This window comes from Hyalella azteca, unplaced genomic scaffold, assembly GCF_000764305.2.
Source record: "Hyalella azteca isolate HAZT.00-mixed unplaced genomic scaffold, Hazt_2.0.2 contig11898, whole genome shotgun sequence".
Taxonomy (NCBI): domain Eukaryota; kingdom Metazoa; phylum Arthropoda; class Malacostraca; order Amphipoda; family Hyalellidae; genus Hyalella; species Hyalella azteca.
The window spans coordinates 52,128-278,448 of NW_025941874.1; the positions used below are offsets into that span (position 1 = coordinate 52,128).

At 37.2% G+C, this 226,321-nt stretch overlaps 6 protein-coding genes and 1 non-coding gene across 9 annotated transcripts; 2 read left to right on the forward strand and 5 right to left on the reverse strand.

Moving 5' to 3' along the window:
- Positions 1–1,179: 1,179 nt before the first annotated feature.
- Positions 1,180–7,363, reverse strand: LOC108683086. 3 transcript variants are annotated; one of them, XM_018172367.2, is made up of 4 exons: positions 7,280–7,363; positions 3,587–3,717; positions 2,979–3,102; positions 1,180–2,255 (listed from the first exon to the last, which is right to left on the reverse strand). In XM_018172367.2, exons 1-4 carry the CDS (start codon positions 7,289–7,291, stop codon positions 2,202–2,204), a joined length of 321 nt encoding a protein of 106 aa, XP_018027856.1. In that variant the 5' UTR covers positions 7,292–7,363; the 3' UTR covers positions 1,180–2,201. The 3 variants fall into 3 exon arrangements, with proteins under 3 accessions (XP_018027856.1, XP_018027858.1, XP_018027857.1); XM_018172369.2 differs by lacking the exon at positions 7,280–7,363 and adding an exon at positions 5,247–5,322; XM_018172368.2 differs by lacking the exon at positions 7,280–7,363 and adding an exon at positions 5,227–5,297.
- Positions 7,364–16,629: 9,266 nt separating this feature from the next.
- Positions 16,630–19,783, reverse strand: LOC108683087 (cuticle protein CP575). The gene is made up of 3 exons (XM_018172370.2): positions 19,703–19,783; positions 18,403–18,530; positions 16,630–17,260 (listed from the first exon to the last, which is right to left on the reverse strand). The coding sequence occupies exons 1-3, from the start codon at positions 19,712–19,714 to the stop codon at positions 17,098–17,100; spliced, it is 303 nt and encodes a 100-aa protein (XP_018027859.1). The 5' UTR covers positions 19,715–19,783; the 3' UTR covers positions 16,630–17,097.
- Positions 19,784–35,664: 15,881 nt separating this feature from the next.
- On the forward strand, positions 35,665–45,490 carry LOC108683085 (polyadenylate-binding protein 4-like). The gene is made up of 3 exons (XM_018172366.2): positions 35,665–35,834; positions 42,649–42,770; positions 43,195–45,490. Exons 2-3 carry the CDS (start codon positions 42,672–42,674, stop codon positions 45,112–45,114), a joined length of 2,019 nt encoding a protein of 672 aa, XP_018027855.1. The 5' UTR covers positions 35,665–35,834; positions 42,649–42,671; the 3' UTR covers positions 45,115–45,490.
- Positions 45,491–49,056: 3,566 nt separating this feature from the next.
- On the reverse strand, positions 49,057–73,212 carry LOC108683083 (inositol polyphosphate 1-phosphatase). Its single transcript, XM_018172363.2, has 8 exons — positions 73,199–73,212; positions 54,107–54,367; positions 53,534–53,656; positions 53,039–53,174; positions 51,781–51,940; positions 51,291–51,366; positions 50,430–50,588; positions 49,057–49,371 (listed from the first exon to the last, which is right to left on the reverse strand). The coding sequence occupies exons 2-8, from the start codon at positions 54,314–54,316 to the stop codon at positions 49,105–49,107; spliced, it is 1,131 nt and encodes a 376-aa protein (XP_018027852.1). The 5' UTR covers positions 54,317–54,367; positions 73,199–73,212; the 3' UTR covers positions 49,057–49,104.
- Positions 73,213–75,285: 2,073 nt separating this feature from the next.
- LOC108683077 (splicing factor 3A subunit 2-like) lies at positions 75,286–77,353 on the forward strand. The gene is made up of 2 exons (XM_018172357.1): positions 75,286–75,390; positions 76,943–77,353. The coding sequence occupies exons 1-2, from the start codon at positions 75,286–75,288 to the stop codon at positions 77,351–77,353; spliced, it is 516 nt and encodes a 171-aa protein (XP_018027846.1).
- A 918-nt stretch (positions 77,354–78,271) lies between these two features.
- On the reverse strand, positions 78,272–212,160 carry LOC108683078 (gamma-aminobutyric acid receptor subunit beta). Its single transcript, XM_018172358.2, has 16 exons — positions 211,505–212,160; positions 209,026–209,055; positions 130,460–130,545; positions 125,438–125,505; positions 118,699–118,803; positions 108,846–109,072; positions 107,952–108,034; positions 104,836–104,973; positions 96,562–96,690; positions 91,801–91,956; positions 89,888–90,042; positions 86,048–86,074; positions 85,165–85,212; positions 82,700–82,735; positions 78,919–78,948; positions 78,272–78,292 (listed from the first exon to the last, which is right to left on the reverse strand). The coding sequence occupies exons 1-16, from the start codon at positions 211,618–211,620 to the stop codon at positions 78,272–78,274; spliced, it is 1,455 nt and encodes a 484-aa protein (XP_018027847.1). The 5' UTR covers positions 211,621–212,160.
- Trnav-uac lies at positions 143,600–143,672 on the reverse strand. The gene has a single exon. It is a non-coding gene; the product is annotated as a tRNA-Val (tRNA).
- Positions 212,161–226,321: the final 14,161 nt, after the last annotated feature.

The window sequence follows — 226,321 nt, forward strand, 5'->3', positions numbered from 1 at the left end:
CTTTTGGTGATATATCATATATTCAAAATGTCCATGCCATATATTAACATAAGTTTGCGCTGTGAGGTAATCTTCTAATCTAATTAAGCTGAATTTCGGTTCAGGCAAGTACGGTGAGCGCGTACTGCAATTAGTTAAACAAAAACCTACTGTAGAGATAGGTTCTTACTCAAGCTGCGTTGAAGTTTCCTTGTATCATTGCCTGGTAAACTTTTTAACGCCATAGTGCGTCGCAGCGCTGATCATCTTATGCTGAATTTGTCTATCCTGCATTCATGAACAGTTTTTTGTAAGCGTTGAGTAACTATTGAACATTATAATAATGTTATTTCAACATGCTATTTTCTAACTTTTTAATTTTGCGTCAACACAACCTCTTGCTACACACTATAATAAATTATTCGCCAAATTCAACAGAAGGCTTCTATTTTTCTATTTCCACTCATTATTTCGCCTCAGTGAATTCTAATTCGGATATTAAATAAAAATGTGCATTTCATCGTTTCGATGCATTATCATCGTCTCAGTCGCATGTTTATTGTTATGGATTTTTAATTCACTACAGGATATTTGTAATAAAAATTATGCATAATAATATTGCATTTATGATGGCTTTCAGATGGACTCTGTACTATATCTTATTCTCTGTTGCTCATCAGAATAGCATTACGTTGATACGTTTTATGTCATTTTCGCTTTGAACAAACATTAATTACAGTGATGGTATTGCCAAGTGTTCAAACTTTTGGGCATATACATATCACTTCGGATTATCATTAAAGAAAATAAAAATTACATTAGAAATTATGCATAATTTATTTAGCAATAAATTTACATGAAACTCGAAAAAAATACAAAATTAATTTAAAAAAAAAAAACACCCAATCCAGAACCAAATTATTGCCGCCAAAAATGTTCTAAAGTTATTGAGGGTCGAAAGCTATCACACATCAAAAGTTTTCTGCCGTCGAAAATTGGTTACATGAATATTACCCATTAATAATAAATTAGAAGAAGAGAAAGAAATAATACAAAAGAGTCTCGCGTCAAACAGGAGATCTCCAGAATGATCTTGAGTCTCATGCTCGAACTGCACAGTGTATCAGATATCAACCAAATTATGAGCAGTGGTAATAAATAAAACCAAATGCAATTTTTGTTGATATCGAGTAATGATACGCGGGGCAGTTCTACCATAAGCCAGCTCAAGCAGATGTTTCCGTTTAATATTCATGTATAACTTAAGAAGAGAGGAACGTACGCACACAAAGAAGCATGCAGACACCCAAACTGAGAAGAATACAATCCTTTCATGGAGAAGCCCACAAAATTCACAGTCACGCATGCGCGAGGCGTATCCTACGCACTGAGAATCGCTCTAAATATGATCAAAAGCGAACGTTTCTATCGCCACGGAGAGTCATTTCCGAGCAAGGGAGTCTCTTTAGATCTAAAAAAGAAACATATTTCAGTTCTAAGTTAACGACCTTCGTTTCTCAGAGCGATAATTGAACCCCGCGCACTAAAAAACATAGTCAATAGCCTACACGCATGAATTCTAGTTTCAGTGATAGGAACCTATCGTTAACTTCTATCTAAATCGATGGTCTCGTTTGTATAGCTCGTTTTTGTTCCGATCACTGACATATATACATCAAGATTTGGAAAATAGAAAGCCTCTTTGAATAACGCCACGAACCCTAAAGCGCTGGAGAACAAGAGGCTTCTATTTTCATAATGTAGGTAATTATACATGTTTCCTATGCAGGAATAAAACGGTGACATCTACCAGTCCTGACTTATGTTGCACCTGCGAGACTGACGAAACATCTATCACAGTTACACCTTACGATGCACTACTTCAATCGACGTGCATTCTTGAGCTTTTCAAGTCGTACGTCGCTTAAATAATACGTGTCTCTTTCTGCTGCTCTGTCTCTACAAACTGTCTACAGCACAAAGCATTCAAAGTTGAAACAGCTCAGTTTTTCTGAAGACTTTAAAAAATGAAAATAACTGGCTATAAGAGAAAAAATTTCGAGTTGTAATTCGATTTCAATTGCATTTTTCGCTAGGAGGAAGCACGGAAGGAAAGGAGGGTGATCGGAGGGAAAGTTGCCGTGCTTCAAGAAAAAAATCGAGCTGAAGTTGAATTAAGATAGAAGAATGAGTGCAGCAATGGCAGCGATGGAGGCGGTCGCCTACTTGCGGTCGTCGAAGAGGTCGTCATCATCTTCGACTGACTTAAACGATCCCTGAAACAAATGATTTGGTTTAACGTTTACATTCATTCTAATGAATGCGATTTCATAATACATTCATTCTGGTGCGTTGGTAGAGAATGCATGCGTGAACAGGATCGACTGTTCAAACTGTACTGATGAAAATCAACCAGCAGTTACAATTGTAAACTGAAGCAAATTTTTCAAACATGCTCAAAAAGGAAAAGACCATAATAGGCACTGAGTTAGGTTACTTAGGTATCTTCCATAATTATTTTATATCTGTTATCGTAAAAATGTGTGACTTTTATTGCAGTCATAAGGTGATTTTTTATTTATTTTGTTTCTGTTTCGCAAAATACAATGATCTGAGAATTGATTAGCTCGGCTGCAAAATCGTACTTAACCGAAGCAATGCGGTCAAGGCTCTGCCAGGTTGCTGTATAATATGAATGTATGCATTGGAAGTTACGAAACAATAAGGGCTTAAAACCTTTTAATAGCAGAATAGTTATAGTTGAATGATGATCTTACATATGCCATCGTGAATGGCCAACATGTTACGTTCTAATTTAAAACAATATTTATGGTGAAACCATTATCAAAGTTATTACGCCCGTGAATAATAATAAGCACCTATGATCAATAAAAATTATTTTCTAATTTTTTTCAATTCTGAAATTTTCCAATCTATTAAAATTTCGATTCTCAAGAAGATATTTCAATTAAATTTATTTAGTGTGTAGAAAGACTAGCCTGGTTGCCGTCGGCCCTAACGCCGCCCGAGGTGGCGGGCACTGCGTTGGACTCCAGCACTCGGAAGCCATCATCGTCAGCGACGTACGTCACGAAGAACTCGTTGCCTTCGTTGTCCCTCCATCTACAACAAGCTCAACGTTTACGATGCTAATAACTCAAGTGCGATATTATTTTTCGTCCATGAAATGATACGATTCAAAAATGAATCGTATCATTGAATGAATAAAAAACCAACATAAGGTTTTGAATTTCGAAATCCATTGAATACAATTTTTAATATTTTTTGTGAGCTCTAGCCTCGTGGGTATATAATTTTAGCAGAACACTCGCACAAGATCATCAGCCTTATAAATTATAGATTTGTTTTCCAATTCTTCTTGTTGTTGGAGTTCAAGAATTTTTTAAGGCTACCGTAAATATATTTTATAGCACAGCATGATGGAGGTCGGTTTTGAGAACAATGGTCAGTTGCCTATAGGCTATCGTAAACATTCAATCTCATATACTTGCAAGAATACATTTTCCTGTTAGGAAAATATTTAAACTGATCAATAACACTTTTGAAACTATTTCAATAATCTCATCTTCAATTGGAATGGCCGTACCTGTAGGTTCCAGTGATTTCATCACCGTCATCATCGACCTCTTGGACGTGACTGAAATTTTCCTGGACGTTGCTGACAGTCATGGGGGAGGCCGCGGCCAGGACCACCATGCCGAACAGGGCAAGTGCAACCTGCAAACAAATAAAATTTATAAGACGAACGTTATTAGTTATGTTTATAAGATGTTCGATTGTGAACATAAACTAGCTTGGCGCAATTTCTGTGCGAAAATAAAGGATGCAATTCAAAATTACTTCATACAAATTCAATGGAATATTTTTTAACAGTTAAATAAATCGGACACCATTTTATCGTTATTGATATATAAAATAATAGCTCAAAAACTCATTTCAAATGAAGCGTATATTGAATACACGTGGTACATAAATATATTTGGTTTCTTTATCACTCTTTAATTATTTCAGTGTACTTCCGTGCAGGCGATACCGTTGGTATAATCTGCAATTTGAAACGTCATGAATGATTAAGAGACATTTAATCTACCGGCTGTTGAAGCTGTTCGCTTCATATCCCATCGTAGTCTTAGCAGTAAAATTACGTAGTAATATTTCTGTATTTGATGAGTAACTCTAACGTTACCAACAAGGACCACGTGTGCATCATTATTCGACTGCCAGCTACCCACAACTTTTCCAAAGTTTCAGCCATCTTGTTCTGTAACTCGTAAATTTATTTTCTCATCTCACCGCTGCCGCGTGCGACTCGATGAGGAAACCTCCCGCTTTTCCTGACCTACTGGCATCGCGACCTTATAGCAGAGACCTCTTATCGAATATCCTACACACATGTTGATCCTACTCTTCATTTTACACACAAATGACCTATACACATGTTAAATTTAATCGACGTTTTACACAGTTAATCTTTTTTCGGAAAGCAAGCAGAGGATATGGAGCTGAACTTTGTACGTATGTGTCAGCATCTTTCTGTATAGTTCTTAACTATACTTTAACCAAGACTCACTTGCCCAAGACTAATGTTGTATCAATATGTGTTATGAACTTATGATTAAAAATAATAAATTAATTTATTATGAAGTTATACTTTTTTAATTTCAGTATCGAAGAAACTGATTTTTCAGATTCAAATCATACAAGTGATCTGAAATAATTTAAAGTTATTTTTGTGGGGTAACCGTGCCAATATTTTAATTTAAATCAAATAAAGTTTGTAGGAATGATTGCGAGCCGAAATTTTGCTTCTAAGTACAAGGATAAGAATTTATCATCAGAGAAGTGGCGGGTGAGAACATTCACAGGCATTTTTGACACCTTCTCCTCGTACGTGCAGCAAAATACTTTCACCGTCCTGGGGACGAGCCGAAGTGCAAGATCGTTTTATGACCCTTCATGGTTGGGACTTAATGCATTTTCGCCAAGTTTTTGGTCGATAAGAAACATTTCAAGGTGATTTAATCACAAAAAAATCGTAATTTATATTAATCATAGGTACCTAATGATTCAACTTTTTTTGTTAATAAACCCTAGTGAGTTCGTTATCAGAATTTCTAAGCAACGATCAACAATTAACTCGCCAAACAGTAGCACAAGTTGACTGTAAAACTATTAATCTTGGTATATAAGATCGTTGAAAAATATAACATAAATCTAGCATTCTACCTGTCAGCCAGCGTACACACCTCCGCCCCCACCGCTGCCGCCACAGACACTAACTCCTACAGGTATGAGATCTTCCACTCTCTCCTCCAGCCGTTCACCGCGGCGCGAGTAGCTCAAGGTGAAGGCCGCCCCCTAAATATGGCTGGCGCTCGCCGCTCTCTACGCGAGAGTCGGTCATGGTGCACGCCTCGACTGTACTGTGCTGCGATATATTTGACATTTCGCTCCTATTTTGAGGAGATAGCTTGCTTTTTGGCGCCAACTAATCAAGAAATTGAAGCTTCTCATATCTATGCTTGATTGTTTTTTTAACTGATGACCAGGCGGAGATAAGTTTCATTTGCATTTTAAAGTTCAAGTAAATAAAACAGACTGAATTGTTAACATGAATTATTGATGCATTGAACGTGCAGATGTAATGTCCTATAGACCTACGCACTAAACTAAATATCACGAGATAATTGAAATTATTAAGACAATAGCAACAACAGTATCACAATTCCTTTACTTGTGACTATATTATATATATGCGGCTGAAATATAGGACCGACTTCAATTTTCTCTACAGATTTATGGCCGTTAGAGGAATGCAAGAGTGCTCGGTTCCTATTAGGTTGAGGATCATCATGAATAATATGGCTTCAGTGGAGGTATATATAGTTATTTATACAGTATATGTATAATAAAATCGGGAAGATGTTTTAATAAGCAGGAGAACTGCGGAATTCATCATTATTTGCAAACTAAATTGCATTGAGAAGGCAATCCAAATCATTAAAATCCACTTATTACTAAAGAAAATTTGAACGAATATTTAGAAGTATTGGCTAAAGTAATTAGCTTCAAAAATATTTCCAGGCTCTTTCTTTCACATCAAATCAATGTGAACAAAAAATTCATCGGAAGATTAGATTATCAATGGATCGCTCAAAAATATTTTCGAATTGTCCTGCAATGAGCACGTGTCCTAAATCTAATTTCTCAAATATTCAGCTTTAACTTCTTATTCTCTTGATGAACTTTCAAGCCCAATTAAGTCCGGCTGAAAGAATTAATTAGATAGTTGGTTGTTCGTACGTGCAGATGAGCTGTGGCTGAAATTCACTATTCCATAGTGCATTTTTTGTGCTCATCGGTAGTACTCGTGCATATCATGCGGGTTACGGTCAAGTATCAATCTCTGGAAAGCGTATCATAACAATCATACATATTACAATAGACAATACTGTTCATCAGCAGAAATTATAGATTACGGTTTTCAGGAAGCATGCAAAATTTTTTAGAAGATAGATTTTAAATTTTCTTCAGCGTAAAAAATGTAATATTATTCATTCAGGCTCTTTATTGCAATTCTGTCCTTCAGATAGCTGTTCCTCTGTTATTGGTGAAGTTATGAAAATTAAGTTCGATAATTTTTTCACGAATATATTGGACAGAACGTGATGACATTGGATGAACATTATGCTTGGAGTCTGCTTGTCGAAAACTTTATCCAAGTCTAGATCGGAAATAGGTAAAATTTAAATACAATTCAAATAAGCTCATAACTTATAAACTGTTTTAATTACTTTAAAAGCCCAAAAAGCCACTGATAGCGCAAATGAAGTGTGCTGAGTAAAAGGTATAATCCATTGTGAGGAGGTGAGTAGGAAATATTTTTGCTTTTCTTCTTGCATTGCCAGCTTGAAAGTGCCCCACAGATGGTGGCGCCCGCGGTGAGATCACTTTAAGTTAATCAAAGATGAATAAATTGAACTATATCTACTATGAGATCCATTATCAATGTTTTTATAGTTATTTGTGCTCCCTCTTCGGCCAAAAGATGTTAAACGTGGTCAGGACATTGTGAATCCTGGTTACTGCAAGCTAAGTTAGTAAAACCATCGTATAATGAAATCAGTACTTCTGCTTGTCTTTAATGGGGTAACAAATGCCAATACAAATTTAAACGAAGATTTTCTGTACTTATAATTAGACTGGTTGAAAATTTATTCAAATTTACAATTCGTTCCCATAAACTAAAAAATATACCCAGAGGCAAGCATGCACTCACCAAGAGCTTCATGTTTTAAGGTATAAATGCCGGGGTCTGGACAAGAAGTTTCACGTATTGAGTGCTACTCACGAATGACACTGAGGCGCTGCGAGGGCACGTTTTATATCGCAGCTGCCATGCCCGTGCACCACCCAGGCCTGTAGTATCTGTGAGGTCAGTGGGCAGCTCTTGAGGCAGTTACTAAGTCCCCACACTTACTTACACGGCGCTTGACTCTTCCTGTTTTAACTAAAAAAACTTCCCGCATTATATCAATTAACTAATGAACCCTTCTATACTAACAAATTGTTGATTCGAAGAATATTGTAAGATGGTTGCTAATTAGAACCTAATTGTGCAAAATTTTTAAAAAATATAACTCAGTACCCACTGCAGTTAGTGACACAGAGCGCATTTTCTCGTCGACGAAAACATGAAGTCACGGACGGACAGACAGACGGACAGACGGACATGGCGAGCTCAATAGTGCATTTTTTCCATAAATGATAAAATGTGCTAAAAAGGAAAATAAGTTTTTTTTTTTAACTGCAGCTTGAGACCATGTTGATTGAAGTAACATTTAGACTCGTTAACCACATTCATAGCCGTAACAGGGAAATCAATCGACTAATGCTTTAATGTTGTTAACGGGTTTTCAACTGATAATAACGCTCGTTTACCCAACTTAAAATGTATATTTCATGTGTGAATATATCAATCCATAAAAACAAGTCTCGCTTAGCAATAGTGAGGCGTTATTTTTTACGTTATATAGAACGCTTGTCAAATAATTATAATATATATTCAGTGCAGTGAACAAGACTGAAAATTTTCAATGTCAAGTTAAATTTGTCAATGAAATAAAAGATAAATACGAAGGAAGGCTGCCACCAAAGAGAACATTTTCTGCTGCTGTTTTCGAAACTCAACTTTTTCATAGACCGATTAATCTCATTTTAAACCGGTTGACTGAGAGATTGTAATTCAAGCCGGTAGGACTTAGAGTTTCTATTTAAGCCGGTTGTCTGAGAGACGTTATTTTAAACAGGTGAGAGAGTGTTTTCATCACGTAAATATATAAGGTAAAGATAGAAAACAGGAAAATCGATCTTTCGCGATTTCCCTTCGTTGCGGGGAGTCTATTCTTTTGCGGTCTGTAATTGAAGTCGTCCTTTCGCGCGATATGGAAAAACGTTTTTCGCGCGCTATCAGTTCAAATTAAACTGATTAAAACTTTTGCCCGTTGCATGCCTAGGGACTTCTTCACAAGATGCACCTCTCAATGTGGTTACAGAAATAAATATTAAAGCCGTTCATTATTGACTGGCCCAAACCCATCGAATCAAGTAAAAATACAACGAATTTCGTGAGAAATTTACATAAAATTTTCCTTTGTATTCATGAATGAGACTAATTGGAATGACGGTTCATTCTTCCTGTTCATTGCAAAATCATTTGGTAAATCTAGAACAGAATTAAGGCTGAGTATGAGACTAATTCTCAACATCGGTGTAACTTATGGAACAGCCAAATATAATAAAATATCTTACTCATTCGCTTGCTTCAGAGCCTAATGGGGGATATAAAGATTTCTAAGGAGTTCTGTCTTTACAAAGATCAACTTGACGCCCTCATTCCCTCCTTTTCGTCACTTATCCAGCCGCCCTTCCTAACCGTCACTTCCGTGATGCGTAAACTTTAAAACGTTCTTCCCACGTAGCGATAAACGCCGCTTTTCCCTAGCAGAATAAAGCGCCCATTGCGTTCCTCATGCCGTGCGACGGTATGGAAAAGAAGAATTTATATGAAGCCCACACAGATTTGTTCCGCCTACTATCCCTTTTCAATTAACTCTAAGTACAGTCGACAGAGTGCAGTACATGCTACATTTCGACAGTACAGTCGACGGATTTAAGGAGTATGTAGTTTCAATTGAATGCTGAAAATACCACATACTATTCTACATCTCGAAAGTTTTCCATATTTAAATGTTTAGAATATTATACTGTTGGGCAGAAAATTAAGAAAATTCCAATCTGAGAAAAAATGTGTATTCTAGAAGAGATCCAAGCCGTCGTTCGCAGAACGCCATTATTACAAAGTTTTAAATGATTCTCAAGAAAAACATTTTGATGAACAAAAAATTATGGATATAACAAACAATTATCAATTTGAATTGATCACGTGCTGACTGTAAATGCTGATCATCGCGCTTGAATAAATCTCTCAATAAATTTTTTTAGAACTGACGCCATATCCGATGACCGACTAAATGGCACTTGAAAATTCTGATCGAGCACGGAATTAAATGTCGCTAAAAGCTACTAACCCCATACTTTATTCAATATTCCTTAAAAATTCTGATCCAATACGTGATTAAATACCTCTTAAACTCCTAATCCGATGCGTTGAAAATTTAATCCATATCAAATGAAGCTCATTAGTTGCATGCCCACTTTAATGTAGACAAGTATTTATGAGTGTATGACGTGTATAAAGTTTCCCTTCTTAAGCTTCAAGCCAAGCATGGTGCGAAGTCAAATTTTTCTATGCAGCACTAAAGGTCAAAGGATTTTTAGATAGACTGTTTTTTTGCTCCAGTAACCATATATAATTAATGAAAATTATATTGTAATAGGATTTCTTTGTTTAACTCTCTGACATTATAATGCTAAATTACGTAACACTGCATCATGAACGTTAATTTTGGAATTGTAAGATCTTTCAAAATCGTAACATCTCTCAAAACTACTTCATACTTTTAATATTTATTTCTATATAGAAGCGTTGTTTTGTGAATTGTACGCTTCTATGATCACTATACCGTGATGTGTACAGAAGCAGTCTACATTTTATCAACATGGGAAATCTGTGTAGATTTTACACTACAACAAACTGATCAATATGCGAAATGCTGATTAATTATTATGTCAAGGGAATTTTGTTAAATATCTAGTTTGCTTGAACACAGTTCCAGAAACATTGATCTACATGAATCCTGTAGACCATTTGCTGTCATCGCATATGTTTTAGTGTCTGTGTTTGGTGTATTTATAATTATTACATATTATTTAGTTTAATAATCAGAAAAAACTGAAATTTAGGAATTTTTAAACTCGTTCACTTACATTCGTGTAATCGGTAGACGCTAATTTCAACAGCACCGTGTCATCACTGCAACGTTTGGGGCGATGGGATTTAGTGGACAAGGTTGTGCACCGTATATTGTATATATTGCGTAAATAACACTCATAATAGAGATTTTAATAATCGTGATAATACAACTTATATAGTACTGCAAGTCTTTGTTATAAATCGCTCAGTATTCCTGTTATCGATCATACGCGAAAAAAATGTTTACACAATCAGAAATATATGCGGCTAAACTAAGACCGCAAAGTTAGTCCAGCATAAATTTGCTTTTGAAAGTTCAAATATTTGCTGCAGACTGCATCGACTCGCTTTCAATTTTTTTTCTGATGAATAAAATTATTGATGAATATTGTAAGCGACTGGCCCTCGCCACGCCCAACGTACATCCTGAGGCAGCGAGCACCGAGCGTCAGGTGCACGCGCTAGTGAAAGCGAGTTGCACCTTAAGCCACTTATAATTAATTTACTAGTTAACTAAACTCATTTCTGCTACTCATTAACTCAAACTCGTTACTTATACTCATTACTCAAACACATTACTACTACTAATTAGCTCAATCTAATTTCTGCTACTCATTAACCAACAGGCCATATGGGCTTATTTCTTCAATGCCCACACTTCTATTCTATTCTATTAACTCAAACTCATTCCTACTTTCAAACTCAAACTCATTACTGCTATACTCATTGAATCAAACTCATTAGTTCTCATGATTTAAAAAAAATTATATTGTAACTTGTGATGCCTTCATGCCGCGTAGTTGATGTCACATCTACCCACAAATAATTTCTTTCAAATTAAAATAATTTTAGGAAAGTTTCATTCAAGAAAAAAACAATGGCATTAATGGATATTCGTAAAGTATTAAATTAAAGCATGAGTAAAAAACAATGAGTATTTATTTATACTCGCCAGGATTCATTAAATGATATAAATATTCGTCCTCCATGGCCCGTTTTAAAAAAGATTTGTAATTTCCTCCTATGCATCCATGTATGAAGGATAATTCTTTCATGAATATCAGCAAAAAATTAACCTATTTCACGATAAAGTGCATATCACAATAGAATGCAAACAATTATTATCATATGCATTATTGCTTACGTGAGAAGATATCAATGACATGAGATTTTACGCTAGTAATTTATCATGTGAAAAATGTGGATCCCAACATGCACTGGTGTACGTTAAAATATCAACTGTCAGTCGTTGTCGAACTGCTAATTCAACGAGATGAAGTAATCGCCTACTCAGTTTATGTACTCACAAGAGCTCATGAGGAGCTTCTGCCATATTATTGTAGTGATTCATGAGGATACTGACGCATTTCATAGTTTTTTTCATGCAAGACAAAAGTTTTTGTTCTAATTGCATGTAACTTGGAAGGCTCCAACCTTGCATATAATGAACACTCAGAATCAGCTTGAGCAATGTCAGCCTTTTTCGCAACTTACTGTTCATTAAAAAATATGTACTTGACATTACTTTACATTCGAGGTCACTAATCCGCGTTACTAGGCGACCACAGATCCGCCCTTAAATGTGACTCAAACTCTAATGCGGTAGACAGGCAGTGGTAGCCCACGGGTCTAGGAGAATATTGAGGGCATTTTTTCCTTATTTATGAATAGAAATAAGGCCTGAATGGTTGGCCATATGGGAGTAATTGCAACATTTCGACACATCGATGATATACACTCTTGCAACATGACTTAAAAAAACTTTTCAGATGCAGAACAGCTTCCGCATTTACACTGCAGAGACTCGTGCTCTAAAGTGCACTCCTCTTGAGCTTCGGCAGCAACGATGAAATGCTGCTTTATTTGTTGATAGCATTTGAATTACGTCTAATGTTTACTGGACTATTCTAAAAATTAGTTATCATTCTGAATAACTGGCCCACGAACAGTATTCCGAATAACTGGCCCCCTCGCAGTATTCTAGTATTAATAACTGAAATGAAGCTCTATCAGGCAAAAATTACCTACTAATAAATTCATTATACATGCGTTAAAAAATAATCTGCAAAAATCGCCCAGCCGCTTCAGGGTTACATTATCCATGCGCAGCCATGAACGTGGTGGTCGCCATGTGTCACGATCTCTCGCCCCCGTCAGTGTCGCTGCCCTCGTGACTCTTAAAACACGCGAATTTTAAGATACGGGAAACGCGGGTGTAACTAAATAAGAGTATTGAGGTCACAGTTCAGTGGTTCGTTTCTGTTATTTTAAAGCAATAAACAGTGAACAAATCCCATGCCAACTGCGCACTGTTACAATCTCCGTGGATGATAGACATCGAATAGTCAATATAAGCCAATCGCTGTAAAACCTCAAATAATCGATCTTCGTAGAAATTGATGTTAAGTTTTTATAAGAGATAATTTCGTGCACTATTTATTTGTTTAAATTTATCCCTAACTCATATATGACAATTCCATCGGTCAAACGAACCAATTTAAAAAAAAACGAATTTTCGAAAATCCGAGTGCATACATAGCGAACAAATACTTCAGTGAATTCTGTATTGCTTCGAATAGATTTCTATGAATGTTTCCACACTTACTATACCACAGAATTTCTTTGAAAAAAAGGTGAAGCATGTGCAGTTGTGCATTGATCCATGACTTCGACGCACTTTTGCCCTTCCTGCTTGGATGGAATATCATAGCCACGCAGCACTAAACGCTTGTGTTGCCAAAACAAACGAGCTCAGAAGCCACAGTGTTCAACTTTGTCGTTCTGGAACGCATCGCATTTAAATCTTAATGTCAGGCCACGAGTTCACTCCTGTGCATATCTGGGATGTCAATCTGTGGTGACGCTGCTACTTGTATTTATGTATAGAAGTGACGAGTCAATACTCAGAGAGACGTACTCCACACTGGAACGTACACCACACTGAAATGATGCACTCCACCCTGGAATTAGAGACGTACTCCACACGTACTAGGAGTGACTTACTTCACTCAATAACTTGAGATAACATTGAGGACGCGTTAAAGTGTATGAGATGCTTATATATATATATATATTAACGGCATGATGGCTAAATACCTAATAGTACGGTAGGTTGTCAGATGTAGGAAATCTTTTGTAGAAAATCCAGTGACGGAAAATTCATTAAAAACTTAGATTTTTATTCATGCCCAACTACTGAAGAAATACAACCTGCACTACTTCACCAGCTCACGCTTAGTTTCAGACATATTGTTTCCGTAGCAAGTCGACTGCAATACCAGATTGATGCCAAGATTATCGGATTCGAATATTTCCACTCTGAAGATCATTATCACAAATTTCTTTGATACCCTATCCTTCATTTACAATACGCAACAATTATCTCGTATATTACGCATATTAATAATTATTTGTAGTAAATACTGACTGATAGTTTGCCCAAAGGGAAATTTTTTAGAGCAAATTGTGCATTTTGGCATGAGTCTTTGATCATCAGGTGGGCAGGCTGCAAGCTGGACTTAGCGTCCTTTGGCTCATAACAAAAAACTGATCGCTCCACTTTCACCAGCAACACACAATCATTATCCGCTCCATATTTTCTTTAAACGCTGTGTACCCTAGAGAACCATTGAGTGCGCAAACTTCTAACCAACACTGAATGCCACAAAGAACCATTGTGTACCCAAACTCATAACCAACACTGAATGCCACACAGAATCATCGTGTACCCAAACTCCCAACTAACACTGAACACCACAGAGAACCATTGTGTACCCAAACTCCCAACCAACACCGAATGCCACAGAGAACCATTGTGCACTCAAACTTCCAACTAACACTGAACGCCACAGAGAACCATTGTACACCCAAACTACCAACCAACACTGAATGCCCCAGAGAACCATTGTGCACCCAAACTCCCAACCAACACTGAATGCCACAGAGAACCATTGTGCACCCAAACTTCCAACCAACACTGAATGTCACAGAGAACCATTGTGCACCCAAACTACCAACCAGCACTGAATGTTACAGAGAACCATTGTGCACCCAAACTCCCAACCAACACCGAGTGCCAAAGAGAACCATTATACACTCAGTAACAACATCTTCACTGTTTCGTACAATATCTTATATGTGATTTGCTTTGAAGAAAGAAAATAAATTTGCAAGTATATTCTGACCTCGGAAATGCATCATAAGACAATCCTTAGTGAGTCTAATAATAAATTTGGTTTTGTGCTAATAAAATTAAAATTATATTGTTTCGTGAAAAGTTACAAAAAACATGAATATTTAGGTATTACTAGAGCAATCTCGATTTTGCTTGACACCTTCAAAATTTTCATTTTTGAATACTATGAACAGGCCCATGCACCATGCAGCACAATGCCCGAAGTTTAATTAAAACTTAATATGTGTGTTTCGGAGTTCAATGTGGATTTAAATTGCCTCTCAAATATAAGGTTTAGTAAAGTCTCCCAGTTATAAAAGTTTAGATATCAATTTAATTGTAGGTTGAAATTAGCTGTGAAATTGAGCAGCTTTTCTTTATTAGATTACAAACGAAGTTCGACAAGATTCGCCAGAATTTTGTCGGAATGTTTAATAGATGTCTTTCTGACTCCAATTCTAGTGTCGGTTTACGTTCTCTCTTCAGAAATAAAATGGAATTTGAAGCAGCAACTTCGTTTTTGCCTGACCCGAATATTAGTATGAAAGCATCAATTCACTTCATAGAACCATATGAGCATTTTTATCAATGTTTGCAAACATTTCATTCGCATTAAGAAGTTTCTTTAGTTGTCAACTATGTTCTAGTTTAGTGCTAGCTTTCAGCGTCGAGTCGCTGGAACGGTCTAACGCACCAAATACGCACCAAATATTTGCAAGCAAAATTACATTATTAATATTACAATTGTTATTATTATTATCATTATTGTTATTATTATTATTATTATTATTATTATTATTATTATTAGTATTATTATTATTATTATTGATATTGTTAATATCAACATCAGCAATCAAGACGTCTGGAAAATGTCGTTGTACTAACAAAGAACATGATGATATTCATGGGCACTGATTTCTCAATTAGGAAATAGCCTGTAATATTATTTTTATTAATCGCAGTATTCGTGGCACTGAAAGTTTTTTTTTCACGAACCATTACTTACTTCCGAAAATGATTAGCTTTAAGTTTAATTTCGGAACTCCCACGTATAATAATTTACCTTTATTTGAAGCCAAAAAAGTACGTTATTGAAGACAGGATCCAAAGACTTTTACGTATTGAACATTACAATGGATTACCGCTAATTTATCTGAATAGACTTCCAGAAACCGCTATTAATAAACATGTTTAAATTAATATTCTAGGTAATATTGATTCAACAGTCCATGAAAAAACCTACAATATTTCGTTAAGCTCTTTTACCCGAAACTGGGAATCCTTCTTCGCCCATATTCGTGCATGACATGATTTGATGAGAAATTCGTATAATCTAATGCTATATTATCTAATTAAATTAATAATTTGTCCACTCAAACATTATAACGCTATGTATCGAAAATAATTTTTTATACTGTTAAATTAAATATTTCATCGAACAAACAATGAAGGTTCATACGATCAATAGTGTATGAATAGTTCCTACGAGTTCTCATGCGAATGACTCATTTGTTATTGACATTAATTAGCTTGCATGGTTTGGGACAGTGAAGAGTAGATAATCACTTCAAACTAATTCAAGTTATTATTGTGAAATAGTTCATGTTGATAGCATTATTATTTTATTCCTCTCACGATCGTCCCCATTTATTTTACCAATTTGTAAACTTCCATCATTTAATGAACAAATAATTAGATAATTCACTAAATGAAAACTGTCTGATCATAGTGACTCATTTATACGCATTATATAATTAATATATAATATTAATATTATTATTTATTTTTTTATTTAATTTATATTTGCCGGCATTTTGCTTTCAGGAAATTCAAGGATCTTGTGCACTAGAAAAAAAATTAAACTTACAGCCGCTGCCTTGACTTCAGATAAAAACTTAGTTTTTGTCTGCTTGATTTTAATTTGTGGAACTGAATTGTGAATAAAGTATAAAATTTAAGCAACTCTAATGTTGGCGAATAAAAGTAACTCTAAGGGTAAAGAATTCAAGTGAATCGGCCGTGTAAAAACTCTCAAGTGAATATTGAAATCGTTTAGGAACGGTGGAATAAAACCAGTCACTTCTGAGGTTATAAATATATTCATCTGAAGATTTGATATCATGAGGAACGGATGATAAATGCGGGCATGAGACTATCTATCACTCGGCAGTCACAGAACAAATCTACGTTATTTACACTACACTATTTAAAAGATTATGCTGATGTTAGGATCATTATAACTGAAGGTGGCTATAATAGGTACATGCACACTTTCTTTCAAGGTTTTTCACATCCTTTTATCCATTCTGGTTCATCTCAAGTTGTTACTAGCGCACCTGTGAGAATTAAAACCAATGCTCCTGACCGTATTACAGGCGATCATTTATATTAACTCACGCTCTTGATTATCAGAGAAAACTGAACGATCGTCTTCCAGCTCTAACGGCTAAAATTCAATCTTCTTAAACTGTAATCTCGTCGTTATTTTTAAATTTCGATGAAACCAAATTATCGATTATTATTGAATTATCGAAAAGATTCATTCGGTTTAATCGTCTCGTTCGTTGGAGTCACCATCGAGGTCGCCCTGAGCGCCATCAGCTCGCACGCCGTCGCTGTTCACGGGCACAGCGTTCGAGTTGACGATGCGGAAACCTTTGTCATCAGCCACGTACTGCACCACGAAGTCCTGACCTTCTGGGCTCGTCCATCTGGAAAAAATATGGATTCATGAGAGTTCGGCCACTTTTACATAATATGGCTCTGACCATTTGGTCAGAAAATGGCTTTAGGAGGGATCGTCCATCTGAACACAAGGTTTTATGAGTTATACAAGGTATACTCAAAATGTTCATAAGTGTGACAGTCCTTCTGAACATAAGGTGGCTTTATAAAGATTATCCATCAGAACACATGATTTCATGCGAGCTTGTCCATCTGTACATAAGATGGCTATATGTGAGACTGTCCCTCTGGTCAGAACATGGCTTTATGGAGACTTTTTCATCTGATAACATGACTTTAAAAGAGCTGTAGTCCACCTGATCATGACGTGGCTCTATGACAGAAGTCCATCATATCATAACAGGGTTTATACGACTGCTCTTAATCACAAAATATGGTCACCAGGTAGACTTGTCTGATCAAAACATCTATCTGATAAAATCCATCTTTGCGGTAGAACTTTTCGCATCGAGACTTCGATTTTTACGTAAAATAACGGCTTGAATGCGGTGCTACTATTCATATATACAGTTCTCCTGAAAGTGAAGACACAAGAACAATGTTTCCAGATTCAATTTTTGTCTTCAGCGTACTCACGTCGTAATACATGGGCAATAGCAGGTAGCTATAGCATGTGAAAATGTGTATAATTTTTGGTATGAGACGTTCTCCGCAAAAATGGATAAAACTGAACAGTAAACGGGCCCCCAAAAAATTTAACTAGGCTGAACAGTGAACAGGCCTCCTCCAAAAATGGACTAGACTGAACAGTGAACAGGCCCCAAAAATGTACTAAACTGAACAGTGAACAGGCCCCAAAAATGTACTAAACTGAACAGTGAACAGGCCCCCAAAAATGTGCTAAACTGAACAGTGAACAGGCCCCCAAAAATGTACTTAACTGAACAGTGAACAGGGCCCCAAAAAATAAACTAGACAGAACAGTGAACAGGTCCCCAAAAATGAACTAAACTGAACAGTGAACAGGGGTCCCAAAATTGAACTGGACCGAACAGTGAACAGGCCTCCCAAAAATGGACCAGACTAAAAAGTGCACAAGCCCCCTAAAATGGACTAGATTGAACAGTGAACAGTTCCCCCAAAAATAGACTAGACTGAACAAACTTACTTGTACTCGCCAGTGACCGAGTGGCCAGCGTCACCATCTTGGTTGTGTTCGAAGTCGTCGAGGTCCAGATCGATGACGTCACCGGCGCGCACCACCACCACCAAGCCAACCACAAACAGGGCAAACAACTGGGGCAAAAGATGGTGAAACGCTCAATTTGACTGTATATATACTCATTATTGCGGATTGAAACTAAAAATCTTGTATCAAATTTATGTGCTTTAATACATAATTATAATGAATAATTCAATTTAGAGTTATATTTAATATGCAATTGGAAAAGCGTAAACATAAAGTGCAATTGAAACGATAGCGTAATCTTCTCAGTCTCAAACCATATCGAACCCGGTGGAAGTCTAGTAGCTACTTCAAACTATCGTCAGTCATGAAAAGATCCGGTCAAATGACAAGATTTAGATCTTCTGTGAACAAGTCACGAAAAGTTCAAGAATCGGCGACAGGCCACATCAGGCCTACTCTTTAGCGCCGACATCATTATATTATGTTATGTTATGTTAATTAAACAACATCAAAAAACCTCAGCGGAATAAGCCCAGCTACTTTCCTACGCGAAATCCTACCTACAAATGCCGATCCGAACCCAAAGCCTGTTTTAGTAATATTGTCATACTTTTTTCTTATAACGCACTCAACTCACATTTCCAAACTATAGAAGGTAGATTCGAGTAAAATATGTTTTTCCATCTCATGAGTACGGTATGTGAAGCCATAGGCATAAATGTTCAATATATGTTCAAAACGTTGGTAGTGTGGATTTGTATTACCAACACTTGTCAATTAATTTCTTAGCTAGTTTTGTTGCTATTATTTAATAAATGATCTCTAAATCGTTTTTACCGGTAATCTTGCCCCTATTCCTTAAATTTTGGTTTACATTGAGATTTTTTTTGCCTAACTGAGTATTTACGACCTATTTGGTATTAGTTATATTTTTGATACTGAAACTACTGATGTTTTGCCATTGTACATTCAGACTTGACCGAGAGGAGAGTTGATAATTGTTGCGTGGCAGGAATTTAATCATCTGGTAATACGACACAATTTTTGAAATTTAAGGTTTTGCCTCATCAAATAAGCCAAGATAATAATTCGATCATGCTTTTGCCGCTACAAGAAAAGTTTCTACAAAATTTTGACTCTCACAAAAATTCGTATAGATGCAAATAGTACAGTGTCTGAAAACAAATTTTTTGCTGATGTCATATAATACAATTCAATTTCATTTCTCTACAGAGATTATCAATAGCCAACCAGACTCTAAAATGCAAGATTTTCTCACCAGGGTCTTCATGACGGCGGTTTTGAGAGAGTGCGCGGTTACAGCAAAGGTTTGCGAGGGAATGGCACAAGGTCGGGCGCCGTAACGCCTTATATACCCGCTGGAGCAGGTGCAGAAAGCCGCGTGACCCGACCTATGTGGTTACCTCCGTACCCTCCCGCGATGACCTCTTATGGAACCTGTGCCCTGTTGCCAGGCCCTTGATGTGTGGTGGCTGCTAAACAATGTTGTTCTGTTGTTCGTGGTGGTTACATCGTTAGCAACAATGATTAGGAGCATGAGCCAATATTCTTTCCAAATGTCAATGTCGTTGGAAACGATTCAATAATTCATTAATTCAAGACCTCAGGGATTTCTAGTTCAAGTACAAAGTATTTATGTTTAAAAATTCTCCAGGACCTAGAACATTGAAATTTCATTTTCACCGTCACGCCCGTGTCACACATATTTTATGGGATAGAAATCAGGTAACATTTGGATTTATTCTTTATAGTTATTTAAATCCGAATTGAACTTTTCAAGTTGTGTGCGTTCAGAACCAAAATGGCAAGCAGATAATATCTGACTTTCCAATTCTTTCGTCACCCCAAGCATCCATGTTATTTATTTCCCCCTGACATTTAAGGCCCTGGCTGCCCCCGCCTTGCTTGCTGCAACATGTCATAGATTATCTCGTCTATTTTTTACTAGGCATTTAACAGCAAAGAGAGGCCTATAAAATTCATTTTATTTTTATAGAAAACGTCTCGGAGTCCACCTCCATCGTCAGTTCAAAAATTCTAGAATGCAGATACAATCAGTAGTTAGTACCGTCGAAATTGAAGAAATAAAACATTTTTGTATAGTAAGTTTTCCGAAATGCAGAATATGAGATCTGATTATTCCATTATGAAAATTAAATGACACAAGTTTCCACCAGTGCAGTTTAGTCATTATGGAAAATAGTTATCTATTAATAAGGTATAATCGTTCAATTACGCATACGGAATACTTTTTAGCTACGTCGCTCAAAAATAGAATGTCCTAATTTTGATTCCTGTTATAACTTGGGTAAGCAATGAGTCCTTATGAAAAACGATATAAATAATTCATTGATTGCGTCTGTACAATGATTCAAGTTTCTCATTATCTCTGTTTCATTTTTCGCAGAAAAATTTAGCAATCCCGTCGAAGTAAGTCGTTTATGTGGGTGTAATAATAGTAAGCGGTGTATATGATAGGTGTCTATAAAAAGGAATTTAATGTTGGACACACGCAGTGAAAGGGCGAGAATAACCATTCAAGCTCAATTCATTTTAGTATTTAACTAATTTTCCAGCTCATCTCGCCATTTGTTTCAAGAGAAAAACAACTTTGGGGTTTGCCCTAATAGAATCTTCCTGAAAAAGCAAGCAAGTTCAGCGCGAACTTAACGCAATTATCCAATGAACCTTGGCTCGCACAGTCTGGTGAAACCTTTGCAAGCTTTGCCCAATTCTTCCTTGCCGTCGCCGACCTGAACGTCTATGCATAAAAAACATGCATTCATAAAACATAAAAAAAACATTCGCTGCATAGAAAGGAAGAACGGGCTTTTCCCATCACCGCCTGCGTCCGTGACAGGTTCTTGTGCAAGGAACATTCTTGCCATTTTGACAAGAGGCGAGCCTTTGTTTTCGCATAGCTTGGTATCTTGAGTTCAGCCAGACCTGAATTGCGTGCAAGATTATATCTTTTATGCGGGGTATATAGGCTGCGGATGCCATCAATGACATTAGGTAAATTTTCTGACTGACGGTAAAATACTGGTACTGGGAAATGCCATAACGTGAATGCTAATACTTTTTATTCAGATTTTATTACAGTATTGAAGTTTATGAGATCCTACCTGCTGCATGCTGGTCGTTTCACATTTGATCAAAATTCTGATTTTCATCATAAAATGAATCTTTGCTCGTATTCCCAACTTGAATATTTCATGTCAGATTAGCCGCTTGCTTGGTTTAGAAGTTCAGTTACTTCTCTAGTTCTGTACACCATAAAATGAATAGTAACATATGTATTTCATATCTATTTGAAAATTTTTTCATATAATAATTATAAAATTTTGCTTGTATCTTATTTAATATATTCATATTTCGTTTCATATTTATATTAATAAAATATATTGTATTATGTTTAGTATTTTATTGTTATGCCTAAATTCCATCATATTATACCAAATTTATATCATTTTTTATCATTCTATTTAAATTATGTTACACACAATTTACTTGTGCTTTTCATCATTTGCTTGTACTATCTACCATTATATAATCTCTACAATAATTAAAAGGCTTAAAAATTTATGCACGTTTAATTAACGAGATTGGTCTGCAGAATCATGATAAGCAGTAGCCTCGTATAAATAAATATGAAACTGTACATATAACGTATTGTCTGCTTTAACGAAGCCAAGCGGGCATAAACAATCCTGCATTGTTCTAAACGTTCGATGATCAAAACTCTTCCTCGCCCCCTGACCCAATAAGAGTTTCGAAAATACGAAACGCGTTCATTTCAAGTTCTGCAGGTGCAGTTGCATTAACTATCGGTGCACACGAATCTAGAAAAAATCATTGCACTTCTAAACTGTTAAAAAACTTGCGTGCGGTCCGTTGACCTCGTAGCAGGCTGACCTTCCACTTCAGTCTTGTCCCATATAAGTAAAGGCGTTTCGCATGGTAGAATAAATACGTTTTATGATTTTTTTAAATGAGCAGAGACCTGATTTGCTAAAAAGAGATGAAATCTGTTCAAACATTACCTAGAAATAAAGAAATATGAGTACAAAATTTTAGCTTTCATAGATAATTCAATCAGCGAACTTGCTATGGTTTAACAAGTGAAGTGACCATTCATTTATTAGCCGCCTAATCGACTCTTCTTACATGGTCTGATATGTCAGCGAGTCAGGCAGGCAGAGCCCAATAGGGTCCAATTTTGGAGTGCTTTTGAGCGATTTGATCAGCTCAGTTGTATCTAATTATGAATATTAGCGAACATATAGTAGCAGTAGCAGTGCAATTAAATTAATTGTTTCATGGTTAAAAGCCAATTTATTCGCAATTTAATTGACATTTAATATGAACATTCATAATTAAAATAAAATTCTACTCTTCGATGCGACGTACTCAAGATTATCCTGTTATTTTTTTCACAATGTGTTCAGTGCCTGAACACCAATAGTAGGCTGCCCTTTCTTTGCAGCTGCTTCAAATTAACTTGAAGCGCAGCTGACCTTTCTCGACATTTTAATGCCTATGTGTTACTTTTAATAGATAATCCTTCATGCAAAACTCGAGTCACAAAAAATAAAAACACCTTTCAAATATTTTCCATAAGATCGAAATTTTGTTAAAGAATTTGTAAATCTAATCCATTGGCATCCAAGATTCTTGTTTTTTTTAGGCGGTTACCTGTGATTGGTGTCGGTCAGTTTACCTATTGTTCTCACACTCATAAGAGGCGATTCAACTCGGTGTGAGGGCCGTGTTTTTCATAGTGCATTGGCAGCACCGCTTTATCGGTGTTATTGTCAACGGTAATGTTTTTATATGTAGAGCTGTCAGAGTTATTTAGATGCTGCCGAGTTGCTGGGTGTTGGCGTTGCATGACCATGGGAGGCAAAATCATGCTCAGCCACACGGCGCGATAAAGAAACTTGCTTAGCCACATGACGCGATGTATAAATTTGCTTAGCCACATGACGCGACGCAGAAACTTGATCAGCCACAAGACGCGATGGAGAGACTTGCTCAGCCACAAGGCGTGATGGAGAGACTTACTCAGCCACAAGACGCAACGCAGAAATTTGCTCAGCCACAAGACGCGATGTAGAAACTTGCTCAGCCACAAGGCGCAATGCAGAAACTTGCTCAGCCACAAGACGCGATACAGGGACTTGCTCAGCCACAAGACGCAACGCAGAAATTTGCTCAGCCACAAGGCGCAATGCAGAAACTTGCTCAGCCACAAGGCGTGATGGAGAAACATGCTCAGCCACAAGGCGCGATGCAGAAACTTGCTCAGCCACAAGGCGCGATGCAGAAACTTGCTTAGCCATAAGATGCGATGCAGAAACTTGCTCAGCCGCAAGGCGCGATGAAGAAACTTGCTCAGCCTTGTGAAACTTGTGATTTTGCAATCGAGAAACGACAAGCAATTGTTGGATTCTAATTCCATAGTGAATTTTATTAAAGGATGTTTTAGGTTTAGATAATCAAAAAAGAGGCCCGCGTCAAGTTGATGGTTTAGGAATGGGCCTTCCCCTTGGTCCCACACTCGCTAACATTTTCATGTGCTTTCATGAAGTTTCTTGGTTGGCCGATTGTCCCATTGATTTCAAACTGATTTTTTATAATAGGTATATTGATGATACATTTCTGATCTTCAAGCATTCCTCTCACGCGGGCCTCTTCTATGATTATCTAAACCTCAAACATCCTTCAATAAAATTCACTATGGAATTAGAATCCAACAATTGCTTGTCGTTTCTCGATTGCAAAATCACAAAGTCGGGCGGTCGTTTTCAGACTTCCGTATATCGAAAACCGACATTTACCGGCTTGGGTATGAGCTTCTTTAGCTTCTGCTCGTTTCGTTTCAAATTGAATAGTCTTCAAACTTTTATATACCGTGGTTATAGGGTGTGTTCTACTTTACATGATATGCTTTGAAATTCGATTTCATTCGTAATATATTTCAGCTTAATGGTTTTCCATCGTGCCTTGTGTATAGTAAAATCAAACGCTTCTTATCTAACAAATTTTCTGAAACTGTTACTGAATGCGATAGTAAGAAAATTATTTATTGCACATTGCCCTATTTTGGTAGTGCGTCTGAAACTATGTACAAAGAACTAAAGATGTTGTGTTTGAAATATTTCCCGAATATAAATTTGCATGTTTTACTGGTAAATAATTTCAAAATTGGTTCTTCCTTCAGGTATAAGGACGTTATTCCTGCTCGGATGCGATCAAACCTGGTCTATGAGTTCTGTTGTGCACGCTATGCATCTACGTACGTTGGAATGACGTCGCGTAACTTCTACATCCGGGTTTCTGAACACCGTGGCAGGAGCTATCGTTCTAACTTGCCTCTCGCCAAGCCTCCTCATTCTTCCGTGCGCCTCCATGCTGAACAGTGCGACGTGGCTGTATCTGAGAGTGATTTCAGGATACTCGGTTCCACTTCTGGCTGCTCGGATTTGAGAATTTTGGAGTCTCTGCATATCTTCAAACGAAAGCCGTGTCTCAATAATGCGATTAGTTCATATAATCTGGAAATAGTAAATCGCTAGGATTTTATATTCTTGTCGTAGCCCTAGGACTAAGTTGTTCTAAACTAGTCCTGTTTATTTCGATATAATGTTAGGTCTTGTTTAGGTTTTATGTCTGTCTTTGAATTTTGACTTTTAAAGTGATTTTATTCATTTTTAGTTTAGTCGAACTGATGATGGAGCTGGACTCCGAAACGTTTTCAATATCGATATGGTGAATTTTCTTGGCGTTTTCTTTGCTTTTAAATTCCTTATCATATCAATTACCTTACACATTTACGCATGTTTGCACAGAAATTTCCGCTCATACACTTCATTTATACTTCCAAAAAAATATTATTTAGGTTAATATTTATTTGGTGATAATGTAGATATACGGGGAATAACATATACATTCGAGAACTCGAAATTGTGAAATGAGGTTTCCACGTAGTTGTGCTGTCAGCTACGAACTAATCATCAAATTCGAACATGTTTAAAAATTATGATTTAGGATCCACAATTATCATGTTGCGCGAAACTTGTAACATTCTGATCATTCAATAAAATATACAAAACGTTTCTGTTAATCTAGCTGAATTTGGTCCCTAAGATACTAGATTCCTTCCTCTAGTTAATAAACAATTCTTCAGCGATCGCGGACAAATTATACAGCATATTTAAAAGGAGTTTAAGTGCACTGGGAAAGTGTTTAAGTTGGTATTCAGGTAAGGACGCTGGAAATATTGCTGATATATTGTCCTGAGACTTGAGAGCGCCTTTGATGTCCCGGCACTCGTCGCGCGTGAAGCAATTTGGTGCACGACCATAAATCGGCCACCATGAAGGAGGCGTTAAACGAAACAGGTAGGTTCTCATTCTTCAAAAGATTAGTGTTCATAAACAAGCTTTGAAGTTGTAGAGATAATTTGTCCAGTCCGTCGTAGAACTATATTGGAGTAAAACGCAGCAAGCCCACAATTACTGGTTGATGGTTTGCTGGGTTATCCGCTGCCTTACTTTGACGTCTAGACTGTTGATTTTAATTGGTAATTATGATATTGCTCTTTATATGGAATTGCCTCCGTTTTAAACGAAAGCTGCTAGGGATGCACGGCGGTTTCGGGTGTGCATAGTTTAGAGTTTACTTCTCAGAAAAAAAAAACATTTACTTCCTGATTACGCGACAATTTGAAATCATGAAAACGAAAAATTGCCCATTTATTTTATGTGTAAGACGTGGTAAGGCTAGCGGCGCGCTGCGTCCCTGCGATGTCTGACTCGTGCCAAACACCTGCTTGTGCCTAACAGCCTATTTTGTCGGGTTCGGCTTGATTATATTCTATTGACCATGATTGCGTTTTTCAGTCCTTCCTCGTATTATCAAACATATTATAGCAGAATTTTTTCTTCACGCTAGATCCCAGATCTGCACGAATGGTTCCTACGCAGGATGGGCATGTGAAGATCAATCAGATCATAGCATTGAGTTGCAAACTCAGGCTTCAGCCACCAGCGACACCTCGATGATACGGAAATCGGTGACAGGTCTGCGTGGGGACCTCATTGAAGTATACAAATATACTCATAGCTTATACAAGGTCCCAGAAGGATTACTAGAATTTGAAACAAGAACCAACACCAGGGGCCACGGCTATAAACTAAAAAAACAGCGTTGGAAAGTCAGCTATAGAAAGATCGGGTTCCAAAGGCCGGATCCCTTGTGAATCAAGTCACGAAAAGTTCAAGAATCAGCAACAGGCCATGGGCCTATTTCTTCAACGCCGACACTTCTATTCTATTCTATTCTAGGTCAAACAAGGCCTGAACGCTAAATCCACTATCTTTATCCAAATATCATATAAGTGTTCTATAAATTCTGCGCAGTGATGCATTATCTACTTTGTTTCTAAATAATTTTATTCTGTATGGAACAAACCGCATTAGAAGAAAGGATGGCGTTAAATTAAAGGTGGAAATAGTTCTAAGGCCCTAGATTTTAATGTAATTAGCGAATTAACGAAATATCAATATAGGAAAAATGACCGTACTGGAAGTTTTTATTAATCCCTAAATAAATAAATAAGCAGTATAAAATGGAATTTAGCTATTTATTCAATAATTTCAACTTGACAATTGGGGAAATGCAAATAAACGTTAAACTAGTAGAATATAGTAGAACCAAATTTCCAAAACTACTGCTCCATATATGTTCATTTACTAATAAAGTCGTACTAATTTTTTAATGCTCAAATCATATTTATTGCTGGAATTATGAAATAGCTGCATGAGGAGTTTATTTCAGCGTAAATCATTTGTTGGAATGTTTACTCCGATCCGATAATCTGCTGGGTATGTCGGCATTCTCTCAGATTCAGTCTACAGATATGAGTAACTTCTTGCTGTGAGACCTGCTGCAGCCCCATGGAAACCTGCATTTTGGTGCCAGAGGCAGCACTCTAACTAGCAAAGTACCAAGTTCGGTGCTCTGCGCTCTGCTCTTTCTCTTTGACAGGGAACAGGCTGGGAGGTGCTTCGTACACCCCAAGTCTTAAAAACCAATTAAAAAAAAAAAATCCGGGAGTGTCCGGTATCCTCGCCAGTATAATAATAAATAATAACTGTTTCAGCGTTTAGTATTCCGTACTCCGTAGGCCTGTTGCCGATTCTTAAGATTGCAGAACATTCTAGACCGCATTTTGTGGTCTTGAACTCACAACTCTCTGCTACAGATCTGCTGTGCATAACCACCTGGCCTCCTCCTTGGCCCTTGCGATTCTGACCAGAAACTGGCTAACAGAGCTGGAGCCCGGCCTGCGATCGAACCTGCACCTCTGCAGGCTGAGGCTCTGCTCCTGCTTGTTACTCTGAACCTGCCACCATAGCTGGCACTGCCAGCAGGGTTCTATTCATTTCAATTTTAGGTTTTTGAATCAGTGCCCTACAATTTGTGGATCATGTAATTCCAAATAGGCCTAGGTAGCCTATTTTTATTTTCAACTCTATTATATCCTAACGCTTGAAGTGCAACTGTGGCCCAACCCACCACCACCGGTCGGTTGTTGCTGAATGCCAACTTACATCTCATCTGGCATTTAGAGATCTAGGTAGGACAGTCACTTTACTCACAACCTTAGTGTTTTTTTAACTTCAGAGCATCTTTTTTAAAGTAAGTTACTGACTGAACATATATGATTATGATATAATTTCAAAAGAGATAGCTAGGCTACGTAGGACGGTAGGGCCGGGTAGGCTAAGCTGTCTGGCTGAGTGCTGACTGACTCTGATGTGATGACAATAATTCTTTAGCCACAAAGTCGACAATACTGAAATCACACACCGAAAAGATACAACAAGCCGTAATTAAATTGCATATTATTTCTGAAAAAAACTAATTTTGTTTTGTCTCACCATAATTATTTATTTTTTTTTTAGTTTCCAACGAACGGCACCCCGAAACACATACATAGACGCAATAACACAGTGCTACAGATGCCACGAAGAGCCGATGGTATTGCTAACTTTTAGGGGATTGGGTTAGCTATATTCGGCCAACTATTCGAGACCTTATCTGTCTGATAGGGACACCGCCTACAATTTTTTTCTGATATCTATGCTTCAAAATGGCCCAAATATTGCTAAATTATTTTTTGTGATAGGCAATATCTCTTTTGATTGTGAAATAAACAGTTCTGTCATGAATTAAATGAGCAGAGATCTGCAGCTTTGAATTTGTTTTGTTTATCCGCCAATTTTGCGTGCTCATATTTCTCAACGTTAAGACAATAATGCAACGCTCCAATTCGCAGTAAGACTTAATTATCTTTCAAACGATCTTGTAAATTCGCACTTCATTATAACCTTCCGGTCACGCGTAGGCCGTCTGTAATTTTTTATTTCGATCTCGCTGCATTTTCGCTTCATACAAACATTTTTTTATTTTTGCTAATTTTTCCGTTATTTGTTGTCTAAAACCTAATTACTGGGGGTTCAACATTGGATTAAATTAGTTGAGCTTCACCTAAACATGAAACGGCTTGGGTTAGATTATTCAATGGTTTTCATTCATAACCATCGTCCATCAAACGTCCTAGTGGTTAAAGTTTGGAGTATCAAAATTATAGCAGTGAGCTGTGGGTTCGATCACAGCTTCAGGTGACTGTTCTGATCAAAATTGACAATGTGGCCTCGGGGATAAGCACAGTGGATGTTGGAGCAGTGAGTTGCGTGTTCGCGACACTCAACTTGATATGAAAATTTTTGCGACGTTCAGATTCGGCAACAGGCCTATTATTATTATTAATATGATAACTATTATTTTAACTATTCAATATTATTGTTATTTATCATTATCAGCATAATTACGGTTATAAGTACTTTCATTCCGTTTTAACCTCAATTTAGAATCATGCGGCAGTCTGTATGTAGGACTATTATATTCAGATTTTGAATAAATATAAGAATTCCTGATAACAAAACAAAACATAACATAACATAACATAACATAACATAACATAGTGATCTCGGCGCTGAAGCGTAGGCCTGATGTGGCCTGTCGCCGATTCTTTTCCTTTTCGTGCCTTGTTCACAGAAGAGCTAAAATCGTGTCACTTGACCGGATCTTTTCATGACTGACGATAGTTTGAAGTAGCTACCCGACTTCCACTGGGTTCGATAAGCAGCTAGGCATATCAAATCTGAACATATATTTTTCAATAGCTTTATGTAGTCTGTTCTTGAACGCGTTCATACCTGGAGTGCCAACGATGTCATCGGGGAGGCTGTTCCACATGTCGGTGATTCGAAGCGAGAAAAAATTTTGTCGCGTGAAGTTGCAGCGCAGTTTTTTTAGCTTATAGCCGTGGCCCCCTGGCGTTGGTTCTTGTTTCAAATTCTAGTAATCTTTCGGGGACCTTGTATAGACCATGAGTAAACTTGTATTCTTCAGTGAGGTCCCCACGCAGACGTCGATAAGCATTTGTCATGATTATTATTTTTGCATATTAGAACAAATGCAGCAGTAACACTCAATGTTGGTTGAGACAATACAAAATGTACTTAAACATAGCCTTAAACTCGGCAGGGTGGCTGAGAGGTTAAAGTTCAGTGTACCAAGATTGCAGGACAAGTGAGTTGTGTGTTCGATCTTAACAAGCTGCGAAAACGCCGCGTAATGAACGCTGACACCATCAATATAATTATATAAGAAGACTTAAAAAATATTAAGTATGAAATTTGAATTAACACTCACAATTTGATACATGAACACTGAAATTAAAATTATGAGCACTTACTCAGTCATAATATTGAATGCGTAGCTGACACTTGTGACTTATATGTCTGTTCCTTGCATGCACCTGCAATTTGTCACCTTAACAGTAGTTCGATTAACTGCAATAAGTTCTTACCTGATAGTAAAGGTTCACGCATATGGTCCTATAAAGTGCCCGAGTGAAATAAGCACACAGGGTTAGACTTAGAGGTATTATTGGCAAACATTTTATTAGAAAAGATCAAATCACCGGGATTTGCAATACAGTAACGACTCGATGGTTTGTGCCTGAGCTGCTCCACCGAGACAGTGGCTCAACGCTGTGTCGGATGAGCGGAACAAATTTCCCCTACAGAGTGACGGCTTATTAAGCCTTGTCCAAGGAAGCGCGTAATATAGGTGATTACAGTGGGAAGCAGAGAGACACATTGTCGGACTCGATAAAATCTCACCTGATACTTTCCTCAAGAAGTTTGATCGTCCTCGATCAGTGAGATGAAGGTAGACCTGTTATCAAATGCTATTGCATTTTCAAAACCAAAACAATAAGTCTCAATTCGATGGTTAAAATTAGAATAAGGTTCAAAATGTAGAACAATAAAACAGTGAAAATTCGCTAATTGGGAGTAAATAATAACATGAATTTATATAATGAAGTGATGTTGATTAAAAATAAGATAACATTCATCCAATAAATTTAATTAGTCAATAAGACGAGTTAATCTAATTGATGTCTAATACCGACATTGTTATATTATAAAAAACTTTTAAGAGGCTGATTGCCAGAACTCAGAAGGCAGCAAAGGATGTCGACAACCTTTTCTGTCCGTTGACCTCCTGATTCCGGGGTTAGGTTTCAGAAAGCACAGTTCTGTTCCAAACTCTATCGTCCGGATTCCGGTTCGAGCTGCGGTCGACGATGGGGGGCGTTCATACGGTAAACACCTTACGACTGTGCTCTGTGATTACTGAATTACCTTTGAGATAAAACTTACATTTTCTTCCGTAATTAACTTAAATACCTCAACATCCATTAACTTCATATCGAATTTGCTTTTCTATATACTACCACTACGTCTACGGGTATATAAGTCAAGTGTCTGATTTCATTTTCACGAACCCGGCTGGCTTTCTCGCCCCTCCCCCCTCCTCTTCTCTTCATGAGAAGAGGCAGTAGGCCAGTAGGTAGGAGCAGGCCTGCGAGCCAGCTACAATAAACTATTTTTTTATATTCTATTATTGGTTTGTTATCATTCAATTTGATTATTATACATTTGTTTGTTGTACTTGTATTGTATTTTACATTAACTGATCCATTTTTCAATGCTATGATATTATGTAAAATTTAGTTTCTCTGTCATAAACCCCCTGTCATTTTGACTATATTTCTGTGTAAGCATTTCTAAAATCCCTGTGTAAAGCATATTTATTATTTATTTATTTAAGCATTATTCTCTTGAAATTGTACTAAAATACTAGCACCATGTCAGAATTAAGCTCTGATGTGCCAGAAGATGAAGAGGACATAGTGCCAGCAACACCAACTCAAGACACACCAGCTACCAATGTGCAAGTGACAGTGACAGGGCAACCTGGAATTATGCTACCAAAAGATTTGGAAAGCCTCGCACAACTACCTAATGTGCTTGATGCTGATGATGACCTTTTTGCTGGAACTGGCACAAACAAGGCATCACAAGGAAGCTCCAGAAACCGGAAGCGGCAAAAAAGTACTGAATCTGAAGAAGAACTATATGACTTAACAAATTCAACCAGTGTCATCCCAAAACTTACCAGACCATCAGAAAATCTCAAGAAGCTCAAGAAAATTGGATTTGTTCTCAGGGCTAATTATTCAGCGTCTCACTTTAAATTTACGATTACGCTGTATTCTCCACAAAAACAGCCTCTCATAATTAACCAAATATCAAGTATATTTTATTCTATTTTATTACAAATGAGGGAAAATTGGGACATCTTAAATCCGTTTTCTTTGATAACCATACTCATATTAATGGTTAGCTTTGATATTGGGAAACATCAAATAGCACTAATGTTTCCCCCATCGTTCAATTAAATTCCGTGAGAAGTGTCTCTAAATTGCCAAGCCCGACAACAGCGCTGCATAAGTTTGGTGGACTCTATATTCCACCGCATTCCTTCTTTATCATTTGTTTCGACAAATTACTTCCATAAATATCTACATAAGAAATCGGAATATCCCAATAGCCCTATTATATAACAGTATTGAATAAAATGGTAGCATATGCTTTAGATTTTTCATACGGGTTTAATTTTTAACACGAGGAGCTTCTGGCCAACCAGCGAGTAATTAATTCATTGAGAAGTGTATCGGAATTTCAAGCCAGCAAACAGCGCTGCATAAGTTGAGTGGAGTGTATACTGCACCGCATACCCTCTTTATCATAACTTCCATAAATATCTACATTATAAGTCGTAATATTCCTATTTAAATAAATTGGAATATCCCGATAACCCTATTATTTAATAGTAATAATTAAATAAAATGATAGCAAACGTTTCAGATCTTCTCATACGGGTTTAGATAAAACGAGTTGATAAATCAGAGCTCCTGGCCGACCGTCTAGGGTGACAGGGTCTACCAGGCAGTTCAGTGTGTGCTAGCATCAACAGCAGGCTTAGTGTGCACGGTGCCGTGCATTTATTGTTTCAATTCCCAGTTTAAGCCAATGTGACGTGTTTTTTGTATACCTTACCTAACCTTATTTATACCAACAAAATTTATTTTGGGTTGGTATTTATTGTGATTGTACAATCGGGTGCGCAGCCGCAGACCAGCAAATTAACGATCAAATCAGCCCTGGAGCCAACGTCAACCGTCAAAATGCTATACATATTGTCATCCTGGCACCTAAGCAGCTGTAGTCAATTGACCTATCTCACCACACGAACTTTAAGCAAACACTGCTTCAGCACACAAGCTGCTACCCCTCATAGTTAACGGTCAATACGTTGTTCTCCAATGCTTTATCACGCAAATCATCACTTATTACACATGCTGTTACCCTAAGTGTCCGCTGACCACACTGCATTGCCGCAAATGTGAACTGTACCAAACGGTAATGCGTCATCATCTTACTTGCTCCGCAAGTTGTTAACCCCGCGTCACTGTTTCCCTACCTTACTATCCCCCAGCATCTTCTTCCCCCCACACTTACCCCGACTCTCCACCATTATCGCATGGCTAACTGGAGGCTTTTCTCGCAGACCTTTGATGCTTATCCGACTTAGGTTAGGTCAGGTTAGATTACAAGTCGTATAGATCCTCTTTTCATAGCGTAATGCAGTCAAGTGAGCAGAAACTAAGAAAAGCCGTCCAGCAGTCGATGAAAGAAAGGCGGGGAGACGGGGTAAGCGTGGAGGTAGAGTTATGCCGGGGGAAATCAGCTGCGACGAACGGTCGGGCTGGAGTGCTGGCTATGTATCAACAGCGGTATGGCGAAGCCTCGAAGGGAGTTGCTTACCGATAGTCGTGAGGAGGTTTGACGGCATGGGAGAGAGCTGTTAGGCGGTTTTCAATACGGCGTAGAGCGATTGTATTGGTGGCTTACTTCTCATTAGCTTGCTGGTTAATTTCCATGAAGGGGATTTGTACCTTTGGCTTTTAACATATAATCTGTTAGTCTACTCTGCCCTTTAGCAGGCTTACGCACGGAAAGGAGGATGAAAGATATGCTGGTCTTGGGCAATGCTGGCCTCTGGCATGCATCCCGTCCTGAACCCGGCAGTGAACAGTTCTAGGCGGAGCGTCCTTTCAGGAAGGCGTTACACATGTCTATAATACATTTACATACTAAATATAAAATACTATTAAGTAATATTATCATGTAAATAGTAGGTAGGGTGAACGCGGTATATTCCAATATCGTGGGTAATTCCATCACCTCTCTAGCTTTTCCTTGATATTAAGCTTTGTTTTAGTTCCATGCATTTGTTGATGGTTAAAATGGTGACGTCATACATTTGCGCGTCAAACTATTGCCAGAACACTAGGTCTTGGCCATCTAGTGGGAAAATATTGAGATCCAAAGAGAGACAATGCATGCCACCTGGTGAGATCATCGAAAAATGTGTCAAATTTGACAGTTGACCATGCTCTACCAAATAGTGAATACACTGAATAGGCCTAACTGTTTTTATAGGAAGAACATTATGGTTTGAGACTTTTAAATACGTCTGTGAATATATTAGGAATCCTTCAAGTATACTTGTATAAATAAATTCATGGTGCCATTCTAGATGCATTCTTAATTACCATCTACCTATGGAATTTTGTAGCGCACCCACGTCCACCTTAGAGCGCACTCAGCGTTGCACTGCAGTTGAGACTTGAGGGCTCAGCTACCGGCTTGCACAGCTTGAACAGCTGAGATTTCTAATTACATTTCTATTGTGACGAGCCAATTCACAACAAAATCAATGTAAATTATACACCTGTTTAACAACAGCCTATAAATTTTAATAATACATTTATAGAATAAAGCCTAAATATAAACTATTCCATGTAGAAAACGATTGAAAAATTCATTTTAACAACGGAAATACATTATTTTGAAGTTACGCTCTTTCCATTGCTAACGAGTAATGGAGACAGGAGCATCATCTTTACCATCCTTGAATAACAGAGAAAACACGTAGTCACTCACTTCACTTGACATTTTGTAGCCATAGCTTCACACTTCACTTTAAGGCAAGGTTCAAGATCTAAATTGAAAAATTAGCAACTGAAGTGTCGAATCGGTGTTAAATGAACAAATACAATTTAATATATCTAAAAGTTACTCTGTTTAACATTAATCATTTATCTTTTGATTTCAATTCAAATAGTATTTAACGATTACTAAAAAACTGTGGTTAAATGCAATCCTGCTGTTTAGTTAGTAAAACCTTTTTTATGTCATGGCTTTCCTATACTCTGAAATTAATTGGCAAAATGAAATTGCGTATCATAATAAATGGATGTAAGGTTAAATTTCCAAGTTGATATGAAAACTACACATAAATATCATACTGGGCATGACTTTATTCAATACTTTGGTGTTTATTTAATGAAATGATAGATTTTTCTTGGACAATGGTGAGCGTTCCAAATGATTTCACTGAGAATTTTATGAAAAAGACACGAAGCATGTGGCAACAGCAGCGGATCAATATCAACTACATCCTAACTTCCATAATATACCATGATATACTAATTAAATCCAAATCAATAGTTTGTTCACTTTAATTATTCAATATTATTACGAAATATTTTTTTCTGCCTAAATTTCTTTCGAATGGATGAATAAATGTTATTTGAAACAGAACTAGTTTTTGATATGCATGCGTAACAAAGAGCAGCGGCTCCGTGGTATATAAACTCACTGCCTCCTCCTACTGCACCCACTTTATTTAAGAGCAGGGTCTTGTGTGGTAGTGACATTCTCTTCGTGTCACGTTCCACTATTTCTTATAAAACTTAAAAAGTGATTAAAAAAATCGACATAAAATTTAAAAAACTACAAAAAAATTAGTTGTATCTTCTATATTTGTTTTTTGAGGTGAGTTTTTGTACGTTTAGATTGTTTTGTGCATAGTAGCTACTGCGCCATTGACGATCGAGGTGGAGACGTTCAGCCACGCAGGTTCGTATCGCTTGTGAAAGCTGTTCCAACGGAATTCGTAGTCATGATACGACCTCAATGTTAAAAGTATGATCTGATTTTGCTATTCTTCTTACTTATTTACTGAGGTTATACGAACATCGTTGTTGATAATTAGTTAATAATGTAATTTTGAAATTGAAGGTGAGAATACGGATTTTTTAGAAAGTTGAAGTAAAATCTAAGCCTTGAACTCTAATCTTGTTCCGATGGCTGACGTCGACGAGGTTGTTGCACACTCGAAGCGTCGAATGTACTGTCAGACAGTTACTGTCTTGGTGTTATAGTACCTACCTAAATGAACTGGTAGTCTGGTACTTTACCCGAGTGGCCGAGTTTACTAGTATAACATGTGCAGTGTGCTATAACCAAATCCTTGCTAATGTTAGAAATGTGTTTAGGCTAATTTCTTTAATTTTTGAATTGTAAAATGTACCTAAATGAAGAGAAAATCTTGTCACAGGTGAAAAATATGATAGATTATCAAATGGCAAAAATATCTAAGTGGCTCAGAGCCATCTTTTTTTTTTTTTGGTTAAGTAAGTCTTCACAATTTGTATTTAAGATGATCTAGGCACTCTGCACAAATAGGGCCTAGGAACCTTAACTTAGGACTTAGCTTACGCCGCTAGTCTGGAAAAGTCCTATTTTTGTCTGGAATATCGCGGCTCTAATATCATATAATTTCAGTAGGTATGAAATCTCGCGGCTCGAATGTCATAAATTTTTGTTTGATTAAAAAAGCTAGGCTAGCTACCTAGCCTACCTACATCAAATAGGGCCTAACTGGAAGCCTACATACCTTCCTAAACTTAACATTTTCCTAGGCTAAATGTTAAATTTGACCTTTGAAATGAATTTGATTGTATAGGAATAACCATTTAATGATTTGATCCAATTCCATGAAATGGCTCCACTCATCCAGAATTATTTGATAGAATTAGGTAACATAGAAAAAAATTGAAATTGTGAAAGATTTCTTCAGACTTCTTTGGTAAACCAGATCTTTCAGATTTCATTGGTAAACCGTAAATGCACCATATTCCAACATCTTGGGTAATTCTGATACTTCTCAAATTTTCCTTATTAAGCTTTGTCTTAGTTCCAAGCATTTGTAGGCTAGATGGTTGAAATAGTGATGTCATACTATTATGTGCCAGATTTTGCAAAACACTAGGTTTGGCAGGAAAATGACAAGATCCTCAGAGCGAAAGTCCACGTCACCCAGTGAGAACATCAAAAAAACGTGTCAAAGTTGATAGTTGACCTTGCTCTAGGCCTACCAAATAGTGATGAACTGTTTGTGTAGAAAGAATATTATGGTTTGAGACTTTGAAATAAGTCAGTGAATATATTAGGAATCCTTTGTATAGGGTAAACGTGGTATATTCCGACACATTAAGGACGCATCGGCCATCGAGAAATGAAAGACTATAAAAAATAACCGTATGCTTTACTCGATTTCTGTTTGCTTTACCCGACTCTCAAAACACCATACTACGTGCCAGCAACAATGAAACGTCACAAAATGTTGCCATATTTATTTAAAAGCCTTTAGAATGCAAACCTACCAAATCCCTATATTCCGTCTCCGACACTGTGTGTGACTATATTTGACACGTGGTGAGACGTATTCCGACCGCGCTTCAAATTGTACTAATATGTACGTAATTCCGACATCCACGTGTTCGAATTCCGATTGCTGTGCAAGCTGTATTGGAATATGATACGGCTTTGAATTAGAACACAATTTAATATTGAGCACTACTTAATTAGGCTTTTAATTAAGTTATTAGGCTTTTAATTAAGAAAATTTTAATTTTTGCACACAGCTTGGAATGAGCTGTGTGTGTCCAATTCAAGTTGTGTTGGAAATAGTTTTTATGTGTCTAAATGCGTCTATCAAATTAATCATCTATTAATTTATTTACCACTTGCAATCAGCAAATACAAGTATACTTATAGGATTCCTAATATATTCACAGACATATTTAAAAAGTCTCGAACCATAATATTCTTTCTACACAAAGTTTATCACTATTTGGTAGAGCAAGGCCAACTGTTGACTGACACATTTTTCGATGATCTCATTGGGTGACCTGCACCATCTCTCTTTGGATCTCAACATTTTCCCGCTAGAATCTAGATGGCCCAGACCTAGTGTTTTGGCAGTAGTTTGACATGCAAATGTATGACGTCACTATTTCAACCATCAACGAATGCATGGAACTAAAACAAAGCTTAATATAAAAGAAAAACTAGAGAGGTGTCGGAATTACCCGCGATGTCGGAATATACCGCGTTTACCCTACTTGTATTTGCTGATTTTAAGTGGTAAATAAATTGATAGATGATTAAGTTGAGAGACGGTTTGAGACACATAAAAACTAATTCCGATACAGCTCGTTCCCAGCTGTTGTATTCTGATACAGCTCACACTGATACAGCTCACACAGGGCGTCAGAATTACAAATTGCTTTTTTGAAGCGTTGTTGGAATTAGTCTCACAATATGCCAAATTTAGTCACACACAGCATCGGAATTCAGTAATTTTGTTGATTTGAATTCTAAAGGCTTTAGAATAAATATGGCAACAGTTTGTGATGTTTCATCATTGCTGGCGCCGGGTGCGTGGTGTGGTGTTTTGAGAGTGACGTAAAGCAATCAGAACTTGGAATTGCGCATTTGGTAATCTTTTTATAGCCATTCATTTCTTGCTACATCCTTGAAGTGTCAGAATATGGTGCATTTACCCTAGTTACTGCCATCACTGCTGTGGCACATTTAAAAATTATGGCCTGATGGTGCACTTGTTAACAATTAGATAGGTAATTCATCTAGTAGACCAATTTAGAATATTCAAAATTTCCCTGAAATAGTGGGTAAAAACTAGACTTTTTAGTGGATTTATAATAATCATGGGTGAAAATAGGCCAGTTTCTTATTTCCCTATGACCTTGGGAAAGTGATAGTTTCAAAGCAGGGACTTTTTTGGACTCTTCCTTTCATATAATTTTGAGTCCTTTGAGTAGACCTGTTAAGTGTCATGGATAACAGTAACAGCATTTATCTACATAAGAAATTGGTTTAAATCTTGAATAGATGAGGAATTTAAAAATATGCATTTTAAAATTGCTTTTTAAAGACAACACTTCCAAAGAATCCAGTATCTCCAATCTTAGAGATGTACAATGAATTTCTCATCTAATTACACTTCCAAAGAGTCCAGTATCTCCAATCTTAGAGATGTACAATGAATTTTTCATCTAATTTCCAAAAATTAAAAAAATTAACTTTTCAATTATTGCAACCGCAATATAAGTTTTTTAATTAATAATATTTTTTTAAAAATTACTTTTTAAAGACAACACTTCCAAAGAATCCAGTATCTCCAATCTTAGAGATGTACAATGAATTTCTCATCTAATTTCCAAAAATTAAAAGAATTAACTTTTCAATTATTTTAATATATATATAATTTTTTTAATATATAATTTTTTTTTCAAAATTATTTATTCTGTTAATTAATTCATGCATTGCCTCTGACTTCACACAAGTGTGCAAAATTTCAGATCAATTAAACAGGTAAAAATGTGCCAAATATCAGTTATAAGATTTGGAGCTGACAAAATTATTTTTTCAATTTTTTTAATTTGAAATTTTTTTTTGTAATTTTTAAAATTTATTTTGACATTTGATTCATGCATTGTCTCTAACTTTACACGAGTGTGCAAAATTTCAGATCGATAGGATAAGTAGAAATGTATTAAATTTTGATTACAAGATTTGTAGCAGACAGACAGACAAACAGACACAGACAAACAGACAAGAAGTGAAGTTGAAGAGAAGTGTTGTAAAATGAACTAATGCTCCCATTTCTGTGCTTTGTCGCCATAGGAAAGAGAAATAGAAATGGGTGTTATTGATCACATCCATTGGCTTTTGTTTAGAATTCATTGGTGGTTTTGGCCCATTTTTGCTGTTGATCTAATAGGAATCTATTGGCTGCAAAAATGGCAAGAAAGCGCTGGTTGTAGCTTGAAAGGTGGTATATTCTAAGCTGGAATTAGAACTGGTGAAATGAACAACCATATGTGTAGGCATTTCTATCTCATTCACGGTCATTGTCTCTTTATCAGATTGTTGACCATAGGGCACAAGTTTTGTTTTGAATTATACATCCATTTTTAAATAATATAAAACATGGGCAGTTGAAAATTGATATGAATGGTGTTGCAGATAATTTAGGACGATTATCTAGAAAATACTCACTTGGCTTACTATGGAAAATTCTTGTCATTTGGCTCATTCTAATAAATCAGGTAGGAGCCACCTGTGAACAAGACAAAAATGCTAGTGTTTGTAGTAAATTTTACCCATTTTTATGGGCCTTGCCTAATTTCTTTCATATAAAACAGAAATGATGCTTTTGCACAAGCTTCTGGAAATTTTGCTCCCAAAATTGGTTGTTTTACAAAATATTTCTGGAAAATTCTTTTTGATATTCAGATTGGTATTAGGTTCTGAGAAATGAAATTCAGTATGTGATAAGTTCTTAACTCATCACAAATTTAATTCGTCTTCTGCCCATGAAAATTTTCACTCGTATATACTAATTTTATTTATTTTCATAAATGATTTTTGAAAATTGAACTGAGATCAGTTTGTGTGAAAAATCAACCATCCCTTTATATTGCGTCTTTAAGGTTAGACAAGCAAGTCTTTTCACAAGTTAAAGACTAGGATTATAGTTGCTGCACGCTTTGATTTTTTGATACCCTTTTACAACACTTCTCTTTAACTTCACTTCTTGTCCGTTTGTCTGTCTGCTACAAATCTTGTAATCAAAATTTAATACACTTCTACTTATCCTATCGATCTGAAATTTTGCACACTTGTGTAAAGTTGGAGACTGCATGAATAAAATGTCAAAATAAATAATTAAAAAAAATTTTTTTAAATATTAAAAAATTGAAAAAATAACTTTGTCAGCTACAAATCTTATAACTGATATATGACACAATTTTACCTGTCAAATTGATCTGAAATTTGGCACACTTGTGTGAAATCAGAGGCAATGCATGAATCAATTGACAGAAAAAATAATTTAGAAAAAAATTTATATATTAAAAAAATTAAATTTTTTTAATTTTCGAAAATTAGATGAGAAATTCATTGTACATCTGTAAGATTGGAGATACTGGATTCTTTGGAAGTGTTGTCTTTAAAAAGTAATTTTTAAACGTATATTATTCCAGTCATTTTCATTTGAATTTCTTGTATAATTTCGACTTCTTGGCAATGTTGATTTTTCACTGTATAGACATTTTTCTTTGATCTGAGTATAAGCGGTTTTGACTCCTATGTTTGGGTATTATTCAATTTGTTTGGGTAAGCTGCTAACTCTTTGTATCTGTAACAAATCAATCGGATATTGACAAGGAACTTATCCCAGTGGGTCTTGTATTAGGAAACCTATGTTCCACATTAAAATATCGGAAAAGTCTGATCCATATCTGGCCTTACCAAGTCACCTTTTATGAATATATATAGTACTTGTAATAGGGTGAGAAGGATCATTTTTATTTTAACACATTGACTACATATTGGTATATATGCGTACCACGAAATTATTTCTCCAGGAGGTAGTGGTACATAATTCAGGTTACCTAAAATCGGCCAAATCCGAGAACAGAAAAGCCCAAAAAGGCTGATAATTCAATGTATACTAGTTTATTTGTAGGTGCCGCTATAAAAATTCCATTTACTTTCTTTTTGCAGTATTTATAATTTAATTAGGAAGCACCCCTATCATGAATTTTAGCCGGCCAACGCAATTAAGAAAAAATAAATCACGGAATTTGTCTGAAAAAAATGACCGTCTGGCAACCCTGCTTAAAAAAAATACAAAAAATGAAATAATAGTACAAGATGAAGCAATCGTAGTCAACGTGTTAATGTGCCTACTAAAGCATCATTCGAGCCCATGATATTGGAGCAAAGTCAACAATACACAGCCCAGCTGCATCCTTGACGTCCAATTCATCACATATTGACCCGTTTTTTTCAAATCCTCGGCTTTTTTGCAGTGCTTTGGATCGTGCATCAGAGCACATTTTTGTCGATCTGTTTGTTGGTGAGGCAAATGTTAATAATGTGGGGTCCCACTGATACAGAACATGCTCATAAAGTTGCGGGTTTGTATGGTTGTTTTGAATGTATGGTTTCAGGCTTGTATGGTTGATCCATATATGGTGTTTTGTAAACTTAACATGTTCTCTTTTTATAACTTCAATTTTACTCGAAAAATTATGTCTAATCTAAATGCATAGAGTATGTGAAAGACCAAGAGAAAATAAGTGGGTTTTTGTTAAAACCAATGTAATTTTCTGATGTTCCATTTTGAGAAAGCTACCTATAGCATGGAAATCAAATAAACTTGGCAGTTGTAAATTTTGTTGAACATTTACACCATAGCTGCAACACAAAAGAATTCAACCTGTTAATAAAATTTTGAAGTTCAGTATCTGCGTTTGGAATGATTTTTACAATTTTTTTCACAAGTTAATGTAATCGAAATACAAGCTCTAGAAGTAAAAGACAACACTGTAGGTCTCCTTTGACTGCAGGTGTGGGTTCTAACCATTAACCTATCTTACTGTAAAGTTACACTCCCTGATTTTAGAAGCTTAACCCAGAATTTTTGTTTCAGTGTGGAAGCAGTGAAGCAGCAACATGAACGCCACCCAGACAGGAAACAATAGCTACCCACTAGCCTCTCTCTATGTTGGGGACCTCCATGAGGACTGCACGGAGGCCATGCTGTTCGAGAAGGTGATTCATATATTGAGATCAATTCATTTGTTGAAACAAATGGTTTGATGGAATTGATGAGAATAAAATTCAGGAAACGAAGATTATTTAAACATATCCGCACTAGAAAGTAGTTTGTTCTTGGTTTCATTTTTTTAATGTAAGCTGGTCGATTCAGATTTTGCCTAATTCTTATTTAAATGCTGTGATGCTATTTTGACCTCAGAAATAATGTTTTTACTTGAAGCCTTGTGTTATAATTTCTCCAAGTTATTGCTTCTAATGGACAGTTTATTGAGTTCTGATAATTTCCTGAAACGCTGGTTCATGGTATTGTCTGACCAGTTAAGTTGATTCTCCTACATCATTTTGGCTACATAAATATGCATCAATATGTGATAGTTTCGAGAATGATTTGAGCGATCACTGCATTCGATTTGTGCAGTTCTCGACTGCAGGCCCTGTTCTCTCCATCCGCGTTTGCCGCGATATGATCACCCGTCGGTCACTTGGGTACGCTTACGTCAATTTCCAGCAGCCCTTCGATGCTGAGAGAGCGCTTGACACCATGAACTTTGACGTTATGAAGGGCAAGCCAATCCGCATCATGTGGTCGCAGCGTGATCCGTCCCTCCGTAAGTCTGGCGTGGGCAACGTCTTCATTAAGAACCTGGACAAGTCTATTGACAACAAGGCCATGTACGACACCTTCTCTGCTTTTGGCAACATTCTCAGTTGCAAAGTGGCCAATGATGAGAGTGGGAATTCCAAAGGATATGGTTTTGTCCATTTCGAGACGGAGGAGGCTGCCAGGAGCGCCATTTCCAAAGTCAACGGGATGTTGCTGAACAGCAAGAAAGTGTACGTGGGAAAGTTCATTCCGCGTGCTGAACGGGAAAAGGAACTTGGTGAGAAAGCCAAAATGTTCACCAATGTGTACGTCAAGAACTTTGGTGATGAATTTGATGATGACAAACTTTATGAAACTTTTGCTCGCTTTGGCAAGATCACCAGCCACAAGGTCATCGTGGGAGATGACAACAAGTCCAAGGGCTTTGGTTTCGTGGCTTTCGAAGACCCTGAAGTTGCTGAGGTTGCTGTTCGTGAGATGAACAACTTTGAAATCAACAACAAAGTCTTGTACGTCGGTCGCGCTCAGAAGAAAGGCGAACGACAAGCCGAGCTCAAGAAGAAGTTCGACCAGATGAAGATGGATAGAATCAATCGCACGCACGGCGTTAACTTGTACATCAAGAATCTTGATGATTGCATCGATGACGATCGCCTGCGCAAGGAATTTGCTCCCTACGGTACCATCACTAGCGCTAAGGTCATGATGGAAGACGGTCGCTCCAAGGGCTTCGGATTTGTCTGCTTTAGCCTCCCTGATGAGGCTACTCGCGCCGTAACGGAAATGAACGGCCGCATTTTGGTGGCCAAACCTCTGTACGTTGCCCTTGCTCAGCGCCGTGAAGATCGCAAGGCTCAGCTCGCTTCTCAGTACATGCAACGCGTTGCTGGAATGCGCCTGCAGCACGTGAATCAAGTTTATCCCGCTGCTCCCTCCAACTATTTCATGCAAACTGCTCTCCAGCCCGCTGGCTATCGCTTCAACAACCTCATGCCTAATATTCGCCCTGCTGCTCCTCGCTGGCAGCAACCAGCTACTCAGGTGCGTCCTGGACAAGCGCAATTCTCGGTACCCACTGCAGCGGGCTATCGCGCAGCTACTGCTGGACCTCGGCCTGCTCAGCACGCTACTCGCGGAGTCTCGCCTGGTGTGCCCCGTAGCGCCATCCCTCAGCAGCAAGTGGCCATGGGACTCGTGCAGGCTGCTGGAGCTCCTCGCGTGGTGGCTCCTAATGCTGGTGCTGTCCCTCAGATGACAGCTAACTTGCAGCGTCCTGGTGTCCATCCCGCAGCCGCTGCAGCTGCTGCTGCCGCTTCTGTGGTCAACGCGAACACCTACAAGTACACCCCTAACATGCGTAACCCACCCACTGTCAACCAGCAGGGCATGAACATGTCCAATGCTGGTAATGCTGCCACAGGTGGCCAGCCTGCCGTGCATGTGCAAGGGCAAGAACCTCTCACGCTTAACATGCTTGCCACTGCTGTACCTCAGGAACAAAAGCAGATGCTCGGTGAGCGTCTGTATCCTCTTGTGCAAGATTTCCATCCTGGCCTCTGTGGAAAGATCACTGGCATGCTTCTCGAGATGGACAATAGTGACCTGCTGCACATGCTTGAAGATCGCGCTTCTCTCAAGAACAAGATGGACGAGGCTCTGGCTGTGCTTCAGGCCCATCAAGCCAAACAGCAAGTCGCTGCGAGCATCAAGAAAGAAGAGCAACCTCAGATGTAAGGGCGTAACTAAGTTCTGTTTTATCTGGGCTGCTTTTAGTGCATTTTCTTTGATATGGATTTTAAAGTATTTTTTAGCTGTTCAAGGAATTTCTTTTAATGCACTCCAATCTATAAAAATGAAAATCCTAAAAAAATCGTAAAACCTCTTGAAAAAATCCAAATATGTTAGGAAGTCGACGTAACTTAGTGCTCTAATGAATAGAAATGTAGTAGTGTACGATGTTTAACTTGCATTGCATTGCTGTTATTCATGTACTTTCATTAAAAACTGGAAAATCATTTCATAAAAACGGAAAACAAGTAAGATATGCCGGACTAACTAAATTCAAAATATTACTACCTTCCTTTTTGGTTTCATACATCGGTAATTAAAAGCTGCGTTTTATTTATCTGTAACCTTCAATTATGCCACTGATATTCAATCCATGACTTGATCGTTGTTGGAACATAATTTTCTAGTCAGGTCTGGAAAAATGTTCAGAGACGATTTGTATGTTCACGCTCTGGAGTCTCGATAGTTCGGGATTTCATCATCCGAGCACTAGTTTCATTGCTTGAATATCGCTGGGAAGCTACATTGAGCCTCCGGCTGAATCAATAGTTCATACCACTCGCTGAAATTTTTTTATTGGATTTCTTAATTGCCCATAAATTGATGTCAATTAAGTTCTTTTTCCCATATTATTGGCCTATTGGTACTTTTTGAGAAACTCCCGTTGAAGTCATTCCAGCGCCAGCTACCAGAGTTGTGCAATTGACTTGTCACTGACTTCGGGTACACAACAGTATGGAGGGAGAGTCGCTTCTCAACTAACAGCGATTCACTTTATCAGGGCGGCTAATGATTCACTAGTCGCTCGTGACAGATTTTTGAAGAGTCAGTGAGGCATAGATCGGATTTGTGTTGAATATAGTGAAATTTGATTTTGTATTTGTACTGGAAGTAACAAATAGCTGCTTCATAACTCGTGCGATGAAGCACAGCCTCTTTGAATCTTCCAGAAACTGGTACACTAAATGCTCATTCGTATGAACTGCGAACTATTAGCAAATAAATGGTTAGGCCATGATAGCTCGGTGAAGAATGCGGCAGGTGTAGCCATTGTAAGCTTATGTGTACGCTGGACAACAATCATGAAACACCAATTTCGTGCGCCTGTTCATTTATCGTGACATTTGTTGATGGTCGAATTATAAAATAAGCCAGCACTGAAATGCTGCGCACATCACTGCACAGTGATGAGCATCTTGTCCTTTACTGAAAAGAGGAATGATAGAACCGACTGATAACTAACTAGGATATGCTGCGATAGGAATCTTCCATTTTGCCTCTCCAGAAGACATTATTGCGCGAAAAGTTACTGAAATAGTTCCTGCTAAGGTCAACATTCCTGTTCCGACAAAATTATTCCTCGCTCGCCAGTCTTCAGGTCCGTCCGCTGGCATGATTCTAGAACTTAAACCTACGTCCTTTGCCCGTATCATCTTAAGTTACAATTGAATTTTCTTAATGGATTAAAGAAAAGTACGAACCAATTAACTGAAGCAAGTATTGACATGCTCTGCAAAAAGGCCACAAGCACTGTCATATTGCGCAAGCGTAAGCATTTCATTTACTTGGAAAAACATACTGTTCAACATAACCCTAAAGATCCTCACTTCATCAATTCTTCCATTCACCTATGGTGTTAATTGCAAGTTGTAAACCTAATTACCGCTAGTGATAATTACCAAGGTTTCTCAATTCAAAATTTTTCCTTTCCAAGTTTCGGTGACAACACTAACTTCCAAACTTTAGGTTCGGGCGCGCGACCAGCGGCAAACAACAGCTTCATCGTAGGTGCGTCTGATCAGTCTTCAGTTAAAAGGCTATATTAACTTAAAAGCTTCAATATGGTTAGAAAATTTCAACTACTTGTCAACACAAACTTTTAAATATTTGTCCATTGCACACTTCGCTATCACCACTCTCGTACATTATACTGCTCATTGAAGTATATTACAAGCAAATCGTAGCAACGATTGTGATATAAATGTAGCATTTCTTTTTCAAGTCGGTAATAAAGTGGCCATTTCTTTCGGATGCAACTGTCCCGCGCACGACCAAAAATCTGAATAAGGGAAAGTTCAACTGAGAAATTTGAGTGTAGATAATAATTTAATAATGACCAATATGCTATTGTTCTTAAGATTACAATGAATTATATAATTATAAGTATTCTTCATGGTAAGATGGCGCAACAGTACAGTATTTTAACCATGCTCATGGTAATTAAGCTTCAGAAGCTGGAGAAATAAAACTTATCTAAGGATGAAACAAGTCTGAACTATAAACGCCTGAGACTAGGTATTAGAGAGCAAAGCACTATGGTAAAATGACGCATAAAAATCGAAACCTCGTACAAATGGTATTGTGTTAGGGTACGCACACAGTGAAAGCAGGTTGCCAGCGTGCTGGTTACCTGCTCAGGCTGGCGCATGAAACCGTAGAATACAGAAGCCTATTCGTACAGGTTTTCACTGTGAACACTTACATTATTATCCTATGTTCATTCTTGTGGCAGGTTGGAGCAGGTTGCCCGCGCAGGAAAACCTGCTTTCACTGTGTGCGTACCCTTACGTTCGAAATTAGGACTTAGCTGAAAGCTCCTGCTGGTAGCCAAGCATTCAGAAAATACGGGTATCTTGACATCATAGCATTTGAATAAATAAGTTGGCATCGAGTTGGTATATACAAGAAAAGTTAAGGTGCATACATTGAGAATCAAAAACGTAAAAATTGCCTAAATCTGATATCAGGTTTGGGACTAAGAATAGTTATAAAGTATAGGGTACCGTTATCATCACTCGAGTCGCTTCAATAAAATATAAATTAAACTTATACAGAAGAAATGTTGACAAAAATGTGGCAACATTTCGGAAGCTTTAAAATGCTGTTCTTCAATTCTAGTATTACAAATTAATTGTCAATTTAACATTAATTGCTATTATTGGAATGCGGCGATATAAGTGTCACGACAATGACGACTTCTTGCCAAAGATAGTAGTTGAAGAAACGCTGTAGTTTGCAGGTCGCAATAGCTACTGTACATACCGCACATTAGAAGACACTGCGCACCCGACTTAGAAACTTACACCAGTTGGTCATGGGAGATTCATCATTGGGAACGTAATACTGCAGGATTATTTTCTTGTCAATAAGTAGCAATAGGTCCTTAAATAGAGTAGCATGAAATTCATAATACCTGGAATTCGTAGCACAGAGAGAACATTGGTACGGTAAGCGTAGGAAAATTAATGAACAAAAATCACATTAAATGAAATCACAGGCGGTTACAGTTATAAGTCTACATAAATAAATAACCCTCGCATTGAGTTGTACAATAATGGAAAAGATGATTAATATGGCTATGATGGTCAACAGATTCTTGTTGAACATGAACGGAAATTAAAACTTAACGTCTTAGAAGCTCGGTAGCTGTGGAGCAGCTCCGAGTACCCGTCAGGACATCGCATTACAGTTCTGTGATTAGCAGGTACTTCGAGTTCGTGTTTTGATCTGTGAGTTAGTATTGTAAAAAACATGGACAACATTTAAAACCAACCAAAAGTAAAATATCGGTAGTATTTAGAACGTCATGAAAACATTGGTGTTGTCGTGTTTAAAACCAACCACAAGTAAAATATGGTACTAGTATTTAAAACGTCAGGTAAACATTGGTGTTGTGTAAAACCAGTTATGCATAAAATATACGTCTTTAAATGGAATGACAATTTATTTTTGAGCCATTCCGTATTGAATTTAAAAACGGCACAAGAAAAACCGCACGTAACTAAAATGCCAGTGTTGTCAATATGATTACACTGGTGAATATACTGCAGATTAAAATCCTATAAAATTAATTAAAAGTTGTACATTTTTTTGGAAAGCTGATTGCAAGATCTCACTTCCTGATGCTCATTTTGCTGCGGTCTACGGGACTGAGGCTCACTTCGCTGCGGTTGAAGGGAAAATAATTTTAGCGAGAGCGATCAAGGTGTCCAAGTTTCGGTAGGCGACCACGCCGCCCGAGTTGCAGTAGAGGCTGATGTCCGAGCCGCCGCTGCGCGCCTCCACGTACTTCAGTTGATGCTGAGACGCGTCAGGGGGAAGGTCACGCGCGAACTGCTCCAAGGATGTGAATGGTATAATGCCGCCACCCAGGGACAACAACACTGCGTGTGGAGCGCACGTGTCCCACATATATGTGCTCGCCTGAAAGGTTGAGTTAGTAAGTATTGCACGAGCCAAACTAGGTTCTGATTTCACGAAATACTTGCTGATCGACTCCCTTTGTTGCGGAATTTAAGAATTTTACAAAAATTTTCATTTCCTAAAAGAGAAATCTGCTCTCTTGCGTATGCATAAACATTTAAAGCTCTCGATTTCCTCATTAGGGATGCAATTCTGCGTCTGCAGAACATATCCTCATCAGCTCTACAACACTTATTTCAGCTCCCACTGGCTCCTAACGTATATGATCCAACAAAATTCTCCTTGTGACATGTCACTAAATGTTAAATTCGACTAAAAAAAGAGATAAAACACATATTTGTCATTAATCGCGCACGAACTAGAGGAAAGTCACAACAATCCCTCCTCAATGAAACTTGATTAATTCATATATACAAAAATACAATGCGGAAGCCTCTAGCACTATGCAGAAGCCTCTAGCAAACATTTTAGCAAACTTAGGACTGGACTTTGACGGGCTTCAATTTATCAACCACCATTACTATGCAGTGGCCCTTAGCATTACCTCGTAGCAACCATGCGCCCGCACTTTTATGTTAATTAATTATCACCGCATGAACCACCATTAATATACCTAGGCCTCTAGTCTTACCTTGAGCAAACAGGCTTGCACTTGCAAGTAGATTAATCATTTAAGCTAAACCACCATTAATATACTGAGGCCTCTGGTATTACCTTAGAGTAAACATAGGCTTGCACTTGCACGTAGATTAATCATTTAAGCTAAACCATCATTAATATACTGAGGCCTCTGGTATTACCTAGGAGCAAACATTGGCTTGCACTTGCACGTAGATTAATCATTTAAGCTAAATCACCATTAATATACTGAGGCCTCAAGTCTTACCTTGGAGCAAACAGGCTTGCACTTGCAAGTAGATTAATCATTAACGCCTAAACCAACATTAATATACTGAGGCCTCTGGTATTACCTTGGAGCAAACATAGGCTTGCACTTGCACGTAGATTAATCATTAACGCCTAAACCACCATTAATATACTGAGGCCTCTGGTATTACCTTGGAGCAAACATAGGCTTGCACTTGCGAGTTGATGACCACAAGGGCCTTATACCCAGCGCCCGCGGCAGGCAGCGTCTCTATGCCGGCGGCGGCGAGGCGCTCAATGACACCGTCGCTCTCGCTGCTCGAGACGCTCACGCACCGAAGCCGCGATGCCTGCAATAAATATTTTTTAAATCAAGCACAGTGCACATATAAGTAATCTCCAAGTGCGCAAGGAATCTTTTCATCTTATATGTAAAAACAGTTAAAGAAAATTCGCACGCATATTGACAACACAAATGTCAATATGGTTCACTGAATAATAACGTTACGCTGATGGAAATAGGGCTATGGATCCGCTGATTAAAATAATTCATGAATACAGTTACAGTGCGTATCGGCTTTCCCCTATACTACACAGAGTAGCGCACAATGGTGGCAAAATTCCTCCTCGAAAATTGCTCTTAGCAGTCTTTTCATTGACGTCCAACAGTGTAATATAAATTTTAAAATTTGACAATTTTGGACTCCATGCAAACCTTTCAAGAAAACCTATGCTACAAAACATCTTTAGCAAATATTACCTTCACATTGTTGAAAGATAGAACTGCCAGTAATTTTCAAAGTCAGTTTCAAGACTAAAGCCATTGTTTAGGGTTGCGTTTATGCGACGGGTGCGTGCAAAATCATACCATACCAGCCAATTACTGACGGAGTTTCAATTAAAACCGATCAATTACAGACGGGAAATCGACCGCCGCGTGTACTTTGGCTACTACGGGTACTCTGTACAATTAGTATTTTGACCGGCAAGTGCACTTGAGCGAGATCCTATAGAACTGCGCCCGACCACCAAGCCTGTCTCACGACACTGACGAGGGAGGTGGCGTTGCTGAGGCTGTTGTCACCGCCACACACGCCCCACACCACTGATGTCGCCGCACTCTCAGTCCTGCACACAAACAACTCCTTAATTGTACCATTTACTATAAGTTAACTAATTAAGAGATGTAAAATCACGAAAATCTGTGTCGATGAAAGTTTGCTTCTAACGCGGAGGTAATAAACGACCTATATTCCTGGAACGACCTATAGAGCATCATAACTAACCACTAACTTCACTGCACTGAAAGCTCATAATATCAATTTGTCTATTTAAACTCACCACATCTAACAAACGATTAAATTCTTTGGTAGGAAATCTTCTAAGCACAAAAATTGCAAAATTCCCCTGAAAAATGTTACTCTTCTACTTTACAGAAGGATTCACATCAATTGCAGATTTTTTTACTTTAATTCCCCACATCAAATTAACGTTTTGAATCTGAGAGAAAAGCTTGTAAAACGTGAAAAAGATTAGGTTTACCCATTTGCTGGTGCAGCGGCGAACGGTTGGTTGACCACACCAGCTATCGGTCTGCCATCAGTCGTGTTGAAGACACCGAGCAGGACGGTCACACATTGCAGTCCGCGTCGTGTGACTCCATTTGTTAACTCATTGCCTTTGATGTATTCTGCCGTCGAATCTGGTTGAAAATGAACAGGCGCAGACTTGTATTAATACTCTTGTAAAATGAATGGCTGCAAAAATGAGACCTAGATACATCTTTAGCTAAATACCCAAAGCTTGAATAAAAATTATACATTCTTTTTAGTGTCTTGAAGTTCAGCTAATCATGGATCAATCATAACACGGAGCCATACGTTGACGTGACAGTTCCCAACACATGGGCAGATGACGGACAGACGAGATGATCGAGATCCATACTGCAACTATCCATTTTTATTCCATCTCAGAGATAGGTATTTATCCTAATTTTTATTCACAAGCTAGACATTTTGCTCCAACTGCTCGCAATCCTTATAATAGTTCAATCTATTTTTGAGTGAATATTATTCAGGCCAAAAGTTAATACCATCTCCATGCTATGATCTTTCCATTTATCACTAGCATGACTGTGTGGATATAGCATTGATTATCCATTGTTACATTAAACTCATTGTTGAATTCTACTTTTGTCCTTAGTAGTTTCATTCTTCACCAATACCTACTAAACATGCCAGATACTAAGAGAACTGTGCATTAAATATGTTAACTATACCTAGAAAGTCACTGAGAACAAGTGTAATGAAAACTGTATGAATTGTGAGAGAATTAAAATGAATAATCAGAGCTAAATAGGCACAAATTGATGCACAAAGTTGATATTTCAGTTTCTCTAGATAAGAGCAATGCTTGGTTTCAAATGTTGCAATCTCAGAATGTGAGTTCCTCATCATATTCAAGTTGTATAATACATACAAGAAAATATGATCTTAATTTTGGTGCATTTTCAAAATATTTTGAAGAACAAGGCAAGGCTTGGCTTGAAAAATACCTAAGTGAAGATGACTAGCTTGAATAAAGTCAATGAACTTTCTGCATAGATGAATGGATTAAAAATACATGTACAGGACTCCATGTCATACAAGCATGCATTGATTGTTTATGTTAGCATCTCCATGAGGACTCACAGAATGAAATCACAAAGAATTCTAAGTTTACCAATCAAAATTTAAATTATTTCCAAACAGTTTTAAATTTATTATGACCAAGCAACACACCAAGCAGTGTGCCCACCTACCAATAGGGTCGATCCATATGGCTAGCTCTTCTAGAGGCACAGTAGGTAAGGCGGAGCTCACCAAGACATCTCTTTTTAATTCTTTATGAACTTCCTGAGCCAATGCATCAGCTGCTTTTTCATTGCCATTCAACACCTGAAACCACCAACTACATGAACTAATTGCAATCAATAGCAGAAATGAAAAAAAAATCAAATTTTGAATACAAGTGGAAAAATCCTGGACATGCTGAAGGGAGGGATGATTTTTAATTTCCACTATGCCCATTTCAGCAAAGGAAAAAATAAAAACATGCTCATTAGTTTTTGAAAGTCAAATGCGAAAGTTTTCAATAAAATTTCAGGCATTTCTCTACATTTTTCAACTATGGATCATGTAGTTCATCAGTGTTTTCCTAAAAAAAAGACTATTACATACGAATAAAATTTTTGGAGAGTCAGCATGCCTCAAAAATTGTTGCAATTTGCTGGTTTGGTTATCATAGGGAAGCAAACCTGAGCAAGAAGGGCTGCAGTGCTGCTGGCATCTGCTTGAACAGCAACAGTGATGGTTTCACCCATAGTGTTTTTGAAACATGCTTGTTCTTCTCCATAAACTCTCCCTTTCAATGCAGGAAACTGAAAAAATTCATGAAATCACTTTCAAATTAATTTTAGGAGTTGTTGAATATTCATAATTATGCACTAGGTTATGCAAGTCTCATATATACTATTGAATTAATTTCTTCTCAGATCTTGTATGCAGTACTAAAAATGGCTTCAAATGTCACTCACTAGTAATCAAACAGATTCTCAAAGGCAACAAATGATAGCTATTCAATTGAGCAGTTAAAAAAAGTAATTTCAGTTTCCTCAAAAGTGTTATATCCATATAAAAAAAACCATATCAGCAGCATAGTTTAACTCAATCCAAATATAACAGTGATAGCAAATTATTCAATGAAGTCATTGATTTAGTCAATGACCATAAAATTTCATGATCACTGTACATAATAATCACATATTACCATAGACACAATACTGTATTGATATTATTTCATTTTGGTTCTCAAGGGAAATTTCACATACTTGTTTATTAATGACATCACAGAGAGTCTGCTGAATGAGGACATCAGCTAAGGTTTTGAAATCTTGATCAAATCTGATGTTTTTTGACTTTCCTGTTTTTTCTTCCACTAGAAGAGAGAAAAGCTCTTTATCTTCTCTAATTGTCTGAGCAATTGAGGCAGCTTTAGCTGAGAAGTCCACTAACACTTGCAGCAAACTTGATAGTGACATAATGAATAAGTAAAATCAGGAATGAATAAAGTTGAACTATTTTTTTCTGATCTAGTATGGGTATAAAAGGGGCAATAGTTTTTAGGTCTCCCATATAAAATTGAACGTTTCCTCAAATTATGAACAGATATACCTAGTATGTATGCACACTGGAGACCACATAATTTAGGTGAGATTTATCAGATGAATTTCAATTAGCAGGTCTCATCTAGGATAGATAAAAAATATTATAACTTAAAATCCTTGACACATCAGCAAAAATGTAGTCTGATGTAAAAAATGTAGCAAAAATGTAATCAACAATGAAGCCTTGTGACTAGCCATATAAGAGGTTATTAATGCATCAGAAATTAGCAATATTTAATAGCAATGCCCTGTTTTGAATTGAACAAGAAAATTTAGCATCTTGGGCCTGGAGCAATTTAGCCCCCTGGCAAAATTAAAATTAGGTTTATATTACTAAAAATATAGATTTTCATGACACACTACTGTGAGTTTCAACAGAATACAAAAAATATAACTCAGTACTCACTGCAGTGAGTGACAGAGAGCGCATTTTCTCTCCAACGAAAACATGAAGTCATGGACAGATGGACAGACAGACATGGCGAGCACAACAGTGCATTTTTTCAATAAATGAGGAAATGCCCTAAAAAAACTGATGTTGCAACTATTTTTCTGCTTTCATAGAAGTTGGTCCAGAAAGTGGACCAAAGAATTAACCATTATAGAGGCTCATGACAATCTTATATTCTTTTTCCAAAAAAAGCTTGCATACATGTTTGAAGACAGTTTCATATATAATGCTATAAATTGTGAAAAATAATGCTAATCATAAATTCTTTTGATAATTAAAAAATGATTTTAAATATAAATAGTTATTAGAATTCAATCAACCAAGCAGTTTGACAAGGAACCAAGCAGTTTGACAAGGAACCAAGCAATTTGACAGTCACCTTGTCAAAATTAACGGCACTGCAACTGAACAATAAATGAAGAAATTTGTATAGTTTTGTAGAAGAAGGAAGACTTGGTAATCCAAGATTTATTCAAACAAATGTTGAGTTACCTGAAATTAAAGTAACTGACATCAAACACTGATCATTGACACACAACAAAATAAAACAAACAGTAGAAACAATATTACAACAAAATCTAAGTTAGCTACATACATGGTGGAGAACTTACATTACATTACGGAAGGAGTCAAGACCATTCAGTTTTATCACATTAGAAAAAATCATACTCAACATCATTCAACCACTCATTCCACAAATAGCTCACCAACATGGTTTCAAGGGAAATCACTCCACAGTTACAGCCCTACACTCACTTACCCAACACATTACCCGCGGATTCAATCAGAAACAACCACCTTCACGAACCATCACAATAGCACTAGACATGTCCAAAGCATTCGACACAGTAAACCTACACAAGTTAATAGACAAACTGTCAAATATTCAAATTCCACCAACATTAACCAAATACATGTCCAATTACATAAAAGGAAGAAAAGGCTACACACTTTTCAATAACACCACTTCCAAACAGCAGAATTTCAAAACAGGCGTCCCACAAGGGGGCGTCCTTTCACCCACTCTATTCAACATATACACCTCAGACCTCCCTACTCCACCCACAGATGTACACATGATTACCTATGCAGACGACATCACCATCTTCTCATCACACCACAATTACAAAATTGCAGGGCAACGCATACAACCATTCCTACAACAGATACACGACTGGACTATCAGAAATAACCTCCAACTAAATGCATCCAAAAGCACAGCCACACTTTTCACACCTGACCCCGCTGAATACAGGAAAATACTAAACCTTACCATAGACAATACCACAATCCCCAGCTTCCAATAGACCAGCACCTCAGACTCCATGCATCCCAACTCAGACTAAAAGCACAAGCACCAACCCACCCACTTCACACTCACACTCAACCTTACAACCCACCCAGACTTATAAAACAAACAGTTTTCACAAACAGAAACTATACCACTAACATACTCATAGAACCAGACCAAGCCACAACAGAAACACTAAATAGATGCAAAAAACAAATACACACTACAATCACAACTAACTACATAGACAATCTACCAAACAATGCTGTACTCTCGGCACCAGCACCAGCCATAGACTTCAGAAACCCAATTACCCAGGCACACACGCCGACCACTAGCACAACTCCGTACAAACAAGTCCCCCCTACTACACCAATACCTACACAAGATAGATCCAGCCACACATCCGTCCCCTCTTTGTCCACTCTGTCTCAGACATGATCACAACACCTGCCACCCGTTTGGCTGCTCGGAACTGGTCACGCCCTTGTCGCCCCTGGTTTTGTGGGACTCTCCCATCGAGGCGGCGGGGCTGTTAGCGCGCTGGGGAGAGAGGTTGGGCTGGCCACAGGAATGGGTGTAGGCCCCGTCCCGCACTTGTCGCAGGACGGGGAGGGCGAATAACAACAACAACACCATTCAGTTTGACAGAAACATAGACACTGGCATGGTGTGTGAAGCCTGGGCAGCTAAAATCTGGTCTTCATCTTAATATGAGCTTAATTCCTACAGAATAAGTCTTATTACCACATTCACCCTTTACAAAATTTGTTGCTTATGAATAACGAGAAATGATTTTAATACCACTAATTCTGGTAATGTTTGAAATAGCAAATAATTTAAACAAAAATTATTCATATACTGCTTTGCTTGTTAATAACCGTAACAATCTGGGGGTCTTTGTATTCTAGTCATTTTCTGGGGACGGGAGATAAAGCAATTTCAGTTTCCCTTGCCTCTTCTTTGGTTGGCTGTTGAGACACGGTTTGAGGTTCTGCAGCGTCTTGTGGCAGCGTAACAACTCCTCGAAGTTAGCTATAGATATCCAACCACAACACAAAAAAATATAACTCAGTAGTACTCACAGCAGTGAGTGAGAGTGCATTTTCTTGTAGACAAAATACGAAAAGTCACAGACAAACAGACAGACAGACGGACGGACAGACAGACAGACAGGACAAGCACAATAGTGCATTTTTTCATAAATGAGAAAATGCGCTAAAAATGGAAAAATGCTGCATCAAAGAAAGCATATGCTAAACAACTCTTATCAAATTCATTTCTGGAAAGTGGAAACTTTCAATGCAACGCAACTGTGCAAGTAAACAAAGGAATTTTTAATATAAAAGATGGTATAACCTTGGAATACATTTTTCTGAACTTGTGACTTTCAAGTCAAGTACTTTGGTTTGATTGGGAACATTATAGATCATGAATTCTTCATAATATAAAATAAAAATCTACTGCAGTTCATTGCCATGCTCCTGCATCATAAATGGTATGACACTCACAGTTGCAGTGATGTCAGACAGCATTGATACTATGTTGTTTCTGTGACAAAAGCATAAAAAATACATTATCACACACTTTATTGCTTCTAAAAGGAGAAGAGAGGTCCTCATTGGTATTTCTGGGATAAAATTAGAGATTTGGGACAATACATGTGCACTGCTTGGTAAATGTTAGTGGCTCAACAAAAAAATGTGTTATGTGGCTCAAATGGCTTTCCACTGTCTCAAAATGATTCATAACTTAAAAAAAGAACCCATAACTCAGCATTATCATAACTCACAGTCAAAAATGGTTATATTTAAGGGGGGTCAAGCCCCCAGAAAAACTTCCACTGTTTCCACATTTACTAACTGATCTTTCTGAAACTTCACACATACCAGTATATGTAAAACCAAAAAACAAACACATTTTGTTCCTACGATGTTTTTGGAAAATTAATAAAAACCTGAAATTCATAGAAAACAGACAAAAAGGGGGTACTTTAAAAATCTATCTCCTCCTAGAGTTTTGAAGCTACAGCAATGAGACATGTACCATTCGATTCGTAAAGACCATACCATCAACCGGGGCTACTTGGAACAGGCGGGGTAACTCAAGACAGTCCTCCGACATGGCCTAAAACTGTTTTAGTAGCAAAACTAATTGGAATATTGCAAAACTAATTGGAATATTGCAAAACTAAATATAGTGGCATAAAAGTCAACATTTTTCCTATCTATGTAGTATAAAAGAAGTTCAAAAATACTACTGTCAACCGGGGCTACTCGGGATGATTTCAAACGTTTTTCATTCATAACTTCTTACCATGAAACATTTCGTAAACAAATTTAGGCTCATTTCAAAGCCCTTTGCAAGGGCTATCACATGGCTTTTCCAAAAAATTCCATATGCTATTTGTAAGGTGCCAGATGCAAAAAAAAAGTGTCCCTAGTAGCCCCATTGCATGGGGCTACTCGGGACACTTGGAATAAAACTTCACTTTAAAACATTTGCAGCATGCAGAGTGTACTCATCTATTACTAACAGTACTCTGAAGTCCTCCTCTTTCATTATAGATGATGTAGAGGTAGAATAAATGACATTTTCTGTGATTTTTACTTGTTTTTCCTTTATTGATATGATATTGCCATATACATTAATTACCGTATTATTGATACAATATTACCGTATTATTGATGCGATATTACTGTATCCATGACCATGCCATTGAGCATTTACAACAACTTTGTCCACTGCAAGCTTCATATCAGCAGCCCTATAGCTTTTTTTCTGTTTCTGTAAGCTTACAGGATGGCTTGTAATTTCACACCATTCTAATTGGGTTAAGTGAATTTACTATAAAAAAAATCATGAAAAACATACTTGAAACAGAAAGGGATGTTTTAGTGACAACCATAATATGTTTTGGAGAAATAAATCATAGTTTAGGTCAATTACTTTTCATTCTATGATGCCTGGTGCACAATTCTATATATGACATTCTATGCACAATTTTGTGATGACCAATGATGCACTAATTTTTCTACAAGTGAATTTTTTTTGGCTGAGCAAGGTAAATGTAATCAATATTCTTTGTTTTTAATCATTTTTTTCATAACTGGAGGCTGAGCCTTTGCTAACTGAGGCAGAGGTTCTACTGTAAATGCGTTTTTGGGGGTGTCCTGAATAGCCCTGCCGTGCGGAAATGGCCACCATTTTTTTTGGATTGAGGTATGTAAATTTTGCAAATAAAGTTTTCATGCTGACACTTGTCTGCCACTTTTTTCTAAGCAAAATTTTTTAATACGGCAAATATTTTTTTTACTACTACTACTACAGACCTTAGCAGAAGTAACTTTTCAAAATATTGTTTTTCATCATTTATTTCAGGAATTTTTCAAAGCTACATGATTCCTGATTCGATACAAAGGTACATGGCACATGATTATCATGTGCCACTCAGCCACTGCACTGCAGTGGCACATGATAATCATGTTTGCTAAGCTGCAAACAACTATTATTCAATGAATTTCAATCCAACAAAACTGTGTTACATTAGAGCCAAGAGATTTCATTATTTTCATACCTACTGAAATTTTATGATATCATTATCAGAACTCTGATCCTATTTCAGAAAAAGTAGCCAAGACTTTTCCAGCCCTGAATTTGCCAGGCCAATATAGGTACCGTAAAATAGTTACATATGGAAATGACAAATTTTAGGAAAGTGTCATAGTTTGCAAATGGGGGGCACCGCCCATAAATGGGGTAACTTAGACCACCTAATGTCAGCCCTGACGGGGTAACATAGACCAGCTTGGAAGTTAATATAAAATTACCATATATAATATATTTTATGTTTGACAGCCTATTTATGTTTTTCTTTATGTTTCAGACTCTACAGAGTCTTATATATGGTAATTTTAACTTAATTTCCAAGCCAGTCAATATTTACCCATCAGGGCTGCCATTAGGTAGTCTCATTTCCCTCATTATGGAACGGCACCCCCCATTTGCAAACTATGACACTTTCCTCAAGTTTGTCATTTGCATATGTAACTAGAAGAGTTCTGCTATAATGCAGCAAAACCTGGAGTTATTTGGAGTTATTTTACCAAAAAATATAATTGATTTTACCACCCGGTCTAAGTTACCCCAAGAGGCAAGAGCTGGGATAACAAAGACCATCACTTTTTTTGAAATTACATAGAGACCGAGAGGCAGGAGCAAGCAATTTATGGTTGGTAAAGCTAGAGTATAGACCTGTATTTTGCATGTTTCAATTCAAGTTTAATTTAGCTAGTAAAAAAATGCCATCATTTATAAAAAAAAGTGGCCTAAGTCCACTGTGCAGAGAGTGAACGAAGATTTAAAGACCTACGGCGACGCATTATCGGCAAAATTTTTGCCTTCAGAAGATCTTGCCGACACATTTAGATTGAAATTCTTGCATTTAATATATTTCTCAGTCTTCAGCCAACTATTTAGAAAAAAGTAAGGTTTCCGCACTTTCCGGTACGTTGGATGGATTACGATGCAGCGAAGCTTGTCCGGAAATCAGTTGCGATGAGTTCCCGCAAAAAATGTAAACAACATTTTTTTTGATTGCGTAGTTTCGGTCGCATTAGAGCGGTCAGACTGCTTTATTACTTGTTCAGTTGACACTTGCTGTACAAACTACAACCGGACTGTTTTTAGGGTAAAATTAGTTATTTGGGGTAACACGTGCATGCAACCTTGTAATAAGTTCGTGGCTTGTAAATAGTTCGTCATTACTCAGCGTAAATGGCTTTTCATTAAAAATTACCCGGCGACGCATCTTTAAAATGGCCGGTGACGCTTTGGGCTTAAAAATCCATATATTGCCGACGCTGCATCCACCCTCTGCATAGTGGGCCTAAGTTACCCCATTTTAAGGTATATTGAAAGTTTTCAAAAATCAGAGGTAGCCTAAACCCTAAATACAATAGTTTTACAGGCAATAAAAAAATTTCAGACATAAATAGGCATAGGCTTAGCCTCTTAGGCCATTTTTATTTTTTTTTCACTGGGTCTGGGACTGGAGAAATTGGAAAAAGGCCATTGCGCCCATTGCATTTGGAAGTTTGGAACAGGTAAAATTGGCCAGATTCACCATTCACAAGACGAGATCCTTTGTTCAATTCGTTATTCATAGGTGACTTCTGCCAATTGTCTATATAGGATAGACATAGATAGGAGGAACATTCATGCAGGCTGATGCAGCAGACTGAGCAGAGAATCAAGAGATTAGTCGCAGAAATGAAGGTTTCTTTTGGGGATGTACATGCTGAGACTTAGACTAGAGTAAAGAGCAAGATTTACGTACGACGGTACGACCCTAGCGCCTAGGAGGCTAGGCGATCCCAAATCGCCGATCGGCGTTCGTCAGCAGTCAGCAGACAGCAGTCAGGCGTCAGCAGTCAGCACTGATTGAGCCTTTGAAAATAATATCCTCAGAAAAGCCTAGCTCGTCCGCACTAGCTGAATTACCAAAATAAAAAACCCATAGTTTAACTAGTATGGTTCAGCAATGAAAAAAACATTCTTACTCTTGTAAAATTACTATTAAAGCATACCTTTCATTTCCGGCAGAAGCCTCACGACACGTATAAATGGAATCTAATTCTGCTTAGGGACAAAATTTCGAAACGAGTGCTGACAGCCGAAGATACTAAAGATTTATTTTAATAGTTTTATGATATCCCTTGCACCATGGTTGAATTAAATTATACTGTTGTCGCTACAACACTGACCCCTAAGAGACTTTTGAAGGCAAATTTCATACTAACTAACCGACGTAGTATGAAACCGAGATTTACATTTTTATTACGCATTGATGAACGTAGTCAGTAATTGGGGGTTTCGGTGAATAAAGAAAATCTTATCTGTCACCATCACTCAACGATTGAAGATATTGCAAGATTCTCACATGTTCTGAGTTTAGAACTTGCAACTCACTGCTACTAATTGGATAATGCTGAACTGTTGCTACATGGAGACCAAACCCATAGGCATAGGACTGAATTTTGGTTTCTGTCGAAACTCAAAGAATAGATAATACCTAATGAAACCCACGGTAATGAGCTAATGACTCGCCACATCGAACAGTTCAGCAGAATTCGAAAACGCTACTGAAATAGCGAACAGTAGTCAAGGTAAAGAAATAAGGAGTTTGCTGTAACAATATTCGATTATAGATGGAATGTGACCGTTGCAATAATCGCTAGTCTCCGAAATCTCACTGCCAGATTAACCATATCAGTATAGAAGCACAAGTTACGCGTGTGGCTCCAATGTTAGTTCTAAATCATTGAGCACAAGTATAACTAAACACGTATAACCTAATAAAATGTTTGAACAAAATTTATAAATGATAAACAAATCAACAGGAAATAACCACGAAGTGACAGCCATTTCTCTTGACAATTGCGAGAGGACTGAGGTGCATTTAAACTAGGCGTATGTTAGAAATAATGCACGAATTTTTTGCAATTCGCCTGTGTCGGGAACACCGGGACCGAACGCTAAAATTCTAAAATTACCATCGGATACTGGGATGTCGACCTGTTTGGCATGATTGCGTACAGCTAATTAAGAAGGATATGAATGTACGTTTCCAACTCAATAACTATTTCCTCCTCGCTTTAAGGCGTGTCCACGTGAGAAGGGAATAAGCCTTAAGAACCAAAGTTAAAAGTTGCAAGCTGGTAGTGGTAAGTTAAAAACGATGCTATATGTATAAGACATGCGTTTTAAGCTCAACAGAGCCAAAAATCCCAAACGGGATCCAACACCTAGCCTGAAGTACGCAAGCCTGAAAATAACTAACCAAACGAGCGAACAAAGGAATACGTTGTTATAAATTCTAAAAAAAAACACATACGCCCAAATTCACGCTTTAGAAGAAGGGAAGCAATACGTATCGTGAACGGCAGAGTGGTCGAAGTGGAGGTACGCACAGTCGCAGGGTCAAGACAATTCTGTCTTCTCCTGCAACGATGTAAGATTTTGGCTCTTGCCAAGTGGCAAGAGTTGGTAAATTTATAAATAATTTATTTTAACAAGATTTTGTTTACTTTTTCTTGTATCTGCAGCTCTCCTTGGAATAATAACCGATTTCGACAAAATTAAAAACGAAACATTTTATTCGGATATTCGTATGTAATTGAAAGTGTTGTGCGATTTATTCGTCCGCTTAAACATGAAAGGGAGCGCTGTCGTAGGCAAAAAATCTATCTCTAGAATTGGCCTGTGAGCCAACGCCTAGCCACAGCATGTGTATTGCTGTATAACCGCTGAGCATCGAAAATGTAAGCTGCAGACCATTCTGGAACACCGTAAATGTGGCTGTACAGGAATAAATTTTTAGCAGGTAGTATTTGCGGCTAATATTATCAGCTTCTAGCTTTACCGGCTTTTCGAGTGTTTCAATGTGAGTAGGAGACCCAGGAGAGGTTTGGCCGGAGTAGGTTTGGTCAGATACAGTATGACCATTGCTGGCTCTATATAGATGTGGCTTGGGAGCATTGAGCACTTGACTTCATAGGCTGCCATACCGTCTGGCCGACGTTTTATTACCGACGTAAAGGAATATGAACTGCTGAACATTTTTTTTAAATGTCTACTACCTATACTTGTACAATTATGATTTTCTGTTCGAGTTAATGATCGAGACAGAGAATTCGAAAATTATAATTCGACTTGAATCGATGACGACAAGCTATCGAACTCTAATACCAGCCGTGCACTCGCTGAGCCAACTATGTGCAGTTCATTCATTTATTCATAATAATACGGTGGATGCTCCATAATTGAAGAAAAAACACACCAACGGTTGCGAGCATTTGTGAACCGAACCTTTGCATTTGCAACGGTTAATGTGCAGTTCTGAGCATTTGTGAACCGATTGTACTCGAGGAGTGCCGCTTGTGGTCAGAGAGCAGATGCAAGTCTTACTAACGCCGGTCCGGGCTTACAATATCTACTCTAAATTGGACATTGCTGCTCTGTTTCGCTCCAATCGATCCTTAGCGCCGACCTTATGCCTGCGGCGGCCGGCCCTCTTCCCTTTGATAAATTTTAGCATTTTTTAGGTGACACGGATTTTCTGTGGAAGTGCATTTCTGAGTGTTTTTTTGCGTGTTAAATGTGTGTTTATTGGGATTTTTTTTGCACCAATCAAGATTTTAGAATAACTGTAATTATATTTTATTTTCAGTCATTCTATATTTTCTATATAGAATCATTCTATATTCTATATCATTCTATATTTATTCTATATTTTCAGTCAATTTGGTTCAGAATTAGTGTTCAGTGATATTTTATTAAATGAATTCAAACTTGTACGTGCCAGTCCTACAAATTTGTTGAACTGATCAGGACTTCATGGCAGTAAACATAGAAGTGAAGGCACGTCGTCCCTGTCTTAGAAATGTAAATGTAATAAATAATAATTTCAATAATTTCTGTATTGGTAGGTTGTAATAATGTTCAATTTCTTATCGATCCAACGTTAACGAAAAAAATTGTATTGTAATTCAACAACGTAAATTTTAGTCAATTCTCTTTTAAAAATTTGAATATATTAGAGTAAAACTTTATACAGCATTTTCATACAAAAATGTTTAATTTTTGACTTGAATAATATACATGTAAGATGTTAGGTAGAAATAAACATGGATAAGATTTTTGCTACCGAGTGCGCTAATGCAAGATTTAATTAAAATTTTTAAATATTTAGGCTGCATTTAGCTTCCTAACGAATCAATTCATGTTGAAAAGGACGTGTACATTTAAATAAATTTTAATTCAACCATTGAACTGAGTATCTGGTAGACACAATGAAGATAATGCAAACCAAGAAAGATTTGTCTGACAAAGCCTATCCATTTCGCATGCAGCACACAATTCTGCTCATTTTCAAATGAAACGACAAAAATGTTGAGAGCGCGACTTTGGCACTCGACTGTAGTGAGCCCATGATCAGAAATTTCGTTTTACTATCCGAAATAAATACTTTATATCCATGATAGTACTTTATTTCAGCTATCACTGATTAATTAAATCGAGGGGACTGCAGAGATCGAAATATTCACCCCATTTAATATAAAAATATAATAACAATATAGTGGTTTCAACGTTTAATAGACAGTAGGCCTGTCGCCGATTCTTAACATGGCAGAACATTCACAGCTTGTTGCGGTCTCGAACTCGCAACTCGCTGCTCCAATTCTGCTCTGCTTAACCGCCCGGCCCTCCTCGCCGATTTGACGACGATAAGAAAACACCTAGCAAAGAAATTTGTTGGGATAGTTGAAACATCACCATTTCTTTTATTACTAACTTTATTGTATGGTAAATGATACATGTAACACAATAAATTCACACAAAATGCTGAAGGTGATTGAGTAAGAATTCGTTTTAAAGAAGAGATCGATGATTATTTATACGAAGCTGATTGGAAGAAAACGGGAAAGAAATAGTGTTAGAGTGACAATGACAATGTATAGCATGAGTTCATGGTAAAACTAGAATTAATGTAAACACATTCGAGTGCTATTGAACGAAATAACTGTGAACATGATAAACAATCAGGAATGCTCGTCATGAAGGTTTAGTTGGAATTAGACCATGCAATGGAAGGGTAAAATACTCCATTGACGTGTTTACCTTGAGACAGTATTCGTTGGATGCTTTATTAATCCGTATCTCTTCTACAGCTAGCGAAATTTGGTACTGTTAATAATTAAGCATCTCTGATCACGTGTCGCCAAGGCTCGAGGCGACTGTGGAGCTTGTATAAAACACGGTAGGATGTGTGATATGAGTCCTAAGTTACTTGAGCGTTCCAAGAAGTGCTATAGCTGTGGCAGAACATTTAAGAGCTCCTAAAATAGAACTACTGTACTGGTAGCAATAATAACTTTACAAGTAACAGACCAATATGTAGACTAGGTCTAGAAGCCACTCTAGCAAATTAGTATGAACTATATTACATTTTCTTGCCTTCCATCCTATGCCCAGATACATTATAAGAAATCATCTATTATAGAGTTATTTACCTAAATTATCTACTTGAAACGACTATCATTTGTCAAGAAAGAGACGAGTGAGCTTTGAATTTACGAAAATACGCGAGTAACTAAATTTCATCACTGTCGTTTGGAGCACGAGTCACCATGCCTCATGATCAGTCACTAAAATTTCGTCCCGATACTTCGTACATGGAATCATTCCACTCATTAATAACTGAAAATAACAACTTTTTCAATATTAAACAATATGGTCCATCAATCTTACGCAGGTTATTTCAGTAAATAAAAACCCGGGAAGAAACCGTTGACCGAAATCAATTGGCGTTTTGGTTGATGATAAACATTTTGATCGCTTACACACCGATTTTTCGTTCTTGCTTGCAAGGTTCTAACCGACAGCTTATTTTAGTAGGAAATTTACTTCTTATTTACCACTAAATTTCGTTCTCCGCCAACGCATTTCCTCTCAATGATTCGTTGGTTCTTCTCCGAAGACCGATACGTATTAAAAATTCCCCTCCTCCCGACAGCATAGATAATTGAAGCAACAACATGAATATACATTATCATCAGAAAATTTAGCCTTTCTTCCGATGTAAACTTTGAGCATAAAATTAGAAAAAAATCACACTATCAACTAGTACCAGCTCTTGGGAAAGATCTAACATGTTCCGAAACTTAATTTTGAGGTCCTAATGACCAACGACACTTTTCCTCAAAGCACAAACTCGTCGTGAAAAGTTCAAGCTGAAGAGAAATTGCATCCAACAGATGAGGCAATCCCATAAAAATAGGCTCACGAATCTATAACCTTGCAGTTGTATTACTGTAAATCTGACTAACATAGAAGTTGTGGAATTGTTATTGAAGTTAAATTTAATTGCTCTATAGTGCTCTACCGAGCTCAACAATCAGCAGAAGGCCCAAATAAATTCAACAGAAGCAAATAACAAGACGAAAAAGTATCTCTATATTTCTTAGCACGGCTTCTATAGGATATAATACGTAGGTCTATAGTTGTGTTCTAGAATGCCTGCACCGAGCATAGTTATACGAGTCTCCTGCCTACTCTTTTCTATAAGAGCCAACTTGATAAAATAACGTCTTGCATAAATTCATATGTATAATACGATTCTATTAGTACTCTATGTTATATATATGCATATATATATACTTTCATTTATATCGTTTAACATGTGCTCTGAATCGACAAGTGATGTATAGGGAGAGGTGGTAATCTAGGGGTCACTGGGGGAAAATTGAGCCCAAAGAAATATTGTGGTCAAAAAATTCCTGTAATAGACTAAATAGAAAAAATCCAGTCAAGGCGAACATTGCGTGAAGATTTTGCGTGGATACAAAGATTATATTTAAAATTTATTTTGGTTCCTAAAGTTCATTCATGAAACAATGAACGAAAGAAGCAAGTTGTATTTATTTCATTATTGAACAACGGGACTTGGGGTTTGTGGTTACATTTTTTGTACAGGAGACGGGAGGCTTTCCTGATAAACTTTATCGACCGAAATAAAAATTTTGCGCAGAAATTACGCACCATGCTTGCCGAATATGGGACCGAAGTCATGAAGAATTAAGGGTAATAACTTTTATTTCCAGTGAACACGTTGCAGGCTCTGTAGGAATTCCATAATTTTTAAATTGCACCAATAATGAATTATATGTTATGGCTTTTGAAATTTTTATCGTGTAATTTATAGGTAAAAAATTGATATTAATTTTAGGTACAGGAAATTTTTAGTCAATAAAAATTTTCAAACAGAATGCAACCAACAAATAATCACTTTCTCGATGGGCAGGCTAATAAAAATTTACATCATGATCTGCCAAGGTTTGTTGGAACAATATATTCTTTCGGCAATAACTCAAAGCTCGGATTAAATGAAATTTGCAAAAGTCTTTTAATGGATGGCGGATGTGGTAACAATGTCAGGTTATCAAGAAATAAAATAGCACGAAAAATACTAATCTTTTTTATCATCGGAGGCGCCATTCGTGTGCATCGGAAGTGCAGGGATTGGTTGAATCTAATAACGTTATCTATCGTCTGTATATTCTTCGAAGAAGATTTGGCAAATCCTATACGTAGAAGATAACCTTGATAAGCGAGCTTTTGTTTCATTATCACGAGTGCATCTTTAAGAGGACAGTGCTCATCTACTAAAGAGTAGCTTAAACTTGAGCAATGAAGTACATCAACGGAACGGTAACAGCATTTATCATTCGGAGTCCCCCGCGTCTACACGGTTAAACGAATCAAAAAAATTCTTTCTGGTAGCTAACACGTACATGAATAGAGTTTTATTTCTCCGAGAAAACTTAATACTTAATCATGCAGAAAATAACTTCTACTAAGTAATTGTTGTATCTAAAAGCTATTTACAGTATATTGCCGATGACACTGACATAGTTAAGTAGTGTCGCTTGTGGGTGGCAGAATATTGCAGTATATAGAATTGAAGAAAGAAAATCAATTGCAGAAAAGAATAACATGTTCCATTACGATTTTTGTTCACAGTTCCAAAACTAACGTGCGCACAAATTAAATGAAATTCACAGCTTTTATTATAAGTGCGGGCTGAGTGCTAGACCATTCCGAGTTGTTCAGTATTACCGGCAATATGTGCATCAATATGGTAGGTAACCGCGTATAATCCGAACTTAGCCTCTAAGTTTGACAGTGTCACTGCCTGAGTAACACACTTGAGGCTTCACCAGAAATATGAGACTGAACTGATTGCTTCCAGACACCCCGGGAGGAGGACAACGATGCAGATTAGAACGGAATAATTCAGAGCAAGGTAGAGTTCAGATCGAAATTCTGCATGTTAAAAGAGAAGAAAAAGCGAAATACGTTGTCGTGAGAAACCACTAGCTGAATAATTGAATTTTAGTCAACTATTAAAGAAGAAATTCAACTCATAAAATTCCGAAAAGAGCAAGCGACAAAAATGCTTCACAAACTGATAACCGGATTTAGCAGAGCTAGAAAGGAATCGATCATCTGTCGAAACCAGCAATCATTTAGCGCATTAAATCGAGGATGAGTTAGGGGCTGGGGATCATTGAGCAGATTAAATCAAGCTTGTCTTGAAACTATGGATCATTGAGCAGAATAAACCAAGAATGAGTTGAATCTATGGATCATTGAGCGCAATTAATCAAGTACGAGTAGAGACTAGTAATGGACTAATGGATCAGAAGTTTTAGATGCACACCTTAAGGCAGACCGGAGTTGTTTATACACGTAGCCTGTCATGGTTGTAGCACTTCTCTACCGAGAGGTTAGGACATCAATGTCCTGCCATCATTGTGGCGATATCAGGTGTGATTTTCACAGAGCTTTAGTGAAGGCCTTAGATGGCTGCAATCTAGATTAAGGTTTTGAGCCAGCAACTTCATTTTCACGTAAAATCAGAAAATTGTTTAGAATAAAATGAAAATTGTTTAGATTAAAATAGTCACGAGGACACAAGAAAATGCATACAGAGAACCTCGAAGGCATATTGGAACGTAGTGTGAGTTCTCTATTGCCAATTAATTATACCATGGATAATAATTTTTTTTAAAGCATAGGTAAAGGGATTTCAAAACATTGAGTGGCTAGGAGCTATTAATGTATTCCAGGTATATGTATGCACAAATGAAGACTTCGACAATAAGAAATTAAAATAGGAACAGAAATTCCAGTACACTGAAACGTGGACATATAAATCCTTGCGATGAAATTTTTACATCGATGCGGGTCAAGGCAATTGAATAACTTGTCCACGTTGACAGCGATGCCGAGGATCCCATGCCGCATTAACAGAACGAGTTTTTTCAAGTTTTTAGTCCTTGAAGTTTGATGTTTGAGAAAAGCGATGAGGCGGCAGACGGGGAAGTGGAAACGAGAATATCCGTGAGGCTGAAGTGGTAATCGCAATCCTGGGTCACAGTTTTTTTCGGATCACGCGTTGTCAAGAACACAAAACCCATTCGATTCTAAAGGATGCACGCATAAAAGCAAAGATATGATCGCACTATGATCGGAAGATTGCTGCACTCTTAAATTTATACTTGCAGCAGCCACTTGAGTATGATAGCAATGAACCTTAAAACATTAGTAACACTTTAAGGAGGTCCAATGTCATGGCCTTGCAAACAGTACAACATAAGTTGCTAAGTCATGCATACTCCCTTTATATCAACACTGGAGTTTCATTAACAGTGTCACTTCACTGGTTTAAGTCCACGTTTTACTCAACATTAGTTGATGCTGTCCGGTATAACGATGCATATATTCTCAGTATTAGCTTGCCTTAAGATTAATCTCAACCTCATTGTCGTGACTTAACCTAATACAAAACAGTTTAGTTTAATATGCCTTCCAGAGTATCACAATGGAAGTGAGGGCGCAAGGGCTTGACTCTTCGAACAGCGCGGGCCCTATGTTCTCTATCAAAAAGTATTTCACGATTTAGCGACTACGTTCGCTCAACATGGACACAGGTAATGCTTATAAAGATATAAAAGATGTACAATTTCATTTTGTGAAGTTTTTTATGAAAGACATTATACATGTGTTGCTTGTATAAACGTCTCAATGACTGAACTATTAAGGGATGAGCATCAGATTTATTTGTACGAGTACACCTCTGACTCTACTTATTTTCAATACTGAGAGCGATTACATATGATGACATTTGTCGGAATAATAGATTCAAAACCTGTTATATTCAAACGTGATATTTTCATCAATTTAATTGTATAAAATTTTTGTTTGAAAAGTTTACGAAATGCACTTTCGTTTTAGGTCATTTGCGATAACAAATGGTCAATGTTCGTCAAGTTGCTTGTCGACGCAGGGACCATTATATCAACATCACCCTTGCGGGGAGTGATAGAGTTTTCAACACTATGGAAGGTGCAAGAGAAAGGGTGCAGTTATCATGTCTTGAGCAGCAACTTGGTCATTGTGGAGTCTGTAGATACTAAATTTACTTCTTGCGCAGGATATTTACCGGGAATTTATGCTACAATGCAAACTATAAGTAGATGAGCTCAGATGGGGTCCATTAGACATCCATGGATGGATTTAGAATGGTTAAATTTGTTTTAATATCTGATTCGATTTCGTAACCTTTGTAGTATCGTAATAAGACTTCAGAATTGGTTTATGTAAACTAGAAGAGATCGTGTTATGATAGTAAAAGTTGCGTTGTACATTTGGAATAATGCGTGAGAATTTTCCAAGATTTTCATCGCTCTTTGCAAGTTTCAGACTTTCACAATAGCTTATTTTAAATTATATTTTTTGCAATCCAAGCAATGCACTTTTAAGACAAAAAATGAAATTAATTGCTGGTATTCATTTTCTATCGCTTTGATATTTCAAAGTCTGTCTTCGGCACTTGAAAACTATGTTGGAAGTAAACAAATTAGTATGGAAAGCCTTCATGCAAGGCTATTGAGAATCGGATATCTTTTCACAGCTATATGAACAGGCAGGCATATACAGGCCGTTGCGCTACCATTTGAAAATAATGAATTCATTGCAATTTGTCAAATTTTTGTTGCAAAAATGGAAGGTATTCTCAGCTAAGATAGTTTTACGTAAGCGAATTTTTCGCATGTTAATTTTCAGATTTATTCATAAAGAGCTTTGCCGAGCAGATCAGTTATTAAAATAGTCTTAAAACTGAGTGTAGTATTTCATATAAATAACTTTCTGTTGGAATGACGAACATGTCACCGCATGTGAAGAAAACATAACCTCATTAATTTGATCTACAAGATTTATTGAATTGAAGGCCGCGTAACGATCGATGTTGCGGAACAACGAATGCCTTTCTCGACATTTAAACAGTAATGTACAGAGTAAAAAAAAACATTTTTAACTATCAGGAACGAAACACAACATGCACATCAATTATTAAACAATAAGTAGAAACTTTAGCGCTGTATAATACTATCAAAAACATCACTAAAGTAATGTATATCAAGTAGATTTCCTATATATGGAGCACAGTAGTTATCCTTAAGTGTGGAGGGTAAGGTTCTCGTTGGATTCGTCGGAGATGTGAAGGTAAATGATCCAGTACATGAGGTTGAAGCAGACGAAACACACTGGGAAAACGATGCGGGAATATTTGTCAACATCGGAGGGGGAGCAACCGTACAGCTTGTCCAGACCCTGCAAAGTTCAGCGTTATTTAATAAAAAAATTTAACTCTAATTCGTTGTGTATCAATTTTATTAAGACTATACTAGATGGTGTCTATGTAATACTAAACTATATTATAGATGTATTCCAGACTATAATAGAGGATGTTTTTTTGAAGCTCGAATGCGGAGTGAGCGCTATGATGAATTACTAATTGATTGTGAATTATTTCACCGATAACGAAATTCCTTGTTGAAATTCAAAACACAATTTATAATTTTAAACTAATATATTCGTCAGAAATTTCCGCGAAAAAATTAAAAATATGACTTAAATAAGCTGGTATTTGAAAGTGTAATTTAATTATTGGTAACACCGCGGCAAAAACACATGCATAAATTATTTGCCCAACCCAAATGATCAAAATTTGTGCACAGAATTTTCATGACATTTGAGGTAATTAAATGGGAAATAAAACGTAATTGAATGGGAAATAAATAATGAAATTAATAAATTACCAGCTGGACGCAATTTTTCATTTAGAGACACACTGTCGAATGAAAAAAAAATAAATAAAAGAAAAAAACAGAAATAAATAGAACAAATAAAAAATACTTTTAACAACCACGTTTTCTTAATGGACAAAAAAGAAAAACATTTACTCTTACATAACATTTAAGTTATGTAAAATGTTATGTAATGTTATGTAGGAGTAAATGTTTTCCTATTTTGTCCGTTAAGAAAACGTGTTTTTTAAAAGAATTTTTTATTTGTTTTATTTCACTATTTTTAGTTTTGTAAAAACCAGAAAAACGTGGTTTTTAAAAATATTTTTTATATTTATTTATTTTCTACTTTTTAGTTAGCAATTTTAGCAATCAAATCAATTTCCAAGGTTGGCAAGTGTGGATGTTCGAGAAAAAACTCAATTTCAAACTTTTAGTGTTTTTAGTCACAATTAGTGTTTTTTTACTTTTTGGAATTAAAATAAAAAAATTTTAATTCTTATTTCTGATGATCAAATCATGAATTGTTAGGCAGCATAAACTTGCATGCCCAATTTCAACTCACTAGGATATTTAGAAGTACTCTAAATTAAGGTTTGAATTTTTGATGACTGACACACACGAAACGAAGTCAAGAAAAACGTGGTAATAAAATAAATAAATATAAAAATCAAAGTTGTAGTGTGCAATCTCTGTGTCTTTAAAGAAGCGCCTGCTGCAGAGATCGTTTTCACAGGCGAAACCCAAGAATGAGGTTGCGGGTTAAGAGCTTTTAAGAAGAACAGGAATGGCGACCACTCTCTCCTTATCGATGGTCCGGTCGCTAATGACACGCGTGCGCACGGCAGCTCTAGCAAACATTTCAGTACTGGGCCAGGCTCTTCAGAGCTTTCGTACGAATTCTACCTCAACTAAAATATACCCCCAGCGTCGTAAAGTTCGCTTCAGAAACGAACCTAGAATCACGACTTGTTTTAACTCAACTCTAAAGTGCTTGGGACCAAAAAAATTATTTTCTTTGCAAACGATGACGATTACTGCGAAATTATTACTGAATTTGTGGATTATGTGTGAATTATAAAATCCGCAGTCTCCTAGTTTATTAAATTATTACTTTGCATTATAATATCTAAGTCGAATAATAATGATTTCTGATAGAATGCAACTGCTTAGTGGCTAAAAGAAATAAAAAATAATGAAAAACTTGATTTTCAATCATTAAGAAAAGAGATCTCTCGTCAAATGCATGCAATCTATTAACGGTAACGTGGTTGCTTAAATAACTTTGAAATTATCGATACATACGTAGTAAATAGAAATAGACTGTTGCCTCCATAAACATAATGAAAACTCTTGCAAATAAAGATCATTCGGGAATGTTCGCTTCATTAGCATTTGAACAACAGCTAAACGTATAATTGAAGAGATCGTTGAACTTTTCCATGTTAAGAAGTACACTAGGAAAGTTTTCACTTATATATTTAAGATTGATGTAAAGAATAAATCACGCGGTATAATAGCAATAATATTAAAAACTACAAATAAGAACAGTACAAAATACATACAAACATTATAATAGAACAACTTGTACTATACGAGGTAGTAACTTGTAAGATAATGAGAATAAAAATTATAATGAAATTATTAATAATAGTGAGTGCTGCCGTCATTGCCACGCTAGTCGCTACAGTAATAATGCCGTTGATCTTCAATAGAAACTAGGTATTCAAATGAGCAAAACTGCTTAGACTTAAAAATTGCTCAAGCATTATGCACCAATTTTTAAATTTTGAATTTATTCAAAAATACCTATCGTATTGTTAACTCGTACAAATCTAAATGATACATTTCGCTGCTAAATTACTGATGTCTATTAAAGAGACTGATTATTTAGGAGCTCAATGAAGCACAAACAAGGAGAATTTGCTGCACTTCGCCTTGTAATGTAATGTCTTAACATCAACATCCAGCAGCGTATCAATACGTATAGTGCGAAATGAAGCCATTTTCAAGCACCAAGTCAATTTCTTTCCCACTTAGTTTAGTTTCTATAAGTTAATAAATTCAACAATCTGTACGAAGGCAATGCGGCACGCAAAATCAATATGAATTTAAGAAATTCATAGTTCTATTCAAAGAATAGTTAAAAGTAATAGTCATAGAAATAGTTTCTATTTTAAGAATAAAGCTTTAGGATTGTAGCGGTAGCAACGACGAGCGATGGCGGTGTTCAGCCATGCCAGGCGATTGAGGCCACGGATGCACAACTCTGCATGAATGTCGCCGCCGGAATATCGTTGAAACTCAAGAATTCCTAAATTTGGAGGCATCCCGGCGGGCTGCAATTGCGGCAAAAACGAAGCAGCTTTGATGTCTGCGCTCTGAGATGATTATTTATGAAGGACGGCGGTGGAATGTTTGGAACAGAGAAGTGGATGCGGAAGGCGGCGGTGGAGGGTTCGGAACTAAGAAGTGGATGTGGAAGGCAGCGGTGGAGTTTTCGGCGAAAGGAAGTGGATGTGGAAGGTGGCAGTAGAGTGTTCGGAACAGCGAAGTGGATGTGGAAGGCGGCGGTGGAGTGTTCAGAACAGGGAGATGGATGTGGAAGGCGGCGGTGAAGGGTTCGGAGAAGGGTTTGGTCTAAGGAACTTGAACAGGAAGAAGACTTGAATGCGTGGAGTGAATGAGGGATCACGTATCAAATTCGGCAACGTTCAAATTCACGAACTGCGCATGGCCAGAGCTTGAAAGTAATTTAAGACGAGCAAATTAGTTTTGAATGAGCCCTGTATTGGCCTCAACATTGCTAAATAGCATTCGAAATATCGCAGTGTTTGAAAAGCATTGTCAGACTAAGTTAGATTGAAGGTTAGACCCAAATATCCTCATGCATTAAGACAGAAAACAAGAGATTTTTTCAAATATATTTATATTGCCTAACTTAACCAATTAAAATTCCTCAAAAATCGAGCGAAGCTCAAATCATTGGAAATAATGAAAAATCGCTTGGCAAAAAAGTGATATATGATCAGTACATACATTCTGTCATATTTGAAATTCACATTAATGGTAACCGATTTTTTTAGGAGAACCATAAGATAAAATATTTGAAAGAATGTTAGTTCGCTTATCTTAACTATGTACGAAATTGTTCATACAGAACAGCGTTGAGGTTAAAGCGCTAGTGGGATCCCAGTGGTATTTTCATCAGCGGTGCAATCTGGCAGCGAATGTCTGTGGTAATTTGCTGCAGGTTCAACTTAACGGAGAAAGTCTGTGTTTAAAGTTGCCGGCATCTTCGGAGCACAACCGAGGGACATGAGGTCGTTACATGAACGCCTTCGCAACGTTATATCAACCGACCTCACGTTATTAAAAAAATATATCCTTCGGCAAGAGTTAACTTGACTAAAATTCATTTAAGATAAATTTAGTTCATAATGAACGCAATATCTTCAGAAATATTGGAAAGGCTGCTTACTGATGTCAATGCGGGCAAGATTTTCATATCAACCTTGGGATAATGATTCGTAAATTGCTGATGGAATTTTTGGATTAGGTACTCTAATGAAATTTGTTCGTAATTAGATGGAAGCGTGACGTTTGGTAATGCTTCGGGCGTTTGGCAGTGCTATACTCTTAACATCTATGTACGTATAATATAAAAGAAAATTAATCACAAATCAATATGAAGTTTTGTAGCCTACTTTTGGGTACTAAAGTGTATTTTCAATCATTTTGATGAAAGGTTCCTTTGAGCAAATCTCTACAGAGCAAAGGCTTCCACTTCAACGACTGACGCCACTCAACGTATTCAACTTGAATAGCAAAAAAGTCGCCAGTCGTAAGTCATTCGAACACGAAAAGTAATAAAACGTGTTTCCGCCGCTGACTTTTCATAAAACCACAAATTACCTTGAATTCAAATCAACCCTTATTTCAATCATTGCCAATCACATAAATTGCGCATTTGGCACCAAAAACCTCCCTCCTATCACCAACAACCACCCTCCCATCACCAACAACCACCCTCCCATCACCAGCAACCACCCTCCCATCATCAAGAGCCACCCTCTCATCACAAACAACACCCTCCCATCACTAACAACCACCCTCCCATCACCAAAAACCATCCTCCTATCACCAACAACCACTCTCCCATCACCAACAACTACCCTCCCATCACCAACAACCACCCTCCCATCACCAACAACCACCCTCCATCACCAACAACCACCCTCCCATCACCAACAACCACCCTCCCATCACCAACAACCACCCTCCATCACCAACAACCACCCTCCCATCACCAACAACTACCCTCCCATCACCAACAACCACCCTCCCATCACCAACAACCACCTACCAGTCACAGAAAGACTTGTTCAGCCAAGGTTACTGTTAAAGCTGATGCCCTCTTGCATATCATCGGCCTAGCGCCGCCTGCCACGTGACGTCAGTAGCAGATCAGGCGTAGTTCCTTTTGCTTACATACAAATAAGATAATTCTTGTACGTAGATCATATGATATCATACCTTCACTCTGATATATCATTGAGGTATGAATCATTCCATGCTAACATATAACTGGCGTGAATACGTTGCTCTGAGTTGGTTGTTTGCAGACGAAAGCGAGGGCGAGAGTGAGCAAGAAGGGTGTGGCCACACTGCGTTTTAGAAGCCATTGTCCACTTTAGCGCATAGTGTTGCCACTCATCTAACTAAACGATGGTGGCAAACGGCGCTAGTGAAATGGCATAGTAAGTTTATTTCAAAGTCGGTTCATCATTATATTACTTTTTTGTTTATTTGTTAGATTTTTCAATGTGATTCTGAGCTTAGTGTTTCGAGGACACAGACGCAGTGCTATTAAAAAACATCCTTTCAAACCTTTTAGCCCGAAAAGACAATTTTCTCAAAATTTGTTTCTTACTATTAATGAAAAAAATATATATGGCTCTAACGAATATTTTGGCCGCATATTCGATTCATTAGATTTTTCGTGAACAAAAAGGTACAATAACAATGAGAATGCAGTATTCAATTGCAGCATTGAAGAATTTTGCAATTGCACTGTAAATGAAGTTGCTCTGTACAATGCCGTATAATAAATTGCAACTGTTACTTATGTTTATCCTCAAACTAACACCAACACAAAATGTTAACTATAACAGACGCGAGTTGTAGCACAAGCAGCAGCAACACTCAAAAACTCATTTGAGCCGCTGACGAGAGCGCCTGAAATTCCGAGGCGGACACTGCCGGCGCTTGTTTACGTCAAGGCGAGGCGGACGCGAGTAATATAGTCAGCAGGGCTCTAATGGCGCCGTTGCCATCGTGCCATAGTGCATCTAATCCAGTTACGATTCCCATCATTTGCTGCTCAATTCTAACTGGAATGAATTAACACCAGTATTGTGTCGGGGCTCCGGTGCCTGCGCAGATGCCATGGCTATTCTCCTCATGACATTGCATAGAACAGAAGTACGCTCTAAATACAGGGATGGATAAAACTTAGTTCAGTTTATCATTGAAATCGAAGCACGTTATTGAAAAAATTATATCCAGTTTTGCATTTTACACAATTACCACAAAAAAAAAATTACCAAGAAATGTGCACCAACGTTACCAGTGTCCAGAATAAATTTTTTCGGTATTTTGAAATGATCTGATAAAAAGTTTAGAATTTTGTGCCTTTATCTCCACTCTGCGTCTCGTTTCTCGAGAGGAAGGAGGAAACCTTGCCATCGATAACAAAGTTCCCTACGTGGGTCACCAGCGCGCACAAACAGCATCGTTAGGATGCATTAGGCGTCATCCAGCTAAAGATTGATCTCTGCTTCCTCCATACTAATTTTATAGATTAATGTGTGGGTAAAGATGGACCACGGCAGCGCAGACTTGTTGGTTAGACTTGCCACACAAATACTGTATTATGGTTGGACAAAAAAAAGAAAGCGTTACAAAGAGCGCTAAGTATTAAAAGGTAAATACTTACTACGAATGACTGATTACTGACCTGACGTGCTCCAGACGCCGCCCAGCCGATCTGAGGAAACAAAAAAAGTAACGAATTAATGTTTATGCAGTAGATTTTTCGCATATTTTTTATATTCAATAAATTTTTGGCGAACAAAGAAGATATTATATATAAAAGAACAAATGGGTTCCGATTCTGTGTTAACTTTTTTGGGGCCAGTATCTTTATAAAAATGAATTTTTAATTTGTAATAATGACGAAACACAAAATTTCACGTCCTGTGTGGTGTTATTCATGCAGAGAGGTTATTTGGAGGTGGAGTCATGCAAGTTCAATGATTCTCAGATGAATTGATTTTTGTTATAAACGAGCTGTCTTATATTGTTATATTAGTGCTTAATATTAGCTATTGTAATCAGGCTTCAGCTCAACTCACAGCCAACTTTCATCTGAAAGAATAGCAAAATATGGCAAACATTTAAATAATTTCTCCAATGAAATGTGATTATTAAAATCTATGCTGGATGCGTTTCCAAAGAAACTCATAGGGGATTAATGACGTGACTCAAGCTCTGCGAATTATTCCACACAAATGATCCATGCCCCAAGCATTGTAGATTGAAATTTTATACAAAAACTCGTCTTTTTGGAATATGATACAAAGTTACTCGTCGCAGCAAATTTGGCACCAAAATTAAAATTGTCACGTAGCTGCATGTGAAAAGTAAAAGTTTTTGACACGCGTTTCGTCGTAATGTTTTCACATTGATTTTAGAACTTCTCATTTCAAAAATAAAGTTTACTAAAAGAAATTAACTGTGCAAATAACTTCTGGTAGGAGCAATACAAATTTACCGCAAAGACGGTATATACGGCAATAACGATAATATCAGCAGTGATATACATTCGAGGCATACAATAATTTTCCAGCCGTAGATAAGGTTGATGTTCTAACAATGCAGGTAAAAAGTATATAAAAGGGTTATTCAATCAATCAAGAAAATAATTATGCTTCAGGTGGAAGCCAGACATTTGTCAAACGCCTTCGGTTTTTAGATGCGATTCGGATTATTTCGTGTTCATCTGAATGGGAGGGGGGAATTTAGATGCAAATGAATAATTATATAATTATATATGAAATAAATATAACTTTCAGTATTCATGACAGATTCTGACTAAATCTCTTTGTTTAGTAGAACAGGTAAACAAAATTAGCATTTACTGAGGATCTTAGAGCGATTTGTTCAACTTTTAGTGCACTCTGAACTGAGTTATGGGCTTTCTTGAGAACAACGCAAGCGATGCGGTTCCTAAAGTTTTTGCTTGAAGACTTCACTGACCGATCGGGCAGCAATCGTATTTTTACCGTGATTAGCGCAATTGTAAGCTCGTTCCCGAAACTCTATGCTATAACATCAAAACTTTGATCAAAAAAGTATAATATAAAAAATATGACAATTCAAAATGTGAAACCCTGAATATAAAAATTTAAATGGCTCGCCCGTGAACGTGAAGCCTTCATTTCAATCACAATTTCGATTAAAGCAAAACAATTAACTCGCAGTCCGATCGATAATCTTCACAAGCCTAAATTTTAGCTTCAAAATAAAATTTTGTTTCAAACGTACTTCAATTCTATGTAAGATTTCAAAACTGTGAAGCACAAAAGACTTTAGAGTAACTCATAGCGCTTTTTCGCTTCGCACTGTTCAGCGCAACTAAAACGCTGCGTCCAAGTTTTCAAATTTGATCTACCAGCCATGATGCTTCATACATAAGGATGTTGGAATCAATGTATATTTTTAAACGATAACCCAATCCCAACAAAGCTTACAGTTCCCATCCGCTTGAGATTGTTAAGCGACAGGTTTTTAATGTTAGATGGTCTGTTTCTATGACGATTTAAATCTCCATCTGTTCTGTGTAAATTTATCAAGTTACTCGTCGCAGCAAATTTGGCACCAAAATTAAAATTGTCACGTAGCTGCATGTGAAAAGTAAAAGTTTTTGACACGCGTTTCGTCGTAATGTTTTCACATTGATTTTAGAACTTCTCATTTCAAAAATAAAGTTTACTAAAAGAAATTAACTGTGCAAATAACTTCTGGTAGGAGCAATACAAATTTACCGCAAAGACGGTATATACGGCAATAACGATAATATCAGCAGTGATATACATTCGAGGCATACAATAATTTTCCAGCCGTAGATAAGGTTGATGTTCTAACAATGCAGATAAAAAGTATATAAAAGGGTTATTCAATCAATCAAGAAAATAATTATGCTTCAGGTGGAAGCCAGATATTTGTCAAACGCCTTCGGTTTTTAGATGCGATTCGGATTATTTCGTGTTTATCTGAATGGGAGGGGGGAATTTAGATGCAAATGAATAATTATATAATTATATATGAAATAAATATAACTTTCAGTATTCATGACAGATTCTGACTAAATCTCTTTGTTTAGTAGAACAGGTAAACAAAATTAGCATTTACTGAGGATCTTAGAGCGATTTGTTCAACTTTTAGTGCACTCTGAACTGAGTTATGGGCTTTCTTGAGAACAACGCAAGCGATGCGGTTCCTAAAGTTTTTGCTTGAAGACTTCACTGACCGATCGGGCAGCAATCGTATTTTTACCGTGATTAGCGCAATTGTAAGCTCGTTCCCGAAACTCTATGCTATAACATCAAAACTTTGATCAAAAAAGTATAATATAAAAAATATGACAATTCAAAATGTGAAACCCTGAATATAAAAATATAAATGGCTCGCCCGTGAACGTGAAGCCTTCATTTCAATCACAATTTCGATTAAAGCAAAACAATTAACTCGCAGTCCGATCGATAATCTTCACAAGCCTAAATTTTAGCTTCAAAATAAAATTTTGTTTCAAACGTACTTCAATTCTATGAAAGATTCAAAACTATGAAGCACAAAAGACTTTAGAGTAACTCATAGCGCTTTTTCGCTTCGCACTGTTCAGCGCAACTAAAACGCTGCGTCCAAGTTTTCAAATTTGATCTACCAGCCATGATGCTTCATACATAAGGATGTTGGAATCAATGTATATTTTTAAACGATAACCCAATCCCAACAAAGCTTACAGTTCCCATCCGCTTGAGATTGTTAAGCGACAGGTTTTTAATGTTAGATGGTCTGTTTCTATGACGATTTAAATCTCCATCTGTTCTGTGTAAATTTATCCATTCCATCGATTATAATTGAATTCTTGAAATATGTAAGTAATGATGGAGTTGATCTCCGAAACGTTTTCAATAAAAATATAATGAATTTACTTGGCATTTTTTTTAATTTACTTCTAAATTTTTGGTTATTTATGATCTGTGCAAACTAATGGTAGGGTAACTTGTATAATTTATGTTACATTAACGAGGTGTGATCGTGCGATGAGGGCTATTAAGAAAGCATCAAGAGTTCAAGCAGCATACACGATGTAGAATTAATCTACCTTGAAACAATCCTGCAGACATAAATTTTGTTGATAATTACCTTGTATTAATAGATAATCAATAATTGCAACCAATAAATATTGCATTGCATTTTGTATAACAAAAAAGTTTATGGTAAGATATGAAACCGATGAAATTGTTGGCTTGAAATCATTGTAATGTTTGTTACAATATGCAGCATTCGGAAGATGTGTATTACCTCGATATAAGTATTTGCATCTTGGATTTTAATAAAGTTCTTGCAATAAACTCGGACATAATAGCAAGACGTGAGGCAAGGCATGGAGAAGAATGGATAAAACAACTCAAGCAACACGAGAAAGGAAAAGGAAAAGTGTGACCACAAACCTGGTCGGAAGAAGTAGGTTCCGTAGGGAGGAGAAGCTGTGCGAAAGGTGTAGTGAGAAAAAAGTGAAGTTAGGGACACTATGGGCAGGTACTATAAGGGTATACGCCTTGGTGCAACATCATCTACTAGTTGTGAGGTAAAAAACACGACTGTACGTTGGTGCAACATCAAGGAGTTGATTAAAAACGAAAAAAATTAGCTAACGACAGTTATTATAAGAAAAGTTATTAAAAATTTAAGTTAGCGGCAGCTAATTAGACGCAAAGGATACTCAGTCTACAGATCATCAGGTTACTCGTACCATAGAAAAGTTAAAAGATCAATAATAAAAATTATAATTCAACACCCAAAGAACGAATGAAATGAAATAAATCAGGCTCATAACAATTTTACTATTGAAACATTGTCAGTGAAAATGCGTGAATTGTATGCTTTGGCTCATTTTAAAGCAGTCATGGAGACTCGCTGAGCGTCTGATTTGTTCGGTGTGTTTTTATTATCGAACGTTTGGCAAATATGCTAGATAGTTGGCAAGCCCTTCTATGCACGGTGAAATTTTGTAATTTTCCATCAATCCGTGGTATTGTTAAAATACATTCATAGGGCAGCAAATTCAATTATTTACGTCTCGCACGAGCCCGTGAGTCCACGTTTGGGACAGAATTTGAATAAATTTGGCATAGATCAGGATATTTTGAGCACTGTCGCATCAGGTAAACAAATTGCACATTACAAATGGGCTACAGCAATGCTGGTAGTAATTTGCGTAAGAAATAAGCGCGGTCTCGTGGCCTCTTCGTTCTTCCAGGAGGTCCCTTGGCGAAGTAAAGCCATAAATTTCCCCGCTGAAGCGATGCAATTAACGAGACGTGTCGGCATTTGTCGGATGATGGCAAACGCGCTGCTCTTCTAGAGTCTAGGGCAACAAATATCTTTTCGTGATTCCAGTCTAATTTTACCTTATATTCGAGTCTAACTTTAGCCTATATTCGAGTCTAACTTTAGCCTACATTCGAGTCTAATTTCAGCCTATATTCAAGTCTAATTTTAGCCTATATTCGAATCTAACTTAAGCCTATTCATTAAATCGGTACAGAGAGCTGACAGTTCTATAAAGTAACGTTATAGTGACGGTAACCGCAAATAGATGAGCTTTAGTCGAGATCAAATAAAATGCAGAAAATATTACAGAAATCACTTTAGGGAATTTTTGGTCTAGCAGGTCATTTTGACCTGCAGGCCTACATGTCACGGGATTTCACTCTCAGATGGGATATACGTTATTTAATATAGTACGTGCTGTACACATGAAATTGGCGATTAGATCAGTTATTAGATGAGATAGCTGCATGTTATCAATATTCTTTTATCTCAGAAATTATTCGATGCGATATTTACACGATTTTGAGCGAGGAATTTTTGCTCACTATATTAAGCAAAAGCTCCAGCTTGCCTTAATTCGAGAATAATAATATTGATAACGGGTAAATTATCCAAATTATAATTGAAAATATTCGGAGTTTCTTTATTATTTTAGCGTAAGCAGCCGATATGATCATGCAAAAAATGCCTACTTGGAAAACAAATGCAATCTTTGTTAATAAAAGCGGTTACGTGTAAATGGTGTCACTTACAATGAAGTCAACGGACTGAAAAGATGAGAGGGCGATGACAAAATGAAGAAAATAGGCAGCCAGTGTTAATCTACATAACGCAAAACGAAAATTTGAATGCAACGGAAAGGTAAAATTCGTGGGATATTGGAAAGGTTAATACGAAGGAGCTCGATGGTAGAAAAATAGGTACTTGCTGCACTCTTGTTAAGAACAATTATATACAGATTTCACATTATCATGTTTGTGTTATGCCTGCCGTTTTTATAACACGAGTCCTCTGATTATTCTTTGTATTTAATATTTAATATTATTTATTATTCAAATGACGTGTAAAAGAGAGAGAGAGAGAGAAAAAGAGATCGAGAGAGAGTGGACTATGAATCATGTATGGGAAAGATCATGAAAAAGCTCTATCGTTTTGAAGGCATTCAATGGCTGAATTCGGACTGCAATAATAGAGTAAAAAATTGCCTTCGAGAATATTGGTTTATTCACTGAAATCAAACTAAGACATTTAGAATCAATAATTTGAATTCACATCAACGCCCTCAGCGCAGATCTGCAAAGCTGCAGTAAGTGATGAAGATGAGAATATCATAAGAAAAAGCGAGCAACAAATAAAGGAAGCAACTTAAATAAAGCATTAATGGTCACGTCTAAACAAGACAAGAAGCGCCGCGATACAATCATGCGGGTATTAATATAGAAATTAATTAATTTTAGCTCTTAAATTATGAGTACGAGAATGCGGGATGTAAAATAATCAGGGGAAAAGCACGGAAGCTAAGATTCATCTAAAGCAAAGCATAAAGTAACTATCTTCTGACAAAGATAAATAAAGGAATTACCAAGGGTTCGCGACTCACGGATTGCTTCGAGGAATGATCGCGGTGATTCTGCTCGGTGAGCCGGGGAGGAGAAGGCAGCGTTATACAGGGATGGAGAGGGATGGAGAGAGGGATAAGAAATAATATTGGAATATAATAAAAAGAATCGAGTGATATAAATCCACAAACATGGATGATGAGATCGTGAGATCTAAAAGCAAAAAGTGATAAGAAGCGACTCTTTCATGTCACTGTCCCTAGAAAGATCAATCATCTCGTATATAGAAGCAAAAAGTGATAAGAGTGAAAGAGTGACTCTTTCATATCAGTGCTCTTTGAAAAATAAAATATCTCGAGGAGCAGTGATATGAAAGAGTGCAGTGCATGAATATAAATCATTACGTGTAACAGTGAAATGATGGTTGTGAAGGAGGACATATTCTGGTTATAGTAAAAAAAATATTTGTTTCTGGTGAAATGGATGGAACGCGCAGGTGTATTTTCAGTTGGAAATGAGACAGAGTAATTGAATGTGCCAGACATTGAATATACACATGATTGTTGAACGCACACAGGGCAAAATCGTGAGCACAATATTTTGAAAACAGTTACAAATACAATTTAAGTCCTTAAATTACACCGTTATGACTACAATTCCTTGTAATAGAATTTAAACCAATTTATTGCATAGCCAAAGCAAGCAGCAACTGCTGTCCTTTTCAATCTAGAAATATTCTAATAAACCGATTGCTTACAATACAGTACGTATAACCGAACACTGTTAAATATATACTGTACTGTGAGCTGTTCTCCAAAGTCCAGGATCTAACTAGCCTTCCTATGTTACTACTAGGAAAAATGTTTGCTAGGAGAAGTAATGGAAGCCTGCATTGTGTTTACTCACGGACTGTTTGGAACCTATTCGATGATTCTGAAAAATAAGAAAAAACATACATGTATTAGAAACAGGATTGAAAGTTTAATTTCAAACCTCATCAAACATTAGGTCATGATACTGTTGCCACAGTACACTTCACAACGGAAGGTAAAGTATAAAATATTACATTAATAAAGAGCACGTATTCTAAATTAATTTTATTGCCAGGCCAATGTGCAATCTGGTCCCAGCTTGATGACGTTATTATTGTCCTATAGTTACTTTTTTTATTGTCGATGACAATATAATAATTGCAAATTAATGGTGTGCATGGGCCTGCAATCTGGGTTTACCAGGCATAATTGATATTATTATTTTCTTTCTGATTTACATGATCGATTTGCTTCCAGTTTTCCTACAACTGCGCGAAGAATACTTGAAATTTTTTGCGCATGCGACAAAGATTGCGGCAGAGATGAGCAGTGACGGCTTTATGGTCGAAATGATGAGGAAAACAAATTCACAAAATGGAAGTAGAGTTCTCTTTCTGAAGCAGAATTATTTATGTTAAATTTATACCAAGTGCAGATAAGTGAGCATTTGAGATGAATAATAGAAAAATTGCGTATATATTTCCATTAGTTTGATTCGTATTGTAATGCTCTTGTTTTTTTGAGAATTTCTGTCGCATATTTCATTCACGATGTGTCTGAAGTCTTCTAGAGTTTGGGGATAAAACTGTTTAGACGTGACAGCGACTCCGACGCAGGTTCCTTCAGATAACACATGACTTTTTCAAGCTACGACCGAGCCGCTCATCATAATTTGATTTTCTCGGCAACTGATGCTTTATTTCTGCTCTCTTGGATTCCATTTCAGTTTACGGGAGAAGGAAGGTATGATTTGGTTGATATTAAAGGTGTAGCGGCTGCCGTAAACCAAATATTTACGTTGGGTAAAATATTCTAATTGGATTTTTTAAGTTTATGTTTCCGCAAAATTTGAATCGCAAATTATGCGTATTGGAGGCCATGGGAAGCCAAGATATGTATAGCTCACGTTTCTTTGTTGGAAAGCTGGTTAATTTGTTTGTAACTTGACTTTTCAACATGCTTCTTCTGAAATCCTAATATGCTCATCAATAAATCATTGTTAAATGAACTTGGGAAATCTAACCTAATAATTAGGAGAGATAAACATTAAAACGTGCGTTTGTCAGCCTCGTATACGCCCACCCAATTACGCCCCCAGATACGCACGTTTGATATCGTTTGGTACACCCACCCAGAAGATACACCCGTGCAACAAAAGATTGGCCCACCCAGAAGATAAACCCACGTGAAGATACGGCTACGCTTGATACACCCACCAGAAGATATACCCGCGCTAAAAGATACCTACATCCAGGCAAAAGATACACCCGCGCAAAAGATACGCCCAGGCAAAAAATATACCCAGGTAAAAGATACACCCGCGCAAAAGATAAACCCACGCAAATGATGCACCCACGCAAAAGATACACTCACGCAAAAAAATACCACCCTCAAAATATACTCCCAGGCAAAAGATACACCCAGGAAAGATCCATCCAGGCAAAGATACACCCACGCATAAGATACACCCTGGCAAAAGATACACCCAGGCAAAAGATAAACTCACGCAAAACAATACCCCACGCAAAAAATACACCCAGGCAAAAGATACTCCACATTGTCCGGACGCAAACCGAGCTTCACTTGCGGTGACTCGTCCTTCAATTCACCGCGGCAAAAAGGACGCGTTTCTTCGACCGGCGGCAAGACATCAAGTTTGATTTGTGGGGGCAGCCTCGCAGGCGTCATAAAATTTTGGTGGCGTCTTCCGCAGATTGTGTGTTTTTTGCCCAAGGCCGCAGCCACTTTTTTTTTGGATTTCGAAGATTTATTTATTTGTCGCAGTTGCACAAAGTTGATTTATGAACGTGAATAATATTGTCGGAAACTTCGAAGATCCATGTGACGATTTTTTCAAGTTTTTTCCGAGCTTATTATTTTTTTAAGAAAACGAAATATGACGTGATAAAAATACTGTAACGTTATTGAGTTGAAATTAAATATATAGAATGCAGTCAGCTTATGATGAACTTTTAACTCTCTGAAAGGACCACGCTATGTTAATGAAGACTTGTATTAACAAAATGAATATACATGTTATAATGAATTAAAATGAGTAAATAGTATAGTATCCGACTACGAGATCCTCTTTCTGTATCACGATGTTTCCTTCCCTTCCACATTAACAGAACAAGACCATGCGACATCTTCAAAATTGCATCATAAAATGCAATTCGCAATTCTGCAGACCCTCTGAATCCTGCGAGATAAAATGAATTCATGAATATTTTAAAGAGAGAATTTAACGTAGCAAATTGAGACACTAAACCTATAACAAATAATAACATTGAACCCAACAATTAGATAAGATTTCAATTAGATTGAATCACCAACAAACCTCACAGCGGAGGAAAGAAAAACTAAATTATCAATTTCTTTATGTTAACCATCATATAATTTTCGCTTCCCATTAAATTTTAATGAGATATAAAAGGTAAATCTGCATGAGCTGATATTTTGATATAATTATTTCCATTTATTTCAGGAATTCGAATAAAAGACATTGCATTAAGCAGGAGCGCGCTGCCTCGGTCCCGAGGGCTCCCCGAAGTGTTCACTCGGGGTGTTTCTCGCAGATAAGGCTCACCAAAAATAATAAAAATGCTAATCCAGCCATTAGAAGGCTTTTTTCCTCGGAGAAATTTGATGGTTTCTTTTCCAGGGTCCTATGGGTTCCGAGCTTTGTTCTTAATATAGAGTGAGCAAAAATTGCCGAACGAATCCGCCAATGACGGTAATGTAAGCTGATCACGAACCAACGAAAATAGGAATTTTTCTGAGATTGTATTTCTTAAAGATGTTAAGTCCAAGTTCTACGGCTGCCATAAGCTTGTATTTTTCTCCATTGTTGGTCTAGATAGCATGTGCTTTTATATTGTTTTGTAATAAATCTGTAAGGTTAGTGGATGTTGATCAGGTTATCAGCACAGAACCCAAGGTAAACGCTTCTTTACTCTCATCAGAAGCTGAATATCTAAACTTATTATGAGTTTAAACCGAAAAATAACTTCATAAATTTTTTTTTGCTAGTTGAAGCGTGCTGTACCGAGGAAATTGAAATCTTCCATTCTTGTTTAGATTAGTTACATTATCTGTGGGATTTTGATATCTAAATTTGAAAATTGATTGAATTAAAAATTCAATTCAACTCTAAAGTCTATTGTTGAAGTAATTCGTATTGTATTCAGAGTCAAGTATCACCAGTTACATTTGAGCGATAAATTTAATTTCTTTCGACCACTTTTTGAAGCTCAATAACCTCTGCACCAAATCCAAAGCTTGCGTACTCATAGTTACATAAGATATTTAATCCCGTACCAGCTGGAGTGTAGCACAACCAAAAATTGCACGTGGGTACAGCCTACTCACATTTCGTTTGTGTTCGTAGCAGTAATTAATAAATATGCCAGCTTGTGTAGGAGGGCAGCGCAGTGTGTTTGTTTGAAGAATTTAACAAAGTTTCAGCTTGTGTAGAAGGAGCAGCGTATGCAGTGTGTTGGCGTGAAAAACTTAACAATGTGTCCGGTTGTCTACAAAGAACAGTAACGCCATGTGTTCGCCTGAAAAATTCAACAATGTTTTAGCTTGAGTACAAAAGGCGGCAACGCAATATGTTTGAGTGAAGAATTTACCAGCTACGTTAAGATTTTAACAATGTGTTTGTTTTAACAACGCATCCGCTAGCGAACAAAATTAAGGTAGTAACTCAACTCACAGTTTGTTTAGGGGCGTGGTCGGCAGCGTCAGGGCCTCCTTCGTGGCTCAGCTCCAGGTGTTGGGCTTTACGCTGCTCGATCATCTTCTGCAGCTGCAGGATGCGGTTCTTGCGCATCTGGATACGCTTGCCGAGGTAGCCAACGGCCGCGTATTCTGGTAGTGAATGACATGCGAGTCTAGAAGCGCTTTGTAAAATCTAACATGTATAATATGCGTTTTTTCAGGTATTTGGTAACTGATAATTATTTGTGGTTGAGAAATTTTATAAAAATACACATAGATAATTTGCGTTTTTTTCAGGTATTTGGTAACTAAAAATTATTTGAGGTTGAGAATTTTTTATTAGAATGCTAGATTTACAGGAATAATAGGTTACAAATTTTGAATACCCCAAAGTGAAAGCACATAATTCGTTCGACACTTTGAAATTCTAAATCTCGTCAAAACGCTAATAAAACAGAGATAATTTGCTCTCATCAATCCCACACTGTACCAACACAGTGTACCGTTAAATCAACCGACCAATGTCAATATGGAACTTTCATAGGAGCAAAAGAAGCACCATTGAATCAACAGAAATCAATTGGGTTTGGGACAGTTTAAATCATTGCATTTGATTCAGCAAACAACTAATCGTAACGATGTGGGGATTTTAAAACTCATGTCACAAAAAATGGATCAATTTCGAAAATAATAGGAAAGATCCTAAACGCTGTACACCTCAGGACGTACATCAGCGACATTTTGCAGGTGAACATTTGGTCAAATGCGAGCATCGTCTATTTAATGTGTTTGTTTTGGATCTCATAAAGCTCATTGCAATTGGACGATGCAGTGCAACTCTACTCACGTTTACTTGCGACTGTTTCAGAATATGCATGAAGAAAACGAGAACAGTTCTGCTGTCGTAATCACCTCAGATATTGTCTAAATTAGCCTCGTTTACTTCTTGTTCTACCCAACATTCAGTTTGCAATATTCAGGGATGTATTTTAGTTTAATCCAATTGAAATTCGCAAGAGTTGTTTGTGGCAAATCTCAATCAGACGAAATTTTACATAAATGCTCAAAGTTAAGATTAATCACAAAAGTTCGACAAATTTCATCGACGCATTACTTCACGATTAACTTACAGATTATCGACTTCCATTCAAGTCCCGAATGGATATTTGCCTGTACTAGTTTGTTTTGTTTTGGGAAGAAACTTGGATAATGGTTCGTCGAATGGCGGAAAAGTGATATTGTGTGCTTGCTGTTTCAGTGGCCTAGGTGATGAAATAAATAATGAAACTCAACGCAAACTTCGATATTTTTATGAGCGGCTGCGTAGGGTATTAATTTAAGTATTAAAAGTAGTAAGTACACGGACTCAAAATTTGACATCTGACAGAAATTTTTGTATCAATTAGATCTTGTATACTGAATCAGGCTAATTATAAGTATTATAAAATGTTATAATATATTACTTCATTATCTTAAATGAGGTTTTGCAATAACTTAATGGATGAAGTGTACACAGAATGTTGAATGAAAACGTCAAATAAATTTACAGTGATGTAATTTGTAATGTTTTGAACTTTGTGTTGAATTCGTATTCCGAGCTCTCATACAATTCATGTTTTGTGCGATGGGCATGAGTTGTTAATGCCATATTGTCCATGTATTTTTTTACACAAACTGAATCTGTTCTACAATGTATCATATACTGCAAATAAATTGTTGTAATATACCAACCAATGAGAAATTTGTCTTTATGTTATTTGTATACCTAGAAGCAAAGAGAACGATGCTAAAATAGTTAATTTTACATTTCAGTTAAAAATAAATCTAAAATACCGCCAGAAATGCACTTTACGAGCTGCAAGAAACAGATTATAGTTGACAATAATATGAAAGGATTACAAATCTCACCAAGCAGCGAGGCGAAGACCATGACGAAGCAGGTGCCGAGGTACACGTCGATGGACTTGACGTAAGAAATCTTCGGTAGAGCCGCATTGGTGGATGACATGAGGGTGGTCATGGTAAGCACGGTGGTCACTCCCAGGGACACGCGCGCGGGAGTGGCTGAAACATTGATTACGACGATGAAAGTCGTGGGTTTATTGTGAACACACTCCTGTTTTCACATCACAGAAGTCGACTTAAGTTTATTGTACCAAGAAATTCAGGAGAAAATGACTTTCGTCGTTAAAAGTCATTAGTTTATTCAAGACTCACTTCTGTTGTCACATCAGCAATATTAACTGATGCTTATTGCGCAGCTAATTTTCAGAATAATTACTGGCTATTGTGGCATGAAATTCTAGGAAAGTTTTGAGAACTAGCTGTCGAAATTCATGATAATCGTGGCTACCTATGAATGAAAACGTTATTTAGAAACAAAATTCCTTTTAATTGTGTTAAAAATTGATCGTTGAACCATAAATACTGAGCCACATGAATAAATAAATAAAATTATACATGAAACTCCACAAGGTTCAAGCAGAGAAAGTAACTAGCAGTTCTAGAAGACAGATCGGTTTGGGACAGAGTGATTAAGAATTAAATCACTAAAAAGCAATGACATCTTAACTATAACATCAGAAAACATCTCGATCATTCAGATTTAAAAATGACAGCTAATATGAACACCCAAGCGGGTTCAACCAAACAACATTCATTAGCCGGCTGAAATATAAATATTATTTTAATAAAAAATTTAGGTATATTCTTTAAGACTCGATTTGGTTGTCAGGTGCGTAATATTGTGACACAAAATGAGTAAAAACATGTAAAATTTTGTTCGAAATTTCGCCCCTCCACTTGGGTCTCGTGGCGCCATTGAAGAAAATAGTTTTTTATTATTAGCGGTTTCATCAAGATTCGTGGGTAAAATAAGTCTAAAAATGACTTAGATATAAATTTAACGTAATAAAATAGCCATAGTGAAAAATTTGCCTTCTTCTGACAGATTTTTGTGAACAGAAAAGCATAATCAAGTCAGGTAATGTCATCTTTTTTTGTAGCTACCACAACATCACAGGCACCATGTGTCGCTCATTTGAACACGGTACAAAGAGATGCAGGGTTGAAAAGAATATGTGCGATTGATCACTTGCAAAGTTGCACTTGTACTTAGAATTAAACATGTGTTTTGCGGAACATATTCTGTTAATAAATTTGTGTTTTAAAAAAAATTTTGATACAGTTTTTGAAAATTATCTTGTAAATCGTGGAAACTTCTTTTCAAATTCAAAATTAGTTTGCTCGCTATCAATCTGCTACTATAAGTCAAAGAATTTCATTTTTTCGGTTTTTTGAATTGAACAATATTAAAAGGTCGGTCTTTGAAATAATATCATTATTGAAAATATACCAAGTTTTATTCGTTGACATTTGTTTACCAGAGTAAGTGATCGAGTGTAGTCGATGGATATTCGCAATTTACAAATTTTATAATAGACGACAATAATTACGAAAAAGTTTCGAATAGTTCCAAATCCCTCGAAAACTTGTATCTATAAACAAGTAAATACTAGTGTGAAATTCTAAAATACGAAATTCTAAGAAGATTAGAATTATCTATTTCTTGTCGTATCGCGCCCACGAGAAAATGAGGATGAACGTGCAGCGTTTGAATGTAATATTGCGCCTAAGGAAACTAGCCTCTCGTTTTTGTACAAATGACGCATGAACCGAGGCTGGGGGTTGGGAGCCGTACTAGCAAAATAGTTAAAATAGTTCGAAACTCCATCAGATTTACCTAGTTAAACCCAACAATCATATACGAGAATTCCGCCATTGAGTATACATTGGACGATAAATGTTCTTGAGCGAGTTTTGATAGAGCAACAAATACTGGCAAATGTAACACTGTCAGCTAAGACAATTCCTAAATTATAATATGAATTTACAAGAAAAATTTATTTCATGTTATCAGCATCTTAAGAGATAGTGGATTTTTTAGAGCTTGGCATCAATGACCAGCCAAATTTGAAGCACGGATATTTTTAACTCGATTAAATACGAAATATTGTTCTGATTTATCAATGATTCCTCAGAGGCGCTCTGAAAATCAGCCCATTATACGCACCTCTCCTGCTCGTATCTTGCTAGGATGATGTTTAGCGATGCAAGCTTAAAGCCTGGGCAGACAATTAAGCGGCATGGACGCGTTCATTAGGTCCTCGAGCGAGTCTATAATAACTGCGAGCTCCCCTCACATCGTACCACCTTTAAGGCCTATCACGAGTGCACTTAATTTGTTCCCTCGGCGCGAGAGAGCAAGACTAGACAATGATTACGTTACGCTCGTCTACGATTAATAACGTGCCTGGTCGGCCGTGATAAAGGTCGTGTCTGGTCGGGTCTTGATAAGGTCGTGCCTGGTCGGGCCGTGATAAGGTCGTGTCTGGTCGGGTCTTGATAAGGTCGTGTCTGGTCGGGCCTTGATAAGGTTGTGCCTGGTCGGATCTTGATAAGGTCGTGTCTGGTCGGGCTTTTATAAGGTCGTGCCTGGTCGGATCTTGATAAAGTCGTGTCAGGTCGGGTCTTGATAAGGTCGTGCCTGGTCGGGCCGTAATAAGGTCGTGTCTGGTCGGGTCTTGATAAGGTCGTGTCTGGTCGGGTCTTGATAAGGTCGTGTCTGGTCGGGTCTTGATAAGGTCGTGCCTGGTCAGGCCTTGATAAGGTGGTGTCAGTTCGGGCCTTGATAAGGCCGTGTCAGGTCTTGTCTCGAAAAAAATTTAAAACGTTAATATGTTTAAATTATTCAATGATTTGACTTTAAAATCAGCAGTCAGCTTTTCACATTTATGTGATTCCACACCGGAAATGACACCGCATTATATTTATGTCTCCGTCGAAGCACAGCGATTATAAAGAGTGCACAGATTGTGAGTTCATAAACTATTGAGAACTCCTCACAAAATTGTTCGAAGTTTTGACAGATGATACATATTTTTCAAGGCTAAGATTTATTTGTAACTTAGTTGATGCCTTTAAATAAATGCGATTTTCTCGCTTCAGAGCTCGTTTCAGTCTTCAATATTGTACTGTATGCTCATAGTTATTAGGCAGCTAAATATGCTCATTTGGAACATTTAGGTATGAGTCATTAGTTAGAACTTTTTTGAGCATAAGGAAGATAATGAATTAAATTTTTGAAATAATTCAAGCAGGTGAGATGAAGTGCCTCGGAAGAAACGGTTTCCGAGAGATTTTAATTTTTGGACAGTTATACATAAATTACTGTGAATTTTTGCCAATTTGTTGGTAGAACAAATAAATTTTACAGCTCGAATTGTCGAATAGCTGCGAGGCACGTCACTACCCCAAACAATAATGGGTGATTCCAGAACATACAACGATTAGTTAATAAAATAATTAAAAGTTGCGAGTCCTCAACTAGCGAACTAGTGGCACATTGCATGTGTCGCTGCATAAGCATTCAAAGTAACTTGAACACTGGTGGTGCAACTCGTTAACCAACCATAGAACTCTTGACACCAGAAAGAGCAGATTGTCAACAAAATATTATAAATGGTAATTAGCAGCGTTCAATATTATTTATTTGAAGAGAAAATTATTTGACAGTGGGTTGGATCAAATAACATCGCTATCGATTGCAATTTTCCATCATTCAATGGCCAATAAATTTAAAATCGGCCATTGGTTTAAAAGTGATTCGTTTGCTTCATTTGTGTTCATTTAAGAATAATTAATTCATGGGTGCGGTCTGAAGGAGTTCATGTCCAACACTCGAGATATGTGAGGCAAGCATGATACCATGCGATGCAAGCATGATACCATGCGATGCAAGCATGATACCATGTGATGCAAGCATGATACCATGTGATGCAACTTGCAAGCATGATACCATGCGATGCAAGCATGATACCATGTGATGCAAGCATGATACCATGTGATGCAAGCATGATACCATGCGATGCAAAGATGTCTTATATTCAGGCATCGTGGCCATGCTTGGCAGTTAATATGATGCATCGAATAAATTATGAACTTCATCCATCCCCCTAGGTCTCATTTCGGAATATTAAATATATTTTTAAGGTATCAAAGATCTTTGAAATGAAGTGTTTGCAGTGCAGCGCACACATTTTGGAAAATTAGCAGAAACCGCGATATTATCTCTTCATCTTTGAAAATTCTTTCTTTATGCGTGTTTCCCTGCTCAAAATTGCGACGTATGCAGCAGATTAAACTTAGAAGTGTGCTGTTCATTAGCAAATAGAACTTTGTAATTGAAATGATGACCGTAAATGCAGGGTAGAAGTATTTTAAGAGTTTGAAAAGATTATAAGCCTGTATGGAAAAATCTGCAATGGTTAGTGATTACTCAATGTATAATAACACTCTCGAGAGAAGTGTGAAAACTCTCGAAAGAAGTGTAAAAATTAGAGAATTCATTAATTTTCTAGATTTAACCTAAGTCAAACGAGCAAATTCTTGGTCTTTTTGGTTCTCAAGAGAATACAGTTGACTTCGCTTATAAGTAACTCTACAAATTAGGAATACTTGTGAGAAGAACCAGGGAAACTTTTCTACAGACATCAAACTCTTAAGTTGCGTAGAACCGCCTCTACTAAGGCTGGAAAATCTTGGTCCAGACGAGTTCCATATGAGCGAAGTTGACTGAATTACGAAGACCAAGAATTTATTAACCTTCACCTGCTCTGTTGAGCCAGAAGGATACCCAAGAAATGACGACGATGAGGGTAGACGGGATGTAGATCTGGATGAGGTAGTATCCCATCGAACGCACGAATGCGATTTCACACAGCAAGCGTGAGTAGTTTCCTGTAATATAAATCAGAAGGAGATCAATATATTAAATTTGGAAGTTGTTCTACGATTTTTATGAATTTTAATGACATGTTTGTTGTTGTTGTTGAATCTGTTGAATTATTGATTAGTTCAAAAATGCTCACAAGAACGATTTTGTCAAATTTATATCTCGATAAACGCTACCGTTGATTTAAAAAAATTTGGCTAAAAATACCGTGACCACCCACGGAAGGATTTGCAGCTACAAATATTGCAAGGAATTTATCGAAGAGCAATGAAATAGATTGCTTTTCTTGAAATGAAAGTTATTGGATTTACTTGCTGGAGTAAAGTCAATGGCATCGTTTTGTGGAAATTGAATCATTAAGATGGTATTTTTTTCAAATAAGATCAATTTGAAATTGTTTGCTACCATAAAATTAATTGCATCGTCTGTGTTTAAACATATAGTTAGACTTCTCATTTTACGGATGAATATTAGGCCAACGGTTTTTATTTCTTCTTAATCTAATGACATTAAATTTTAAAAAATTTGACTTGATATCGCCATGAATTTAATGTTAAATTTTTGCTTTAATTTCAGTTAAAAATCTAATCTAATCGCTGGAAATTGCGATCAAGTTCAACAAGTTTCTTTTATTTAATTTCATATAAATTTCTGCGTTTCTTAAAAAATCTTATTCTATTCATAATCTTTATATTCATAATCGTACTTATAATCGTTGAATAATTTAAATAGATTTTGCCTTTTTTCGTTCAGGCGCTCCCATATAATAAATTATCACAAGATAAAATAAATTTGGAATAATTGAGAATTTCACAGAAACCATTTTAATTAAATGATTTTTAGTTAATTATTAGAAAAAAACATACTTGAAATTCCCTTCATGAATGCAAATCACAAGCAAATTTGTCCTAACGTGCCATTAAAAAATATGCAAATTGAATTAGAACAGACCAAAAATATATGAACTTGTTTAAAAATGTTGGAAGGAATTCGAGCAGCGGCAAAGTCTGCAGAAAACTGCCTCCTCCAAGCCCCGATTGAGGCACGAAATGTCGCAACTCAATGGTAACTAATAAGCCCAGATGCCTTCCATGACCCGGAACATTTCTTTCCATTCTATTTGGTTCGGTCCCAATATGAGGGCGACACGAGACCGGTATCGTGCGCAACTGTCGGACTCGGTCAAGTCATCCATCAACGCCGAAGATTTCATGTTATTAACGCTAACGCTGATGAGATCACGTGACGAGAAAAAGACTTCAGTCTCCCCTATGATATTTTGACCTGATTCAATAGTGGATTTCCTAGGAACCCGATACAGCCAATGCATTCGGGCCTGAATAATGTTTGCATTAGATTGTATTTAGAATAGAATTCGTGTAAGCAATAAGCCGGAGAAAAACTAATCGAAATGAGGTGTATTGTATGTGTTACAAGGGATGCAAAATGAATTGCTTTTTTGGTTGCTAGATTATTTTCAACGCCATACATTGAGTTAACGATTCCATTTGAGTTTGACTTTTGACTCAAATAAGCGATATTTTGGACCAAACACCGACGATAAAGTTTTAATGCGTATTTATTTCATCTATGGAAAATATTTCAAAATTTTGAATTTAAATAATGTATTATATTCTAATCATCAATTAATCTTGACCACATAATTGTATTCGTACCACAAGCGCTGGAAATCCACCAACCGTCAGGTTTCCCATCTGTCTGATTAACTTCTCGCTGCATGCGAATCAAGGCTTCATAATGACTTTAGGAACGAGTTAATTCAGTTCGCTTTTCCAAAATTTGCTTCATGTCAAGACAATGCATTTTATGTGTCACGTATGTAGCTAATTCATGTTCAAGTAATTACATAATATTGTTGAAACATATTTTACGACGTTATAACCTTTCGAAATTCGGTGAAATTTCACGAGAACGCTCTAACGTAATTGTTTAATTCATTCCGCAACAAAGACTCCTAGTAATATGCTTTGAAATTTTGCCGTCCATCTTTGCTGGAATTATTTGACCTTTAAATTTACAGCAGCGATAACAGCGCGTCGATATCCTTCAAAAATCATTAGGTGAGAGGGCGTTTGCCTAAGATATATTGTAATACATTAATAAATAAATAAGGAAGTAAGACTTAGCGCGAATAGAGTTATAAAATTCATTTAGATCTATATAAAGTTTCAATTTTCTATCTATAGTTTCCAAGTATTACTATTTACGGTGTTGAGAACGATATCAGTGCGACAACTAACGCATGAATTAATTATTTAAAGTTGAAAATAAGTCAATAGTATCCACGCCGACATTTTTCATTGGACACGTAAAGTACCATACATGGTCGTGGTGTCTCAGTAGCTAATTTCTTCAATACCATGTGCACGGTATATGTCCCTGACAAACCTATGTCCCATGTAGTACGTGAAATACATGGTCGTGGAGCTTCAGTGTTAAGTTCTTCAAGACCATGAGCACGGTAAAGCTCTCTGACAGTCTTATGTAGATACGTGGAGGTCTCATGGTCATGGTGCTTCAGTGTTAAGTTCTTCAAGACCATGAGCACGGTAAAGTTAACTGACAGTCCTATGTAGATACGTGAAGGCCTCATGGTCGTACAGCTTCAGTGTTATGTTCTTCAGACCATGAGCTCGGTAAAGCTCTCTGACAGTCCTATGTAGATACTTTGAGGCCTCATATGGTCATGGTGCTTCAGTGTTATGTTCTTCAAGCCCATGGGCACGGTAAAGCTATTTGACAGTCTTATGTAGATACGTGGAGGCCTCATGGTCGTGGTGCTTCAGTGTTAAGTTCTTCAAGACCATGAGCACGGTAAAGCTCTCTGACAGTCCTATGTAGATACGTGGAGGCCTCATATGGTCATGGTGCTTCAGTGTTATGTTCTTCAACAGCATGAGCACGGTAAAGCTCCTACATTGACCTGACGTTTCTGTACTCCATCACCTGTACTTCTGATCTGAGAGCCACGAGCGTCCTAGACCGATGGGAGTTCAGCTCAAAAATGCAATATTCTGAAGCTGGGATCAATTCTTCCCGACGTTATCAAAGAAGATTCAAGGGAGGCGCTGGAAAGTCCAGGGATAAGCAACTTTTATATTTCATCTAGGATCCGAGCTGGTGGCTACCGTATGGCCGAATAAACTTTCTATAACTTGACTTGCATTGAAAAAATGTTAAAATTTGGAACACTGTTAACAATTATTTATTTTTATGCCAAATAACATTACACAATAATTCTTTCATCCTATTCCAAATTCATATCATTCAGCATTCTTTGTTGAAGAAAAAAAGTAATCAGCTGCACCATAAAAATTGGAAATCATGTATCACTTACTTTGTAACACAATTCTATTTTCTCAGTCGACAATTGTACGCAACGAGTGATACGATATTTTATTATTTAATACTTCTTAATTGTTTGCTTTTATTTTTGTATAAAATATAAGCAACGATATAAAACTGTACCACCCTTAATTCATTATCTTTGAAGACGGTTTGAGTATAAATAAGAAACGCTTATAAGTTAAATGTTCAAAATAGTAACTAGGGAATGTGCACGGCTTCGTCATTTAATTTAAATCAGGTATTTTTAATCTTGTCAAGCCTTGCCTTCAGTTTGAGTCCCGCAAAATTTCCTACCAGCCAATGTGAGTCATGTAGGATATCTTATTCTATTTGGTACATCACTCGCGAAAATCAATGGCCATATTGTCCAAAAATAAACTCATTTTCTGATCCACAGTAGAACAGGACCCATACTTTAAAAAAAGTTAAGAGATCTTAAGTTCATCAGCCAATCATTGACGGCCTTTCAAGCAAAATCCACCAATCATAGACACGATAATAGAGCGTAAGTACTTACGTTCACTTAGCGAGTTTTGAAAATATGGCCCCAGAGCGCGAAGGTATTAGTGATGCGCCAATTGGCTGGACTAAACAGGCCAATATTACCCAGAAAAAGAGGGAAAAGTGCATCTTTATTTGGATCAAGTCTCCTTGTTTTTTTTTTCAGTGATGCGTAAACATTCATCGAAGCAGAAGCGATGAACCATTCTGTTTCTATTCTCGTTTCTGAACCTCCTTTCTGCTGCTAACAGAACCCAACTTAGTAACATTTACCGAATTTCTGGCCGTGACGGTGAATTATAATTTTGCTATAATGTATAAAATACAGCGATTATCGATGCTAATGCAAGCGAGTGGATCGTTAGAGCGGTCATCAGCGGGGTACCGGCTTGGCAGCTCAGGTATTTTGGCCGTGCACGGCCGTAGAGAAATCACGGTCATAATTGAATACGTCTTTTACAGAAATATTCTTCATAAAATTTTAATACTGATGATGATAGGCATTGATTTAAAATTATAAATTATTAAGAAAAATTAATGAATACATGTAATTACAGTTGCAATTACCTCTTCAGCGACAAATTTTGATCGTTTTTTCTTCATTACGTAACAAATCGAAAGACGAACGTGGATTTGTTTTATTCAGACAGAGTAATTCTTAAGAATATTGCTGAGTTTTATTTATTACGTAACGAACCGAGAGACGAACGTGGATTTGTTTTATTCAGACAGAGTAATTCTTAAGAATGTTGCTGAGTTTTATTATGGATAAAAGTATAACTAGGATGCTATGACGATTATCCTCATGAATATGCAGCGAGAGGTTAGTGTCTTAATTTGTTTCAGTATTTCTGAATCCTAGACAGAACTTATTCGAATAACTGTACAAAATTGATTAATATCCGAATATTTTCTTCTCTTGTTTACCGAAAAATGACGTTTACCGAAAATTGTGCGTCAAGCGGAGCCAAGTTCATTGGCCATTTTTTTGTAAGGAAACTTCAGTTTTCACTGATGATTTCCTCAGGGATGGTTGAAAATACTGCAACAATTGAGTCATCCAAAATGTTTCAACCGTTTTATGACAGAAGAGCACGTCTCATGTATTGGAGTTCATCATATCGCATGAAATTATTCATTATAATACAATAGAGAGCTTCCATAGGAATATTATCGAATGCTATGGATGATGTCCCTATTTACGTTGACCAAGTTCCCTATAAAGAATAATGCAAAAACAAATAATCCAAATATAAATATGTTTCTTTTACACATATTTATTTTATTTTATGCATATATATTTGTGTTGAACATATTTATTTTATACATATATATTTCATTTTTTAATTTTAATATTTTATTTATATCTGCACAGAAACTTACAACTTCCATATGTGACAGCGTGCGTTCAACTACTGACTTATAAAATAAAAATCTACCTAACGTACGTGTTTATGAATGAGCCATTAGCTCGCGTCATTGAAAACTTGAATATTTGTCTAGAAATAAGCTAAGAAATTGATTCCAAATTAGCGAGTAATAAACTTATAAGTAATCTAAGAAAAATGCCAATGCAAATATAAACAACTAATCTCCGAATGGTGTGGCGATCACAACACGTTGATCCCCGATTTATGTTAATCTTCTTTGATCCTCGGCGAAGTCATTCCTTAATTCAAGTGTTTGTTATAATATTTGTTAAACGGTGCAACAAGAACAACAACAACAACAACTATTCAAGTTGTGCTAAATTTCTAAAATAAATTCGTAACGAAATTATTTCATGTAGGCAATCGAAGTTGGATGATGCCGAATGGTTGAACGAATATAACTGCTTAATTCCTTATAAATTCATGTTACTAGAGCAATCTCTAGGATTAAAAATAAAGAAAAAATTTAAGATGAACGAAACGTTAAAAATAATATTTCGATGAATACAATTAGCTGATGCTGCGCCCGCTAATCAACTAGAATTGGCTGTTTGTTGAATATCAGGGGTGGTGCTTACGATGGAAAATGTATGAAATGTCGTGTTGACAAATTATGAGTAATTTTAATATCACTGCAGGGACACTTTCTATGCATTAGAGAAGCCTTTCTCAATTTTTTTCCAGTGTAAGTTTTTTGAAATTTGAACTTATCTCCTTCGGAAACGTAAATTACCAGCAAGATCAACATCCTTTGTAATTCAGCGTAAGTCAAACCTTTCCGAGAGATTCAACTACATCGTTCACATGAAAAGGTAATAAATTGTTCAAACCAAAGCAAGTAAAATAGGCCACGTTGTAAAGCAATAAAATATGTTGAATGGACTCTTTGTTCAACCAAAAAGAACTTTTAGAAGTTCTTTCTTTGAAACTTCTAATTTGGCTGCTTTTGAAGCCAACGGCCACTGTTGGCCAGTCTTAAGGCAAGAGAGTCCTTGTGTCATGCCAAAGGTTGCTACGGCCGTAGCCAGAGGCGACTAACTGTTACTACGGCATGAAACGGCCGTCGCTAGAAGCGTCCAAATGTTGCTACGGCCGTGGGCAGAAGCGGCCAAATGTTGATACAACCGTGGTCAGAAGCGGCCAAATATTGCTACAGCCGTCGCTAGAAGCGGCCAAATATTGCTACAGCCGTCGCTAGAAGCGGCCAAATATTGCTACAGCCGTCGCTAGAAGCGGCCAAATTTTGCTACGGCCGTCGCTAGAAGCGGCCAAATATTGCTGCGGCCGTGGTCAGAAGCGGCCAAATGTTGCTACGGCTGTCGCTAGAAGCGGCCAAATTTTGCTACGGCCGTCGCTAGAAGCGGCCAAATATTGCTGCGGCCGTCGCTAGAAGCGGCCAAATATTGCTGCGGCCGTGGCCATTACCGGCCAAATGTTACTAGGTCTGCGGCCAGAAGCTGAACTCGGCATTGGTTTCATTCTCCAAAGACCTCCAAGGTCGAGGTTTAAGTTAGTCTTTAGAGTCTGACAAGATCCAAACTTTCCTCATCTTATGCTCGGTATTTTTTTCACATTATAGCTGTTGTCTTAATAGAATTTGAGAAAAGTTTTCTTCATTTTTTCTGATGAAGACAGACTAACAAGGAGATTTCTACCTTGGCTGTTTGAAGGAGTTTCCAGTTGCTAGACAGTTTGTATTCCACCTCGCTGCTGGTGATGATCAATTTCATTATCTCTAATAAACATGTAATTTATTCAGCCTTGAAATCATGTATGACTTTGAAGAAGACCACACACTCAGAAAATGAATGGGTTATATTGTCCAAATAGTGACCCAATTTCTCACCCACTGCACGAGCATAGAAAAGACGTAGCACTGTTGCGCCTTTGTCTTGTGCCAAAGTGAGTTAGGATGACGCACACAAGGGAAAAAAGTGCTTCGCGCATTACTATTTAGGACAAAATCTCGTTTATTTCTCCGTGTGTAGGATTGCAGGCTGTCTGTTTGCTCGTCGTCGCTCTGCCATGGCAGGCTAATGCATTTACACGCAGCATCTCATCCAGCGACAAAAGTTTACGAATGAAACGTGACCTTGCACAAGCACATTTTAATGGCGCTTTGAAAGTGGATAAAACACAGAGTGACTTTTGCTGACACGAACGAGAGACTCGACACACTAATTAAACTTTGTAAATAACTGATCCTGAGATGAATGTTAATTTCAAAATAGACGATAATTTTTACGTCCAATTCAATGGGTTGTTTGTTAGTGATTGACTTAAATACATGAAAATCTATTCACTTTATTTTTAATATTTGTGCAGCTCCCACTCTACTAACCAGAGAAGAATGATGATATTTACGAACCAGATTTATTTTCTGATTATGTCTAGTAGTCTTATTTCTAAAGACCAGAATCCTGACTATTAATTGAGTGTAGGAAATTCAACATTTAGAGTGTAAATTTCATACTACGTAGTCTTACTGATAGTTTCCCGCTAGCTCCAGATGGCGGAGTGTAAAATCGTTACATTGCAATATAGTCGTCAACGTATTTCTGTGCTGCAATGACGAATCTTACTAAAAATCTCTTGACTGCATCTCCAGAGACATGACATTTGCTAAGAAATGGGAAACTTATATCTTCGTTTCACAAAAAATTAAAAACTATAATGACTTCATTTGACAAGAAATGAATAACTTATAAATTTATTTGGCAAGAAATGGAGAACTTTTAACTTTATTTGAGAATAAATTAATAACTTATAACTTTATTTATCAAGAAATGAATAACTTATAAAGGATTGAATGACAAAATAGGTAAACGATAGGCGCGATGATGGGCTCACCGGTGGACGTTGAAGCGATGATCGTTTTTCTGTTGAAGCCCAGGACTCTGAACTGCGGGAGCGAAACTCCTTGCTCGATGGCGACGCTCTTATCCCCAGCATGCCATGACAGCCGAATGTGATCCATACTGTAACCGACTGTTGAAATATACAACAATTAAAGATTTAAAAATTTGCTTGGAAACATAAAAAGTGCCTGCAATAACGATTCAAATTGAAAGCGAAAAAATGCGAGGTCGTGACAAATACCTAGAATGCAAGTTCGTTAGTTGTTAGTACCCGACACGTCTAATATCTGAAAACTATAACAGAAACTTCATGGCTTATAGCTCAGAAATAGCCAGTTTTGACATAAATATTTAATGAGTGAAGCTCCTTTATTCACATGCATTAGTTACTAATGCGAAGGATTTAATTTTAAAACCGTTGGCAAGCTCCTGCTTTAAAGTTAATTTTGATTTCTAAGTCTCTTTCGAGCTTCATAGAGCAGAGCCTAAAGTCGTAGCCGCTTGAGGCTGTTCCGTCACAACATAGTTAGCAAAGTAGGAGGTTTGAGATCAAGAGGACCAAGAAGGATTCAAAGAAAACTCCGGCCCTCCGCTAAGCCTTTTTCATGGCGCTCAAGAAAATAAGATACATCAACTGAGTGGCCAGGCTCTTCAGGTCACTTCATACCATTTATCTTTTATAATTCAACTAGGTAGTCAGGCTCTTCGGGACACTTTTTTTCATCTACATTTTAAATTTCAACTGAGTAGTCAGGCTCTTAGGGTCACTTCATTTTATCTACATTTCATATTTCAATTGAGTAGTCACGCTCTTCGGGACACTTTATTTCATCTACATTTAATACATCAATTATGGAGTCAGGCTCTTCTTGTCACTTTATTTCATCTACATTTTATATTTCAATTGAGTAGTCAGGCTCTTCGGGTCACTTTATTTCATCCATAGAGCAAGCCACAGAAAACTACCGATTCCGATTTGTGTTGCAAAAAATATAAGTACTCACTGTAGTGAGTGACAGAGAGCGCATTTTCTCGTCAACGAAAACGTGAAGTCACGGACGGACGGACGGATTGATGGACAGACAGACGGACATTGCAAGCCCAATAGTGCATTTTTTCCATAAAGGATAAAATGCGCTAAAAAGCACCCATTAAAATTTTACATGTATGAATAGGTCGCGTACCTAGCTCTATAGTCATTTAGGACCTACCATAATGACTTGAAATAAAGAAGTGACTGCAAGATATCTCCTTCATGTCAAAACCCATTTGAGATTTTTGCAATTTCGTCTAAATTCTTAGGCGCTTTTTTAGAAATTATATTATCATTTCTGGAAAAATAAATTATTTTACTGTTTTACTTTGTAATTTTTTTGCTAGTTCCACTTAAACTTCGTGCTCAAACCTAATCTTAAATTCGGTGTTAATTTAACATTTTAATATCACTGTGTTTTTTACTTAACATAATTTAGCTTCCTAGTTAAAAACAACTAGCAATACAAGCCTGAAAATTTTTGAGCATTGACAATAGTAGAAGCCCCAAAGTTTAGTACAAATTTCAAAGTGCTAATTCAATTTTTCCAAAAGTTATAAGGGAAAAAACGGAAAATTTTATTTTAGAGGCTTGCACACCATATATCAGTTGAAAACTATGAATTTTTATACCTAGGGTAGCTGTAATAAGGCCGTGAATAAATCCGATTAAATATATTTATTATTAAACAAAACAAATTGTAGAGCAACATCGACATATAATGACGGCCAGTTCTAAATAACAAATTCAATAAAATAATTAACTAACGTGGAATGCTGACTTAGAGTAACTAGCAGCACTAAAAATTTATATAGGGCGCAACATAATTTCGGCGCATGTTCAAAATTATTGAATTATTGAAGCTACAAAACTTGAATCATAATAAAATATATTATTGAAGCAGGTGCGGCGTACGCAATAGTGATGTTCATTACTTTGAAATGAATTCTTTGATGAAATCGAGTTCATTTCCTAATGTTGACTTTAAATTACTGTAAGGTATCGGATATGTGAACATGGACTTAATCATGTATTTTAACACATGAAGTAAATATAAAACTGCAGCGGCATTTAAGACCAACTTGAGCATTATTTCATACTTCAGACACGAACAATAATGAAGCGTTGAAAGTCTAGCCCTATCTTGGATGCTACAAATTGTCCTGAAACATTTTAACACAACAAACACATCCAAAAACATCTTTTTCATTTGGACAATTGCTACTGGCTACTACTGCCATTTCTTAAATTATATTTTTAAGCTCCTAACTACAATGTTTAAATGAGTCCTGCAAAGCTTCCAGAGAAAAGGCTTTGACCATGTAACCATGACAATGGTGTTTGTGCTTCTTAGATATGCCACTCCACCTGTGTTGACTTACGCAGCCGGGATGGCAAGAGTAAGCACTCCTGTACCCGTCCAACAATTCAAGATGTTTGTGCATGGTTAGTCCTGTGTCCCTACGAGCTGTGAAGCAAGCTTTCTTACCGGGATGCGAACTTTTTACCTACAATCAAAATATTTAAACTAGAGGTAAATAAAAGTACCTCAACACTTTGTCTACGGAGAAATTAACAGAGATTATATCAATTCTCATCTGAAGGCATGGGCTTGAAAAACACGTTTGATGAAACACATGTAGTACTAGCATAAATTTATTTTTCGTGACCGCAAATTCTACAGATTGTGGGGAGCAACAAGAAGGTAAAGAGGTTATAAAATAAAGTTAGAAGAATGTTATAAAACTTCGGCGTGAAAATTTATTTTAAAACTCATAAATGACTATAAAAGAAATTCTTTTAAAACTCAACCAGACAGTTTTTAGCGCATTTTCTCATTTATGAAAAAAGCACTATTGTACTCGTCATGTCCGTCCGTCTGTGACTCCACGTCATGTCCATCAGTCTGTGACTCAACTGATGTCCGTTCGTGACTTCACGTGACAGAGAAAATGTGCTCTTTGTCACTCACTTCAGTTAGTAGTGATATATTTTTTTCGTTGTTCTAAAACACCGAACACAATCATTACCTAATTTAACAACTATGTGAATAATTTCTAAAACTATCTACTCACAGCTTTCAATTTCGATGACACAAAGTTGTCTGTCCATCGGGAAGTACATGAGATTCATGGGACATGATGCAGTGATGGTCAATCTGTAATTTAGAAGAATATATTACTACTTATTCTAGGAATTAATTGTGGTAAATGAAACTGTCTTCATATGAGATTAATTTTTTAGGCTTGTTGCAATCAGTCATAACAAAACTGTTATTGCTACTAAATAATAACAAATAGCACGACCATTCTATATAAATAAAAAAAAGTCTAAATTGAATATATAAAAGTCTAAATTGAAGTTCTGAATAGTTATAGTTTACATGTTGCATACACACATCTTCTTTCACACTCGACAATTATCAAAACTTGAGTAGGAATAAAACGCTAATAACTTGTGATCTGTTCGATTTGTCATATAGGAATGGTAAATAAATGGTAAGCTGTCATAATTGAAATTCAAAACAAGAATACTGAATCGTTTTTGAAGTCTATAAGTTTAGTTAAATTGAGAATTATTTAATGGTTGAGATAATTTTAAGCCTAAGTTGAGAGACATGAGCAAAATCGAATTCTGAAAAGGCAAGCTGAGATTCCAATCAGTTACCCATCATTTGTCGTATAATTTCCTTTTTTCACGAACAATAGAATACTAATAATCATGAACCCAATTTTTCTCGATTTTAATATTCTTCCAGCAGAACTATAGTCAATAAATTACATATACTGTAATTACATCGAGCGAGACATGGTCAGACGATGACGAGAGCTGAGACGTTAATACTTCGTCTCCGGGCACCCGAACAGTTGGTAATGATATACGTACGTAGAGTTACCTTCAGTAGACAAGAAATTCAAACTTGTCTTGACAGGCGACGCTCCCCGTGTAGCCGACGTCCGTTGTCTTACCTCATGCTGCGCAGAACTCCTCCTTCGTTGGTGATCCGAAGCATTTCATTTGGGGTCGTCGCCGTGTGAAAATAAGACTTCTTTTCATTGGCAAAGAAGGTATCAGGGACCCAGATCCTGGATAGGTATTCCGAGCCAACTGTCAGTTGTTCCAAGCCATGCAGGCCCGGGAATGACAACCGTGGATCTTTCCAGTGTTGACGAAAATAAAAGTCGAGCGTAAAGTCCTGAAGGCCGAAGAAAGCAAAAAAGAATACGCGTGTGAGAAAGTGGTGGTGACACAATTTCATTGGGGCTAACTCAACTTAGCTGACTCACTGACTATTAATCGGACTGAAATTGATATGCTCGCTCAATGCCTACCAATATGTTGCAATAAAACTCGTTACTGATTTCTCTGTTCTCAAAAGGAGCATCATGAATTTGATCTCAATGATGGCTGTGAACTTTTCTTTATTCCCTTTACAAGTGATCGCATATACAGTCGGTGTAGTCAGTAGGTTAGTTGTCGGATTAAAACACTGAGAGTGGTGAACATCAGAATTTCGACCATTCACACAAAGAAGAAAACGCTAGTTTGATGTTGCTACGATGCATTGGCTGCGTAAATCGTTTTGGACACGATCTCCTGACCTCCAATCTTGTGGTGGACTCAATCATCCCATGAGGAGGGAAGAGAACTTCTCAAGTTTGGAGTTCAGGAACCAGCAGACAATGTATCATTGCTACACGAAATTAGCGTTTCTTGAGTGCACGAGGAGATAAAGGCGAAAGAAGGGCGGTTGGCTGCTGTGGAGGAAGAGCCAAAGCAAGATCAGGAAGTGGGTTACGACAGTTTGTGAAGGATCAAATAAATGAATTGAATTTCGTGTTAAATTGTCATACCAGGCTGCTCATGACTCAGCGCATTTAGAATTACGATTTACTTTGAGAAAAGTTGTATTTGCATTTAATATTAATGAATTTATAATTTATTTATCTTCTAAATACGGAATGAGAGCCTCAAGGCAGGACGATCGTCAAGTGTAGGTATATAATAAAAATAATAAAGAACAATGTATTTGGATACATATTGATGTAAAACAAGTGTTGATGGTTAATAGTGTTATATGGTTAAATACACGATCATATTCTCCATGGCGTATAAAGCAAGCTCTATTGTCCCTGCAAATGTTTGCCTGCCCTGGAGTGTGATTATAAAGTGGTTGGTTCCACGCTGCCGTGCATGCATGCCCAAAAATTAATCATAATGTTAATTTTCTAGTCTGGGGTTGTGGAAATTATACTTTGTCACTGAGCTGAATTAAATCAATAATTCACAATGAAGGAAAAATTCTTATATTTCATCCATTTTGTGCCATCTAGTGATTCGTCAAATCCGAATGTGCTTAAATTTAATTGAGCTTTCATAGTTATAAAAATTTAGCTCACTAATAGCATATATATTTTTTATTTACCCCGCAACGCAGGACAGACTAGAAGTTGAATGCTATCATTAGTCAGGACATTGCTTGAAACTTTCAATGTTTGTTATAGATCGAAACGAATTGAACTTATCAGGAAAAAAGTTCTTGAAATTAATTTGCAGGCAAATTCATCTACATGATGAATTGGAATAAATGCGCCTGGATTAAACTGTGATAACAGTTCTTCTGAGTTACAAAGGCCTAGACCAGAATACTCCGTATATATATATATACAGTATCTATGCTGAATTCTCTTCACTATTGTTTCATGTTCACCATAATTGCTGCTCATAATAATTGAATATTTCCAACATTTTTTATTATAAGGAACTGTTTTTAAGAAAGGAGAGTTAATTGTCCTTCAACAGTGAAATTATCTTTTTATTGAATAGGGAACCATTGCAACAACTTATATAGATAGTGAATAATATGAATCACAAAATAAGCAATATTTTGGTCTCTCTTTTTTTTTAATCGATGCAGTAAAACTTAAAAAAACCCACTTATTCTAGAAAAGGCAAATGTTAAAGAAAGAAAAGATTGATGTTTCTTATTCTTCTTTAGATTCAAGGTAGAAAAGTTTTAGTAACCTTTGATGAACTTGGCGGCACGTCCAAGATGTATAAATCGATCGGCATTCAAGTACAAGCGAGTTATTAAACAATGTTAGAGATTGAGAAGCTAATGTTTGATACGATATTTGTTTGTCGATTGATTGTTTATAAAAGAAGAATTGATTCTAATGAAACAAGACTTGCTTCTGTATAAAACGCAACTTTATTTACTATACCATGAGAATTGATTCTTTATAAAGTGAGACTCAGTTCTTTATAAAATCTAATACGATTCTGTTCAAAACTATACTCGATTTTTCATAAAAGAAACTTTGATTCTTCTTTTTATTAAATCGAGAATATTTTTTTAATAAAACAAATTAAACTGAATATCTATGAAACGGGACTTCCTTCTTGATAAAGTAGAACTCGCAGGTGCTTTAGGTCTTCGTTGAAAGTGGATGTTGGGATAGAATCAAGCAAAGAACCAAAAAGGTTATCTCATTGGGTTTGATTTTTATATAATATCTCAGAAATTTGAAGATGTCTGAGTTTGTTGAGACCACTATTACAGGCGGTCAGATCGCAGTCCACTTAAATTAATAAAGTGCGGTCAGAGTCATGTCTTCCTGTTAGTTATTTATTAAAAACCGGGAGTTCCAAAACCCGAATTTTGAAGGCATTTTTTATCGTGCTAAAAAAACGAAACTCAAATCAGTTATATAAGATGGTCAAACTGATACCTCATCGCTGGAATCGAATTTAGTCTCCAGAACTTGATTTCTCACCCACCGATTAGATCCGAAGACTGGAGGAGTCGGGGCCATAGTTAATCGTTCATAACTATTTAAGGTTGATAAGGTTCAATTTAAAAAGCGATTACCTCATGCTTCTCAATATATTGCCTTCAGCATCTATGCGTATCATCTCGTTATCAGTAGTCGCCTTATGGTAGTAAGCCCTTTTCTCGTTTGGGAAGAAAGTGTCAGGCAGCCAAATCTGGGCTGAGAAGTCAGAGCTCACTTGAATGTCCGCTAGACTTTTATTCCCCGAAAACATAAGTCTCGGGTCTCTCCAATATTGACGAAAGTAAAAATCCATAGTAAAATCCTGAAGAAACAGAAAAAAAGTGAATAATTTTGCAGCAGAAAAAACACAATTTCATCAGAATATTAAAAAAATACGACCATTTCAGCATCTGGGAACATAATTATGATCAATTTATTTCTTCCAGGTTTTCGATGATAATCAAGCATTATTGAGAGAATAGTTAATTTGAGCATGGCTTCGTCCCTTCGAACGTCCCTTCCCATCATCGTTTGCGCACAGACGGTAAAGAAGCCAGCGGTGATATGGTAATAAGTGCAAAATAAATAGAAAAATTGTAGACTCTCCGGTTAAGCTTGAAACAACCGTGTAGAATGAAGAATAACATTGATACCATTGAAAATAACGACTTGTTCTTGCGATTTAATTTGTTGTAGATTAACTTAGAACTTACAAGTTCTAAGCTCATAATTGAAAGTGGTCAACCTTCAAATCAATTTACGACAGCCGGAAAGTCAGACTTTAGGTGATGGTGCTTAACTAGTGCACAACTTTGGAAAAAAACGTTATTATATAACGTTTTTCTTCTACTTTCCATGCGTGCGATAAAGTTTAATTAATTGGCACATTTTTTATAAACTAGAACTCGTTGCTGCCTAATTCGACAAAAGATCAATGAACGGAATTTCTTTCGTATTTTCAATAAGAGGATAAGTTTCGAGGACACGACAACACGAGACAAGTCAATTCGTAACGTACAGGATGTTTTTGCCTATTTACAAAATATTGCTATCCGAATTATTCGTTTGTTCTGATCGTATTTTCTTGTTCTTGCCATAACAGTTAAATGCGTCAGCATCCCGCGGAAGGCGCCTTAAATTTCAAAGGTTCATAATATCAATGGTTTACGCCATTAAGTCCAACACTTCTTCATGGTTGAACATTTTATTTACTTCAATTCTGAGTCTAATAAATAAGATGCTTATCTCGAGCCTAAGACGTATACACGAATAATTAAGTGGCTTGTCGGAAGGTGACTTGGGAACAGCTATTGAAAATAGTAAGAAATAATTACATTTTAGAGGATCCTTGACCTTTTGTTCCTAGAAATATTAGTCAAAAATTAGCAACGATTGAATGAAATCCAGAATCTATTAGAATTCTGGCTATGAACTACCCATCAATGCATTTTCATCTACGATTTAATTAAAAACAACAGATCCAGTAAGCAGTTTGCAGTCTTGAGTATCCGTTCTCATTAATCATGGAATTTATATTTCCTCAAGTTGATCATTGGATTTCATCACATCAGCGAGATACTCTATTCCTTGTTGGGTAATACACTTGCAATGAGTCGCAGTGAACTACAGCGACCGAGGGTTTTGAAAGATATTGGGTTAAACCTAAAAAATTATTAAGCTTAATAATTATGGAATATGCAGTATTGTTCTTAGGACAGTGACATCGAGTCATACTTCGAAATATTTTCACAGTATATTAATATTTCCTGGAATTAATTTAAATAATTATAGCAACTGTAATCTGACCTGACACGGAAACTACTTCAGCGAGAGACGATCGAATGCAGTCACTTTTTCATAAGAATAATTTTTTAATTAAGAGGAAAGAAATTTAAAAGACATTATTTAATTAACTCTCCTTCCTTATGCGCAGAAATACGGTGTGTTTTCCCGACCCATATTATAAAATTTTTGGGAGCTCTTGAGTTTCTTCCAGAGTGAATTACAGTACAAATTAACTAACAGTGAATGCTTTTTTTCTTCTTCATTGATGAAAATTGTTTAGACTTTCAGTGCATCAATTATTTGATTATTGTGGTGAGAAATCATTTATTTATAGAAGTAATTTACAACGAACCAATTAAGTGATAAGCCGCGTAAAAAATCCGTAACTTCCAGAAATAATTTTTGAATTAATTTCTGTAGGAATTATCATTATACCTTCAGTTAACTTAATTAATTAAAGAGGCAGCTCCACTCAAGAAATGTGTATTTAGTAGAACCACAGAGTTAATGGAAATAAAATACAGACGTAATCTGGAAAGAAAATAAGCGAGATGCTGTTATTTAGGCGCAATAATGATGTAAATGCAGTGATGATAGGAACCATTACAATGATTATTGAAATTCGGATGAAAGAGTGGCGGAGAGTGCGGTAATCATTGTAAAAAAATAGGTCTAGGAGTTATCATCTAGCTAATATCCTAGGCAAAAAGCATGACTATAGGAAAATCTAAAAAAAGGAGGAAGAAAACTTAAGCTTTCGTTTGAATTCTTTTAAATCATGGGAGAGCAGTCATTTATTGTAAAAACCTTTCATCATCTGTACAAACATTAGAGGAATATAGAAGAAAGGAATAGTGAAGATTGATTGCATTGAATTGTTTTAATGGATAGTGTGCTTAGAAATCTTCGACGATTAAATGGAAGATTATTCAAAACATTTCTGGACTTTGAAATGCTTTATTTTCGAAAAAATATTATAATATTTGAAGTATTATCAATACTTTGGTGGGTCAGAAAGTGAAGTTGAAAATCTTTTTACTCTAGATTATTAAACTAAGTAATCTCAGCTTTGGAGGGTTTCTATAATTATTCTAGCTTTGTAATGTGTAATAATTTGAGTACCGTATTGTTAGAGTCATGCAGAGTGGCTGAGTATGAAAGGAAGAAGGGGTAGCAGCAGCAGCAGCTTCCTTGTCTCATGCACATCAGAGTTCAAGTGATAGTAAAGGAGAACTTGTCAGCCACTAAATCTTACTACAGCTAATTCACCTCGCCCGCTTACTCGTGATGAGCTCTTCCCAATGAAAATTTACAGACGCGTCAGCTTCTGATTTGGAGTACCAGAAGCTGGGGCGACTCTAAATCAGCTTCTGATTTGGAGTACCAGAAGCTGGGGCGCTCTAAATCAGCTTCTGATTTGGAGTACCAGAAGCTGGGGCGACTCTAAATTTTGTTGGGGTTACTTCTTCGTAAATCTTCCAGACACTGGGGAAATTTTATCTTAAATGTTTTCAAATGGCCAATTAAGGCATTCATGACTGAAGGTGATTTAATAACGAATGCTTTCGAATGATATCCGACTTTGGACTGTTTGACGGCATATTTAACCTTTTTGGCATGGGTAAATTAATTGACCACCGCCCTGAAGATAAAGATAATAGTATAATAAATTTAAGAAAATATCTTTATCTAGAAGATAGAGTAATAAAAATAATCCCCACCTTAAGTATATCAGCAACCAAATTGTTACTTTCCTTGAAGACAAATGTAACCAAATTTCTACAGCAATGAAGTTAAAAATGTAAACAAATTGCTCCTGCCTTGAACGTAAATGTATCCGAATTTCTATCACCCTGAAGATAACTGTGGCCAAAAAATTTCTCTGCTTGCAGTTAACATTAGCTAAATTGTCACAGCCCCGATTTTAACAATGTTGACTTTATTGAAGGAAGGAAAACAAAAGGTCTCAATTCTGTTGAATATATGATGTTCTGTTGAATATATGACGAGAGAAATGAAGGCGCACGAGCAGGCGGACGGGCAACTGTCAGCGTCGGGGCTCAAGATGCCAACCAGGCATCTGACGTTGAAATAACGTTGATTCAACGTTGTTCCAGCGATACTTATTTGTAATCAACGTTGTTCCAACAAAATAAACTCGTAATCAAGGTTTCTCCAACTTAATTACGTGATCAACGTTGTTTCAACGAGTTCAACTCAATAAACATTGTTTCAACGAGATCATCTCAATCAACGTTACTCCAATGAAATTGATTAGTAAACAAACGTTGTTATAAAGAAATGAACTCGAAAGCAACGTTGTTTCAACGAAATCAAGTCGAAAGCAACTTAATTCCAAAGTCATTTGCCTGGTCGGCTGAGCCTCTCAAGCATCATGTGTTCTCGAGAGCTCATGTTTGAGCTGCAGTCATCAGAACCGAGATCATCAGTAACTGAACTATGTCTCAACTAGCAGTATTGAAAATCAATAAAATTATCCTATCTGTATGGGCTGATATCAACAGAAACATATTATTTTTCAACCTAATCAAACAAGGTAAAATCTAAATCTATAAATAATCTTAGGAGTATCTTAGAAAAATAACACTTGTTGCAGCTCATTGAAATGAATACTTATCAATGAATTTGGTGGACAATTACGAACTTTCCTTTAATTTACTAAAGGGAATGAACTTCAAATACTGTACGAGCATTAACTAAGGACAACGGCAAGGACTACTTTACTAAGCTCAATTAACATTGATCAAACCAAAATATGTGATGAATTATCACATGGTGCATGCAGGAATCTTCGTGGCTGAAGGCCATTATAAAACAGAGGCACCGAACGACTGGGCATTAATACAATTAAATGTAAACACTGGCTCAGGGTACAAAGTCTTATTTTTCATATTGATATGGGGATTTTATGAACATTTACAAGCAACATGGACTCAAAGTTTTTAAGCAAATAACGTAAATAAAAATAAACGCTAAGTTTTCGTACATTATCAACGAGGTAATAATTCGACTATTCAACTTAATTAACTCTATTTTTGAAATAAAACAAATTGAAACATTTAACATGGCGCAGGTTATATTAACCCACACAAACAGAACACTTCTAGCAGCATAATAAACTCTATGTTATAAAAGGGCGTGCCTTTAAGCTACAGGACGTCACAGGATGCGTGCAAGCGAGGGCTGAGGATACAAGGATGTTTGTGTATTTGAAAGTTCGGAAAATTACAATTGTAACGAGATGCTCAAGAATTAATTAAGTAGGAAGTGTAACAAATGTTATCGGGTTTTGTAAATGAAGTGTTATCATAAAATTAGTCAACTTGAAAGTAATTTGTTGAATTTTCACATCTATGTTCGAATTTCTGTACTCTGGAGCAATTAGGGCTGAACTTGAACAGCTACTGTGCGTGCAGAAGCAGGCCTACAGCAGCGCAAGCAAGACCACATGCAGGAAATGTATATCGAAGTTTGGGTTCGTAAATAGCGTGCTATTTTGTAATGTATATAAGAGCGCAGGAAGGGAATATGTGTTTAAAATTTGGTTTGAATTCGTGTAAGCATATATGCAAATAGACTACAAATTTGGAAATCGAGAGAGAACAACTACCTTGACTATTCAGGAAGGTTAGAAGAACTTGTTTCTTATGAACAGATTTCTTGTGTCCTAAGATAGGCGAATAAAAGGGATTTAAAAAAGAAAGGAATGAGAGGGAACTGATAGCGGAAGGGAAGTCTATTAATTAAAGGAGTCGATGTAGGGAGTCACGTATGATGTAGGATATGTCTGTAGCAAAACTATTTACCGAAAACATGCTAGGAGGCGCTGATGAAGGTTTTGATCAAATTCTATAAGATGTGTGCACTGAAAATGACCTGAATCTTCTTCGATGATACGGTCGACATCAGAACAAAACAACGAACTAATTCACTGAACATTTTTTTTACTGAAACTGAACAAGATTAATAAGCATTAGAGGTAATAGAATCAAGGAAATCTAAAATTATGTATGAATTCAATCGAAAGTATAAAAATCAAACAGGCTAATATTATTTAAGTGGATTGGTCTGCCTCTTATCGATATTAATGGAAACATATACATCACTCTCTCGAAAGTTTGAAGTATAAGTTTAAATTTGATCACTTTCTTTCATAATATGAACTACGCAGAGCTTCCTCCCTATCCGAAACGACCGAAACTTTTCCGTTATTTTGATTAACAAGTTTCTAAACGAGGAATACACTTTTAAATTAAGAGACAATAGGTTAATTTTGTCCCATAGAATACAGTGCATTTTGTCGACTTCATGGAAATCTTATTCCCGAAGTCGGTGCTTTGAAAAGTTGAAATGTGTGACAGATTACATGGAAGAGTTCGTCTTGAGTATGCAGTTCAGTCAGTCGCAGTATGGTAAGATAATGCATATAAAGCATGGAAGAATAGGTTCCTCTATAGCTCATAGAATTATGCATCGAAAAAGAAATATCATTTTCCTGAAGCCCGTTTCAGAAAGCATCAAAAGAGTAAGTAAAGAAATTATACAAAATGACCAGATGTTAACCTAACCACAAACATATTCGCTACTAGATTTTTTTTGAACGTATACATTGTTCATTGCTTATCCATCAACACGTTTTAATCCGGGAAGCCAATACTGATTACAACATATTGTATCAATTACAGGAATGGCTATAAATGCTGTATTTGTGCAGACTCATCGAGTTTTGACATTGACAAATCATTGACTGGACTTAATCGAGCAGCCCCTGCACATCTAAGACGAAAACACGAAATAAAACAGGAACCCATTAATCGTACTACGAATTTTCGGCTTCGGAAGTTTTTTCGATAATGACTTTTAATTTTAACGTGGGCTTCTGTTTGCTCGAAAAAAAAACAGTTGTTGCTCGCATTTTTTGTTGTGAGAACGTTCATCTTTTTCAAATCTGTAAGGAAAATCTATTTAATGACAGGAAGGGTTTTATTTGGCTGTTGAATGTACCACAATAGGATCACCTACCTGCAGTCATATCTAAATTATTTAACGGAAGAGTCAAAACAGATCATTGTTGATTATTTATTTCCTTCACTCAGTCTGTGGAATTATTATGAGATAATTAATGATTTAAAAGCAATAATTACATCTTTGTAAATTGTTATTACGCGGTACATGATGTATAGAAATTAATGGGTTATCTAAAGATTTGACGTTTTTATTTAAAAACCCGGTGTCGCACCTGGCTGGGTTCTCCGCCGCCATCGTCCGAGTCTCCACCTCCTGATTTACTACTTAAAGCGGCGGCTCTGCCAGAGTTGGTAGCTGCTGTAAATGCCCCTTTACCCTGCAAAAGGCACAACAACACCGGCCACATATTTCTGGGTATCGTCTGCAGCTCAGGACCTCTGATGGTACTTGTTAAACTACAGCCACATCCATTCTCAAGCTTTACACTTGCCATATTTTAGTGAAGCAAGGCAGTACATGTTTATGCAAGAGGATCCCTCTACTATCAAGCATTAGTATGGGGGTAATAGTCAGTGAAGCAGCGACACTAAGCCATGCTCATGGCAAGAGCTTTATAGGGAAACCAGCGATGCATATTTTAGATGAAGATGCACAAATGATGTTCCGAGAGCTGATAATGATAATGTTGATATTGATAACGAATTTATTTATTTTAAATAACACCTTGAACCATTCATTTTAAACATAAAAAGCTCAAGATTCAAATATTTTTCACCCAAAATCCTTGTAAAATATTTGTTAATAATGAATTATATGCTCACTTAAATAGTTTCCGAGACAAAAAATAATTTCTAGCTAGTAGAGAAACACATGAGCTTCAATTTTTAAAATTTGCGAAATAATATAAAATAATTTCGCAACTTTGAACTAATGAAGACTCGAATTTTGAGCAGTCGCTGCTATGCAAGCATGCAGGATTTCCTTCTCTTTAATTAAACGACAAAAATCCAAAATTTGAACTAAATTGAGACCTGGGGAGTCCTTCTAGTTTATTTGACTTTAGAAAAGTTAACAAGATATACAAAGATTCAGCCAAGGGATTATTGCTGAAACAATTTGAAATAATGATTGTTTGAGGGACGAAAGACATTCTCCAGATCACAATCAGAGTACAATGGAAGGTCTCATGGAAACTGATCCTGATATACAGACAACATCGATCAAATAATACTAAGAATAACCAAAACAAATTAAAATCCAATGCAGAAGTTCTTATGAATTTGCTCTTCAATTTGTCGCACGGAAAATTATTTAAAATTGCAAATATTGTATTTTATTTACGCAGATTCAGCAGTTCGTGTTAAGCCAGATTTGTTCCAGTGTGAATCAGTGACGCCAAATTACTAACGATTAACGTGACGATAACAAAGTGTTGGAAGCTTGCTATGGTGCAGCTCAGTGCCTTTATAATAGGTGCGCTCCCGTAGACGATATACCACCAAACGACCACAGCGTTCAGAACGCATTTTTTGCAAGAAATCGATGGACAAAACGCGTGTGGCTCGCTACAAAATAAAAGTGGCATGCAGGCGAGGTCTATAAGAGCCTTCCCACCGATAACAACATCAATGTGCGAAAATAAAAAGCAGTAATATGCCGAGACTCAGTTAACTACTGTCCCTTCTTCAATGGGAAAATATAATTTTGCTGAATTAGTCCAAAAAGGAATTTTATTTAATTCATAATTATTTTTGTGAACTTCAGTTGCTTCAAATGAATTTGTATCTACGTTTTAACACTGTATGTCCAGGGCAAAATGCAATAAGCGGTACTGGAGGCAAGTGAAAATGAAATTTATAAAGAGAAGAGTCAGGTAGCGAGAGGAAGCTGCAGCACACAAGAGTTTACAGAAGTTACGGTAGTCGTAAGTTTTCAAGCTCGTGTTTGATTAATTGGATTCTAATTAAGTTCATGATAATTTCGGAAAAAATTTGAACATTGTTTCCCTTCAATTGAGGTACAATGAAAATTGATGGAAAGTCTAGGTTTCGATGCTTTTTACTCAAACTGCACTAATAACGATCCTGAAATTTTTTTCATCTATTTGACTATTACTTAGAGGATCAGCAGAGTTACACAGGAATATGAAACGTTATTCTTGATCAATATTAAGCTGACGGATTATAAATGTTAATTTGGATAATTAATGTAATGTAATTGGTTCTTTAATCTAATCAAAAAAAGTGAAGGATGACCCGTAATTGGGCGTTATAGGATTAATGTAGAAGTTGTTTCTTTGAATGTGAACGGAATTCATACAAAGAATAATCTGATCAATAAAATAGTTGAAAAATTCAAGCTACCAATTAAAACGGGATCAGGATGTAGGGATTTCGAGCCAAGGATAAGGATTGGATCCACAATTTGAGATTAACTTTTGTGTTCGATGCAAAAAATCTTCTTGGTTGAGTTGAGGAGTTGCGAGTAAAAACCTGGCTGAGCCTGAATCATTTTTAGCTTGAAGGACAGATAAGATTTGAGTTACGGTCATCTTTTATTGATGTGTTAGACTTACGATCGGCTTATGAGCTACTGAGAAAAGACAGGGCAGAGAAAGAGGTTCGGTCATCGGTCTATAGCGACATAGACATTTTCACTGTAAACGAAACGCTATTTTTGCGCGAGAAGTTGTGAGGCCAAGCCTAAGACAGAGTTTTTTTTATTGCGCTTGTTTTCGGACGGCGACCTACATGGACGCTTGAATTATGGATTAAAACAATTATTTAAGATAAAAATTTTTAGCAAGATTTTTTATTTAACGCAAGCATGAAAATTTCTTAATTACCGAGAGCGGAATTTTTAATTACATTTTTGTGTCGTGAATAATGTCTATGTTGACATGAATTAGCAATAGTTGAGGAAGAAGAGCTACTTCGTTTAAAACTCATTTCTATTAATTCAAAACGTGAAAAGGAATATTCATTGAAACGGTTGAAACAAAAAATTCTACGGTCACTACTCACACTCATCACACGATATGGCTACAATTCAACATGAAGTTAACGCTTATAAATAATTTCAACAGCTGCCTATCAAATAAATAAAAAATTTTCATTTTTTCACTAAACCAAAAGTGATCATTAAGTTGCAGACGCTAATTTAGAAGCTTTCAGTAAAGAACTGAGCTGTTTTTAATTGAACTTATGTCACTGAGAGATGTGTTGTAGAGAAATTGTGCGTTGCTCGTTCATTTAAAAATTTATTTACCTGATGTGCTAAGGCATAAATTAGCGTACGTAGATGGGAGGAAAAACAGGCGTTGAATCTGTGCAAGGTCATTATGGGACCTTATGAAAATGGAGTTTTCATTTTACTCCTATTGCAATGTCCACGCAGCCTTGTTGTAACAATAGATCGAATTTTCCAGAGTTTAAGAAACGCGTTTCACATTTGTTTTATCTCTACCGCTGATTAATGTTTGGTTTGACATAAGATATTCAAATAGATAACCAAGGGATTATATCATAACTGTAGGACAATTAGTATTTTACCAATAAAGGCCAACGAGCTATAACGTGCAAATTGTAACTGAATATGGAGCACAATTCAGGATCTAGGCAGATGCATTCGCATAGAACATGGGTGGGCACAGCAGCCATCACACAGCTAGTTCTTTCCAGCCACCTCGAGCAAAAACGAAATTTATTTTATATCTTCGAAAATTGTTAAGCCAGGCTCCATAAGTAATAAATCGCTTTATGACATGCAAATTCCGAACGATTCTCCAAGAATTATGGAAGGGTAAGCTAGTAATTTTTGCTCACAGATGTGTAAGCAATAGACTGAATTACAATAGACTGAAATAAATATCATACATTATATTGATGGCAAAGATTACCCAGAAATATGGTTGGTGTCGAGCCTTTGCAGTAGTCACGAGTTTCAAGTGACATAACGACAGTTTTTTTAAAATCAGATATTGACTTCCAGGACTGATGTACAGAAGATGGGCCTTACCTTCTCATCGACTAGTCAACGGTGAGTGCTTTAGTAGGAGTAGTAAAAAGAAGCAATAACGATCAAGATGATAATAATTTGAATATTATTAAGATCACCATATGAGTAGCATAGAGTATCATCCTAGGTTAAAATCGCCCGAATCAGAATTAAAAATAAACTCAAGTAACTCACTACAAAAAAGAAGATAGTACAGGAAGAACCGGTGTTTCACGTCATGTCCAGAAAGAAAGTAAAGTATTAGAAGAATGCATTTGTATGCTATGTCATCTAGTATTTCAGACGGGAAGGTTAAGTGACAGTAGTTAGAAGCAGCAAAGTTAGTTGCCTTTTGAGCCTGTCGCAGTTGTGTTCAGCAGTTGTACAGAATAAGTGTTTATCAATTAGTTTACTTTACGGCACATAATGATGCAATTGAGTGCATGAAAACAAAAACATAACATATGTGGAAAAATTTTACGAAGCCCGTGGATTTTCTACCCACTTTCTTTACATATTAATTCGTGAGCTCAACCGTTTATAGATTAACAACGCTTTTTATATAAAGGAAATGTGTTTGATAATTATGCAGCATTATGATAATCAATGTGTAGGTGTTAAAAAGTCGTAATTTAATGTGAGCAATGCGTGTGACACTTGAGACAAAGTTTTCGATTTTGCTTAAGGTGACACAATTGAAAAACATATCTTTGACATTCTATTTCGTTAACATATAAATTTTTTTTCTGATATTTGTACTTTAATGACCAAGATCGATATTTCTCTTTAAGGGAAATTCGCCTTTTTGAAACAATACTTTAGCAGTTAGTCCAGACTTTAAACCTCAAGTAATAACAGTGCCAAAAAGAAGATAAAATCTGCCAAGACAATGTAAGTGAGCACAAGACGAATTTTCTTCAGCACGCAAAGCAAGCTGTGCACTGTGCATAAAACTGCTGTAAACCTACGATGTTTGTATTACACGGTCTCTAGGGCCGTCTTCCAATACTCGTTAACCGAGGCAAGAGGACATACCCCTGGTGGTTGTAAGCATGCATGGCTGTTACTGTGTCGTGTTGCACAGGTTGTGTGGTGACAAAGTGGTGGGAATGGTGAGCAGACGACGAAGGTGGTGAGAGTATTTGTGGCGGAAAACATTGGTGGGAATGGTGGTGGTGGAAGAAACAAAAGATGGCAGTGGTCTTGGTGGCATAGTGGCAAAAGGTGGGTTGAAAAGGATGGGATTGCAATTGACTAAGGCTGAATAAAGCACAAAAATGATACGGGGACTAGCAAAGTAATCAGTTTATGGAAGACACCGATTCTCAATACCATGTTAAAAATTATTTTGCATTATCAGAGCGCAAAAAAAGCTATGCCTTCAGCTATATGTGTTAAATTACATGTGAGAAAATGCCTTCAATAAACCGATGCTTTACTTCGTGAGGGTATCAGCACGACATTGCATGGTCGCCACATATTAAATTTATTTAATATTGGTGCTGTATTTGGCATATACCATGAGAACTTCAGACACGGAGCTGATGCTCAGAATGTGCATCGTTACTCCGACAATCACGGGCTGACCTGTAAAAAACAACCCAATTCGATAGCTAGAGTCACAAGGACTTGAATTTGACAAATGCACAAAAAATCACACGAAATTCAATGGTTGAACCATAATTTCCTGAACAGTAAAGGCTTCATTCGCTGATGCCTGTCACAGAGCAAGAGGGGACACTTAAAAGTCACATTCATGGATAAAAACACAAAATTCAGAATGAACTGGTAATTGCATTGACATTTAAAATGGAATATAATAATTAAATGGGACGTGAACGATGTCTTAGGAGAGGAAGCCTTCTACAACAGGAACGGTGGATCATCCCAAAAAATTTCAAAAATCCGAAGTGGTCTTCGGTTCATGTCAGCGCCGTATTAGCGCTCAACGATTCATTATTGTTGAACAACTGAAAGAAATTTGATTTAAAATCAACACCGAAGCAAATTGATATCAAATAGGAACGGAGAACCACTTCATCGTGATCAGCTTATGGGAATGCAAGCAACGCTGTGAAAGAGATTTAAAAAGTGAAGGCGTGTCGAGCGGATAAAGAAGTAAACCAGAAGTAGTTGCCAGAAAATATTGTCGTGTATGTTCAAAGTTTTCTTGCATTTCCATCAAGAGATCGATCTTCCCAGAGAAGGCAAGTGTATTTTTATTGCCTTTAGTGGGTCACTTGCGAAACTCGTCAACTTCTGAAAGATTATGTCGCATCAAGACGTATAATGGTTCATTCAAAATTTGTTTTTCAGTAGAAAATAACTTTAATGATAGTTTTGGGATTAACAATTTAAATTTTCTCTCAATTTGAACGAAAGATAGGGGGAATATTTTATACTATAAAATTATATGGACTATAATTCATTATTTTAATGTAGTATGTGCTTCGAGATAATTCTCGCGTTGCATAATTTTGTCAGAAGTGGCGACTGCTTCGCGCCTCCGTACACGACCCGCCTCGTGGTCTCCTGGCGAACGCTCATGTGTCCATCAACTTTCGTCAATTACGTGAGTGAATTGAATGGTGATCAGGAAACATGAACATTTTCACAGTGAAAATTCTCGTTTGCGGAAATATTATTTGAGAATTAAATTATTGCCATCACCTGATGACAATATCACCTTACCAAAATACTAAAAAGATCTTCTCATTTTGAATAGAGAGTAATTGGAAGAACACTAAATGAATAATAATTAATTACCAAATTTTTATAAAACCAAATGAATGAAATGCAATTTTGATATATCAAAAAGTTTGTCGGATTAGATGAAATTTTATAATCAAAAGTCTTCATAATAGTTGCGTACTTCATTTACTGTTTTACAAACTAACATTACTAATAGAATGTAATATTAATTCTTCAGAAGACCACGAAAGAAACCCGCATATGGAGGCACCTTAAAACTAATGTCTTACTGTACTGCTCTGAATACGAAAAGATGTAAGTACCATTTGGACTTCAGAGAGCGAGCTAATACTGAGAATATGCATCGTTATACCGACGTCAACGTGCGCCCCTGAAAAGACAACAGCCACGAGGGCCACGAATTTCAGCATCTAATTGGTCATCAAAACAGGTTATTCATTACACAGAAAAATATCTACAATGTTAAAATTTAATTAATACAATGGTCTTCTGATTGAAAAATTATATATGCTTTTAATTTAAATCAAGTGCAATTAGAAATTTTTATTGCTTTATGTATGACTTGACCGAACGCTTGAGAAACATGTTCACCTCATTGTGATACGCGGTGTAGTCAAATGAATTAATCATGAAGTGACAATAAATAAATTTTTATGAGATATTATTCTCAGAAACATGTTAACATGCTATGGAGGTTCATTTGTTTTTATTAGTTGACAGATTTCATTGATTTTCATTGTGACATGCTCGCAAATTTTGTTTAACCTGTTTTAACAGAATTTTTTATATTGTACATTTTGTTGTATATTCTACAACACAATATGAAATTAAAAATTCGAAAACATTGACAGAAAATGATATAATCAGTTTACAGTTTCATACAAAAGTATATAATTTATGATCTTTAAAACTAAATAGATTAATAATTCTAATCGATACAAATTAGCTGGCGGAATTTTACAGCATCTTTTTGGGTTACACTTACACGTTACTTATTTTTCGTTAAAAATTTGCTGTGAAAAATTTTTAATGGGAGCTAAAGCGCTGATTTTTTTACAACAGCGGTTGACGAGAAAGATTAATTTGTATGGATTGTATGGAGGATAGAAATAAATTATTATTCGTACATTTTAATACATCGATTTTTCGTGTGTATGTGAAAACACATATATCCATGAACAACTAATTATCCTATACAGTACACTATTGCTTTCGGTTAATCCTAGCCTTTTGTGTGTCGATAATGAAATTGATCGTAGTTTTTTATGACTAAGTAATATCTATGTGTCTCTGTTGATGTTTTATGTTTTATATATCTAGAGTCTCGTAGAAAATAAATCTTGGTGTATTATGACCTGTTCAAGCCCCATGTTTGGCAACTAGAGGATTCGAAGTTAGATATTGGAAGAATCAATATTGGATTGAGAAACATTTACTACTCGCAAAAAGAAGGTTGCAAGCATTGAAAACTTGAGTTTCAAAGAACGATTTACTTGATTGCGTGTTATGACAGTAAAGAAATTTTTAAACGAATGACACTTAACAGGATGTTATTGACGCGAAGACTTGCACTGACCAACCTTGTGATTAAAATTTTCTTACGCACTGGTTATTTTAATCAAAAGATGTCTCATACCTGCATGTATCCTGCCAGAGAGCCGCTCCAACGTCCACCAACGTTGCATTTTTAGAACCTGTCGATATTCTTATTGCTCATTTTAGCGGACATTCTTGGTATTTTTGGACCCGCAAGGCCTAGCCGGCAGTCGGGCGGCAGTAATTTTGCCACTGTCAGCTCAAAAAACGCTGACGGTGGCCGACGGTAACTTACTTTTGGGCTCTTGGGTCGCGATTTTACCCCGTATCGCTGTAAGCTAATGCCTGGCTGTCGACAAACGATGCCTGCGCCTGCGTCATCCATATATTTTTCTTCTACATCAAAGGATTTTTTCTTCAAGAATTCTCAATTGTCACTATTCTGATTGACTTGATACATTATTTTGCGACTGAGAGAATTTCGTCTTGATACATTATTCTGCGACTGAGAGAATTTCGTCTTCTGATCCAAAATTTTAACTAGATTCATAGTGAGACTTAACATAATAATATAAAGTAAGGTAAAGTATTTTACATAGATTTCAATTTTCTAGATGAAAATTCATTCATGGAGCTCTCACTTTATCAAGCATCGGCTTTTTGAGTCTCCAGTCTGCGCTTGCGAGCGAGGAGTACAACTATTATTTTTCTAAAAATACTATGGAGTGCACGAATATTGACGGAGAATATCAGCTATTTCCCTTTGTAGTATAGGTACAAGAACACGAAACACGAGTTAAAAATAACATTGAGATAAAAATTGATAGATCATTCTTTAAAATAATATCTGTATTATGTATCATTCTCAAATTTGGAAAGAAATTACTTATGACATTGACTAGGCAAACTGGAGCTAAATTCTACCATTTATTTCTTTTTCTCCAAATACACAATTCTCTTTAACACACTTCTGAAGGTTTCAGTGCACCCAACAGCAATGATAATTTGCTCACAATGCAAATAATTACTTGAAATATTTAAAAATCAGTGCCATTTTAATGATGCGTCGGAAAATCTTACTACGCTACGGGATTTGAATTAAAATGCTGCGTTTTTTTAGCCAAACGATGTAAAGCTCCGTCTAAATTTAAGTAAATATCATCATATTTTGTGGGGCGGAAAAATTATAAAAAATCGCCCTCAAATAGGGCACTGCAAATCCAAGGAAAGCTACCGAAATGGTGTTCCGACGAAGCAGTTTCACTGAAGCTTCTTCAAAAGATAACTGAACACATTTTACGAGCCTAAAATTTGAAATAAATGAGTTATGTTTTGGCAGGTAACGTTTTTTGGCAGATGAATATTGAAGCCAAAGCCCACTTTATTATATGCGCATTTATTTGTCGTAGGATGTTTGATCTCGAAAGAAATTTGTCATGCAATAACAATTTTTCCTCGTAGTGTTGTTAATATTTTTATGAAATTGAAGTCAGGTTAATGTATTACACACACATTCAAGATGAAAACGCTGAGAGATGTACGTTAAATCCTGACAATTCATGAGGTCAGCCCAAAATATTTGAGAACATTTTGTGAGCGAGCAAATTCAAACTCAATCATAATTTTTCAAAGTAGATTTGCAATGGTATTACCCTGTTATATATATATATATATATATTGTTTTGTTTCGTTTAGAAACTATTGTGTATCATTGTGGCCTCTTATGTGATATCACATCAGTGTTATGTGTGATGTGCTATCTGCACTGTGTGACTTTTATTAGTAGCCTATATACTGTGATATCATCAATGTATGAATTGTGTTAATTGTGTCTCATATATTGCTGTGTTAATTGAAGAGTCTCATATATTCTGTGTTGCTACACCTGTATAGAGTTGCCGTCTGTGTGCTGTCATATCAGCATTACTTTCTCAGTATTAAATTCTCTGTGTTATCATATTAGTATTACTTTCTCAGTATTAAAGTGTTACTTTTTGAGTGTTGCTTTCTGAGTGTTGCTTTCTGAATGTTGCTTTCTGAATGTTACTTTTTGGGTGTTAATTTCTGAGTCTTTCTCGTCAACAGCTGTGATTCAAACCTACAAACCTAGACAGAATTTTTTTCGAAATTTCATGTTTAGACAACAAATTCAGTCTATTTTATGCAGTAGTAGAAGGAAGTTGACCGCGTAAAATTACTTATATTTTGTGAATAAGTCGTTAAATAATTGTTGGTCTCAAGCCTGTATTTGCCTCGTATGGCGGCTCGAAAATAGGGGTCGCCATTATTATATTATTATTATTGTGATAGAAAAAATGACCAGGCATGAGCGTCTGAAATCAAAACTTCCACAGACTTAATTATTCCTGAAATATTCCTCATCATTAAATACATGTTTATAATTAAACATCCCATATAATTTTTATTTTAGGCAAAATTGGGTAAATTTGTAAGTTGGATTAATTTCTTTCAACAATTATAATGGAAAATTTACACGGCAAGAATTAACAGTACAATAAATATACATTTTGAAATCAGGATGATATAAATGTTTGAATAATTTGATTAATTATGTATAACAAATAATAATATGATTATTAATGATTAAATTTTCAAATAATCCATCAGGTTTTCAAAGTAAGGGAGATAGATAATCGTCACAGTGTCAGTAAAAATGCCACAATAAACGAAAATGTTTAATTTTGACTTATTTAAAGAACTTTTCTTCGGAATAAACAATGGAAAATAACGCATTATATTCGTGTAAGAATTCCAGACACTCAGTAATGGTCATAAGTCATGATGATAGATTTAAATATTTGGAAAGACAGAGAGCAAGAAGAATGCAATTAAATGCATTTTTGTAAACACAAATAAACATTATACTTACGATGTACAAAAGCTTCCTTTTGGAGATAATGCAATTATTTATTGGAATGAATGCAGCGTAATGGACGATAATGGAAACATTGGCGAAGAAACATCGTCAGAGATCATGTTTTAATTTAATCATAATTTTGTAGGATGTATAGGCATAAAATCTTTGTGATTAACGATCAACATATGATGCAGTTGTGGCGATCACATTTAAAATATTCACGTTTGACCTCATTATCAACATTATCTCCCTCATTATCTCCCCATACTCTTATGTAAATTATCAACACAATCCGTGTTGATGCAAATTGTTAGCAATTCAGACAAATTAAAATATTTGTTACGGAAGCACGTGGGAAGTGCTGAAAAATAACGTGTTTTATTTCTGGAGCTACAAGGCCGGCACGACGCGGAGGGTTCAGCTGGACGTTTGCCAGCGAGGAATTGGAGGTTCGTTCTTTCTGTATTTAGAGGAAGGCTTTCTAGTATTCTCCGTGACTCTAATACTAATAAGAGGGACATTAAACGTCATTTGCTGACTATGTCTTCCTAGAAGCTAATTTTTCATCGAGGAAATATGATTTTGGCCGCCATTAAGAAACGTGTTTTAACTAATCATAGGAGTTTAATTTAATCATGACATCGCTTGCGACTGACCGCGGTTTAATAAAGGGAATGTTTTCTCAATAACAATAATAATCTCGGTGATATTTATCCGCCCAAAATTTTCTTTAAGATTTTAGGGATTCTTAGGGTGAATTGATTCTACTCAGGGAAATTTGTATATGATGCTGTCTCATCACCGGCTGAATATAGTCTTAAAGATTTCGGGCTCAACGATTTTCTTTTCAATGTTATTTGTCAGACTTGGTGCTCATGATGAAGATGTTGTGTAGATTAAATTAGCTCACCTCCATAATTTGGTCGCACTCTCTTATCGTATCCTGTCTGCAGGGAGTCCAGGATAGCTGAGATGTTTACGGTCTCCGTCATTGCCCTGGAAAGCGAAAACAATAATATTAGAAAACAGCCAACAGACAAAAACATTCTTTACTCAACTTCTTGATTTTTTACACGAAAATACTTGAGAAGTTGAAGAATGGTTTTCGAGTTATTTCTTTTATGCAGTATGTGCAGGGAATAATAAAGGAAACGAGAATAGTCTGGAATTTTTAAAGCCCCTGCTTTTATAATTTAACCTAATAATACAACTAAATCTGAGAGCATACAATGAGGAATTTGTGATAATTCTAAATGCACAGTCGAATAAATTGTCTGGAAAAAAATTATAATAGTCTTTAATATAATTTCGAATTTATTATTAATTCAAAACAATCCTACTACAGGCAGCATCCGTTATTTCCGTCATATGAAAATATGTTCGTTACATTAACCTAATACTGACAAATTCTATCTTACCGGATACTTCCATCTAGGAAATAAATAACAAAATTAGCACAGGACCGCTAGGCACTGATAACTAAGAAATAATCCTGACAAGAATTAATAGAACTTTGTTCCTCATCTAGCAACATGAAAGATGGAGTCGACATCCATATCATTATCCTCGTACAGATCGGGCACTTTTTGCCTAATTATTCCAAGACTTTTACTAGCCAGGCACTTCCTATGGCGAGATCCTTAGCACGATAAGTCAGGCAAAAGCTTCCATTGATCAGGAGTTGTATAAAAGAAATGGTTGCAGAAGCCCATTAGCGAAGCAATACGTCACGAGATGCTCCATTACAGCGCTGGCTCTCCTCTTGTTCTGGCCGCAGCCAACCAGGAAGCGCGGATCTCGTTATCCTGACGCTGTATCCTGCGATAGCTTTAACGGACGGCGTGGGCGGGATTCTGCACGGCTTTGTCTTGCGGATTATTGCATGAAGCCCTAAGCAACTTCCGCTGCTTATTACATGAGACCCTAAGACACATTCACTGTTAATTATATGAAACCCTAAGACACTTTCACTGCTTATTAAATGAAGACCTAAGACACATTCACTGTTAATTATATGAAACCCTAAGACACTTCCGAACTGCTTATTACATGAAGGCCTAAGACACATTCACTGTTAATTATATGAAACCTTAAGACACTTCCGCTGCTTATTACATAAAGCCCTAAGACACATTTACTGTTAATTATATGAAACCCTAAGACCCTTCCAAACTGCTTATTACATGAAGGCCTAAGACACATTCACTTTTAATTATATGAAACCCCAAGACACTTCCACTGCTTATTAAATGAAGACCTAAGACACGTGAAACCACGACTTTACATCCTCTGATGGACTATTCTCGATCGTACCAGTATCAAAACCATCCTTCGATGGATCCTTTCGATCACACCCTAGTAAAACAATTCTCTGATAAACCCTATCTCTCGTTCATACCAGTGGAAAAACCATACTCTGATGAATCCATTCATTTGTATTAGAGTAAAAACCATCTTTTGACGAATCCTCTCGTTTTTCCAGTGTTAATAACCCTCCTCTGATGATGTCTCTCAATCGTATAAGTGCAAATTCCATCCTTTGATGAATCCGCTCCCTCGGACCAGTGTACAAACTATCTTTTGATGAATCCTTTCGATTTAACCGATGTAAAATCCATCCCCTGATGAAACTTATCAGTTGCCAGTGTTGCTGCCACGGCTTTACGTTGCAATGCCATCCCGACCAGCAATCACGTCCAGTGTTTGACAAGGTAATGCGTCTTCTGATCTCAGCTGAGAAGCTCACCGAATTTCATGCGCATGCTGATGACGTGGTTGCTGCATGGCGCGGCCAGTTGCGATCTTGTTTGCTGTTTGTAAGTTGATTTCCAGATGTGGTCCGACCAACGCAGTGGCTTGTGTAGCCGATAATAGATCAGAATTCACAGACTGGAGTATGTGGTGGTCACGAAAGTGTGATGGCACTGATGTATATATTGTATAGTTTGTTTTGCATGGTCTGCTTGCGGGTAGTGAGGGCAATCATCATCAATGCTTGTCAATTTGCATCAAAACGGACGAGTTTGTTATTTAGCCACTGTGAGTTTGCTGTTAGTGAATGAAGTAAATTTTAATTGGAAGTCTTGTCAAAAAATGGTCCAATTTCCGTCGAATTTAATTTCAGCTCCCATCAGTAGCAGCTTCTTATGACAATATCGACTATTGTCCACTGGTAGTTATTCATTGGGAGTCTTGAGAAGCTTATTGTGATTCACTGAAATTAATATCGGATTACTCACAATCAAAGGAATTTTCTCATAACATAACTTAAATCGAGATTTTCAATGTTAGCATTAATTTTGGAGAAACGCTCCTTTGATCGTATGTATTTGAAACATGAACTATTATTATTATCGAAAAACGCGCCCCAATTTAATTGTATTACTCAAGAAAGTTTCTATCTTTCTAGTATCCCAAAAATTTGTTGATTCTAAAAATCTGCTTTTACACATTTAGATGGCGTAAAGACTTTAATATGATGCAATTCAATCAAGCGGTTATTGCAAGAATTCAATTCCACAGCTGCCCCAGCGATCAATTTTTCGCCAAGGAAATTTCCTAACATTTCATTGTTGGCTGCCTTAAAAGCTCCCAGCACCCTTATTTCTCGCACTCAGGCTTCTTGCCTTTTTGTTTTAATTCATTATTAGACTTGAGTAATTAACTTTTCGTGAAATAAAAGGAAACCATTCACTAGGGTTCATTTTAGCGGCAAGGCAGGCGGATTCATGATTCTGACAGTAAAAAATTAATTATGTGGCCATAAAAGAAGTTCGCTCATTCTTAAAGGCTTTGAGCGAAACTGGTCAGGATATTCTTTGAAACTGCTCCCAGTCCTCATTTTAATTGGACCAGGCAATCTTTGCTACGCAGAGTGCGTAACATTTAATTAACACATCAAAGAAGCTGAAATTAATCCATTAATATAAAAGTGATAAGCAAGCACTTACAGCTTAATCTTTTGGAATATTTAGAATAATTTTTTGGAAAACGGATTATGTATAAATATTCGAATCAGAACGATTCTATTTCCAAAGTTCATATTGTATGCAATCTGACGAAATTGAAAAAAATTGAAATATTCCTTGTTGGCATTCAGTTTGAGACAAGCTGCTTGAAGTAATTTAAGCTATTTTGTAAATCTTTATATCAAATTGATATTTTTTAAAATCCGTATAGCTTTACACTACAATTATAAAAAAATAATACTTTATTGTTTATGCTAAAGACGTAAAGCATTTCGGTCTGAGTAGCCTTCAAGTGTAAACTTTTTCAGTCATCGTTTCAGGTGAATTGAACAGTTATATGTTCAGTCAGAAACTATAGATAATGTTCAGTCAGGGTAAAAATCATAAGTCAGAAACCATACATGGAGAACAATGTTGGCGTATAGTTAATTGATATAATTGGTATATTATCCTAGGAAAAACTGAGCTCCTATTTGAAACTGTCAATTCAAAAACATTGTATTCGGGTGTTGCCACGATGAATACACACCAAAAGTAACCATTCCTTGTTCCTAATGTAGGTAACGACCAGTTAAACAATGCCAATAAATTTCATATTTTCATGATGAAATGTCACGTCCAAGTAAAAAAGAGATTCGAAAAAGGGCAGATAAGTGACCAATTTAAAGTCAGTTAGCGGACAAAATCCACTGCAACCTATTAACATTGCATTATTATATAAATCCGTATAGTATCGTTACTATGTGTTTCGCTATTCCGCCCCTATGCAAGACTTTAAACAGCCTCGGTACTGTCGCGGGAAGTGATCCTTCCCGCAGAGATTGAAATCTGACCAAGGCTTTTATATAATGCTGAAGGTCTCACATTCGAAGTTAGCTGCCAGTCCAGTTATTATTTACCATGAGTGCACAATGGCATACCTGTATTAATTCAACCATGAGCATACCCATCTCGCCTCTTTTGCAGTAAGAATAGATCGTTGATTTTGAACGTGAAGATTCGGTGGATGATTTCAATTGCTGCATTGCGTCCACCGTCAATGGCCCAAGTCTAATGTGCACAGTTGTCATTCAAAGAACTTCTGCTAGTTAACCCCTACAAATAGTGTCACAGAATGAAATAAAAATGTTTAAATGTTGCGCCGCACATTATGGTATGAAATATTTTGGTTCACTGCTATCAGGACTGAAAGGCAGTTTCGGCCCCCCCTGGCTTAGCACTTGACGACAACGCGTTCCTCTACTGTGCATAATTAGCGAGGCTCGTCAACGCTCTTTCAGCTCTTGTAATGGCACTCGCAATTTTAATGAGCACCTTTTTCAATAGAATAGAATAACGTTAATTAGGGGCGGGGATAAAGCTTAGTGTTTGGGTCTGCGTCGCAATGACACAGCTCTCGCCACGCCACCATCTCTCGTCTAAGCTAAGTCCCGTGCGATGCATGCAAGCATACACCTGCAGTTCTCACATTCACACCGAACGCGAACAAACGTAAATTTCATGGTTGTACATGATTGTACACATGCTATAATGGTTCACATTTGTAGAAAAAAAAAACAATATTCTATTCCTGACTTTGTTTAATTTGTGTCACTAAATAAAATACTTTACATGTATTGCTTCCTGAGCAACATTTACACATTTTTTATTGTGTTGTTTTCAGTTGACGTCTTTCAACGTTTTGCTCTTTTACTAGGATCGTGAAGCCGTGTTTGTGCTGCTCGCTATTGACAATTTCCTTGCTTAGCAACTTAATTTTTGATCACGGTCAGCAAAGTATTCATAGACAACATCTCCTAAATTCTGTCGTTCCAATAATTACCAAATTTGGGTCTGATTTTGTTGCATTAATATCAATTAAAGATTTATATATACGGGCCCTTATTGCATTACTCCACTCAGTTTGAAGGAAAATTTCGTTTCTGAATAAAAATATCCATTACTTTTATTATTGTTATTTTTATATCTAAATTTACATTGCTTTTATTATTCCACGCTGATGTCGTCCTGTTTATTAAGATGATCGTTTTTATGCATCGGTAGGCTAAATAATACGAAAAATTAGCACTAAATTTAACGGTGTTAACTGTTAACTGTAAGATAATAGATTCACAATTATTGCATAACCAAACTTGTATTATATTAGATCTAAATTCTAGTATATTGAACTTATAATAAAATACATATGATTAAAAAATATTACTGTAATACATAAAATTTCGAATTACGGATACAAATTTTAATGAGAAAACTCGTTTAGCCGATACGAAATTTTAAAAAGTGAACAATTTTAATTAAATCAAACATCAAAATATGAGGGACCAGGCTAACACGAATAAGGAATTGCTAAGAGTATTGAATTATTTATTCGCGGCTAATTGTTTACTAGCAAAATTCCTGCCCACTGGCATGATGGTAAATTAATTATGAATTAAAAAGCGAGCTAATTTCAGCATATCACTGTTAGAATTTGGTTTAATTTAGTAGGAAAACCCAGATAAACTGGCCTCGTACTGCAGGAATTTAGGCATTTCTGGCTAAATAATTGAACGCTCTTCTCTAGTTGGGGCTTACGCTTTAGTATTGTACCGGCTGAGCCGCAGAATTCCTTACCGAAAGTAATTAAATTTTTGTATTTATAAAATATATTTCGTGTGGGTGACAAAGCCAGGGATATAATGAGCATGCATTACAACTTTAAGATCTTTCAGACTTATGTGTTGATTCGTTACCGAATTAAGTATTTAACCATTTAATCAAATATTCATTGATGAGGAGACGAGATCAACATGATCTCCATGAAATGCTGTGCTCAAACATTTTCTTGTTATATTTATCAATAAATAAATTATTATTTCTGAATACGAAGTATACCAGCTATCCTGCAGCCCTGAATATCATTTTATCCAAATGAAAATTTATAGGTTTGTGAGGGCATCGCTGTCAAGAATTTCAGGTGTAGCGACTGGAAATAAGCGAAGAAACCAAATAAACTGCATTTATTCGTTGCATGAGAGCCGTTCAAACCTGAAAACAAAAATTCAAAACTTAGTTTGTTTAATTCACTGAGTAATAAGTAAGAATACTCGTATGCATTTTGAGAATTAATGCCAGAGAGGCGAATGTATATAAAGAATGTATTAAAAAGTTGCATCGTTCTGCCGTAAGTGGTTTTCATATTACCACATCAATGCTGAAGACTGAAGAAAACATATAGGTTTGATATAAAATTTGAATGACCCAGCCATAATCTGCGTTAATTTCATCGGCTAATGTTATAAGACTTATAAACTTCGAAAAAGATTCAATATCATCATTGATCTCATAAGAACAATGGTTATTGGATTAAAAATTAATAATATCCTAAGATTAATAACATAATTTCACTTCATTCATAGGCAAGAGGCATAACTATAAAAAATCTCATTCATACGGCTTCTAACCTAATGAAAGCGGCAGCTACTGTTTGATACAAAGTTCAGTTACCAAATTAAAATTCAATGGCGCTATGTGAACAACTTCTAATTAGAATAAACTTCTGCGATCAAAAAGTAATCTCAAAGTGCGTTCTAATTCCTCCCCTGAGCAAATTCAGCTTTACGTGACAATCAACTATTTTGAAATAAGAGCTCAAGGGCAAGAGGAAGGGTGATATTACTGTGTAATGACACCGCTTAAGTTGGCACTGCAGCCAAGGTAGCGTGTCGAGATCCCCTTTCTCTGCATCACCGGGAGTTTCGCCCCCCACTGGCGCAGTGACGTGGAAGAGCTCTTAAGGAATACAGTAGTTGAGTAATTTTGTTGACGCTCTGCCCCGTTTTTCAGGACTGGCACTGTTGACAGCAATTAATGCGCTGCAGTGCCCGTTTTGGGTACCGCACTCCAGGAAGCCGAGGGGCACTTTGATGATCATGCTGTGCTGGCAGGCGCTTTGAAGCGAAGTTGCGGTACTAGAACTCCGACTGCAGGGTTGCGATGCCAGAGCGGCAGAGGGTTGAAGAGGGTTGCGGCATTATAAAGAGTGGGTTGCAGAATTATATAGAACAGTGACTGCAGGGTTGTGATGCCAGGGCGGCAGAAGGTTGAAGAGGGTTGCGGTATTATAAAGAGTGGGTTGCAGAATTATATAGAACAGTGACTGCAGGGTTGTGATGCCAGGGCGGCAGAAGGTTGAAGAGGGTTGCGGCATTATAAAGAGTGGGTTGCAGAATTATATCGAACAGTGACTGCAGGGTTGTGATGCCAGGGCGGAGGGGGGTTGAAGAGGGTTGCGGCGTTATAGAGAGTGGGTTGCAGAATTATTGCGAACAGCGACTGTAGGGTTGCGATGCTAGAGTGACGTTAGAGTAGCGTTTTGATACTAGAGCGGTAGGTGTTGAGACGGGTTATGAAGAGCGAGTTGCGACGTTATGAAGAGCGGATATGCAATATTATATTAAACAGAGACTGTAAGAGCATTTAATGAAGGTTTGGGTCTCATTAACAAGTACGGCGATGCAGGAGCAGGAGCAAGTAATTACTTAATTAATTACTTGCTCCTGTGGTGCAGGAGCAAGTAATCTGTGTTGGGTTGATCTACCTGACGTCACGGCAAGAAATTCTGAAGAACAATCTAGCGGAAATAGGAATATATGCAAATAGGAATAGGAATAGTATATGGGAAATAGGAACAAAGCGAATAGTCGTGACAGAGAATAAAGCTGTTAGAAATCATTATCTCGCAAGAAACTCCTAATACGTTTGAGGTCAAACATTGGGGTCACCTTGAAAGAATGTCGCAGGCAGAGGTGGGCTGCACTTACGGAATTGTTTTTAAAGTACAAGGAAAGACTGATGCACGGCGCCGGAATACGAACTAACGCAAAATTAAAAGCGTATCATATATATAAATAAAACAGAATCCCGACTGAATCAAGGCACTTCTTAAACCGCACTGGTAATTTCAGACATTCATGCATGAGAATAATCGATTGAGGTTCATTGCATGAAATTTCAGGTAATGTTCCAGTCGGACACGTTTTTGCAGTTGTACAATAATTCACAGGCAATAAATTCAAATTTTTCAAGGAAAATTCATGATCAATAATTATTGATTGTAATAATGATTTCGTGAAATTAAACCCTTATCCAGAATCTTATATCATGATTACAGTAACGATACATGATGTACATGAAAAAAAACCTGGCTGATATTTTTATTTAAAGTCAGAAAGTCATGTTTTATTTGCATCGGATAAAAAGGCAAATTCTTACACATGCGTATCTAATTTATTACCGAATTTTCGCACAAATTCATTATAAGCTACTCGCTCGTTCTATGCGAAAAAATCCTAAAACCTTGACTGCAGTACGGACACTTTTCAATCTTTTAATTCAATAATATAAGATGTCAAATTGATCAAACTGACCTTGGAATTTGTTTCATCGCAACTAAAACTTTTTCTCTACCTCCACTGAATTCCTAAGCATTAATGCAGCATCTTATTAAGCAGCAGTCCGGCATATGTCACTTAGCGCACGAAAGTTCATCATACAACACTGACCGTATAACTGGCAATGGTAGAGAAATTGCGAGTGCGTGCAGTCAATCAATACGACTAATGCTTGACTAATGTCTGAGACATATGTTGCTCTTGTTTGACTTATGACTGAGGCATTTGTTGTTCATGCTTGACTAATGACTGAGACATATGTTGTTCATGTTTGACTTATGCCTGAGACATATGTTGTTCATGCTTGACTAATGTCTGAGACATATGTTGCTCTTGTTTGACTTATGGCTGAGGCATATGTTGTTCATGTTTGACTAATGTCTGAGACATATGTTGCATTTGTTTGACTTATGACTGAGGCATATGTTGCTCTTGTTTGACTTATGTCTGAGACATATGTTGCTTTTGTTTGACTTATGACTGAGTCATGTGTTGTTCATGTGTGAGACTCATGGTTGGCTCTTGATTGATACATTTTTTCCGCGTCTCTGGCTAGTATTGATTCATTTGGATTCATAACTAACTCATTATATGACTGCTGAACTCGTTTTTTCTTTACGTTGGAATCATATTTTCTTCATATTTGCCTATTGTTTGTCTTAGGCTTGACTCATATTAGCCTCATGTTTGCTTAATGTTAGCCTCGTGCTTGACACATTTTCCTCATGTTTGACTCATATTTTGGCTTCATGTTTGACTCCTATTTTGGCCTCATGCTTGACTCATATATGCCTCATTCTTGACTCATGTCTGAATCATTTATAATGCCTCATATTTGACTCATGTTTGTCTCATATTTGACTAAGCTTTGACGAATGTTTGCGTAATGTTTGACTCATATCTGCCTCAGCTTTGACTAATGTTTGCGTAATGTTTGACTCGTACATGTCTGATGTTTGCAGTTGGCATATAGTCAGGCGTTGCGCATTGCATGCCGTTGAGCCACTTAAATTATTCAGCAGCCTCATTCACCTGAATTACACACTAGCTGCTCACCTCCGACTTCCTCGTTGTATTCGGTAATCATTTCTCGCGAGGCTCGCACAATGAATGGAATTTTTTACGAGATTAAATTTTAAGTCAAAAGTTGAATTGTCGAAGTCAAGTGAGCCGTAGCGAATGAAGTATTTACTAGAAATGATCGTGGTTAAAAAATTGTTTTCATTGTATAGTTTGTTAGGCAAAAGTACCGTTTTAAATTATAACTTTTGATTTAAGAAATATAAAAAATCATAGAAGCTAATCTCAGCATTGCAAGCCATGGTTATTGGGCAACTTTAGAAGCAAAAATTTATTATTTTGAGAATTAATACAAAAAAGTTCAACCTCGATGGTGGCTTTAGAATTACATTGAATTAAGTTTCAAAATTTCAACATTCGTTCCTTGTATCGATTGAGTGCTAAACAAAACACGGCAACTGATGATCCATTTGAGTTCAATTTAATTTATAAGAATTCTCCCCAATAAAAATAACTCATCAATTTGCACGAAAAATATGAAACAATTATAATTCAGTTTTTAATTGTAGCTCTACTGGGCTTGTACAAAGCCAAAAATGTATGAGTAACGACCACCCATTTCACTAACTGCTACTCTAGATAAATAATTCTCATCACTTATAATCTATTTATTATGCCCCAATACTCTAAATTACTGAGAGCATTTCTGGTGACCTTTACATCAAGATCACTCGGTTTGAATTAGTTTCAGCTTGCACTGCTGTGTAATTCATGTCGCGTACAAATTTAAAAGGTTGATCAGTACATAAGTTTCAGGCTCCTGGAAACATTAATCTTACTTTTTATAATTTAGTTGCGCAGATAATTTTTATTATTAATTAGAAAATTATTATTTATGCAGATTGCATCAGCATCCCTCAATCAGATCACCTTTGGATCGGAATGTACGGTAATTTATCCAGTATAAGAAGGTCACTGAATTTATCTAGTATAAGATGGCCAGTGAATTTATCCAGTATAAGATGGCCAGTGAATTTATCCAGGATAAGATGGCCCCTGAATTTATCCAGTATAAGAAGGTCAGTGAATTTATTCAGTATAAGATGGCAAGTGAATTTATCCAGTATAAGATAGCCAGTGAATTTATCCAGTATAAGATGGCAAGTGAATTTATCCAGGATAATTAAGACGGCTGGTGATTACATGTGGAGATTTCGCTTCCACATTCTCGGTTATTACGACTGAAAATTTTACCAGATATAACTGATGCCACCTGATAATTATGATAATTACGCTTGATCGGTCTGATACCACCGATAATTATGCCTGATTGGATTAATATCCACAATATTTGATTGATTGAATGGATTTTGTTCACAATTAAGGCTGATTGGACTGATATCACAGACAGTTATGCATGATTGGATCCATCCAACAGATAATTGTGCCCGATTGGACTGATATCACTAATAATCATGTTCGATTTTTAATAAGATCGGATGTCGAAACAAAATAAATTTATTGCCGATGTCTTAAATACCCCATGACGTTCAAGTGTAATAAACGTTTTCCGAACAATAGAAAAAAAGAGACCTTTAAGATTGAGTTTCAATTACTCCTGTAATTGAAGGATTTTCCCAACATTTTCCGTACTTTCCTTCATTTTCGTTGTAATTTTCCCAACATTTTCCCATAATGGCAAATCTATTCTAATATCTGACGAGGCGAGCACTATTTAATATCCTTATATATGACCCAGACGGTCCTGCAGTCTGGCGAATATAACAATGTGATCGATGCGAGATTGGTTCGACTGGCCAGCGAGTTATATAGCGCGTGCCTGTTAATGCAGGAAATTAATATGTAATGACAGCTCCAGGGTCACAGCCTGTCTCGGCCAACAAAATTACGATCATCAACAAGTCGAAAAAAAACAAATAATATTTAAGGCCTGCAATCAATGACTTCACTCAAAATATGAATTAAAATTTGTACAAATATCCGAATTCCTCTGTCCTTAAGCCGGATAAAATATCGTATCAGTTCTAAATCCGTTCTTTGCTCTCGCTGTGAGTTAGAAAGAGTGTTGGTTTTTGGAAAAAATTATTCCTAAATTTCTCTGAGTGTAGGACTAACGAGGGTTGCTTGAAGCAATTTCATGTCCTGTTAAAAATTTCATAAGCATATAAGTATTGTTCAATGATTATTGGCCTGAGTTATCTATCTCATTCACTAGCATAGCGAACGCGTATAGATAGGTTCTGGTGCATCATAAAAGGATTGTTTCACTCGTAAAAAACTCCTGATTCCCAACTCGTATTAGAAGTATTTCAGCTTAATTTTTCAGTTAATTGAAGAAAATATATATGTATTATTTTCATATTACAACAGAGAAGCAATTCGCAGCGAATTGTTCAGAGAATGAAACACTAGTGATCACATATCAGAATAGAATTTTCCAAGCTCACTGGATGGCGTGACAGGCTAACTGAATTAATCAAAATAATTTTATTTTAGAAAATCAATAGAAAGAAGTCTTTCACATGAATTCAATTATCTTATTGCTCGAGAATTCACTATAATATCTTTTTCTGAATATTAGAGTACTGAATTCAGGTATCAATCAGGCGATTTTGGGATTGTCAGACAGCGCCCAGGCGAACCTTAAAACGCAATCACAAAAACGCTAATGATTTTTGGTTTTGTCGTCAGACTTTAATAAAGTCGAATAAAAGAAGATAGCTTAGTTTTATGCTATAAATATTATTGTAAAGTTTGTTTCCCCTCTGCAAATGTTCCTTGGTTCACAAATGTAATAAAAATCTTTCGGCAAGTCGCGAAGAATTCAAATGAAGCTTGCTGTGGTATAAAAATCAATGAATCGCTGTCGTAAAGCAAAATATTTTATTTCGATTTCGCTTAATTAAATCACAGCACGCCTGTATTAAATCATCTTTTTATGTCTCACTTAATTTCGAAATTGGCGTAGGAATAATCAGAAGTGCCGTCATGTAAATGTTTTTAACCACCAAAATCACCGAAAATGGTAAACTACGATATGTTTAATATTTAATTAATATTTAAAATTTGTAATATATAAAATTGGTATAAGATTATTTTCCATTATGAATTATTATACAAATTATAACAACGTAACTTTGTGACGCAGAAAAAGACAATCTAGTACTGTCGTTATATTCACTTTTAAGAAAAAATTTTTTGGTTGCCAGCGTGCCGGACGAGCGAAATTTTCTTTGCTCCGTGAAGAAAATAAAGTTTTTTGTGCGGTTTCTTTTATTTCATTCACAGAGGCGGTTTACATAAAAAACTCTGACTCTGCCCCAAAAGCAATCAGGTAGTGCTATTTTGCGGAGAGTTTTCGTTCCCAAGGTAAGGAATTAATTGCAAAATATCATCGGTGATGCTTTAAAGCCAGTTAAAATAACTATAATATGTTTTTTTCCATATTATTAAGAAAGTGCGGCTGCCACCAATTTCAGCTTTTATTTTTAAGATAGGAAAACAAACATACAAAAGTAGCTTATACCTACTGGATGCTTGGCTTTTCCCACTTGTCTTAAAGTTGTCTTATGCTTGGTCAACTCAACCTATGGCGAGGTCGAGTAAAAATGCTCCCGCCAGGGCTCGAACCTGGGACCTTCTGCGTGTAAAGCAGACGTGATAACCACTACACTACGAGAGCCATGTGGTACTGCGCTGTTCAATGATAATATTAGCTGCAGTCAATTTAATATATAATAATAATAATAAATGATATTATTTGGCACAGTCGATTTAATATATGATAATAATAAATGATAGTATTTGGTCTTCTTAGTCTATTCAATATCGAACTGTTTTTAGAGCGCCATTTGTATCATTAAGATGAATGATTGATTGTTACTTGTAAAAGGAGATTATTACCTGTTATTATGGATTATTACTCGTGGGTTTTCAAATTGCTCTGCCGACTGTATAGTTATCTTTCATTTATGGGTGAATAATTTATGCTTTAGCTGTCACAACATATGTTTTCTGATCAGAATAAAATTAAAAAGAAAAAATGGAACAGAATAAAGAAGAACCCTTGAATGAGATTGAACATGAATTTATCATATTTATGGCTAATATTTTCCATTAATTTTGACGGAATGGAAAATCTCGAGGCTGGTCGAACATGACGAAGGTATGAGCGTGTGATGTGATGACGGGTGCCATGCGTGTGGTGACCACACAGTGATGGCAGATTAATTATGATGGACAAGATGAGCAGACTTGATAACTGTGAAGATGTGACGAAGAAGTGATAATAATAAGAAGTGATAACAAATTGAGAGAGGTGAAATGAAGTGAAAACGACTTGCACTCAAAAAAATTGAAGACTCGTGAACCATCCTGACCCAGTTTTGTCCGGCAAAAAGACGTACCAGAGATACATGAAGAAAGAGTGTCCCTATTTGGACAATGTGATCCATTCATTTTCTGAGTGTGAAGATAGTGAAGATGTGATAACAAGTTTCAGCGAACATTAAAAGTAATGACGTTAGCACACTGTGATGAAATTAACACATAAATTAGCACGCACTGTGATGAAATTAAGATCAATGATGCGTGCAGGCTGTGATGAGGAATGGTGCGAGCCCACTGTGATGATAGTGAAAACACAAGAGATGATTTGAACACATGCACTGTGATGACGGTGATATAATTAGCAATGCTGTGAGCATACCGCAATGAAAACTAAATTATGCTTAATAATTCTAGCAGAACGAAGAAGTAGTAAAAGGCAGACGGGTCAGATTTATATATCGCAATTAGAGACTAGAATCCTGCCTTAAAATACGGCTTGCCGTTTGTCTTGGCAGTTTCCGGACGAGCGCGCAGCGGACGTTGCTTGGAACAAATTGCCTGGATAGTTCAGAACGCCGGAAAGACTTGACCGTCCGCCCAAACAATTTACACGACATCGAGTTTTGTCTTTTTTTGTTGAACTCAGGTCCCCGAGTTCAACTTTGAGAGTCGCGAGCTATACACGGACATCGTACGTACCATATCGCAGATAAAATTTTTGCCAAATCAGCACTTAACGAATTTTTTCATGTTTACAGAAGAAAAAAGTTCAGTTCATATTTTGTTTAGTTTGCGAGAATAATGGAGAAATTAAGATGGAGTTGAATAAAGCCTCTTAGTTTCACGAAAATATAGATTTAATTTAGAATCAATCATGACGGCGTAATGAGCGCCGACATGTTTAATTTAAAATTCGCAGCTAAAAATTTTAAATTATTTTCTGCACCTAATAACCGATTTGAAGAAGCTCGGTGCTCGTGAAATTAAATAAATATGCGGGATTTCGCTCCGGAATAATTTGGTCTCCTCTGAACTACATGCCTTATTAAAACTTGACGCGGAACCAAGCATTACTATCACCACCCCACGATATTGAATTTCTATATAAATAATAATAACAAGCAACCGGAAATATGATTGATATGAATAACTTCGTGATTTTACTAATAATTTAGCACAAAAGTGTTAATTTCAGCTATGTGTTATACAAGAATCAAATCATCATGAATCATCGAATTTAGGTTAATGAGATTGCTTGGCTCGAAATAATTCTTAAAAAGAACTTGAGCGTGCATGCAAATTTCCGCTATGCTCTAACAGGAAATAAATGCAGAAGATTCCACTTAATCGCGATAATTATGGAAGTGCGTGTTTCGGAGACGTTTTGGTTATACAGAATTTGATTCAAATAATTTAATTAATAGCGATCGAATGGAGCAATTTTTTCGCAAACTTTGCTTCGAAAAAAAAAAAAAATTATTTTGATCAAAATTAACATAAACTCGATCATAGCGCTTTAAAGAGGCATAAATCATATGTAATAAGTAATAAATAATGAATTGCAGATACTCAAATCAACTAATATGGTATTTCAAAGCAATCTTGTTGCAGTGACTGCAAGCCTTTACCTCTCAGAGCTTTGAGGTCACGAGACTTCGGTCAGATGTTAACAGAACTGCAATATTTCATGAGTATGATGGGCGATCATGATCGTGAACAACTTCTCGTCTTAGCCGTAACCCACTTCTCGTCATGATCGTGGTGGGCTCATCGTCGTGATCGTGGACCACTTCTCGCCGTGATCGTGGTCCGCTTCTCGTCAAGATCGTGGTCCGTTTCTCATCAAGATCGTGGACCGCTTCTCGTCAAGATCGTGGTCCGTTCCTCATCAAGATCGTGGACCACTCCTCATCAAGATCGTGGACCGCTTCTCATCGTGATCGTGGACCACTCCTCGTCAAGATCGTGGACCATTCCTCGTCAAGATCGTGGACCACTCCTCGTCAAGATCGTGGACCACTCCTCGTCAAGATCGTGGACCATTCCTCGTCAAGATCGTGGACCGCTCCTCATCATGTATAGTCACAGTTCTGCTGAGTCAGCACACGGCCGCTGCTGCGCGTGCCTCTCCATGAACGACATAACTTGGGTGTTGGCCATCCGATCTTGGCTGATTTACTGTCGGTTTGTGAGCGAAGTAATTATCTAAGTTCAAATGAGATTTGCTGAGCTGTGAAACCAAGCCTCCGATTTTAGGATTGGTCGCTCATCTCTGTACGACTGAGTTGGCGGCTGCTGTCTGGGCCCTGGCTATCATAAGTAGGTTATTATAAACTATTTTCTCAGAAGAATAATAGTGAAGTCTTAATCGCGATGAATTTGTTTCGGATATTAAGAATTTGATTTCAATATGTATGTTTGTTTATGTTTATTGACATCGCTGTCGATAAAAATAATAATTTACTTACAGATAATCATGATATATAATAAAGATTTCTATAACAAAAGATCTGGTGTACGTATTTTTTTTAATTAAATAGATGATAAATTTTGCATCAAAAACTTATGACCAGGTTATTTAGCCTCTGGGAAGTTTTTTTCTCCATGGTTAATTATTTTGGATTAATTATTTGTCAATAAAATATCCAGCATGAAAAATATCCAGTGTTGTGCAAGGAAAGGAACCAAGCTAGAAATCGTGCATTGGGGCAGCGGTTCAGGTCATTAGCATGCGGTGAACCAACCAAGAACCAGTAGCCTAATGAACCTCTCAACCATTGGGGCAGCGGTTCAGATCATTAGCATGCGGTGAACCAACCAAGAACCATGTAGACTAATGAACCTCTCAACCATTGTTGCAGTGGTTTAGATCATTAGCATGCGGGGAACTAACAAAGAACCAGTAGACTAATGAACCTCTCAACCATTGGTGCAGCGGTTCAGATCATTAGCATGCGGTGAACCAACGAAGAACCAGCAGCCTAATGAACCTCTCAACCATTGGTGCCGCGGTTCAGATCATTAGCATGCGGTGAACCAACCAAGAACCATGTAGCCTAATGAACCTCTCAACCATTGGTGCAGCGGTTCAGATCATTAGAATGCGGTGAACCAACCAAGAACCATGTAGCCTAATGAACCTCTCAACCATTGGTGCAGCGGTTCAGATCATTAGCAGGCGGTGAACCGACCAAGAACCATGTAGCCTAATGAACCTCTCAACCATTGGTGCCGCGGTTCAGGTCATTAGCCTGCGGTGAACCAACCAAGAACCATGTAGCCTAATGAACCTCTCAACCATTGGTGCAGCGGTTCAGAGCATTAGCCTGCGGTGAACCAACCAAGAGCAGCAGCATGATGAACCTCTCAACCATTGGTGCAGCGGTTCAGATCATTAGCATGCGGTGAACCCACAAACCACAAGCTTCTCAATCACCGCGGCTAATTAACGACGTTGTTGAGGCGGCCGACCTCGCTTCATCAATAGCCAATTATAGCCCCCCAACCTTCAGAGATGAATAGCCTGGGTATGGCATCGTGTAAACATATACAATGTTGGGCTCTGTATACATTGATGATGAAGGCAGTAGCGGGATTTGCATGATACACGCTGGGGCAGTTATAGCTAATGAGATATCATCTTATAATTATATCTTTGTTTGAAGATGCCTCTGCCACGTTCAGATTAAACGTAAAATGGTTAATTGCATTATTACATGAAATTGTAGTGCGAGAAATGTTGTGCATTGAATTTGAAGAGGGAAATGGCTGGCAAAACAGGAGAAAGTAATTGATATCTTCCAAGTCGCTATGCAAAAATTAATTCGTTTCAAAAAAGTGCATGTGACGTCAAAATTTCAGCCTCAATCATCCGTGCTCTAATAACAAGGACCAAGTTGGATCTTATTCTACAAGTGAAATATGAAGGCATCCGCTTTAAGAAAATATTGTAATAAGTTTGGGTCCAAATTTAAATCTGAGGTTACAGAGTAAAGGAAGAAAATTAATTTCGCCACAAACTTATGCGACGAAATCAAACACTGAGGCGAAAAGTTCACAACTAATCGAGCCTTCATCATTAAAGACAGTTTTGTTTTTGGGTTTGTGGTTTCACTATCGTTTGTGTTCCGGGCTTGTGTTGTCATCATCGTATGTGTTCCGGGCTTGTGTTGTCATCATCGTTTGTGTTCCGGGCTTGTGTTGTCATCATCGTATGTGTTCAGGGCTTGTGTTGTCATCATCGTATGTGTTCCGGGCTTGTGTTGTCATCATCGTATGTGTTCCTGGCTTGTGTTGTCATCATCGTATGTGTTCCGGGCTTGTGTTGTCATCATCGTCTTTGTTCCGGGCTTGTGTTGTCATCATCGTCTTTGTTCCGGGCTTGTGCTGTCATCATCGTCTTTGTTCCGGGCTTGTGTTGTCATCATCGTCTGTGTTCCGGGCTTGTGTTGTCATCATCGTCTGTGTTCCGGGCTTGTGTTGTCATCATCGTCTGTGTTCCGGGATTATGTTGTTATCATGTTATCATCGTACGTTTCGTCGACTTGAGTTGTTATAAGCATAAGACTTCGGTGTTTGTGTGATATTCCAATTACCCTCAATTTCTACGCATTAATCCGACCAGCGGAATCTATTATTTCGGTCATGACACACTAAAATTTATGGCCGTGAGTGAATGGCTCTACTGTGTACAGTGGATATTTTTGATATTAGCTTGAATGCTTTAATTTCTTTCACAGCTTGCGGTAAGTGCTGAATTCTTCACCACATTGCACACAATTCCACACATTGGCCGGGCGTTTGAACGAGAAGCGGCACCGAAATGTCCCGGAGTTCAGTCGTTGGGGGCGAAGCCTTTAAAGCAAATCATTAAGGATTTTACGACCGATCCCTCGGAAAACTTTCCCCTCAGAACCGCCGCTCTGTTGTCCTGGATATCGCACAGCACTGCCAATGAAAATCTAAAGCCCTCAGTCATTGAGAAGAATCATCTTCTGAACATTATAATTTCGCTCATTGATTGATTGAAGTTGGTCTATGGGCATAAATAAATAGAGTCTACCTAAAATATTTAGTCAGTATTTGTTTTGCTGATGATGTCAGCTTGGTTTGTACATAACTTACATGATTTACTAGTCATGTGAATTGCGGGTTTGGTCTCAGCTTCTCAGGTCTTGTTAAAGTCGGAACGTTTAGAACAGAAAGATTTGAGCAGTGGGTTGCGGGTACTGAGCCCAGGAAAGCTGTAATAATTCTGCGATGTCTGTAGAATAAGCGCCAGGCAATGTTTGACCAAATCAACGCCAACACCCCGGTAAAATATCATTATTAATTTTATTTGAGATTCGAACATCACCACAAGCATAAAAACGTAGTGATTCCCAGTACTTGGTTTCCTGCACATCTCAACATGCGTAATGGAATATCAGCTAAAATTTACTGGAATGAATTTACCAATTTCAATCGAATTCTCACAATATGAACACGGCCTCCAATGAAATACTGCTGCTAGCATTAATACAATACTTATAAAGTTGTCCTAATATTAAATTACAAGCCACCTACTGCAAAGGGCCTTGGAGGCCTACAATAAATTCATGCGTTCACAACAGATGCGCTGCGCTCGTTACGTTCTGCATTGCGGGTTGGACCGAGTGGTCTACGTAGGTTGGTTCATGGAGCCCATGCTTCTTCCCGACCTTCACATCTGTGATAAAACTTTTCCTAACTACGATTTATTGCTTCGTCGATGCGCAGGTAGCGCAGGAAAAGCTGAATGTACCGATAAATAAAAGGAAGGCTTCGTGATCGCTGCAATTGAAAGACGCATGACTCTCCGGGGTCGGAGCACCTGTGAAAAATTCGTCAGCTAGGCATGGAATATCAGGAATTAAACGCGTCACTTGAAATTCGAACGAGAAATATATTATCCTGATAAAATAAAGAGTTTCGATTCATTTTATTATAGAGGGTATTCATGAGTGACTGAATCATTCTTAACGTGGTTTGAGAAACAGAGTCTTCAATTGTTCATGTATGTTACCTGAGCACCATAAAATTTAACTGCAGGAGGTATGTTGATTGATTAACCTGATAAATGAGTTTCCATTCGATTTATTAGAGAAAATTTTGACGAGTAACTGGATCATTCTTAACATCTTAACATGGATGAAGGAAACCAGAAGTCTTCGATTGTTCATGTCTTATACCTGATGACCGAGAAAATTTAAGTTCCAGAGATTACTTTGATAATGAAATCAAACTGTAGGACATTTATGCTTCGAAGGCTGCGAAAGTAATTTGATTTATTGTGACCGTCACAAAAATTCAAAATTATACTTCACATACTCGACAAGATTTCATAGTTTAATTGCGACATATAAATTAAAATATTTCAAAGAAGGATGCTGCCCTCTTGTTTCAGAGGGCAGAAAATCAGAAGAGATGACATTATCAGCAAGAAATTTGGATTATCAACATTAGATAATCAATTTTGCTCGTCTAAAATTTTAGGATTTGTCATATTTTTCATTAGGTATTTTTAATTAAAATGTGTTTTGGTTTTTCCGGGCACAATTTACCGATAAAATAAAATAAAGATGTTTAAGTTTCAACCACTTATGAGACTTAAAAAAAGATCGTGGAATGATCGTATTTAAATTATATTATTATTATTTAATAACATATAAATAATATATCATTATTTTTTTGATAATTATTACTATTATTCAAATTATATTCGTTTTTGAATTATTCCAGAAAAAATAACGTTTTTAAATTATTCTGGGAACAGGTAATGTCACACACGCTTGTATATCACTAAGCTATATATTTTACAATTTTGAATCTTTACCCTCATTATGGGAAATTTTCTTTCATTTTTTTTCAGCCATGAGAAATGAAAAGTAATGCATCTAAATACTTTTAAAATGGGTTACTTCTCAAACTTTATGCTAGTAATAACAAATACAATCCTTATAAAAATCATATTATAAAATTATAAAATACATATTTGAACCTAACTTTCATGAATAAAAATGCTCATTCATTAATTTTAGTATATTTATTAATTCCAGTCATCATATTTTCATACTGGAATTAATAGCCGTCCATATGCACCGCTCCGCTGCCACTGCACTGATTACCCATCAACTGCCACGCTGCCACTGTACTGATTACCCCTCAACTGCCACGCTGCCACTGCACTGATTACCCTTCAGCTGCCACGCTGCCACTGCACTGATTACCCTTCAGCTGCCACGCTGCCACTGCACTGATTACCCATCAACTGCCACGCTGCCACTGTACTGATTACCCTTCAACTGCCACGCTGCCACTGCATTGATTACCCATCAACTGCCACGCTACCACTACACTGATTACCCATCAACTGCCACGCTGCCACTGTACTGATTACCCTTCAACTGCCACGCTGCCACTGTACTGATTACCCATCAACTGCCACGCTGCCACTGTACTGATTACCCTTCAACTGCCACGCTACCACTGCACTGATTACCCATCAACTGCCACGCTGCCACTGTACTGATTACCCTTCAACTGCCACGCTGCCACTGTACTGATTACCCATCAGCTGCCACGCTGCCACCTTCAGACTTGGCTAGGCCGGCGTGCCGTCGAATGCACTTACCTGAAATAAGATAAAAGAAATGAATTAGTTGCAACGTAGCAAAAAAGTTATTACATCCTGTAGCCTGTATTATCGCAATAATTATATATATCTTATAATATGATATGACGATATAATGAGATAATTATCCAAGACTCTTCATATTGTAGCGCGTTTGGTTTGCGAGCCTGAGTTCCAGCACGGAAATGAGAGCCCACGAGACTTGCGTCCAATTTCAAAATTAAATATTTTTTATAATAAATATTGAACTTTTATGCCAGCATAAGTGAAATAAAATGTAGATTTTCTCGAAATATACATTTTCAATATTGTTGCATTGCTTTTTTCGAATAATAGATGTAAAGTAGAATTGGGTATTATTTTAATTAATATTCGAATTGATGTACAGTAAGGTTTGTGTAGCTGAACTCGTGTGATTGTGTAAATCTTAATAAGAAGATGATGCAAGATGGGTAATAATTCAAGCGTGATCGGAGTTTTGTGGACATGTTTTATTCATGTTCATCATTATTTATTGTTAATTTTAAAGTGTGAGTACATTTGACATAGAGTTTTTCAGCTGTGCCATTAAAGTTTATGTTGATTCTGAGCAAAATATATCAACGAAGCTTTTAAATTTCGGAGTCTGGATGTGAAAAAAACCAAGATTTTCATTTCAAGCAAGATTTCAAATTATGATAAAGACAAAAATTTGCATTAGTTTATGTTAGCGTTTTTTTTTTTTTTAAAAGGCCTCCCACACTCACCATTCCAACAAAAAAAAAAGGAATTGATTTGAAAGTTGATGTTCTTGATTTCCATGGGTGCGTTATCCAGCCATTGTATAAGTGATGTCTCGTCCATAGATTTACATTTTACAACAATTTTTAAATATGATCTGTACAACTTGCTCAATTGAAAATATTGGTATTTATATGCTGCAAACTTGGGGCGGTAATATGTAGATATATATATTTACTTATATGCAGCATATAAATACTTGAGGCGGTATTTATATGCTGCATAATATAATATATGTATTTTACTAGGGCATAATATATTTCTATATAGCTAGCTTTATCTTTAGAATCTATCGTCAAAATTATATATTTAATTACAGATTATTAATTTGCGACGTTGAATAAAAAACTTTCGGTGCTGTGACGCATAATATTTTCAACATTTTATTCACATTAAAGCATGGACGGCTAGGAATAACTTAGGGTAAAACGTGATTTAATTCCACTTATTCGTTTCTTTACCTTGATAAGATTAATTTAAAATATTCATGCTGATTTATTCATCCATATATCCATGATCTAGAAAAAAAATTGTCTCGATTAGTTCACTCATTTTAAGAAATTTGCAAATTTTTATCAATTCGAAGATTTTCGCCTAAAATTATATAGGCGACTAGGTTAGTAATGGCTATTTTACGTGGAAATTTGCAAAATTACCTAATTTATTATTTGAAAAAATTCAGAGTAATTCCAATAATCATCAATGGCAAAAGAATCATAATTGTTCACTCATCTTGAAGCAGCGTCCTATATGTACATAGCTAATCAATGCGGTTCTTTTGCCCCTGCTGCACTCTTTTATTTCTGATGGAATGCGACAGCAGGCAGCGATGTTATAGTCCCAAGATCACAGGAAGTAATGTTGCTTCTAGAACCGTGCAGGAATAATGCAGACAAAGTTCGGAGCTGTAACAGCTGCTGGAGTATCTTTGAATTATATAAGATGATGGAACTACAGTAAGTGGAACTAGAGGAGCTGCCGGAATCAAATGGAGCCAGAGCAACTGCCATTGCATTTTGAAGCACGGGTAGATGGATGATGGAGTGTTGATTAGCTCTAATAAAAACTATTATTTCACTGCAGGTGCCGGAACATTTTATTGCTATTTTAGCCAACAGGGGTCATACTTTCAAAATTCGCTAAGTGAACGTAAGTACCTACGCTCTATTTTCTTGTCTATGATTGGTGTATTTTGCTTGAAAGGCCGTCAATGATTGGCTGATGAACTTACGATCTTTTTTTTTAAAGTATGGGCAAGTTTTGAAATTGTGAAGCGTAAAATTCGTAAAACTGAAGTCGGCAGAACTAAAATAAAACTTATTCATTTATACAATTTTCATTATTCGGTCCGTTAAAATTAAGTCTCATTAATTTTGGGAGCCAAGTACATTAGTTTTCATAATACCACTGTGAAGCCCACGCGTTTCACTCGCGATCACTGAAAAGTCGGTCGCCACTCATCACCACCTGTTTTGTCTCCACATGAAATCATAATTTTAATAAACTTCAAGCGATAAATTGCCATCCCTGCCCATTTTAAGCTGCCGTAACAGCCGACAACTATCAGTTTTTGAAAAAAACTTTAAAATTCTAGCTAAAATATTGTAAAAAAGTACAAATTAGGACGACAGCCACACCGATTTTTAAGCTCGGTGAAGCCCCGACGATGGCAAATGTCAAGTGCTGTCACGAGGTCAGTCGATTTTGACCTTTGACGACCCTGGTTTGTTCTTCAAACGCTCGAGGAGATATTCTTTTCATCCTCCCTGTACCGAGACACGAGCTCATCGGAACTCAATATCCTCTCATGATTTCCGAACGTCGATCTATTGATATTCCACACCCACGCGCACCACGGCGTTATGCCAGTCTTCGTTTCGTTGCCAGAAGCTAGAAATTATATCACAATTGGCTGAAGTTTACAGCATATGCAAGACATTATTCAAATTTTCCTCTCAGTGAACGAAATTAATATGCGTTTAACATTACCAGAACTTAAAATTCCAGCGTAGTTGGAAGGAACATTATAACTTGCTATCTTCTCTTACAAGAAGAACGTAATTCTTTTCTGGACTTGATGTTTACCTGCTCGTATCTATAAGCTGGCTTTTCTCCAATGTATCGCAGAGATATATTCGTCTTAAGTTAGTTTACAGCGTCTTCAGTATCATAAACACGCAGGACAATACCAGCTCGTATTGACGCTCATCACATTTCAGACGAGATGAAGCAATCAACTGCGCTGTAAAAGATGAGACTCATCAATGTATATCGCTGCTGGCCAGATGTCGCCTGCAGATGAAGACCCGTTTGCAGAGAGTCATAAATTGTATAGGTGCATTGAACCGACTCAAATTGCAAAAAATATAATAATTATTGCCAACATACCGTCAGTTATTACCAATTTTCAGGAATTTTGAGGAGTTTTCTATACATATTCCAACCCTGAAAATTAAAATTTATACTTCCATGAGACAATCAATATAACAATATACAAACAACCACAAGCAAGTTATCCTGAGAAAGATTTAAAACATCATTATCAAGAAGAAAAAATTTTTTAAGTGGCCTACCATATTTCATAGCAAAACTTGCCGATCAAATTTGGGCGAATGTTTTCTGATGAAAAAATCCCGGAAGAAGACGAAATGCCAAATTCTGGGTAATAACTTTTTAACTCCCATAATATGTTTCATTACCAAACTGGATAGTTATTTGGAACAAAGATTGCATCGGCAAATGGGTGCTTTAAATTTGATGGAAGTCAAAATTCAAGCAAGTTTTTTTTTCAGTCTTAGAAACAAAAGATTAAGCGAAAGCCTGGTTGATACCAGAGCACAGACTCTGAATGGAAACCGAAATTTTTACTCTAAAATATCTAAAATTTTATCGCACCTTTCTATCAGAATATTGATCATCTCATTAGGAACCATCGAGGTGAAAATAAAGCCTATAGAGCTCGGCTTTTCTGGATGCAAGATTGATAGCCTGGTCGTGTGATACGGAGACTAGGCCAGCGATCCATCTCCGCACATCTTCAGATTATGCAATTTTATGTGCAAAACTCCGCAGTTAAGGGTAACGCCTACGAGGCTTATGCCCCAAAGTTTGTCTAATCGGGTTTTTAGGTGAAACTTCTATTTCTTTATCCTGGCAGTTACGTAAGTTGTATTAGCCACGATATAGGAGGGATCCACTATTCTTTTGAAGTACCGCTCAGCTCTCAAGGAAAGGCTTAGCAGAGTTCGTGCTAAGGAATACAATTGACCGGTTTCTCAGGACGTTGACCTGAGCAACTGATCTCTTCTCCCGAACTATAATTTTATGCTTGTGAATTACGGTTTATGAGCGTTACTGCTAAGACGGGCTTTGGCAAGAGGATGAAATTACGGCGGGACAGGGAATTTCTGGTCATGGAAATGAGCTTATGCAGCGATGGTCTTTGAACTAATTAGGGGCATCGAGTGTGATATGAAGAGAAGTTTGCGTGTGACGCTATTTATTGCATCTAAATCGCCCAGGAATTTGCTTTGTTATAACTTCTCATTATTTAAGTGACGTGGGAATCGTTGTTATAGTTCTTTGTCTCTGTTATCGAGCTCTGGCGTGGGAATCGTTTTTATTGTTCCGTCTCTGTTATCAAACTCTGGCTGGCAAAATTAGGTTCAAATTAGAGCGCATATACAAGGAAATATTTTTCTATCACATGCATCGATCCTAATAAATAAAAGACAGATTATTTGGGCGATAATATTTTTGGAAATGTGTATTTTGATCACGTTGTTTGACAATTATTTCCCATTGATAATGGCTTTACAAGGAGCACAATGACTGAATCAAATATAAAAATTGTTTAAATCAAGGCTAGGAATTTAACTCTTAGTTTTATAAATTGCTAGTTATCTTTTTCACTTTCAATACTTTGAGTAGAGCTATCCCCGTAAATATATATAATTGTTAAAAGAATTCAGAGATCCTTGGCTTTAAAACAAAGCCACCTTTCTGCATCTGCGACCTAAACCCGCCTACGCCTAACTCAGCGGCGCAACTCCGATCATATTTTACAAGAGCTAACGCGATTTTAAATCCTGAGTCCAAACTCCTCGGTGAAAACAAAGCCAAACTGCATGCCAAACATTCTGGAACAAGCCCCGATTAGGTTGCTCTTGTGCTCAGTCTCACTGATTAGTTTCATCAATCATACAAAATTTTTCGGTTTTTGTGTTACGTCACTCGCTGGATTGACTGGATCGCGACCTGAACTAGAGGCAAAAAAATTGAAATCTCGTTTCGAAAAAAGCAGGCTGCCTAACATCCGAAAGTTTGACAATTTGGGGATGCAGGTTTAAGGATCAGAGGAATTATTCCTTTGTTTCTCAACAGCATATGTCGCGGGAGCTGTATTTGCTGTATAATACAGCAAAGAGGGAGCTGTATTTTATTATTTCCTAGACCTGGTACAAAGTAGACGTTTTTCTGTAAATGTATGAATTAGTTTTTTGCAAATATATTTGGTTGTTTTTATTATATAGTTTGGTTTTATTGCAGTGGCTATTTTTTTCTTTCGGATCAGCAATCGCTCTCATTTTAGCTAAAAGACCAATCATATAATTTATTTTCATATATTTTTATCATATTCCACATAATTTTTACATAAAAGAAGAAACAACTTCCCGGCAATATGCTACCCTGGAGATCAACTTATTCACAACCTCTGCAATGCGGCCAACGATTTAGCTTGAGTATGCAGAAATTTTCGCTCCATGCATTATTCTATGAGTCCTTCGAGACTGAAGAAAACGGAAATAACATTAAATAATCTTTGAAAGTAATTGCAAACGTGACAATTTTTAGATTTGATTTTATTCTTTCCATCGTAATTTATAGGAGTTGAGTTACGAGTCAATAAGTTCGACATCCTGTTGAATAAAACATTTTTACTCGAAAACGCTCATGTATACAACTAAATAATTTTTTTACATTTGATTTTTAATCCTGGAATTCTACGCTTTTAGATCTAGTGCATCTAATACTAATATAGGATAAAACCAAATCTACATGATGTCATGCTTGGCGAAGAGACAAATATGAACAGAGCGACAATATATTTAGGACATCCAATAATGCAATGAAATAATTCTAATGGTAATGTTAAATCAGCGACGTACATAGCAATAAATACGAGCAAGAAAGCAATAGTTTTTCCCGCAATTCATTAAATTATGTTTTATTCTATGACGAATTCAATTCATTACAACTGTCTTCATCCATGTATATGTAGACAGTCTTGATATAAAAATTAGCTTTCTTAGATTTGTTTTTTTGAACCTCGTTTTCCTTAATTGTCATTTACGCTCACAAGTTTTTTGCTCATTCTTTATTAAAATGTTACAGCCGGATTTGTTTCATTTCAACTAGTTTTATTTATTTATTAGTTTAAGAAAAAAACTTGCCACTGCGTAACGTTAGTAAAAATGTGTTAAGTGAATTTACTTTTTTCCAGTAATATCACATATCTATTCAGATGAAAAAGTGGTTGATACAAGCAATTTTCTTCAAAAATATTTGCACTTTCCTTTTAGTTCTACCACGGAGCACACAAATTTACAACACACGCTTAGACAAGACGAAAAAAAAAAATGAAAATAAAAATTGCCGCGGTGGCTATGACAAAAACTTCAAAGCCTTACTCTCTTATCGAGCATCGGCTTAGAAGACCATTTCTTCTCAACATTTTCGGAGCACAGTAGTTTAAATCCGGGATTTTGCCATATTTTTCTCAGTTACCCCAGAGTTTGTTGGTGCTGGTAATGGCTTCTTTTCTATTTCAGCCTTGAATGAATAAATCATTCATTATTTCTGAACGTGTGGGAATATACGGGAATACGTATATCCGTACTTTACCTCTTAATGTATAATTGTACGCTCATAATGCGCTTATAAATTGGATTAATTCATAAACTTGGAGCATAGTACGACATCAGGTTTAAAATAAAATCTGACACATTTATCAAAAAAAAGCTGCTTGAAACTTTCCTAAGTCCTCCTTATAGCTGCCATTGTTAACAGCTTGATAATGCATGCCTGCTGCCAGCTTACTCTTGTGCAATATCAACAGCATGACAAACAATGTGGTAATACTTTTGTTATTGGGTAAATGATATTGTCATAATGAGAGCCCTTGCGATGACGTTATCGTCAGCTCGACAACAATAATGGTAATGTTATCATTAGCATGCCAACTTCAAGATTGATGACGTTATCATCAGCATGACAACTTTCATGACTTTAGTAGCAGCATGACAACCATAATGATGACGTTATCATCAGCATGCTAACTTTCATGATGACTTTAGTAACAGCTTGACAACCACAATGATGACGCTATCATCAGCATGACAACTTTCATGACTTTAGTAACAGCATGACAACCATAATGATGACGTTATCATCGGCATGACCACCATTACAATGATAGATTAACTGTTCTCGAATCATTCGATCGTGTCACCGTACAGTCAAAAATTCTTCTAAGAAGCCCAATGAGAAATTGTCTCACGGGAGATGCCACGTAAAAACATATCTTCTCTAGGTTTTTGAGGCTTGCTTTATTTTTAGCAGGCTCCTGTATAGCGAGCCTCTAGAGGAGTTTCTTGCTCTAGGATGCATTAGGACCTGATGCTCGTATTTGGCTGAGTGCGTTTCCGACAGAGTCACTATTTATAACGCTTATTTTTTATTTTTGTTTCGCCTAACTATTTTTTTGGCTTTCTCCTTGCGCGGACCGAAAGTTTAAAAAACGTCAGGTGCGTGGATGACAAGTAAGGATCTTCCTCGGAGAACAAAAAAAAAAAAAGCGGAAAAATGATTCGAAAATATGATGTAAAATGGAGTGGTGGCTTATGATAAACAGCTTAAGCATTTTTATCTGAATTCGCTCTGATAATTTTGAGCATATAACACATGTTAAAAATTCACAGAATTTATCCAATATTTGGCAGGTATTCTGGATTGTATTATATAAATTTCTTCTTTTCTGAATGTCATAATAAAACCTAAATAAACGTTTATTCAATCATGGATATTCTATGTAACACGCCGCTTTTTCCAAGCGTCGCAGTTTCTGGGCATTTTGGAAAACCGCAAATCCAATATTCCGGGACAAGTAATTTTCGTCCTAAGTTAGCTTCCACTTTAAGATGCAAATAGAATTTTGTGAACGCAGCCCAAAAACTTTGTTTACCCAGTCCCAAGGCTGTCCTGAACTACTTCATAAAAAATACTTCGCCATGGAAATTATTTTTTTCTTCAGAACTAACGTTGTTTGTCGTTCAGTGGGAAGGATGTTTTTTCAAGCTCCAGCAAGACTGATTTTACCCGCACTTTTTTTAGTTTGATGTGTTAAACCTTATTTCGAGCGTTTAATTTTAAAGTATAAATATTTACTGCCAATCGATTATATTTATAACTTAGGTGATAAGATGTAGTGGACTATTAAACAAATAAGCTTTCTCTGACCATTGTAACTTGACAAATGATCGTAAATAAAGGATGAGTAAAAATGATAAAATAAAAACTATAATAACAAATAAACAAACACTAACAAATAAACTGTGGGCTTTCTGTGCTCATGTTCTTTCTATATCGCCTCAAGATTCGGATTCAGACTTCGGAGCTATTTTCTGTGGTGGATCACGCAACTATGATAAATAAAAACATATTTAATAGAAAAATCACAGCGGTGGTTTATGAAAACTAAATGACAAATTTCACGAATCCCATTGCAATCCCTTACAAAAAATAAAAAATACATTTCGAGTTCCTAATGTCAATGTCAGGCACCAAAATTCACACGTAAGAAGTAGTACAAAGTTACCGGTCGAAAAATATTTAGATTACAAATATGAGAGATAAATATTTAGATTTAGATACAAATGATATAGATAGCGGTACGCGTTGTTAATTGGGGTTATTTCGAAATGTTTTAAATACGCGTTAACTAATGATCAATGGAGAAGAATAGCTAGGAAAATATCGGTGCTGTTATAATATTTAGTCAAATACATTTAACCGAGTTAATATCATCATAGTAAGTTTATTATTTTCCCGGTGTTTGTTTCTTAATATTTCGAGCAAGAGAAAATAAAATTAGCTGTATTAACAACAATTTTACATGTAAAAGATTTAAAAATGTCAACCTCTTCAGATTTTTTTAAAGAAAGGAGAGGATTCTAAGTGTATCGATGATTGGTGATTAATTAATGATTCTGTTTATAGTTTCTTTTAACGCACAAGCACTCACCAAAAAAAGCTTTTCGACTTCCTGGCTATTCGGTTTGAAATCTTTTTTTTAAGTCTATGTGTGGAGAATATTCAATAATGCGACAGACATATTCAACACGCCACAGTTTCCGCGCATCCCTCGAGTCTCCAAACATTTATTTTGAGGACAATTGCAGGGTCAGCGAAGTTGTTGATCCACAAACTACCGGATGACAATGACAGCCATTCCCTGAGAGTCATTCATGACGGCTAAACAAGAAATGTCATGAGACAAATAACATTTTATTTACTGATGAATAGGTAAACGCAGTGTATCACGAATGCTGGTGGGTTCACGACAGCGAGTCACGCTATAAGGTATTTCAGCAGCGTTAGAGTGCAGTGTCCGTAGTTCCATTCAGCCGGACATCTGACTTTAAAAATTAAGGTTGACTAAACGTTCTTTCAACGACATTAATTCGTAATTAACGTTGTTTCGAAACCATTTTAAATGAGAGATGATTTTCTACAGTCTCCGCAGTAAATGCTGAAGTAGAAGTTCATAATAATTGCGATAATACGTAATTGCATGAAATAAAATTGCTTGAACGATATTCAAACGAAGTCATTCGTCATCAAAGTTCTTTCCACGCCATTTGCCTGGAGAAATGATTTTCCACAGTTTTCGCTGTATAAAAGCAAAAGTTCCCAATAATAGTACGACTAGTCTAAAAAGTGTTGTGAAATAATATTGGCGGCAACAGAGACATTCTCATAACGGAAGCGTTTAAGTTAATGACCATGTGAGTGCATTAACAATGCAGCATGAGAATTCGCGTGCTTCTACCTTCATGGTTATATTATAGTTTTACCACGTCGATACTAATTACGGAACGCTGAGGAGCTAGTGCTCATGTTTGTATTAGTTTACCCTTACGGACACTAGCCAATCGTCATGTGCTAGTGCTCATGTTTGTTTTAGTTTACTCATGCCATTTGGATTCTTTTGAATTATGATCATTATTTATTTATAGTGTTTTATTTTATTATCGCTGGTGTTCTTTTTATTGAATTTAAATGGCTGTGTAATTTAAACTGCAGCATGAGTTCGGGTTGATTTTACGAACTTCAATAATTATAATTAAAAAATAATTGATAGTTGGGTGCATCCGGTTCAAGGTTGCCTACTTAGTTTTCTGCTCAGCGGCTGCGTTCAGAGCCTCACTCTAACTTCCAACTATGCAAAAAATTCCATCAAAAGAACTTAGGCTGAACCATTTGCGTTGAGAGGCGCAGTTCCACGCACGTGGAAATGCGGAAAAACCGAAAATTAGCGTTAGGTAAAAATTCCAGAATTTCAATGCAGAGTTTGTTTTGTGGAGTTAGATGCATTTTATTTTTTTTTTTCGATTTAAATAAACGAAATTTGACCTAGTTGCTGCAATGAATTTTCGTGCAAACGAATTTTCCATGAATTAAATAATAAAATGATAATAAATAGAGGAAAATGACAATAGAGTCTATGAATCAATCAATAAATTTGATCAATTATGAAGTAAGAAGTACGACTATTAATGAGACTGTACTGACTCATAAAGCGGACCCAAATTGATTGTAAATTTTTCAATGTGAATAAAAATTAAATCGTCTATTTTCTCTTAACTTGTCAGTTGATTCTTAGAGCCCTAATTAGAAACGGACGGATTTTTTTTTCATTTCAATCACAAGACAGACATAATCATGGCGCCTTATATTCATCAGCCTAAATATTCAGAATTTTAAATTACTGGTTTGAGAAATGATGTCATAGTTTAAATGACCCAACAAAAAATTCTATTGACATAAATCAAACGGGAAACTCTCGAAATTGTGAAATTGTTAGTTGCATCATCGCAGGTCAACTTCAACTCAACCGCTTCCGATAAGCAGAGGAAAAACAAAAGAAAATATAACTCAGTACTCACTGCAGTGAGTGACAGAGAGCGCATTTTCTCGTCGGCGAAAACGTGAAGTCACGGACGGACGGACATGGCGAGCACAATAGCGCCTTCTTTCCATAAATGAGAAAATGCGCTAAAAATCAGCATTAATGGCCCCGTTTTCATGCGTCGGATGTCATGAAATGGTGCTGAGAAATTCTAATCCACATTCAGGACGCGAAGAAAATGCTGAAGAGTTAGCGTTCGCTGCTCTGAAAAGCGTTACACTGAAGGCAGCGGCAACGAAGCTGCTTTACGAGCGAGCCTCACAAATATTTCATTGCATTTGTCGCAGCATTGATTCTTGAAGCGATCGCAATGATGCAGCGGCGGCCACAAACGACGGTTGCTTCACAAAGTCGGGTATCTGTCTTTGGCTGTTTCCCCCTCTATTGGCTACGTGGCTTTCAGAAATTCACACGTGAGAATATTTTGAAGGAATTTTTAAGTTTTTACTGTTATTTTATTTATTTGCTGATTCATCATTGCAGGAAGTATTTTAAGTTGGGTTTTCAAGGGATTTAGACCGATCGGATTTATTTGAGACATAAAGTTTCTTCTAATGATCGACCAAAAAGGTCTAACCCTGGATTTTGGACCTAGCAATAGGATGAGGTAATGCCAAGAAGTAGTATTTTTACAGAAATAAAGAACCGAAATATTTCTGTAAAATGAATTGTATCCCTTCTTACTTTGGTCACCTTGGAGACCAAGGACACTGATGACCAACTTACCATCTGTTTTTCTGACGAATCTGAAGAAAAAAGATTTTTTTTATCTAACCGCGGTGATTGAAAACGGTCTTTCGCGGTAGTGGGTGGAAAATCAGTCATGAAACCTACCCCGATAACATCAGTGCCATTTTATATATGCACGTATTTTTCTCTTACGATCAAAAGATTATTTTTAAAATTAAAATCATATATACGCAAAAATAGAAATTTTTTGTATACTCTAATGCATTTTCTGCAACAATGCAGGAGTAAACCAATGTTTTATCAAAAATGAAATTATTCTAACTGATTATTTCCTATTATAATCTTTTAATTCCATCCATAGGAAGCGAAAAGTTAACTCTTCATTTATTGAATTCCCAAAATTTATTTACCGGGTCCAACCTTGCCGTCATATTTCTTGTTGAATAACTGATAGCTCACAGGAATGTTTAATAAATACAATCGGTTTCAGAAAGAAAATGAGTCAAGGCTGTACCAATTGAGAGACGTCGAACTATTGACAACAAGACAGCACGGAGTGTAAGAGACGTCGAACTCTTGCCAGCAAGATTGTACGGAGCTCGAGAGACGTCGAACTGTTAGCAACAAGGTTGTAAGAAGTAAGAGAGACTTCGAACTCCTGACAACAATGCTGCACGGAGTGGAAACGTTGAATTCTTAACAACAAGGCTGCTCGGAACGCGAGAGACATCGAACTGTTTACAACAAGGTTGTAAGAAGTGGGAGAGACGTTGAACTGTTAACAACAAGGCTGGACGTATCGAGAGAGACATCGAACTCTTAACAACAAAGCTGTAAAGAGTGAGAGAGACATCGAACTGTTTACAGGCTGTAAAAAGTGGCAGAGACATCGTACTCTTGACAGCAAGGCTGTAAGTAGTGAGAGAGACGTCGAACTCCTGACAACAAGGCTGAACGTATCGAGAGATGTAGAACTATTAAAAACAATGCTGAACGGAGTGGGAGACGTCGAATTCTTAACAACATGGCTGTTCGGAGCGAGAGAGACGTTGAACTGTTGACAACAAGGATGAACGTATCTAGAGGGACGCCGAACTGTTGGCAAGGTTGAATGGAGCGAGAGACGTCGAACTCTCAACAACAAGGCTGCAGAGAGTGAGCGAGACGTTGAACTGTTGACAACACGGCTGACGAAGCGCGAAAGATGTCGTGGCAACAGAGAGATAAATTTACCAGCCAATCACAGAGCCGCTTTCAGGGACAGGAGAAAAATTTCCCCAGAGTGAAGCAAGGATTGAGAGTTGGAGCTCAGACATCGCGACCCATTCTGCCTTGGGAAATTGCAATCTGGATAACCGGGCGCAATCCGGATACTCCTGGTAATAACAGCTAAATGCCGGATCGCCGCCCAGATGAAATCTGCCGGCGCTCAATTACGCGACAAGGATGGAGGAAGAAAGTGTGAACAGTTGCTCCGTCTCGCCCAACGGATTTTAGAACAGACGCCGGACTAGAATGACCTTCAAGAAGTCAGATATAAATGAATTTATTATCGTTATTTCCGCTTATGCATGTTTTGACAAACTTTTTTATTAAACGGTTGTTTTCATCGATAAAGAATATGTTTGCATACGTAGTTTGGATCGTAACTTTGAACGATTGTAAAGGTTTTACCCTCTAGGTGCAAAATAAGTTTCCTAAAGTCATATTCTATGTCATATCACTATATTTATGTGCTATCGTAGGGATGTTTCGGTACAAAGTTTTGAGATAATAAGTAACTTCTTTGGTCATCGAAGATATTATTAATCAAACTTTGTAACACATTCAATCAGGCTGATTCCTTTTTAAAATTTAGTTCTATAAAAGGCGAATGTAGAAGGTGCACTTAATTTACAAGATTGAATGTACCTTATTATAATTTAAAAAATAAAACTGAGATCAACGACTCGTAGATTAGTTCATGATTATATTCAATCGAATTAATTAGGTTTTTCGTGACCCTCTTTCAATATACTGCTGCTCAAAGACTTAAATTTAAATTAAAAAATGTGCAGTGAAAATCTCTTTTAACAACTTGAGCTAAAGACGAAAGGACCATCGATTCGACCTACCGTTCAGACAAAGGTTCAATGCATGTTTCATGATGCATGTTCCATTTTTTAAATTATGTTCGTTTTGAAATTATGTTGATTTTGAAAATATGTTCATTTTAAAATTATGTTCATTTTGAAATTCTCTTATAGTAATTGTAATTTATTGGTATACAATGATTTATATGATTTTCGTCTTCAAAACTACTGTCTTAGACCCTAAGTTTCATTATTCTTTGTTCAATAAATAACAACATATATTCATCATAACCTAGAGGGAATAATGAAGGAACTCGATATAGCCAACATGAAAGTTATGGCTAAAATATAAATGTGAACTTTATGAGGATATAAATTTTCATCATCAAGCATATTTTTCTTTGATGTCTTTCTAAAATTGTTGGAACGCACCTGCGCGTACAATTTTTGTTGTAAAAAGTTTTCAAAAACGGCTGTGTGCGAAAGTTTGCTCCACGATTTTGTTTTCACAAGTTTTTTGATGAGTAATTTGCAAAAATTTTTAACAGGCTGTACGTATGACAAGCTTTCTTTATCAAATAAGCGTTTATGTCACGATAATTTCATGAACAAGTAATTTATTGTTCCGTGAAATGATTTAGCAATTAAAATTTTTCCATAATATAACTCAACAGAGAACAAAAACTTTCCAGTACTTCTATGGCTAAGACATCGATTTAAGAATAAGGTGTGCTAAATGGGTGATCAAATTTTCAAGATGAGTTGGACCAATGATCCTTTATATTGGGGCATGACTAAACTGGGAATTGCTCGCAAAGAAACCGAGGCTGCTGAACACAATCATCAGTATTTATGATATGCTGTTCCCAATAGGCAGGTTGATGTATTACCACACACCTCCTATCATCAAAAGCTTTTTTTCTTATTCAAACCTTTGAATTATCTAGTAATGGCCTGGAACAAAGTTGAAGTCTATTAGGTGAGCTCGTTTCGTATCGTCAAGCGCACTGCGGTTTCGGTGGTCACAATTATAACGATGCAGTAGGAGTTTGGAGGCAGAAGATGCAGGTCTTGCAGTGGGAGTTTGGAGGCCGACGATGCAGACCTCGCAGTGGGAGTTTGGAGGCCGACGATGCAGGCCTCGCAGTTGGAGTTTGGAGGCCGACGATGCAGGCCTCGCAGTTGGAGTTTGGAGGCCGACGATGCAGGCCTCTCAGTTAGAGTTTGGAGGCCGACGATGCAGGCTCGCAGTGGCAGTTTGGAGGCCGTCGATGCAGGTCACGCATTGTGAGTTCGGAGGCCGACGATGCAGGCCTCGCAGTGGGAGTTTGGAGGCCGACGATGCAGATCTCGCAGTGGGAGTTTGGAGACCGACAATGCAGGCTCGCAGTGGCAGTTTGGAGGCCGACGATGCAGGTCTCGCAGTGGGAGTTTGGAGGCCGACGATGCAGGTCTCGCAGTGGGAGTTTGGAGGCCGACGATGCAGGTCTCGCAGTGGGAGTTTGGAGGCCGATGATGCAGGACTCGCAGCAGGGCGTTTGGAGGCCGAAGATGCAGGCTCGCAGTGGAAGTTTGGAGGCCACCATCACGACAATATCGACATCGGTGCTGTCAATAATCCATCAGCCGAACACCCCCCACAACCTCACACAAAACCTGGCGTCGCGTCGCCACTCTCACCGAGCCGTTCAATGAACGACTCATGGATCACAAGGTTCTGTTATAATGAAAACTCGGAACCTCACAAAATTTCGCCTATTTATTATAAAGCATCGCGGAGATCCAAACTAAAGAAAAACCCGCCAAAAATTGTTGTTGTAACTCACTTCGATATATTCGACACTCGACTTGTCGAGGTTGGCTTTGTTTCCTACGTCGATATCTCAATGCAGCATAATACCGAGACGCACGCATCAGCACCTGAATGCTAATGCAGCATCAACCCCAGGGTCCATCAAACGCATAGTGCGCCATAGTTCAGCATTTCCCGAGGACGTGAATGCAGCTTTTGAATGTTACAACCCTCTAGACCCAATAGCACGCTTGTGGACCCTTAATGTAGCATCAGCCCGAGACCCTGGGCACGCATGCATCCATAGTCGCAGGAAAGTTACACAACTCTCACTTTAAGTCAGTGTTGAAAAAACAAATGAGTTTCCCTTCTTCCAGAGCTTGTTGCTATAATATCGTGAAGTTACTTCAGTTCCGGAACAAAGTTAAGTTTGCGTTAAAATGAGTTTCGACATCATGAAAAACAATGACATACGCGACCAATAACAAAGTAGTGATATTCAAAAGTATTTGATCTTATCAGCACATCGTTTCACCACAGATCGTTAGCACAACGTATCAACACCTTCGTCACCACCACTTCGCCACCACTCGCCAGGACAACGTTTAATCAGCACACGCAACACCACAGCTACACTCGTTAGCAAAATTTTGTAACCATCTGCCATAATCCTTTTTCATCACAATTCGTCAGCAAGAAGTTTCACCACCGTTCGTCAGTACTACGTCTAAACATCATTCGCTAGCATTTTTCATTGACATTCGACAGCACCACGTTGCACCACCTTTTGTCAGCAACCCATTTTTTTTCCTCGTGTCGACGGCACATTTCACCACCTCCTGTCGACACCACATTTCATCACCTCGCGTCAGCACCACATTTCACCTCCTCGTGCCGACACCACCTTTCACCACCTCGTGTCGACACCATATCTCATCACCTCTTGTCGACACTAAATTTCATCACCTCGCGCCGACACCACATTTCACCACCACGTGTCAGTACAACATTTCACCACCTCGTGTCGACACCACATTTCATCACCTCTCGTCAGCACCACACCACATTTCACCACCACGTTTCATCACACACCAGCAACAAGCCCGGTTGCAGCGCCCTCATCAAAAGGCTGGATGAGCTGGCGCGGTGGCAGCTCCAGCCATTGTGAGCTAGGCTATCAGCTCCGCATCTGCCACTCATCCAACAGCGACCGCCAAACAATGGTTTGGAAGCGCAACAAATTCGCAGGAAAAGCTGCCACTTCCTCTCGACTTCCTTTGTTGAAGAAACACTGCCAGGGATTGACGCGTAACGAGCGACGTGAGCCCAGGCGCGACAAATGGGAATTCGCTGACGTCTGCCAAAAAAAAATCTTGACAAAAATCGTGTTTCGCGCTGGAAATAAGGTTGAACATTGAACATGCGGGTGAAGTGGGAACGGAATTTTGAATGGGAAGCATTTAACAGTTAATTCATTTTAAAATGGAGTTTGAAATGCAATGACGAAAAGAATTCAATGTATTTTTTAATTTAAATTGCAGGAGTCTGGCACGTTTTCGAATAAAATGAGAAGAAATAAGGGAAAATTAAAGATAACTTGTAATTTAAAGTAAACATTATCTGTGAGAGAGTGAAAATTATCGATACGAAGTTACTTGGCGAAATTTCGTATGTATGAATAATTCGCGGAATTTATTTTAACCTTTAGCATGTCCATTTAATAATTATCCAACATTTCCTTTTAAAATCAGTTATGAAAAAATGCACCAGTATTTCTAGGTGAAGGTTAAGCGAGTTTTATGTCACAAAGATGACCAGATTGTGAGCCTGAAACAAGGAGGTCATACCAGCCCAAGTCTTATCACTTTTATGGACCTAAGAAGTTAGGCCTGGTCGAGGTGAAGACTGTGTCAAGGGCGAACATTATTCACTATGTTTCGATCGATGTTTTGCTCCGTGGTTGTTTTGTTTGACAATAAACGGTCTAAATTTAACTAAGTTTCACATATGTGTCTCATTATGCAGGAATGGGACTGGTTTTAAACATAACCTCCATGGTTATTATTATTACTATTATTATTATCCGAAAATTATTATCAGATACTATGTATTTTTGCCCCGAAATTGCAAAAACTTTTGGAAAACATGTAGCTTAAAGTTGAATGAGTTACGCGACTCTGAGCCATTTCAGAACATAAAAAATTCAGTTCGTTCTAATTCATTTTCTGAAATTTTAACGTATGTTCAACGATGAAAACTCGAAAGATATTAATTCAAGCTGATTCGTACAATGCGTTTTTGCAAACCAAATGTAATTAAAAGCGCAAATTAATTTGTATATTTAGAAGGACTATTTTTCTTCACATCGCATGGACTAAGTGAAGGACAAATCGCTAAAAACTTCAGTTAAATTTGATATCAGAGATCCGTACAAAGTTAAATAAACATTCTCCTTCATTCAAACGGGCTCTCTTTATAAACCTGCTCGCCTTGAAAAACCAGCATCCTTTGAGGTCAGAAAAAATCATCCTACAGAAACACGAGGATAACAAGCTCTAAAAATATGTAGCTGAATTTCTGCCATTTGCTGGCGATAACAAAGCTGGAGAAGGCCAGTATATGAGGAGCTGTAAAGTTTTATCTACATCTGCCCCGACATCTGGGTCGCCTTTCCTGGACTTTCTTGAATAGCTGCAGTCAGCGCTCGCTGGATGCTCCCAGATCAGGCAGAGCATAAATTGTGCCAAGCATCATCTATAAAAATAACATTTTTTGTATAAAATTCATCTGTAAAAACGCCAGCGCAAAAAATGCCTATTTAAAACTCGGCGACCAATAATGGTCATATAGTTTCCATTTATAAAATAAATGATGAAACGATGAGATGTGATAATATATATAGTCTACAGAGCGCATCATAGCAATTTTGATGAAAGAGGAGTCAAATTAAAAAAAAAAATGTTTCAAATAACGAACAATTTTTTACGTTACGCACAATGTCTTAAGTTGTGAACTATGTATATCTTAAATTATGAACAATGTGATGAATTGTGAACAATGTGTTAATTTATGCGCACTGGCCTCCGGTTAAGCATGAACAATGTCTCAAATTATGATCAATGTCTTTAATTTTGAACACTGGTTTAAATTCAGAATAATTTCTTAAATTTCAAAGCAACTTTTTTCAGGTTTTGCAAATAACTACTAAAACAAAAAGAAATTAAAAAGTGACCATTACGCAAGCTCTACCATTACTTATGCGATAGAAGCTATCGCACAGCACTCAAAAACATACATCAAAATAATTTTTTTGAATATGTTAATAGATTTCAATGGAATATGATAATAAATTTAAATTGAACGTGATGACATCTGTCCCTTTTTCATTGTTGCATCGCAAAAGGCGATAGCGATGACATGACGGCTCAAAGATTACCAACAAGAATGAACGTCTGAAATAAAATTCTTATGTCAATAAATAGAAGATTACGCAGAAAGAGAACGAAAACATGGCAAGTCATTCATACAGGGTTGATTGATTTAAATAATTAAAAGCAAATGCAAGATAATTCTAAAAGTGTGATTAAAAGTGTACCTATACAAGTGATTATGTTCCCATAATGTTCCAGTGTCTTCTATTGAAAAAAAGATAGTTTACGTGATTATTTAAAAAAAAAGTTAAATATGTTCCAATTTATTTTCGTTTTCCAATACTAAGGTAGAAAATGAAGCTCCGATTTTAGCCTCGTTGAGGTTGAGGCTGCTGGGCTCCCCTTGATCGACCTCATTAAAGGTCCAATTCTTAGGTTTTATTCCCTGCTCGATTTACGCGCGGTTCTTCGACGTTTGATCTCATTAAGTGCTCCAATGCGCCTGGGATCGGTTACCACGTTTCTGGCCAAACAAAAGACGATCGAGGAGCTACTGAAAAGGCTGGGCGTCTTACATCGAGCGTGCAGCGGAATTATCACCTGCAATAATTTAGTCTTGAACTGCGAACGTTCTGGTGAAGACTCGCGATACAAGTGACTCATGACTTTCAACTTGAAGAAGAAGAAGAATTCTTCATGAATAAGAATTTGAACATGAAGAAAATTCTGTGAAATATTGTGTTCAATTTGTGCAGAAAATTCTCTGTTGAATTGTCGAAAGAACTGTTTTATTTGGCTTGTAAATGTTTATCGGCATGGGTTTGTTCACATCCACGTGACAAGAATAATTGTGGAATTGCTCATTTCAAGATTGTATTTACTTATGAATGATTCTGCAATAGTCTTTGCAAATGAGATTTATATTCACCATAATTATTGGCTCTAATTTGTTAATTAAAGTGCATGTAAAGGTTCTTGACTATTTTCATATTTATTAGATGAAAATTCATCAATTTTTTCAGAAAATGCCTAATGAATACTTTTATTTTATATGCGTTCAAGCTACTGGAATGGAGTATTAAACTACCGTAGACTAACTTTGAATAATTGTTGAGCAAAGTCTTGGGCAAATCACATATAAAAGGTTAATATCTCTGATTTTTTCCATTCATTAATGAACGCTATTGTCGGCAATGTGATAATTATAGGTTTTAGTGCCACGTTCATGATAGTCTTAAGAGTTTTTTGGGAGTTTTACGCTCGATGAACATATGCATGACAAAACATCAAACGCTTTTGCTGACAGTTCTTGTGGACGAGACGGCACTATATCGACGTGGGCTAATTTGAAAACATCGAAATGTTCGATAGCTTATATAACCATTATATATCATTGGGGAAAACCATTGGCAAAGTAGGCGACGTGCGAGAAAGGAATTAATATCCACTGCTTATACAACTTTAACGAATATTCATATAATTATGCTGGGATTAATGCATACTGGAATAAATGCGCGGACACCATCAATGTTTTTGGGAGAATAGCCGTATAATCGTTACTCTAATAGTAACGAAAAGAAAATTAAAAATTGATATGCATTATCATTGAATGATGCCTGACTAACATCATCATAGGATATTGAAGGATTTACATCATTAAGAGATGATGACTGAAAATAAGTTAACTGAAAATCAATTACAATGAACTGTCGTTTACAAGCATCGTCCTCGGCAAGGGAATATAGGAACCCTCTCCCGCAGTCTCTGGTTTTAAGGATACCAGCGGGACTTTTAGGCTCATCATGGGTTCATTAGGGAGCAGAATCAGCGCTAACGAACCTCAATTGAACCCCGCATCACCGGCATCGTCTACAGGACCGCGGCAGCTTGCATATTGTGGTCCCTCACTTCTGAACCTCAGTCAGTTTAGGCTCATTTTAAAGGGAAAATTTTTATTCGATAAGAGAGTTTTCAAATACTGGTAAGCAAAGTATCGGGGTTTGATTGCAAACGTAATGTCGTTCTTCGTTATTCAAAAGGTCATTCTCTTTTGCATGCAAATTCCAATGTTTTAGCATCCGTTTAATGTTTTTTTACTTTGTCCTGAATTTTAATTTTTCATGATTTCTGCAAACAAAAACATGTTTTATTCGCAGTGACCGTTGAAATGTTACAAAAAAGGTGATTGACGAATGAAAGTCTCAAGGAATACAAAACGAAGCTCGTAACGCAAATGAACTCTAGTACTGATAAGCTTAAAAAACTGCTCAAGTTGTTCAAGATATTTTGATTTTATTCGATGAAGGTCTGGGAGAATATATGAAGAAGATGAAAGTCTTGAGGAGTAAAAGAGATAGATGAAGGCTTAGAAGATTAATGAGGAAGGTGAAGGCTTTAAAGAGTAATTGAGAATGAGATGAAGGCTTAGAAGAGTTAAAGAGAGAGATGAAGGCTTAGATGATTAAATGAGAGAAGTGAAGACTTAGAAGAGTAAATGAGATATAGATGAAGGTTTAGAAGAGTTAAGAGAGGGATGAAGGCTTAGATGATTAAATGATTGAAGTGAAGACTTGGAAGAGTAAATGAGATTGAGATGAAGGTTTAGAAGGGTTAAGGAGCGAGAGAGATTAAGTCTTTAAAAGAGCAAAAGAGAGAAGGCTGGGGTAGATGGAAGAGCAGCAGAGGAGTCGAGAGAGCGACGAGTTAAAGAAGACAGCGGACTGGCTTACGCCTCGCGCCGGTGAAACGCGATCGGTGGTGCACAGCTTGAACCTTCACCGAGCTCTAGTGAACTTCAAATTATAAACGGAGTTAGTATTATTAGAAGTAACATTACGTTTCTGCAAACTCTGCAAACAATTTTGCTTCAGCATTAACGAACGAAATGCGCAGATAATGTACTTGATCTAAAACAGATGCACTGAGTTGGTAGCTGACGTTCTGCTGGAATAAGACAGTGACGTGTGGCGTGCTGTCTCGGCGTAGAGCTGACACTGTGCTGATATGTTAGGCTTCATTGGAAATTTAGCTGTTGCAATGCAAATTGTCTTGTATGCAAGTCTACATCTGCAGCAGCTGTGTAGAGGCTTGCGCATCTGCCGTCTGGCAATATATATAGCCAAGGTATGTAGGTATCGGTTGACTATAGGTCAGCCTGTAACACCACTCACTGAACTATCCCAAGGAAAACTGACCCAACAATTTTTTTAGAGACCACAGTATTTTTCATGGGCTTGTTTTCCTGTAGTACAAAGCGCCGATAAAGTTCATTCATATAAGTACTGCCTGATTCTTTTGAACTCTGAACCAGTTTTTAATAAAGTCGATAACTGCGACTGCGAGATTTTGTAGATTTATCATCTGTCATTGAACATCAATTTCAATTCCCACTGGCATAATTTGTTCAATCATCCTCATCATCATCATCATCATCATCACCGTCATCACCATCATCACCATCACCACCATTATCATCAGTGAAATAGTTACACGTAGTAGTAATGTGAAATATTTAATCAAGAACAAAAGTGTGTATGTTAGGCAGCTCTAAGGCACTACCTCCGTACCAGATCACAGACATGCTCAAGCAAGATAGAAAATCAGGTTACGTGAGCGGTAATTGAGAGCAGACCTGAGCCTTTTTGTTGCGTCTAAAGATGACGGACGACGTCATTATGTTTGACAGCCCCGAGAAAATTGCCAAGATTGCAATGTTTGTCACGAGCAAGGCGCTTGATCTCATGGCGCGAGAGGTCGCTGGCTCTTATTGTAGCTACGCTAAAACACTTCTACGTTATATAAGTTGCGTGTGTTCTTACATGGGAGGGCGTACGTAGCAAGAGACGATTTTTGTACTGAGAATTTTGGGCATGTAAAGAGTGTCCGTATGAAAAGGGGAATTTTTTCTGTGAATGTAGGTCATGTTAAAAGAGTACTCATAGAAGAAGTAGAATTTTGTACTGAAAATGTAGTGCCTGTGGAAAGAGTGTTCGTTTGATAAGAGGATTTTTTTCTGAGAATGCAGTCTTTTTTGAGGTGAAGCTGATTGTTTCACAAGTTAAACATAAATGTAATATCATTCATTTATATCTTTGACATCATTCGATACTTGGCGTTGTATTTGTAGAAGTTCACTTACGTAATATATATTCTTAAAACAATTAGAACAGTATCAGTTTTGTTTCGACTAATGTTTTACAACAGAGAAGCTGAATTTCGAATGCATTTTGTAATAAAAAGCAAGTCAAAAAACAAGCTTTATTCAATCATTAATTTGGATTTGATCGACACATTCTAGCGAAAATTGAATTCACACATATCCTGGAACTGGTGACCGCAGTAGTACTGCTTTAAAATTTAATTTCAGACGAAAAATCGTAAACAAATGAGCTTATATCGAACGCGCAATTCTTAATGCTGCAGGAGCCACGTGGAGTAAAAAAAATTATGACATTCATTGAGCCTGGAATTGATCTTCGAGTTGCCAAAGCGTCCATTGAACGGCTCTGTGCCGTCCATTGAACGGCTCTGTGCCTGTCTCTTATACACATCTAGATGTGTATAAGAGACAGGCACCAACAGTGCGCTAGTGCACCGCTGCGTGCACCAACAGTGCGCTAGTGCACCGCTGCGTGCACCAGCAGTGCGCTAGTGCACCACTGCGTGCACCAACAGTGCGCTAGTGCACCACTGCGTGCACCAGCAGTGCGCTAATGCACCACTGCGTGCACCAGCAGTGCGCTAGTGCACCACTGCGTGCACCAACAGTGCGCTAGTGCACCGCTGGGTGCACCAACAGTGCGCTAGTGCACCATTGCGTGCACCAGCAGTGCGCTAGTGCAGTCAATGGCTGCGCGCATCTCAGCTTCAAGGCGAGCGTCTCGTCCGCGGCCCACGCGCCTGGCGAGACGCTCTGGCCGTGCGTACGTGGGTTCTTACTTATACGTACGTGCAGATGCGTATACGTATAATTACGTACACTTAGGTACATGCAAATGCGTATACGTATAATTATGAACAATATGGTAATTGCAAAGGTGCATACGTATAATTACGTACACTTATATAAGAGCAGATCCGTATACGTATGGTTATGTACACTTAGGTACGTGTAACTGCGTATCCGTATAAATACGCACACTTAAATACGTACAAACACGCATGTGTATATTTGCGTACAAAAGCGTACACTTGGATACGCGCAAGTGCGTATGCGTATAAATACGAACTCTTAGATACATACAAATACGTTCACGTATAAATGCGTACCCTTGAATAATACAAATTACATATGTGTATAAATTTGTATATCATGCGTGCGAATCCCTATACGTATATATACGTACATTTATATACATGCAAGTACGTATACGCATAAATGGGTACACTTAAATACGGGCAAATACGTAGACGTTAGAATGCGTATAATGAGATACGTGATGATACGACTAGTGATTAATGTATTAGGCTTTAATTTATAATGCCAAAACAGTTAAGTCCTTCAAGTAATTCAAGAAGAGTGGAGGTATGGAGTTAGTATAAAGTAATTGTACGAATATACGAGTGTGGTAATGTTTATACCTGTGATAAACACAAATTTCTAATGAAATATTGAGCCTGATTGTTCTCTGCGTTATTTTTTTTTCTGTATGGCGTGGAGCTGCGTTTGTGGCCCAATGAATGAATTTCTTTTAATTAGTATTTCTCCAACAAATAAATGAGATTTTTTTACCGTATGTTATTGTTATCTTTAGTGTATCTAACAACATTGCTATTCGCGTAGGTTTTATACATTAAGAAGCAAGAAGTTCAATATCACCTGATAAACTATTTCTTTTAATAGAATAAACACCATTGTTATCACATGCAGCTCTGTCTTCGTTGTTTTTTACAGACTCGATTGATTTTATATCAGATTAAAGTGAATAATTTGATGAAGCGTTGCCGACCGATTTTACTTAACCAGGCGCAAAAACAACGTGCCAGAGGAAGAATGAATTACTTCTTTTAGACGTTTTTTGCTAATTTTCTCGACGGCTCTAATATTCTCTTCAATATCTGTTGTAAGGGTGATATTGGTACCAGTGATACATGTCGAATTTTGAATATTTTATATTTGGAGAAATTTCAAGACTCTTTGACCGTACAATTATTATTTTGCCATTTATTTCACAGATCTAGAACAGACCCATTGTTGTAACATTTAACGAAAATAGAAAAAATTAGATCAGTATTCACTGCAGTGAGTGACAGAGAGCGCATTTTCTCGTCCGTCCGTGACGTGAAGTCACGGACGTACGGAGGGACGGACGGCCATGGCATGAGCACAATAACGCCTTCTTTTCCATAAATAAGAAAATGCTCTAAAAATGTTAAAAATGAGATCATATGCCAGTATGCGGTGGGCGAGGTATGGATCGTTCAGGTGAAGTTGGTGGAGTTTTTAAAGAGCTCTGAGTCAGTGGCAGAGGGCAAGTGTGTCACTGGAATGTGGGGCAAGTGAGTCACAGATCAATGCATTAGGTCAGTGATTGAGGAGCTGCAGTCGCTGCCCTTACAATGGACGGACGGGGAGAACGTGTGTTCAGGCAATTTAAAGATGATTTCTTTCAACTACTTAAAAAAAATTCAATTGTTAAGTTATGGAATACATACATTTAATTGAAGACGAATGCAGTTTGCCCTCAAACTTGACAGACGGGGGTGTTCAGATAATTTGATGACGATTTCTTTCAACTACTTTTCAAGCAAAAAAATCAGTTATTAAGTTATGGAATACATACATTTAATAGAAGATGAATGCAGTATGCCCTCACAATGGACGGACGGGGTGTGTACAGGCAATCTGATGAGGACTTTTTCAAGTACTTTAAAAATAAATTCATATATAAAGTCATGGAATACATACATTTAATGGAAGCTGAATGCAGTTTGCCCTCACAATGTACGGACGGGGTGTGTACAGGCAATTTGATGATGACTTTTTCAAGTACTTTAAAAATAAATTCATATATTAAGTCATGGAATACATACATTTAATGGAAGCTGAATGTAGTTTGCTCACACACTCGACGGACGGGGAGTGTGTTCAGGCAATTTGGTGATAACTTCTTTCAAGTACTATTCAAGCGAAAAAAAAACTTTAATTATTAAGTTGCCGAATATGTACATTTAATAGAAGATAAATGTATTTTCGTAGCCACTAGGTGTTGATTTTTTGTTCATGAACGTGAGCGCGCACTGAGAGAATCTTTGTCATAACAATTTATTTGAATAAATTCATCTGTTAATTTTACACGAGGTTTAGTGCAAAAGAAATTCATTCAATGAGCTTATAACTTTTTCTGTTTACGAGATGCCAACAATGAGAAGGCTGAAAGTTGTACTGGAATGAGGCCAAATCATTATTGGCTGAACTATCATGATGGGTATGTTACTTTAGATAGGGCGTACCTAGTCTATCAGTGAAAGTCGTTCAATCAATAATACGATATAAGTTAGTGTACCCTGAAATTTTTGAGTAGACGCTATTGTTACAACTTGATAATAGTTTTATTAACTAGAATTATTGCATTTGGATTGCCGGTCGTTGAAAAATAAATAAATAAATTAAAATCAAAGTTAAATTCAAGTCATAAATGTGTTGTTGCATTCCTCATACAGGTATATCAGGTCGAGATCGACCTGAGTATTTAGAGCTAATGAGAGTTAATGCGTTTTGAAAGCAACCGACACATTTTTGATCAGTGACAAATGCCATATCATAACTTAACTTTAATGAATAGGAGTTTAATCAATAATGCTCGTTACATGTTGAGAGAAGACTACGTACACTTAGATACGTGAATGAGTACGTATTCATGCCCTCGAAGTTCGTTTCAACAAGACGCCACGATAACTGCTTAGTAAGCATAATAATAACAATAATAATAATAATAATAATAATAATAATAAATAATAATAATAACAATAATAATAATAATAATAATTAATAATAATAATGATAATAAAAACAATAAAAATAATAAGATTGTACACATTGTGCGTTTGCATTGCAGGCCGCGAAATCACCACCACAATGGACTGAAATTAAGTAGCTAATTTGACATTTCCCCGACATTAATTATAATATATTGTACGTACAGTACGTACGTAGCTTCAACTTCCCTTTGCATGATTGAAGTTAATTGGTAGGGTTTTGCACTTCTTTGAGAATTTTTTGTCAAGCTGACGGCCATTGATTCTTAATAGTGCACCTGAAGAACATTAATACAACATTCATTAATTAAAATTCCAGCTATCTAATAAATCATGAACTGTTCTAGAAAATTACGGCCAACAATCTTTGATACAAGACACTGCAGAGTCTGAAATCTTGCAGGTCGTGTCGGCAATGCATCAGCAATACTCGTAAATCAGGAGCAAGATACTGCATGGCAATCGAGAGGAGGGCGCTGAGTACATCCGTTAATCAACGATAAATTGCATTGAATGGTCAATAATCTTGAATAGCAAGTGGGTGTATCAATTGGCCTGAAAATATTGGCCGGCATGTTAAAAGCCTCTGGCGGGAAGAAACTATTTTACTAATAATTTTCTATGGATTGAAGCCATCAAGCCCTACATTAAGCCCAATAAGAAGCCTCATAACAAGCTCTATATTAAGCTCTAGATTGAGCTCAATATTAACAAGCACATCAAACTTAGCGAGCAAAATTTAAGTGCCATCTGCTTGCTTCTGATTTGTATTGATTCCATATGGTATAATAAATTAATTTCTCTATCCGTGAAATCAATGTTCTTTGAGAAACGCATTTGTGAATTTATTATGAACTGTCAATGGTTATTTTTCCCATCAAATACAATTAAGGGGACCCACTACCCTAAAATTTTCAGTTTTGGCGTTTTTCGGTTTTTATGCTCATCTGAAAGCTGGAATTCTGCTATTTCTAATGGTACCACTGCCATCGCTGTACGCCAATATTAACGGTCATGACGTCTCTTTAAAGGGAAGCGGGTGAGAGAGTTCTTTAAGTAATTATATATAAAGTAATTAGCTGCTGAAATCTTTGAATATAATTTCTACTTGAGTTGTGCTGCAGTTACATGCATGGTCTCATCTTAAAGCTGACATTCTGAGCTTTCCAACGATACCGCTGCGATCCATGTACGGCAATATTGACGCAGATGGCCGGGCTTTGATGGGGGGCGGGGGGTGGAGTTCCTTCACTAAATAGACCTTAGAAAATAAAAGCGGCAAGACTACATATCTAGGTGTATCTGGCATCTGAGCTCAGTTACCCTCCTAACATTGTACGTAGAGGTGCGCTACAAGTTGCTGCTAGCAAGTAAAGACCATACCTATAGACTCTGTGATCACTTTTTTGAATTTCAGTCTGGTTCGTTTTTTATATGGGGGAGAAGGGGGGGGGAGGGGGGAAAAAGGGGAAAAATGGGATAACACGCGCATAAAAGAAAAACTAAGGAGAAAATGAAAAAAGTGATCACAGAGTCTATAGGTATGGTCTTTACGAATAGAATGATACGTGTGTCGATGTTGTAAGATGATATTTGTAGGAGGAGATAGATTTTCTAAAGTACCCCTTTTTAGCCGTTTTCTATGAATTTCACGTTTTCTATCAATTTTTTCGAAAAATTTATATGAGCAAAATTTTCTTATTTTTACATTTTACGCATGTATGTGAAGTTTCATGATGATCGGATAATAACTGTAGAAGTTTTTCCGGAGGGTAGTGGGTCCCCTTAAAGGCGTACTAAATGACGTATGGACACTTGTAGTGTCGTATGGACCAATGAAAACAATAACTAAACGATGATGCAATAATAGGTATAAACGCTATTTAAAACAGTATTGCATGTCTCCAGGAGCACAGCTCTAACAACACGGAATCAGCTTTGGAGGATTCAAAATGGCCATATACACAAGCTTTCGTCCTCAGTCAAAAATTCTTCCAGCTTGCGAGGCTAAGCGTTCATCAGACTTGGGTCTGCTTAACTCCCTGTAACGCCTTCACAAACTCCAGGCTCAGTCATCAGTAGAAGCGAGTTAGCGAGCTACCTTAATTTCCGAGCATTGTCAGCATTCGTCATAGTGTTTTAGAATCCAGGCTCCCCGGCCGTCCCTCATTTTCATTCAGTCTGACTCTGGCAGAAAATACGCCTTTGCACCGAGAAGTCAACAACTTCCGATCCGTTGCCTCTCGCTTTTTGGTCTAAGGAGCCAGAAAAACAAGCTTGTGCTGGTTCAATTTTTTTTTCGAAAACATGGCTTGATAGAAAAATGCTCTTTGGACTCAGCCACAATTTGTTAGGATCTCGAAAGTTTATCTCACCGTTAATCAGACTGTTTCCTGAAAGCGGAAAGCAACCGTCGAAAATCCGTGTTTCAGACAAAAATTATTTGAAAGTTTCCGCACAGTGAATTTTACATGAACCGAAAAAAAGTGTTTACCTACTACATCTACTGTACCTCATGAAACAAATTAGAAAAATTGATTTGATGAAAACTGAAATTTATAATGAGTGCACCATTCAGTATTCAACAACATAAAAGTAGCTTGCAATAAATCAAATGGTATGTTTTCGTCCGTTACGTTGGTTGCTTCAAGAGGGATATGATGAAATGAGATGAAGGCGAAATCGATACAGATTTAAGCTGCTGATTTATCACTTTCCTCTTGACGAACATAGCTCATGATTATTAAATTCTGCACTCTTTATGTGCATAATCTGTGTAACGCAACCCTCGTTCGGCTATTCCACAGCTCGGTCAACGTGAAGGCTTACATCGAGTTATCGAATTTGTACCAGACCACCACATTACGAACACGCAGCGCTACGAACCTTTTGATCAAGTCTCAAGTTATTGGTCAGTAAAGATGCATCTACGGCTCTAAGTGCCAAGCAATTGCGTGAGGTCATCGCACACGCAGCGTGCTAGGAAGCCTAGAGCTCTTCTAATGTCCGGCGAAGAGGTCCATGGCCACACAAAATGGACTCGGAACACCCTAGAGTTATGTCGGAATAGAGCAAGGCCGTTTTTTATTCCATTGCCAATGAGTACAACGCCAAGTCGCCAAGGTGGAACAACCAAAATAATTAATGTCTCCATTAGAAATATCGCGAACATACAAACAGCACAGTATTTCTAGATAAGTGTTGTGAGGATTCAATGATAAGAATGGTTTGTCCTACAACAAAGGATATCCAGACATTATATTATACCCCTAAATGCTGAAATTTTATTGAATTTAAAATAAAATTTAGGGCGCAAGACCTATTGACTGCAACAAACCTCCGTCTAAGACTAACCCTAAACGTTAAAAAAAATCCTTCTATCATTTTTTCCTGTTGGTTTGGAGAACTGTAATCCCATAGATATCGTCCAGTGTGATATAACTATTTATCAGAAAACATTCGTGATGTCATCAGAACGTTCTTCATAGACTGACCCTGATGCTAGGAAAGGGTACTGACATATAGCAGGGAAGACTGTAGTCCGGAGATTCGTCTCAGGCACCGAGGAAGGTGGAACAACGGAGTAAGTTCTGTACATAAGTTTTTGTTCTTAATATATATGGGTAGGAAAGGCCCTTTGTGTGGTTCTCCGTTTGGTAATATATCCCACGGCAGCGCCAGATCATTAATAATATGATGCTATACTCGAGAGCATCAGCAGGAGCATCAGCAGGAGCATCAGCAGGAGCATCAGTAAGACGTACGCGACGCTGATGGTGGTCTATTTGTCGAGAATATCTTATCATTCGAGAACTTTTGTCCAACTTTTGTCCAACTTTTGTCCAAGAAGCACAGTTTCTGATATCTGTTTTTTATATACAAGGCAACCCACGCCAAGAAATAATGAGCTGGAACACTGGTACTTTCATAAGTTCACGCTTAAGAGAAGTAATTTTTTCTCACCGTAATATATTTTTTATTTAAAATAAATAAATATTTAATTTAAAGTCACCTTTTTTGTGCCAATATTGTTTTAATTTTTTTTTGAAATATTATAAAAGCGATGTTATATTTGCATAATCGCATTACTTATAAGAGTACGCTCTTAATTAGATCATAAGAGTTATTATAACGACTAAACTTATAATTTATCATTAAATCCACCCTGAAATTAGTTTTAGACCATCTATTATAACTGGCGTACAGAATAGAAGTGTTACTTTCTTTTAATTATCATATAATTTATAAGATAATTACTTATAATAATTATTAATAATTATTTACGTATAAAATCATATAAATTATAATAGTGAAGCAATAATAAAAAATGCACGAGGAAAGAAACCATAGCATTTACTCATAAGTCGCAACGCTAGCCACGTTTAAGATGCATGATATTAAAACTGAACCATGTCTTGTTGTGGTAAAATGTTGCAGCATACGACTGGAATATATGGACTGTTCACAGCGTTAAAGGAGATACATAATGAATAAGATGTGAACGGCTGCAACAAATGAACATAATTTTAAAGTAAGAGTGTATATACGGAATCAAACAAATTTAATGCAATAAATAATTCGAGCAGCTGGGACAAGTAAATAAGTTAAATTACGTGTTAAACGTATAAAAAAATTTCAATCGAAAAGATCGACATTATACTGAGATTCGCAGGCAACCACCAGGTGTCTGACGTTGAAGATCAAACGTTGTTTCAACGAAATCAACTCGTAATTAACGTTTTTTTCTATGCCATTTACTGCGAGTGACCTTGGGAAATTTAATGCTATCATTACACTGCTTTCATTTTTATCATTTTCTTTTGTTTCACACACAATTTTTTAAAATGTTTGTTTTGCATTTTATCTATAGCAGGTAAGCAGTTTCCGTCCCTCTTTTGGGAGGCAGTTCTTAAGTGATGAATCGTGAAAGAGAGTGTTTATTATGGGAGAAGAGATATATTCTAAAATTTCTCGCTAACTCATTTATTTACACATTCAAAAAGAAGTTCAAGGAATCAAAGCTTTTTTGGCTCAAAAGATTCATCGCCATGTCTTAAAAATCTTGCTGGGATCTGCATCTTCTTTGCTGTCATCGAATAACAGCGAATATTTCACTCGAAATATTCAATTACATGCGTTGAAAGAAGGTAGCTCTGCGCTGTATAATCAGAGGACCAAACGCCATCGTGTTAGAATGACTTCCATTTACGGTGATGTATTCTTTCGGTTAGGGACTCTGCATTCCAAACGTGAGTCTCGAAAATCCTTTCAGCTTATTCATGAGTGCGGCTGCTCTGGCCAACCAACTTAGACGAAAAGATGAAATCTTTTCCGTCTTTCCGACGTGAACTTAAGCTTCAAATGCTCGCTAGTAGACGGCATTGTTTTGAACTCGGAAAAATTACCAACTGAATTTACGAGTCTTAGATTGGAAACTCAAATTGAAATTTTAAGCGGGATTTTATTTATTCGTGTTATCGAATTCAACGAACTTTGAATTGCGAATTCTCGAGACATAAATAAAACATTATCGCTACTTTCTGTACTTCATGCAAGATATCACAACTTCCGTAAGACAAAAGGATTCTTTGTTAAGTAACTTATAAGTTAGCCTTTATGATCAAAAGATTTTGTTATCGTTGACAAAGTGACCATTTAGATAGCATTAACATTCGATAAACGAAAAATTTTAAGACGTCATTGTTAAATTTTAACTTATATTGGTTGTGCAACGAGGTCGTGTATCCAAATATAATAAAGAAAGGTAAAAAAATAAATGAGATACCAACTCATATTCGTAGTGACACTGGATCTTTTACCTAAATATTGTGAAAAAATTACATGCAGAAAGTAATACTTCTCCTTCTACCAATTCCTAAGACAATTTATGGGTGGTTAAAGGGTCTGGTCTGCTCCGTACATTCAAAGAAATGAATGTATCATAATGTCCAAATAGGTATCATATAACTTATAGCATGATCAGTGAGCGGATGTAGCACTGACCCTCCCCTTTGATTTTCCTAACAGCATGAGACCGAATGACCCACAAAAAGGAAAAAAATGCATCTCTATTTGAACAAAGTCTCTTTCATTTCTCTGAGTGTTCCTCTGTAAGCGACACTCGCATAACAAGAAGCAGCATTGCTTGAACAAAGTCTCCTTTATTTCTCTGAGTGTTCCTCTGTAAGCGACACTCGCATAACAAGAAGCAGCATTGCTTGAACAAAGTCTCCTTTATTTCTCTGAGTGTTCCTCTGTAAGCGACACTCGCATAACAAGAAGCAGCATTGCTTGAACAAAGTCTCCTTTATTTCTCTGAGTGTTCCTCTGTAAGCGACACTCGCATAACAAGAAGCAGCATTGCTTGAACAAAGTCTCCTTCATTTCTCTGAGTGTTCCTCTGTAAGCGACACTCGCATAACAAGAAGCAGCATTGCTTGAACAAAGTCTCCTTCATTTCTCTGAGTGTTCCTCTGTAAGCAACACTCGCATAACAAGAAGCAGCATTGCTGTGCCCGCAAGCCATTCACTGCAAGTGCTTCCCTGATCGAAGCCCGACGCTCGCATCAAGGAACGATTAAGGCCGTACTCGCATGTAAATGTTGTTGCGTACTCATTTAAATGAATGGGTCGAATTGTCCAAATAGTGATGCGTTTTCTGTCAGTAGCCCTGGTAGGTCATTTTTTAGGACCAGACTGGGTCTGGATAACCCTCAAATAAACAATAAGTGTATCGCTATTTGGACCATGTCTCACTATTTACTCTGGGTGACAAATTAGTGGACCTCTCCCCCAGTATTTTTGAGTCACTTCCAACGCATTCCTACTGACGTCCAATTCCTACTGACCAATTCCTACTGACGTCTCCAATTCCTACTGACGTCTCCAATTCCTACTGACGTCTCCAATTCCTACTGACGTCTCCAATTCCTACTGACGTCTCCAATTCCTACTGACCAATATTCCTGCTGACGTTCAAATCGCGACGCGAGCGTTGCGGTAATTTTGGCTGGATTGGTTGACTGGATAACTTTGCCAACAGCAACGAAATAAGTTTTTGTTCTTGTTTTTGTAATTATGAGACTCAATCGAAGTTCCAACTCGTAGGATAGCTTTTGTTAAATAATTTAGAAGAAAAATACGGACGAGAGTCGAAGGCGATTTGTCGTAAAATTAGTCTGAGATTTATAGCAAGATAAATAAATTGTTATTCAAGTATGATAATTTCAAGTCAGCCGTACAAGGAGAACAGAAATTCCCAAGCACAAAATGTTCTTATTGAAGTTCTCTGAAACCCTCTACCAGCATTATCAACAGGCTTCTAAAGAATGAAGTGAGGTCATTTTATAACAGAAAACATTTAAAACAAGTACATGAAGAAATTAATTTTATTTTTTACCAGTATTTTGTCACTTGTTGGCCGTTGGCAGAGTTTAATTAATCAAAAAATGTCCCCAAAACCCCACAAGGATGAAACCAAGCGAACCCTTGTATAGAGAGAATCCTTGAATAAAAAATATTTTTTATCCCCAACCAACAAATGTGATGTGATTTAATGACCACAAGCATGGCAGTGACAGGCGCTGTGCGTGTTTACTGATCGCCATTATTACAAACAATTTAACTTCCTGGGCGACGTTTTCTTCACTCAAGCGAGCATTAAGGTTCTTCCTGAGGAGGATCATTGCCAGCTGAGCTTAAATCTACACGTCCGACGACGATAATCCTGCCCTGACGGAACCGTCGCGTGTGGCCGGGACTTGACAGAAAAGGGAGACATATTTGTGCAGGATTTGTAATAATAATAAGAAGAAATTTATTATAAGATTGATATTATTCTGTTTATTGAGACATGAATTTCTGTAAATTTTTTGGTTAATCTGCATACACTTTTGCAGTGCTTGCGTATTACATGCATTTGACCTAAAAAGGGGTTAAAATTAAGGTAGCAAATTAGAAGTCGAGAACTCGCAGAGCAGCTGAGAAGTTCCTTTAAGTATATCGGTACTCGAAAGTCCCGGACGAGGTCAACGAAGGAAGTTTAGTGCCAAAGGAACATGCGACGCGATAAATTTACTAAGCACGCTACCCAAAGTCTCATAGTGGGATTAGATCATTGAACCAAATCCTGATTAAATAAGATTTAACCGGGAATAAGTCCGGTTGATTTGGGACTGAACATTCGGCTTTTTAAATTACCGAATTAAAAATAAAGTGCAATCCTGCCAAAACGTGCAGTGTCGGTAATGTCGTCTTAGCTCACATGTAAATTAAAGGAAAACTCAATATAACATCAAAACTCATTTATGAATTGACACCTTAAAGAGAAACTTAACTTTTCACTTCAAATAGTAGACGTTATCGTGAATGTAAAAAGACTCTAGTTTTGATGCCAACAATTTTATTTTGGCATCAACGATCAACAATCAACCAACGATTTATTCAACGATCAACCAAGACAAGGATTTTATACGCCTGTAAGCAGGGTCATATTTGTTGAAGTTAATTTTTCATTTGACCCTAATTACACTTTGATTAATTCTATCTTAGTTTCTGATACCTTTTACTTAACACCCTTGAAAGTTTCAAAGAAATTCCTTCGAAAGCTAGAGGCGAGGTGGAACTTTCTGACAAGCGCTCGACAACGAAACGTCGAAATCCGCTGAACTGTGAACCTCAATGGGAAGCTGCGCGAATTTTTTCAATTTTCATAGCACTATGGTCATATACTGTATAATAAGAACTATTCGCCCGTAGCGCGCAACACACAAAAAATTATGCTACAATGTACATAGACATTGCAGTCCGTAGTCCAAGCCAAGAAATTAAGAGCGGTGGGCTCTACTACATTCCAGAATTAGCCTTGTTCTTGTCTTGAAGTAAAAGAATGTTTTTTTCTTAATCTTTTTTTATTTCTTATTTATTCTGTAATACTCTATTTTAGTTACAAACTCATTACCAAATTTTAAAATATCTTTCACATCTTCATTGTTTTTTTTATTGATAAGCTTCATATAGCATAATGACTATCTGCAGTAAATAGTTCAATATTGCACTACATTTTTTTATTTCAGCCCTATATTGAAGCCTGTTTCTCGGTTCACATCTTTGTCCCGCTTGCAGAATTAGTTACAAATAATTAAATGTTATCCTTAATTAAAATATCTAGAAATATTTTTACGGTCATTATTCAGCAGTAAACATTCTTTTTAGTTAAGATACCAAACGCAATTCAAAGCCTGAACGAATAGAATCTATGTATTGATAACTTGTTTTGATATCCAGCCTCCCATTCAACCGGTAGCTCCCGAGATATGCGCGTTAGATGCGCAACTCTTGGCCGAGTCAATAAACAGGTAGCAGATCGTGCCGTTCTAATTTGAGTTCTTGATAAACACTTCTAGGCATATGACAGGTTTTGCTGGAACCTGTTGCTAAGTAAACATGTCTGCACGCACCACGCCGATCAATCACCTTGACGTGAATATGCATCGCGAATATCATGATCAGACAAGCTACGTTGCCATGCAAGCCTCATGCCGCAATTGATGGATGTTGTAAATTACCTCTCCCTGCGCTGTGCTCCAACCTAACAAGATGTGTTACTACGCATCATCATCGGTTTCCTGGAAAAATATTACACGCAATATTTTGTGATTCGATCGGTTTCCTTTTGATTTTTGTGCTTTGTTCATCATTCAAACATTTTGGGTCATGCTGGTATAACATAAAAATTCGATAACACGTTAACGCTAGGCAATAAACGTACATAGCTTATTTTCGAACATAATTGCAATAGTTACAATCAAGTTTAGAAGGTTCATTTTTAAAATAAATGATCTAATTCTAGTCAGCGTTAGATTATTACTACAAACTTTGATGTCTGCCTTGAACTCGCACTAGCTGTTCGATCCGAGTGCCGACCCGTCTAATATAGACAAGAATTCCTGTGGTTATTAAATCTTTGCAATCATAATTTAGTGATACATAATGATATAATGATATATAATGATATAATTTAACACGTTGACTACGATTGCTTCATCTTGTATTATTATTTAATTTTTTTGTACTTTTTTTTAAGCAGGGTTGCAAGACGGTCATTTTTCCCGGACAAATTCCGTGATTTAGTTTTTCTCAATTGCGTTGGCCGGCTAAAATTTATGATAAGGGTACTTCCTAATTAATTTTAAATACTGTAAAAAGAAAATAAATGGAATTTTTATAGCGGAACCTACAAATAAACTAGTATACATTGAATTATCGGTCTTTTTTGGCCTTTTTTGTTCTCGGATTTGGCCGATTTTGGGCAACCTGAATTATGTACCACTACCTCCTGGAGAAATACATTTCGTGGTACGCATATGTACCAATACGTAGTCAACGTGTTAAATGAATCATTGATAGTGATTTCAATGATTACATGAAATAATTTAGATACTGTCGACAAACAGAATACAGCATTGATATCTTAATCTTTAATTCCACGGAATTGGTTTTTGGAACTGTGAGGTCAATGATGATGATGATGTAATAAATATGACATGATTCACATTTTTTATCTCTGAGAATTTCCGGGAAATGCAAAAGATTTTCATACAAATAATGAATAATTGAATCTAAATAATATTCATACAAACATGGCGAGTGAAGTTCTCAGTTTAGGGATCCTTTTCTTAAATTTGCATAATTTCCTTATTTGTAAATTGTGCCTTGCGATTGGCGCGAAGATATCAGATTAAAAATTTTTGTTTAATCTGTTGTTAATAACCAACGCCAAGTAAATAGTAAAATCGAATTGAAATAATAATCATTGTTCACACCTTTAGGAAAACCATTTTTAACTAGTTGAACATTACAACTACTAAACTACGAGATCTTGCTTCGCGTCATCTATGCCCAAACTAATCAAAAATAATTAAAAAACAAACCGTTTTTCTTTTCAAGATTAAATTTGTATTCCAATTCTAGTGAGTTCCAAGTAAATGGAAGCCTAATTTCTAGTTACGTCAGGATTTCAAGAATTTGTCATAAAGTTTCACGCAAAAAACCTTGGGTGGAGCGTCACTGTCGTGCGACATGTAACCCCGTAGCATGAGGACGCTCTACGTATTCTATGTCGTAATTACGGTGCTAGAGCATCATATGTTGCTGGTTATTCGGCCAGAAATTATTTTTCAGTGTGTAATATTCTTCGCAACAAATCATGTCAGGAGACACGACTGAAAATTGCAGACAATCACAATGTACTGCTCGGTTGCAACGAATATTTACATGGAGTCAATGCGCTCTCTCACGCGAGGTTCACAACAGGGGAAACGGCGGCAGAATAATAAAAGTCTATTGTATTTTATTGTATTGTTTGTATTGTGTTGTATTGTATTGTTTTGTATCGTATTGTGTTGTATTATATTGTATTGTATTGCATTGTATTGCATTGCACTGTATTGTATTGTAGTGTATCGTATTGCATTGTATTGTATCGTACTGTATTTTATTGTAGGTATTGCGTCGCGTGCAGACATGTTGCCAAAGTATACTTCCTAATTAACATTTCTCATGCAACGGCAGTTGCTTGTGTATGGCTTTCATTTTTTTAATTTTCGTCTGGCCTGTCCAAATAGTATTTTCCTTGTGCATCGGGCATTGTCCCGATGCACAAGCACAAGAGGCCAGCAGCTCAGCACCAACACCAGCACCTGAGGCCAGCACCAACACCAGCGCATGAGGCCAGCACCAACACCAGCACATGAGGCCAGCACCAACAACAGCACATGAGGCCAGCACCAACACCAGCATATGAGGCCAGCACCAACACCAGCACATGAGGCCAGCACCAACACCAGCATATGAGGCCAGCACCAACACCTGTCTCTTATACACATCTAGATGTGTATAAGAGACAGACACTATCCTATGAGGACATCACAAACACTATCCTATGAGGACATCACAAACACTATCCTATGAGGACATCACAAACACTATCCTATGAGGACATCACCATCCTATTAACATGTTATTCCAGCACGACGCTAAGCCGGGCACAACACGCGTGACACGTCGTAAGTTGTGGCCGTGATCCCATCGAAGGCTACGGCGCTCAGCGAGGCAGGGGCGGCGCCCCTGAACTGGAGCTCGTCGCTCTGTATTCCGGAGGCTGAGAGGCTTTGTAAGCTGCCAGACTTTGCTGGTGCTGTCGTGATGTTGGTGATGCTGTGATGTTGGTGCTACTGTGATGTTGGTGCTACTGTGCTGCTGGTGCTGCCGTGATGTTGGTGACAGTGTGATGTTGGTGCTACTAGAAATTTAAAAGCGAAGAAAACTCCACAAAAATTCAGTATCTCTCTATTGAAAACGTTTCGGAGACCAGCTCCACCGTCAGTTCGATAAATGGTGCTACTTGTGCTGCTGGTGCTACTGTGATGTTGATGGTATGTTGCTGCTACTGGTACGGTGCTGCTGATGGTATGGTGCTGCTGATGGTACGTTGCTGCTACTGGTACGGTGCTGCTGATGGTACGTTGCTGCTACTGGTACGGTGCTGCTGATGGTATGGTGCTGCTGATGGTACGTTGCTGCTGCTGGTACGGTGCTGCTGATGGTACGTTGCTGCTACTGGTACGGTGCTGCTGATGGTATGGTGCTGCTGATGGTACGTTGCTGCTGCTGGTACGAGGTGCTGCTGATGGTACGGTGATGCTGATGGTACGGTGCTGCTGATGGTATGGTGCTGCTGATGGTACGGTGCTGCTGATGGTACGGTGCTGCTGCTGGTACGGTGCTGCTGATGGTACGTTGCTGCTACTGGTACGGTGCTGCTGATGGTACGGTGCTGCTGATGGTACGTTGCTGCTACTGGTACGGTGCTGCTGATGGTATGGTGCTGCTGATGGTACGTTGCTGCTGATGGTACGGTGCTGCTGCTGGTACGTTGCTGCTGCTGGTACGGTGATGCTGATGGTACGGTGCTGCTGATGGTACGGTGCTGCTGATGGTACGTTGCTGCTACTGGTACGGTGCTGCTGATGGTACGGTGCTGCTGATGGTACGGTGCTGCTGATGGTACGTTGCTGCTACTGGTACGGTGCTGCTGATGGTATGGTGCTGCTGATGGTACGGTGCTGCTGCTGGTACGGTGCTGCCGCTGGTACGGTGCTGCTACTGGTACGGTGCTGCTGCTGGTACGGTGCTGCTGATGGTACTGTGCTGCTGATGGTACGGTGCTGCTGATGGTATGGTGCTGCTGATGGTATACGGTGATGCTGATGGTACGGTGCTGCTGCTGGTACGTTGCTGCTGCTGGTACGTTGCTGCTGCTGGTACGGTGCTGCTGCTGGTACGGTGCTGCTGATGGTACGGTGCTGCTGCTGGTACGGTGCTGCTGATGGTACCGTGCTGCTGCTGGTACGGTGCTGCTGCTGGTACGGTGATGCTGATGGTACGGTACTGCAGATGCTACCGTGCTGCTGCTGGTACGGTGCTGCTGATGGTGCGGTGCTGCTGATGGTACCGTGATACCGATGCTGCTAATTCCGCTGCCGAGTTGCGGGCTCGATGTTGATTTAAGTTACCGTGCTGCTAGTGATCTCTGGATGCTGTGACGCTGTTTTATAATACAAGCTGTGTAGAGCTGCAGCTGATGTCAGCCCTACAACTGTTCTGGTTTCATTTTACTGCTGTTTGGCGAGATCATCAATCCTGCAAACGCTCACCGTATCTCTATGGATTTAATTTCACATAAAAAATGTTAGAATATTTGAACATACCATGTATGCTGAAGTTTATCAATTAAAAATGGGTCCGATCATTAATTCTCATTGCAATGTGTTGTCTGACCCATCAGTATTGATTCGGAAATAGGTATCTGATTCCAGTATTTCCGATGATTCGGAAAGAGGCTCAGTCGTATTTATTTATGACAGGTGTTTTTTTCTATATTATGTCCGATTTACTTGAATATTATGAAATTTAAAATAGCATATTTGTTTCGGCACGTTCAAATTTTGCTTTTTCGATTTTATTGAAGAAACCACTACGAACTCCAATAAAGAGTCCTTGTGTCAAATCATGTTTGAACCTCACCTAAGGAAACTCAAAATTTTCTTAAAACAATGAACATATTTCCGTTGCCATGTCTAAACTTTCTATAGGCCAGGACCGTTTCACGATTATCATGTTTCAAAACGATATTGCTTGTATACAAACATGAACTGAATACAGAATGAATCAAAAGGGAAGCGAAAAGAGAAATTTTGAAATTTTATTCTCTAGAACAAACTTCAAACGCTGTCACAGGAAGTGAAAACTTGTGCATAGAATTGCCAAGATGGCGCTATTGGGAAAGCTACAATGTCGAGCAACACTTCAATGGTACCTAACGTTTGGAAGTTTGTTGTATCCCGCAAATCTGGAGATATATTCTATTTTTTGATCATAAGAAATATAATTCACAAATGTACACGAAAAGCTCAGTCGCTTTTCTGTTGAGATTATAAATTACTAGCGCGCACTTTAGCTAAATTTTGATATCGATCTTCAATAACAAAAAATTCTAGAAATGTTCTTCACCAAATTAAAGCGCCGCTGAATTAATTCAGTTCGCAAGATTCCTCCTCGTGATATAACATTCAACTCGTCGCAACAAATATTGGTCTTTCAGAAATGCAATGACATCCTTGGGAATTTGGTACCGTAAAATTCTTTTAAAATTTTGAGTGAAACCGATTTTTGACCGATTTTTCCGGCTTCCATTCGTAAGTTGGTTTGCATTCATTTGATCTGCATAAGAAAACTCCACGTGTTTTCTAGGTTGTGAATTTAACGAAAATTCACTTACGGACGCGAGATCATCTCGAAGGAGTTCCTGACAAAATTGGTTTGGTGCGGAATGGCGGCCGAAAGTTTTAGACTGCTTGTCAGGAAAAATCCTCGGCAAGAAAGAAGAGCTTAAAAAATGACTTAAAACATTCTGTTTGCGAGGCAGAGCGCGGCTAGCCTTGCGATTGGCGCGAAGATACCAGATTAAAAATTCTGGTTTATGCAAGCGTCCTTTTCTTAGCCCAGTGGAGCATTTGGAGAGTAAGAATGCAACTGCAGAATTACATGACTCAAGTAATTGTGCTTTCAAATCAAGGGAGGATCGACCTGCTAATTAGTAGGTTTGAATACACAAATAGCGCCTTTCCTTTAACATGAACCTCACTCATAGGCACATGAAGAAGGCCGATTGAAGATAAAAAAAACAGTAAGGCATGCACAGACCAGCACATTTCTGTTCCCAGTCATAATAATCCCCTAGACACAGTGACCATAATTCTCATCTTCGCCGGAGCTGATATCGAAGAAGACAATCTGCCGATGGAATTTTCCAATCTACGGGTTCATCAGAATGTTATGCTGATTATTGCTGTTCATCAGCATTTTATGCTGTTGTATAGTGCCCGTTCTCTGGCCGGCTGGGAACGAATCTTGGGTAACATGCATTCCATATATAAAAGAGGTAAATACGGGGGCGTGTTATTAAACCAAGTAATGGTACCGCTTTGACAAAATCAATAGCACGTAAATTTTTCAATAATAATTATCCACTCACTAAGCTTACTCCACTTGACATTCTTACGTAATTCCCATTAATATTGAGACATTTGTCGTATCTTGAAGCCTGCTTTTGTATTGCATAATCAAGGAAGCTTGCCGCTTCTTGACGAAATCGTGAATCATCTGTTCTCTTTCACTTCTTCAGTCAATTTTTGAATCAGATCATCTGACAGGATTGAAGGTCTCCCCTTCTTTTCTAGTCATGGATGTTCGTGCGGTCATCTTTAAAGGCCCTAAGCATTGCTCATAGTGTTGTCACCATACACTTCACTCATTTGGCGATGAATATCAACAAAATTAAGAGCCTTGAGCATAGAGAAATAGTATTACTTCGCAGTCGGTAGGATTCCCAAAGGGTGGAGGTATTTTAAAATTACTTAAATAGATGTTAGTTTGATCGGATGGTTGCGTAATAGCGTCTGTGGCTTCCCAACAGATGGAAGCTACAAGGCGCACATGCGTTAAACTGCGGCCGCAGAAACTTAAAAACGGCGCTTAATGTAAAAACTCGCCTCGGGTCTTCAGTAAATGTGACGAAAATATGAAAATACTAATGTAAAACGCTTTATATACTTTTTCACACAAATTCCTTGATAACATTGAAGCATCTATATTATAAGCACATTATAAGAAAACTTCTATTTAGAAGAAGGCAAGTTTATGAATATCTACAATTATGATAATAATCTATCACTTGTTTGCTGTTAAAGAATAATGTCATTAATTACGAAGAAAAGCAAGCATCTAGAGATAAATAAGTTGAGATTCCCCAAAAAACGTAGTTTGTCACGAATTTTTCATGTGCTCCTAGCCCAAGCTTCATTATAGAATTTTTACAGCTTTTGAACAAAATGGAAAGTTTCAATATCCAAATATAAGTAAGTAAGCGAGTGAGTGAGATACGTTAAATGCCTGCAAAAGAATAATTATGGTTGATGGTTGGCACGAGAGTTACTGGTTGCTAACACCGAAAGACAGTTGATAGTATCTAAAGGTACACGAAAGGTAGTGGATACTAACACCATACGGTAGTTAATGGTGGGCAACAACACACGATAGTTGACGGTTGACGATAACTTGTAAAAAGATAGTTTGATGAAAAAAGGTCATTGATAATAGCTTAATCATAACGGGATGGTGATGATGAGTTGATAACAAGCGGCTTCGATGGATTGATACCTAATTGACTGCTCATCACGCGTTGATGATAATGGGCTGATGATGCGGTGACCAGCGTGGCTGCACTCGACTGCGGTGTCCACGCAACAGCTATGCCGCAGCGAACGCTAAACAGAGCGTCCATAAAGCTGAACTTTCTACGCGATGCTGCCCCTGTTGCGAGGGCTGCTGCTGCCGCTGCTTCTGGTGCTGATGGAGTTGCTGGCGCGGCTAGAGTTGCTGGTGCTGGTAGAGCTGCTGCCGCTGCTTCTGGTGCTGGTAGAGTTGCTGGCGCTGCTTCTGGTGCTGATAGAGTTGCTAGCGCGGCTAGAGTTGCTGGTGCTGCTAGAGTTGCTGGTGCTGATAGAGTTGCTGGTGCTGGTAGAGCTGCTGCCGCTGCTTCTGGTGCTGGTAGAGTTGCTAGCGCGGCTAGAGTTGCTGGTGCTGCTGGAGTTGCTGAAGCTGCTGCAGGAGTTGTGGGTGTTACAGGTGCTGCAGCAGCATATACTGTACGATAGATGATGCTCTAGTAAAGACCTTATATAGTCAACTGATGTTATAGTGCTGCTGGGGATACTGAGTGAATGAATTCGACGTGGCAGCAATTTACAAATAAATAAAAAATGTAATCATGACATGTTTATTTCAAATTGCAAGGAAAAGAAAAAGACCGTGTTACGACGTTGTGCCAGCCTGTGGTATGATGCAAGTACCTCATGTCAGCTTGTGGTATGATGTCAGGACCTCATGTCAAGATGTGGTATGATTTTAGGACCTCATGTCAGCTTGTGGTATGATTTCAGGACCGCATGTCAAGATGTGGTATGATTTTAGGACCTCATGTCAGCTTGTGGTATGATTTCAGGACCGCAGGTCAAGATGTGGTATGATGTCAGGACCTCATGTCAAGATGTGGTATGATGTCAGGACCTCATGTCAATATGTGGTATGATGCAAGCACCTCATGTCAGCTTGTGGTATGATGTCTGGACCTCATGTCAAGATGTGGTATGATTTCAGGACCGCATGTCAAGATGTGGTATGATTTCAGGACCGCATGTCAAGATGTGGTATGATGTCAGGACCTCATGTCAAGATGTGGTATGTTGTCAGGACCTCATGTCAGCTTGTTGTATGATGTCGACGATCATCCAAGCAGGTGCAAAAAGTAAGTATTACCCCCATCCTATCACACTGAGCTGAGCTGGCTGTGGTAGAAACTGTTGTTTCTACCACATCAAAACAAGAAAACATTAGTTTTGTCCGACAACCGTCTGGTGATGGTGAATGCGACAATTGGAACTGAAACCCAGCCCAAGTCTATACCCCAAGAGGGACTGGCAGGACTTAACTTCCACCATCGAAGAACGGATTGGGAAGCAATTTGGAATGAACTTAACGAAACTGATTGGAGAGAGGAGTTTCATGAGAGGAGTGCAGAGGAAATTTACACCAAACTTTGTGGGAAACTAGCACAGGTGTGTGAACGTCATACCCCGAGAAAATGTGCCCTAAAGTCCGCAGCATTCCGGAAGACCGACGAATTAGCATGAGTAAACGCACTAGATTGAATCCATAGCTAGATACATCTACTAGTGATCTGATGAGACAGAGACTAGTACTGCTCCACACGGAAACCGAATGCAGTTGCTGGACTGACACAGGAGGAAGAATTATCTGCCGAGGAACGAGTAGTTGAGATCATCAGAGAAAACCTTAAAAATTTCTTTAAATACTCTTAGCCCATAGCTAACATAATGGGCCCGCTAAAGGATAACGATGTCCTTGTCGAAGGTGACCAGGGCATGTGTGAGTTACTGGGATCGCAGTTTGAATCAGTGCTGAGTAACTCCCGCTACTCAAGACAGAAGAATGAAATCGAAGTTCTCCAGGAGCTGCCAGGCGGAAAGGGGGTTGGATAACATTGAGCTTGGACTAGAACATATGTAAATGAGTACAAAAGTACTGGAGACGTTTTCAACACCAGGAACCGATGGAATTTTGGCAGTGCTGTTGAAGAAGTGTGTTGAAATATCAAAGGCTGCACCTACAATGCTCTGGAATGCCTCGATGATGGAGGAAATTACTCCTCAGGGCCTCAAAGTGGGACTGAAAACTCCAATCCGCTATGGATGTCTGTGGGACAGACCCCAAAATTGCAGACAAGTAATAATGACCTCACAGTTTAACAAGGTTTTAAGGAGGCAGTTGCCAGGAGCCTTGTTCAGTATGTGGAAGAGGCTGAACTGTTTAATAAAGGACAACATTGTTCAAGTGTTTTTGACTAAGTTGACCATGAGTTGCTCTTAACAAAGCTGAGGCTGTTGTGGGTTTGGAAGAAGCCTGTTAGGGTACATCCACAACTTCCTTACAGATAGAGTACCAGCTGATGCAATTGGAAATTTCTAAATCGAGAGCAGCGACGGTGAAAAGCAGAATGCCCCAGGGCTCAGTGCTCGGACTGATCCTCTTCCCCATCCACATCGCCGACATTGACTTTAAGCTTACCTACGCATCTTCATCATCATTTGGGGACGATACAAGAGTGCTGATGAGGAACACCGATGACTTAGACTGTGAGAGGTTACAGGATGACTTGTCGACGGTCTACGATTGTGCCCTATTGAATAATATGCAATTCAACGGCACCAAGTTCGAAGTTATGAGATGCAGAGTCGGTACATAGACCGGGATGCCACATCGCTACTTGGCATCGGATGGCATAGAATTGAGGAGAAGTAACTTGTTCGAGATCTCGGAGTGTTGATGAATACCGAAGCCACGTTCGATGATTACATCGTGGAAATAGTTTCGCGAGTCAGACAACGGATGGAGTGGATCTGGCAGACATTTCGAACGAGAGAAGTAGCGCCAAAGCGCCAATGATTACACTCTTCAGAGCCCTCCTGCTCCCCAATATTGAGTACTGCTGCCACCACTCAAGGCGTGCGGAGAGCGGAAACTGGGTTCCGTCCAGCGGACATTCAAGTCCAGGATATGCAGCGGTATGAGGGAGCTGGAGCTGAACTACTGGGGCAGGTTGAAACACCTCGGACTGTACTCACTGGAGAGGAGAAGAGAGAGATACATCATATTGTACACTTGACAGATGATAACCGGACTCACTCCCAACTTTGAAAGTGAGACCTCCAGAATAGTGACATATTAAAACGAAAGGAGGGGGAGACAGTGCAGGATTCCCCTTTTTAATAACTGAGCCGTGGCAAGAGTACAGACTCTACGTGAGGGATCATTGTCCGTGGTAAGGCCGAGGCTATTTAATGCCATGCTAAAGGTGCTGAATGGGTCCGTAATGTCGTAAAGTTCTTCCATTCATTCAAGAGACGACTGGACAAGTTTTCGATCAAAATCCCTATCCGTCCAGTTATGGGAAACTACCCTCAGCAAGTGACAAGCAACAGCATCTTGCACAAACGAGGGCAGATAGATGGAACACTTCCAACGTTACATCCATGACCGAAGGGCGGTGCGACCTGCCTATATCGTTGACTTGGAGACGGAGAATGCCGAAGGCGGCGCATCAGCGAGACCGTGGACTAAGAAGTCCTAAACTCAACGTAAGGTGGAATGATGCAAGCACCTTATGTCAAGATGTGGTATGATGCGAGTACTTCATGCCAGCATGTAGTGTTATGTGGGGTACTTTGAGGATCTCACACTAGCATGTGGTATGATATGGTGTTGTTGTAAATTTTATTATTTCCTATATAATACAAATTTGGAGTTCTTTTTGTCCATAACTCTTGGTAGGTATTGGCTTGTAAATAGTGTGTAGGCATTGTAACTTGGTGGTGCAAGCACCGAATATCTTGGAAGCGCTTCGGCAGTCTTCTTAATTATATTTTTAGTTTGTGTGATCACTCGTAGTTTTCTTTCTTTTTATTTACGTTTAAATGCATGTTCGCTCTTACTTTATTTAGGAGGCAGACACCGACTTAATCTTGGGCGTTCCTCTTTACTGTGGTAAAAAACTACCATGGCCGCATGCTTGTTAACTTCAATTGAATACCTTAATATAGGCTATATATCCTTGCTTGATAAGTAGAATATGATTGGTGCTTTTCCATTGCTGGAAGCTTTAGTTATGTTTATTTATTTTTTACACTTATGTTGGGCCGGTTATTTGCCCGATACGACGAAGCTGTACTGTTCTACATAACTAGTAGAGGTATTCCTCCCGATAAAAGTTTCATTGGTACATTGCCTTTGTTTAAATCCTAACAGTGCTCAGCAAGGAGCTCATGCCAGCATGTTGGTTTTCATGCGTAAGGCCTACTTACAACATTGTTTTTTTTTTTCTGGCAGCAACATATCGTAACATTTCTTTTATTGCATCAACATCTCGTAACAAAGCCGGCAATGGTTATTTTCAACTTAAAAAATATAAAAAATCTTGCATAGATTTGAATCAGAAGAATTTTATCTTTTGTCAATATATTTGAACACATTAAGATGGAACATTAAATACTTTGTTGAAGGAAGCCGTATTTAGAGAGCTACACTTGGAAATGAAAGTTATTTTGTTGTCTCCCGATCATTCCTGGCTATTACGTGAACTAAGATTACGTTTGTTTATAAACTATAATTAATAAATGATTAATACTAAATATTTATGTTTAGTCATGAAAAGCTGGAAAAAGCGTTCAATTTTTACTCTTCATCAAAAATAAAACACATCAAATTACCTTTATTTCACTTACATTGTTTGAAGTCATAATATGGCAAGACGCACGAGCACTTAAATTCTGAGACAGCTAATTATTTCAACATTCATTTCATCATATCGGATAATCCACAAGAACAACAAAGGAAATGGATTTCAAATGAATGCAGCGCTGTTATGTTTAGAATATCTTGACTCGGCTACTAACGTGTCAGCGGAGACTCGTCCATTACGCATCAGCAGTCGGTCAGTAATTGCAAGTAAGCCTGTAGTCCGACACCTCGCCTTGATGCATGTAATGCATATCAACATTTCTTGGATCTAACGCACTCAGACGTACATGGAATATCCAGGCTAAGCCAGTGAAGCTCAGGTGTTGGTGTTACAAATGCTAACTGTCCACGCGGGATCGATGGTGAGAGCAGCAAGAGTGCCCGCAGCACTCTTGCTGCACGGAATTAACTGCAGGTTTGACTGTTGGCAGTGGCTGCACTGAATTGACTGCAGGTTTGACTGTTGGCAGTGGCTGCAGTGAATTGACCGCAGGTTAAACAGTTGTCAGAGGCTGTACCTAATTGACTGCAGACTCTCGTTTTGCCAGCGGCCGAACTGCATTGACTGCAGGTTAAAATTTTTCTGAAGATTCATTGTGTTGACTGCAGTTTCACGCGTTGTCAGCGGTTGCACTGAATTGACTTCAGTTTAAACTGTCGACACTAGCTACAGTCAACTGTCTGCACGTTCAAATGTTGCCAGCGGTTGTAATGAATTATTGGCAGGTTCATGGGTTGTCAACAGCTGTATTGAATTAAATGCAGGTTCAACTGTTGCCAGAGGCTGCACCGAATTGACTGCAGACTCTTGTTTTGCCAGCTGCCGAACTGAATTGGCTGCAGGTTAAAATTTATCTAGGGCTTCATTGTGTTGACTGCAGTTTCACGCGTTGCCAGCGGCTGCACTGAACTGACTGCAGTTTCAACTGTTGCAAGAGCTCGTTGCTATGGTGATCGAGCACGACAGTCGCCTGAAGAAACTTATCCACACTTCCAAGTTGTGTTATGCAGGGTCGTCACAATCTACGTTGCAAGCGCAATAAAAATATATTTATTCCCGGATTGGATGTAATGAAGTAATGTATAATATAATATAACGCTTGTTAAATTTCGTGGAACTGCCTTGATTTCTAGCAGAAAATTGTTTCCAAAAACAATTTATAAATCCACTTCTCCAACCTTAGCCAATATTCATACTGTAGCGGCGCGCTCCTAGGGAGAGACGACATGGAAGCAACTCAGAGGCCAAACGCAAGATGTAAATTAAAAAAATTATAAAATGCTTCGAAAATACATATATTAAATTGACTGAAGTTGCTTCAAGTACTTCAAATTTTAATCGAGCGGCTTCGAAAACAATTGTAAACCAGAATGGAAATTGATTTTGATTTTTGTGAATTCAATAATTGAGAGTTGATTTTTTAAATTTGAAGAGTTTTATCATACGAGAGGATCAATTCCAGTGATATCCGCTAGCGTTGTTTTCTTTACGTTATCTGCAGACGAGAAAATCGTCGCACAGATCGCGGAATCGAGCTGACGCTTTTACCTTTATATACCAGTTCTTTTATATCTTTCACACTATACATTCCCGCCTCTAATGCAGCAAACACCATAGCAAACTTCGGGAACGACAGCTATTTCTTTTGTTTGACGAGTCAACTCTACGGGACGTTTAGATGCCCATCTATTCCTCGTCCAATTAACGGTGTGACCAGACGCCCGGTCAAGTCTACAAATTAAGTGCCGGAATTTATTCCGTGGCTCCATTTTGTCACTAATTTTGTGGTGCGGCTGCAGAGCTGTTATTGGAAACCTTTCAATTCTTTCCCTGGATTTCTAGATAACTTCGAGCGTGACGTTTATCCTGGGTAATTATTCGCAGATCGCGACGGAGCATTGAACAACGCATGCCAGAAAGTGATAAAAAATGTGACCCAAAGTTGTTGCTAATAACAGTTTTTTTCTCCGTATGATATTCAGGTCGCAAAATCGCGAGAATATACGCGATTCTCGCGATATTCTCACAACTGAGTTGAGTGATAACTATGTACTTGCAAAAATTCATCGATTTAGTTGCGCCATCTGTTTTTAAAAATTTCCCCTAAATCTGAGTGCGAAATAAAAATAATATTAAAAGAAAAATTAGGCATTTGATGTTTATATATTATATAAGCAAAAATATTACTTGAAAAATATGATAGAAAATCTTAAGCTCTTCATCATCGAAATTACCATAACGTCTGCATTAACAGCGAACCGAGTTGGGAACTCGAAAGATTGTTTTCGATGCCAACAAAAATACTCATTTAATAGTAAGTTAAATTAAAATCAGGAGGAATGCAGAACCGCGCAACAATAGCTCAAATTTTCTCTGCATTTCCGTCATAGTATAACATGTTAATTAAAAGTGACTTTGTTTTATGTGAAATGTACACATCCCTCATGAATTAATAATTTGTCATCAGTAGACGATCTGAACGAAACAAAATATATCTCCGCACTCATTCTCAGTATAACTTAATAAGAAGGCATGAAAAAGAATGGCAGGCGTTAGAAATATCCCAGAGGCTGAAAGATTCCGTCAAAGCTCTTATAAGTCGATAGAAAAATGGTCAAGCAAAAAATCTCCACCACATGTTGTCAGGTGTTGACCAGATTAGACATTTCCCATCTCGGTTAAGTCTTAGAGCCTCGCCGGACGATTGGTGTTGGACGATGGGCGCAAACGAGCTTCTGGGATCACTTCAATTGGGCTTCCTTCTCGATCATGATACATTTTAAATGGAAGTATTTCTGAAAAGGATTTAAACAAAATACTCAATAGCGCTGAACATAAATGATCGGGTATTGAAATCACTTGTATATCAAAGGCAGATTTAATATGAAATATGGAAGGCTAATGCCGAGTTGTATTTTATATAAATAACTAGCTGTTATAACTAACTAGTTCCTTACTTTTTATTCAATGCAAGTAATTTAAAATAGGAGAAAACGCCTAGAAAATTCACCATAACGATATTGAAAACGTTTCGGAGTCCAGCTCCATCATCATTTCGCCAAATACATATCGCATAGTATCATATAACTTTCGAATAAAAAATGTTGATTACAAAATGCGTGCTTAAATTAGCCCATTAGCGATAATTTTGCTCACTATAATTCTAGTAATCTAAAGATTGGGCTTTAGAAGTCATAGGCATTTTCCGACATCAATAAAAAATATCAAGTTTATTTGAAGTGAGGAGCTTAGGAATTCATTATAAAATCAATGACACCGTGCTACATAAAATATTCAATCATAATTTGTATGTAGGGAACAGTCACGATAAGAATGCTCACTGCTCAGACTCAGGAAAATTATGAATATTTAATGAAGCTAAGACTTTGAATCAAACGTTACTAGCGTGACCTGAACACGATAAACAAAACACACGCACTTAGATGTATCTAATTATATACCTGAATCTAGCATTCGATAATATCGTCAGATTCAAGAAGATATTTTGGCAATCTCGTGGATCTAAAATTCTCTTAAAAGATAAGAGAACTGATACAAAATATTGTACAGTAGTTCTAAGTAAGACTCCTGCCACATCAATGTCAGCATCTTGAATTGATAGGATAGGCACAATTAATTTACGATAGAAAAAATGGGTTTCTTTGATCATAATTAAGTCAAATCTCAAAATTTAAAAATAATAAACGTGGAAATCCATTAATAATAATAATGCGATAATCATGGATAAACTTATAGCTCGTATATTGTGACCAATCAGAAAATATTTTCACTGAAAAATGGGTTTGACTCCTTTTTATTCACTTTTTCCCCTTTGCACGTTTTTCTCGCATAAGTTTAGATGAGTGGATGCCGTGCAGAAATATTGAAATGATAGCATTTTACTAGTTAAAGAATCTTGCGAGAAAATTTCCGAGCGTTAGACCACGAGAAAATTTTTTTGTTATTTAAATCCTATTTCCTGATTTATTTAAATCCTATCTCAATTTTTATATAAATGGGAAAATTTTCAATGGATTTCATATCGACTTTTACTTCCGCCATTAAGGAAAATTGTCCTCTGTTGCATAAAGTCCTACTAATTAAAATTTATCAAATAGATTTAAACGTTTTCCCCGAGTACATGTTTCTTACTAGTAGCTTCACATTCTTATGCTGTTTAGAACATGAAAGCGCTGAAATTTTATTGTTTTCTCTTAAAATTACCTTTGTTATCTGCAGGTTAACACTTTTTATGCTCTCTATCCATTCATTTCATAAGCTATACAGATGAAAATTTTCGAACCGCTGTGAAAACTTTCCTTTCAAATGAGTGAAACGTTTTGTGTCCTCGGGTTCATTCATTCCAATGGCAGTGAATATTTTTCTAGGCTAAATTCACATCATAAAAGGTACGCGTATTAGGAGAGGTGAATTACACCACGCGACCAATGATACAAAATTTAAATCAAGTTTCAATGTTGCAAATTGATGTAAACCTAACAATTATACTGAAATTTCAGATTTATATTGAGATTAAGGCTTTCGGGCGCTGAATCTTTCATGACGAATTTTAAAAGACACACAATTGTTTCGTCTCGAAATTTCTTCGATAAAGAACTAACATTTCTTCTACCTATATGATTGCTAGCCCGAGTGATAGCCGGAGTTTTTCAGAGATCTCGTCCAATTGGAGTTTTTCAGTTGACCAAAATGATTCATGCGCCGACCGAGTCGTTTATCAAGACGGTTCAGTTCTGAGACGGATCGTCAGGCCGAGGAAGCTCCTACTTATCTTAATGTTTTCAGCCTCGGTTCACTGGACGAGTCCGTTTTACTTCCAATATTATTGGAGAAAGAACAAATTTTTCAGTAGAATCTTTCATTGAATTTATTTATGGTGAATTTTTTATATTTTTCCGATAAATATTTTTTTGAGTAGAATCTCCGGCGATGAATGTCTGATATTCGATACAAATGAGTTTCATGTTCATTTTGCTCGAGGAGACGCAATTATATACGCTTGTAACAGTTAAATAATTTGGTATGTAAAAAATGTTTATATTAATTTAAAAAATTAAATAAATTGGCTACTAAAATACTGTTCTATATCTGGGTAAAAAAAAATTCAATTGATGCCATCTTTCAAAGGGTTAGTTACTTTTTTGATGTCAATTAAGACATAAAATTCCAACTTCATTAACTATCAAAATTAATTTCAGACCAAAGAGCAATAAAAGTTTCAAGTCCGTAAAACAGAAATTTCTCAGCACCACACGAACCTTGCTAAATCAAAGCCATGCAAACCTCGAAACTATGTTGTCGACGTGGTGATTTCACTGTCCCACTCACTGCTTCTACACATACCAGTAATGGTTATTCTTTCAGTCTAATTCATCCCTTTGTCTCATGATTTGTAGCATTACAGTTCAAATTACTAATGAAAATTTTGAGTTAAAAACTATCCAATATTCTTCAATTTACTTTACTGTGTGAACCTGACGGCTTGTGTTGTGTGTGGGGTGTGGCTATCAAGATCGATGCAGCCGAGGAGGGTTAAGAGCTTCAAGGAGCCTCGTGAGCAGCTCTAGGGCGCTGGTGTCGAGGGCTCTTCAGCTACCAATTTCACGACAAACATGCTCTGCATAGACATTTGGCGGGCTTTGTTTTGTATTAAATATTCTCATTATGGTGACTTAAAGCTGTTGGCTAGAACATGGCTTCGAATTGATCACTATTGGCGGGCTTTGTTTTGTATTGAATATTCTCATTATGGTGACTTAAAGCTGTTGGCTAGAACATGGCTTCGAAATGATCACTATTGGCGGGCTTTGTCTTGTATTAAATATTCTCGTTATGGTGACCTAAAGCTGTTGGCAAGCACATGGCTTTGAATTGAACACTATGACATATATGTGCTCACGTATACACTCGTGTATTTGGCCAAAAGGTGGTATTAAAATTTGTTACGGTTTAGCAATGTTAGTCACAATCTTAAAGAAACGGTTCGAGCTCAAGGCAAAACTGGCGTTTCCTTGATACAATTGCTCAGTCTAATAAGTCTTATTTGGGTTTTGTTGCCTCAAAATCCAGCTCAAGATAATTGTACCAAAATCGAACCAAAGAGTATGCTATAATTATTTTGTGCACATTATAAATTTAACAAACCTTAAAAAATATTTACAAATTATCGTCTCATTTTCAAGTTCTTTTGTGCTATTTGGATCGAACATCATTCGTTCTCCCTGTTAATACTTCTAACTAATATAATTTGTAAGAAGTATTATTGGTATAAATAGGAACATATTTCTTAAAAAAAGTTCACACGACGCAATTTAAAAAAGAAATGGTATAATTTCAGCTGGTTTGTGACTCCCATGTTCCTATTTCCATTTGCTCAATATTTCTTGATGACTTGCGCGGCGTTTTGCAGAAAGTCAGTTTTGCGTTTCAACTTCAGCCATAAGAGAAAGTTCAGTCTAAGAAGAAGAACGTAGACCTCGATGAACTTTTGTATAACATCAGCGAGGTAAAATCGAGACGAGGTTTCTGGTGCCATCGATCAAGTCTCCTCAATACTCGGTTGCGCTTCAAGAGTCAGCGGGATAAACAAGTCAAGGTTTGCACGCACTCTCCCTGAGAGCTTCATGATTACCTATGCCCACCACGAGTGCGGCAAACAAGACGTAGTAGCCGTCCGACCAGCAAACAAATTGATGGCCTAGCAAGGATATTTGCCGCTTAAATATAACCAAGCTCACGAGCGCTACGCAAATAATCATTGCATTCGTTTGCTGAACTAAAGAAATCAAATTGATGTTCAAATATTATCAGAAAGAGCCGAATGATAAACAGATATATGTAATTTGGAATAAAATCTTATCAAAAACTTTTCGATCCGGAATAAAACAGTTCTATAAATTTTATGCGTGAGTAAATATTTTTATCGAAGGCATTAGTGAGATTGAGAGAATTTTTTCCCTGAATGTTTGCCCCCTCATACCCAGCCCCCCTCACGGAGAGTTGGGTGGGGTTCCTCGGTCTATTAGCCCCCGGATATTAAAGCCGGCAGCGGACGTACAAATTCAGGATATTAACCGTCGGAAAAAATCCGAAGCATGAAAACAGTCGAATTAACCAGGAGATTAGTCCAGTTTTGCGCTTCCCGATGTCGATCGCTAAAAAATTCACACTGAGCGTTCGAGAGCGATGCTCCTATGAGTAATTTAGGAGCTTGGCACAGAATTTTTCTAAATTAGGTTTCCAAATCAGTGACGCCGTCATATTTCCGGAATCATTTGTAAAAAAGTTTCATTATCTAAAAGATTTGTAGGTACGCATTTTGATCTATAATTCTGTGATGCAAATTGCAAGACAAATCTATGTAATTGGTCGGATCACAAATTTGTCTTTTTTACTGGATTCAACGGATTAAAAATTTTTCGGCAATATATTATAAACAACAAATTGCTATGCTACGTAATTTTTTTCTAAATGACAGAATAATATAGAGAAATCAAATTTTTTTCTGTTCTCACTTACCTTTTTTGGAACAATATAACAATGATGGCAACTTCTGTTTATAAACCCTTCATTTAGACAATTTTTCAGAACTATATAAAGTGGCAGAGAAAACATATTAACAATCATGCATGTCATCGGTCCATGCAATCGAGATAATTTAAATATGTTGTGATTGACGCATGCATTTGGCGTGTGAAGTAAAATTGACTCGCTATCTCACTCAAAAATTTCTGGAAAAAATTACACTGCATCTTCATTCAAGCAATGTTGTCATTAAATAAGTTGAAGAAATGTTATTTATGATTCCTATCTGAGGTTAAAATTTGAGAGAATAGATCACAATAAGAAATAAAAATCTCCACTGAGCGAGTGTAAGCATACACAAACAAAAAAACATTTTCTCCCTTGAATGAAACTGGATGCGTTTACAAAATCTTGCGCTCATAAAATAATATTTCTATATGCAAGCCAACTGTCTTTTAAGTGACAAAGTCAATTTTACCTTACAACCGTGCTAAGCGCATGAACAGGATTTCGACATAGCATAACAGACATGCCAGGTAAGAAGCGAGCATGAGCAAGTTGACGTGAAAATTAACTATGGAGTTTGTGAAAAAGTTATCATTAACATGGATAAAAAATAAGATTTTTATTTTCTGTGACAGAGATAGAATAAAACAGCTGCATGTTAAATAAGGAATTACATTGAGAGCTGACGTAACAGCACGTGAAACCAAGTATGCTGAGACATTATATCAAGAAGCAATTACTCTGCTCTGAAAAAAATTCTAAGCTGATTCAGGACAGTGAAGAAAAGGAGATGGGCACGAAGCTTCATGTGCAGCAGCCGGAGATTCGCTGTAAGACATTAAGCATTTTCCTAAGCTACGTAACAAGAAGCGATAGCCAAAAAAAGAAAAGCTCCCACCTCCATACATAGGACATCATTAGGTTCTACACACTCAATTAATAAAATGATTTTACGAATGTTCTGTTCAAACAAAACTGTAAAAGAATAAGAAATACGCTAGCAGAACACCCACTGATTATAACTCTGGCCACAAACATTTTCTCGGCGAAGAAAATAGAAAGGGAAGAACTTCTTACCTGAAAGCCTCTTCCACGTTAGGACGGTACCTGGAGGCGAAGGCAAGAAAGAAGTAGCTTTTGTGCGGTTAATCTACGTTAGTTTTCTTTGTTATCTTTGTAAGGAATGTAAAAGAAATGAGAAAGAGATTTTGATGATGACAGAAGCCTTAGAGCCTAAAAGGTTTCATCAAGAAATGAATTATGTCCACGCCTACGGTCCATGAATGTCTAAATGAACAATTCAAATTTTTTAGCAAACATGGCATCTGGCACATGATTTCTAAATAAATGGTTTGAAGTGGCATGTAATAAAAATTTACCATGCTAAGACCCCAAAAAAGGTCTATTGGTAAATAAATGCATTATAGATTTTTTAATATCATTAGCCGATTTAATTCTTGTGTTTGACGATGTGAGGACTTTTAAGACCAATCATCACTTTTTTTTATTGGACTTTAAAGACCAATCATCATTCTTGGATGTACGACAAGAAACTGACGTATTGCCATTTCGACTGGAAATGTCAATCGCTGAATAATTAGGTCCTGTTGTTGAAAGCAAATGGACGAATGCCCCAATTGTTGAATGGACAAAAAAGAACAATTAGATAATTTTCTTAATTGCATTTGATGCCTAATTGCTCGTCGCTTCATCTACATTGATGAAGCTTCATCACTCAACTGTATTTGTAGTCTTACTACTGATATAGAACACTATGAGTCAATTTCTACTGCTGATAATCCAACTTTATCTTACAAGACGAAATGTTAATTTTGACCTTTTAATCAGAAACGCCATGTGCAGATTAAAAAAGAAGTTCTTAACCTTTTCCGCCTCAATACTCATATTGATAGCAAAAACCGCACCGAGTGAATAGGCGATTAGGTTAAGTTTGGAACTGAACTTCTGACCCTATCGTCTCGGCTGTCATTTGACGAAAATTAACTAAATTCAAGGGATTGACACTATTTTGAGGAATCAAAAAGTCGAATGGAAAAATCGGTCCAGCTCTTTACTTACAATTTGACTAGAACAGACTTTAACAGTCGAATTTACAGAGAGATTATTATTATTTAGATTACAGAGAAAGACCATTTTGAGGAGCAAAATTTTTATCTGGGGAGGGAATTTTTTAAATGAATTTAATTTGAATCAAGTCCATTTTGTAAAGACTGTCATACTTGGGACATTTAGACCAAGCGGGCCAGTCATTCAAATTTTATCTTTGATATTCTATCAAGACAACGGTTTATGTGTGCCCGTCGGCCTCACTAACAACCTTTCGTGGGATTTCATCAGAAACTTGCGCAAGTAGGCAAACATGGAGGAAGTTGGTCGAGCAGCCCACTTTAGAGTATAAGAATTTTTTTCGGGTATTAGAGAAGCTGAGCAAATTTTATTCCCTTGTAACTGATTGCTTTTGTGATTCGAGACTTCTGGCGCAAAATTTTTCCGGAAAATATAATAAGATTCGTGCCTGAAAAGTTTGCTGAGGGAAAAGTGAGTTTCACGCTCTAACTTGATTGCTGTCCTTGATGGAATTTTTCGATGTTAGAACTGTTGGAGGCCTCCAGGTTTATACGTCTATTTTAAAGAATTTGAATGATGGTATTGATACAAAGTGGAGTGTGATGGCACACAATCTATATAATTAGATTAATCCAAACTAAAATGTGGCAATGAGAGTTTGCATTTGCCTCTAAATGGTAGTTTGGTATATAAATGTAGTTTTTTGAAGAACCAATAGTTATGAATAGGTCAACATGATTCGAATGAAAAATGAATTTGACTAATTACATTCCTTAACGGCATCTGAAATGTAGGCTCTGGATTCTATTATTCATATTTAAATGAAATATTAGGATGCTTTCTTCATCATATATCACCAATTGGGTAAACGTGAGACGTGAAGTAATTTTACACGCGTCAAATTTTGTTTAAGGAAGAGTAAGTTTATTGAGAGGAAGAATTTAACTTTTTTGTATGTTTATCATGAGAAACACCTAATATTATAATGCATTATTATATAATCAATGACAGTAACACAAGGGCATTCGATTAAACACGGACAGTTGGAGAAGAATTTCATTTAAAGTGCACCTAGAAGAAGAGTAAAAGAAGATTATTGACATTTTAATTGCGTCTCAGTGCTTTATTAATTATTTAAGTGCTCAATTCCAGTGCAAATATGTTGAAAGCCTTTGCAATACTAGGCACACTTGAGCGGTGTGCGAGTGAGCTGAGTTGGAAAAAAGTTCAATGTTCAGTGAGGAGGTCAATATGCTGTGATAATTTTTTGGTCCTATGCAGATTTTATTCCCAGTAATTGGAAATTGTAAATGTGAAATTAAAAAGCATTACTAACAAAAATAATAGTAACCATGGAACATCGTTCGTTGAGAATATCACTTTTTGGACATGGTTTCGCTTCCAATCTTATGTACAGAAGACACGATAATCGGAAAATTAGCCTGACCAAGAAATATCTGATACTCACGTTGGGGCGTCGGCGAAGACCGGAGTAGCGAGGGCCGTGAGTAATATGAAGGCCGCCGTAAGACTCGCCATTGGTCTTATTGGCCGTGAGCGAATGGTGGCCACAATAATGGTCATTGTTGATGTTGTTGGGCAATAATTTTTAAGCCCAGCAGCAGCAACAGCGGCGACAGCAAGATTAGCTCTTGTATATCAAGGCATTAGAAACTATGAGAGCAACAGCAGCGGTTCAAAACGAACAACTTTTGAACTTGCTTTGCTCGTGTTTTCAGTCCCGCACCATGCCGACCGCTGCCAAAGCTCCTCACTGGGTGCTACGTAAGCGAGGTCGAGGTCGCTGGAGATGCATTTCACCAGCAAACATCGAGAATTGCGTCCAAAGGAAAGTTTTTACTCATGCCCTACACGTTCCAAGCCTTAACCTCGGGAGCCGTTGAACACTTTGGGCTAAATCGTCTTTCAGAATCCAACGGGGTACCAATCACCGCAAGAATTTTATTCACTACTCTGACAACTATCTCTTTCAGTCAGGCAAATCGTTGAGAATTGAGTTCATAAATGAAGTTTCGTAAATATTTTAGCGAGTATTAAACGAATTATTCTCGCTTGGTCGCCGGAGGAACAGCAAGCTAGCGACGAGGTTCTTCTACTGACGGTGTTGCGGTCCACACTGTCGGTGCGCCGCCGCTGCCCGCGTATTGATCAGCGGGCCTGCCCCGCTCTCATCACCAGGTCACCACCCCCACATCACCACCACCGCAATAACCATGCCCTTCAACCTACCCAACTACTAAATCATCCAACACCTCGCTTATCTTTTTTAGCTCTTGATATTACTAGGTAAGAAATAATTCACTAGATTTTTTATTTGTAAAGGTTCAATGATTTGATTTATCAATAAAAGATAGATAATTACGCCATTGTACTGGTGCATCTGCAGAAGCTTGGTAGGAGGGCTGGGCAGAGTAGAGGGCCACCAGAGAAGCCAGTGGGGGTGAGAGTGCCACAGAGAGAAAGAGAGAAGCTGCCAGAGCCTCTCCAGCAGCACCTTGCCCGCATACATCCTCTTTTTCGTTTCCTCCATCAAATTACTCAGAATTGTTCAATACGAATATTCAAAGATTTGTGTTCATGTTGCATAATTATGCTTCAGAGACCATGGCCACTGGCATCCAGGAAGACTTGAGCTTCAAGGCGGACCTGGCATCGCTGCACGTCTAAGACAATGGCAAGAAGAGCGCGATAACTTGATTTATTCCAGAGCATGCGAGGCCACAGGAGCCAACACTCAATTCTGCGCATCAACTTTAAGCGATGGGGAAAAAAACCTTCTGAATTGACCTCAGATTTTATCACCTCGTCGTGAGCGGCGGGAACCTGCGAGTTCATGAGACAGGATGACGCGGTCGCTTGATTGGCCCGAACTTAGATGAGTGTTTTGACTCGTTTACGTTCCGTTCAATCATCATAAAATTCGGTTATCGAAATCTCACCATATAACCGAAATCATTTAGCTAAACAATGTGTAATTCGTTGCTTACTATATTATCGTAAATTTCTTATTGATATTCGGTAATTCGCCCCCTATTATTTTCTGGGTATAGAATTAAAAGCGTCTGTACAAACTTTATTGTTCCGAATACATCGTAAATTGTTCTCCTCATCAGATGCACGTCCTGTGGATGGTTCTCCTCATCAGGTGTATGTCTTGTGGATGGTTCTCCTCATCAGGCGTACGTCTTGTGGATGGTTCTCCTCACCAGGTGTATGTCTTGTGGATGGTTCTCCTCATCAGGTGTACGTCTTGTGGATGGTTCTCCTCATCAGATGCACCTATTGTGGATGGTTCCCCTCATCAGGTGCACGTGTTGTGGATGGTCATGAGTATATGGTACATGGTTTCTCATTAGATTCTCACGAGTGGATTTCCGCAGAGTCACCATTACAAAAATTCATTGAATTGCTCTACGAAATTTTTGTACCCTAGCACATAATTATTGAATTGACTTCCCTTTGTGTTCATATCATAAGGGGTATACGGGTTATTTTCATAGCAATTATCCGCATTGCGTATGAGCAATAATGTTTAAGAAAATATATTTTTTAAAGTAGCGGTGCCACTGAACTTCTGTTTGGCATAATTTGGTACGAACAACATATTTTTCAATGAACGACAATGTAGGTGTAGTCAGGAACGGATCCATTCACCCTAGGGTGGAGATATTTTTTTCTAGCGATGAAAATGCGTTGCAGAATACAATGGCATTACGATCGATGAGCCATCGAAACAATCATTGTTTAGTTGTAAGAATGTTTATAATATCAAGAATTTATGTTCTGCTGTCCAGTTGATGGGATCTGCTCATTCATTTCGTAGTCTACGGTAAATGCTCCTAATATTTAATTTACTTACTTCTAATTGGGCATGCATTTGTAAATAATAAATAAGTAAATTTAAATTTAGCTCTTACGCAGAGGGTGAAACGATGTGTGTATCCGTAATTTCTACATTTAATATTCGAAAGGTAAATAAAAAATATTTTGCTACTTTCAATACATAATTACATTGAGTGATTGTATCTCTGCTAACAGTACTTCGCTGCCTGCAAAGCTGATTACGTTGAATAAATCTCTGTTCAAGGTTACGACTATTTCAGCGATTTTAGTGTATTAATTCGTGAACTAACTAATTTAATACTGAGTTAACGAATTAACCCATTAAAAGCAACGAGTTTAATGAAACGATAATTATATTTCCAGCTGACGTACGAAGCCATGCAGATTGCAGACCAATCATTGGTTAGTGAACAATAGTTATATACACTCTATTTTCATTCGTTTCCTCTTTCTAAGGTATTTACTTCACTTCTGGAACCACGATGGCGGCTCATATCCTGGAATTGTGCGCGATGATCGCTCACATTACGAAGCGAAAAAATTTTGTTAGCTCTGCATTCATAGCAATTTTGTGACTGAAATTTATTTTGCTGAAGATTTTGAGCTAACTATTGTACAGAAAGATGGTCAATAATACAGTTTAAACATTATTTTTTACATTTATTGTCGAATTTTAAATGGAAGAAATATTATCTTAAAAAGTTCGCGCAATAGATTCTTGATGTACATTTTGACGCATGTTCTAAACAATATTTTTCTCAGGATAAAAAGCACTGATATCAATACTAGGATGGGAATTATTTGGCTAGGGCACATGGATGTGCAGTTTTATGACGACTCCTCGAACAAGCATGTTGAGAAAAGCATGTTGAACATTGCATGTTCATTATTATATGTACGACAGATTTCTGGTTATATCGTTCATACTTAACAAACACTAAATCGTGCAGAATGTAACAATATTCGTGCTGAATGAAAAAAAAAAAAAACATTCAGGCTAGACGTAACCTCAATCATGCTGGACTTAACTAAAGTAATGAAAAATACAAAAAGAATCATGCTGAATGTGGTCACAATCATGCTGTACTTGGAATAGTGCTAATACCATATATAACAGTGACCACAGATGCAGCAATAGTGACAGCAGCCGCAATAGTGACAGCAGCAGCAAGAGTTGGGTGTGTGTGGAGAGTTGGGTGTGCGTGGAGAGTTGGGTGTGTGTGTAGAGTTGGGTGTGTGTGGAGAGTTGGGTGTGCGTGGAGAGTTGGGTGTGTGTGGAGAGTTGGGTGTGTGTGGAGAGTTGGGTGTGTGTGGAGAGTTGGGTGTGTGGGAGAGTTGGGTGTGTGTGGAGAGTTGGTGTGTATGGAGAGTTGGGTGTGTGGGGAGAGCTGGGTGTGTGTGGAGAGTTGGGTGTGCGTGGAGAGTTGGGTGTGCGTGGAGAGTTGGGTGTGTGTGAAGAGCTGGGTGTTTGTGAAGAGCTGGGTGTGTGTGAAGAGCTGGGTGTGTGTGGAGAGTTGGGTGTGCGTGGAGAGTTGGGTGTGTGTGTAGAGTTGGGTGTGTGTGGAGAGGGATAGGAAAGTGTAGTGAAGGGGAAAGTATGGTGAGAAGGGGAGCTGGGATGTGTGAAATATGGTGAATCAAAAGTGAAGTGATGGGTTTGATGTACGATTATCTATAAATATTTTGATGCAAATTCTAGAATTCTTCAACACATCACAGCTCCACCTATTGCATCACGAAACCGCTCTATAAAATCTCTTCAAAACTTAATTTTAAAGCACCATAAGATCATAAAACAATTCAAGTCACAATGAATGCGAATAACAATAATTTTTTTCGATGAATGAATAGCAATAAATAACTCACAACTATGACGTTCTACAATACCTAATAAATATCCAACCTCATAACCACTCCACTCAGCACTTCACGTCGTTTAATAGGAAATGTCTAGTGTACGCACATTCACTAACATCGGGAAAATAAATTAGTTGATAAGTTGAATAGGTGCAAGATTTCATTTGAATGATATGCATAGTCTTTTTTGGAATTGAGAATCCTTTTGCAAAAAATTTAGCGATAAGAAATAATACTCAGTAAATGGCATTTTCCTGTATCAATATAAAAAGTATGGCTCCATTTTACTCGGTTGAGGGGCGCTACTGCTGCCAAGAAGTGTAACTCATCTTTCTGTATAATATTTTTCAAATATTCAAATATATAATATATAATATTATAATATTTATAAATATATATAATATAATTATATAACATTCAAATATATAATATATAAAATTTCAACAAATTATCGCAGGCGAAATACGCATTTTGTGAGGTACTTTAAGCGTGACACGGAGAGTGCATTCAAGGTGTTTCTGCTGGAATCATTTCGGTGATCATCATCGTTGGACCACTCCAAAAATTTTATTTCAGAAACTGATTTTATGAAAAAATATTGAATGGGATTTAAACCCCACGCAGGGTAATCTCTAAGACATATGTTGAATCACTACGTGACATAGTTAAGTTTTCCCAACAAAGGAAGAATTTTCCAGGCTTTTCTTCAAATTCAAAATTATACTGCGAAAACATAAGGAAAACATAAAAATAATTTACTACCGGCTGTAAACAATTTCCAGCAATTAATTATAATATATTCGCGCCCAGACATTTACAAATAAAGAGGGAAAATTTTCAGAAATTTCAGGGCTGGTAAAAATTTGAAGAAATTTAATTTTTTTCTGATTTGAAATTGCTGAACTTAGAAATCAGATTATGAGGACATGGAAACATTATTCGAGTTTATTTTAGTTTATTGCTCCACAGGTATTGTTAAGAGAATGAATAGGTCAATAAGTTTTTTCAATATTTACGGTAGAAAAATTTGAGATTACACTAAACGGCAGAAAAAACTTTTTATCGTAAAAAAATAATGTACACTTCTTCATTTACCTTCATATTAACGCTAAAATTATTTGATGCAATTAATAATATTCATGAATTCTACCAGCATAAATCAGCGGCCTTATCCCGGCAATGGCGCTCCATGATTCAAAACGCCCACAGTTTTGTTTATTTAGGATATTTTTCCAATATAAAAAGTAAGAGAGAGCTGTTTTTGGAATCCCAATTCCCAGTGCAGGTTTAGGACGGCAGTTTCGAGGCAGGAAAAACAATTCTTTCGCGGCAGTCTCGACAGGTTTTGGTTTTTAAAAACATAATTGTGTCGCACTATTTGCCACATTTTGCATTCATTTTAAGCTGACTGGTTTGCTTATAATGAGGGTTGCGAGTATTTAAACTTAAATATATGCTTTTTATTGGTTTCCTTATGATTTATTGTTATCGGTAAAGATTTATTGAAAGTTTTTTTGGGCGAAGTTGTAATTTTTTAGTGGAGGGTACTTATAAAGATTATTTGACGATATAGAAGGTCATGATATTTATAAACTCAATCATACATCCGTCATTTTCTGAACGTGATTTTCAACCACATAAAACTAATTCGCTGTTAAAAAAACCATTCGATTATTCGTTGATTTTTTTGTAACGAACGACAATTGGCGCTGTAAATCTTTTCTTTATAGTTGTTTTCTGAAGAAATCATTCCTACACAGTCACTAAAGCATCACGTCTCACTTTAAGGAGACCATTTTTGCAAACGACCTTCACTGAAGTGCTTCTGATGAGGATAAAATTTCCTTAGTTATTGAATTCCTTTGAAAATGAAGAAGTTAAGCCATCAGCGCGGTAAGTTAAGCGAGCCTGCGTCTCCAAACTGACCAAGTCAAAGTTTACGTGTTCGAGCTCCCGCTAATGAGGGACCGTTCGTGGGCTCTGTCTGGCTTGTGAAATATTGAGAATTGCACTAAAAAAAATTTAATGAGACCGTAATACATGAGAAAAATAAGTAAAATTTTGACCATAATTTGGAGTATTTATTCAGGTTATTTCGTGTCGAAAACGTAATGCTTTGGATCGCGGAATTCTTCAGATGATGAAAACAATAAAATAAAAGCTCGAAGAAATCCAGTAAATAAAGACACGATTGCTCTCAGTTGTTGAGGCAGCATCGCGATCGAAAACATTATTTTATGAAATGGAACCTGAACTAAGTTCCATTTAACAATTTGTTTTTATAAGTTCATCTTCAATTAAGCTGCGTATCCCTTCACTTTCGAAGATTTGAGAATAGGCATCAATACTCACTATCTTTTGGCATACTCGGGACAACAAAATTTCCACACCAATTTGTACTTTTGATTCACAATCCAAGACATCTACTGCAGGCGTCTTGGTGGTATTCTAAGACCCGCATCGTGGCTTACCACTAAACTTTCACTTACAATTAGAAATTTATTTGTCCTCTGCGTTTAAGAAACTCTGAGAATGCTTGTCATAATATTCTCGTGTATGAATAATAATACAAGCACTCTCAAGACATGACATCTACGAGTTCAGTGACAGAGGTTATTGATTAATTTCCTAAATATTTTTAAGCGATGTTTCGCGTGCATCAAATGGTGATTGTAAAATTAATTATTTGCGTTTGTTAGAGTAATTTCTGTGTTTTTAGAGTAATTTGTGAGTTTTTTAGAGTTATTCGTGTGCTTTTTAGAGTAATTTGTGTGTTTGTTAGAGTAATTTGTGTGTTTGTTAGAGTTTTTTGTGTGTTTATTAGAGTAATTTGTTTGTTTGTTAGAGTTTTTTGTGTGTTTGTTAGAGTAACATGTTTGTTTGTTATAGTAATTTGTGTGTTTGTTAGAGTAATATGTTTGTTTGTTACAGTATTTTGTTTGTTTGTTCGAGTAATTTAAATTTGTTAGAGTAATTTGTATGTTTGTTAGAGTAATTTGTGTATTTGTTAGAGTAATTTACGTGTTTGTTGAAGTAATTTGTCTGTTTGTTGGAATAATTTTTGCGTTTGTTAGAGTAATTTCTGTGTTTTTAGAGTAATATGTGAGTTTTTTAGAGTTATTCGTGTGCTTTTTAGAGTAATTTGTGTGTTGTTAGAGTAATTTGTGTGTTGGTTGAAGTAATTTGTCTGTTTATTAGAGTAATTTTGTGTTTGTTAGAGTAATTTATGTGTTTTTTAGAGTAATTTATGTGTTTGTTATAGTAATTTGCGTGTTTGTTCAAGTAATTTGTCTGTTTGTTAGAGTAATTTGTGTGTTTGTTAGAGTAACTTGTGTATGTTAGAGTAATTTGTTTGTTTGTTGGAGTAATTTATGTGTTTGTTAGAGTAATTTGTTTGTTTTTTGGAGTAACTTGTGTGTTTGTTAGAGTAATTTGTGTATGTTAGGGTAATTTGTTTGTTTGTTAGAGTAATTTTTGTGTTTGTTAGAGTAATTTCTATGTTTTTAGAGTAACTTGTGTGTTTGTTAGAGTAATTTTTTTGGAGTAATTTTTTGTAGTCCAGACAGGATTTCCTGTAGTAATCCTAAATTAGAAACCTGGTGGCGTCCGTTCGGCTGCAGACGCACTGTGCATGCAATGCGACGCTTGAGAACGTGACTGGAGTCGCTGAGAACTTTTGAAGACGCGCTTCTACCTTCATAAAATATCTGCTGAATTGTATTGCTGGCTCACAATACATTGACATGCTATTAGTGGTAATTACTCTTGTGACGGTCTCAGAAGATTTTTAATTTAGATACACATTTGAAATTTCATTTAGACACTGCACCAAATAAGTCACTTACGAATCTTCAGAACATCTACACGCTTCACCCATACCACGACTTGTTGTCATGAGGTATATTTCTCACTAATTATAACTCTCAGTGGTTTTAACTTGATGACCACGTGGAGATATTGACAATTCAGACACACTCACAAACGTCACGTTAGTTCTAATAAGAATAGGAACGAATAATGTGTAAGGTTAACCTCTCTCTGGGTCTTCGCTGCAATGGTTTGTTTGCTCAAGAACAATATTCACGACAAATTTGAACCTGCATTTTTACTCGACCGATTTTTAAACCATGGATTTGATATCGAGGTGATATCGCTAGTCCCGTTGCGTGATCAACCCGGTCCGCTATCTGGTCATCCCGTACCTCCGTGTAATCACCCCGTTGCACTGATTATTCACCCCGTCCAGCTGTGTTATCAACATGTCTATTTTTTCTCCTGGTACCGTTGTGTTATCAACCTGTTCTGCCATGTGTCACAGCGCACCGTTGTGTGATTAACCTGTTCTGCCATGTGTCACACCGCACCGTTGTGTGATTAACCTGTTCTGCCATGTGTCACACCGCACCGTTGTGTGATCAATCTGTTCCAAAATGTGGTCACACCGCACCGTTGTGATAGTAACTAGTGCGTATTCACCATTCCCGTTATTTTATCACCCTGTTCCGCTGTGCGGTCAGTCGTCTAAGATCCGACTCACAGGATCTAAGATCCGACAACACACCATAACAAAACAAAATATGACATTATAAGTGCGTGTCTCATATCTTCGTTCTTGCAACACCTATTTCACGAAACCGCCTGTAGTTTTGCCTTTTACAGATATTTCATGCAAGCTAAAAATGTCATACCATCTTTTTTGGGCTACACGCGTAATTTTTGTTGGCACACATATTTCAGTTATTTTGGAAACCCCTTGAACGTATTGCAAAAACGTGGAATGAGGCTAGCGTTCACGCGTGGAATGATACACCGCAGAGGGCGTTATCAACAATTCAATATTATTTACCCTCGATGCATGTTTGGGTCTTGATACTGGGCCTTAGGTCACTGAAGCCGAAAATAAAGGGATATTTTTTTGCACGTTGACTGGCAGGCGAGAGGATTACTTGCTGGTGGTCCACCTTATCTTCAGATTCTAGACCGATGATTGTACGCTAAAATTGAATAAGATGTGAGGTATAACTTACACTCAGCAATAATTTTTTACGCGTAACAGTTATTCGAACTGGCCTCCCGTGTATATTAGAGGTTCAAGAAACACTGAACCTTGGTAGACTAACTATGAAGTAAATTGCTTCACAACAATCAGTGCATTGCGATAACCCACCGTTTCTATATTTTCTCTTCTTATATTCGTACTTCGCACATTTTAATTTGAAAATAAGATATATATGTAGCTATTCTTATGAAGCACTAACAATATTCAAGGATTCTACTTTATGAGGCGAAAACTTTATGATTATTTGTTTTGAAATAACATTGGCGTCAAGTTCAACCTCAACCCTATTATGCTTGAGACTTTTTCTGACCTAGTGAGATGTAATATGTTATCTAGTAAGTAATTTAGTAAAGACTCTATCCCCTTTAGAATTTTGGCAGTGCTTAAGTTAAAAAATACCGACCATAATTTTTAATCCCACTCAATGCTGATATGCTGATATCTTTTATTCATAAGGAAACGATAATATAATTGACCGGATGATGGCTGGTGTGACGCTCAGTGTAATCCGTTTAGTAAACTAACCGTCCTTCAAACTTCATTTCATACATGCGTAGTTTCATTGAATCAGGTAATTTTTGGGGGAATTGGAATTTAATTGTATAGTAATCAACAGGTGTTCCTCAATACGTACTGAAATATTTCTTTATCCTTATGTGGGACATAAAGTCTTATTTTTACAAGACTTCTCTTTAACTTCCCTTCTTGTTGTTTGTATGCTACAACTATTATATTCGATATCTATCACGCTTCTATCAGTCCAATCGATCTGAAATATTGCACCTTATGTAAAATCAAAGACAATGCATGAATCGATTGACAGAATAAACAATTAAAAAAATTATGTAATTGAAAATATGATAAAAACTTTTTATATATAAAAATAAAAAATTACTTCATTGTACATTAGTAACATCGGAGACACTGGCCTCTTTAAAAGTGTCGTCTGTAAAAATTAATTTTAAAGCGCATATTATTAAACTTTCTTCGCGTCAAGGAAATTTTTATGTGGTTCTTGCAGAGTCGTTGAATTTCTTTCGGTCCGTTGGAGAAGTTGCGCAAGAATAGAAGAGAAAGCTATGGCAAGGTCGCGAAACACTCAGTTCCGTGGAAGAATCTGGATTATTAACGAAGAGAGTGTGAACGGCACGACTCACTACAATTGCTGGATATGGATGTTTAATGAAGATATTGTGACCGAGCTAACTCAATCCAAATGCTGGATCTGGATTATTAATGAAGAGAGTGTGATCGGTACTACCCATTACAATATTATTGCGGGATCTGGATTATTAATGAAGAGAGTGTGATCGGTACGACCCATTACCTGTCTCTTATACACATCTAGATGTGTATAAGAGACAGCTGACAGCAGCAGCAATAGTGACAGCAGCAGCAATAGTGACAGCAGCAGCAATAGTGACAGCAGCAGCAACCAAAACAGCATCTCCGCTTTAGCCTCACCTCGCTCGTACACTTTCAACCCCTCACCACCTACACCCCTCATCACCCTTACCACTACACCACCGCCAGCACCACCACACTACATCCATCGCCACCCTAACCATCACACCACTCCCTCTTCATCATTTCATCATTACGTTCCTCATCGCCGCCCTTACCACCACTCCACCCTCATCACCACAACACCACTTCTAGCTCCAACATCCACGTCCCTCGTCACCACCCTTACCATCACATCACTCCCACGCCACAGCGCCACCACATTACCCTACGCCTCGCATCACCACCCATACCACCGCTACACCTACACCACCACCACTACCACTACACAATCCTTAGCACCATCATACCACCCGTAGCACCACCACGTCTTCCCACGCATCATTCCATCATCCCACCACCCTCATCATCACACCACCCACCGGCAGGAGACGTTATAAGAGGTGACGCACAGAGTGGTGAAGTTGGTGGAGCCGCAGAGGTGCACTGGCGTCAATTTCAACCATTGTCTTATGGTGTGGTGAAGTGCTGGTAAGGTGAAAGTAGTGGTAGGTGTCAGGATTTTCGGTGGTGTAGGTGGTTGGTTACAAGATGAGTGATGAAGGTGTTAATGCGAGAAGGTAAAAACGCGGCAATACCATTTAATGGTATCAAATAAAATATCCACAATGGATTGTTATTTTTAGCGCATTTTCTCATTTATGAAAAAATGCACTATTGTGCTCGCCATGTCCGTCTGTCTGTTCGTCTGTCAGTCTGTTCGTCTGTCCATGACTCCACGTTTTCGTCGACGAGAAAATGCGCTCTCTGTCACTCACTACAGTGAGTCCTGAGTTATATTTTTTAATGCTCCTTGTACATCATTTCCTTCCTCATCATTAGATACAATAACCTATACAAAAATGTAACTGAACCTTGCACCCAAGAGGCAAGGCTCTACGCAGGTGCTCATCGATGTATTCGTGTCATTCTTCGCGAGGACGCTATCTTCTGCTAGGAATGAACGAAGATTCGGAGCTTTTTTCTCTCGACGATGGAGCCTGCAATTGATTCACAGCTGAGCTCGCTATGCACGCTGCTGTTTGCTCATTAGACAGACGAGCAGAAACCTGAATGCGATGGTTCCCATACACTGGATGAGGGCGAACAAGGCCAGCATCTGTCATGTGTCGGCAGGTGTCTCGCTATCAATAACTGGTATCACATCGCTGCTGCAGGATGATATTGATATTTAATTATGTGATTAAGACCTCGTACGTTTGGTTCCAGGCACGTATACAGGGAGGACAGAGCTGGCTGCTGTTGATTGATTGTTCGGTAAACCTGGCTACATTAGCGAGAGAATGTTGTCAACATACCAAAATGCTTTAAATCATTGCCATTTGAGGGAGAACAACATTGAAGCCTTAAGAAACAAGATTTTTCTATGGCACATATCGTAAATAATTTAGCACAGAAATTAAACTCAATTGTGATAGCTTCATCAATATCTGTAGTGAGGTCGTCTGTATTCGGCAAAATTGCACCCACAATTTACACATATACAATGGCTCATCCAAAATCGTCCTGTTAGGCATATCATTTCACCATAGTTCACTATATAACGCTGGCAGATATAAGGAACTGTGTCATACGAAAAATAAAGAAATGTAATCATTAATTCTGTAAAAAAAATTCTTTCTTCTATTAAGCGAATATAATGAACAAAAATTATTTAAAAGTGAACTATCCTATCGAATACGCTTTTAATGAACGGCAGGGGAGTCATTTAGTGTGAAATCAGAAATAAATGAACAAAAATTAAACCAGAAATTAAATTAGGAGTAAATTTAGGATGACTCACAATAATTTTTTAAATGCTAAATTTACAGACCAGTGGAAAGTTAACTAGAAACATTAGCAACATTAGTTGGTTGTTGTATTTTCAGAGTTTTTAGTTTAGAGACATGGTTCATTTTCTGCTATTTTGGTGAGAGTCTGTTTCATTTTTATTCGATGACAAGTAAAATCAATGGCAATAAGAAAATTAAAGTCATAAAGTAAACCATAATTTGTATGTTTTTAAACGCATTTTTCGGGCAAAAATTTGGTAACTGCACATGAATTGACATGCCAGTAGTCTTCATTCATTGGTGATTCAACGCATTCTTACGGTGAATATTTATACAAACAAAAATGTAAATATTTTCGGGCCACCAAACAATTCCCACTGAAATTACGAAAGACTGAAAAAATACAAGAGAAAACTACTGTAAGGCCTATCAACTTCCCGATAACGAAAGAAGTGGTATATACTGAATCATTTTTTAAATGCTAAGGAATGCGTCCATTATTTCAATTCATTTCTAATTTCATTCATATTTTAATAACTTTTCTAAAAGTTAACGTATGACTCATTACTTATTTAATTAATCTTAGGTGTATTAGAAAATAAAAAGAAACCTTCATCCAAATTGTAACGTAAGTTATCATAATTTTGATGATGAAGAATAAATATTGATTAAAACCAGCCCATTTATGTGAAAACGTATATTTTTTTGAGCCACTTACATGAAGTTTCAGGAAATTTTCATCACGCTTCAAAGAATTGAAAATGGCGGAAAATAAGTGGCGGAAAATTGATTAACTTTCCGGCCTTGGAGTGCCAGTGAAATGCTCTATTTTTAGCCGTGCCAAAGCCACGTAGTCTTTTACTGGACAAAGGATTGAACCGCTCGCCAGGATTTAGGAACGAACGGAATTCTCACTTAATACAAAACAAAGCAGAAGCAGCGCTTCCCCAAACCCCCGAGCAAATTGGCAGATGGTATTTCATTTTTAGTATTACGTAGGAAGCTTTGCAAAATATTATTTGTATTCGGAAATTCCCTTCTCGTCGATCTGGATTTTATGCAATAACTAAAACAAAAATCAAGATTTTAAAGCATTCGTTATTGTAGTTTTTTTACCTATTAATCTTTGTTTCGTTGGCACTGAATTTCAACATTCAATTTTAACAATCATATCAATGTAAGTGAAAAAAAAGTTTTAAGCAATAAAAAACTTCAGTTACAAATAATTTAAAAGCTGAAAATTCTGTGTATTTATAGATAAATTGTTTGATCGTATCGATATCTGCCGAGCACGAAAAAATATTTGAAGAGGTAAATGTAAATCCTGGGGGAGTTACTATCGTTTTTTCATCCCCAGAAATTATCGAGGGAGGCCAGTAAAATCCAAAAAGAGTTAGCAATTTTTTCATCCACGATGGTAATAATAACTATCGCTTGTATAAATTTTTTATTAATAATAACTGCATTGCCTTTCAATTATAATTTTTCCACAAAAAATTTTTCTCCAACGGTTCCGAAAATAACAATTGGAATTGTACTAGAACTAACGTACGACCTAAGTTCCAGGACCAGAGTCGTGTGGAGAGTTGGGTGTGCGTGGAGAGTTGGGTGTGTGTGAAGAGCTGCAGGTGTGTATGGAGAGTTGGGTGTGTGTGGAGAGTTGGGTGTGTGTGGAGAGTTGGGTGTGCGTGGAGAGTTGGGTGTGTGTGGAGTCTGTCTCTTATACACATCTAGATGTGTATAAGAGACAGAGTGTGATCGGTACTACCCATTACAATATTATTGCGGGATCTGGATTATTAATGAAGAGAGTGTGATCGGTACGACCCATTACAATATTATTGCGGGATCTGGATTATTAATGAAGAGAAGCCACACACAAATCACCGAGACTTAAACGTAAGAGGAGATTTTCCTAAACAATTGACGCAATGGAGAACAAATTAAAATCCGGGAGGATTTAGCACAACATGAAAACATACGTCACCAACAATTGAATAATATAATAACTATAACAACAATAATATACTAATAACAACCCTGATTAGGCCAACTTGGGCTGTCGACAACTATTTATATAATATAATATTATGTAATATAATGTGATTTAAGATAATATTGTATATTATAGAAAATGTCACAACAGAAACTAATTCTCAGTTATTTTATTAAAGGGGGAATTACGAGTATATCGGCTAGAGACGCCGTG

Bases quoted from the DNA above. Each gene is read 5' to 3' on its own strand.
- LOC108683086 (XM_018172367.2), bottom strand. The intron at 3,103-3,586 runs GTACGGCCATTC...AGCTTGTTGTAG, and splicing joins GAAATCACTGGAACCTACAG to ATGGAGGGACAACGAAGGCA. The intron at 2,256-2,978 runs GCTAGTCTTTCT...CATTTGTTTCAG, and splicing joins TTAGGGCCGACGGCAACCAG to GGATCGTTTAAGTCAGTCGA.
- LOC108683087 (XM_018172370.2), bottom strand. The intron at 17,261-18,402 runs GTAAGTTTGTTC...TATTTTTTCCAG, and splicing joins TCGGTCACTGGCGAGTACAA to ATGGACGAGCCCAGAAGGTC.
- LOC108683085 (XM_018172366.2), top strand. From the start codon at position 42,672: ATGAACGCCACCCAGACAGGAAACAATAGCTACCCACTAGCCTCTCTC. The intron at 42,771-43,194 runs GTGATTCATATA...CGATTTGTGCAG, and splicing joins AGGCCATGCTGTTCGAGAAG to TTCTCGACTGCAGGCCCTGT.
- LOC108683083 (XM_018172363.2), bottom strand. From the start codon at position 54,316: ATGTCACTATCAAGTTTGCTGCAAGTGTTAGTGGACTTCTCAGCTAAA. The intron at 53,657-54,106 runs GTATGTGAAATT...GAATTTTTTCAG, and splicing joins GTGATGTCATTAATAAACAA to TTTCCTGCATTGAAAGGGAG. The intron at 51,367-51,780 runs GTAAACCTAATC...GTTTGTGTGCAG, and splicing joins GCCGCTGCACCAGCAAATGG to GACTGAGAGTGCGGCGACAT.
- LOC108683077 (XM_018172357.1), top strand. From the start codon at position 75,286: ATGATTATTTATGAAGGACGGCGGTGGAATGTTTGGAACAGAGAAGTG. The intron at 75,391-76,942 runs GTGGAGTTTTCG...TCCCATCACCAG, and splicing joins AGTGGATGTGGAAGGCAGCG to CAACCACCCTCCCATCATCA.
- LOC108683078 (XM_018172358.2), bottom strand. From the start codon at position 211,620: ATGACCATTATTGTGGCCACCATTCGCTCACGGCCAATAAGACCAATG. The intron at 130,546-209,025 runs GTAAGAAGTTCT...TTCGCTTTCCAG, and splicing joins AACGTGGAAGAGGCTTTCAG to GGCAATGACGGAGACCGTAA. The intron at 91,957-96,561 runs GTGAAGGTTAAT...TCAATGTTTCAG, and splicing joins CTTCTGGCTCAACAGAGCAG to CCACTCCCGCGCGCGTGTCC.